At 35.1% G+C, this 288,358-nt stretch overlaps 3 pseudogenes; 1 reads left to right on the top strand and 2 right to left on the bottom strand.

Annotated features, from left to right (window-relative positions):
• Positions 1-10,848: 10,848 nt before the first annotated feature.
• Positions 10,849-12,170, top strand: LOC131504290 (tubulin alpha-1C chain-like; annotated as a pseudogene).
• A 94,341-nt stretch (positions 12,171-106,511) lies between these two features.
• Positions 106,512-109,263, bottom strand: LOC131504289 (tubulin alpha-1A chain-like; annotated as a pseudogene).
• A 2,083-nt stretch (positions 109,264-111,346) lies between these two features.
• LOC131491009 (tigger transposable element-derived protein 1-like) lies at positions 111,347-275,442 on the bottom strand (annotated as a pseudogene).
• Between the last annotated feature and the right edge of the window lie 12,916 nt (positions 275,443-288,358).

Below are 288,358 nucleotides of genomic sequence, written 5' to 3'. Positions count from 1 at the left end.
TACTCTGTCTTTCTATTGATGTCCATTAGCATGATAAATGATTCTCCAGCCCCTTACTTTCAATCTGCAAGTGTCTTTAGGTGTAAAATGAGTCTTTGGCAGGCAGTATATAGGTGAGTCTTGTGGGGTTTTTTTGTTGTTGTTGTTTTTGTGTTTTTTTATCCATTCTGGTACTCTGTGTCTTTTGATTAGAGCATTTAGTCCATTGGCTATGTTAAAGTTAATAAATCAATACACTTAGAGGAAACCTAGAAATTCAATAAAATGATACTCAAAAACGAATTAGCTTTTAAAATTGGAATGGTGAAACCTCAAAACAAAATGCTTACTCCACAGTAGTGTTTCACAGAGTCTCTGAAATTATCTAAAGCATGCTATTTTTTATAAATACATTTCTCTACTCATGACTCACCTTCATCAGCCAATTATATTCATCCTATTCCCTCTATGCTCTTCTCTGGCCTCTTGAATTAATGGCCCCTTATTTCAGGGCTTTTCTCAGGAAATTAAAAATGGCATTGCATAAAATTCCCCCAATATTAGTCAAACTATCTTTAGAACTCATACTGTGATTTTCTTGAACTCTGAAGTTAACACATGCAGTCCAATTTCTATTACTAAATAAAAACAGCATTTTTCAAGTAAATAATTATATAATTATAAAATGTGTTACTTGCTCCTTTTCATATTGGCATCTACTGATGTAACCCCTTCCGTCCAGCAACTTTACTACCCTTAACCATCAAGGATAACCCCTTAATTATGGCTCTGCAGTTTTAAGAAGGGTTCATGACTTGAACAAATTTTTAGATACTGCAGTACCAAATCCTGTTTCACAAGTGTTTATTGGTGGATTTATATTAACAGTGAAAATGGTAATGCCATTAAACTATTCCATATTCTGTAAACTGAAAGTATTTACCAGAATCTAAATCAACTCAAGTGGCTACCTAGAGATAGTGCTGTTTAAAGCTACAAGATCATAGTAGAGATGATTGTACAGAAGTTAGTGTAATGATTTAATACACTATTGTGCTAAACAGGCTTTTTTGATTGAATCTTGTACAAAGGCCTATTACAGAGCAGAAGGAGAAATTCATAGAGATGTTCATAAGAATTTGATCATAAATGAACAAGACTTGGCCCACAATACTGTAAACAAAATGAAAACAATCATGATGTGAGAGCCAAGAGGCTGAGATTTGTTGATGCCAAATGGTGATCTGGTAAATGGATGTTTGCCATCATGCTCCATGAGACCATCTATCAAGGTAGGAAAAAATGTGCCAGAATCTGTAGGAAATGTTGTGCATGACAGCAGAGGACAGGGACTGGTTGTGGCTAACTTGAAGATGTGTGTATATATATATATATATATATACACGTATATATATACACACACATACACACATACATACATGAAGATATATATATACACACATATATATATGTATGTATGTATATATATATTTTTTTTTGCTGTGATCCTGAAATGCAAAATTTTTGTGTAATGAAACATTGTGACTAAAAACAACATTCTTTCTTACTAAATTATGAAACCAATAGAGCAGAAACATACTTGGTATTGAGAGTGATCCACATATAATCTATAATCACATCGAAACAAGGTTATATTCTACCACTGAAACAGAAACTGTAGCTGTCAAAATATAGCAATGTATACACAATTCATAAACCTATTCAAGTAATTATAATATTTTAGGATGAAGTAGCATTGAATATCAAATAGAAAAATAGAGTTTAGAGATATTTAGGATTTAAGGAACTACTTTATGTATCTGGTAAGGTGTTTTGTTATGATATTGAGATTATTTTATACTCACAGAGACAAACGGAGCAATGATAGTTTCTCATATTTCAATGCCATGTTCAAGTTCAGTAAAAATGCTCTTTTTTAATGTTAAATTTGAGGTTGGAAGAATCACACAAGTAATTTCCTTGTCATTTTTATGTACTTCAGCATTTTTATGAATTGCTTTTCTTGTAGATAACATGGTATATATTTCACAACTTATTTAGCTTGTTTCATTATTTCTTAAGCAGAAAAGATTTATATTACTAGGGATTATGTAAGAGGAAAGCAGTTACTTAAGATACTGAAGTAAAGTAGAGTTAAGATGCTGGACAACAATGGCACAGTAAACTCCATAAAACTTACTTGACAGCAAGGTATTTTTATGATCCACACAATATAAATGTTGGTGTAATGGAGTGAAAAGCATATTTAAATTGCCTAGAGAATAACAATGAAAGATGGAAGGAATTTTCTGTGTAAATATTTTATAGTTCTAGAGCACTGCTCATTTAATATGGTTTATTTTTCTGAGTGATAAATAAAATGACCTGGGCTACTTCTATTTACCTATTTCTAAGATATAAATTGATTAGCTATGCCATTATCTCTTATTTTAATAATCCTATTATTTTATTTTTTTTTTTAATTTTTTTCAACGTTTTTTATTTATTTTTGGGACAGAGAGAGACAGAGCATGAACGGGGGAGGGGCAGAGAGAGAGGGAGACACAGAATCGGAAACAGGCTGCAGGCTCCGAGCCATCAGCCCAGAGCCTGACGCGGGGCTCAAACTCACGGACCGCGAGATCGTGACCTGGCTGAAGTCGGACGCTTAACCGACTGCGCCACCCAGGCGCCCCAATAATCCTATTATTTTAAAAAGCATATAAATAGCATTTTTTATCTGCTTTTAAGCAAAGCAGATATTTTACAATATTTATTTTACATTAATATAAAACTTAAAATATGGGTAGTTATTGTTGTCATATGATGAAATAGGGCCATTAAAGTGTTTTGGATAATTCCATCACGTTAAAAATATATATTGTTAGGGTTATATGTGAACATTGTAACAGGATAAGTTCCATGACTCTGCATTACAATAATTTAAAGTAAGTTGAGATCTAAATTTGGCTTCACACACCAGTCTTCCAACCTGTTTTCAGAGTTCCCCCAACTATTTTCCCCTAGAATGTTTATTTATAGTCTAAATTCAATGCCTTTAGTTCCAGTGTTTCCCTCGTATCAGGTTAAAAAATTCTTGAAAGAGGTAAACAGAATTGTGTGCACACATACGTGCCTCTGTGTGCACGCATATGTTTAACAGTGCATATTAATAACTAGTGTTTGCTGAAGTACTCTTCACACTATAAAATTTAAATCTCATGAGGTAACTATAATTAGGTGATACTTGGATGATCACCGTATGTTTGGGGTGTGTAAATACCCTATTAGGGTTGAAGTGTACGCTTAGATTAATAATACTAATTAAAAAAAATTTAATGCACTAAGAGATTAAACACCCCAGAATAACATAGCTTTGGCAAATAATTGTCTTCAGATACACTGATGCAGATACATTAATTAATAAGACCATGTGGAAGGAAAATATTTTTTTTATCTTAAAATTGTAGGAAGGGCTATTATCTAGTCTATTTCTTTGTATAACAATGTAGGTTCAAGCATTTTTTGCTTCATCTTTTAATTTAAAATCTAGTTAGTTAATATATAGTGTAATATCAGTTTCATAGTTTCTAACATTTAAATAAATATTTGGTAGTAAGATATCAAGCCTTTATTCAATTAATAGATATAAATAAAATATTGAGCATCTACCAACTTAATTTTTTTTTAATGTTTGTTTATTTTTGAGAGAGACAGTGCGAACGGGGGAGGGGCAGAGAGAGAGAGAGAGGGAGACACAAAATCCAAAGCAGACTCCAGGGTCTGATTTGTCAGCCCAGAGCCTGATGCGGGACTCAAACTCATGAGCCATCAGATAATGACCTGAGCTGAAGTCGGACACTTAACCAATTGAGCCACCCAGGTGCCCCAAGCATCTACCAATTTCTATATAACTTCCTGCATCCACTTTTATTTTGTGGTTAGAATATTTCTGTTATTGACTTGTTCAATTTGAGTTGTGAGTTTGATATCTAAGTAAATACATTAGTCGGAATACCCAGGGTTGGTTGGAGAGAACAGTAACTTCTATGTGTCTGATTCCACTAAATGATATATTGACTTCACCATTTAAATTATGGCAGATATTTTAATTCCATGCCTTTTGGGGGTTTTGTTGTGTTTTGTTTTGTTTTGTTTTGTTTTGTGTTTGAGAGTGAGAAAGCACTTGCAAGTGGGGAACTTACAGAGGGAGAGAGAGAGAAAATCTTAAGTAGCTTCATACCCAGTGGAGAGCCTGATGTGGGGCTCAGTCCCATGACCATGAGATCATGACCTGAGCTGAAATCAAGAGTCAGATGCTTAACTGACTAAGACACCCAGGCACCCCTTAATTCCATGTTTTTGGACATAAGCAGAAGAATAACAGTGACAGATTTTCATTAAAAAAATATTCTCTCAAACATTACTAATGAACTGTTTTAATATATTTCCACTTTCCACTTTCACTGTATGAAATTGTAATTTATGGTGATAAATTCTTTTAAGTAAAATTTACAGTAAAATTTTAGCTATTGAACATTATTTTTAGCATAGAGTTTGCTATTTATAAATATGTACCTATTATAATTATGCTATAGTAACTATGGTATATTTGCTACAAAATGATGCCATAAACACTTATGCTTAAAAACTAGTGACTACATTTGTGCCCTCTTTGATATTTCTATAAATTATATTTTTAAAGACAACAATATTTCTAAGTCTATTACTGACAGATATTAAGCTCCTTTTTTCAGAAAAATAAACATAATGCCACAAAAAATTAGGGAATACTTCTTCAAAGACATACCACATAAAGGATACACATGTATTTAAATACGTTATTACTGTTATTTTTAAAATTTATTTCCTTCTTCATTCAGATTTTTATTAAAAACTGAAGGAATTTGTACCATTTTGTTTTGTTTGTTTTTTGGTCAGGTGACATTGTCATAGCATTCCTACTGTTTTTGCAATTTCTAATTTACCTAATAATGCTTTTGGCATTCTTATTCTCCCCTTACTGCTCACTGCTTTTTGTCTATACTTCTTCTAAATAGTTAAATTGACTTTATTCTTGAGATATTGCGTCTTTTTTTTCTTCTCTCTCTTTTTTTTGGATATAGCATTTATGTTTATGGATCACCATATAGTACAAAATAACAGCGTACAAGTTGTTATACACAGCTTTCTCCATTCCATTATTTAGTAAGTTATTTTTTCTTACAGATTTTATTTTTTCATTGGTTAAATAGACCTTTTGATATTTTTTTGACTTCCAAGTGATTTTAATGTTATTAGTGAAAGAGTGGTAGGGTTTGTTCAATTGTTTTCATTAAAATCTAGTACTATTGCATTGTGATATGAGAATTTCTGATTTCTGAAATATGCTAAGCTTTTTGGACTAGTTATAAAATATTTTTCTTAAGCACTCATTGAACACATTTTAAATTTTCTCTGTATTTAATAAAGCTCAATGAGTTTGTCTTATTCATTTGTAATGCTTCATTGCTTAAAGGACTGCCTGGGACATAGGAGGCAACTGATAAATAATTGTTGCTTGAATGATGAGTGTATTGAATAATGCTGGGTTTTGGGGGGGGTTGTTTTTTGTTTTTTGTTTTTTTGAGATTGAGAGAGCACTAGTGGTAGAGGGAGAGGGAGAGAATCTTAAGCAGTTTCCATGCTCAGCTTGGAACCCAACACAGGACTTGATCCATGATCATTAGACACTTAACCAACTGAGTCACCCAGGGGCCCCAATAATACTGTTATTGAAATTTAGAACATACATGACTGTATTTCATGGGAGACCTGAGTGGTTCAGTCAGTTAAGCATCTGATGCTTGATTTCAGCTCAGGTCATGATCTCATAGTTTGTGAGTTCTAGCCCTTGTTGGACTCTGTGCTGACAGTGTGGAGCTTGCTTGGGATTCTCTTTCTCTCCCTCTCTTTCTGCCCCTTACCTGCTCATTCTCATTCTCTCTCACCCTCTATCTCTCAAAATAAATAAATAAACATTGAAAAACACAGAAATTTGTCTATATTTTAAAATAAATATATACATGACTGAATTTCAAAAATGTATAACCTGGAATAACAGATAAAAAGAAAAAGGGAAAATGGAATCCTGCAGGCAGGATATGAAAACGAAAGGTTTACTCTTTTTAATAAGAACAAACACAAATAATGAATAATGCTTTTATTTTCTCTACTCTCTCTGTTGATATGAAGTTCACTTACAGGGAATATTAAAACTGTGGTAGACTCAAATATAAATTGACACCTTGATTGTCTATTTGAGGGAGTTTTTTCACTTAGAAGGCTTATATGGAGTCAATGCAGTGTGGTTAATGCATTTCCATGACATCTCACTTGTTTTCAAGTACTTGACAGTTATCTATTAGTAAATCCAAAATAGTAACATAAATCTCTTTACCGGTTTTGTTGACAGCATTGTTCACTATGATTACCAATTTTCAAAACTATTTGTATTTAAATACAACTACCCTTCTATAAGTACTCTTCATCTCTTTGATTTTTTATGAGGCCTATTCAACTTTAATAACTTTTTTGAGATGACAGAAAATATCAGTGGTGACAGAATTAATAACTGAGGTCTTTGTGTATAGACAAAAGGTTTTACTAGTGGTAATATGATTTTCTAATTTTGTGTTGAGATTTGTGACATTAAATTATTTGCCATAGCAACTGTCTGTGTTGTCATAAAACATAGGAAAATGACTTCAATTCAGGTTCAGTAACACAAAACCAAAAGAAAACAAAATGAGAAACACATTGCTAAGTTAAAGATTCTTTTCATAATTTCATTTTTTATATCACTAAGTTAATATCAAGTATTTCTTTGAATATAAAGTATGAATATATACACTATATATGCATATATGTATAATATAGATAATTATAAAATATTTATTATATACCTAAAAACATGCTTTTCAGTGACAACATTATATATTAAAATAATCAGTAAATGTGTAATTTGTGAATCACAGTAGTCAAAGTTTGTTTACTTTATGAAAGAAACATGTATTTTCCAACAAAATACTTTAAAATGAAAAAGTAGATTGGGCGCCTGGGTGGCTCAGTCAGTTAAGCATCCGACTTTGGCTCAGGTCATGACCTCATGGTTCCCAAGTTTAAGCCCTGCATCAGGCTCTGTGCTAACAGCTCAGAGCCTGGAGCCTGTATCTGATTCTGTGTCTCCCTCTCACTGCCCCTCCCATGCTCACACTCTGTCTCTATCAAAAATAGATAAACATTTAAAAAATCTTTTAAAATGAAAAATGTAGGCAAGCACATGATTCTATTTGCTTCCTATGAAATTGTGATTCCCCAGTGGATGTAATCCACCACCAATAATGGTTAGAGAAAACAAGAGGGAGAAGACTGTAGCAGCCTAGTGGTCCCAGGAAAGGGTCTGTCATTTTATAAAGAGGTGATTGTACTCAGAGTGGAACTTACTTGGAAACACAACCAACACTGAGGCCTGTAGTACAACTTGTGTAGGTGCCTTCCTAGAACAAGCACAAGGGCATTCAAGGAAAATGAATTCAATTGCTTTATAAAAAAAAATCCAGAGGAAATGAACATCAGCTCCGACATGTAAAATGCTAGAAGTCATCATTACCATACTTAGAGTAGGAAAAAAGTTATACAAACTGAAAATCAATGACTTTTTTTGAGCCCATCAGAGAATAGAGGTCAAAAAACAACCATCCACCTTAAAATCTAGAGAAATAAGCAAATACACAGAACCAGAATTGAGATCCCTTTCCCTGGAAAGAAGCTGCTGAAGCCATAAACTGGTAAGAATACTTACTGGTAATATTGACACATTGATACAGACTGTGTGCAGACTACAGTGAAATGAGAATCTCCTTGAGGTCATACTTCTTTGGACGGTCTCCTTCTGTGGGGTTTATCTCCAAGACCCTCACAAGGAACTTAATGTAAAGAGCCAAAACAAAAATCACCTCATGTCTCTGGGAAGGGAGGGGAAAATGAAACATTTTGCAATATGTCCAGAGCATTCTTCATAATAAAGGCCAGGTTTCCAAGAAAAAAGATTTTTTTCTAGAGACTTATCACATCTGTGGGAAAGGGCATTTCTTTGACTCCAGCCCTCTCTAACCTTCCTGTCTGTCCTGAGGTAGGAAATAAAATCAACAAAACTCTTTTGAAGGTAATAACCCAGGGACACAGACCATCTGCATTTTATGACTAAAATGTAATCATAACATAATAGAATGCTTCTCTATTCCACGTTTTACTATGACATTAACAACAGCATGGTATAATAACAGTGGATGATAACTAAAATTGCTGCAGGGCTCAGCCTCTATTTAAGAAGGAGTTTTTAGGAAAGCCAGAAGACAACAGGAGAGACAAAAACAAGGACACAAGAAGAAACTAAAGCCCCTGGCACATACAGCTGCAGTAAACTTTAAGTAGAGCCCAACTGCCAACTGAATTACCTAATATTTTAGATTCACCTTTCAATAAAACAAGTGTCATGCTAAAAAGCAAGAAGAAAATGAAGATGATGATCCAAAGTGAGCATCAAAACTGGACTTACATGCAGTATAGATTTTGGAATTATTACAGAGGACATTAAAATAACTATGATTATGTGTGCAATTGAAGAAATAAAACAGATTAACATATGGGGGGGTGAAGATGGAGAGAAACCATAAGAGACTCTTAAAGATAGAAAACAAACTGAGACCTGATGGAGGGGAGATGGGTGAGGGATGGGCTAGATGGGTGATGGGTATTAGTAGGGCACTTGTAATGAGCACTGGGTGTTATATGTAAATGATGAATCACTGAATTCTCCTGAAACCAATATTGCACAGTATGTTAACTAACTAGAGTTTAAATAAAAATTTGAAAAGAGCACCTGGGTGGCAGAATCAGTTAATCCTCTGACATTAGCTCTGGTCATAATCTCATGGTCCATGGGTTTGAGCCCCTTGTTGGGCTCTGCACTGATGGCACAGAGCCTGCTTTGAATTCTCTGTCTCCCTCTCTCTCTGCCCCTCCCCTGATCCCACTCTCTCTCTCACTCTCAAAAATAAATAAATGAACATTTAAAAATTTTGAAAAGAAAAAAAATAACTATGATTAATATATTAAGGACTCCAATGGAAAAAAGCAGGCAACATAGAAGAAAATATTAGTAATGTAAGCAGAAGGATGGACACTCTAAGAAAAATAAAAAGAAAATACTAGGAATTTGGGGCACCTGAGTGGCTCAGCCAGTTGAGCATCGACTTCAGCTTAGGTCATGATCTCACAGTTCATGAATTCGAGCCCCATGTTGGGCTCTCTGCTGACAGCTGAGAGCCTGCAGCCTGCTTTGGATTCTATGTCTCCCTCCCTCTCCCTATGTCCCTTCCCAACTCAGGCTGTCTCTCTGTCTCTCAAAAAAAATGAATAAACATTAAAAATATTTTTTAAAAAAAGAAAATACTAGGAATCAAACACTGTAACAGAAATGATAAATACCTTTGATGGATTCATCAGTAGACTGGATAACGTTAAGGAAAGAGTAAGTGAGCTTGAAGATATGTCAACAATAACTCCCCCAAAAAAGTGCAAAGGAAAGAAGGATGAATAATAACAGTAAAAAAAAGCAGAGCAGAATGTCTAAAAATAGTGGGACATTTCAAAAGAGTAATTTATATATAATTGGGAATACCAAAATGAGAAGAAAGATAACAAAGCAGAAGAAAAAATTGGAGTGATAATGACTGAAAATTTATAAAAATTTTGAAAACTGACAAAATTAATGACAGACACCAAACTAGCAATCCACAAAGCTCAGAGAACCAACCAGGATAAATAGTAAAATGTCTACAATCAGGTGTATCACAGTTAAGGTACAAAAACCAAAGACAGAAAAAAATTTTGAAAGAAGCCAGAATAGGAGTAAAAACACCCTACCTAGAAAGGAAAAATCATAAGAATTAAAGCAGACTTGTCAGAAATCATACAAGCCAGAAGACAGTGAAATGAAATTTTAATGTGTTGAAAGAAAACAAACATTCAATTCCGCATGATTGAAATGCATTCAAATCCAAATAAAGAGAAATGCATTCTGAAGCCAAAAGAAAAAAAAATAGAGAAAATTCTTGGACAACTTATCTAATCAACAAGAAATGGTAAAAGAAGCTCTTCAAAGAGAAAGAAAATAATGCAGACCTTTACTGAAAGAATTGGCAAAATAATTTCTTCATGGAGAAAACTCCAAAGGTATAAAACTTTATCTTTCATTAAAAAAGGAAAGCCTGGGGAAAAAAAATAAATGAATGTGAAATAAAATCTTTTAGTTTTCTTACTCTTACTTGACTTGTTTGTTTGTTCAAGTAATCTAACAAACTCTACCGAAATTATAGCATATGGATAAATGCTGGAATATGGAATGACAGCAATTCTATAAGGGACAGAAAGGAGGAATTGGGAATATTTTGTTATAAGGCTCCTGCAGTATTGATGAGATTACATAATGTATTTGAATTTGACCCAGCCTCATTGTAAATGTGCATTTCAAACTCTAAGGAAACCAAAAATATTTCATGAAACAAGCATGTTAATATGCAAATTCAGGAAAGAAAGTGGAATTATATAAAATATTGAACTAAAACCAGAGAAGACAGAAAAAGAGGTGGAGAAGGGACAAAAGAAAAGAAGAATAGGACAAAGAAAAGAAAATTACAAACATGGAAGATGCTATCCAACTATATCAATAATTACTTCTACTACTTTTCCTCCAGACTCAGTGGGAGATCCTTGTTGCCATCCCCTCACCTCCTCCAGTCCCGAGGAGTCCTACAAGTCTCAATCATGCATGAGTGTATCTCTATCCATGTTGACCAGGCTGTCCAGATCAGCAATGCCTGCTGAGAGCTCTGTTGCCTGGAACATGACATCCAGCCTGATGGCCAGATGCCAAGTGACAAGACCATTGGGGAAGGAGATGACTCTTTCAACACCTTCAGTGAGATGAGTGTTGGCAAGCATATTCCCAGGGCAGTGTTTGTAAACATGTAACCCACAGTCATTGATGAAGTTCGCACTGGCTCCTACCACCAGCTCTTCCACCCTGAGAAGCTCATCAAAGATAGGAAGATGCTGCCAGTAACTATGCCCAAAGATACTATACCATTGGCAAGGAGATCATTGACCCTGTCTCGGACTAACTTTTTGTAAGCCGGCTGACCAGAAGCCCAGTTTTAAGGGCTTCTTGGTTTTCCACAAGACACAGCTTTGGAGGGTAACTGGTTCTGTGTTCACCTCCCTACTGATAGAACATCTCTCTTGTCAATTCTGGCAAGAAGTCCAAGCTGGAGTTCTCCATTTACTGAGCCCCCCAGGTTTCCATAGCTGTAATTGAGCCCTATCACTCTATCCTCACTACCCATACCGGCTGGAGCACTCTGATTGTGGTAGACCAGGAGGCCATCTATGACATTTGTGGTAGAAACCTCTATATAGAACACCAACCTACACTAAACTTAACCACCATATTAGCCAGAGTGTGTCCTCCATCATTGCTTCTCTCAGATTTGATAGAGCCCTAAATGCTGATCTGACAGAATTCCAGACCAATCTGGTGCCCTCTTGCCACATATGCTCCTGTTATCTTTGCTGAGAAAACCTACCATAAACAGTTTACTGTAGCAGAGATCACCAATGGATTCTTTGAGCCAGCTGTCCAGATGGTGAAATGTGACCCTCAACATGATAAATACATGGCTTATTGCCTGTTATACAATGGTGGTGTGGTTCTCAAAGATGTCAGTGCTGCCATTGTCACCATCAAGACCAAGCATACCATCCAGTTGGTGGACTGGTGCCTCACTGGCTTCAAAGTTGGCATTAACTGCCAGTCTCCCACTAGGGTACCTGGTGGAGACCTGGCCAAAGTACAGCGAGATGTGTGTATGCTGAGCAACACCACAACCATTGCTGAGGCCTGGGCTCACCTGGACCACAGGTTTGACCTGATGTGTGCCAAGCATCCCTTTGTTCATTGGTATGTGGGTGAGGGCATGAGGGAAGGAGAATTTTCTGAAGCCTGTGAGGACATGACTGCCCTTGATAAGGATTATGAGGAGGTCAGAATGGATAGCGCTGAGGAAGAGGAATAGGGCAAAGAGTATTAATTAGCCTGTCTGCTATAATTTTACACTCCGTTGTCTTGGGACTGTCTTTTTTCTGTTTGAGAAGCTATCAATTGTGGCCCTCATTTGTTAATAAAAATGATGTTTCTGAAATAACAATAATAATAACAATCACTTCAAATGTTAATGGTCTAAATTCAACAATTAAAAGACTGTCAGAGAAAACTAAACACAAACACACATGACACAGTATATGTTGTATACAAGAAACCTACTTTAATACAAAGCCAAAGATAGGTTAAAAGTAAATGAGTGGAGAAAAATATACCATGCTAACACTAATTTAAAGAAAGATGGAGTTGCTACAGTAATTTCAGACACCTGAATATTTATAGCAGCCTATTCATTACAAACCAAAACTTGGAAGCAGCCAAGTCCTTCAATAGTGAGAAGTGAACAAACTGTAGGATGTCCACACAATGGAATGTTATTTAGTGCTACAACAAAATGAGCTGTCAAGCCATGAAAAGGCATAAAGGAACCTTAAATGCATATTACTAAGTGAAAGTAGCCAATCGGAAAAGACTAAATACTGTACCATTCTGACTATACGGTGTTCTGAAAAAGGCAAAACTATGGAGATAGTGAAAAGCTCAGTGGTTTCCAGTGGCTAATGGAGAAGATGGGATGAATAGGCAGAGCACAGATTTTTAGGGCAGTTAAACTATTCTGCGTACTACTGTAATGGTGATCCCATGTCATTATACATTTGTCAAAACCCATAAAATGTACACCACCAAGAGTGCACCATAATATAATCAATGCACTTTGTGTGATGTTGTGTCATTGTGGTAGGTTCATGGATTGTAATAAATGTGTCACTCAGGTGAGGGATGTTACCATTTGGAGGGGCTGTGCATATGTAGGGAAGAGTGTATATGGTAACTTTCTGTATTTACCAGTCAATTTTGCTGTGAACCTAATACTCCTCTAAAAATAAAGTCGATTTGATAACATTTAAAAAAATGAGGGTCCCAGAGAGTCCCAGTTACAACTGATATAAAAGTTAAGTGAGGATTTTTTACTAAAGAACACATTGTAAACAGATATTAAAAATATAAATTTTAGATGCTACGTGGAGTTATGAAAATTGCAGCCTACAGTTTGAAACTATAATGAAAATAATCAGAGCAATGAAAACAATGTGTATTTCTTTAGTGATATGACTGTTTTGAGCAGATTGGAGAACAGAAGCAGATACAGTGTAAGAGAGCTGTATCTTCCTGTACTGATAAGACAGTCCATAAAAAATGTTTACCATTTGACCTTGAAGTATAAGTATATGATACAGAGACATATAAAATGTTAAAAATAGTTACTTCTGGGTTGTGGGTTGATGAATGAAAAGTGCTATGCTAAAAGATATTTTTGTTGTAAGCATTTATATTTATAGGTACATATAGCATGTTTGTATAAATAATTTATATGTCATATGCGTATATACCATGATAACTATTTAAAGCATGTTTGGCAATATCATGAGTTTATTTATTTTTTAAATTAAATTTTTTTTTACATTTATTATTTTTGAAAGAGAGAGACAGAGCACTAGTCAGGGAGGGATAGAGAGAGGGAGACACAGAATCCAAAGCAGGCTTCAGGCTCTGAGCCGTCAGCATAGAGCCCGATGTGGGCTCAAACTCATGAACCATGAGATCATGACCTGAGCCGAAGTCAGACGCTTAACTACTTGAGCTACCCAGGTGCCCCAATATCATGAGTTTAGATATGACATTGTAAGGCCAACTTCATAGATTATAAAGTCTGAGTTTAAATGAGCTGTTTTTGTTTTTGTGTTTTTTTTAAATTCCTTTCCAATTCATGTGCTTTCTATCCTCATAACAAATAATATTTTATGGTAAATATTTTTGGTAATTTTGTAGAGAGAAAGGAAAAGCTTTTTGAAGTTTCTTGTCGGGCAAGTCCCATCTGGTGCTCTTATTATCTGTTGTAGACTCTGAACATTTTATGAGTTATAGCACCTGTCGATTAGCACTGTAAAATCCACAGATGGATTCTGGTATTTCATGCATGTTGGTGCCAAGGATATGCTTTAAATTTATATATGCCCTCTTTACCAGCCAACATACTCCCATCAAAATAAGAAGAGAACTATGCTTGAATCATAGATACAACTGAATCTGAAAGTCAAAGCTCTCAATGCTAACTTTCCAAAACAAGGGGATGTATAGTGCCCTAGGGAAAAGGTGAAGGCCAGTGGATGGCCAAAAAAAAATGTTAGAGAAGGTATCACACGTTATAGATAAATGATCATATAACTTGTCATCCAAATTGAGTATTTTTGAGGATGCCATTCATTATTATGCCAAGATAACAAGAATAATTGGAACTATCCTGACACCTCAGTTTTAAAATCTGTTAGAGGATCCATTATACAGTATTAGGAGACTAATGAGACAAGTTGAGTACATATCAAATACTTGAGGTCTCTGTAGTTAACCATGTCTCAAAGATATTTGGGATTATTAAAACTCATATTTGTAGTGGTCATTTATTGTTTGCTTCTTTGGTATCCATATGGCTTACTTCCATTACAGCCCTATGTTTCATTTGTTTAGTGGCTTTGTACACATGATCTGGTAGAGCCTCACTCCAAATTTTTATAAGCCAGAGTCATTTGAAATAACAGAAAAATTATGCACTAAAATAATTTATTTATCAATGTTTTGTTTATTGTTTCTTGTTGATATCTTACTGAAGAAATGGCAAGTAAAACATTTTGTTAATATGGGAGCAAATAAGAAAAAGAAAGTGTCAGAAGGGAGCTGTGCAGACATCAAGGCCAATCTTTTACTTTTTCTACAAAGCCTCTTTCATTTCTGCCAACTGGCCATCTATTCATTTGCAGTTCACTATTCTGATGATATGGGACATCACGAGGACAATAATCCCAAATTTTTTTTGTTTTCTTCAAATGAAGTGTTGAAAACTTTTTCTGTTAGTAAAACTATAAAACTATTTCTGTTATTTATTCTTATAACTCCCACTTGGAGTAGACACAGAAATTAGCATCAAGCTCACATCTAGGTTTAGTTTGGTTTACTTCTTTTATAATATTGTTCAATAAAATATCCTGCTCAAATTGACTTATTACAAATAATGCCAGAAATCATAGATCAGTTTAAAATGCATAACCTTTTATGGATAAAAATAAATTGATTACCTATTTACTACTAGGGAGGAAGTTCAAGATCCTATCAGTCAAATGATGACATAAAATACAGCCTAAAATTGTTTTATCATTTCACCTCCACTACTTAACACAGCATGTGATTATACTTTACAGAAGTTTTGACTGTGTCCTTTTTTGTTTGTTTTTTAATATTTTTTCAGCTTATGTCCTTCACAATGCTTATCTATATCAAAATTATGTATATTTGATATATATGTGGATTTTATATACATATGAAATTTCATATTTGTATGAATTTACTGTGAAATTTCATTATATATATATGTGTATGTTAAAATCTGTACTTATAATTTTATGATGGAATTAACTCTTAAAGATAGCTGTCATAAAAAATTATGGACTAAATCAGGCATGCTAAGAATATATTTTTATTTTGAAGTGTTATATACACATGTCAAAACAACTGGCTGAAAATGTGAAGTACTCAGTCAATCAACCAGTTATGTTGTCTATGATGCCAAGCAGCCAGTTTGATTGATATTTGTTCTTAACCAAATGAATTGACTCTATGGAGCCATTGGCATTATCTTTATAAAGAACAAAGTTGATCATGCCATATCTCTGCTTAAAAACCTGTCCATAACTTAGAAGACAAAATCCAAAATCTTTAGCTTGACCAAAAAGGCATTTCAAGATCTCTCCACAAATTTGCTTCTCTGACTCATCTTCTATCCTTTCCCCATTGTCCAACTATTGTGCCATTGGTGATTATACTCTCCCTCTGACACTCCAGACATGTTCGTGATTCTTTTCTGTGGCCTTTTCTTATGCCCGTATGTTCCCGCCATTACCTGCTGCCCCACTGGCTTGACTGTTCATCTGACAGTTTCTTTATGACTCTTTAATCTTAACCTAAAGGTCACATTGTCGGTTATGCCATACCTTCCACCTCTGCCTTTCTGCTCAGTCCCATTTGTTCCCATAACATTTTTATTTGGGGAATAGTGAATAAATGACTAATGTTAGTTGGATGGATACGTGAATGAATAAATTAATAACTTGCTTTTTGGTATCTGAATCAACATTCCTAAAGTTAATTATGTGCCCATTGGGCCCCTTCCATTTCAATTCACTTGGAAATATATGTACCTTCTACCTCAGCAGCATTGAACATTAAACTATATCTGGGATTCTGTATGCCACCTATGAACCAGAATCACTGTGAAAGAAAGTTTAGGATGATGAAACAAGAATCGGGGCGCCTGGGTGGCTCAGTCGGTTGAGTGTCCGACTTCAGCTCAGGTCACGATCTCACGGTCCCGTCCTTGAGTTCAAGCCCCGCGTCAGGCTCTGTGCTGACCGCTCAGAGCCTGGAGCCTGTTTCCGATTCTGTGTCTCCCTCTTTCTCTGACCCTCCCCCGTTCATGCTCTGTCTCTCTCTGTCTCAAAAATAAATAAATGTTAAAAAAATTAAAAAAAAAAAAAAAGAAACAAGAATCAAGAAGAAAACTATTGAAGATGTTTCAAAGCTTATGAAGATTGAAGAAAAATGCCCGTTAACAAAATAATAAGTATATCAATATATTTCCTAGATTTTCCTAGATTACTTTTTATAGCACTGCTGACCTTATATAAGAGGCTGTCACTTCAGTTAAAAATTATTTTCACAGTTTTTGCTCAAATGTTCCATTTTTCATAAGATCTTCCCTGGTCATGCTGTTTACAGATACACCCACTTTAGCCTGATCTATATATTTTTCTTTCCATGTCTTATTTTGCTTGCCAGCTCTCATCACCTCCTAATAATCCATGTAATCAATGTATTCAGTTTATTATCTATCACCCTCCAGGGGAAAAAAAGTTTCACAAGTGAAGTAATTTTGTGCTTTACTAGAAATTCAGTCATATTTGTGGAATTAATATCAGTGTTTTTCCTGCAAAAGTTGAACTAGAAAGTGTGGCTAGTAACTCTGACTAATGACACTTCAACTTCAAACTCCCATGTTTGAACTTAAAACTGCAAGTCTTCCCTGAGGGGTAATACTATTTAAATTTACCACATGTGAAGTACACCAAAACTCACCCCTTTAAAAGTTAGATTTACAAATCTATGAGAAATGAAGGCACATTCTCAGTTCCTTTTTCTAAACATGTCAAACATATCACTTCTCCTCCCCAATAGAGAACCTAGTAGCACTTCTGCCATATTTTTTTAAATATATCTCTGTATAGAAATTCAAGAAGTGATAAATCAGTGTTCCTCACTAATGGACATGATCATAAAAAACCTGGAGTTGGGGGAGCATAAAGGCAATTTGCCAATTCCCAATTATTTCATACACGAAAATACAACAGTACTTTGTGTTCCATGTAGTCATGGAAACCTGGTGACACCCTAGTATATTAACTACTCATTACTTGTATCAGTGATTCCCACATGGGGAATTGTTGGTTTCTTAGAGGGACAATTCTTTGTGCAGCAAATACTTGTTGCAAGGTGTTTTCTACCTCTGGCCCTAGCCACCATCTTCTAGAAACCTTTTCTATTCCTCAGTACTGTTAGTCACAAACGTTTTCACACATTTTCAAAAGCCTCCTAAGTGGGCAGTCGAATACTCATTTTCTAAATAAATCTTTTAGGAATATACCTCAGAATAACATGTCTATTTAAATAAATCAAAGATGCCAGTATGCTTCCTTAGCAGATATTACCAGAAAATAATCTATTATTTTACTGTTTTGAGGTTGATCTGAATCATCACCCTAACATTTCCTGGTTTAAGGAAATGTTTATGACCATACATATTCATCTCAATGTTCCATAGGCTTTAACTTGCATCACAGGCTATTTATTCAGAACTGCAATAATTAGAATCCAAAGAACCTAATAATGATACTTTTCAAAAGCTGTTTAGTAGAAAAAATTCTTGGGAATCTCTTAATGTTCGATAGTCAAAATCAGCATTCAATATAATAACGATTAAGCTATTCCAATGGCAGTATATACCTGGAGCATATGCTTAATCATTGAAAAATAATGGACTTTACCCAAGATTTTACAGCAGGGATAGAAATTAGGGAGGCAAATAAAGAAAGGTAATTAAAAATAACAGCAATTAATCACTTAGAACAAATTACTCATAGAGCATTCTTGAGAAGTATTAGAAATTTTGCATTCATAAACAACTAGACCAAAAAAGGAAGGAGAAAAGCAATTAATGATTATATTGTTTTTCAGATATAAGGGCTTCTTAAAGCAGTGCACACCTTATTAGGCTTACTTTCAATTATTCAGGAAGAAAAAAATTCCAAGGAAAAAGTTGAAAAATTCAGTAATACATAAATATGCTACTATTAATGTGTTAATATGTTAAATGAAGAAACAATTTGAACATACCATTTTGCATTAATTTAAACTTTTTAAAAAGAATCAAATAGTTAAGGGAGCCCTCATATGTAAAAAAGCAGGGATCACATATCAACTAAACAGAACTCAAAAGTGTAAGCACTGCGTGAAATAGCACAGCATGCTATCTTGCGTATTAGGAATTTGTCCAGACAGTAACACGTCTGAGACAGAGTAAAGCAGCAAAATTTAAAAAGTCATTCCATAAGGTGGGCTCCTGAGTAGGTATTAGTTATCTTTAGACGTGAAAATATACACTAATTTTACTCTTTTTCCATTTAATACTTGCAGGGAATGGCAGAAATCTGTATTAGAATTAAGCTAGTGGCACATGGCGGCTCAGTCTTTTTAGCGTCTGACTCGTGATTTTGGCTCAGGTGCTTATCTCACAATTTCATAACTTCAATTCCCCCATGTGGAGCTCTGCACTGACAGGAATCCTGCTTGAGATTCTTTCTCCCTTTTCTCTGCCCCTCCCCCGCTTGTGCTGTCTCTGCCTCTCTCAAAATAAATAAATAAACTTAAAAAAAAAAAAAGACACATTGTTTAAAAAAAAAGAAAAAAGGCACTGGGACGCCTGGGTGGCTCAGGCAGTTAAGTGTCTGACTCTTGATCTCAGCTCAGGTCTTGATCTCAGGGTCCTGAGTTCAGGCCCTGCATTGTGGAGCCCACTTAAAAAAAAAAAAAAAGGAATTCTGATAAACACAGGAGGTGTTGATAAAGAATGAAAGATTCTATAGGAATTTAACTATTTTAAAAGCAGTTGAATAATGAAATAACATTTTAATTCAAATAAAAGCTTATGTTAAATTAAAAAAAGAAAAAGTACAATGTGGTAGAATTATTTGGGATAGTAAGGAAATGCTAATTAATATAGCATTAATGGTTAGAATGCTGTCTTCTATTTTTGTTGTTTACTGAATATGTCATTATAGGGCCTTTTGTTTGCTAAATTTGGGAATTTAAATGATCTCAGTTTTATCATACCTAATTGAGTTATGGTATGTAGAGTGGATAGAGATTATAGAAAGATAATTTTGTTGGGGTGCCTGGGTGGCTCAGTCGGTTAAGCATCTGACTCTTGATTTCAGCTCAGGTCATGATCTCAGTTTGTGGGATTAAGTCCCACATCTGGCCCTGTGCTGACAGCGTGGGCCTGCCTAGGATTCTCTCTCCCTGTCTCTCTGCCATTCCCCCATTTGTGTTTTCTCCCCCCACCCCTTTCTCTCTCTGTCTCTCAAAATAAATAAATAAACATAAAAAATAAAGATAATTTTATTTCCCTCAGTTGAAAAATCACATTTTTGATATTGTCTTAAAAGCCAGTGGAAGCAAAGGAAAAGCCAAACTCATAGGAATATGGAGGAAAGCCCAAAATCATAGGAATATGAAGAAATCAGGTATATGTTATCATAGTTGGTTTTCAGAAAAAAAAAAAAAAAACTTAATGAACTGCAAAAGAGACTAAGAGGAAGACCTTTAAGCAATCCTGAATTTATCTGTTGAGTTCATATTTTTTTCCCAAAGATCAATAACAATTTATAACAGGGCTTGCAAACTGCAGTGTATAGAACAAACCTGGCCAGCTGCATATTTTTGTAAATAAAACTTTATGGGACACGATTGTTCATGTATGTTCTATGGCTCCTGTCATGCCACAGTGGCAGAGTTTAACAATGAACACAGAGACGAAGTGGCTTTGAAAGCCTAAAATATTTACTATGTAACTTTTATATGAAGAGTTTACTGACTCCTAGCTTAGAACCTTTAAACTATTTTTATGATTTCCCTTTCTTTCAAAAAATAACACAAGCTCATTGTAAAATGACAAGAATTACAGAAAATATAAGTTAGAGAAAATACCTTACTCTTGAAGTTATTTGGATACCCTGGCTATTATTCAGAACTCTGCATAGGAAAATTGTGTTACTCCAAACCAGTGGATCTCAACCTCAGCTGTGCATTAGAATTCCTGGAGAACTTTAACAAGTTCCCATTTTCTAGTTATGCCTCAAACTAATTAAAAGAGAATGAGTGGAGAGGAGGAGACATCATGGAGACACCATAATCAGTATTATTTTTAATGCTCCCTGGATGATTTCATTGTGTAGCCAATATTAGGAAATAGGTCTCTAAGTAGACGATGATCTCTTTGCTCCTCCTGTAATATTTTGGTCAAGTAAAACCATAGCTAAAAATGAGGTAACAAAGAGACTTAATATGCTTCCAACAAGTCTTATATTTAGGCAATACTATATTTTAAATCACAATAAATATAAAGCAAAAGTAAAACTACTCAAAAAATGTGATGAAAAGGAATTCTTCAAATTACAGTGCTTGAGTCTAGAAAGGAAACTTTGGTAAAGGGTGCATAAAACAGGTGCAGGCAAAGACACAGGGAGCCTGCTTAAATTTTATGTTAATCATGTTTAGGTAAAAATTCTCACTGAGGGTTACTATCCTCTCAGGTCAATTTGTTTCCTTTAATTCTTAACATGGGAAACAATCTTTAAACACCTATCTGCAATATAAATTGATACAGAAAATAACAGTATTTTTCTACTTACAAAAACATATTCCTTCAACTAAAGATAATATTCAAACAAAGACGTAAAAGCAGCAAACTCTGAATTGTTCACAATAAAGAGAAACTTTCTTGCACCTCTATTAAAGATGAAAGTGCAGATAAAAATTTGAGGACACGAAATCTGAGAAAGCAGTGTTATATAAAATTATATTCTGACAACATGATGAAAATAAAGCAGTAAATCTTTAATATAAAGTTGCTTAGGGATTCTTGATAGACAAATGGAGTTAGAATTTGAAATAAAAAAACACATTATGTATCTCTAATGAAGAAAGCATATGCTTTATTGCCTCAATGTTGTTTTTAGAAAATAACAAATTGCAAAGGGCAGGAAGAAACATCAGGTTGCAGCTAGAATACTACTCATGTATAAACTGAGGGTCTTATGAAAGGCATAATCACTATTAAAAAGTGAAAAAGTTGCAATTAATGCCAGAATTTAATTTTCTGAACCAGAAGAAAAAATGAGATATTGCCAAACTGAATTGTTTCCAGGGAATATTATAAAGAAAAGAGAACAGGAATGAGGATTAAAAAACTTAAAATGAATAATATTAATATTATTGATGTGGATGCTATCACATTATTAATAAAAAGAAACCATAATAGAAAGGTGATTTCATGAGAATAATTTCACAAAACAAGTGTTCTTGAAATTGAATTAAATATATAATTCATATATAATAAATTAAATTAAAAAGAAAAACTAATATCACCAAAGTTTATGCTGTCAGTGATTAATCAAGTTTTAGAATACCCCATTTAAATTGGAATTACAAATTATATGTGCATAAATATTCTTTATTTTTCTGTATCTGAAATCATTTTACTTAAGACACGCATGGGTGGGTGGGAGACATGTAACTTTGTACCCCAAAAGGCATCATAACTTTTCCAGGTTATTCAATTCCTTTGGGTAAATGGTCTTTCATGGTTTATTACTACTCTTTCATTCTTTATTTCTGAGTTCATATAAATGTTATATAAAACTTATGGCCTTAACTGAGAGAGGCATTTGGTTTTGTGCTCTTTATAGTCTTTACTGGATTAGCTGAATAATTTATCCATTTATTCCTTGAACATCTGGGTATACCTCAGTTCATATGCACATGGGGTGTTCATACACAGGAAACCCAGGTCTCTTTTCTCACATGATTATTTTCCACCCATACACCCCTTTCTGATTCAGCTCTACCCTAGTTCTCAAAGGCAATGCTGATGATCTGAAAGAGTCATCTCCTCCATATGAACAAAATGATCAAGACTGAAGTAATAGACTAATAAAGAACAGTATTAGACTATAAATAAACAGAAAATATTAAAATGATCTGAGATTACAAATATTTATATGTGATATTTGTAAAGATTATAAAAGAGGTCTTTGAAAACATGAGCAGGGAGCAGGATACTGTGAAAAAGACCAGATGTTGAAAATAACTTAATCCCCACTTTCATGTTCTGTTTAGGATGTCAAGTGTGGGAAGTAGGATGAATTCATCATTCTACCTTGTCCCCACTTCTGCAAAAGCATAACTTTTCTTGACTCTATCAGAAAAGTGGGGTCACAGGGTAACTAACCCTCCTGAGATCTGAGGAAAGATAGAGGCTTCCAAAAGAGACAAGATGCCAGGACTTTCTTTCCTACAGCAGATACTGTTGGGCAGATCAAAAAATCCAGCTAATTTCTAAATTTAACAAATTTCTAAAGGTTGAATACAGGCTATTGAGAGAATATAGACAAGCACCTGGAGTGACAGACAAAACCTCCTCACAGACATTTCCAAGTGATCACAAAAAGTTCAGGGAAAGCGAGAGTCCTGAGAAAGCACAATTCATAGTGCAGGCCTCAGGGAGGGGAACTCCGGCCACTGTGGGAAAGACTTGAAGGCTTTCCACATCCTTCTCCCCTACCTTTCTCAGGGATCAAAAGCCATACATTGCTAAGTGAAGGACAACAAACACTGTCAGCCCTTGGACACAGGCTAAATCCTATTGCAGCTGGTGGAAGGAAACAGAAAACTTTCTATTCCTGAGGGAGGGACAGGAATACATCCTGGATGCAGACTTAGAGAGGGTTGTGGGAGAGCATGGGGATCCTACCCCGAGATGGACTGAAGCTTAGTAAGTACAACAGAAGTTTGTACTTATTTTGCACTGCACCCCTTGCCCCCTCCCTTTAAAAGGCTTATAAACACTAAGTGCCAAAGAGCTATAGGTCTACTTTACATATGGAAATGAAATGCAAAATGTATGCAAATATAAAAATTGCATATGGAAATGTAAAATATGACAACAGTAGTATAAAAATGGGAGGGAGGAATGTGAATATATTGTCATAAAGCTTTGTGTTATCTGTAGAGAGATATAATTTCATTTTATTATAGGCTCTGATTAATTATAGATGTAAACCGTAGCCAGTCAATTTTTTTTTAAAAGACAGATGAAAATAATATTGATCTGATCTGATCAGAAGGAATGATGAGATAATGGCCTCTGAAAATCTGATCCTTCATAAAAGACGTAAGAACCCTGCAAAAAAAAGTTGTAAAAATCACTTGGTAAGAGTAGAAAATACCATAAAAGTGTTTTAACTTGCCTAAGTTCAGTCCCTCTCTGACTGGATCTACAGCAGCCTTGAAAACAATAATCTCACAATCACATTAGCCATGAAAAACAGCATTTTAGCAGCCACTGGATGGGGCAAAAAGGGTGTGGAGCTCCTGCAAACCACATCCACAAGAATGATTATGATCTGATCTGTTTGGCAGTTCACCAGAAACTCCCGTTCTCAGAGGTTGTTTTTATTTGACCTAATGCAGAGCGTACTTAACTACAAAAAGCTTTTCTCTGAGATGGTCGCTAAAAATTATCAGTGGTGATTGTTCATTTTTGCAACTGCCTGGTGTGGTGAAAACAGTTGAGGCAAACAAGAAGTTGATAAAACACTTAAACTAAAAAGCTGAGGGGGCACCTGGGTGGCTCTGACCATTAAGCATCTGACTCTTGATTTTGACTCAGACCGTGACTTCACAGTGTGTTGAGTTTGAGCCCTGCATAGAGCTCCGCACTGACAGTGCAGAGCCTACTTGGGATTCTCTCTTTCTGCCTCTCCTGCGTACTCTCTCTAAATAAATAAACTTAAAAAAAAAATAACAGATAAATAAATAAGTGAGGAATGAGCCTTCCATAAGGGGATTTTAAAAGCTTCAATATATTCCTGGGAATCTAGGTCTCCTGAAAGTGCACAGTTACTATGCATGACCAAATGGGAAGTGATTGCTGATGGATATGGGGTTCTTTTTAGGTGGGGGATATTCTTCTGGGATTCAATAGCAGGGCTGGTTTCACTACTTTTTGGTAAAGTAGAAACCATCAATTTGTACATTTTACAAACACAGTTTATGTTAGGTGAATTATATATCGATAAAATAATAGACAAATAGGGAAAATAAAGTGGGTTAATAAAAATTCTCAACCCAAAAGATGGCAGAAAAAAAGAAAAAGCATAGAACATATGGATTAAATAGAATATAACCATGAAGGTAGCAGATTTTAATCTCACCTATAAAATTTACCTTAAATATAAATTGTCTAAATACGCAATAAAAGACAGAGGCTATCAGATTGGATAAGTAAATTAAGAGCCAAAACTATGCTGTATTCAAGAAACCAATTGTAAGTATAAAGACAAAGTAAATTTACAAGTAAAAAGATGATATAAATATATGTATAAGGCCAACACTAGTCAAAACAAAGCTAGAGTAGCTATAGAAAGTCAAAGTAGGCTTCAGAAGAAGGAATTCTTATCAGTGATAAAGAGGGTCATTCCATAATGATAAAGTGATTCGTTCTGCAAGAAAACCTAAGAATTATTAAGTGTTTATCCACCTGGACATAACATTTTAAAAACACACGAAGGAACAAAAAAACTCATAGAACTGAAAATAAAAGTTGAAAACTGGGGCGCCTGGGTGGCTCAGTCAGTTAAGCATCCAACTTCGGCTCAGGTCATGATCTTATGGTTCATGTGTTCAAGCCCCGCTTCAGGCTCTGTGCTGACAGCTTAGAGCCTGGAGCCTGCTTCGGATTCTGTGTCTCCCTCTCTCTCTGTCCCTCCCCAACTCATTCTCTCTCTCTCTCTCTCCCTCTCTCTCTCAACATTAAGAAAATTTAAAAGTTAAAAAGTATTCTATGCAATAAAATGAACTTCAACAAATGTTAAAGAATTGAAATTGCATCATGCATATTTAAGGGACATTACAAATTGAACCTGAAATCAATAACAGAAAGATGTCTGTAAACCCCTCAAATATTTCAGCATGAAACATAGCACATTGGTCACAAAGGAAACCTAAAATGAAAATGTAACATATCCAGTTGTGTAGGATGCAGCTAAAGCAGTGTATATAATAATATTTACTTCATTAAATGCCTACGTTAGAGAAGGAGAGAGGTCTCAATTCATCGGTGTAAGCTTCCACCTTAAGAAATTAGAAAGAAGTAGCAAATTGAATCAAAATTTTACAGAAGTAAGTGTATAACAGATATAAATGCAGATTCCCACATTCATAGTAGCAATCTAAATGTCCTATGACAGGGGCGCCTGGGTGGCGCAGTCGGTTAAGCGTCCGACTTCAGCCAGGTCACGATCTCGCGGTCCGTGAGTTCGAGCCCCGCGTCGGGCTCTGGGCTGATGGCTCGGAGCCTGGAGCCTGTTTCCGATTCTGTGTCTCCCTCTCTCTCTGCCCCTCCCCCGTTCATGCTCTGTCTCTCTCTGTCCCAAAAATAAAAAAAAATAAAAAAATAAAAAAAAAATAAATGTCCTATGACAGTTGAATACAGTAAAAAAAAAAAAACATATACACATACATTGGGATATTTCTTAGCCCTGAAAAAGAAAGAAAATTCTCTTATTTGTGATATTGATGGAGCTAAAGGACACTATGATAAGGAAAATAAGACACAGGAAGGGAAATACTGAATGATCTCATTTATATGTAGGATCTAAAATAGTCAAACCCATAGACTTGGAAGGATGGTCATTACCAGGGAATGAGGGGAGGGAGAAATGGAGTAATGTTGGTCAAAGGGAAAAGTTTTCAGTTATGCAGGATGAATAAGTTTTGGAGATCTAATGTACAATGTGGTGACTATAGTTAATAACACTGTACTATTCTTAAAATCTGCTAAGACGATAGATGGTAAATTAAATCTTCTCAACATGTACACACACACAAATGGTTAAATATTGAGTCAATTCATACTTTGATGAATTCTGGTCATTATTTCACAATATATACATGCTTCACATTAAGTTTTACACCTTAAATGTACAATTTTTGTATCTCAAAAATGTCAATAAAATTGAAAAAATAAAAATAATAGATAATATCAATATAAACTAAAGCTGTTTCTTTGAAATTGACAAAATGATAAAACATTCTTCAGAGTGACCAAAAATCAAAAGAAAATAAGCAAACTAAAAATATAGATAGAAGTGGGAATCTCATGAAAGGTCCTTCGGACACTGACCATACATACAGTAAGGCAATACAGAGAATGCACATTTCTAAGCCCTTATATCTGACAACTTAGATAAAACAGAAAAATTGCTTCAAAGTCACAACTGCCAGAGTTTACTCAAGATTAGTTATCTTTGCTGCTTACCAATATTAGGAATTAGCAAGGAAAGGAACATAAACAACAAGAATTTATGATCTCATAGTTTTTGTGGGTCAGAAGTCCAAGCACCAATTTCATTGTCTTCTCAAAATGGAACAATCAAGATGTCAGTCAGGGCTGTGCTTTGATCTGTGCCTTTCCTGGGGACACATCTGCTTTCAAGTTCATTCAGGTTCTTGGCAGAAATCATTTTAATAATGGTAATAATAAATTTCTTAAACTAAGAGTAGAGAGCTACATACTTAAGCTAAAAATGAGGTTCCAAAAATTTATTAAACATCTGCCATTTGATTGAGAATTGTTAGAAGCATTCTCTTTATATTAGAAATAAATAAAAACAGGGATGACTATGAACGCTTTTTTTCTGATTAAACTAGTACTGAATGTCTAAATCAGCAAGATAAAAATAGTAGACAGTAGTATGAGATTTAAAATTGGAAATGCAGAAATAAAACTGCTATTATTCTCAGACAATATGATGACATACAGAGAAACCAGAAACTAAGAACAAGCTGTTAGAATTATTTAAAAATTTTAAAAATCTGCTGGCTATGAAAACTTTAGTATATAACAATAAATCACATCTTAACACTAACAATAGACAATTAGAATATAAAATTTCAAAAAGGTATCATGTACCAGAAAAACAAATAAGTGGAAAAAATTAAAAATTATGTTAACACATTCTCAAAAGACCTCACTGGGATCCGTGAATTTCTATAAGTAGAAATTTTCTTTTTTTTTCTTATTTGTGTGACTGGAGATCAGAAACAAAAGCAAGATTCTCACTCCCAAGGCTCATACTGTTGTGATTCATTTTATTATCCAGTTCCCCAAATTATTCAAGTACCATAACGTATTTTTGACCATCAATACATGAGTACCACACTTTTTCAACTATTTGAGGAACATTTTAAATTCTCTTTGTAAGTTAGTGTCATCTTTCTTCTTTATATATAATCACTACAAAATGATACACACTTTTCTAAGCTTTGCAAATATGCTTTCTATAACAGGCTTGGAAATGATGCATACATTTAGTAATCATAGCTTAATTTTTATGATTATAAGTGACAGATGTCTGCAGCTTGCAATCATTTTAACTTGACATTTTCGATTATTATAGCAATATTGATGAAAGAAGATTAAGAAGCTCTCAGATGCCAAATCCCATTATTTCAATTTTATATATAGCTGTCAGGGCCTAATAATTCCAAAGGGATACAATTGTTCTTTGCTAAAAATGCACAGGGAAGGTCCTCTTGGTAGCTTGAAATGTAATATAAACTCTTGAAAGAGAGATGATTAAAAGTGGGCATATACCTATTTTTAACTTTCAATTCTCCTTGAAAATGAAAATTGAGCTTAAAATGAAACAAAATCAACAAGATCATACTGCTTAGTATATTTTGACAATTTACTTGTCCTAACTTCTTAATAAATGTGTAACTCAGAGTATATAAGCAAAGTTAGAAGTTTTCTGAGATTACGCATACTACTCTCCAGTATAGTATCTTTGTCCTTTTGTTTAATGTTTCTTTCAGCAAGAAATGTTTTAGCCTAGTCTTTTTCAGTTCATTTTCTATAAGTAACTTATTTTATTTTATTTTGATTTTGATTTTTAGAGAGAGAGTGCAAGCAGGGGAAAGGGGCGGGGGTGCGGGGGGCAGAGAGAATCTTCAGCAGGCTCCATGCCCAGTGCAGAGCCCAATGTGGGGCTTGGTCCTGTGATCATGACCTGAGCTGAAATCAAGAGTTGGACACGACTGACTGAGTCACCCTCAATTCAGTTTTGAGGAGAGATGATAAAGAGTGTAGTTATATTTAAATCCTTGATGCTTGCACAGAAACCTCTTTGTACCACAGCACATTCTAACCTATTGTAAATTATTATGAATTGCCTCTTAAAAATTAAAAAAAAAACCAACTTCGAAATTTATCCAGTTCCTTTTTTTCTTTAGTTTTGAAAAATGTTGTATTTTGTATAGAAGATAAACCTAAAATGAAAATGTTTTCTTTCTTTTTTTTTTTTTTTTTAACATTTATTTATTTTTGAGAGAGAGCACGGTGGGAGAGAGGCAGACACCAAATCTGAAGCAGGCTCCAGGCTCTGAGCTTTCAGCACAAGAGCCTGACACGGGGCTCAAACTCAAGAACCATGAGATCATGGCCTGAGCCAAAGTCAGACACTTAACCAACTGAGCCACATAGGTGCCCCTAAAGGTCTCCTTTTTATATGAGTGCCAGCCATACTGAAGTAAGGGCCCACCCTACTCCAGTTCATGGATTGCATCTGCAGTGTCCCTATTTCTCATAAGGTAACATTCTGAGGTACTGTGGGTTGACTAAAGATATGAGTTTTATGGGGACACATTTCAACCCAAGTAATAATGCAACTGTAAAATAGTATGTTTATACTATGTTTATATGTAAAATAGTATGTTTAGAGAAGAAATAATGCTAAAACTAAACAGATTATTTCAGAAGAGAGGAGGCAACCGTTCTCTATTCATCTTATAAGGAATTGTAAGCCTAATAACAAAATCAGACGAAAACGTTACTAAGAAGGGAAATTATGGGCCATAACTTCCCATGAACACAGACAAAAACAAATCCTTAAATAGTCTTACCAAATAAAATCCAGCAAAATCTAAAAAGAGTAATACAGTGGACTGCTGAGTAATGTGGGTCTAAACTGTATGGATCCACTTACACAAATATTTTTTACAGTGCAATACTGTAAATGTATTTTCCTTATGATATTATTAGCATTTTCTCTTTGCTTACTTTAAGAATACAATATATAATACATATCACATACAAAATATATATTATTAGACTGTTTATGTCATTGGTAAGGCTTTTGGTCAACAGTAGGCTATTAGTAATTAAGCTAAAAAGGATTTACAAGCTATACATGGATTTTTGACCATGCAGGGGGTTGGTGCCCCAATTCTCACATTTTCAAAGGTCAGCTGTTCATAAACTAGTTTGTTCCAGGGATGCAAGTGTGATTTGACATTAACAAATAAATCATGGTAATTGATCAAAGTAATAAAGAAAAGGCAAAAACCAGGAACATTTTAATAAATCAGGTAAAACTGATAAAATTCAGCAAGCATTCATAAAAATCCTTACTTTCATTAAAGATTGACTAGAATTTCTTCATTCTAATGTAAGGCACTTCTGAAAACCTGAAGATACTTAATAGTGATAAGTTGAAACATACTAAATAGTGAGGTAGTGCCACTAACAAGATCAGAAATAAGGTTAGGATGCACACTCTTGCATTTCTATTCATCTGTGCACTGGAGGTCTAGGTCAATGCAATACAGCAAGAAAAATAAATAAAATGCATAATGATTTGAAAGGAAGAAGCAAAGCTTACATCTACGTAAAGATATATGAGGCAGTTTAAATCAACTTTGTTCATAATATTCCCAATCTGTGAATCATTTAAATGTCCATCAACAGGAAATTATTACTAAAATCATGGCATATGGATATAATGGAATACTATGAGGCAGTAAAATCAATCAAACTACTAATATGAATAGCATGGATGATTCAGGCACATACTATTCTGAGAGAAAGAAGCTGCATGTAAAGTAGAATATAAGTCATGATTCCATTAATGTTAAGCTCCTGAATAGGAAAAAAATAATCCATGGTCATAGAAGCCAGAAAATGGTTGCCTATCTGGTAGAGAAGTGACTAGAAAAGGGGCATAAATTAACTTTTTGGAATGATTGAGATTTTCTCTCTTAAATTGTGTGTTTGTTTCATAGGTGTCTACCATTGTCAAAAGTCACATAACTGAGCAACTGGGGATGGCACATTCTATTTCCTGTAAATTATATATTAGCAAATGAATTAGTGAATATGAATAAATACATAGATAACAAATGGCCATCCTATATCTCCCCATTCTGATTGCCCTATCTCTCCTTCAAAGACTGGTTGCAAAGTCCAGCCTCAGTCAATTGTGTTAATGGCAGAATTTTCCCCGATGTTTCAAGTGTGCTTGAGTGGGATGAAATTAGTGATCATTGTCCCAGCATTATATTTTGGAAGAAGAAATTTAGGATCTAGGAAGTTCAGTAACATGCCGAAAGTCATTCAGCTATACTGCTGTATAGCTGGTTATTTTAGCCTGTTTTACTAATATCTTAGTGATTATTTTTTATAGTATTACATTATTTTAAAGTCATTGCAATTATTTTATCTTAAGAGAAGATGGCTTATACCCTGGAGTAAAGATTATTCTAAAAATGTATGGGAATAGTAAGTGGCAGAATTATGACTAGAACCCTCACCTACTAATCATAAGCCCATTATTCTTTACTTTAAATGATATTACCTTTCAGAAACATTGATAAAAGACATCAAAATATACTTAAGATGTAATTTTTTGTTGAAAATTATTTCATATGGGCTTAGGTCAAATTTAATCAAAGAAATCATTAAACTGTGTATTAGTTTAAAATACTTTTATTTTTTTATTTTTTTTATCACTTATGTATAACACCCAGCACTCATCCCAACAAGTGCCCTTCTTTTTTTTTTCAGTATATGAAATTTATTGTCAAATTGTTTTCCATACAACACCCAGTGCTCATCCCAAAAGGTGCCCTCCTCAATACCCATCACCCACCCTCCCCTCCCTCCCACCCCCCATCAACCCTCAGTTTGTTCTCAGTTTTTAACAGTCTCTTATGCTTTGGCTCTCTCCCACTCTAACCTCTTTTTTTTTTTTCCTTCCCCTCCTCCATGGGTTTCTGTTAAGTTTCTCAGGATCCACATAAAAGTGAAAACATATGGTATCTGTCTTTCTCTGTATGGCTTATTTCACTTAGCATCACACTCTCCAGTTCCATCCACGTTGCTACAAAGGGCCATATTTCGTTCTTTCTCATTGCCATGTAGTACTCCATTGTGTATATAAACCACAATTTCTTTATCCATTCATCAGTTGATGGACATTTAGGCTCTTTCCATAATTTGGCTATTGTTGAGAGTGCTGCTATAAACATTGGGGTACAAGTGCCCCTATGCATCAGTACTCCTGTATCCCTTGGGTAAATTCCTAGCAGTGCTATTGCTGGGTCATAGGGTAGGTCTATTTTTAATTTTCTGAGGAACCTCCACACTGCTTTCCAGAGCGGCTGCACCAATTTGCATTCCCACCAACAGTGCAAGAGGGTTCCCGTTTCTCCACATCCTCTCCAGCATCTATAGTCCCCTGATTTGTTCATTTTGGCCACTCTGACTGGCATGAGGTGATATCTGAGTGTGGTTTTGATTTGTATTTCCCTGATGAGGAGCGACGTTGAGCATCTTTTCATGTGCCTGTTGGCCATCCGGATGTCTTCTTTAGAGAAGTGTCTATTCATGTTTTCTGCCCATTTCTTCACTGGGTTATTTGTTTTTTGGGTGTGGAGTTTGGTGAGCTCTTTATAGATTTTGGATACTAGCCCTTTGTCCGATATGTCATTTGCAAATATCTTTTCCCATTCCATTGGTTGCCTTTTAGTTTTGTTGGTTGTTTCCTTTGCTGTGCAGAAGCTTTTTATCTTCATAAGGTCCCAGTAATTCACTTTTGCTTTTAATTCCCTTGCCTTTGGGGATGTGTCGAGTAAGAGATTGCTATGGCTGAGGTCAGAGAGGTCTTTTCCTGCTTTCTCCTCTAGGGTTTTGATGGTTTCCTTCTCACATTCAGGTCCTTTATCCATTTTGAGTTTATTTTTGTGAATGGTGTGAGAAAGTGGTCTAGTTTCAACCTTCTGCATGTTGCTGTCCAGTTCTCCCAGCACCATTTGTTAAAGAGACTGTCTTTTTTCCATTGGATGTTCTTTCCTGCTTTGTCAAAGATGAGTTGGCCATACGTTTGTGGGTCTAGTTCTGGGGTTTCTATTCGATTCCATTGGTCTATGTGTCTGTTTTTGTGCCAATACCATGCTGTCTTGATGATGACAGCTTTGTAGTAGAGGCTAAAGTCTGGGATTGTGATGCCTCCTGCTTTGGTCTTCTTCTTCAAAATTACTTTGGCTATTCGGGGGCTTTTGTGGTTCCATATGAATTTTAGGATTGCTTGTTCTAGTTTCGAGAAGAATGCTGGTGCAATTTTGATTGGGATTGCATTGAATGTGTAGATAGCTTTGGGTAGTATTGACATTTTGACAATATTTATTCTTCCAATCCATGAGCAGGGAATGTCTTTCCATTTCTTTATATCTTCTTCAATTACCTTCATAAGCTTTCTATAGTTTTCAGCATACAGATCTTTTAGATCTTTGGTAAGATTTATTCCTAGGTATTTTATGCTTCTTGGTGCAATTGTGAATGGGATCAGTTTCTTTATTTGTCTTTCTGTTGCTTCATTGTTAGTGTATAAGAATGCAACTGATTTCTGTACATTGATTTTGTATCCTGCAACTTTGCTGAATTCATGTATCAGTTCCAGCAGACTTTTGGTGGAGTCTGTCGGATTTTCCATGTATAATATCATGTCATCTGCAAAAAGCGAAAGCTTGACTTCATCTTTGCCAATTTTGATGCCTTTGATTTCCTTTTTTTGTCTGATTGCTGATGCTAGAACTTCCAGCACTATGTTAAACAACAGCGGTGAGAGTGGGCATCCCTGTCGTGTTCCTGATCTCAGGGAAAAAGCTCTCAGTTTTTCCTCATTGAGGATGATGTTAGCTGTGGGCTTTTCATAAATGGCTTTGATGATCTTTAAGTATGTTCCTTCTATCCCGACTTTCTCAAGGGTTTTTATTAAGAAAGGGTGCTGGATTTTGTCAAAGGCCTTTTCTTCATCGATTGACAGGATCATATGGTTCTTCTCTTTTCTTTTATTAATGTGATGTATCACGTTGATTGATTTGCGAATGTTGAACCAGCCCTGCATCCCAGGAATGAATCCCACTTGATCATGGTGAATAATTCTTTTTATATGCTGTTGAATTCGATTTGCTAGTATCTTATTGAGAATTTTTGCATCCATATTCATCAGGGATATTGGCCTGTAGTTCTCTTTTTTTACTGGGTCTCTGTCTGGTTTAGGAATCAAAGTCATACTGGCTTCATAGAATGAGTCTGGAAGTTTTCCTTCCCTTTCTATTTCTTGGAATAGCTGGAGAAGGATAGGTATTATCTCTGCTTTAAACGTCTGGTAGAACTCCCTTGGGAAGCCATCTGGTCCTGGACTCTTATTTGTTGGGAGATTTTTGATAACCGATTCAATTTCTTTGCTGGAAAATACTTTTAAAAACTATTTGGTGGCATGTTTTCCACATTTTTGCCTAACAGGTCTGAATCTTGATCATGAATATGGTTACGTCATTTTTTTTTGAGTGACCTCTGAGAACTCTTATAGATGGTACACAGGTTAACCTGTAAAGCGTTTGGTGATAGACAAAGTATTCTGTTCTTTTGAGTGATGTGTAAGATAATGTACTTAAAGAAATGGTGACTCTTGAAAAAAATCCCAATTTTTCTCCTTCAGAGAAACACACACACAACACACACACTCACACACAGAGGAAAAATAATTTAAAATATTAAGAATAGAATAATTAAATAATTATTAGGAATATAGGATAAAAATGTGGTTATCTCTTCACATGATCTCATTCTGACATTGAGTCTTCCATTTTCAGAAGAAAAATAAAACAAAGGAAATGATGATAAATGCCACTTCAGTCCATGTTTACTTCAAAGTGATCAAGAGTCTCACTGTTTTCATCTTTTTTTCCTCTGTGTCTGTCTTCATCACATGCATGCGCGCATGCACACACACACACACATCGTTGAAGATATCTTCTAATTTTCCTTTGTCCCACATTTTTCTTATGTCACCCTAACAATTCTTTTCATTTTCACTTTGACAGGGAGAAAAATTAGTAGCTTACTATCTTTCCTCTTGACAGTTACCTGACTTCTAGAAGTCCAACATCTGTTAAACCCTGGTTTTGCTCTGATTATTTCATGCCTTGTGATCACTCTTTATTGCACCTAAATTTGTAGACAGCAAGTTTTCTGGAGTCTCAGTAATTTGTTGGTATAAATTGTTGGAAGATATTCCCTGCTTTGTGTGTTCTAATGAGCCCTGTGTTTCATTCTGAGTGTCTGTGTCTGAAGATAATAAGCCAGGCAACTCTGTTAGTCACAGACAGGTCTGCAGTGAAGGGTGCAAAGAGCTCCAAGTTTAAAAATAGATCTTGCTAGTTGAAAAAATAGTTTGAAACACCCATCCTGGATTTTTTTTTTTTAATTTTTTTTTTCAACGTTTTTTATTTATTTTTGGGACAGAGAGAGACAAAGCATGAACGGGGCAGGGGCAGAGAGAGAGGGAGACACAGAATCGGAAACAGGCTCCAGGCTCCGAGCCATCAGCCCAGAGCCTGACGCGGGGCTCGAACTCACGGACCGCGAGATCGTGACCTGGCTGAAGTCGGACGCTTAACCGACTGCGCCACCCAGGCGCCCCCATCCTGGATTTTTTTTACATCGTTTGACATTTTATAACTGTATAGAGAATTTAGAAATCTGATATTTGAAAAATTTTTTCTCTTTCCTCCAGAAAAACAAAATAAAACAAACAGTATGTATCACTCTGTGAAATGAAAAATGATAGCTCCAGGACATTTCAAAAACATCAGTGTTTGTTTTAAAGGCAGTTTGTGGAGGGGTGCCTGGGTGGCTCAGTTGGTTAAGCCTCGACTTTGGAGACTGCTTCGGATTCTGTGTCTTCCTCTCTCTCTGCCCCTCCCTTGATCATGCTCTCTCTCTCTCAAAAATAAATAAACATTAAAAAAATAATAAAGGTAGTCTGTAGAGAGTTTGATTACTTGGGGTCAAATCTTAGAAATCCAAATAGTTAAGCAGTAAAGAATACTAAATTTTCCAAGGTTTTATTTAAATATGTTCAAAACATATGGTGGTTTATAAAACTTATTTGTGAACCAAAAATAAGATTTTAAATATTATTGTTTTAAAGAGTTCAGAACAATTTTTGTGTGTTTTTTAATGTCCTGAAAAATCTTTAGCTTCGTGAGAATAAAATTCATCTCTTACTGGATTCTAATTATGTTTTACAAAAATAATATACATTTTTCTTAATTTGTAATATTTGGGGGCTGTTAATCTGGGTGACTATTATCTAAAATACATTATTTTCAATCTAGATAAAAACTACCTGTGTAACATTATAGATTTTTAAAATAATAATCTGAGTGTTAAATTTATTTCTTGGCTGATGAACAAAGTAAAATTACTTTGTTCTTGAAGTGGGTATTTTATTTTAACCATACTTTTAGGTGTTTCTTTTCTTCCCAATGACTTTTCTTTTGCATAGGATGGCAAAAAATGTTTAGAAAATGAGTGAAAAGTCTTTCCATCAGCTATTTTTTTAATACCATCTATCCAAGTTTATTTTTTCAGTCACTTAACATGTTTGCATTGTGAAAATACACTTCATTTTCTTTCTTTCTTTTTTAAAGTTTATTTATTTATTTGGAGAACAAGTGAGCATGGGATAGGGGCAGACAGGGAGAATCTAAAGCAGATGTGGGTCTTCGGCTTGAACTCATGAAACTGTGAGATCATGACTTGAGCTGAAATCGAGAGTTTGATGCTTATGACTGAGCAACCCAGGTGCTCCAGTGTGGTTTATTTTCTTACGCAGGACTGTTTACTCAGATAAAATATTTTTCTGTCAGGCAGCCACTATAATTGACAGTGTACACCTGTGACCTATGAAGCAGAATTAATTTCAGAGTTTCTCCCCCTCTGCATGTTTTGTTTGGTTTAATTTTGACATTTTGTTCTTTAACTTTCTTCTTTATTTTGATTTGCTTTATATTGGTCAACATGACTTATTTGGGGATTAAACTAGAATGACTCTAAGTTAGGCAACATGTAGATAAAAAAGGAGCGTCTAGTGTTTCTAATTTTATGAAAGTGGACCATCTCTAGTAGTAAACTTAGTTTAGGGGGGACTCAAGGGGAGACTTAGTTTTAGTGAGATACTAAATTAGTTCTTAGGTTTTTCAGAGGGGCCTAATTTATAACCAGGGGATAGTTTAGAAACAGGAAGCATTGAGTGAAGAGGACATTTATACTTCATTCAGTTACCCTGAAGGAATTTTTATCTGGCACAATATTTCATGTGATTTTTCTGCCCAGTAATTTCCCAATGGTGAGAAAATTGCCCCTGGAATTGAAGTATAATTTGTATTGCTGGTTTTCTACCAATTATAATAGTAAAATTCATGAAGTACAAAGTTTTTTTTTCTTTTTTAATTTACCTGTGCATTAGGTAAATGTGGAATAAGCCTGTCTCTCTCTTTCTCCCTTTAATGTGAATTTAATCAGTGAAACTCCAGGTAAAATTTGAGAGGTTTCCTCATTCCCAGGAGTTAGTTACGAAACTAGACACAGTTTAATATGCCTCATAGCATCTTGGCATTCTATGAAAGTAATAAGGCAAACCCAAGCATACCATGAATACAGTTATTTAAAGTAATTATCAAACTTTGTTAAAAAAGATAAATTATTATATAGTATTATTTTAAAATTATATTGAGAAGAGAAATATTTTCTAGCTGAACTTACCTAATACAATCGTAATTGTCATGGAGCATTATTTTGAATAATAGTAAAGAGATAAAAAATATATATATATACCATCTATCAAATAGACCATAAGATGCTTCACATATATTTTCCCTAATTATCTTAACAATTTAATACTAATAAAAAGATACATTTATGCTCAAGTTTATGCAAATGGTAGATACAATAGAGGAATGTACACAAAATATTGAAATCCTTTCCTCTGTATCAGGATGATAAATGCAAACTAATGTTTCACTAACATATAGATTTTTGCTTATAATTAATAACTTAATACATTTTCAAGTGTTAAATATTAATTTTATATTTTTAACATTACTTACATTTGAAATATTATTTTCAGCAATTTGAGCAGATAGATAAGCTAATTAGATCATCAATTCAATTTAGTCCTTTATAAATTACCATATATTATCAATTCAGCTTACTCCTTTACATGAGCATCTGGTCAAATACCTTTGCTTGTGCCCTTTAAAATAAAGTTTAAATCTATATATCATCTCACATATTTTAAGTTGTCAGTTGTTTTCATTATACTTAAAAAATAATACAAAGTAATATACGTTTTGTGTGTTATAAGAGATTAAAATAAAACTGTTGGTCATACCTTTGAAAGATGTAATGGAATATAAATATCATAATAAATTGATTCCCACCATCCCTCATTTAAAAAGCACATGAACTAATTAAAAGAAATTTTATATTGTTCCTTTTATACTTTGAGCTCATATTCACTTTCTGTTCGCCCCCACAAATTTTACTATACCGTATTTTAGTTCTAGAAATGTATTACTGATCATTTTAATCATGCTTCTCTATGACAAAAACAAGAAAATAAAGTGAATTTTAAATATATTTTCTGTAACTAAAAGACTTAGTGCTGATCATTTCTCTTCTGGATACAGATGTTACTACAATTATTATTGTAAGATATTGTAAGGCAGAAGTTTTCTGCTTTAGAAAAGTAAGCGACCCTGGGAAAAATATTCCAAAAGTTTACCAATGTGAATGATTAGTAATTATACTTAGTTCTTTTCTTATTTAGAGACACCTTTTAAACTTGATTTTAAAAGATTTACAGAAATGGAAATAATATGCATTTTATTATGCCTTTGTCTACATAACATTTTTTTACACAGTACTTTTAATTAACATTTGATTTATTTTTGCCAAAAATATGGAACTACGTATATATCTCTTCAGTTTAATGAAAAAACTTCAGGGGTGCCTGGGCAGTTTAGTTGGTTAAGCATCCAACTTTTGATTTTTGCTCAGGTCATGATCTCATGGTTCATGGGATTGAGCCCCACCTCTGTGCTGACAGCACAGAGCCTGCTTGGAATTCTTTCTCTCCCTCTCTCTCTCTGTGCCTCCCCTGTTTGTGCTTTCTCTCTCTCTCTCTCTTTATCAAAATAAATAAATAACTTAAAAAAAAAAAAGAAAAATGTTCACATAAACTATTTGGTTAAGGGGCACCTGGGTGGCTCAGTTGGTTAAATGTTTGACTGGCTCAGGTTGTGATCTCGCGGATTCCTTAGTTCGAGCACCGCATCTGGCCCTGTGCTGACAGCTCGGAGCCTGGAGCCTGCTTCAGACTCTGTGTCTCCCTGTCTCTCTGCCCCTTCCCTGCTCATGCTGTTTCTCTTTGTCTCTCAAAAATCAATAAATATTAAAAAAAAAAAAACAAAAAACCTATTTGGTTAAGAGAGTCTGTAGTGTCATGCTAATTAGTCAAAAAAGCACTAAGTTGATAACTAACATAGTTTTTCAGCTCAAGAATACACAATAATACATACCCTGTAGGAAGCATAGCATATTTGAAATTTAATTCTAAGGAAGAATCAAAAAGATCTGTAACCTTGCTGCCGGTTTGTTGTCTGGACACAATAAGGCTGAATAGACTATTTCTTCTTATGAATCCTTTTGCTTTGCTTTCCTGGTGCTCTCCCTTCAAGTGATATATTCTTTGTGGTGGAGGCAGAAATTTTCCAGAAGTATCTGTTTGCTTGGCACCCAGAAGATTTTTATACTCAAGAGCAAGACATCAAAGTAAGATTCTGAAGGGCTGAGAGTGTATGCCTTTCTTTTGTAAAGTGGGAGAAAAGCCATTGCGAAGCTAGGTGAAAGTGGAGATCCTCTGGGAAGCTAAGGACATGACAATTAGTTCTCTGCACACCTCTAAGAGAGTTTTCATGTACTCCAGTGATACTGTATCTCAATTTGAATATCACTGATATATAAGAAAAACTTAAGTGCTTTACAAATTTATTCAATAACTTCCATAACCCAGTCCCAAATTATTCTTTAAATGTTTCTTCTTATTATAAAATATACATAGCATAAAATGTACTATTTTAAGCATTTTTAAGTATGCAGGTCACTGACATTAAATCCATTCACATGGTTGTGCCAGCATCCCACTGTTTATCTTCAGTACTTTTTCATCATACAAAACCGAGACTGTACTGATTCAACAGTACTCATAGTTACTTCCTCCCCTGACCCACTGCTAACCACTATACTACTTCTGTCTTTATGACTTTGACTTATCTAGCTAACTCCTATAAGTGGGATTATATAACATTTGCTCTTTTTCGTCTAATTTATTTCACTTAACATACTGGTTCCAAGGTTTATCCATGTTGTAGCATTTATTAGAATTTCATTCTTACAGCTGAATAATATTCCATTATGTGTAAACACCACATTTTTTATCCATTCATCTATTGATAGTCACTTGCATTATTTCCACCTTTTGGTTACTGTAAATAATGCTGCTTCAAACATTGAAGCTGCATTCAAACATATTTATAAATCCAAATTACCTTTTGAATTATTTCTTCTAATATACCCACACAAAACTTTTCTGTCTATATTTATCCTTTCATGGTATTACTAAATCTGCAATTTTCTTTCTTCATTCATGTTTTCCAATGAAATCTCTCTCTCTTTTTTCTCAATTTATATTGTTTTTGTTGTTATTATTCTCCAAAACCTACTTTAATTGAACGACTGTCCACATGTATGGGTGTATGTCAGGTTTAAGGAGAGAGGTTATGTATTTTCACATGTCTTATATCTTTTGTTCCTTTATCCCCTTCAACATCTAGGAGAGTTTAACAAAATGTAGATTATTTAGAGGTGATTTTTGTGACGTTTGATAAGTCTAATTAGTTCATCACCTTGACTTAAGCATTATGAAAATTTCCTTCTCTGATATCTTTTAAGTTCTTACAACTACACTGCCACATTTCCAATCAGTCCAAATTGATGTGTGTCTAGACATCAATTGGAAATTTAATCTGTGTTTATGTATTTACTAATTATTTATTGAATATTCAGGCCATATGGAAATTAGGCTCACAATGCAAATTTTGAAGCACAAATTACCAATATGCACAATGAGTTGTATAAGTTGAGAACTGAATAAATGAATTTATCGGGTAATTGATTAAATTAAGTTTAAGAGACAAAAAACAAATTGCAATATTTCAAGGACTTAGGAAAAAAATAAAATTTCCAAACAAAATAAATATCTATGTTTGTGTATTTATATGTGTATATGCCTCAAAGAGGCACTGTCATATTGTTTTCAAAATTAAAAGAAAAAGAATGGATTCATTATATTTAAAAGAAAAAAGAGGCCCCCCAGGGCGGCTCAGTTGGTTAAGTGTCCGACTTCAGCTTAGATCATGGTCTTGCAATTCATGAGTTTGAGCCCCGTGTCGGGCTATGTGCTGACAGCTCAGAGCCTGGAGCCTACTTTGGATGCCGTGTCTCTCTCTCTTTCTTTCTCTCTCTCTCTCTGCCCCTCCCCTGCTCATGCTGTCTCTCTCTCTCTCTCTCTCAAAAAGAAACATTAAAAAAGAAGAAAGAAAACAGAAAAACTGAAGACTTCTGCTTCCATCTTGTAGAAATTGCCTTCCATCTGTAAATAATTAGAAAACTAGGGAAAAAAATATGAGGAACAGTTGTTTTTAGGGCACAGGTAACAGCATAGGGGAGTGATCCCTAAAATAAGGGAAACAAATGAGGTCATTCTTCTAGTTGCCCCAGCTTGTAGCCTAAAGATAGTTACCAGGTGTCACTAGAAAGAACAGAATCAGACACAGAACTCTATGCTCTCAGATGGAGAAAAAAGAGATCATTTTAAAAAGGGTACAGATGGCTATATTTTGTGGCAGAATAACAGAGAGAAGAGAGCTGTACCAGAGAGAATATTTTAGAAATCTACAAAAGGAACCCTTTAAGTCTTTTGGCTAAATATTGATATGCACATAGATTAGAAGAAATTGCCCAGGGCTAAGGAAAGATCCACTGATAGCAATTGCTTGCAATACTAATGAGCACTCCCTCATACTATGTTTCCAGCAGTGAGAATGGAAACATCTAGTTAGGTTACATTGGTTATTGAGAAGAATCCTCATAAGGACCATACTTAGTAATGGGCACGTTTAGTCCTAGAGTAGAAGTTGCTCTGGAGTCATCACTGTAAAATTTAAAAGCAAATAAATAAACAAAGATGATCCACAAGCAACTATTCACAAACCAAAAACTCAGTATTTCCAAAAGTCATTCAATTATATGCACCATTCAAAGTCATTCATCTACTAAAAAAAGACTGATCAGAAGAAAAAGCAGGGAAATATGAGCCATAATGAAGAGGGAGAAAAAAATCAGTTAACAGGTACTAACACACAAATGACAAAAATACCAAAATTAGCAGACAAGGACCTTAAATGTCAATTAAACATACCTATGTTCAAGCATGTGAAGGAAACTAAGAAATATAAAAAGGATTTCTAAAAGACCCAAACTGAACTTCCATTGATGAATAATACACAATTTAAAAATAAAAATTACATGGAATGGAGTTAAATAAGATTTAGAAATAGACGTAAAGATCAACAAGCTTGAATCCATTGCAAGGAAACTATCCAAGATTAAGTGCAGAGAGAAAAAAGACTGAAAGAAACTGAACAGAGCCTCCATGAGTAGTGAGAAATCACAAATGTTCATCGTACGTATAATTGAAGCTCCAGAAAGAGAGAAGGAATGAAGAGAAAAAAAAAGAAAAGTATATAAAGAAATAATGGCTGAAATGGTTATAAAATATGTAAGCCCACAAATCCAAAAGTCTCAATGAAGGCCAAACAAAAGAAACAAATCGATACCCACCATGACACATTGTAATCCAATTGTTGAAGAAGAAGAAAGTCCTAAAAGTAAGCAGAGAAAAAGGATACATTGTCCAGAGGAACAAAGATAAGAAAGAGAGCAGACTTCTTGTCAAAAGCTCTGTAGGGCAGAGATAATGACATCTCTAAGTGCTGAAACAAACAAAAACAACAGGTTAGAATTCTATGCCCATAAATAATGCATTTCAAGAGAAAAATAAAGGGGTTTAAGACCATCTCTTCCTGCAACCCAGAATTTGAAAAGATTCTTTGCCAACTGACCCAGACACAAACAAACAAAGAAACAAAAAATAAGTTTTTCAGGATATGATAGAAGTCATAAGACACATGTTTGAAGATAGAAATTTGAATTTATATAAAAGAGAAGAACAATGGAAATGGTGATTATATGGATAAATGTAACAGGCATTTTCCTCAATTTTTTTAAATATGAAATTTATTGTCAAATTGGTTTCCATACAACAGCCAGTGCTCATCCCAACAGGTGCTCTCTTCAATGCCCATCACCCACTTTCCCCTCCCTCCCAGGCATTTTCCTCAATTTTGAAATCATTTTAAAAGATAATTGAATTTTTAAGACAAAAATAATAATTTATTACCTATAACATATGCACCAGTCAAATGTATGGCAATAATAGCACAAATAATTATAATGCTATAAAACTATAAATCAATTACAGAAAAATATCTAGAAAATTCCTAAATATTTGGAAATTAAATAGCATACTTCTAATAACCCATGCTTCAAAGAAGTAGCCACAAGAGAAATTAGAAAATAAAAGCATAAAACATGAACATGAAAATATAGAATATCAAAGATACCAAAATGTGTGCAAAAATAGCTATCATGGTATTTAAAACATAATCTAGGAACACCTGGGTGGCTCAGTCTGGTAGGCCTTTTACTTTGGCTCAGGTTGTCATCTCACTGTTCATGAGTTCAGGCCCCACATTGGACTCTCTGTTGTTAGTGCAGAGTCCTCGTGGGATCGTCTGTCTCCTTCTCTTTCTGCCCCTCCCCTGCTCACTCACTCACTCTCACTCTCTCTCTCTCAAAAATAGCATAAAAAAAGAAGCCTAATCAATCCCTTAAAAAAAAAAAATCTATAGCTTTGAACACATATAAGGAAAGAAGAAAGAACTTACAATATTAAAGATTTACCTTAAGAAATTAGAGAATGTAAAGAAACTTAAAGCCAAAGGAGGCAGAAATAAAGATATAATAAAATTAAGAGCAGGAACCAATAAAATATAATACAGAAAAATAGAGAAAAATCAATAAAACCAAAACTGTGATAATCAAAAAATCAAAAGAATAAAAATGAAAGAGAGCAATTATAAATATTAGTAAAGAGACACATCAGCACTAAATGCACACCTTATGCCTGACCCTGATAATGGATCTGGACCTGGTAAGCATTCTTCCTTTTCTTGCCTCCAACCAACAATGTTAAACCTTGTCATCAGAGGGCACTGGAGGGCGAGGGATTTTCTCCTCAGGGTTTTGGTGAGGTTGCCACCACAGACCCTTACTCAGTACTTTTTCCTCACTGCTATTTCACACAGTTTCTCTAATAATATGTTCCAGAAGAACACAGCTTTCTCCAGAATTTGCTACCCTCCACCCCACCCATCCCAGTGCTTTCTCTAGCTCTCTATTCCAACATTGTCCACAGTGTAGCTGGGAGCTGAGGGCAGTCTGGGTATGTGCTCAGCCCCAGCCCCTCTCCTTAGTCCAATGTCTATGCACCCACACAGAAGGCCGTATGAGGCTGGAGGTGTAACAAGTCCTAGTCGGACCTTCTCCTGGGCCACACTGGCTGGAGTTCTGCACATAAGTACATTGTGTTTTTGCACACAGCAGCCTCTCCAGCAGCCAGTGCCACCCAGTGCCAAACAACTTCCCAGCTTCCCAGTACCAAGTAAGTTTTAAGACACTGGGCCTTTTAGTGGGTGGTCTCCCTTGACTTCCTAGAGGGCAGATTTCCAGCAAGTCTCACCACTGAGGCAGTGAGCAGGCTCCCTACCCAGTGAGCCAAGATGGTGCCATTTCCAACGAGGTGTGGATCTTGGGATCTATGCGCTTTCTAGTAAGCGGTTGCCCTTGATTTCAGCTATGCCTGCATTCTTTAGAATTTTCATTAAATCTCATTAGCCAATTCCCTGTCATTTCACTCCTCTGTTAATTCTTTTTATTAAACTTGAACCTAATACAATCCCATTATATTTAAAACTTGCTAAATTGTATAACCTTAAACAGGCTTATCAGAAGTAAATAATTACCCAGTAAAAATACCTATTGATTGCATGAAAGATCAGAGGTAAATGTTTCACTTCTGGATAACAAAAGTTAGAGGACTATGAGTCCACTCTCTGCCATAGTTTTAGATCAACAGTAAGATTTGTGGACAGTATATTTAATTTCCGTGGGTCTTACTTTCCTGTACATAAAGAAAGAAAATAAGACTAATTGATATCTAAGTTCTACTTCACTTCTAATATGATTCTAAATCACAATAATTCCAAAATTTATCATGTAACCATCTTTTTCACTGGCATTATGAATAGATTTTTAAAAAATACAATATTCTTGATTCTGGATGTAGAATATGAACATCAGGCACATTTTAAACAACCATGAATTCGGTAGTGTATTTAGCTTAATATTTAGTTTGAAACCCATAAATATAAATCAATTATTTTAAGCAGATAGCCTATATAAAAATTGTGTTGAAAATGAAGGGATGGTGATATATTATGTCTAACTTTTTAAAATTTGTTAGAGGCCTTAAATGGGTTTTCAGAATACTAATTTGTAACTAGCACTGTGAGGCAGCTATGTGTGGAGGGAGGATATTCTATTTTTATCATAAAGGAAGTGCTCATTCCCTAAATATTCCTGTCTTATAAGACAATATCTGTATATCTCTATCTCCATTTTTATCTCCAATCTACCCATCTGTTCCATCCATCCTGCCTTAGGGAGAAGGCATATATGTATAACTTTAGGTATTAATATACACTTTAAGATTTTATTTTTAAGTAATCTTTACACCCAATGGTGGGGCTCAAACTCAGAACCCTGAGACCAAGAGCCGCATGCTTTTCTGAGCCAGCCAGGCACCCCCTCATATACACTTTTTTTTAAAAACCTCTTATTTTCCACAAGATACTCAGTTTGTGGGAGGAGAAAAAGAAGACCGATAAACCACCAGAATTAACTATAAATTATTCACACAAATCTAGTGTCTATCAATATATTTAATATGCATAGGTTACAATGTTAGAATACTTTCATGACTTTTATGGCTTACCCCATCTTGCTGCCATAAGTTTCCTTATTTACAAGATAGGTTAAGATAGATTTCTCTTATTTTACAGATAAGGGCACTAATATACATATAAACATGGCATATCCTTGGGAGTATTCTCTAAAGTTTTCTGAAAGTCAGGTCTCTTTTGTGCTAATTCCTTTTCCATCAAATAGTCCCCATAGCATCCTGGTGCTCTGAGGTTTGAGAAAAATGTGAGTTTAACAGCTTGAAAGCACAGGGATGGGCCTGGGTCAGTCTACCACCTCAGTTTAGATCATGTGTTTTGCATCCACTTAATAACTACAAAATTGGAAGAGCCTCCCAGATTGAATGAAAAATGTCCTAGAGAATTTTTTATTCATTTATTTGAATAATAAATTATTCATGTATTGACAATATTTTAGAAGATCCAATGCCACTATCATGGGACTCAAAATTGAGTAAATATGGGGACTCCTGGGTGGTTCAGTCAGTTAAGCGTCCAACTCTTGGTTTCGGCTTAGGTTATGAACTCACAGTTTGTGAGTTTGAGCCCCACATCAGACTCAGCACTGACAGTATGGAGCCTGCTTGGAATTTTCTGTCTCCCTCTCTCTCTGCCCCTCCCCTACTTGCTCTCTCTCTCAAAATTAAAAAAAAATTTTTTTTGAATAAATATGTAGTGTCTATCTTGGAAAAGTGTAAATTCCAGGAGAAGGAGCAAGTATGGAATTGATAAATGCTATAGGATCTTGTATCCTCACCATAAAGTTACCATGACATTTGACAGTTTGGCCAGCTCTGTTAAAGTATACAGGCAAGAGGGAAGCAGGGTCCAGCCAAGGCAGGACCTTGTGTATTTATATTGAGCTTTATTCTTTATGAAGCTGTCATTGGAGGATTTTATTCAGGGAAGGAAAAGGATCTGAAGGCCATTAAAAGAACAAGAAGGAGAAAAAAGAGAGAGAGAGAGAAAAAAAAAAAAACCTGCCTGGCAGCAATGTAGAGAATACATTGGAGGTGGTAATCTTTGATGAAGGAAGAGGTTTCAGGAGATTATAGCAATGGTGCAGAAAAGAGATAACGAGGAACTATATTTAGCAATGGCAGTGGGAATTTTAAAACAATAGGCTAGTTAGGAAACATATTAATGTAGTGAAATGTATGTGGTTCCATGAAATGTTCGGTTAGAAATGGTTTTTTAAACAGTGGTTTGAAGGATGACTTTAAGGCTTCTGGCTCTCCTGGTATCACCATGGAGAAGGATAGAATTAATTAGATTTGTCAAGGAAGAAGATTGCCTTTTACATTTTGACTGTCTGAAATGTTGAATTTTTAGTATTCATTGGCCTGTGAAAAATCCAAATTCATGTTATTCCTGAATCAGACCAAAGTGCTGAAATCAATAAAAACCCTTCAGGGTTGTATGTAAATGTTTTAAAAACTCTAAGTGGACATCCCCACAGGCTTTTTATATTTATATCTAAATTCAGAAGAGTAACTGCTTTAACATTTATGTGTGACACATAGAAAAAAGAAATTTATCTTTGCATATAGTGGTATTTTATCACTGAGTAATTTCACTTACTCTAGCAGAAACTAAGTATGTATTATTCTGAGCATTTATGTCTATATTTTGCCTCAGCAGCACAATCATATTTGGGAAATGATACAATATGATGAAGAAAACATAACATCTTCTAATAAAACTAAAGAAATTCCAGAGGTCTCATATGCCATAAAACTTCATGTGTCTTTCTCTGTTGTGAATGGCACATAAAAATAATTTGTTCTGTTCCAGACTTTATTGCAGATATTATGCCACATATCTTTCAAAATGAAAGGGAAGAATTATAAGTTATGAATTAGATCAACTACAGCACTGGTTGTATAAAATAGTTTTGTTTTTGAAAAATAATAAAATGCAAAGTCTGAGGAGGCAAAGATACATTGTATCTTTGTATAAGCAGGATAATGTGATTCATATTTTAATGCCACTTAAGTACAAATAAAGTTAACTTAGCCCTATATTCCTAATATAAATTAAAAAGTGAAAACAAAAAGTTTATAGGCCAACACTGAAAAACATAGCCATTCTCTATATTTTACACTTATAAAATGCAAATATTGGGAAAGCAACAAACAGTCGTAATATTTACATTTTTAAAGCATTTTTTTTTTAATTTACAGCTGTCCTTCTGAAATACCATTTCTTTGAAATCTAGTATCAGATGACAAATACTGCTCAAAGTTATGCCTTGGAGCACATCTACTGAGGGGCAAAGCTGCACCAAACACAAAGTTCTGGTACCTGTTCCTGTTCGGCTTCCACTGCAGAGAGCTGCCCAATTCCGATACTTATTAGTTGTCTTTACTCCATGCCAGTGGAATGTTGGCTCTGATTCTAGGATTCTTGCACTCCTGGAAGTTATGAATTTGCCCTTTTTTCAGCTACTCTGGTTGACTCTTTAATCCCCTTTTGCTGTAGCTTCTCAACCATTCTGAAATAGCCACATCTCCATTTACTGTCCCATCTTTAGCACACTGCAGAAAGGGCTTTTCCAGTATCTGGCCCTGTCCATTTAGACTGTTCTCTCTTCATCAGAGCAAAATTTTCTATTTCACAGAGGAAAAAAACTGGAGGTAGATAATCAAGAACTATCACACATTAGAATTGTAGCACACTAGTGGAGCTTATTAATATATAAAATACAACTTCCCATAATCACACATATCCCTCCTACAGCCTCTCAAATGACAAATTGAACACATTCATTATCACAATCCAAAGCAACAGCCTCTGTACAGCATATTAAAAAAGAAGCAAAACTGTATGAACTTAAATTTATGTGTCCTAATCACTGTTTTGGTATCCTATCATACTTAAAAATTGTCTGCATATCCAGTAATTATCAATTAATTAATTCAATTTATCATTCCTATTCGATTACATTTCAGGATATGACTTTAAGTTACTTAGAGATAAGAAAATGATCTTCAGCCAAAACGATTACTATTGAAATAAAAAGTTTTAAGAATAATGACGGTTTAGGGGTGCCTGGGTAGCTCAGTCAGTTGAGCATCCGGCTTCAGCTCAGGTCATGATCTCAGGGTTTGTGAGTTCGAACCCCGCGTCGGGCTCTGTGCTGACAGCTCAGAGCCTGGAGCCTGCTTCTGCTTCTGTGTCTCCCTCTCTCTCTGTCCCTCCCCCCACTCACATGCTCTCTCTCAAAAATAAATAAACACTAAAAAAATTGTTTTAAAGAATAATGACAGTTTATATATTAGGAAATTTATAATTTTTATAATATTAAACATAATGGAGTAGCATTAACTTGTTTTGATTATTAAACTTAGTTTACGAAAAACAGTCAAGTATAAAATCTATGACTTTTATATTTACAACTGGTAACTAACAGAGCTGTTGTCTTTTAAACCTAAATTATTTAATATTCTCATCTGTCAATAATTCAATTAATTATGTGGACCTGGATTCTTAAAATGGTCCTGGTTAGCTTCTATAAGAATTTTATTTTAGTCTGGGCCACCTAGGTGACTCCATTAAGTGTCCAGACCTTGATTTCGGTTCAGGTCATTCTCTCGCAGTTTGTGGGGTCATGCCCCACATTTGTCTCTGCGCTGACAGTGCGGAGCCTGCTTGGGATTCTCTGTCTCCCTCTCTCTGTCTCTGTCTCAAATAAATAAATATTTTAAAAAATTCATTTTAGTCTAGTAAACTTAAAATATGAGAAATTTAAGATTCTTTATTTTGGGGGAATTTTAACAATATTCAATTTATATAAGACTTATTCTTATAAACCAATCAAAACAGCTGTCCTTTATTTTGACACTTTATCAACCAAAATTATTAATACTGTCTAAGAGATGGGAAAGTATCTCATACTCACATACAAGAGTTAACACCCTAGTGATTTATAGACACATAGTCCTGTAGATGCAGAGAGAGCTCGTAGGTCCAATTCTGAACACAAGAACACAGACATCATCAGTCCAGTTATCAAAGTGCTGTTTTCCTTTTTGATAGGCCTGAAATTCTTAACTGGTTTGGCCCCAGATTTATCAGATATATAAAAAATGAACAAAATGATTAACACACTATTCTCTTTTGGCTCTCTCCCAATAGTTAATAAATATTAATGGTAATAGATTAACTGTAAATCCATTACATCGGTTGATTATCAGATAGAACATAAAACCAAACTCCCAGTTATTGTTGCCATAATTGGGTATAACATCAGATGTCTGAGCAAGCCATATCCTAAAGGAAACACAGCATTAGCAGAGAGGGGAGAAAATGAAAGGAAAGGAAAGGAAAGGAAAGGAAAGGATAGGAAAGGAAAGGAAAGGAAAGGAAAGGAAAGGAAAGGAAAGGAAAGGAAAGGAAAGAAATAAAAACTGGAAAAATATTAAAGTACTTTTATCCCTTAGTTTTCACCCCTGTGAACCAAGAAAATAGATGCCTAGTCTAAGCTTCTCCTAAGAAACATTTCTCTGACAACACATTTGCCTGTTCCTGTCAAGTGAATTTATCAGGCATCTTGGTGGATGATTTCCAAAAACAACATGCAATAATTTTTTAAACAAATGCCTGTTAAATATTTAACTTAAGTTATGAATTAATAAGAGAACTAGTAAGACATTACAACTGGTTCAAAGGAAAATTAAAAGAAATACATGTATAGGCAAGTAAGGTAAACTGAAATTTATAAATAAATGAAAAATAGGTTTATCTCTAGGGAGACAAGCAATTAAATTTTGCTGATAAAATTAATTTCTATGGAGAAGAGTCATTTGCCTTGCTATCAGTGTCTACACTTACAGAGTTTGTAAAATGTCTCATTAACAGTGAGAGAATGAGATAACCTGTTAGGGTGACCTACATAGGACATCCATGATCTTTTTGTTTCATTTAAATTTTTCCACTTTTTGTTTTTTCCTACACCTCTGGTAACATAGAGTACAGTACCTACTTCTAAGTAGTTAAGAGTCATTTTGAGGTTTCCTATTATAAACTAAAAAGAAAATGAATAAATGAGATAAATAATTATAAAACTTGAAGTCATATCCTAAATTTTCCTGTTTGAAAGTTCTCTGGAACCTCTAAACATATGGCTCTTTCCCCATCGCCTAACACATTTTAGATTCTTTTCTGGCTCTTCACTCCAACGTTTTGTTTCCCACTCTGAAGATATTATGAGAAACTGAAAAAGAGAAAAAAGAAAACACAAACACATACATAGTAAACATCTGGGATCTTTGGAGAAAAGACATTTACTTGGCTTGTTGACTAGTGTAGTCAGTTAAAGAAGAACCAAAGGTTATCATGAGCTATTGCTTGGAGAATTACTTTGATTAGACCATATAAAGTCTGTATAACCTATATGAATTTTTACTCATACTTAAATCAGATGTACTATTAAGATTTAAGTCTAAATAGTATTAACTGATACATACTAATTTTTGTTTTAGTTAGGAACAGAAGTATATAAACTGTTAGCAAATACTATCAGGTAGATGTAAACGAGAGAGATTGAGTATCAAGGGTACATAAAAACAGCAAATGTAAACTTCAGTGCATGTCTTCCTGACTGCATTTTCCTTCATGACTTTTAAAAGGAAGTTTAGATGTTCTCATGGAAATCTTGTGATGAAATATTAATAATAAGAAAATTGTAGTAATTTTCATATAGTCATTATGATACATTTTTCCTCAAATACAAATATGCCACAATCCCAATGAAATTTTGGACACAGTCACATCATAATGTCACTGCTGAATTTAGGGAACCTGCAAGGGTAACATGTCAAGAGAACTAAAAGGCAACGTGTGGATATTATGATTTAATACCCTTTGCCTCTGGGAATTCCTGGAACTCAAAGTAATACGGTCTTCCACATGCTGCATTAATCTTCATAGAAAGTGCAGTTCTTTTGAGAGGAGAAGGAGATAATATCACTGTATATTAATATAAGAAAATTATTAGGTAACATTAGATCATATTATATACATGTTTAATATTGTATATTTGCCATTTTTCGCTATTTTACACTGTTGTAAACTAAAAAATGTTGATTGACTTTCAGTTTAACGTTAAATTTTTAAATGACATTTTCCTTTTTTATAATCCAGAATTTAAATATATATGTTTATAAAATCTTTTTCAGTATATGGTTATATTTTATTGTCACATATTTTTGAGGTAATTTGTTGGTTTAATTTGTTTTGGTTTAATTTGTTTTGATATCAAATTAGAATATATAGATAAATATTAACACTTTACATTTTAAAATTGCTTTTATGTGCTCTAAATTATAATTTAAGTTTTAATTTCAGCGCTTTATGGTTATTTGTAATGGTGTCTTTCTGCTTGCAAATATCTCTTTCTTAGGGGAGGATATCAAGTTAAAGATTATCATTTCAAAACTCACAGCAAAAAAGAAATAGAAGCATAAATATATACTCCATGGGATTTTTCTATTGAGCCCTTAAACTGTCCTGTGTCTCTAGGTTTAAATCTTAGAGGTAAAGAAGACATTTGGTCTGTTGTAAGTGTAGTTGTAAGAGGTATCTGTACTTAACCTCCTTATCTTTAGAGACACTAGAAGTTGGAATTTTCTTGATAAGAGGATTTACAAATAATTCATTTCCACTTGACAATTAAGTTACAGAATAATCTTAAATTTATCATACCTACAGCAGTTGCTTGAAATGGAATTCTGTTCTACCTCAAAACTAATTATAGGGATTTTTAACTTCAAAACTAATGATAGGGATTTTTAACTGCAAGCAAAATACTGAAACTACATAATTAGTTACCATCCAAGAAAATCTTATAGAATCTGGTTTTTGCTCTTCTAAAATGATTATTTTTATGTGGGACAAATTAGGATCAGTAAAAACATTTTTTAAATCGTGAGACATTGCTCTATTATCAGATATTCTTGAATTTTACTTTAATATATTTTTTCTTTTTTCTCAACATTTAATATTTCCAAAACCTTTCTTGTTTTAGGCACTTAACTGATTCTGGATAATATTAATCATCATGCTTAAATAATTTTAATTATTTTTTTTATAATTTTGCTGCTATTTATGAAGAGAAAAATGCCTAATGATACCACTGAAGTTAAATTAGTCTTATGAAAACAGTTTATAATTCTAGCAACCTTGTGTGGGATTTTTAGTGATGTGCTCAGAATAATATGATGGTTTGTAATACAGATTTTGCAATTTGCTGTGTGTGTGTGTGTGTGTGTGTGTGTGTGTGTGTTGATGTTGTAAAATTATAATGAGTTGTCAACTAGCTCTATGGAGGGGCCCCTGTGGAAAGGAATTAAGGCCTCCTTTCAGCAGCTGGTGAGGAACTGGAACCTCCTTCCAAAAGCTGTGTGAGAGCTCTGGGTTCAATTTTGTTTCCTCTTCCAAAATTCGTTGTTGGTGTCTTAACCCCCAGTACCTGAGAATGTGATCTTATTTGGAAATCACTGTAGATGTAATTAGTTAACATGAGGTCATCAGAATGAGCTACAATCCAATATGACTGATGTCCATGTAAAAGGAGAAATTTGAACACAGAGACAGATGCACAAGGAGGGAAGACAATGTGGAGAGACACAGGGAGAAGAAGCTACCTACAAACCCTGGAGAGAGGCACTGAACCAGTGCCAATACTGCCAACAACCCACTTGTGAATTTCTAGCCTCCGGAACTGTAACAATAAATTTGTTGCGCTAGTCAATTTGTTCCAGGAGCCCTAGGAAACTGAAACACATTAAGTGAGGCAACAGTTTCAAGGTGAAATGATAAATTTACTTCAATGCACAAATCTATACATTCAGCATTTTCCATATGGATACATTGGTCATTTTGAAAATAACTTTAACATCCAAATGAAAGTCTCAGAATAAAAATATATTTACCCTGCTCTAGCTTACATTTTGTGATACAGTTGGTGCAAAAAAAATTCCTTATGCCTTAACCTCTGCTTATTTGTGATTCTTATTTTGCACAGAAGGGAATAATTGTAAACAAATGACATTCAGAATATACAAAAAGTTGAGGAAAGTACTTTCCAAGTCCTTGTGCATGAAATACTTGCGTTCAGTAAGTAGAATTAAATCTTCCTTAAAGGAAAAATATTAGGCAACGGTAGCATTCGACAGTAGTAATTTATACTCAGCAATTTATGAGTTCCTTACTGACTTCATTATTTGGTGAACAAAATCCATACTTAGTATAGGAGCCTTTATATTCCCTTTATTTAATACATTTAGAAGAGAGAGCACATCAATGCAATGTGATATCAACCAGGAAGGATCTTTTAAATAGATTTTATTCTAAAATATATATCACACATATTTTAATTCAATTCAGTAAGCATTTCTTGAGGATAAAACTTGGCCAGATTTTTCCCCCACTTTCAATTTCAGGTATAACTAGATAATATGTTAGTAATATTAATTTTTTGAGTGTTTCTTATTTAAGTTGGCCTTCTTCCTATTCGTGAAGCAACTAAGCTATTTAACATCTCTTGTCTTAAAAGGGGGATTTATTAGCAGAAAACGGGAGGTGGGGAAGCCTCTTCCTCCATTAAGCTTTGACTTGCAGAAGACTAGGTTCTTGAATAAGAAAAAAGGTACCCTGACTTAGACAATGTGTTTGAAAGGATAATGAGCACATTTAAACCATACCCTCCTCTCTTTCCCCCCACCTAAATTTAGATAAGAAAAGAATTCTCCCATATTTGACATGAGACAGGTGCTTTTGAAGAACTATCAGGGCAAGCTTAAATGCTGGTATGCCACTAAAGAAAAATGTTCCTGCTTCTTGTTCGTTACCATCAACCAAATCCAAGGGTAAGGAATTTAACATGGAGTTTGAGGAATTAACTGTGGTTGTTGATTTTATATTCAAATTGTAGATCTGTTACTATTAAGAGCTATTCCACTAAACAATCCATGTCCCCCAAGATTGATTGACCTAACTTAATTTCTTAAATCTAACCCTACTTTCTCATATTGCAAAGTTTTTATTCAGTGGTACATGATAAATGATTGATAGCCCTGACTCACCATGGGGAAGTATCTCATGTTAATAAATCAGGGTTCAGTGATCCTAATACTTGATCATGTTTGTTTGGGGGAAAATGGACATGATGATGAAGATGTAGGAATTTAACAATTAATAAATACCCAGATAGGACAGGATCATTAACCTAAATGAGAGTCCTTGATTTTTAATTAGAAGTTCTTGCAAATATTTCCTGTGGTTAGTTTTTGAAAAGAAAACAACTAAGCATGTCTTAAACTTCAAGTAATTTTAAAAAATCGTTTGGCAGATAGGACGCTTCAGGAAAAATCAATATTAATTTTCAAAATATTCACCACCTGAATACATCTTTCAAATGTATTTATATATATATATATATATATATATATATATATATATATATATAAAGATTTATATATATCTTTATATATCTTTCAAGCTTTAGAATTCAAATGTGCTGATATGCATTATCCCACTTAGCTCTTGAGATGACTCCACAAAATATGACTATTGATATTTTCATTCTGCATGATAGGAAAGCTGAGACTTACTGAAGTTGTTAATAGACTTGAAAATTGTACAGGAAATAGTTCTTTTTATTCTATGAGCCATTTCCAGAGTACCTTTTTGTGCTGGGCACTAGGATGCAGAAGTTAATAAGTGGTGGTTTCTTGTCATCTTGTACCTCAGACCATACTCTCAAGTACTTGAAAGATTGCATCTTTTCTAGAATCTAAGAGAGCAAGACAGGTGACGGTGAACAGTATAAAGTGGGGCAGCATTAATGCACTAATTCAGAAAGGTCAAAAGCAAGGGCACTCAACTACTCTGCTCTTTGCTCTTTGCTTACTACTGGGGCCTGGAGGCCCTAGCCTGTTATAAACGTCATAACGGCAGGGTACAAGCATTTTCCTGTCCATCTTCTCTAATAATATCTAATTCTATCAAGCTCCCTAGATCCCCATATAGAGCTAGTATACTTGGGAACAGTGGTTCTAAAAGTGTCCTTCTCCTCACAGGCTGTTCCAGGTCTTCCCACCCACGCACCAATCCCTCTCAGAAGCTGCATCCAAAATTAAACCACAGATTTTAACTTCTTCATCTTTTTTTCCCCCGAATCATAAACATTTGCTTCCTGGTGCATTTGGAAGAAAGGAATCTGAGTCTGTGGATATACAAGTCAGTTTCCACTGGAGGAACGGAACACTAAGCACAAATAGGGAGAAAGTTCCTCTGATGCTTTCTGAAATAGCTAAGCACTTTAGACATTGCTGTGCTTGCCTAGAGACCTCCAGAGACCATCTGATTGAGTCAGTATTGATGGAAACTTGTCAGAATCACTTTCCAGTTCACTGTGTACAACCATCCTCCTATGCTGTGTGTGTGTGTGTGTGTGTGTGTGTATGTAAAAACAGCAGAAAACAAAAATATGTGGACATTTTAAATTCTTTCAAGTAGTCAGCCAACAGTTTCCTTTCATCTTGCACTGATGCATATTGCTTCATTCTTGTGAAAAACAAAACAAAGAAACAACAAACAAACAAAAAAACATGGTCTTGGCAAAGAGGGCTCTAGAACTGCTCACATCCCTAATGAAAATGTAGGATAAGACAGTAAGCTTTTTCTTCAGAAAACTATGTTTGAGGGTGCCTTGGTGGCTCAGTTGGTTAAGCGTCCAACTTTGGCTCAGGTCATGATCTCACAGTTTGTGAGTTTGAGTCCTGCGTTGGGCTCTGTGCTGACAGTTCAGAGCCTGGAGCCTATTTCGGATTCTGTGTCTCCCTCTCTCTCTGCCCCTCCCCTGCTTGTGCTTTCTCTCTCAAAAATCAATAAACATTAAAAAGAAGAAGAAAACTATGTTTGAGCCCCAATGGAGATCACATAGGAAGACACAGATGGTTTATATATTTCGAATCTTTGTAGTTATAACCTGTAATGAAAGATAAGAGACAGAGAGAGAAGAGGAGAAAGAAATTTAAGTGACCACACTCTGCAAAACTGCTTGAAGCCAAATGGTTTTCGTGATGGCGAAAGGCAAAATAGCTAATCTAATTTAGGTCCTTCAGCAGCCTTTGATCTAATATTGAACAAGGTGATGACAGACCATGATAGGAGTATCGGCACAGCATTTGGCTGACTTTGTAGCATAAAAGACAGCCAGGACCATTTTAGATCTAAGTATTTCGGAAGCAATAGTGTGATCTTCATCCTTATACATGGTAGAAGACTGGGAAAATAGCCAGGAGACGATGTATCTTCCTGCACACAAAACATCTCCGAGCCATGCATCACCCCTTCAGTGGGAGGATGTGACAAAAAGTGAAATCTTCTTTGAACTGTGGAAGAAGAGTAGGCATTGAGAAATCAATTAATTGCTTAAAAGTAATAATGAAACTCATCCTGCAGTAGTCAACTACAGATTTAATCAGTCTTGAAAGAATGGCAGCCACGGAAAATGTTATACTTTTCTGCAAAGTTTGGTTTTAGCACGTAAAGTGAATTACCAAGGTGAAAATGTTTAAGAATAGGTAATAACATAACTACTGGGCTTCATTGCTTATTGTGAAGGTGAAGGAGTCACTTTAGAGTATTGGTTTTCTTATGAGTCAGCATAGGATGAGAAGGGGAATGGATTGCTTCTTTTCATTTTCTTCTTTGAACTTACTTTCCCCCATCCCTGGTAAAATCTTGGCTAGAATCTATCCAATTTAGATTTATGTCAAGGATATCTCTCTGAAATTAACCAAACTTTAACCAAACCCACATAGACAATTTATATTTGAGAGAATAGCAAGCCAACTATTAGGTTAAAGATCATTTATGATTCAGTTTAGATACCATCACATATTTTATATTTTATTATAAAATCACTGTATATTATTATTTTATAATTTCTATATTTACCATAAAGTTATAAATATTACTAAGAGAATCTAAATTGGTAATCAGCCTTCTGCATTTTTGTTATTGTTGTTCCTTTTGAATTTAGCACATATCTTTATGCCTTCGAAATAAAAATACAAATATATAAAAGTGAAATAAGCAGGGTCATTATGATACTTTCAAATACTTACAGAATATTATCTTAGCCTCTTAAGCATATTAGTCAGTATCAATCTTTTCTAAAGTGGAAAAAAATGTTGACTCTGCTTTCATGCTGTGTTAAAAATTACTTTGCACCTAGCAGACTTGCAGATATATATATTACAATTATTTTTAAAAGTTTCAGTAAATGAAAACTACTTACTCAAATAATGTTTTCTTAGTTCTTCCCCTTGTTAAGCCACCTCTTGGATATCAATGGCTAGCTTCCAATGCTCTTTTCTTTTGTAATATTCATTTAATTTTTTTTTCTTCCTTTTCTCATGAGAGTTAGGTAAGTCTTCAAAAGCCTTCATGAGGACTTGCACCCTGAACAAGTCCCTGACATGAGTTCTATGCTCTTTATGAGACTTCCTACAATTTTCCTTAAGCCTGACTCCTATCACCTCTATAGGGCCCAACCCTAGCTAATGCCTGCTGTGTCCATCTGGCCATTGAGACCTCAGCTGCCCTTGCAATGCTAAAAACTAGAAGTATAGGCTTTCTCCATTAACCTTCTTCTCCAAGCTGCTATCAGTAGCGGCTCTGTACTGTATCCCAATTTCAGAATCCTCCAGGCAAGAAAAACATACCAGTCGCTATGTTTATATATATCTGTAAGTTCCAGAATCCAAATATTAAGCTTTTATAAACACTCTTATAAATGCCCTACTCTTATGATGACACCAGGCCTATGAGATTTTGGATGAAATACTTATCTCCCCATTTTATGTATTCCTTTAGTCTCTCAACAACTGGGCTTCAAAAGGGTCATTCCTTCCTTGTTTCATGAGGAAAGGTAAAGAAATTCTATAGCATTGTTTATAAGACCAAAAATTCAGTAATCCTTAACATTTTTTCACATAACCATTTGCTTACATAAACTGGACTTGATTATCAAGTAAATATCACGTGACAACAAGTTTGCCAGTTCTAGGAGGAATATCTGACTTAATTTGGAAGAATAAAATTTTTTTTAAGATTTTTATTCATTTTTAATTTTTGTTTTATTTTAAGGAGGGGGAGAGATAGAGGGGAGAGAGAGAGTCTTAAGCAGGCTCCACACTCATCATAGAGCCCAACGTGGGGCTCCATCCTATGACCCTGGGATCATTACCTGAGCCAGAATTGAAAGTCAGACACTCAACTGATTGAGCCATCCAGGTACCCCCAGAGAAGATATTTAGTTCCCAAGTTTCCCATTTGTTTCTCTAGCTAAACATTAGAATCAACATGAAGAATCTCAACCAAAATTATTTTATATGTCAATGGAATAAAATTCATTTTAAATTATCATTCAGGTAATTACTATAATTTAGCTCCAACATCTTAATGATAACTTATTCAAATGATTAGGCTTTTACAATGTTTTAGTGTGATAGTATGTTCAGTGCAAAAGTATAACATGGTGACTCTCCAGAGGGAGAGTCAATATTTACACATATAACATTGCAATTACAGAAAAAACAAAGACAAGCGTTACCACTGTAGACATACTAACTATAAGATTGAGTGTTTGAAGAAGGATGAGATAGGTGTAGACTGGTGAAATCACAGAAACACTGAAGTTAGCCTATGCTTTGAAGGATGCAGAGGACATGGGCCAGTATAAGGGAAGTGTTCGTTCTTGAGCTGTCACAATATATGGATAATGGAATCAGCAGGCATGGCATATGGAGGACAGAGGGGAAAGTAGTTTGCCTAGATTGCAAGAAGAATGTTGAAAAACAGTGGGAGATAGCTTTGAAGATAAAAGAGTAAGACATATTGGGAAAGATATTAATCAGCACAAAAATATCTTAATAGAGCCATTATATTACTTGTGGGAAATATAGCAAATGATAGTTGAAGGAATGCTCTGCTAATTTCTAGGTATATTCTCGCTAAATTAGTAAAAGAAACTAAGCAATTAAAATCAAAATTACCACATCCTATTGAGCACAATGAGTAAAAACCTAGTGACAGATAATGTGAGACATAATGAAAAATATAAGGTAATGGCTGTGCTTTCAGTATGCTTATATATTTAAGTGAATGGTTGATAAATAAGTATATCTCTGCTAATGTGAAAAAACCTAGAGATTCCTAGAAAAAATACTTTTGTACTGTTTAATTGTTAGGGGAAGAAAAATAACTGAATATCATACAGAGTACAAGGTGTTTTTATAAATAGTTCAATATGAATTTATTTATCACACAATTGTTGTGTACCCACATTATGACAGGGAGTGTTCTAGGAAGACGGAAGGGAGGCAGGAATAAAAGCAACTTCTGTACCCAATAGTGCCTACACTCTATTGTGAGTGGCTGGCACAGAAGACACACAACGAGTATATCATGATATACTTGATATCAGGATAAAGAGGAGCAGGAATACCAAAGAGGGGAAAGGGAAGGTCGCTGTTGTTGTTTTTATTTAGAATACTCAGGAAGATGCTAAGATCAAATTTAAGCAGAGGCCTTAAAGAGGTATGGTAATGAATACTATAGATATATAGAATAATTATATTCTAAATAGAAAGGATACCAACAGATGAACATAGGAGAAGGGGAAACAGAGAGATAGAGAGAGAGAGAGAGAGAGAGAGAGAGAGAGAGAGGGAGAGAGAGACAACCATAAGAGACTCTTAACTATAAAGACAGAAGGTTGATGGAGGGAGGGAGGTGGGGGATGTGCTAAATAGGGGATGGGTATTAAGGAGGGCACTTGTCATGTTGAGCACTGGGCGTCATATGTAAGTGGTGAATCACTAAATTCTACACCTGAAACCAAAACAGGCAAACAGACAAAAAAAAAAAGAAAGAAAGAAAGAAAGAAAGAAAGAAAGAAAGAAAGAAAGAAAGAAAGAAAGAAAAGGAAGAAAGGAAAGAAGGAAACCAAATGCAGAAGCCCTAATACAGGAGCTTGCTCAATATGTGTGAAGAATAAAAAAATCATGAAAATCATTGTGGCTGGATTAGAATGAGTGAGAGAGAAGTAGAGAATGAAAGCAGAGAGAAAAGTGGCAGGATACTGGCTGCTGTGTATGTGTGAGGAGTCTGGGGCAAAATTTATTATCTAGAGTCTTGTAAGTCATGGTGAAGTCTTTTGCTTTTATTCTGAATGAGATGGCAAGATATTGCTAGATTTTGCTCAAAAGCGTGACCACAGGGAGATCATTCAGGATACTTATTAACAGAGAGATTTTGCAAAGTGAAGTCATCAATAATCTTGACAAGTACTACTGAGAGTGGGAGGGAAAAAACACTCCACCTTACTGGGATATATTTGGGTAAGAGAAAGACAAGAGGAACAGGAAACAACAAGAATAGCTGACTCAAAGAGTTTAACTTATTGAAGATCAAAAAAACAGGTGAATAGCTCAAGAGAATGTGTCTTCAAGACAGGCTTTTTTTTTTTTTGGTATATTACTCTAATTTAAAGGATAGGCATTTATTATAGCAAGTTTAAATGCTGACATAAATATAGAAAAGAGTGGGAGATAACTAGGTTGGTGTTGAGTCGGCAAGCAGAGGGATTTATGGGACAAATTGTGATGATGGCTTTAGAAAGGAATGTTGAAGTCTCTTTTATAGGGTTCAGAGGATATTCAGAATATATTCTCACTGATGTGGACTGGTTAGTAAATGTGGGAACATGTGGCAGTTTTCTGATGATCATTTCCATTTCTCAAATGAAGCAGGAAAAAACTGAGGATGGAAAAGTGGTTGAAGGAGAGAAAAGCAAGTGTGAAATGCTTGCGTTGGATTGAAGGAGAGGAATGGATTTAGACACATTTAGTAGAATTGCTGGGCAATACTGTCTCTGTTAGAGGTGGTCATCAACTTAAAGTGAGGTCAGTCAGTATGGTTGTGTGTTTGCTTCTTGCCACATTCAACTGCCATGGATGTAGGTGAAGGAGAGAACAGAGGGTCTGACTACTGTGGTGCTGATATCTGTCTCTAGAGAAAAGGGAGGATAAAGGAGTTCAGAATATGTGCATCAGAGGGGCGCTTGGGTGGTTAAGCATCTGACTTCAGCTCAGTTTATGATCTCGTGGTTCGTGAGTTTGAGCCCCAGGTACTGTGCTGATTGCTCAGAGCCTGGGGCTTGCTTCAGATTCTGTGTCTCCTCTCTCTGACCCTCCCCTGCTTTCTTGCTCTCTCTCTCAAAAAAAAAAAAAAATTAAAGGAAAGAATATATGCATTGGAATAGTTTTAATGAAAAGCCATGGAATCAAAGCTTGATAACCAGGATGGTGAGAGTACGGTGGGGAAGGAGGTAGGTCCCGATGGAGATAAAGATGCCTTGCATTTGGAGTACTCCAAAGGAAGGAGTTGGAAAATTAAAGGTGATTGCTGGGCAAAGAATGCTCAATGTTGAAATTATGTGGGATTTACAGTTAGGTAAGTATGAAAATGAAGCTATCAGTCCAGGAATGGAGAGCTGAAGTAGTTGGGGATACTGAGAAAAATCACAGGTATTGGAAAAAATATCTGTACTGTTAATACTAATAAAAATTAAAAATAAGGTGCTTAATTCTCCCTGTTGAAAATAAGGGAAGAGACTCCCTCTCCCTTTTCTTAGAGCATTTACTTTAGAAAACTTGTAAATGTAAATGATTTCTCAGTCTCTTTCGCACGTAGATAAATCTTTTTGGAAATCACACGAGGCTCTTGCCAGTTTTAGGACACAAGACTGTCTTTCTCAAGGACCGAGGAGCCATCTCTTTGAAATGTGAACATCTGTGGGAGGTTAGGAACCTAACTTCAAGGGATGTCTTTCCTGCTCCAAGTTGTAAAAGGATCTCCTGTCATAAAGATATGAGAGGTTGGGTTTTCCTCTGGATAAAGTCAATTAGCTAACACAGATGGTCACCCCAGTTACCAGGTGAATTTAGAGTAAACTATGTGTGACAAATAGTGTTGTCAAGTCTTCTTACCCGAGGACTAGTTACTGTTTATCTTGAGAACACATCTGTATGGGGTTATATAAAAGGGAGAGATTTGTGTTCTTGGAATCTCTTAGCTGATTGCCTGTGATGCACATCACATTCTGGTTTAACACTTATTCAGTAATAAAACTGTTTTCTTATTCTATTACCTTTGTAAAGAAGTTTCCTGGATTGGGAAAAGATACTGTTTTTAATTTTATGTTTCCAACCGCATGAATATTAAGGCCCTGGGGAGTCATGGCAATTAACCATAATCCAAAATCTTCTAGGAATGAGGAGTAACAAAATAGTCTCTAGGTGAGGGCAACAGAAAGATTAGGGGCAAGTACAAATGGGAGACCTGATCTTCAAAGCCCTCCTTATGCTAGGGCTAAAGTGTGATAGCAAAATGGGTATTTCTGTGGTTATTATATATATATATATATATATATATATATATATATATAAAGATAGTTAGGATTCACTGCCTGTAGCTTTGATAGCATGACTTGGTGTGGTTCAAAATGCAGAGATACACATTAGGAAATAATGAGACAGGAAATTTCCTTACATGAAGGAATAAATATCAATAAAACAGTTCAAGAAATGTCAAAAGCCAGTTCTTGAGTGATTGCCACATGCGTTGTACAGACAATTTGTGCTGTAAGTTGAGAAAAGCAAGAGGTCAGAAATTAAATGAGTTGGAAAGATTTTTTAAAATTAATATGCATGGAGGATTCTCTGTATCAAATCAAAGGATCACGTCTAAACTAGCTTTCAAGTAGCACCTAGGATGGGACATATACCCATGGGGGCTCAGTAAATGCTAATTATCATAATATCAAAGGGCGAGAGGCACCTCATCTAATCTCGCCCTCAGGCATCAGGTTTAAGCCATCCTGGATAGATGAGAGGCTGTCTAAATTTGAAACGCTTCCTTAAGAAACATATTTATAATCATTGCTGTTTGAAACCTTTTCTTGTTTTAAACCTAATCCCATTCTCTGTGCAGTTGCTCTCATTATATATTTTTAGACATTCAAATCATAAAGATTAGATAATACTATTTCCTAGCTACTTATGATTCTCTAACCAATTATGTTTTTTCTCATGTAATAGATATCAGAATTAGATTAGATATAGTACTCAGATAAAGCCCTGATAACCATTCATTCATCCCTTCATCCTTCCATTCATCTGTTCAGTATGTATTTTTGAGTCAAGTATTATATTATTTGTTGCTATATACAAATTATCTCAAACTTAGAAGCTGAAAGTAGCACCTTTATTATCTCATAGTTTCAGTGGGTCAGGAATCTGGGAGCAGTTTTTTTGGAGGGCTCTGGCTCAGGATCTCTCAAGAGGGCTCAGAGAAGATACTGGCTAGTACTGTAGTCCCTTCAAAGCTTAAGTAGGAAAGGTTCTGATTCCAGCCTCACCCGCTGCTCCATGAGCAGATCTCAAAATATCCTTCTTCTAAATTTACTCATGAGGGTATCTCCATTGGGCTGCCTTATGACATGTAGCTGTTTTCTTCCAAAAGCATGCAATTCAAAAGAAAGGGGGAACAAACATCTAAGACAAAAGCCAAAGTCTTTTTTTTATAACCTAATATTGGAAATGACAGCCTATCACTTCTTCCATGCTCTATTTTTAGAAAAGTATCCATAAAGCCCAGGCTGCACTCAAGAAGGTAGACATCATTAAGAGGCCACAAAACCACAAGAATTGTTCTGTGGCTTATCTAATCAAGAGTGCAACACAGGTGGGGTGCCTGGGTGTCTCAGCTGGTTAAGCATTCTCTTGATATTAACTCAGGGCATGGTCTCAGGGTTCTTGGGTTCAAGAACAGAGCTATCAGCACAGAGTCTATCAACTCTATCAGCACAGAGTCTGTTTGGGATTCCCTCCCTCCCCCTCTGCTCCTCCACCACTCATGCTCTCTCTCTAAAACATAAATAAAGGGATGCCTGGGTGGCTCAGTGGATTAGGCTTCTGACTTTGGCTTAGGTCATGATCTCATGGTTCATGGGTTCAAGCTCCTCAGCGGGCTCTGTGCTGTTAGCTCAGAGCCTGGAACCTGCTTTGGATTCTGTGTCTCCCTCTCTGTCTGACCCTCCCTGGCTTGTGCACGGGCTCTCTCTCCCTCTCTCTCTCTCAAAAATAAATAAGCATTAAAACTTTTTAAAAAATAAATAAGAATCTTAAAAAAAAAAAAAAAAAAAGTACAGCCCAGGCAATGTGGTGTAGTGAAACAACAGTAGGCTTTGGTTCAGAGAGACCCAAGTTGGAATTCTGTGCTGTCCTTGTTTCCTTATATGGGGGCACTTAATCTCTTAGATAGCTTTTTCATCTATAAAATAACAAGAATTATAGCTACCTTAAGTGTCCTTGTATGGTTGAAACCACATATCTTAGAAGCTCCATAAATGTGTGTTTGTTTTTGAAGTAAACTGCTTACTGTAGTAAGTTTTCAATAAATGCTAAAGGGCAAAAAGATAAATGTAGAGTTTTCCAAATGAATAAAAATCATATAGGCAATTACAGACTATAGGAGAAATGACCGATTTTTAGAGGACAGTTTGGGAAGAGGTGGTAGTGAAAAATCACTCTGAAAGACACAGCAGAAGATAAGATTTGGAAAAGTGAAAAGCATATCTTCATCAGTTGAACATTTCCCCAGGGGAGACCGAAGAAAGTATTGATGGCTACTTAGAGATTTAGTTACTTTCATGGCTTTAAGGGATAGTCATAAAGAATATATAAAGGTTTCCTTTTCCTTGTCAAATATAGTCACAAATCAGACATGGATTCACACCAAAAGTTGAGATTTTGCATTCAGCCATGGCTCCTCAGTGCTGCAGATCTCACTTTAGGAATGTGAAATTGGTTCTAGGTGAAATTGGATTCCAGTGGTGGGAAACCCAGTGGCATAGAAAGAAAGCTGTAAATATTTTCTAGTGTATGATTAACATATAACGGGTTAGTTAATGTGCAATTGAATCTGAAGTAGAGTTACATAGGTTTAAAAATATATTTAGTCATTTACAAATTGCATCCAGTTTTGGGAAAAATATGTGAGGGAAGGTTAATTTGTTTTATTTCAGGTATTTTCTTTTATATCTTGGTGAGTAGGATTTTGTTTTGTTTTGTTTTGGTTTTGCTTGTATAAGTCAACTAAAAAAAAAACAAAAGAATTATAGAATTAAAAAACATTTTTGCTTAAAAACTCATAGCAAATTAAATAGAATAAAGTATATTTAAACTTTGTTGAGAAAAAATAAATTAATCATGCCACTAATTATTATGATTATTCTTATTGACTATTTCTCTCATGAAAAATTAATTTAGAAAACTTTTCTTAAAAAATCAAAACAATAACCTAGCCTTAACAATATGCTAGGAAGAGAATTGAACATTTTTTACTTCATATGCTTGTTTTTAATCATCTACTCAACTGCATTTCAAACCATTGTATCTATTGTTTTCAAAGAGAAATTAATCCAAACCCAGTCATAACTTTGTAATCAAATTATTCCTTTCGGAAACCCATTTGTTTTAAATGACTATACCAGAGAAATCAGATAAATTTGTAGGACAAAAGTCTCTGAAACTCTGAGTTGTTATAAAACAGGAGAGTTTTTCAGGGCATGTAGGATGCAAACAAAAATGAAAAAGCAACAGAGAAGCTGAAAGAGTTTATCTTGTCATAGACTGTGTATACACAAACCAGGTCAAAACTCTATCTGACATTCAGTAGTATGATTAAAATACTTGGGGTGCCTGCATGGCTCAGTCAATTGAGCACCCAACTCTTGAGTTTGGCTCAGGTCATGATCACAGGGGTGGTTAGATTGAGTGAGTACCACATTGGGCTCCACTCTGAGCATGGAGCCTGCTTAAGATTCTCTCTCTCTCCCTCTGCCCCTCTCCCCTACTGGCACTCTCTCTATATATATAAAATTAAAAAAAATACCTTTTAAGCCTTCTATGCTCTAGTTATTGAAATCGGGAGTAACTAATAGTACATAATCCACAGGATTGCTATGAGTATCGAGTGTGATACTATATGGGTTATCCTAAATTACTGACCTGCCATGTGGTTGATGGTCAAAAATGTAAGCTATTATATTTATCGTTATTATTGTTATGACAACTTGAATTTGAAGCAAAAATATGGTTTTGCAAATAATGATAAAACAGGGACACCTGGGTGGCTCAGTTGGTTGAATGTCCAACTCTTGATTTCGACTCAAGTCATGATCTAGCAGTTTGTGGGATCGAGCCCCACATCAGACTCTGCACTGACAGTGTGGAACCTGCTTGGGATGATCTCTCCCTCTCTCTCTGCCCCTCCCCCACTCATGCTCTCTGTCTCTCAAAAATAATAAGTAAATAAACATTAAAAAAACCTTTACAAATTAAAAAAATAATGAAAAAATAAATGCATTTTTCAGCAAACTTTAGGGAGAAGGAACTGTATAAAATGATTAAAACCTTAAGAGTTGATTAATTCATTAAATAAAAATGTATAATGAGAAGCATAAAGTGAATATCATCGATAAATTGTACCTCATCAAAATTAAAAACTTTTCCTCTGTGAAAGGTCCTATTGAAAGGATAAAGATATACCAGAGATTGAGAGAAGTATTTTCCAACCCTATAAATGACAAAAGATTCAAATCTAGAATATATAAAGAACATTCCAATCTCAAGAGCTAAAAAAAAATAAACAATCCAATTAGAAAATGTTCAAAGGACATGAAGAGGCATTTTACCAAAGAGGTATGGATGGGACATAAGTAGATATTAAAAAGATGTTAAACACCATTAGCCATTAGAGAAATGTAAATGAAAATAATTACTATATACCCATCAGAATGGCTGCAAATAGAAATAAAATATCAACAATATCAAATGCTGACAAGGATTCAGGAAAACTAGATCTCTTGTTCATTGCTTATAAGAATGTAATATGATATGGCTGCTCTGAGAAATAGTTCATCAATTTCTTTTAAAAAACAACAACAAAAAAAATGAAACCTACCCTTGCCTGACAATCCATGAATTGTACGCCTGGGTATTTATCCAGAATACTGAAAACTTATGTCCACACAAAAACCGGTACACAATTGTTTACAGCAACTTTATTTGTAATAGCTAGAAACTAGAAACAACGGGAGTGTCCCTCCATGGGTGAGTGGTTAAACAAATGGTGGTGCATTTATACCATGGAATACTACACATCAATAAAAAGGATGAATTACTGGTACACACCAGTTGGTTGGATCTCAAAGCTATCATGCTAAGAGAAAAAAAGCTGATCTCAAAAAGGTTACAAACTGTATGATTCCATTGATATGACATTCTCAAAATGGCAACATTGTAGAGATGGAAAACATATTAGTGGTTACCAGGGGTTAAGAACAGTGAGGAGAGGGACGTGACTGATGAGTTAACATAGTGAGGTCTTTGTGCTGATGCAGTGGTTGTGTATCTTGATTGCAGTGGTGGTTATGTGAATCTTCACATAGGAATGACACAGAACTCTATACACCCATTGTTCCCTTGTCAATCTCCTGGGTTTTGACATTGTACTGTAAATATGTCAGATGCAACCATTTGGAGGGACCTGAGTGAAGAATAAAGTACACAGAACCTCTTTATGCTGTCTTTGCAACTTCCTGTGAATCTATAATTATTTCAAAATTATTTTTTAAGTGGGTGAAAAACTTAAGCATCTCTAATTAATCAACTCCTTAAAAATGTCATCAGAGGGGCGCCTGGGTGGCTCAGTCGGTTAAGCGGCCGACTTCGGCTCGGGTTGTGATCTCGTGGTCCGTGGGTTCGAGCCCTGCGTCGGGCTCTGTGCTGACAGCTCGGGGCCTGGAGCCTGTTTCGGATTCTGTGTCTCCCGCTCTCTGCCCCTCCCCCGTTCATGCTCTGTCTCTCTCTGTCTCAAAAATAAATAAACGTTAAAAAAAAAAATGTCATCAGAGAAACTTCTCAAAATCTTCCTGAAGAAGTCTTTCTAAGAAAGAAGATACTATTGAAAGTGGTTTTTCAACTTTCACTGTATCGCACACAAAAAATTAGGAGTTATAACAAATGGTATGAATGTTGTATAGTGCATTGTGACATTGTAACATGTTAAACTCTATATATTATTGGTTATTTTGAAATCCAATTTTAGAAAATATTTAAGATTCACTGTGTCCTAGAATATTTCAGGCAAACTGCTAGGTACATTTATCTGAATAATTTACCCTCATTTTGCATGTAACTGGAAAATCCAAGATACTATATAAATATTCCTATATCAGTGAACAGATATGTCATGCTTATGAAGTTCAGTCTAGGTTTGTCTTACTCCAAAGCCTATGTTATTTCCAATACAGATTGTCCTTAATTTGCAATGCAGTTATATCCAGATAAACCCATCATAAGATGAGAATATTGTAAGTCAAAAATGCATTTAATACACCTAATCTACAAAACATCATTGCTTAGCCTAGCCTACCTTAAACGTGCTCAGAACACTTACATTAGCCTACAGTTGGTCAAAATCATGTCACACAAAGCCTAGTTTATACTACAGTGATGAGTATCTCAAGTAATTTATTGAATACCATACCGAAAGTGAGAAACAATAGTTGTATGGGTACAGAATGGTACAGAATGGTTGTGTTTACACTGTTGACCATGTAATGGTTGTTTACCCTCTTAATTATATGGCCAATTGGGAGCTGCTGCAGATGCTGGTGCCCAGCATCGTAAGAGAGCATCATACCAATATCCCTGGCCTGGAAATGATCCAAATTCAAACTGCAGATACAGTTGCTACTGAATGCGTACTGCTTTCAACCATCATAAAGTTAAAAAATCTTAAGTCAAAGAATCATTAAGTTGGGAATCTTTTGCCTAATAAACCATAGACTCTTTTCTGTTTTATACTTTATGGCTATGTGGTTTACAGTTGCCTAAATATGGTACTTTCAGCCATTTCTAGAAAAAAAAAATGAACATCAAACTCTAAGTCAGATTTTCCAACAAATTTTCCCTTAACCAACTCCTATCTCATTGCTTTTGTTTGAAAAGCAGTTTGTCTGATTCTCAGTAACTTCTCTAGGAATTGAAGACAATGTAAGAAAGTGCTGCAGGCTGGATTTTTTTTTCTTTTTTTTTTCTTTTTCTTTTTTTTTTTTTTTTTTTGAGGCTGTTGGTTCTTACAGCAGAATGCTTAGACCTCATTAACAGTGGAATCAAACCTCCCTCTCAACTCCCCACAGAGAGACTGATATTCCACTGCAGCGCCCTGGAGCAGCTGTTATTTCTCACTCAGGTGAACTTCAAGCAAGTAGCTAACCTTGCCCAAGAGGGGCCAGGATCTCTGGAAGATCATAACAATTTCTTAACAACATTTCTTTTTCTGTCCTCAGTAAAGTTTTCAAAGTGTATACTGTGTCAGTTATCTAAAAAACCCGGGTTGACGTTTTCACCAGTACTTGACAAAAAATTATTATCATCTGTTGAGAAATTTAGACAAATAAATTCCACCATGTATTATACGTTTGTGTCTAGTTTCTTGGTGACAGCCAAAAGTAAAATGGGGTTACATCCAGTCTGGGGTTACCGATCTCTGACTTAGTCTAAATTCCGTATGTTTTGGTATTTTCTTTCTCTTCCTAGGTCCAGGCAAACTCCTTCCATCCCTTTCCCCACTATTCTCTACAGAACCTCCATTCCGTGGGCTACCCTCCACCCCCCTCCCATACATCCTCAATAACATTCTCCAACAATCTTTTGTCTTTAACTGGAATCTAAATTTTCTCTAATATTAGTCCATCCCTGCATTCTTCTTGAGTGCTCAATCTACTATTCTCTATTCAGTTCAAGAATAATTAGTCAGAGTTGAATTTTCCATAAGTTTCCACTCTTGCTTTCATCCTATATAAATGCCTTCCATCTCTGAAAGCTCATGGTATCTAGCCAGTGTAGCCTGTGTCACTCTTCGCCCTGTTCATCTACCTGTCTTCCAATGTATCTCCTATAAACTTTAATGATTAGAATCTCTTCTGGCCTCCTCTTAGGTACTTCTTCATATAAATGAGTGGCCCAGGTATAAACCATAAATTATTTGTCAGTTTTCATATCATAGCTTTGTATCTCTAACCTTCTTGTACCACTAATTTCTATCACTATACCCTGGTTACAATCACCATTTTATCCGTGACCATATAGTCTTTCTTTCAAAGTTATTCTCTTTTCCAACCAAACTATCATCTCCTGTCTTTATCAGTATTTTCAGTCTCTTGCGCACTGCTCCCCCTTCTTTCATCAACTGTATTAGGTGCTGGTTGGATTCGGTAACATTCCTCACCAGCTTAATCCTCATGATCTATCATCCTTTCCACCATTTATCACCTAATACCACCACCAAGCTTTCCCTTGTTTTTTTCTTAATCAATTCAATAAATACAGTGTGGGTGATCAATCCATATATTTACATGTTCAGTTCTTACACATGGGTCATTCATCCAATGTTTAGGTATAAATCATCCAAATTAGCAATTTGCTCCATTCACACATATGGTCTCCGGGCTCAGTAAGATTTTATTATTAACTGGAGATCTTGGTATGTGTATGTGTCACTGGTCACCTTCTTCTCTCATTCCTAAATCAGCTCCATAATAGCTTTGATGACATTTTTTAGCTGCCTGAGCTACCATTTTCCTCATTAATCTAGTCTATGACCAGATTTTTCTTACCCTACTCTCACCAATTTCAGTGGGAGATTTGATTCCTCCCTACCACATTAAAGATAAGTACTTCAACACATACTTGGTTTGCATTTGCTCTCATCTCCTCTGAGACTTCAATCCATTATTCTGTTTTCTCCTCTTTCTTTATTTTCAACTTCTCTTTCTTTTCTTTCAGAATATTTTTGCAAAATCATTCACCTTGCCTATCATGCAGTAGGTTCTATACTAGATGTTTATTTTACATATTCTTTTAACTAATTTTCTATTGTGCTTGTTTCCAATCCCATTGCATTCCAAAAAGGAGTCTCTGCTCTAGTTTTCTCCAAATTCTCCCTCTTTATTTTCAATTTAAGCCATTACATTTTGTTGTTGTGTATCTTCCCCTCTTTGTCAAAACCACTACTGCAAAAGTCATTAGTGGCTTTCCATTAATGGAAACTATTTTATCTTACTCAGTTCTAGCATTAGTGTAGTTAACTTCTTGACTTACTCTTCTTTTGGTTTCTTTGATACCTTCTATTGGGCCAGTCTTTCTCCAGCCTCTTTCCAAGTTCCCCATCTTCTGCTCATCTCTTAAACACTGTATTCTACAAGGATCTCCTCTTCTGCCTTTTTTACCTTCTCTTATAGTAAGAGACCCTCTTAAATGACCTCATTCCTTTAATATGGTTTGAATTACCCTGTGTACACTGATGACACAAATATCAATATTTTCCACTCAAGAATTCCTCTGAAATACATTTAATGTATTTATCAAAAATTGTATCTCCAAGGAGTATACTATGGTGGATAAGAGCCAAACTGCCTGAGTGTAATTCCAGACTACCATTTTCTGCTGTGTGTGGTTAGACAAGTTACTTAACTTACCTGCATTTAAATTTTCTCACCATTAAAATTTGCGTTAAAACAAGACCTCATTAGTACTGTTGTTTGGAGGGTTACATATATTAGCATATGTAGAACACTTAGAACAAATAATACCTTGCATAGTAAGCCTTCAATAATGGATTTAGGGTTTTAGGGGAAAAAGAACATTTGGATTTACATGTCTGTTTACTGTAGGAGTTTTATGCAAGGAGTGATTTATTACAAGAGAGTCAGTGCTTATAAACCTTTGGAAGTGCCGATGAGTATTCTGTATGAGGCCTCTAAATAGCCCCTAGAGCAAAACTGTGAGGCTAACACTGAAATCATGCCAGAATCAAGGATCTAAAGAAGCCACCACTGCAGCTACCGCTTGATACCCAAGGATATGGAGACTGGACATTCATAGATACAATCCCAGGATTATAAAGTTAGATAAGATCCTGCCACAACCACGACTGCTTCTAGGCACACAGTAAATGTGGCAAATGGACTCTGGAAAATGACTGCAGGGAAACCTCACATTTTCATGACTGATCATCTGCAAAAATAGACAATTAGGTCAGGAAAGCGACTTTGACTTCATTTTTGCCTTTCAAATTTCGCATGAGTACATCTAATTGGTAAAATTGAATTTCTGCCTCAACCTTAACCTCAAGCAATTTTTAGGAGTGCACTGTTTAGCTTTCCAGCCTTTCCAATAGAAGGATTGTGAGATAAAATCGAATGAGTAAATGTTCAATAACCCCATAGGGGCATCTGTATTTGGATATGCCACATGTACTTCAAAGTCAGTTCATAACCAAACTCTTCCTCTTCTTACATACCACAAGTTTGCTCTTTTTTGTTGTTTATTAAATTGTCTCTCTTTTTTTAAGTTCATTCATTTATTTTGAGAGGGAGAGAGGGAGGGAGGGAGGGGGAGAGCACACACAGTGGGGAAGGGGCAGAGAGAGAGAGAGAGAGAATCCCAATCAGGCTCCACACAGTCAGCATGGAGCCCAATGAGGGGCTCAAACTCACAAACTGAGATCATGACCTGAGCCAAAGTCAGACACTTAACCAACTGAGCCAGACTGGTGCCCCTTGAATTGTATATCTTAATGAAGAATGTCATTGCTAATCTTTTCTAACCTATAATTAGATTTCAGTTGAAATGACTTCTTTGACCTCACTAGTCTTGTCTGGGTTCTAAGTCTAGTGCCCTGGCTTAGATTGGGCCGTCTAGTATTTTACTGGGACTATTAAAATAAGCTGTAAATTTCTCTTTATCATTTATCTTGGCTCCCTCCTAATCTGTTTTCCATACATTGTGCTGATTGCTGTTTCTAAACACAACACAATTAGTGTTGTCATTCTTCTTTAAAGATCTTTCCAAGGATCCTCACTACCTTCAGAAAAATAGACCAAATTCTTATCACAGAATAGTTCCTCTAGCCTCTCTTCTCAGTACTCCTCACTCATGCTCCATGGAATAGTCATACTGAAGCTTTTAAAGTGTCTAATTGGTGCCTTCATAAACATATCTCTGCAGGACTGAAATATTCTGACCTCCCTATTCAGGTCTCTGCCCTTCAGATTTTCCCACCTCTAGCAAGTCTTCTGATAGATTACCTATTCCTAGTCAAGATGAGGTACGATTTCTGTCGTTCTTCTGTACACCTCTATCTTACCAGTTATGTTGTGTGTAATCGTCCCCATTAAGTTTCAGGCTTTTGGTATCTGTGTTTTACCACTGTATCTCTGGTACCTAACACAGAGCTTAGATCGTAGGGAATAGTTTTTATAAATGCCTGTGCAAGGAATGTGATTAAATATACTTTATATATTATCATAGAACTTCATTCTTTACCTTTAATATTCCTGACCATCACATCTAACTGCACTAGAAAATTAATCTGTGCAAAAGACCATTCTTCTACACACTGTGTGAGTATCTGATAGCTGTTTTTCTCTTGGATGAAAGCAAAGATTCTAAAGGAGTGTTTCTGTCTTTTCCTGAACTGACCTCAGCATTTTATAGTTTCAGAAACTTCAATTTCCCGGTGAAGCTTAACAACAGTATTTATATTTACACAATTCCAGAATAGAAGACAGATTTGGACTATAGGAAAGATATTCTAACAAACTCCAGATTATAGTGGTGACTGCTTCTTTATACACTAATCCATTTCCCCTATTTAGGACATCTCTATCCTGAGCAGTGACTGAGCAGATCTGCTTTAATAGCACTATTAAATATAATCTATGCACTGATCAGATAAGGCCGAACTACATACATGTAAATATAGCTACATTTATCAAATCAGTCAGTAGTTTTAGAGGTTTTATTATTTTTTCCCCATGAGGGATGGTCTGACAATGGCAACTGATAATGGCTCAGAATTGCAAGTTTATTGACTTCCCTTCACAGTGTTATTCTTCTCAGAGGAAAACTTTCTGATACCTTTCTTTCCTTGTTCTTATCTCCAAAACTCCATTACAGTACCTATCAAGAATTATTCAGTGCAAAGTCTGATCTTCACTGTTGTGTAAGATGTAAGGTTCAGGGTGATACATCCTTAATTCTGGGCTCCCTATCCCATTGTCCCAAATTATGAATCTTCCAGAGTTTCTTCATGAAATATTCCCAATTACATGGAACACATGAATCTCGGAATAGAATGTTAAGGGAAAGATGGCAGACATAAAATGGTATATCCTGCATGATTCCATAGATGTTATTATGAGGCACAGAGTAGACAAGGCTAGTCTATACTCTTAGACATCAGGATGGTGGTTACTTCGGAACATAGTGACAGGAAAGGAACACAGGAGGATGTCTGTAGCCAAGAACTGTTCTGTCTCATGAGCAAAGTGCTGGTTACATGGGTTCAGTTTGTAAAAATTTGCTGTATCTAAAAAAACTAAAACAGTTTTATGAGAAAATAGTTGTTATTATTTCCATTCACAGATAGGGAGTCCAAGCTTCTGAGAGGCTGATGCCAGGGTCAAGATTGCACATTCCTTACATAGCAAAGCCAGACTGGATCCAGACTGCCTACCTCCAGGGCCCAGGTACATAACTATTCTGAGGAACCATATCTGCCTGGAAATTATGGCTCCCTCCGGCCTCAGTAAAAGAGCTTGATACTAGGTCTTTCAAATAGCCTATGATATTATAGCAGGTTTTCTTGTATCTTTTACATTTAGTCTTTAATGGAAGTATTTTACTTAGATCCTAATCATGGAGTTTAATGTGTAAAAGTGAGAAACCAACCACACAGAAAGACTGCATTCAAAGTGGCCAATGTATCATACAACATTAAAGAAAGAATCTATATACATAAAAGAGGTTAATAAGACACAAATCTAAAATACATAGAAATATAATGTGACACAAACTGTTTTAAAAAACACCTTTATTTAAGTGTTCTGTACCATCAACATATCTCAAATACATTAATTTTGATGAAATTATGTCACTATTGTGAATATCATGTACATTTGTTCAGCAAATATTAAAAATACCTTTTAGGGGAATATAACCAAAGAGGGAACATTTATCATTACTTTTGAGACCACAGTTTGCCATAAATACTCCATTGGATTATGTTTAATAACCTGAGCTAGAAACAAGTCATTTAATTATTTTAATTTTTTATAAATGTATATATGACATACATGTACATATATGTCTTATAAATAGATTGAGAAAAGTACCAATTTACTAGCTGGTATAAACAATTGTCATAGATTAATATACAATCTCTTTTAACTGGCTGTCTTGTCAACTCTTTCTCATTGAGATGGGAAATGAAATGTATTATCAGGGTGCACACGGAATAAGTCCTTTTGACTTCCTGGAAAGAAACCTTTGATAAAGTTCTACATGACAGGATGATGAATAAGCTGAAAGCTTCAAAAACTCTAGGCATCTTATCCAAAACACTTAAACTAGCTCAAATGGATAATGGAGATTACTTTCAAAGTGGTTTATGACCACATTCTTTGCTAAGTGTTAAGTGGAGTTTTATAAGGTCATTCTTTTGAACTCCATTACTTTAAAGGCATAGAAACACTTACATTCTTAAATGTAAAAGGAGAAGAAACTTATTCATCATTGTGATATATTTAATAAAGCAACCTTTTAAAATTTATATCAAGAAATAATATTATAAAAATATCCAAATTATAAATTTGCTTTCACTGAATTTAGAATCAGCACATGGACTTTATGTGCTATTGCTTTTTATATACTTAATGACATTAAATTATCATTTATTGAATACTCATGAAAGACTAACTTTATACAAATGTTATTGATTGGAATGTAAGGGCACTACAATCCAATTGGAAAATGTGGGACCTATCAAAATGATACTGAATGTAATTAATTTAAATCCTACTCCTCTCCCTCCAATCTCATAAGAAGTATTAAAGAAGTAAAAAACTCCATCTTCAGGGAAGCTGGGTCATGGGGACAATTCCAAAGCACAAGGTGTGAGAACTCTGTCCACCAAGATAAGGGGAGATGTGGAAAAAACTGGAGAAACCTATGGAGGTATAATAACCACCTCTCAGGACAGGTGCCCCTCGCCTGAAACTACTCTTTCTCTAGAGCGTTGCCATTAAAGGTATGACGCAGCCATAGGGAAGCCAATAATCTAGAAAGATAATTTCACAGAATGACGAAGGAAGAGAGGCTGAGAGAAGGCACCTGTTAATGTGCCATTTTGATTGTTAGATACCCAGACTACTTGAGGATCGCCTGTTGGAGGAAGTGGTATTCATTCTGACAAGGAAAGAAAAAAACAGAAATTAGTTGGTAAAAAATGAAGTATTAGGGAATAAAAGGTCACTAGTGGAGAGGGTGTTTGAACTGTGAATTCATTAAGAACAGTCTTGCAAAGGTTTTCTAAATAAATTGAATGTGTCCCCTGTTCAACTGGGTGTGTTAAAATCCTCTGTTAGTTTCCTATTGGGTGAAAGCTCTCTTAAGCTTCCCAAAGTGAGGTTGCAAGCTTGTGGTTGTTGCCTTGCGATTCAAGGGAAATTGGCAGTTCTCTGTTGAAAAGACATCATTAGGCAGTAATTCGAGATGGTAAATAATGAAAGTGACTCAGTTTTAAGTAATGATCTAACTAAATTTGGAACATATTCATCTGTAAATATGGTTGGTTATTGACTACTGTAATCTAGATAATCACAGCAGCTCCTATATACTAGAGGGTTAAGAGTATGCCAGACACAGAGAATAACTGCAAGGCCCAAGGAATAGTTAGGGGGGGGAATGCAAAATAAAAAGATATCGGAAAAGTGAAGAAATATTGGATATTTGCCAAACATATTTGGCAAAATTCAACACTCTTTCATGATTAAAAAAAAAACACTCAACAAATTAAGAATAAAAAATAATTTTCTTAACCTGATTAATGGATACGTATGAAAATCCCACAGCTAATATCATATTTAATGATGAAAGGCTAAAAGCTTTCTTCCTAAGATCAGAAACAAGACAAAGATGTCTGTTGTCACCATTTCTCTTCAGCATTGTACTTGATCTAATAACCAGTGAAATTATGCAGATGACATACTCTCACCCATAGAAAATCAAAAGAAATGCACTAATGATCTATTAGAATAAATTATAACAAATGAGTTTAGCAAACTGATAGGACACAGATTCAGTATCAAAAAATTAATTGTATTTTTACATGCTAATATTGAACAATCTGAAACAAAATTAAGAGAATTATCCCACTTATAAAAGCTGAAAAGAATAAAAGACATAGGAATCTGGGTTTTTTTTAATTGCAAAATATTTACAGTGAAAACTAAAAACATGCCAAGGAGTTTACAAGATTTAGATAAATGGAAAGATATCTCCTTGCCATGGATAAGAAGACTTAACATTGTTAACATTGTGCTACTCGCCGATTAATCTATATATTATTCAATATAGTTTCCATCCAATTCACAGCTGATTTTTGTTTGCTTGTTTGCTTGCTTAAAAAAATAACAAGATGATTCCTATAATATTTACGGAAATGTAAGAAATCCAAATAGCCAAAACAGTCTTATAAAAAAAAGAAGTTGGAGGTGTTAGAGTTCATGATTTTATTATTTTTTTTTTAAAGTTCATTTATTTTTTTGAGTGGGGAGAGGCAGAGAAGGAGGAGGGGGAGAGAGAATCCCAAGCAGGATTCCAATGTGGAGCCCAATGTGAGGCTTGAACTCACAAATAGTGACATCATGACCTGAGCTGAAATAGAGTTGGAGAATTAATCAACTGAGCCACTCAGGGCCCCCACACTTCATGATTTTAAAAAAAAATTACTGTAGGGGTGCCTGGGTGACTCAGTTGTTTAAGCCTCTGACTCCTGGTTTGGCTCAGGTCATGATCTCATGGTTCCTGAGTTTGAGTTTGTGTCAGGCTTTGTGCTGGTAGTGTGGAGCCTGCTTGAGATTCTCTCTCTCCCCTCTCTCTCTGCCCCTCCCCTGCTTGTGCACATGTGCACTCTCGCTCTTGCTTTCTCTCTCTCTCAAAAATAAGCATTTAAAAAAAATAAAAGCCTACTGTAAGCTCTAATAATCAAGAATGTGAGACTAAAAGGATAGGCTTAGATGTAGTAGAATTAAGAATCCAGAAATAAACTGATTTATTGAGTCAGTTTGATTGAGTCAGTTAATTTCAACAATGTTACTTAGACAATTCAATGAGAGAAAAAGTAATCTTTTCAATAAATGATACTAGAACAACTGCATATCTACATTCAAAGATTGAATTTGGACCCCTATTTGACATCATCTACAAAAATCAGCTGAAGTGGGTCATAGGTCTAAATGCAAGAACCACAACTATAAAATTCCTAAAAGAAAACATTGGACTAGGTCTTTGTAACCCTGGATTAGGCAATGGTTTCTTAGATGTGGCACCAAAAGCACAAATCACGGGAAAAACTATGTAAAGTAGACGTTATCAAAATAAAAACTTTGCACTTCAAAGGACACCGTGAAAGTGAAAAGCCAACCCACAGAATGGGCCAAAATATTTGCAAGTCACATATTTGAGAAAAGACTTACATCCAGAATATAAAGAACTCTTACAACTCAATGATAAAAGACAACCTAACTAAAAAAGAAAACAAACAAAATGAAACGTGGGACAAATAATATGAATAGTATTTCTGTAAAGATATACAAATGGACAACAAGCAAATGAAAAGATGCCTATATCTTTAGTTTCTAGGGAAATGCAAATCAAAACCACATGTGATGCCACTCACAACCATCAGGATGGCCAAAATTAAGACATTAACAAGGGAAGGTAATGATGTGGAGAAAGGGGAAGCTGGATCACTCAGTAGATTAAATGTCTCACTGATTTCAGCTCAGACAGGCCATGATCTTGCAGTTTCATGAGTTCAATCCCCACCTTGGGCCCTGTGCTGGCAGCATGGATCCTGTTTGGAATTCTGTCTCCCTCTCTCTCTGTGCCCCTCCCCAACTCATGCTGTCTCTCTCTCTCTCAAAATAAACCTAGGAACAATTTTTTTCTTTAAAGTTAAAAAAAAGATGTGGAAAAATTAGAACCTTCATATGTTGCTGACAGGAATGTAAAATGCAGCTACATGGAAACAGTTTGGTAGTTCCTCAAAATGCTAAACTTTGAGTTATCGTATAGTACAGCAATTGCAGTCTTCAGCATACATTCAAAAGAAATGAAAATATAAGTCCCAACAGAAATTTGTACACTAATGTTCACAGCAACATTATTTCTAAGAGCAAAAATGTGGAAATAATCTGTCCATCAACTAATGAATGGATAAATTAAATCTGCATATCTACACAATGAGTTATTATTTGGCAGTATAAAAGAATGAAGTACTGATACATAAGGGTCAGTCTTCAGAACATGATTTTAGGGCACCTGGGTGGCTCAGTCAGTTAAGCATCTAACTTCAGCTCAGGTCACGATCTCACGGTTTGTGAGTCCGTGAGTTCAAGCACCACATCACACTGTCTGCTTTCAGCCCAGAGCCTACTTCGGATCCTCTGTCTCCCTCTCTCTCTGCCTTTACTCGACTTGTGCTCTCTCTCTCTCTCTCTCTCTCTCTCTCTCTCAAAAATAAATAAACATTGAAAAACAAAAAACCAAAACAAAACATGTTTTTATCCGTGAAAGGAACCTATTACAAACAGCATATATTGTATAATGACATTTATATGAAATGTCCAGTGTAGAAAAATCCATAGATATAGAAAGTGGATTAATGGTTGCTTGTGACTAGGGTGAAAGAGAAGGAGTAGATACGGGAAACGACTATAATGTGTATGGGGTTTCCTTTTGAGGTGTTGAAATTATTCTAAAATTGTGTGATGGTTGTACAATTCTTTGAATATACAAAAAAACCCTGAACTATAAATGTTAAATTGGCTAATTTTGTGGTATGTGAAAGATATCTCAGTTTAAAAATAAAAACCAAAGTGGATTCATTTCCTGATTCATGTGGAATTTTATGGTCCAGGAAAAAACTGATTTAAAAAAAAAGTAAAAATAAATTTTTGAAGATTTTCAAAGATAAAGCATCAGTCTGAGTTTAGCATCAGTCTGAGTTTGACAGAATAAGATCCTACTTTATGTACACCCTCTGCCTGGGGAAAAAGCTTTTCAACTTAGATGTAGTATAAAAAGCAACTACTTAAATATAAAGAAGACTGAACTTAAAGAGACAGACTTAGACTCTGACGAGAAGTTTATACTCACTCAAGAAGGCTCAAGTAAACCATTTCATCTCTCTGGCTCAGAGAACCAAAAAAGTGAAGTCAGAAGTCATGAATGTCCAAGAAAGTGGGGAGATCCTCAGAGAGAAAAAGCCAAGAGAGTTATTTAGTCCTGTATGCTTACAGCTTTGATTTACCCTGCAAGCATGCGTGCACCCAATAGTCTCTAAGTAGCTCAAAGACAAATAATCTGAAAAGAACTGTGATCCATTCATGTAAACACTGGGAAGTTCAGAAGCAGAAAGATTGCATGTGTATGTGATGGAGGGGTGCCCTCTTATCTGGTGAAGAAGAGACAGGAGCTCTACAGATAAGTTCCCATCCATCTGGCTTGTTTTTAGTCTGTAGGTAAACAGCAGGGGTAAGGTTTTGAGAGCACATACAGAAACACATTTGCTGGTCTGGGGAATGAGAAAAGAGAAGCTGGGAAACTATGAACCCTGAAGACAGTGAAGGAATCCTAGAAGCCAGGGAAATCCTCAAAATCTGTGTCCCACCTCACTATTCTTGGGGGGAAAGTAGTTTGATTTACTGGTATTTTATTTATGAATTTATTTTTTAAAGGAAGAGAGAGAGAATGAGTTGGGGAGGGGCAGAGAGAGAGGGAGACAGAATCTGAAGCAGGCTCCAGGCTCTGAGCTGTCAACACAGAGCCCAATGCGGGGTGGAACCTACAAACCGTAAAATCATGACCTGAGCTGAAGTCAGACACAATCGACTAAGCCACCCAGATGCCCTTATTTGTGAGTTTTTGACGTATATTCAAGAATGACATGTGCCTTTTAAATTTTCTTTTTAATACTGGTTTATCTGCTTTCACTATCAAGATGTTATTAGCCTCATGAAATTATTTAGGGAGGTTTCCTTCTTTTGTGGTTTTCTGAACAGTTGATACAGCACAAAAACTGTCTGTTCCTGGAAGGTTTGATAGGTCTCTTTAGGAAAATTATGTTGGCTGGTTCTTTTTTATAACAAGAAAATTTTGGATGTAGATTAAATTTAATATATTTATTTTAATAAATAAATCTCATGTATCTAGTTTTTCTTTAGTCAGTTATAGTAATTTATGTGTGTAGACTATTCATTTTTATTTCTTTCTGGTTTATTGGCTATGCTATTTAAAATACCACTTTATATTTGAAAATATGTTCTATGTCTGTTATCTATTTTTTCAACTTCTAAATTATGTTTATTTGTGTCTTCTCTTTATACTTAGTCATGCTAAAGAATGAGTTTATAACCTTTTTGACAGAATAGCTTTTGATTTTATTCTTTTTCTTTTTTTATTAATGTTTTCTTTATCATATCCTTCTTTCTACCTATTGTAGGTTTATAATTTTGTTCCATTCCTAGCTTTTTTGTTTTTTGCCTTTTTTGTTTTCCCATTCTTTCAAAACATTCTTCCAGCTTTATTGATGTATAATTGATATATTATACATTGTGTAAGTTTAAAGTGTATAACATGATTTAATATATGTCACTACTGTAAATACTGTGAAATGATTACCACAGTAAGGTTGGTCAACACCTGCATTATCTCACATAATTACCTTGTGTGTGTGTGTGTGTGTGTGTGTGTGTGTGTGTGTCTATCTCTCTGTTTGTCTCTCTGTCTGTGTGGTAAGAACACACAGCAGCTTTCAAGTATATAACATAGTATTGTTAACTACAGTCACTGTGCTGTACGTTAGATCCACAGAACTTATTTATGTTATAACTGGAAGTATGTACCCTTTGATCAACTGACTCCTGAACCACATGTGTACAGAAGTGACTTAGAGCAGCCCAGCTGAAGGTAAAACATCTGACCAAAGGCCAGAGTAGCAAATAGTTTGCCATTGAAGCTCATCCGAGAAAAATATTTGTTAAAACAAACAAAACAAAACAACATTTGTCACAGAAAATACACAGAATCCAGAATGTCCACAACCTAACTTTCACAGAGTTCAGTATGCAATCCAAAATTTAGCCAACCAACCAAGAGCCAAGAAATTGAATTACACTTTCAAGAGAAAAGAAAGTCAATTGAGTTTGAGCCATAGATGAACCAGATGTTGAAACTAATTTTAAAAACATTAAAGTAGATATTATTATATCTATCCTCAGTGATATAAAACAAAATGTGTTTTCTATGCATAAAGCTTTCACAGAGAAATTGGAAGTGTCAGCAGAAATAAAAACAATAAAAAAAGAACCAAATAGAAATTCTAAAACTGAAAATACAATGTTAAAATCAAAACAAACCTGAATGGACTTAACAGCTTGATGGAATTGACTGAGGCAAAAGTAAGTGAAGCTGAATTCAGAAGAAGAGAAATTATTTTGTGTTAGCAGTGGACAGAGCCCCAGGCCCTGTTAAATAATATTGAATGAAAGAGGGAGAGATTTCAAGAACACTGGGGAATCCTGTATGTGAGATGATATCTGAACATCAAGCAAAATAAACACAAAGACACTCCTGCCAAGGCACATCAAAATCAAACCAAAGATAAAGAAAAAATATTGGAAGCAGAGAGAGAAATATGACATATTACATATAGAGAAACAAGGTTAGGATCAAAGACTGCCCTTTCATCAGATAGCAAGGAAGTCAGAGGAGAGTGAAACATTTTTAAAATGATAGAAACAAACAAACAAACAACAAGGGGAAAAAGGTTAACTCAGATTCTATCTCCAGAAAAAACATATTTCAAGATGAAAAATGAAATACAGCATTTTTAGGAAAAAGGAAAATAGAATTTGCAGCCAAAATACCTGTGCTATACAAAATGCTAAATGAATTTATTCAGGCTACAGGGGAATTATATCAAGTGGAAATGCAGACATCCTCAGAAGAGAATACAAAAGCATTGCAACTAGTATCTGGGGAAAAACAAAAGATTACATGTTTTGGCCTTTTCTTTCTTAATTCATTTGTAAAACTGTTTAAAATGAAAATCATAACATTGTCTTATGGGGTTTGTGACATATTTAAATATAATACATATAACTATAACATAAAGGATGAATGAGTATATGGGACTATAAATTTACTAGATGTCTACTTTTTGCCCGAAGTTTGACTTTATTTCTTGTAAGTAGACTATGGAAATCTAAATATTTCACTTTTAATCCCTAGGGCAAAAATTACAGCACCAACAGAAAAATTAAAGTGAAGTTCTAAAAATCTAAAAAAAACTAAAATAGAAATAGGAGGATCCAAAAAACGAGAGGTATAGAAAAGTAGAGCTTCAAAATCCATAAAGCAATAATTGACAGAATTAAAAAGAAATAAAAATGGACAATACCATAACCACTGTTGAGATTTGAATACCTTCTTCAGTACTTGATAAAACAACTGGACACAAAAATCTGCAAAGACATAGATCTTACAAATAGTATGGACTACCTTGACGTAACTGATACTTACAGAACACTACCCCCCAAATGATAGAATACCCATGCTTTTCAGATGCACATGGTATGTTTACAAAGGTAGACTACAATTTGCACTTTAAAAATTCCATATCGATTTTTATATACTAAAATCATACTGAATATGTTTTCTGAGCACAACAGAACGTCATTAGAAATCTGCAAATAAGATAACCAGGACATGCTCAAGTATTTGGAAATTTAACAGCACACATACATTTTAATTGGGTAAAAGAAATTACAAAATATCTTGAACCAAATGACATCTAAATTAACATACTTTTCTTATAGTAAACTTACATTATTTAATGATTTAGTCGTTACAATTAATTACTTCCACTACCACACAGAGAATCTGATCTCTTTTCATCAGTTGTCTTTCACCCCCTCCTTGCTCTCTCACACTCAGGCATATCGACAGTGAAATCTTTGTATAGGTATACACTTCATTCACTTGGTCAGACTGTGTGACCTGTGATGAGGATCATGTGAAGTGCTTTTTAAAAGGCCTCTTGTGTTAAAAACTCATATCCTCGGAGAGTCTAATCAAGGAAATTTACAACTTTATTTTTCCACTAAATTTATTTTCAGTGGTCAGCCTAAGAAGAACTTTAATATACTGCACACCTAACTTACACTGTACATACTGACCCTTTCAAATCAGTAACAAGCATAGAATAAACTGGGGACAATTAGTGAAGGGCCTAGTATTTTCTTATAAGTTGAGAAGAAACTAATTATAATGATATTCATGAAATAGCCAGAAAAACTAACTCACAGCTTCTGAATAAGCTGCTTTAGTGTGAGTGATGGACATGAAGAATAGCCTCCACATTTTCCTTCCAAATATTAAGAAGTAGGGGGTTGAAGATTATGAAAAAATAGACTCCTGTGGCCAGGGAAGCGTTGATTTCCAAGTACACTCTAACGTACAGTTTTGTAGCAGATGTTTGTACAGTTTTAGAGCAGATAGAACTATGTTTGACAAGTGCTGCAACCCAAAACATTCGCTGCTGGTCCATTAGAGTTCTTTTCTATAATATTTTATATTTACCTTCTAAGATCTAAAACACACACAACTGTCAGAAGCACTGGGCCCACTTTGTTCCCTTGGGCATTCCAACACACTCCAAGATGCTGCCAACACCTCAGTACCTGTGGAGGAGACTTCCACTCTGAGTATTCTAGATATGCACACACTTGTCAAAGGAGCCACTGGCTACATATTTCTCATAAGGGCTAAAAGCTACACAATGGGCAAGTTGCTGATGTTTGGTTAGCATGTGGATTCAAATGTCTCGCTCCACAACCCACAGTTGAACCATGGAATTAAACGAAGCACTTGCTAGCATGATGTTGGAATTTGGGTGGCTGGTGGCTGGCCCAGTGGGACTTCACCTTATGGTGTATATTTCCATGCTGTGAGCCTGAAGGTCAAACATACACAGCCATATCAAAGGGGGAAAGGGTGATTTCCACCCAGAACATTCAGCCTGGGAAGCACAAAGCCACCAGCTAGATGGTACCTGGTTTGGTTTCCATACTGAACAGGCTCTGATAGCTGAGAAGAGAAAAGAAGGAAAACAACACAAAACAAAACTTTAAAAAAAAAGCTGTGTCAAAAAGGAAACTGCCATGATAACCCAAAAGGGGATAAGGGGACTCTTCTCCATGTGGTAGGTTTGTTTTTTTTTTCCTTAACAATGTGGACACTATAGTTGCTCTCACAAAGGATCTTCAAAGAGCAGTTTATATGGATGAGATGGACAATTTTGTAATCCCAACACTTGCTATCTTCTAGAATCTTCTTTGTCAGTAGTTTTTCTATTGGCTGGAATCCTGTTGTTTGTGGGCCTTCCCATTGTCTGCCCTCTTCACCTTTCTCCTTCTTTCAGTTGGTCTTGATTTGTAGTATACCCTCAGTAGATGCAGCCTCATAGACACCATGACAAAATCTTTGATGGACAGCTTTCTTGCCCTTCTCTCCTCCCCACTGCCTTCCTCTGCCCCATCACCTCTTGCTCACTGTCTGTCTCTTTCTCATAGTTGCTTTGGGTCTTAGGTCTTTAGGGCACTTTCAGCACATAATAAGTACTTTATGTAATAATGCAAGGCAGGGAGACTTTTTACAGGACAAAAAAAATACAAGAGAAAAAGCCTGGAGTATTTTTGGAAAAAAAAATATTTTTTTTAAGTTTTAAAAGCAGGGGGCGGGAGGGGCAGAGAGAGAGAGAGAGAGACAGAGAGAGAGAGAGAGAGAGAGAGAGAGAGAGAGAGAGAGAGAGAGAAGCCCAAGCAGGCTTCACACTCATCACAGGGTCTGACTCATCACAGATCTTACAGACAGTGAGGTCATGACCTGAGCCACCCAGGTGCCCCCCCTCCACTTTTTTGGAAAAGCATATTTTTATGTTAAAACAATTTTAAAATACTAAAATGGCCATCGGACATAGAGAGCTTTGTATGATTCATATTTTAAACATACTTTAGGAAGATATGGGCAGGGTCTGATGTAGCTTTTCCTTTCCTATCAGCTTCATGAAAGGTGGTTGGAACTCTGCATGGAAAAGGTCAGTCCTATGGATGGACAACGGGTTTCTGCAGCCAGAGAGAAAAATCCCAGTGCTTTTTGGTTCCAAGCAGAGCATTGCATCTTTTAGGGTGTGTTTACCTATTAGCCGGCAGGAGAGAAATGAAGAACAGTGTCCTCTGACCCCGAGAAGCATTCCTCAAACCAAATGGTATTGAAGAAGCCATTAAAACTGACAGCTGGGCTCGATGTCACCTATTAATGACATCTTATTCACGGGGCTATAACTATCAATGATCACTTCACGGAGAGCAGGTTGATGAGTCCTTGCAAAGCTGTAATAAAAGGCTCCATGATCTCACTTGGTCTAAAATGGATAAGGATAGGAAGACTTTCAGTCCTGAAGGTGAATTACATATGCAGAATGTCATCAGTAATTTCTGCCATCTTCATAATTTCTCTCACAGGAGACTAGGAGAAAGATTTTTTTTAATGATAAATCTTTTTACTATTTTTAAAAATTAAACATGGCTTTGCCATGTTTAATTTTTTCTTCTTCTTCTTTGAAGAAGAAGAAGAAGAAGAAGAAGAAGAAGAAGAAGAAGAAGAAGAAGAAGAAGAAGAGGAGCAGGGGGAGGGGGAGAGGGAGAAGGAGAAGACATTTCTGAGATGGTACAGGTATTGATGTTGTAAAAGAATAAATCCCATAAGTATCTGGGGTGCACAAATTCTCCAAGCAAAAAGAACAGTAATTGCAAAGCCTTATGGTAGGAGTAAGTAGGGTATTTTACAGAAATGGTAAAGAGGTCAGTTTGATTAGAGCACAGGAAATAAGGGATAATACTAGAAAAGGGTACAGATCATATATTTGCTTGTAGGATATAGTGATTACTTTGGATTTATTCTAAATGTGAATATGAAGCCATTGGAAGATTTGGAACAGAAAAGTGACATAATATAACACACTTTTTAAAGAGATTTAAAAAAAAATAAGTTTATTTATTTTGAGAGAGAGAGAGCAAGTAGAGGAGGGGCAGAGAGAGAGAGGGAGAGAGAGAATCCCAAGCAGGCTCCACACTTCCAGCATGGAACCTGATGTGGGCTCAAACCCATGAACTGTGAGATGGCAACCTGAGCTGAAATCAAGACTCGGACACCTAACCGACTGAGCCACACAGGTACCCCTATGACACACTTTTTAATGGTTATTCTGGCTACTCTTTGTAGAATACACTCTCCAAGTTGTTCAAGACAGATCAATTGACATTATCCAAGTAAATAACGATGACTTTAACTAGAGTGAGTTCTGGGCAAGCAGTGACTTCCAGTAGAATTTGAAATATATTTTGATTGTACAGTCAATAGGATTTACAAATTAATTGGCATTTTGGTTCTCTTGCGAGCAAATGAGTGAATGCTGATGACATTTATTGATAGGGGTAATGCTGAAGATGAGAGCCCATTTTAGATGATGAAAACATGGAATTAAATTTTTGTTATATTGAATTTAAAACACTATTTTCCAATGAATTTGTCACATCAGTTATTGGCTATATCAATCTGCAGCTCAGGAGTGAGGTCAGGGATGGTTATATGCATTTGAGATTGATTAGTACTAAGATAATACTTCAAGCCATCATACCACATGAAGCCACCTGTAGAATAAGCATAAATGGAAGGCAGAAAGGATCACAGACCTACCATTAAGGCTTTCCAAACAGTCATCATTTAGAAAAATGTGCAAAAGCTGTAGTTGTGACTTTGTCTTCTGAAAACAAAAGCAAAAATAAAACTTTCATTGGGCATGAGAAGCATCCAGTATGATAGGAAGAAAACTAGGAGAGTGTTTTGTCTTGAAAATTTAGTAAACAAGCATGCCTACGTGGCTCAGTTAGTTGAGCATCTGACTCTTGATTTCAGCTCAGGTCAGGATCCCAGGGTCTGTGATCAAGTCCCGTGTCAGCTCTGAACTGAGTGTGGAGCCTGCTTAAGATTCTCTCTCTCTCTCTCTCTCTCTCTCTCTCTCTCTCTCTCTCTCTCTCTCGTGCCCTTTCTCTCTCTCTCTCTCTTTGCCCTTCTTTCCTGGTTACTCTCTTTCTCTCTCTCTCTCTCAAATTAAAAAAAAAAAGAAACAGGGTACCTGGGTGGCTCAGTCAGTTAAGCATCTGACTTCAGCTCAGGTCATGACCTCACGGTTTGTGAGTTTGAGCCCCACGTCAGGCTCTGTGCTGACAGCTCAGAGCCTGGAGCCTGCTTGCGATTCTGTGTCTCCTTCTCTCTCTGCCCCTACCCAACTCTCACTCTGTTTCTGTCTGTCTCAAAAATAAATAAATGTAAAAAAAAAATTAAAAAGAAAAAAAAAGTTTAGTGAACAAGTATTTGTAGAAGGAGGCAGTAATAAACTGAGGAATTATGCTGAATATTCAAGTGAGATGAAGACTATAAATGACTACAAATTAGATAGAAGTACTTGGTAACTTTGATTAGAGTGCTTTCAAAAGAGTAATGGGAATAAAACACATGAATCAATGAATTTTGTGTGGGATTTACCCCAGTGTTAGTTCCAGAGCAACACCTACTTGCCTTTATCAATAGTACAATCTATTTTCCTAGCCATCATAAATGGCTCCAGGAAGGAAGCAAGACATTCAGGGTAAAAAACAAGCAAAGTGACATTTATTCCAATTTCTCTGAAAGAGCATCTGAGTGTCTTACTCTCAGTATCATGTTATGATCATTGAAGGGCTGCAATAATTTGTTTTAATTATGGATTTTTAATTTTTTATTTTAATTCCAGTATAGTTAACATAAAGTATTATGTTAGTTTCAGGTATACAATATGGTGATTCAGCAATTCTATACATTACTCAGTGCTCATCGTAAGTGTACTCTTTCATCCCTATCACCTATTTTACCCATTCGTCCTACCCACCTCCTCGTGGGAACTATGTTTGGCTGCAATCATTGTTATGCAATGAGGGAACATCCTGAAGTCACCATGTAGATTGGGGATGGTGTGTGATGGTGGGAGGTAGGGAAGTACCATATCTAATATAAAAAGTAGGCCTATCCTAGGAAGGCAGAGGTGAAAGATTAAGAGATCCTTGGCCCTTATTGATATCATTTGAACCAGATAAAGCTGTGTCTAATGATGATCCTGTTTCTGAACTTTCATTTCTCAATGTCAACAAATTCTTTCTTGGTTTAAGCCCATTCAAATTTACCTTTTGTGTCTTTGGAGACATAAAAAAAGTCTTAAGTGTCACAAGCATCTCGTACTTTATTATTCATCTTTATTTGAGTGTATTTGGCGCAGTATTATATTAGCTTCAGGTATACAACATAATGATTAACTTCTCTGTATGTTATTTTTGTTCACCACAAGTGTAGCTACCTTCTGTCACCACACAACCCTATTACAATATCATTGAATATATCCCGTATGTTGTACCTTTTATTTCTATGACTTATTCATTCCATAACTGGAAGTCTGTGTCTCCCTCTCCCCTTTACCCATTTTGTCCATTTTCCTACCCTCTTCCCCTCTGGCAACCATCAGTTCTCTGAATTTATAGGTCTAATTTATTTTGTTCTGTGTTTTATTGAATCAAACGTATATTGATGTATTCTTTAAAATATGTTATAATGTTATAATGTTTAATATATGTAATATATGTTTACTAGAGGGTAATAATGTATTTTTCCATAAAAATAAATGACAAATGTGAGTTGGCTAGCAGAAACCTTAAACATTGTACCATGTAAAATTAATTTTAATTTATGCAGTCATACATATGTAAAATATATGTCCTAAAGTCAATTAAATATGATATACAGTCAACACTTGTCATATACTGTATACTTAAATCATAACATCATTTAAATACATCTATTTTTATCTTCATTTAATAGATAAGAATATTTCCCTAAACTTCCATAGCTCATACATAGTGAAGATAATCAATGATTCCATGAGCTGTAGAGACCATTTTGTGTATCTTCTTAGCAAAGTAGGTAAGGAATTAGAGAGGGGACGTTGAAAAGGCAGCAAGGAGAACCAAGAGATGGCTTAAATTAATTTAGGCAAGTGGGCTCCTTTTGAAATATACAACTACCAAATGAGCTAGGTAAGCTTCAATTATACCTTGATATAAAATGCACTGATATAAACTGGGGCAGGTATTATCAGAGAATAAAAATTTGAAAGAGCATAGACCAGATGTGGAAGTTTTATTAGCAGAAAATGCATAGAAAATTCAGGGGCAAAAGGAGGACATAGCAAATTTAAAGACAGTTAAAGTGTCAAAAAAAATGAATGCTTATGATAATTGACCAGTTAGGAATCTTTGGTATGCAAAGATGTTTTCTATGACTAATGTTTAACCCGACCAGTTGTTAAAAAACTAGCGGATAACTGCTTCTATTGGGATGAGAAAGATGTAAAGGACCTTCACACTTGTAGTAATAACTAGAAAAAGTCGATGAAGCAAAATCTGTATGGGAAAGGAGAATACTCAAGCATTTTAAGGATTTTGAACACAAGATCTGAGTTGACATTGATACATCGATACCTGAAACATCATACCCCTTCAGTTTATAGTGGGGGTGGATGGATATAAGGGTAAAAGTGAATTTCTGTAAAATTCTTTTTACAGTGAGGCCCAAAGACTCCACAGAAGTACCAGCGAATCATATCCCTGTTGTGTAAGGATACAACTGGGAGTGACATAATTGGCTGTTGGAGGAAGCCCTATGTAGGGACCGTGGCCAATAGTATCATCCATTTCTTCATGTTTTATCATCCCCAAAAGTTCCCTGTGTCCTTTGGAGTCAATGTTCTTACCTCGGCACAAGGCAACTAGTAATAAGTTATGCTTTTAAAAAATGTTCCAAATGTTGATATAGTTTTAGAATTATACAATGTTGCAATCATAATACTGAGTTTTTGCATATCCCCCATCCAACTTCTTAACATGTTAACTTCTTTAACATCTTAAATAGTCATAGAACAACGATCATAACCAGGAGATTAACATTGGTATAGTAGTGCTAATTAAACAACAAAATTTATTGGAACTTCACCATTTTTTCCGCCAGTGACCCTTCTTTATTCCAGGGTCAAAATTCCAGTATCACTTTGCATCTAGTCACCATGTCTCATGGGAGGAATCTTTGAGGTATAGATGTTTGAGACAAGCATTCTGCTTTTGCTCAAACTTCTGCACACTAATTTTAGCAACCAGCGGTAACCCTAGTTCAAGGCAATAATTACGATGTGTTCTGATGATGATTTTCTGTTTTCCTTATTCTTTCCCTGCACTCAGAGATTTAGTGAGAAATATATATTTCAATTTCATTAGCTTTACCCAAGTAAGAAATACCTCATTTTCTATACTTATGTAATTACTCATTTAACTTTATAATGCATGCAGGTGATCAGAGTATAAAACGCCAATGAATTCAAAGCTCTAAATTGAGAACGGCTCAACCTTTCGCAAATAGGTGAGCAGAATAATCTGCCATGTTGTTGTCAATACTGTCAATCTTCCATGCTTCCGAAGGAGGTAGGCACTGATGTCTTGCAAGCCCTAATTTTTACTAATCACTTATAAAAATAAAAGCATTTCCCACTCATTGAATGTATATTAAATGCCAAGCATTGAATGTACCTTAAGTATATTTTTCTGTGTCACTCTCACAAATAATAGCTGTGAGTAAAAAATATAAGGCTTATACATAATGAAAGGATTGTAACATGTCTTCCCATAAAATTTAATAATTATAATAACACCTCACAGATTGTAATACTACAATGGCATTCTGATACTAATCACCTACATTTACTGCAGAATACACAAATTGAGTCCCCCGCAGATTATCCTTGCTTCAGATGCCAGCCACAAGTTTGAGAGTCCCTAGGACACCCACACAAACTGGCTATGATAGTTGGTTCCCACAACCTATCCAGGTTTAAGAATTTGCTACCATACCTCATAAAACTCAGAAACATTCCTATATTCACAACTGTAGTTGTATTCTTAAGGCTACAAATCAAAACTAGACAAATGAAGAGACACCGGGAAGGTCCAGAATTCAGAATTTCTGCTCTCTTGCCCCATCAAATCAGTATGAGTCACCCTCCCAGCGACTGTGTTTATTAACCAAGAAGTTCACCTAAACTTCAGAGTCCAGGGCTTTTATTGGGGTTTCATTATGTTTATATGATTGTTTGAATCACTAGTCAGGTGACTGAACTCAATCTCCAGCCCTCCTTCTCTCCCTGGGCTTATTTAGGTTGATATCAAATGGCTTACCTGTGGTTGGTCTTTCTGGCCTGCCACCATCCTGAGTGAACTCATTAGCATTAACTCAGATGTGGTGGATCAGTGATGGCCTAAGAGTTCTATCACTCAGAAATGTCCAAGGCTGTAGAGGTTATCTCCCAAGGTACTTGGGAAAAAGACCAAATTATTTAACATGCAGCAAGGTTAACAGACATTAGCAGCTGAGAGAGTGATGTGAGAAGAAGGCTTAATAATAGCATTGAAATGAATTACTATGAAGATCAGGAGCTACTAACAAACAGGTAATTTGCCGTTGCACATTGTGGGTAGACAGGGAAGAAAGTAGGGGAACCATAAAAATTACACAGCATCTTTAGATGAAGGAATTACAAACAAGATTGAACTAGTGTTCTAGAGAATAAATGCCATGGTTTTCTCCTTATCTGAAAATTACATAGACCCAAACTGAAATCTAGGCTCTCTGATGACATAAAAGAAATGTGTCTCCAACTCACCAACATCCAGAGATTTTGAAAAAGTTTTAAGTATCTTTAGAAGAAATGAAAAAAAAAATGATAAAGTAATTCAGTTTTTTAAAATATTAGAAGAAGGTTACAAAGAATGTGGGTGTCCCTCTCAATCAGATGGGGGCCCCCAAATGCAGACAATGATAGGGCGGAAGCCAGTGGTCCAGAAGGTGAAAGGATTCACCCAAGGCAGGAAAAGGTGATGGAAGTTTATGAATGCACCACAAGGGAACAGCAGGTAGGACAGCAAAGCAGGTAACTGTCCGCCAGGGGGCAGTGGATATTGCATACACTGCAAGGGAAGGGCAGGCAGGCAGGATAGCAAAGGAAAGGCTGTCTGCAAGACAGTGAGTGGGGGCTGTTTTTAGAGGGGGAAAGTGAGGAGGTATGGCGACATACAGAATTTTACCTTTTTTGGTAAGTGTGTGTGGTTGTAAGCAGCCCATCTGTCGGTGAGGGCCTATGGATATGTTGAGGTGGGTCACCTGATGGACCTGTCTATATTTGGCCAGGGGGTCACTGTGGGCCCTTTCTACATTGCATTCTGCAAGCCTGTTTGCCTAAAAGAGGCCTCTACAAAGAGGACTCTAAGTAGAGGTTGATATTGAAAGTGTATGCAGCTAAAAAATAAAAAGTGACTTTATAGTATGATACCAGAATGAGAACCTTACCTTGGATATAAACAGTCTACATTTTTTCAAAAGGTAGGAGCTTCAATTTGTAAGAAATTCTAAACGAATTTGAGCTGGGGTAGTAAATTAGTAAAAGTAACAAAGTTTGTTTATATAGGCTTCTTTGGCCCTAGGTTCCCATCTCTGGTGATAAGGATGGCTCCTCTCAGTCTCCAGATGCCCCGGAGGGAGAAGCACCCTTCACAGGGGAGATTGATTTCCTGCGTTCAGGGGAGGAAGGGTCAAGATGCCCTTCTTGCACTGGCTGCTTTTTGTGTGACTTTAAATCAAAATAATATACCACTGTGGCATATCTTGGGGCAGGCTGCCCTGAGCCCCTACAGATATCTTAAATGATGTGTTTTGTTTCTGTAATACTGTTTTGAAAACTGTATGTTCATCCTGCCCTGTGGGCATGGTTACATAGTAATATAAGTTTTAATAGCAAAAGGGTTTTAAGCATATTGTGTCAAATGACAAAAATAACACAACTTAGTAATAAGTCTCATGTCCTTTCTGAGAGGAAAACAACCCATGGATCATGGAGTACAGTGCCTCACAAGCACTAGAACACTCTTTGGAGAGATTTGGGGCAAGATGGGGGTGTATAGAGCATTAGAAGCACAGGACGTGATTAGCTAAGGTGTCAGCATTTCCTGGTAAGACTAGCAGGCAAGACAAGACTTCTGTTTTACAGAAGAAGGTAAGCTAGCTGAGAATTGTGATTGTTTCTGTTAGGCTTCCTGGACAGTGAGGTGTTTCCCATTAAGTGCCAGCGGATTAGGTTTAGATTTGTGATATAGGCCCTACCACTGGGGCACTCTCCATTTTGTGGGTCCCAATATGCAAGTTCCCCGTATCAATTGAAAAGATGCTTCAATATACTTTGAGAGTTTCTTTTTTTTTTTTTTAATTTTTTTTTAACGTTTATTTATTTTTGAGACAAAGAGAGACAGAGCATGAATGGGGGAGGGTCAGAGAGAGGGAGACACAGAATCAGAAACAGGCTCCAGGCTCCGAGCTGTCAGCACAGAGCCCGACACGGGGCTTGAACTCACGGACCGTGAGATCATGACCTGAGCCGAAGTCGGCTGCTCAACTGACTGAGCCACCCAGGCGCCCCAAGAGAGTTTCTAATGTCTTTGAATATTGGGAAATTTTTAGGCTCCTCACATTCTCATCATTAAATTACTAATTATCAAAGCAGAAGCTGTGATCTGAAAATATCATACCTAAATGATAGGAATCTGGCATTCATGGTAGCCATCAAATTCTTGCCTGTGTTAATTGCTTTTTAAAATGCATCAGACAGGGGCACCTGGGTGTCTAAGTCAGCTAAGCACTGGACTCTTGATTTTGGCTCAGATCATGATTTTAGGGTCATGAGATCAAGCCATGCACAGAACCTGCTTGGGATTCTCTCTCTCCCTCTCTCTCTGCCCCTCCCCCACTGACACTTGTATGCACATGTGGTCTCTCTCAAAATAAACTTTATTTATTTCTAAATAAACTTTAGTATGCATCATACATTCATATCATTTTTAGAGAAACTTTCAGTTATAAAATTTCCTGTTTTGTTACAAAACTTTGAAACCTTGAATTCCTGTTAGAGAAATTGACTGGATAAACTTGTAGAATAGTAAGATGAAAGCTTTTCTTTGGAATAAAAGAGGCTTGTCACACATGGGCAACAGTTTGACCCCTGAAACCAAATGTCTTGATTCGTTAGCATTCTCAAAGGAAGTATAAAGATTAAGTAATCAATCCATTAAACCAACTGACACAATGCAATTATTTTTCTAAAATGCGATTGAATTTTGCGTGGTATCTTCTTTAAAAAGTAGCTGAGTAATTTCCCTGTTTCATTGACAATAAACTCCTTTATATTTTAAAAACAAAACAAAGCAAAATGAAAGGCATTATTATTTCTAAGGATAAACAAATTCCAAAGTAATAAAAGATCCTATATCTGTGCTAGCAGTTTATATAATCTACATGTTAAAAATCCTTCCCCAGCAAATTTAATGTAAAACAGGAGTGTAAATGCAGCTGCGCTTTATTCTTGTAATTAACATAAGAAGAGCAGTAAAGATCAGTATTCATAGAGAACACCTGCTTTTTTCACTGTCCATACAAACTAGCATTTTGTATCCTTGCTAGTTAAAGTAGTGGTATAAGACACTACTATACAATGGAAAAGAAATCTTTGGAAATGCATGCCTCATTTATCTAGTGCACATCCTTTAAAATTCACTTTTCTAACTGAGTTTTAGAACATTTGGTTCCTTTTGCACAACATTTCATCATGTGGTGTTCTCATTGTACCATTTCCAGTGAATGAATATTGAATAGCAGTTGCAAAGCTATTTTGAGGAAGTTCTAGTTTTGAACAGACAATGGAATCCCTAGAAAAATGTGCTATTACAATCTCAGAGTGAATTGAAATGGCAATATCTTCCACATTTATGTGTATTTAGACAATCTTTATAATGGTATGTTACTTGTGTAGAGCTTAGGTGGTATGAGAAATGATTATAAAGCAAAACAGTTAGAAGACACGGTAAAAAAAAATCTTTAGCATATTAAAGGGAAATCCATTGCCTTTGAAATAAATGTAGAAATCACTTTAAAATTCCCTGTAGTAATTTTAAACTCTTTTATATTTGTATTCTATGAAGGTGAACAATTTTGAATTATTATCTCCAATGAGATTTATGAAATGATGTACCAATTCAATGCCTGTATATAAAGATATGGGCAGAAAAACAAGTTTGCTTTCTTTTTTTTTGGAAAAAAAATCTATAGAAATATGATCATCTAGATATCTGAAAACGCATTTTGGATGTGTACTTTAATCTATGCTGTTGGGGAGCAAAAATGCCTTGTCTCCTTGGGGAGCAAGAGCTCCTGTCTTCTTCTAGGTCCTTCTGTCTAGACTGAAGATCAAAATGACACGAGACAGATTAACAGAAGAAAATCAAATTTAATAGGCATACATGTGGGAATCCACATAGACAAGGAAATTCCAGACAGTCAGGCAAAATGAAGTATATATATGATTCTGAACCAAGGACAAGGGACCTCAGGGGAAAGGAATGCCCTCCACAGGGCAGTAAGAAGAGTAGATGTTTGGTTATTAGATGTTTACCCTGCCTTAGAGATGGGTCCCTCAGATAAAATTTATCTTTGCTAATAACCCATAGTCTGGGAGTGACCCCCAGTTTAGATTCTTCTGTGTAGTTAGTTTCTCTGGGCGCACACAGTCTCAAATGCCTTCAGCTCAAAATAATGTACATGCCAAAGTGGCACACTCTGGGGTCCTGTCCTGAACCCCTCCAATGGTATCATTTATTACTATTACTATAAGCAAATTTTTAAAGCAATAAGTAACCATATATTGTCAATTTTTAATTGCACTGTAAAATTGTGGTTTTAGTTACAACTTTTACCAAATTTGGTTATCAGTTTGTTGCATGAATTTCTGGAGGCTTATCTGGGGGAAAAATCAGCATCAAAATATCCAAACTAGGATGACAGCAAGTAATGTTTATAAAATTTCTGATATGCTCAATCGAATTAGGTAAAATAATAGGGCAAGAGCCTTAGACTACACACAATAATAAATGACACAAATACTAATAGTATAACCGAAGTTCAGAGTAAGCTAAGATTAACTGTGGGTTTGAAACCTTAAATGCATTAAATTGAAGTTCCTTGAGAGAAATTTGATAATTCATAGATAACATGTATTTGTGCAGGGGAGTATTATAGGCACAGGAACCTCCATAGGCCTCAGTGGAGAACTAGAAATCTATGTCTAACTGAAGGAAGAAATAGAACCTTTTTGACGATTGTATAAAATTCATGTAAAGTCAAGTTGTGAGCATTGTATGCCACTACAGTTTCATTATTTTAGCCTTTTGGGCAAACACAGACTTCAAAATTAGTATTACTTTGGCAGTAGAAGGTACATTAGATAAAAAGTTGTAGAACATGGGTGTACAAACATGTTATTGGTACATATTACCAACCAAATTCTAGTTTTATTCTGAAACTCCATCTTAATTCTTGTTAATTCCTGCTTAATATTTTATTTATCTGTTACTTGTCTGAATTCCCTTAACACTGAGTCACCAATCTTATCATTTGTGCTGTTATTTCATGCATATTCTTATTTTCAAAATTAAATGGAAACTCACTGGTGTCATAGTCCTTGATTAAAGGGGGGCGGGGGAAGGTGACAGAAAAGCATGGTGGAAAGAACGGCATAAAAAAAACCCCAAATACCTAGATTTAGGTCCCAGGTTTGCCTTCTCCTATCAGTGGTGTGAGAAAGTGTTACTTCACATCTTTGAGCCTCCTTTCTCTTCTTTGTAAAATGGCTTCATATCACTGATTTTCAAGCAGTTTTCAAGAATGCCTACATTTCAAAAGAAATACTTTCAAGGCAAATCTTTAGACAGGCGTGGCTGTAAAGAGATTGTGGGCTCTGTTTCCTCCTGCACGTTTTAAATTTTTCCAACTTAAAGAAGCAGCGTTTTAAAGCATCAAGGTCCTGCAAATATTGATCAAGAACAAGACAACTTAAGATGATTGGAGGGGCGCCTGGGTGACTCAATCAGTTAAACATCTGACTCTTGGTCACTGCGCCTGAGCTTGCTCGAGACCCACATCAGGTTCTGTGCTGACAGCACAGAACCTGCTTGGAATTCTTTCTCTCTCCCTCTCTCTCTGCCCGTCCCCTGCCCACACTCTCTCTCTCAAAAGAAATAAATAAACTTAAAAAAAAGTCATTGGAGGGGTGCCTAGGTGGCTCAGTCAGTTAAGCATCCAACTTCAGCCCAGGTCATGATCCCGCGCTTTGTGGGTTCCAGCTCTGTGCTGACAGCTCAGAGCCTGCTTGAGATTCTGTGTGTGTGTGTGTGTGTGTGTGTGTGTGTGTGTGTGTGTCTGTCCCCTCGCCTGTTTGCACTCTCTCTGTCTCCAAAAAATAAATATTTAAAAATTAAAAAAAAATAATAAAAGAGTTATTGGAAAGCATTACAGAATTTTTACCTGTCATCGCTCCCCCACCCTCCCTGGTTTGCTGTAGTCTTGAATCCCAGCCTACATTTCCAGACTGGGACACAGTTCCCTGTATCTGCAGGGAGTGGAGCAGGTCTTATTACCAAAGAATTGTTTTTATAGGCACATGAATGATTCAGGGAAGGGACTTGTCTTTGTTTTGCCTAACTCAGAACATACTCAGGGTAGAAAAATGTCATGGTCACTTTCTACTGCCTTTAAAGAATATTTATTTTTAATTTATTCAGCTTTTCTAGTTATTCTTGATGGAATGGTTGGTCTGAAATGAGCAACTCCATCATAGTGAGAAGCAGAAGGTTGCCATCTCCCAAATGTGGGATTTTAAAATGAGAATCTAGTATCAGGATTTTTAAGATGTTATACCACAATGTCTAATTTGTAATTGAGTGTTAGTAAAATATTCTTTTTCTCTTATTTTTCACTAAACACATATTTTTTAATGTACAAAAAGTGGACAGATCATAGAATGTTTTTTGAAGCATGGGAAGTGATTGTCGAATGGGTATAACATACTGATCCTATGATAGATACCTTTTGATATTTCCACCAAAGACTGCTCATATTATTGTGTATGTCTAATAAAGTCATACATATGTAATTTTTACAAGGTCTCTGTAACCAGATCACTGTTTTAATTAACATTATTAACAAAGTTTTTCTGACCTGATAAAGTTAAAATTGTGATCATACATTTGGCAGAGAAATTATTTTAATTGGAGCACATGATTCATATTAATGGGATCATGGCAGTTGCTTAAATTGGTTAAATATATAAGACTGAAATAAAGAGAGAAAAATACAATAAAACAAGATGAGGGACCATAGAACGCAAAATTGTTTGCAGAAGAAATACCGTGTATTACAAGATAGCCATCAGCATTAACATCACTTAACATGTATTGGCTTTTCCAGAAATTTAGTGCTTCACATTCTTCATGTAATTTATATAACAAACCTAGATGTTAATTATTAGTAGCATCGATTTATTTATAAATGAGAAAGCAATCTCAGACTGCACGGCAAAGCTGGTACCTAAACACAATTGACTATGTTGGCTTTAAGATGTAGCCAGGGTGCAGGGCCTAAGAGCACCTGAGGTTCCAAATAGACCAGATTAAGGTAATTGCCAATGACAAAACCCAAAGGCAGAAAGACAAGCGGTGGTGAAACAAGAAAGGGATTTATTTCAGCGAGGCCAACGTCAGGAAGACATAGGACTAGTGTCCCAAAGTCTGTCTCCAAAGTGCTGAAAATACTTCCAGGTTTGTAAGGAAAATGTGGGACAAAGGTCAGTGTGCAGCTGGGCATTAAAGTCAGGTTGATCATTGTCTTGGGGTCAGTCAAGTGAGGTCTTGGCTGTTATCAGGAGGATCACTATTGCTTGAGGGGCAGTTTCTGTTCCCATCTCAGGATGCTTTGCCTGCTGGGCCTTTTGCCTGAGTTAAGAGATAAGCTGGAAAGAAGAACTTAATCACTTAAAAGTACAGATAGAGGTCAAAATGGAAGCAGTTAAGGGGAAAAATGGAGTCCTCTTTCAAGGGCATGTATTCTTTTGTTTTTTTGTTTTCTTTTTAGTAGTAAAATGAATACTTACCTGCAACAACTCCCTATAAAAGTAACCTAAGAGAGTGGGTTTAAATGAATCCTAAGGAGTTTGAGTAATGTGAAAATCACAACCAAAGATACTGGGTGAGATGTTGTCTCCGAAAGGTAGGGCTGGACCATAACTGCAACTGAGAAATTTTAACCACCGTCCATTTACTTATTCAGTAGTGTTAATGAGTGTTCCTTGCTATGTAAGGCATGCACTCTTTTTTTTTAAGTTTATTTATTCATTGAGAGAGAGAGAGAGAGAGTAAGTGCGAGTGGCGAAGGAACAAAGAGGGAGAGAGAGAATCCCAAGCAGGCTCTGCTCTGTGAGTGCAAAGCAGGGTGAAGAATTCTATCTCACAAACTGAGAGATCATGACCTGAGCCAAAATCAAAGGTTGGATGCTTACACGACTGAGCCACCCAGGTGCCTGGTAAGGCCTGTTCTCTTAACCATTAAACTAAACAGTCATTATTTAGGTACTTAAAGGGAATGTTTTCCAAACTTGCAGTAAAGTCAGTAGAATTTGGGGAGATGTGAGATCTTAGTGATTCTTGACTGTTCTTAATGAAATATGATAGAATGGTATTATTAATGAAAATGATAGAATAGATCAAATAGCATAGGATAAATTATATACAAGCTTATTTCACCTAGTAAGTTAATTGTGTGTGTGTGTGTGTGTGTGTGTGTGTGTGTGTGTGTGTAAACTTTTGTTTATGCATACACATACACACTCATACGTATATGCTGTATCACAATGTAAAATGTTTTTTTTTTCTTGTGTTTCTCAGTCAAGAGGTTTGAAAGACCATTTTCTAAGGAACAGCAGAGATTATTTACTCAGGGATAAGATTCTTTAAAATGTAACACTCAAGTACTTTATGTTACATTATAGAATATTTGGAAAATTAGTACCATAGAGAGTAACCAGTGATCTGACATGATGAAATTTTCCCTGTTATAGTCTAAAAAAGGAATTTGATCATATTATTTCACTTGTTTTAATAATCTGGCCTCAAAAATAGATACTTTACAACCCGCTTCCCAGTTTTGCCTCTGTTTTTGTATTTGCTAAAACAAATATTTGTTATTTTTTGTTGGAATCCATCCTAATCAGCCAGTCATTCCTGTGTTCAGCCTCCTTCCAAGAAGCCAAGGACAAACTATTATAGATGGAAAGGCTTAAAGTAAATGTGCTTGATCTCTTTAAAAAAAATAAACCTTACTTTGTGTTTGTTTGTTTGTTTTAAGGAATCAATAAAAGAAAAAGCCCCCTCTATTCCAAAGCTTCTAATTCACATTATTTTTTTTTCATACCAGTGATTTGGAATATTTAGGATTTCAGCCATTTCTGATTAAAATTCTTCTAGTAATCAAGGTTGGCTTCCAAGCTTGATGGCTTGCATATTCTTTTACAAGCTGGTAACATTTCTCTAATGAGCTGTGAGTCTTGGGACATTAATGTATTTATTGGGACCAGAGTCACATAGTCACATCATGAAAGTATTCATGTAGTATTCATGAAAGTAGCATGTAGTATTCATTACATGCTATTTATGGTGCTGTGAACTTTTATTATTATTATTTTTTAGCTTTTAAAGTAGGAAATAGTGGTCTATAGCAGGATATTGAAGTAATATGGCTTTCATGTAAGACACACTGGCTGTGTTACGTACATTATTTCATCTACATATGAAATATTCAACATTTTAAAAAAACCTGTCCTGAGTCACAGACAGAATTCATGATAGTCAAAGGAAACCTTAGCAAAATAAATTACAATACAATATAGTTAATGTTACTAGACTCTTTAAAAAAGAAAGATGAAAGTGAAACAGGGTGGGCTATTGGACTAAACAGAAATTGTTGAAAATAGTAAAAACATAAAAAGACTTAGTAAAACATTTAATAATACAGATCTCTCATCAGAACACAGGAGTTAAATAGACTGAAGTTTTCGGTTGGTATGTTTAAAAATAAACAATTTCATGTATATTTATTTAAAAATATTATATATACATATTTTTTTTAGTTGTCAAATTAGTAGTGGCTTAAAAAGTATCATCTTTGGGGTGCCTGAGTGGCTCAGTCGGTTAAGCCTCCTCCGACTTCGGGTGGAGTCATGATCTCGTGCTTCGTGTGTTCCAGCCCCATATCATGCTCTGCACTGCCCGCTCAGAGCCTGGAGCCTGTTTCAGATTCTTTGTCTCTCTCTCTCTCTCTCTCTCTCTCTCTCTCTCTCTCTCTGCCCCTCCCCTGCTCACACTCTGTCTCTCTTTCTCAAAAATTAATAAACTTTAAAAAAACTTTTAAAATATCATCTTAAAATAGTTATTGAGCCTGGATTCTCTTGTCCTTGGGGTGACTGAGAAATAGGAAAGCTGAAAGGACTCCGTTTTAGAAAGGCTCCATTTCTGCTCTTTTCCTGCTAGGCCCTATTTACTTGTGTTCTAGTTTTTACCTTACATCTGAGTCAAAACTAAAGAAGCTATGTTCCAAGTCCAAGGGGGAAGTAATAAAGTTAATCATTCTCTGAGTTTTGTCTTAAGTCCCCAAATACCTGATAATATCTAAGAGCTGGATCCCAAACACATTCCAGGACATTAGCTTTGAACAAACCTGGCATCAATACCCCCTACCTTCAGTGATTTATTGAATAACACCTATTGTTCACCTGACACTTGCCTTTGATTAGACCCTACTCTGGATTTCTGGAGAAACATGTAACTAGAAGAACTCTTTCCAATATAATCACTAACCCCAAGCGATGGGGCGACTCCTTCTTCCCAAACACTCTATCAGCTGTTCTCGGTCATCCACACTATTCAGTAAACTCTGCTTTCACTTTCTCTGGCTTGTATTTGATTTCTGTCCTGTGAGAAGCCAAGGACCCTCTTGGCCGGTCCTGCGGGACCCCCCCTCTGCATTCTTGGACCAGTCTGCTTGCATCAAATTCATGTAGTTTTGCAGACTGCATATTTTACAAGGCACCTAGGTTGGGGGGATGGGTGGTGATGCAGAGGAATGAAGCCATGCTTCTCTTTGATAAAAAGAATTACCTGTAGGTTGACATAGGCCTTGAACAACTTCTTTTTACTGGTCTATATGTTCTTCTATTCCTCTTCTTAAATAATCTATTGCCAGAAACAATTGGGTTGAATGGAAAGGCATTACTCTTAGCATGAACGCTTTTGCAGGAAGGCTCCATCAAAAGTCTTAGGGTAGATTTATTATAATTCAAGTGAAAAAGGTCATGTTCTTAAAAATAATGCATATTATCATATATAAAATGTTAACAAGTTTTCTTGTGTTTTTAGCAAATAATTTTATTTAAAAAAAAACATTTGTTAAAATATCCATTTTGATATCCCACAATGTATAGTAAAACCAATTATTTCAATTTCAATTTCAATTATTTGAAATTGCTTCAAAAATATATTTCAATTATTACTCAGCACATCTTATCACTGTCAAACTATATGATTAGGGGGCGCCTGGGTGGCTCAGTCAGTTAAGTGACCGACTTCGGCTCAGGTCATGATCTCATGGTCCATGAATTCAAGCCCCGTGTCGGGCTCTGTGCTGACAGCTCAGAGCCTGGAGTCCGTTTCAGATTCTGTGTCTCCCTCTCTCTCTGCCCCTCCCCTGTTCATGCTCTGTCTCTCTCTGTCTCAAAAATAAATAAACATTGGGGCGCCTGGGTGGCTCAGTCGGTTGAGCGTCTGACTTCAGCGCAGGTCATGATCTCACGGTCCCTGAGTTCAAGCCCCACGTCAGGCTCTGGGCTGATGGCTCAGAGACTGGAGCCTGCTTCGGATTCTGTGTCTTCCTCTCTCTCTCTGCTCCTCCCCTGTTCATGCTCTGTCTCTCTCTGTCCCAAAAATAAATAAACGTTAAAAAAAATTAAAAAAAAAATAAATACACATTAAAAAAATTAAAAAAAAACTATATGATTAAGACAACTATAGTCTAGATAATCACAGACAATTGTAATTGTTTCATTGGGTTATAAATACTTATGAAATTTACATCTTATATTCACTCTTAAAATATAGATCTTCCCTACCAGTAACCTAGCTAACAAATTTCACATACAATAGATTTTTCTTGTAACTTTTTTTATATTGATGAAACAACCCGATCTTTACCTATATAATATATTTATACAGACATATTCCCAAATCTTTCTTCTTTTACCAATCAGAACTGCCATTCATACCATTTCCTGTTATGCATTCCACCCAAGATAGGCCATTCCATCTGTTGATTCACAGAACTTGCTTGCTTTGTCTCATGTGACCCTACAACCTAAGAAACTTGTACAAACAACCTTTAAGACATCCTTCTACTATGCAGTAGGGACAACTACAGAAGGTATTTAGAGTCAGTGTGCACTCTTGGTTTGCATGGTCTGTTTTGGTTTGTTTGTTTATTGTTGATGTTTCTTGGAGAGAGAAAAAAACACAGCATAAAAGTAGAAAATAAAACCAAGGCTCATTTTTCTCCATCTGAAGCTACAAATGCTAATTTTTGCCATTTACACTTTTAATCTAATTTTTGAAAAACAAAAACAGCACAAATATATTAAATTCCATTTAATCAGTTCTCAAAGGCAATTGACATTTTGAGTTTGTATTTTCTGTTTTTAACCCATTTTTTTTCATTTGAGACATTTATTCAAACCCATCAGAGAAATGGACAGCTTATGTCTGTAACAAAGCATCATGTCTTAAAGCTTAGGTCCGTAATTGTATAAGAGAGTATATACTGCTACCTACAAACTAACTGATCACAGCACGTTTCAACGTTTAAAACAGAATAGGCTTCCCTGTAAAAGCAGCACCTTTGTGACATTTTTAACTTTAGTATTCCTATTCTTCTTCTTGATCCTCTCCTTCAACAGAATCCACACCAACCTCTTCATAATCCTTCTCAAGGGCAGCCATGTCTTCACAGGCCTCAGAAAACTGTCCTTTCCCCATGCCCTCACCCACATACCAGTGAACAAAGGCTCACTGGGCACGCATCAGGTCAAACCTGTGGTCCAGGCGAGCCCAGGTCTCAGCAATGGCTGTGGTGGTGCTCAGCATACACATAGCTCGCTGTACTTTGACCAGGTCTCTACCAGGTACCACAGTGGGATGTTGGTAGTTAGCCAGTGGGATGCTGGCTCCAACTGTGAAGCCGATGGGGCACTAGCCCACAAACTGGATGGTACGCCTGGTCCTGATGGTAGCACTGGCAGCGTTGACATTTTTGGGAACCACATCACCACAGTACAACAGGCAGAAAGCCATGTATTTAGCATGGTAAGGGTCATATTTCACCATTTGGTTGTCTCAAAGCATGCCTTGGTGATCTCTACTACATAAAGCTGTTTGTGGTAGGCTTTCTCAGCAGAGATGACAGGAGCATATGTGACCAGAGGGAAGCGGATGTGGGGATAGGGTACCAAGTTGGTCTGGAATTCTATCCGAAAACATTTTGGGCTCCATCAAATCTGAGGGAAGCAGTGACGGAGGACACAGTTTGACATGTTATCTTATTCAGGTTAGTGTAGATTGGGCATTCAGTGAGGTTTCTACCACAGATATCATACATGGCCTCATTGTCTCCAATGAAGGCAATCAGAGTGCTCCAGTCTGGTGTGAGTAGTGAGAATGGAGTGGTAAGACTCACCTACAGCTGTGGAAACCTGGGGGGCTGACTAAATGGAAAACTCCAGCTAGGACTTGTCACAATCGACAAGAAAGATGTTCCATTACCAGGGAGGTGAACCCAGGACCAATTCCCCCTCCAAGGCCATGGAAAACCAAGAAGTCCTGGAGACCTTGTGCACTGGTCAGACATTTCCAAATTCATTCCAAGACATTGTCAATGATCTTGTTGCCAATGGTGTAGTGCCCTTGGGCATAGTTGTTGGCTGTATCTTACTTGCCTGTCATGAGCTGCTCAGGGTGGAAAAGCTGATGATAGGTGCCAGTGCGAACTTCATCAATGACTGTGGGTTCCAGGTCTACAAACACTGCATTGAACACATGCTTGCCAACACCTGTTTTACTGAAGAAGGTATTAAAAGAGTCATCTTCTCTGCCAATGGTATTGTCACTTGGCATCTGACCATCAGACTCATGCTGTGTTCCAGGCAATAAAGCTCCCAATAGGCATTGCCAATCTGGACACCAGCCTGGCCAACATGGATGGAGATGAATTCACACATGGTTGCTGCTTTGTGGCTGCCAAGCAGATGGCAGAGAAGAAGAGACATTGTTATAGTGGTCGATATAATATAAACTGTTTTCTTTAACTTAGGATATGTAATACATATATAGAAGAGTATAAAATAAAACATGTGCACTTAAATGCATTATTACAAAGTGAACACTGTGTAAACATCTCCCAGGTCAAAATATTAACATTGTTAGAATCTCAGAAATTATTCCCAACTGTCCCTTTCCCATAGTATCTTTCTTACTCCCTGTAAAATACCACTGCTCTGACTCCTGTGACAGTCATTCATATCCTTGCTTTGTTAAGTTTAGTCTCCACCTATACATTCCAAATAATCTAGTTTTGTCCATTTTTGAAATGTATATCAATGAAATCATACACTTTATATTTTACGTGTCTGGCTTTCACTTGATGTGATACCATTAGATTCAAACACATAGTTTGCACACTTCCTTGCTGTATTGTGTGCCATTTCCTGACTATACAATTTAATTCTTTATTATTGACAGAGATATGAATTGTTTCATTTTTCTCAGTATGACCAACATATGTATCCTAGGGTAACTGAGCATGTATTGTCTAGAGTATATTCTTGGAGTAGAATCATATTTGATAGGACATGTGAATTTCTAACTTGACCAGACAGTTCCAAACTCCTTCAGAAAGTCAGTGTACTAGTTTATACTCCTACTAGTAGTCTATAAAAATTTATTTGCTCTATGGTTTTGGAGAAATAGAATTATTTATGATATTAATGTAATAAAGTATATGTAATACTCATTACAGTGAGTGTAAATGGTACCTATTAGAGTGTTATTTTGAATTTACTTGATTTTAATGAGGTGAACTGAATTTTCATGTTTCCCCTATACTTAGGAATTTTTTCTGAGAATTATGTAAGATTTTTATTCATTTTCTATTGGATTATTTCTCTTTTATCATTGATTTATAGGATTTCTTTATATAACCTAGATATTAATTCTGTATTTTTGTTATGTACTACAGATATCTTCTGCTAGTTTGCACCTTTGCTTTTAATAATGTCTATAGTTTTTTTCTTTTTAATTTCTTTTAAATGTTTTTATTTATTTTTGAGAGAGAGAGAGAGGGAGACAGAGCACAAGTGGGGGAGGGGCAGAGAGGGAGACACAGAATCCGAAGCAGGATGCAGGCTCTGAGCTGTCAGCACAGAGCTCCATGTGGGGCTAGAACTCATGAACCACAACATCATGATCTGAGCCAACGTTGGGCACCCAACCGACTGAGCCACCCAGGTGACCCTATAGTTTGTTTTCTTTACACATTTACTTACCTTAGGTTTTCCATCAATGGCAGATGTCCCTGATTCCCAAACTTTCCTGAGGTACTCCAAGATCCCTCACTGAATTCACAGGGGTTCTCCAGGACACTTTAAATTTTCAAAGGAAATTCAGCAACACTGAATACTATGTAAAATACTTTCTTGAAGAAGTTTACAGTTTCATTATTAGATTGTTCTTCATTCTTTTGAATGATAACATGTTTGCTAAGCTAGGTTTCTGGTATTTTTTGTGGTCAATATAGACACAGATGACACACTCTTCACGAAATTAACTCAAAATATGTTATAGGCATAAATATAAAATTCAAAACTATAAAACTCCTAGAAGATATCATAGGAGGAAACCTAGATGGCCTTGGTATGGTGATGACTTTTCAAACACAACACTGAAGGCATGACCCATGAAAGAAAGAATCGATATGTTGGACTTCATTAAAATTAAAAACTTCTGCTCTGCAAAAAATAATATCAAGAGAATTAGAAAAGACTGGGAGAAAGTTTTGCAAAGACACATCTGATAAAGGACTGTTATTCAAAATATACAAATAACTCTTAAAACTCAGCATTAAGAAAATAAGCCATATAAGTTAAAAAATGGTCCAAGATCCTTAACAGACATCTCAGCCAAGAAGATATACAGATGGTAAATAAGCATATGAAAAGATGTTTCACATCATATACCATTAGAGAAATGCAACTTAAGACAAGGACATACCTCTATACACCCATTGTAATGGCCCAAATCCAGTACACTGACAAAACCAAATGCTGGTGAGAATATGAAGCAACAGGAAGTCCTATTTATTCCTGGTGGGAATGCATACAATCATGTAGCCACCTGGAAAACAATTTAGTGCCTTCTTATAAAACTACTTGACATATGATATAGCAATCACACCTTGGTGTGCTAGCAACCAAGGTGTCTTTCAGCAGGTGAATGAATAAATACTGTATATCTACACAACAGAATCTTAGAACTAAAAAGAAATGAGCTATCAAGTCATGAAAAGACGTGTAAGAAATGTAAATGCATATTACTAAGTGGAGAAAACAACTTAAAAAGGCTGCTGACTGTGTTATTTCAACTGTATGAAATTTTTGAACAGGCAAAATTATAAAGACAAGAAGATTAGTGGTTGCCAGGAATTAGAGGAGGGAAGAGGGATGAATGGATGGAGCATAGATGACTTTAGGGGCAGTGGAAATACTCTGTCTGATACCATAATGATGGATACATGTTATTATACATCAGTCCAAACCCATAAAATGTAAAACATCTAGAGTAAACCTAAATGTAAATATGGACTTTGGGTGATTGCAATCTGTTGACATAGCTTCATCAATTGTAATAAATGTACTACTCTGGCGAGAGATGTTGATAATAGGGCAGTCTATGCAGGTGTGGGGTATGGGGGCTTTGGGAAATCTCTGGCTCTGAAATTTGCTGTGAATCTGAAACAGCTCTAAAAAAAGTCTTAGAATAATTTTTAAAAATTTAAAAAGCAATTGCCACTCAGAAATGAATTTGAAAAAGAAAATGAGGGTGGCAACCATCTAATCTAATTCAAAGGTTAAGAAGTTGTGCAGCACTCAGCAGGCACTGCATCCCATTAGTAAGTTAGTGAGGTTATTTAAGAATGAAATAAAAAAATTTTTTTCAATTTATGCACATTTATTTTTCAAATAGCTACTACACTTTTAGGGTATAAATATTATGTTTTTAGAAACTGTTAAACAGAATACTTGAGTGTTTCTTTTGGCCTATGAATATAATTAAAAAAAATTGAGACCCCCAAGGATGTCAGGAACAGACAAAATTTAAGAACTTCTGGAATAGTGTTGCATAAAGGAAGGTTCTAATTGATTGATTTGGGAAAATGTATAGGCATACCTCAGAGATATTGTGGGTTCAGTTTCAGACCACGTCAGTAAAGCAAATATTGCAATAAAGTAAGTCAAATCATTCTTTTGGTTTCCCAATGCATATGAAAGTTATGTTTCCATTATATAATAGTCTTTTAAGTGTGCAATAGCGTTATGTCTAAAAAATAGATGCCTTAACTAAACATACTTTATTGCTAAAAAATGCTAACCATCATCTGAACTTTCAGTACACTGTAATATTTTTGCTGGTGGGGGATCTTGTCTCACTTATGGCTTCTGACTGATCAAGGTGGTGGTTATTGAAGACTGTGGTGGCTGTGGCAATTCCTTGGAATAAGGCAACAGTGAAGTTGGACTCTTCCTTTTGTGCACAATTTCTCTGTAGCTTGCAATGACCTTTGATAGTATTTTACCCACAGTAGAACTTCTTTCAAAAGGGGAGTCAGTCCTCTCAAACACTGCTGCTTTATCACTAGGTTGGTATGATATTCTAAATTCCTTATTGACATTGCAACAGTCTTCACAGCATCTTCACCAGGAGTACAGGAGTAGATGCCATCTCAAGAAATCACTTCCTTTGCTCACCCATGAAAAGCAACTCCTCAGCCCTTAAAGTTTCATCATGAAATTGCGGCCATTCAGTCACATCTTTAGGCTCCACCTCTAATTCTAGTTCTCTTGCTATTTCCACCACACCTGCAGTTACTTCCTCCATTGAAATCCTGTGTTCCTCAAAGTCATCCATGGGGGTTGGAATCAACCTTTGTTTTTCTTTGTTTTTTAGTTTTTACTTGACTTCCAGTTAGTTAAGATACAGTGTAATAGTAGTTTCAGATACACAATATAGTGAGTCAACATATTTATGACACTTGGGGCTCATCACAAGAGCACTCCTTAATCCCCATCACCTACTTAACCCATCATCCCACCCACCTCCCCCCTGGTAACCATCAGTTTGTTCTCTATAGTTAAGAGTCTGTTTCTTGGTTTGTGTCTCTCTCTCTCTTTTTCCCTTTGCTCATTTGTTTTGTTTCTTAAATTCTACATATAAGTGAAATCATATAGTATTAGTCTTTCTCTGACTGACTTATTTTGCCAAATATAATACTCTCTAGCTTCATTCATGTCATGACAAATGGCATGATTTCATTCTTTTTTTGTGGCTGAGTAATCTTCCATTATACATGTATACATGTATACATATATATTCCATTGTGTGTGTGTATATGTGTATATATATTAATATATATGTATAATGGAATTATATATTATATATTAATATATTATATATAATTCCATTATACATTATATATATATACATTATATATATTATATATATATACTTTTATATATAAAAAAAATATATATATATATATATATATATATATATATATATATATATATCCTTTCATCAATCAATGGACACTTGCACTGCTTCCATAATTTGTCTATTGTAGATAATGTTGCTATAAACATTGGGTTGCATGTATCCCTTCAAATTAGTATTTTTTATCTTTTGGTAAATACCTAGTAGTACTGAGGGTAGTTCTGTTTTTAACTTCTTTAGGAACCTTCATACTGTTTTCCAGAGTGGCTGCACCAGTTTGCATTACCACTAACAGTGCAAGAGGATTCCTCTTCTTAAACATCCTTGCCAACACCTGTTGTTTCTTGTGTTTTTTATTTTAGCCATTCTGACAGGTGTGAGGTCATATCTCATTGCCATTTTGATTTGTATTTCCCTGATAATGAGTGATGTTGAGCATCTTTTCATGTGTCTGTTGGCCATCTGGTTGTCTTCTTTGGAAAAATACCTGTTCTAGTCTTCTGCCCATTTTTTAATTGAATTATTTGTTTGGGGGTGTTGAATTTTTTAAGTTCTTTATATATTTTGGATACCATCCCTTTATCATATATGTCATTTGCAAATATCTTCTCTCATTCTGTAGGTTGCCTTTTAGTTTTGTTGATTGTTTCCTTTGCTTAGCAGAAGGTTTTTATTTTGATGAAGTCCCAATAGTTGATTTTTGCTTTTGTTTCCCTTGCCTCGGGAGACATATCTAGAAAGAAGGTGCAACTCCAGTGTAAAAAAAAGTTACTGCCTATGTTCTTCTCTAGGATTTTTATTGTTTAAAATCTCAAATTTAGGTGTTTAATCCATTTTGAATTTATTTTTGCTTATGGTGTAAGAAAGTGGTCCAGTTTCATTCTTTTGCATGTTGTTGTCCAGTTTTCCCAGCACCATTTGTTGAAGAGATTGTATTTTCCCCATTAGATATTCTTTTCTGCTTTGTCAGAGATGAATTGATCATATAGTTGTGGGTTCATTTCTGGGTTTTCTATTCTGTTGTACTGATCTATATGTCTACTTTTGTGTCATTACCATACTGTTTTGATGATTACAGCTTTGTAACATAACTTGAAGTCTGAATGGCGATGCCTCCAGCTTTGCTTGTGTTTTTCAATGTGCTTTGACTACTTGGGGTCTTTTGTGGTTCCATACAAATTTTAGAATTGTTCACTCTAGCTCTGTGAAAAATGCTGTTGGTATTTTGATACAGATTTCATGAAATGTGTAGGTTGTTTTAGGTAGTATAGGCTTTTAACAATATTTGATCTTCCAATCCATGAGCCTGGAATGTTTTTCCATTTCTTTTTGTCCTCTTCAATTTCTTTTATCAGTGTTTTATAATTTTCAGAGTATAGGTCTTTTCACTTCTTTGGTTAAGTTTATTACTAGGTATCTTACTGTTTTGGGTGCAAATGTAAATGGGATTGGTTCCTTAATTTCTGTTTCTGCTGCTTCATTATTGGTGTATAGAAATGCAACAAAATCTCTATGGTGATTCTGTATCCTGTGACTTTACTGAATTAGTGTATCAGTTCTAGCTGTTTTTTGGTCAAGTCTTTTGGGTTTTCTATATACGGTATCATGTCATATGCAAATATAGAATCAACTTCTTACAAGTTCCTGTAAATATTGATATTTTGACCACTTCCCATGAATCACAAATGTTCTTAATGGCATCTAAAATAGTGAATCCTTTCCAGAAAGTTCTCAATTTACTTTGTCCAGATCTATCAGAGAAATCACTATTTATGGCAGCAATAGCCTTCTGAAATATGTTTCTTAAATAATAAGACTTTAAATTCACGACTCCTTGATCCATGGGCTGCAGAATGGTTGTTGTGTTACCAGGCATGAAAACAACATGAATCTTTTTTTTATCATTTAAAAAAAATGTTTATTTTTTTTTGAGAGAAAGAGAGAGAGTGTGTGTAGGGGGAGGGGCAGAGAGAGAGGGAGAGAAAGAATCCCAAGCAGGCTCCATGTTCAGCACCAATCCTGATGTGAGGCTCGATCCCACAACCCTGGGATCATGACTTGAGCTGAAATCAAGAGTTGGACACTCAACCAATTGAACCACCCTCGCCCCCCGACATGAATCTTGTACATCTCCATTAGAACTCTTAGGTTTTTTCAACGAGCAGTAGTATTTTGAAGGGAATCTTTTTTTTCTGACCAGTAGGTCTCAATAGTGGGCTTAAAATATTCAGCAAACCATGTTGTGAAAAGACGTGCTGTCATCCGGGCTTTGTTATTCCATTTAGAGAGCACATGCACAGGTAGAATTAGCACCATTCTTAAGGGCCTTTGAATTTTTAGAATAATAAATGAGCAGTGGCTTCAACTTAAAGTTGTCAGCTGCATTAGCCCCTAACAAGACTCAGTCTGTCCTTTGAAGCTTTGAACCAGGAATTAACTTCTCTACAACTATGAAAGTCCCAGATGACATTTTATTTTAGTATAAGGCTATCTCATCTACATTGAAAATGTATTATTATAGCCACCTTCATTAATGATCTTAGCTAGATCTTCTGGATAACTTGCTGCTTCACCTTAAACTTTTATGTTATGGAAATGGTTTGTTTTTTTTAAATCTCATGAACCTCTTCTGGTTTCAACCTTTTCTTCTGCAGCTGCCTCACATATCTTACCTTCATAGAATTGAATAAAGTTAGAGGCTTGCTCTGGATTAGGCTTTGGCTTATGGGGGTGTTGTGGCTGATTTGATTTTCTATCCAGACCACTCAAAGTTTCTCCATTTCAGTAATAAGGCTGTTTCACTTTCTTATCATTTGTGTGTTCACTGGAGTAGCACTTTTGATTTACTTCAAGAATGTTTATTTTTCATTCTCACCTTGGCTGTTTGGTGAGAGGCCTCCCTTTCAGTTTATCTTGGCTTTCGACCTGCCTTCCTCACTAAACTTAATAATTTCTAGCTTTTGACTTAAAGTGAGAGATGTGCAGCTCTTCCTTTCACTTCGAGGACCTTGTACAGTTTTTATTGGCATAATTTCAATAGTGTTGTGTCTCAAGAATAGGAAGGCCTGAGGAGATGGAGAGAAACAAGGAACCGCCAGTTGGTGGACATATTCAGAACACACACACTTATCAATCAAACCTACTGTCTTCTACAGGCATGGTTTATGGCATTCCAAAAGTTATGATAGTAACATCAAAGATCACTGATCAGATCATCATACAAATATAATAATGCAAAAATTTAAAACATTTTGAGAATTACCAAAATGTGACACAGAGACACAAAGTGAGCAAATGCTGTTGGAAAAATGGCACCCGTGGACTTCCTTGATGCAGGGTTGCTACAAACCTTCAACTTATAAAAAAATACAGTATCTACAAAGCATATCAAGAGTTGGATGAAATCAAGAGTTGGACGCCTAACTGACTAAGCCACACTGGTGCCCCAATAACCTGGGTATTGCCTCCAAAATCTTATAATAGGAGAAAGAAATAACATTTATTTTGTCTCTGATTTTCTTTGTGATGACTACTCACTGTTTTTTTTATTGAAGTATAGTTGACATACAATGTTATATTAGTTTATTAGTAATATTAGTTATATTAGTAAAACAAAGTGCAATAAAATGAGGTCCAACTGTACAAATTCTATAGTTGAACATATAACTAATAAGCTGGGAGACTGAGTTGGAACCGAAATATCCCTTCATATTGTGCCTGGATAAGCTTTAGTCTCATTAACTGAATAGCAATTTCAACATGGCTGTTTCTCTGCTTAAATTGACTCAAATTTGTCATCATGAAATTTTGTTCCTCATGATTAAGTAATCTTTAATAGGTCATTTAAAATGTGTCTTTAAATAAAATAATAGGCCCAATATACCTGACTGTTACCTTTTAATTTCCTGCTTTAATTATTGTAATTAGTAGTTCTTTATTCCATTTAATGCTACACAGCTATAACAAGTAACCTTTAGCTATTTTGATGATCTCTATAAAATTTTAATGTTTAAAACTTGTTATGATACTTTATTACTTTTCTGAGCATTCTGATTTTGTAGAATAATAATACCACTAACTTTAAAAAAAACCATCTGAAGTTATAGCTATCGATGTTGGAGAGAAAGAAAAATCAAAAAATCTTGTTATGTGTACAACTTCACTGCTTTTCTCTGATATTTCTTTTTCTTTTCTTTATGTAGGAAATGAATGAGCAGAGGTTTGGGGTGGGACAAATACCAATAATTTCATTAGGTTAAGCTATTTTTCCATTCATTTTTGTGCATGATGGACAGAAATGTTCTTAGGCCCAATTCTACTCGTTTTGAATTTTATTTACTATATACCTTTACATCAGTTCTTTTTTTTTTTTTACAAGTTGTCTATTAATTTGCAAATGATACATTTTCCCAAATAAGCAAACTAAATAAAATAATAAAAATGTCTTTGGAACAACCTTTGAATAAAACTTCTTTCATAAAAGCTGTTATTCTATACAAAATATATTTAAATTATTATTTCATTTGAAGTTAACAACTACTCTGTATTTATCAAGACAAAAGAAAAAAAACAAACTTAAATAGATAAGATGATGTTCCAATTCTCACCTATATATTAGTGGATATAATTCATTTTTTAAAAGTATATATTTTAACTCAATATCAAATGTCCATTCCAATGTACTATGCTAAATCACTTTTTTTATAGAAATTAAAAAGTAACAAAAATATTGTTGACAGTTTCTCTTGTGTTTTGTTTTTCTCAGGGAAAAAAAAGAAAGTTTGAAAGAAAATCCTAAGTATTCTGAATAATATTATTTGCCTCTCCTTTTCATTGTAATTATGATTTCCCCACCTCCTCCTTGAATTTATGTTAACTGATTGGAGTGTCTTTCTCAACATATGTGGAGTTATTCTATACTGTGAAATATTCCAGCCATACTCTATGAGCCTAACCTGGTTTGTTATCTGTTTTGATAACCAACAAATTTTTTAAACACCACTATACCCATTTATTTATGTACTATTAATGTCTGCCTTAATGGTACAAGGGTAAAATTGAATGATGTGACAGAGACTGTATTGGCCTGCAATGCATAAAACACTATCTGGCCCTTTAAAAGAATTTGTCAATCACTGTTCTCTAGTAACAATATGAACAAGAAAAGTCTACTGCACTTTTAAGCATTAAAACCAGATTGAATGAACAAGCTAAGAGAAAACATTTAATATGACGCTATGACTTGCAGGTGTCATAATATATTTTGTATGTTAAGAAGAGTAAATTCACAGGCCTAATATTATACTCTTAACTTTTTATTCCTTTTATTTTCTTGTTTCCTTTCTCATAAATTTTATAATTTCATTAGTAGATATAATAGTATTTACCATTAAACCCAGGTCTTTCAGGATAAATTAGGTCAAAAAGGAAGGAAAAAGAAAAATATGTATGCCAGGCAGAGGAAATAGCCTATGCAAACACCTGTAGAAATGAGGGAATATATAGTTGAGATTGTTGGAGTAAAAGGTGTGTAGAGAAATATTTAAGGTTATAGCACATACATTAGTGTGTAATCCCTCTGTATGCTGTAAATTAAAGATGATGACAATTTTTTGACAACTCTCCACATGAGAGGTATGAGCTATATCTTTCCCTTTGTAATATGGACAGGCTATTGACTTCCGTGGCTGATAGAATATAGAAGAAATGACACTGTTTAAGGTTCTGGACCTATCTTTAAGAGACTGTCACATTCCATTTCTTGTCTCTTGGAATTGTTATTCTGAGAATCAGCTGCCATGCTGTGAGAAGCCCAAGCCACATGGAAAAACACATGGATTACTCTAGTCAGCAGCCTTAATTGAGCTCCTGGCCAGTGACCTCAGTATCAACTTCTAGTTATGAGAATAAGACATATAAGACATGCAGCTTAGTTGAACCCAGTCTTTAAAAATGACTTCTATCTCAGCTGCTACTTGACTACAATCACATGAGACCCCTGAGTGAGAACTATTCCACTGAACCCAGACAGCCCATAGAATTGTAAACAACAATAATAAACTGTGATTTTAAGATTTGATGTAATTTGCTGTGTAGCAACACATCATCAGATCATTGTTTCTCAAAATATTCGTAAGCAGCATGTCTATGGATCTAAATATTTTTTTAGTTTATTGAAGATATGACCAAAAGAGATACTGTTAAATTTGGCATAACGGCTATTACTTAAACTGTGCTGATTCACAAGCTCTGAAGTCTTGGGTTGTTTTTGTTTTTGTTTTTGTTTTGTTTGAAGTTCATTGATTTATTTTGAAAGAAACAGTATGAGTGGGGGAGGGGCAGAGAGAGAGGGATACAAAGAATCCCAAGCAGGCTCCACACTGTCAGCCCACACCCCGACCCGGCACTTGAACCCGTGAAACTATGAAATCGTGACCTGAGCCGAAATCAAGAGTTGGACGCTTAACTGACTAAGCCACCTGGTGCCCCAATAAGCTCCAAAATCTTATAATAGGAGAAAGAAATAACTTATATTTAGTCTCTGATTTTCTTTGTGATGACTACTCACTGTTTTTTTTATTGAAGTATAGTTGACATACAATGTTGTATTAGTTTTAGGTATGTACAACATAGTGATCTGACAATTCCACACATTACATATTGCTCAGTACAGTAAGTGTAGTTACCGTCTGTCATCAATGTTATTGCAATGTTATTATTATTATTTTGTTATTACAGTATTATTGAGCATATACTCTATGTTGTGACTTTTCATCCCTGTGACTTATTTATTTTATAAATGGAAGTTTGTACTCACTTCTACATGATTTTAAAATACTCACATTATAAATTGAATTATACTTTTTTTTTCTACCATGAGATTAGTGTTGTTATGGATTTAAAAAGTGAGACAAAAAGCTTTTTGACAAGGCTTAAGCAGAAGCCTTTTTTCTCATTTTGCTGCAAAATTAGTTACCTTCTTGTTTTTAAGTGGATTATTTTTTAAAAATGCTTCAGTAGAGGTCCTATTTTCTTCTCTCAAGCAGGTAACATACACAGCAGAGGTACTGACGGAAAACGGTGCAGCATTTGCATTTATAAGACCACAGTTAGAACAGCTAAACACAAAACAATTTGATGACATCAGCAGCTCCTCCCCAAACTATACATTTCAAATTGACAGGAAAAAACGTTTTTGTTCTCCATGATATATATGTTAAATTTCTGAGGCTTTGTAGGTCCTCAATAAATGTTTGTTGAATGGATGAAAGGAAAAACAAAAACAAAAACAAAAACAAAAACAAAACACAGTCTCTCCCAGACAGAGGCTTTTAGCCTTTATTCCTAACTGAACTCCCTGATGCTTCATTCAGATCCCACTGTAAGCCCGACCTGCTTGCTGTAGAGAACTGCATCATACACCTTCTCATTTCCAGATCCCACCTACAGTGAGAGCTGCGTGCAGTTTATTGGAATTCCATGCTTTTTATCCAGGAGAGCAGTAACTGTTGGCCCTAAAGGTAACTGAATAGAAGAATGTCATTCTCTATGATTGCATCATTATCTGAATTATAGGCTATTTGTTCTATCTCTGCTAAGTCCATTCCCTTCCTATCCTAGGAAGTGAGACAAATTGGTTGGTTAATTAACAGGATTTTCTCTAATGAAACAGAGGGCATGGATTCCTGGGGAAATCTGTTCACTTCTTTGAACCTCATTTTTATTATCAACAATATGGAATCCTATCCTGCAACGTTATTATGAGGATTACTGTCCATACTGTCATATTGTCCATTACAATGTTAAAGTATAATAAAATTACAATGTTTTAGATATGTATGATAAATATCTGTTTAGATATTTGGATAAATGTGTGTTATTATTAATTTGTCTACTAACATTTACGGGCCTTTCCTACATTACTTTATCCATATGGCAAGATAATTCTTCTAAAGATTGGTACAGCTTTCTGAAATTATGCCCAAATGATAGGTTAGTCCTAATACTATAAATATAAATGTTTGGGTGTCTCTAATACAATGGACTTTTAAAAAATTTAACAATATCAAGGCTCCTGGGTGGCTCAGTCAGTTAAGCGTCCTTCAGCTCAGGTCATGATCTCACAGTCCATGAATTCGAGCCCTGCGTTGGGCTCTGTGCTGACAGCTCGGAACCAGGAGCCTGGTTCAGATTCTGTGTCTCCCTCTCTCTCTGCCCCTTCCCCACTCATGCTCTTTTTTTTCACTCTCAAAAATGAATAAATGTTAAAAAAATCTAAAAATTTAACAATATCTAAATATATTTATTTTATATGCCAGATATTTAAGGTAACTAAGTTCTGAAACGTGTGTAGATTAAGAAGATTTATTTCATGTGATCCATTTCCCTAGGAACAAATTGACAATATCACTTATCAATATATCCTTATGATGGTAAATATCATCCCCTTGCATAGGCAGAGGACACATTTCATCCACCATCTCTAACAGCACTATTAACTTTTAATAAGCAGTTTCTCTTCAATTGGCTATGCTAAACAAGACTGAAAATGATGTTTTACATCCTCAGTGAAATTTTTGTTCTTCAAATAACTGTCTTTCCAGCTGGTTATAGAATCATACGAGCTAAATAACTATCCCACATGTAGCAGCAGCTATGTGTTAGATCCTGTTCTGAATCCTTCACATTAGTAAGTCATTTATTTCCTGCAACATGTAAGATCTGTACCATCATTATTCCATCCTCTGGAGAAGAAACTTAGGTAAGGAGATAGATAGCAAGTAGTCTGCTCAAAGTCACAGAACTAAGAAGTAGTAAAGCTGCAATTTGAATCCAGGCAGGCTATCTCTAAAGTTTGTGGTTATATAACTGTATTATGCTGCCTTTTGAGGTCCCAAATATCTGAAGGCAGAACTAATAAGAATGAATAAATTAGATATGGGAATAGATTTTCCAGGCATCTCTATAAGAGTAGGAAATCCATGGCCTACTAATTGCATTGCATCTGGTAGAAGGCCCCACTTAAAGGACGGGTATTCGTTTTTTAAGGCTGCTGCAATGAATTACCACAAGGTTTGTAGCTTAAAATAACAGAAATGTATTATTTTATAATTCCAGGGAGCAGAAGGCTGTAGAGGAGATTTCTTCCTTGTCTCCTGTAGCTGCTGGTGTTGCCAGGCATTCTGTGGCTTATGGCAGTATGACTACAATCTCTGCCTATACGTTCACATGGCTTTCTTGCCTGCATCTCTTCTGTGACTGATCATAGGGCCTTTGCTTCTTGTATAAAAACACAGGGTGATCTCGTGTCTAGAGTCTTAATCACAAATACAAAGTCCCTTTTTCCAAATCATGTCACCTTTATAGGTTCCAGGGGTTCGGACTTAAGGCCTATTTTTCTGAGGCCACCATTTAACCCACCACAGTATATATCTCTAGATCATAGATAAATAATCACCTGCCTTCTTTTTGACCAATCTCTGGGCAATTGAAGGACTGCATTTATCTGATATAAAACAAAAACAAATCTTGGAAAACCACTTAAAATATTTTTTCAAAAAAAATTCAGCAGAAACCGAAAGCTATTTAAGTCTAAATATTTCTACAAAATAGTGAAAGTTACCTGTTGAGCTTTTAAACTAAGCCTGTATAAAGGTTAAAGTAGGTGTAAGCTTAACAGGAAGCCTCCTGAGATAAAATAATCCTAAGTGTTGCTTCAAGGAAAACTAGAAAGGAGAATGTTGAGGTATTTCATTTTATTAACCATTTTTAATTTAAAGAAGATAAGCTCTTCCTTCCCAGCACTTGAGAAAGAAGATGGGTTGGCAAAACCCAGAAACATTTCCCTAATGCTCATGGGAATGTCCCTGAAAAATCAATTTTTTTATTTTTATTTTTTTTAAGTTTATTTATTTGTTTTGAGAGAGAGAGAGTGAGTGAGCAGGAGAGAGAGAGGGCAGAGAGATAGGGAGAGAGAAAGTCCCAAGTAGGCTCCCTCCTGTCAGTGAGCCCGATGTGGGGCTTGATCCCAGAGATCCTGACCCGACCCCAAACCAAGAGTCCAATGTTTAACCGACTGAGCCACTGAGGCGTCCTGAAGAATCTCTTATTATCTATATACCAAACTATCTCAGCAGAGGCAGAAGGAACTATAGCTGTTAAAAACTTTTATCTTTCTTGTCTGAGTAAAGGCAGAGAGAGAAAAATGCACTTTTCATAACCACAGAGAGCTAATTCTTTCCACAAGAAATAATAATTGAAAAGGACTGTGGACAAGAGAAAGTAAATGTACTGGGATCCCCGGAGAGAATAGGAGTATGAAACAAGGAGACATATTGAGAACTCCAGGTGAAATTCTCCATTCCTGCAATGTACTAATAAAAACTGTGTAAAAACCAGTGGGTGCCCTAAGCTTTTCATTCTTTGAACTTGTAATGATGGGTGAGAGAAATGAGGTGGTGCTGAATAGTGATGACAAACTCTAAGGTAGGCATTGGCTACAAAGCTTCATGCCACATTAAGAAATTACCTCAGGCTGAAGAGTATCAATCCATTGTGTTAGAATATCTCCAAATAAATGAAATGACACCTAGTGTATAACACAGAGAAAACATCTCAAAAGAGAGATCAAAGTCAGGTCCTCAAGAAGTCCTTTATGCTCCTGGACTCTAAAAGTGTAGATTTAATACAATTTCCAGCCCTCATACTGTATTGAGAACACAGAAATAGAATAATCTAACTAGGAAGATTAGATAGGGCATGCCACTTTAAACAAAAACAAAATTAAGAAGAATAGCTTTAAAACTATTCAAATACACAAAAGTAACAAAGTGGCAAAAACTAACATGTTTGCACAGATAGATAGATGGAAAATTCCAGTTACAGGGAAATATAATCCAAAGAATGAGAAGCAGAGATAATAAAAACCCTAGTTTTTACAATAAGTGTTATATGTTATAGAAATAAATTACTAAAATCATGGACTCAACAAAATAAAAGCTCAAAGATGTAATATTTAAGCAAAGTAGAATTAGAGTTGAAAAGAGAAATTGACAAGCTAAGTAAACAATTTGAGGATTATAAACTAGTAGAATTATTATTTAAAGTGTGGTAAATAAGGCAGAAAGATATGAGGCACCTGATGGCTCAGTCAGTTGAGTGTTGGACTTCAGCTCAGGTCATAATCTCATGGTACTTGAGTTCAAGCCCCACATTGGGCTGACTGCTGTCAGCGCAGAGTCTGCTTCAGATCCTCTGTCCCCCTCTCTTTCTGTCCTTCTTCTGCTCATGCTCATGCTCTCTCTCTCTCCCAAAAATAACCATTTAAAAAAAATAAGGCAGAAAAATAGGCTTCAATTTAAATACTAACAATTAATGCAAAGGGAAAAAGCAAAGAAGTTATACAAGTAGATAATCAAAATGGAGGATAAAGGAAATGCAACTTAAAAGTGATTGTTCTCTAAATAGAAAACTCAAAAAATGGAACAGAATTTTCTTCAGCCTGGCAGCTTCTGCCTGATTTGGTTTATGCCAAGCATCTCTGCCATTTCATGATCCCTGATGTTGACTTTGTTATCTTCTTGGCCTGAGAGAGCCAAGTAGAGGCAATGAGGAATCAATAGATGATAGAGATGTCATTGAAGGAAAATCCCCATTCCCTCCCACACCATTTGCTGCAGAAGGCTCACCACACCTGCTCCTTTTATGCTTGTATCTTCAGGAACATCTGCACCCACTAGTTCAAGCCAAAACCCTCAGACTGAATATCAGTGCTTTTTTTATTCTTATTATTATTCCCCCTCCCCAGCATTATTGAGGGACAATTGACATATAGTGTTATGTAAGTTTAAGGTGTACAGTGTGTTGATTTGATATATGCATCTGTTGTGAAATTATTACCACAACAGTATTCATTAGGATCAGTTAACATTTCCATAACCTTATATAATTACCTTTTGTGTGTGTGTATGTGTGTGTGTGGTAAGAATATGTAAGATTTACTCTTTTAGCAACTTTCAAGTATACAATACAGTATAGACACCTTGATGAGTATTCAATTTCCAGAACTTACTCATTTGATAACTAGAAGTTTGTACATTTTGACTAACATCTCGCATTTCCCCCACCCCTTGGCCTGATAAACACCATTCTAACTCTCCTCTGTTTCTATGAGTTAGAGTTATTTTTTTTTTTGAAATTTCATATATAAGTAAACTCATGCAATGGTTTTTTTCACTTGAAAAGATTATTTTTATTTTTATTATTAAAGTAGAGTTGACATATACTTATAGACTAGTTTCATGTATACAACACAGTGATTCAACAGTTCTATGCATTACTCAATGCTCACCATGATAAGTAGATCATACAATATTTTTCTTTCTCTATTCAACTATTTCACTTAGCATAATACCCTCAAGGTCTAGCCATATTGTCTCAAAAGGCAGGATATCTTTTTTTTTAATATAGCTAAGTTATATTCCTTTGTATGTACAAATTATGATATATTACATGTTTGTTATCCATTCATCTGTTCATGGACACTTAGGATGTTTCCAAAGGTCGTGTCTTCGTGAATAATGCTGCAATGAACATGGTGGTACAGATATCTCTTTGAGATAGTGATTTAATTTCCTTTAGGTATATACTCCAAACTGGGGTTGTTGTATCAAATATTACCTATACTGTTAGTTTTTTGAGGAAACTTCATTCTCCAGTTTTTCACAGGGGTTGTACCAATTTCCACCTCCACCCACAGTGAACAAGTGTTTCCTTATCTCTACATCTTCACCAGCGTGTTATCTCTTGTCTTTTTGTTAATAGCCATTCTAACAGACCTGAGGTGGTATCTTATTGTGGTTTTGACTTGCATTTCCCTGATAGTGATGTTGCATGTCTTTTCATGTACCTTTTGGCCATTTCTGTCTTCTTTGGAAAAATGTCTATTCAGGTCATTTGCCCATTTTTAACTGGATTATTTGGATTTTTTTTTTTTCTTTTTGGTATTGAGTTGTAGGAGTTCCTTATGTATTTTGGATGTTAACTCCTTATCTGATACATAGTTTGCAAATATTTTCTCCTAGTTTGCCTCTTAATGCTATTGATTGTTTCTTTTGTTGTACAGAAGCTTTTTAGGATTCTCTGGGGCACAGACATGAGTGTCTCCCATCTAGTCCTGGTGCCAGCAAGCCTGTTTGTGACCTGTGGCTGGAAGAGGGCTGTGCAAATTATAGGGCCCTTTCAGGATCTCTGGGGGCTCAGGCAGGAGTATCCCCCGCTGGGTCCCTGTGCCAACAGGCCTCTTCATGAGCTCTGGCTGAGAAGAGCCTGGAGTTGAGTGTAGAAACCTTTCAGGGTCTCTGGAAACGCAGAAAGGAGTGCCTTTCACTGGAACCCTGGACCCTTAGGGTTGCTGGCAGACTAGCCAACTGTGGCTGTGAGGAACCTGGAGCCCTATACAGACCCCTTTCAGGATCTTCAGGGTCATAGTACTGTCTCCTTCAGGAACCCTGTGCCAGAAAAACTGTTTATGGACTGTAATTGGGACAGGAGCCCAGTTGCTGGGGCCTATCAGGGGCCTGTCAGGGGCCTATCACCTTCATAACTTAAGTTGGTGAGCTTACCTCCAGGGGCTCTGGAACTGTGGCCAAGAGAGGCTGGAGCCGGTTTATAGACCACTTCAGGGTCCACGGCCTGAATTCTGTATGCCCATCACTGATGCATAAATGAGCACAACTGCTCTCAGGTCCTTTGGCATATGGTGCTGGTGACAGGACCAAGCCAGACCTGTCGCTGAGTCCTCAGGGGTATCAAGCTTTTTCTTGGTCTGTAGCATAGACTGCAGTTGGTGTGTCAGCTGCCTGGATACGAGCCAGTGTTCTCTGAATGGCTTTCCTAGGTCTTGGACTGCCCTGGGGTTTCACAATCTCCTCTATGTATCTCACAAATGCCACAAAAACACTTTGTCCTTGGATAGATGCCAAGTTGTTGTTGAAGGGGGGATAAGCGAGGGAAGGGACATCTTAGCCATATTACTGACATCACTTCTCCATTGATCCTTTCTGTATTCCATCCAGCTGGTTGTGTATCTTGTTGATTCTGAACAGAAAAAAATCTTATCCCAATTAACATTTCTATCATTACTTCCCTGTACCAAACTTATTTGGCCATCTTTTAGGCAATAAATCATTCACCAGTATCTCCCATGAATGATATATGCATGTTCAATAAAAGACTATGAAGTAAATTATTTAAGGCCTATCAATATCCTGGCCCTGGAAATATTAGGGACACAATTGAGTCCATGCCATGATTATTTTAAGGAACTTGAAAGTTAGTTGTTAATATTTTTCTAGCAAAGAAAAAATTCCATTTGGTAAGACACTGAAATCTGGAATTTCAGTTAAACATGTGTATAGGTATATAAGAAAAATCAGATCTGTTTATCTCAGGGGGAGGGTGTTTTGATTGGCCATTGTTTTTAAATGAGCATATCCCTATGTGAATCAATGTCACACAGATCTTTTTATTATGATATAAACTCCACACTGTTATTTTTACTTTTTAAATCCAATTTAACAGTATTACTTTCCTGCTTAGAAAACATAAGTGATCACTCTTAGAACACTTCCTTAACACATTTTCTTGCATATATCAAACATTTAAATACTCAGTAAAATATAACCTTATTTATCTTAATATGGGACATACAGGGAAGACTGGGTGACTCCATTAGTTGAGCATCCGACTTCATCTAGGGTCATGATCTCACGATGCATGGGTTTGATCACCACATCAGGCTCTGTGCTAACAACTCAGAGCCTGGAGCCTGCTTTGGATTCTGTGTCTCCTTCTATCTCTGCCCCTCCCCAGCTCATACTCTGTTTCCCTCTCTCTCTCTCTCTCTCTCTCTCTCTCTCTCTCTCTCTCTAAAATAAATATAAAAAAATTAAAATATGGGTCATAAAACATATAAAACTCTTACCAATCAAAAACATAGACCTCCAGCATTTCAAATGTTTTTCAGAGACCTCAACCATTAATTTAATCAACTTAGCATTTGCCAAATACTTAAATATTTGAGTTAATTTAATATTTGAGATAGAGATTATGGTAAACATGTGTCTTTGTTTGGGCTGCTATAACCAACTTAGTAGCTTATAAACAACAGAAAGTTTTTTTTCTCACAGTTCTGGAGTCTGGGAAGTCTGAGATCAAGGTACCAGCATGGTTGGATTCTGGTGAGGGCTCTCTTGCTGGTTCATAACCATCACCTTCCTCTGTCCTCACATGTAGAATGGGTCTCTGTGATATCTTTTTATAATGGCACTAATTCTATTCATGATGGTTCCACCCTCTTAACCTAGCCACCTCCCAAAGGCCCCACCCCCTAATACCATCACCTTGGGCATTTGGTTTTCAACTTTTCCTTTTGGGAAGACATAAACATTCAGAACATTGCAGCATGTTAACTAGTTATTACACTAGATTATCCAAAATCTCTGTATTAAGTTTTAAAAAGTACTTAGTTATAGTGCATTTACTTCTCATCAGAAATATTTTATTAAAATTAAAATGAATATTGTCTTCAACTTTTATTTCACTAAAAGAAATGTCATTTGAAGAATGTTACAATGTGACAATGTTGAATTTTAACCAAACCCTATGATCCTAGAGGACAGCAAAGGTTAAGAAAGCCTCCTACCATTTCTATTCTGTGAAATGGCTTATTGCCGTGAGCTACCCTTCCCCGTATGGCTTAGATAAGAATCACATATGGCCCTTCTTCATTGCTTATGACAAGCCAAAGACTCCAAATTCCCAGTCCTTGTTTCATGAATGATTAGCTGAATTGCTTGTCTCCACTTGATCAATGGGAAGAAAACTCTTGTTAATTGAGTTGTGTTTATGCTTCTCTTCCCACAAATTCCTGGATTTAAGCCAGCATTTAGCCCTTCTTAAGAATAGGCTGGTCTCTGGGTAAAAATTCTCTAACTGGCTATCCATTCACTCCATTGTTTTATTCTTCACAGCTGTTTCTTTCTAGCTTTGTTTAATCCTCTCTGGTAAATTAAAACAAACAAACAAACGAAAAAACCTCTAACTTCAGAGGCTTGCAGCATTTATGGCCACAGGATTCCTCCTATTACAAAAGTCCCTCTTCTTCCTTGCAGTTATCCTTTTGAATAAAGTCTCCACTAAGTCTAGATTTGTTTTTATTTGACAGATGTTTCTGGATAAACATTACTTATACAAGTGAAAATAGTTAAGGTCAACTTCTTTTACCATAAAAATATCTTTACTAAAGAATTTCTGTACAATGGCAACACTGTGTAAACTAAATAAACCTATGAATTCCCATTATCTATCAGGAAATCACACCAAAACGTAGTGCCTTGCATGAACATATACCTTTTAATAGCTTCTATATTTTATTTCTCAATTTTTAAAATTTTATAAACAATAAAGCTTTTTTTTTTGAAAAATTTTGGAGAATGAGAAGATCTACAAACTATAAGAAAGAAACCTTTAATATTAAGGATTTTATAGTGAAGTTAATTATTTTGTGTAAGCCTGTATGTGCATGTTATGTGTATTGCCAAAATGTTGAAAATAATTGCAGATCCATTTAAACCGTAAACACTTTATGAGTGATTAGTAATTGATTTCATCATTTTAGTGGCAGCTTGGCATTGTTAGATGAGTTGGTGCTCAATTAAAATGACTGGAAGAAGTGCATTGATTTGGAAAGCAGTTGACATTGTTGCTCCTTCTGAAACCAGACTCATTTCTTTTTTTTTTTTTTTTTTTTAACATTTTAAAGAAATATGCAACTACTGGGAAACTAGCAAGAATAGAATTTACATTGCATTAGGCTCTCAACTTTAGGCAACTTCAAGTACATTCATATAAAATGATATCATTTTGGGAATTCACTTTACCTGTGACTGATAAAATAACATATGGTTTGTCGATGTTATTTTCACAAATAAATATTCAATCAGTGAGGATGGTTCTGATAGACTAAGAGATTCAGTAAGGGAGAGAGGAGCATCTGATTAGTCAGTGCTTAATTATGACCAAATATATTACCTCCTGTTGGAGCAACACTGAAGAGCTATTCTGTGTTCTGAACTCTACAGGCCTATCCATTCCTATGCCCAAGTCTTGTTCCTAAAGTTCCAGCCAGACACCAAGGATTATTGATTATTTGGAATCATAACTAACACATAAAGCTAGAAGTTCTTTTAATTCAATTCATTAAAAAAAATTAGTTACATACACTAGGCCATTGGCTATCATATTTTGAGGATCCCAATGTTTTTTTAATTTTTTTTAATGTTTATTTATTATTGAGAGACAGAGACAGAGCATGAGCATGGGAGGGGCTGAAAGATGGGGAGACACAGAATCTGAAGCAGGCTCCAGGCTCTGAACTGTCAGCACAGAGCCCGACGTGGGGCTTGAACTCACAAACTTCGAGATCATGACCTGAGCTGCAGTCGGATGCTTAACTGACTGAGCCACCCAAGTCCCCCTGCCCCCGCAATGATTTTTTTAAAGTTTTTATTTAAATTCCAGTTAGTTAACATACAGTGTAACATTAGTTTCAGGTGTAGAGTATAGTGATTCAACACTTCCATACATCACCCAGTGCTGATCACAAGTGCCCTCCTTAATCCCCATCACCTATTAATCCATCTCCGTACCCACCTCCCTTCTGGTAACCATCAGTTTATTCTTTGTAGTTAAGAGTCTTGTTCTTGGTTTGCCTCGCTCTCTTTTTTTCCCCCTTTGCTCATTTGTTTTGTTTCTTAAATTCCACATGTAAGTGAAATCATATGGTACTTGTCTTTCTCTGACTGCTTTATTTCACTTAACATAATATAATCTAGTTCCATCTATGGTGTTGCACATGGCAATATTTCATTCTTTTTATGGTTGAATAATATTCCAGTGTGTGTATGTGTGTGTGTGTGTGTGTGTGTGTGTGTGTGTGTGTGTACACCACTTCTTTATCCATTCATCCATCAATGGACACTTGGGCTGTTTCCATAATTTGGCTATTGTAGATAATACTTATGCACAGTAAGGGAAACAGTCTATAAAACTAAAAGGCAGTCTCTGGAGTGGTAGAAGATATTTGCAAATGATGTAACTGATAAAGTGTTAGTATCCAAAATATATAAAGAACTTACAAAACCCAACATCCAAAAACAAATAATCTAATTAAGAAATGGGCAGAAGACTAGAACAGACATTTTTCCAAAGAAGTACAGATGGCCAACAGGCACATGAAAAGACATGCAACATTACTCATCATCAGGGAAATACAAATCAACAATGAGCTATCACCTCATACCTGTCAGAATGGCTAAAATCAACTGCACAAAAAACAACAGGAGTTGGCAAGGATGTGTCGAAGAGGGAACTCTCTTGCACTGTTGGTGGGAATGGAAACTGGTGTAGCCACTCTGAAAAAAGGAAGGAGCTTCCTCAAAAAGTTAAAAATAGAACTATCCTACAACCCAGAAATTGCACTACTAGGTATTTACCCAAAGAATACAAAATACCAACCTAGTGATTTTTGTTCATAGTAAATGTTCGTTGATTTCTAACAAGTGAGACCTTTTGTTAACACTAGGATCTATCATGTTTAGAAAATTATAGCTCTTTTCTGTGTTATGGTATGTCCAAATATTTTGCTCAATACTAGGCTACTGCTTTCTAAGCCACATATTAAATCATTAAAATGATATTTCAGGAATGTCAGTACTACTTTTTTTTAAAGTGTTATTTATTTATTTTGAGAGAAAGAGAGAGAGAGAATATCCCAAGCAGGCTCTGTGCTGTCAGTTCAGAGCCCAATATTGGGCTTAATCTCATGAACCATGAAATCATGACCTGAGCTGAAATCAAGAGTCATATGCTTAACCAACTGAGCCACCCAGGTGCCCAACAATGTCAGTACTATTGCATTATGTGGTATTGATGACTATTAACTTATAACGCAGTCCACATTATCTCAGAAAGACACATATAATCAAAAGGATTTATTTTTATTTTCTTTATTAAAGTAGCTATAAACTTTCTTGCCATGTATGTACCTAGAAGAGATTTTATAATTTGCCACTTTTTTAACCCAAGTATATAGCAAAAACTTCATGGAAAGTTAGCACCTGACTTAGCACCTCAATGATTTAAATGGTATTTTTACAATTATTCACCTTGACAAACAATCTAAATGAAGTGTGTAGCAGTTAAAAGTTGTTTACTTTAATATAAGTACAGGTGCATTATTCACAGTGTTTACTTGTTGTCTTTATTCTCTGAATCTTCAACACTACCATTTATTTTTTTCCATCCTACCATAGCAACATATAGGTCCATTTACATCCATGAAGCTATAGCTTTTAGTAAGTACATTTTAGTTTTTTCCTACCTCTAGAAAGAGCTCCACATAACACTTCATTATAAGATGTCTTTGTAGTTGGTAAGGGCTTTGGGAAAAGAAAACTGTCAGCTTTTCATTTCTTTTGTTGTGGTTTACAGTCCTTTGAGATAGGAGCATTTTCTCTTTTAAGGATGCAAACAGTCCCTAAGTATGAGAAACCCACTGTCCATTATAAAGCCCACAATGATCAACAGGGATTATATTCATAAGGGCCAAACTTGATAGGAATATAAGAATATTATACTAATAGATCTAAGACTTGATTACTAATAATGTCAATGAAATTCCTATAAAGCAGTTTTGTTATTTTCCTATCTAGCAAAGACAGAACTTTCTTTAAAATGCTTTAATTGTGTTTAATGCATGGACCAGTTTTTACCCACTTCCTGAAATACATATAATATCTTAACTTTTCTTTTCTTTTTTAAATTTTAACACTTAAAAACTTTTCCCTCAAAAATGAGCCCTCCTTCTTTTGCTTTTTGTAGTTTTATCTTTTTTCCTTCATATTACTTTCCTCAAGTCTCTCCTTTCCTTGGACAAGTCAGTAAACTTAGTAAAATAGAATCCAGGAGCCAAACAGAAGGAAGTAGAAAAAACTATTTTAGGACAATACCTCTACGGCATTTGGAATGATGTACTTTTTATTCTTTTGCAATTTTATATTCTTAGGCTACTGGGAAGTAAGCAATTATAGAGGGACCAAGGTAAATTAGAAATTATTTCAATAACAGTTGACTTTCTACCAGATATCTGAATTTGATTAAAAATTACTTAATTGACAAAAGAGAAGAGATCGAAAAAAGGATTATGTTTTTAAGCTCTATCATTCAGAGCTCTCTGACCTTCAATGCATTATTTAACCATTAATTATTTTTTTAATTTGTACATCCAAGGATAGTATCATAATTTTATAAGTATCAAATAGGAAATTCCTTGCATATTAGTTGGCACATATTGAATATTGACTGCAGCTAACACTTTTTTCAATCTGTGATTTTCCCACCCACCCCCATTTTCTTCAAGTATTTGGTCTATCAGTTACATCTCTCTCTTTTTTTATTTTTAGCACTTTGTCCTTACTGACATTGCTTTTAAGTCAGTCTATAAATGTATCCATGACATCTCCATCTGGAAAAAAAAAGTTATTGGAATACTACATTCCCTTCCAGCTTCCCTATTTCTTCTTTCAGTCCACTTCTTGGAAACAAAGTAGTGCACACACATACCCAATAAATATAAAAGAAGGAAAATGTGGGGCTCCTGGGTGGCTCAGTTGATTAAGCATCTGACTCTTGGTTTAGGCTCAGGTCATGATTTCACGCTTCCTGAAATCAAGCCCCGCATTCAGCTCTGCACTGGCAGCGTGAAGCCTGCTTGGCATTCTCCCTCTATCCTTCTCTCTCTGCCCTTCCCCACTTGTGATTTCCCTCTCTCTCTCTTTCAAAAATAAATAAACCTAAAAATTAAAAAAAATAAAATAAAAAACCAAGTTTAAAAATAAGGAAAATGTAGAATTTGAGATTATTTAATATGTGTCATAAATCATATACATGTATATACATCATTTCAAATTTTTCATTTTCATTATTTTTACATTTTTCCATCTCCATGTCTTCATTTCTAAACCATTCCTTAATCCATCTCTACCACACAATCCAAAATTTCTCCCTCTTCCTGCACTGAAACATTTCTAACAAGAACCAACACCATGTCTTAATTACCAAACCCTGTCATTTTTTAAAAAATGTTTATTATTTTTAAGGTGGGGGAGGAGGGGAGAGTGCGAGCAGGGGAGGGGCAGAGAGAGGGAGACAGGGGATCTGAAGTGAGCTTCATGCTGACAGCAGAGAGCTAGATGCAGGGCTAGAACTCACGAACTGCAAGATCATGACCAAAGTCCAACACTTAATTGACTGAGCCATCCAGGTGCACTGTCAAACCCTGTCTCAATGAGAGTTTCTCTCTGACATGATGCATCTTATTCATTTTTTCTCACTATTTGAATCATTCAGTTTTACTATCAGTAGTAAGTTATTTTTTCCTCAAGTAATGACATTAAAAATTAGGATGTTTCGTTATCCTGACTTTCTGGCCATTCTGTCTACACATCCACCTAAGTAAGATGGCTCCTAAATATTTTTCTCTAGCTATGGCTTCTCTATTAATTTTCAGGCTCATATAATCAAACATCTTTTAGAAAAATTGATTCTATATACCAGAATAAACCCAAAGTAGAACCTATGTTCACAGATTCATACCTTTCAAGTCTGTTTATTCTTCTATAGTTTTCTATGTTTGTTAATCCAAAAAATCTTCACATGAACAACAAATACTATCAGCACTATTCTCAAAATATATCCTGATCCTAATTCATTCTAACTTCATCTTTCCCCATATACCTTTCTTTAATTTGAAGTGCTATTTGAAGAGCCTCTAGACACAATGAATTATGAGTAGGATCTGAAATTAAAGTGACACTGACCTAATATTTGTGATCTTGTTTCAAAAGCAATATTCTATTTATATCATGCTAGCCAAAATCTTTTGCATGGAATTCACAGTTTCAAGGGGTGAGGGTAAATAGATACCACCTCTTGATGTGAGGAACTAAACTATAAAATCACATTTCAGTAGACATGGATATAGGTAGAAAATTGGGGCAAGATTTGTAACCAATTCATCATAAATCCTAGTGTCTCCAAGAAATGTACTGTTACGCCTCTGGAAGGAAAAGCCCAATATATGTACTAAGCAAACATAATGACTTTTGAAGTAATATAAGATAGTGAATGCTGGTGTCAAACTGCCTGGATTCTAGTCCTGGTCCTACCACCTACTACCTGAGCATATTTAAGAGTTATTTATCTTTAGTGTGGGTTATTCCATCCTTTAAATGGGGCTAATTTTAGAACATACCACAGAACTTTGCTTAGTTCAGACAAATAAACCATTTGGAATGGCACTGGGAACATAATACTCTTTCCATATATTTTAATAGTATTGTGCAGGAAACAGGATCACAATATATTAGATCGATAGCAATTTGATTAATTTCAGATAATACCCAGAACTCATTGCCTGTACAACTCTTAATATAATATTTCAAATTAAAGAATTCTATCTAGACCCTTTTTTTTTCCTGTTATACAGTGTCCCTTGAGAATCTCAACCAGTGCCATGAATTCATACTGATTTGTGCCATGACTCCAGTCCTGTGATCCAATCACCCCCTGACAACGGCACTGTATATCTAACCATCATATTAAAGTTAATGGCTGCAAAATTAAGTCTTTCATCACTTTCCAACACTTTATGCTTCCTTTTCAGTCTCTTTCACAATTAGAATTAGATGTTCAAGTTAAAGCCCTAGTGATTATCTTTGTTTTTCTCTTTTTACTCTCACTTTCTAAATCCAGTTCCTCAGCAAGTCATTTGATTCAACACCAAAGTGTATTCCATTGCTTCCTCTCTTCCTTTCTCTATCCCCACTGAAATAATGTGAAAATAAACCAGTATTATCTGTCATCTGTACTTCTGCAGGAGCATCTCCTGTCTCTCTATATTAACTCTTCTCTATACCTCCTTCTCCTGCAGCTGATCTTTAGTAATATAAATCAGATCATCTTACTACCCAACATGTAACTTTCAATGACTTGTCATAACACTTAGAATTAAATTCAAATTGTTTATCATGACATAAACATATGTATCTCCTACCTAGCTTTCTAGTCTGGCTCTCCACTCTCACCTCATGTCTCCCTCCCCTTGCACACCATGTTTCACAGTGTCCTCCTCTATGAACCCCAAATCTGCTGAGGTACTCCTAATTAAGAATGTTTTCAAATATTATTCCTTTTGTCTGGAAGTTTTTTTCCCAGATTCTTTAATGGATAGTTTCTTTCTATTATTCTATTCTCTTATCAATGTTATCTTTTCAGAAGATCCTTTTATAACTGCCCATCTAAAGTAACCTCACCCCATCCCACATTACTTTCCACCATATTGTCATGTTTTGTTTGTGATATGTATTTCCATCTGACTTTACTTCATGTATTTGCTTTCTTATTATCTGTCTACTCTCAATATGTTGAAGACACTTGGTTTCCACAACTGTATTCTCAGAAGTTTGACAGTGCCTGGAGTATAGGAGCTTTACAAATGATCCTTGAGCTGGGTCTATCAAAAAGCCATGTCAAATCATATGGATATTGAATCTAAAATGTCTTCAAAATATAGGACCTATGGTTCAAATCAATATCCATGATACACATTTTTTAAAAATAAATATTCCAATGAATTGATCTATATATCAATTTTGTTATATAGGTAGCTATTTAAACATGCCATCATAACTGTAACATAATACAAGCAAGTAGTTCAAAGTAAGAGTCACACAGAATGCCATTGGAGTGTTAATTGGTTAGTACTAAAACCATCTTATTCCTTAAAGAAATGAAACTATGAAAATGATAAATAACATTAAACCAAATATTAGTAATATAATTTCCAGATAGCAAAATCTTAAGTCTTAAAATACATAAAGGAGTCAGTTAAATGGCAATGAACGGTATTACACATGCTTAAGGACGGTGCCAACATTGCTTATGAAGATAGTATTACGTCTACATTTTCAGCACTTTACACTGTTGCTCTATACCTAGTTTATGTAATAAATATTGGTGGAATTAATTGATCAATTAAATTCTATACATCATAATACTTAGGCCATTCATCCTTCTTAGAAAAACTACTACTCCTTCTGTTTATTCCTTTGAAAGCCATCTGTTTATTTTCCGATTTTTCCTAAATGTAAGTGGAAAGGGCATGGCCATTCATCTTTGTATTAGTATAAGATGATGGTATATCTTTCAACATCAAATCTAAGCAAAACAGACAGACAAAACCACCTCTATTCAGGAAGATTTATTAATGTCTAGTTATATTCAAGGCATACAATTTGAACCTACACATTTGATTCCATTTGCTACTTCAAGCCGAATCTTAGCGTGGAAACTGAAGAATTACTGAGTTGCCAGAAACTTTGAGACATTCGTATTCAGTTCAAATGGAACTTTGCGTGAAGTACTAGTACAATCACTTGCTAAAGGTATACTTGCCTGGGAATTGAGAAGATGAGATTTCTCCCAAAAAGAACGACCCCCTCCACCAGTATCCCCACCAAAACCATAGGCTCTGGGACACAGAGGATTAGGCCAATGCTGAAACGAGGACATTTGATGGCAGGTAAAGCAAATGTCATCAGTATCTGCACCATTGCTTGCGCACTCTGCAGCTGCCTGCTGACGCCATCCCATTCTCTATACTCCACTTCCATAGCATGAAGTGATAGTCAAAGTGTATTACTAAAGATTTCAAACTTGGGGAATGGCTCTTTGTGAAGAAAGATCACATACTCCTTAAGAGAATCTATTACAATAAGTAATGTTGAATAAATCAGGTGGATGCCATACAAAAGAAAGCAACAATATATTAAATGTGCTTAATAAATGTTTAGTGTTTAGTTCTCCAAAGCATGGAGAGTTGAAAAAGATGTGCAAAAATATAAAATATATGAAGAGAGTGGAGAAATCTCAGTTACTTATACAAATACTTAAATGACAAGAAAATATAAAAGCATAAAAAGCATATTAAGAAGCTATAGAAGAAAATTTCTCCAATATAAAAAAACTCAAAATGTACCACAAATTATCAACCAACATGTTTTAAAAACAAATATATTACATTTTTTTTTCAGAATGAAAGAGAAACTACTTACTTTAAGGATCCCAGTGGAAACTCCCAGGAAATTTTACTAATCTCAAATTCCCTATGATATCTAATGAATTCCCCTTTATGTAGAAATTTAACATTAGAAACCACCACTGTTTCATACCACTATTATTGTTTTTAGGGAAAGTAATATACCTTTCACGTGTGCAGGGAATCAAGACGGTGAGTGAAAGAGTTAATACAAGGAGCAAAAAAGCAGTACATTTCTGATAAATAAATTTGTCAAATAAGTATTCTAGCATTTTGAGAAAGGAATCACACAAAGAACTCAGGAGTGATAAATGTGAAGTTTGAAGGGTGGGGAACATTAAAAAAAACAGTAACACTTAAGAGTTAATATTTAAGTTACTATCTGTAATGTGATCATAAATACAGCATGTGTTAAGAAACATAACTATTTAAAGTAAACTATAAATTTTTTAAAAAACAAATTGATTATGATATTCTGCATCTAATGTTGTAGGGTTCTCCAACAAAAGCAAAAAGTAACAAACTAATATCAGTATTTTAATTTAGGCACCAGAGAAAAACATATACTTTCAAATATATAATTACTAGTAGAATAAAAAAGTATAAGAAACACCCAAATCACAAGAAAATATTGAGAAAAATTAAAACAAACAATATAGCAAAATACCTCTTAAGTGATTTAGTGAGAAAGTACCAAAAATCTATAAGGTGCCAGGTAGTGTAAAACTTTTTTATGAATATAAATGCAACTAAAAGAAGTCGAAAACATGCTTAAGTGTTTTGAAAAATGATTTATAAGCATGTTATAAATTTGTTGAATTTGCAAGTAAATAATAAATAGCAGCACAAAAACATTTAAAAAATAATCTCATTATTTCCTATCTTCAAGAAAAATCTGTCTCTGTCTCTCTCTTGTCTATGGATATTAGGAAATGAAAATAAATTTGAAAGTGCTTTTACTTTTAGGCAGGTTGGAGTGGCTTGCATCAGACCAATGCATCCACTTAAAATAACTGGAAAAAATGGGAAAATACTATTTATCTGTTTAAAGGCGTAAGAGAGATTCTAAAACATAAAGAAAGAATGGACCAAGAGTCTGCAGAGGAAAGAATATGAAGAGTTAAGCTGCCACAGTGTAGACACTTTTCCTTAGAAGTTTCCATTTCTGGGCATAGGACACAATGCTGAGAACCTGGGATTCTCAGATCCAGAATTTATTGAAACAAAGGCCATTCCTGGAATGACAAGGAAACCAGCAGAGCTTTAATATTCCCTAAGAAGAGTTGGAAACTTGAAAGGCCTCAAATCTGTGCCTGTTTTTTCATCTGTATGTATTTTAATTTTGAAGCTAAATGAACCAAGTGTCTAAAATACAGCAGAAAGCATTCCAAAGCAAAATAGTATTCTCAGAAGGCAGAGAAGATAATGATGCTAAAGTCTTCATAGGGAAAGGATTCCTGGTGACCACAAGGGCTGTGGTTCTTTACACAGCCCTAGAGGGCTGCATCCTAGGAGCAGAATCTAACAGAAAGTAGAGCGAACTTACTAATATTCTGAGGCTTGACTCAGATCAGTCCATGTTGGGATTAAAGTAACCAGGTTCCCATCTCTCTGCCTGCTAGAAAAAGTGCTGAACTCTTTCTAGTAGAGGATAACATCATCTGGATCCTCTACAATATTCGTTTTATAAACATATTCTACATTTTTAAAAGTTTAGCACACATTCAAAGATGTAGGATCATCTGGCACAAAATCCAAGAAAGCATTCAATACAAGGACTATAAGCAACCCAGACATGAGATTTAGCCTAAAATAACTTTTAAATATTGTGATTAACATGTTGACAAAATAGGAAATCAAAAAATAATCAAATAGTGGAGAATTGTGGCAATTCAATTGGCATCTGGGTTTGCAGTGTCATCAGAGGCTCAACTGAGCAAAGATGTTTTCCAGCTCCCTAGTTGTTGACCGGATGCCTTTCCTTATGGTTGCAGGACTAAGGGTCTCAGTTTTGTTCTGGAAGTCACCCTTAAGACCTAGAGATTCCTTAAATTTTGTTGTCACATGGGCATCTAAGCGTGGGTGCTACCTCCTTCATGAGATCTTGCTTTTTTAAAACCAGCAGAGCAAAAAAAGAGAGAACATGAGTTGGCTAGGAAGACGGATTACATATATAGTAATACAATGAAAGGGGTGACATTCCATCATCTTTGCTTCTATTTTATAATTGGGAACAAATCGAAGTTCCCACACACATAGGGAGATGATTACACAGAATCAGGAGGTGGAAATTACTGTGGATCACCTTAGGATATGTCTTCTACACTTATGAATAATAAAATTATATATAATGTAATTTTAATTATGTCTGTGTTTAAAAATAATACTCAAGTATACGCACACACACAGAGAGCTTATGGGTGATCCAACTTTTTCATTTTTCAATTGGAAACAATAGCTTACTGAACAGTGCATCACATGATAGATATAGTCATAATGGACTACTAAAAGTCAGGGCATTCAGGACTGCATTGACTATTGCAGCAAAAGTCTTAATATTTTGCACTACTCAAATGGGCTTTGCAGCACATTTCTGTTTAATCACAATAACCGCCTATGCTGACACCTCATTCATTGTTTGATGTGAATTGCTATGACTCTTGAAATAAAAGAAAAACTTCACAACTGAAAACTAATATGTAGAAAGATAAGAACATTCTTGCTTTTTCCTCTTGCTGTTCATTCTAATTCAGAAAGTTAACTGTTAAAACAAAACAAAACAAAAAAACCTACTCACTGAGCCAAATGTCCACTTTCACATCAAGAACAGGGAGGGTGGCTTATGAATTAGCATACTTACTCATACATCACTTCCTGTGATGCCAGCTTTGAATAGATGTCTTGTCACATAACATACTACATTTGAATAAGAGGTACTTTGGAGTATACTTGGAAACATTCCAAAGAAGGGAGCTCATCATTGAGTTACTTAGTTTATCTAAGCTCAACTACAGTGTTCTGATTTCTCTTGATTTGTATCTGCATCTGGCCTTCAACAACTAAATATTAACTTTGTGATATCCCAGTGGTCATTATTTCTACTTTGTGGCATTTTTAAAAATTTATTTATTTATTTTTGAGGAAGAGAGAATGAGAGAGAGACAGGAAGGGGTAGAGAGACAGGGAAAGAGAGAATCCCAAGCAGGCTCCGCACAGCCAGTGCGGAGTCCAACACTGGGCTCAGACTCAAAGCATGAGATCGTGACCTTAGCTGAAATCAAGAGTCGGATGCTTAACCAACTGAGCCATCCAGGTGCCCCGCAATTTTGAAATATTGATTTTAATACACAATTTTCCATTGGTTTAAGATCATGTGTAATCAGCTTCGTTGCTATTTTGTTTTACTAATTTATTTACAACTGCAAAGCAGAAATATACCTGAACATTCTATTACTTCTACTTACCCAAACTACAGTGCTAACAACAGTTCTATTTTTTGTTAAATGTGAATAAATAAAACATGCTTGAGAGGATTAACTGTGTGGTCACTTTTCCTACCAAATAGCAAAGAACTGATCATGACCAGCAGTTAATGGTGCTTTAGCCTGGGATTTCTTAGAGTTTGAACTACTCTTCCCAAGAGAAGGAGCCCAGAGTTCAGGGGGAAGAAATGCCAATATATGAAGATATTCTGGGAGTATAAGTTAGCCTTATTTTGACAAAGAGAAGAACTCACTTTTCTGTAACACTGACCAAAGTGGTGTAAAAGCATAAACAAAACAGAAACAAGAACAAATTTTGTTTTACTTTCCCACTTCCATTGATCAGATGATTCTGGCAAACTCCCTTCATGCACCAAATGAACATTCATACTTTAAAATTTATCTGTCCTAGCTCTGAGTTGTGTTGTCCTCCCAAGCATTGAGAAAATTGTACTAAAGCCAAGAAATTCATCTAAGTAGAATGCTTCCTTCATGGAGTATGTTGGGGAGTTCCCAAGTTCTATCACAAAGATCATTTTAAGTAAATCACCTTTCTGATGCACATTGCTACCTCACACTTTTCTGTTTGCACAAATGTCTGTTTTCATTATTTCTTTTTAACTTTCTCTTGTGTATATGACTCCTGAAATATATTGTTCTGTTCTGCTTCATTACTGCAGGGAGTAATGGGAATAATCATTCCTCAAATATCATTCTGTAAGAAATGTACTTTTGTGGTCTGCTTAACCTGAACTCACTTTAAAAATTGATTCTGAATTCCAGTCAAAAAGGTGGCATAGACCTATTTTTCCCTGACCTTCTTCACTAATTACAAGTATAAGCCAAAGTAATAACTCAAAGAAAATTGATAAAGAATTATGAGATGCTGTAAAAAGAGAGGAACTGATAGAGAAAGATCTGGAAGACTGGGGAAAACAAGATGGCTAGTTAAAACTGAAAGAAAATGTAAATTGACTATTATAATTGAAGATTTCAGCAACCCCTGTCAATAACTGATAATGCAAGTAGACAGAAAATTAGTAAGCATAAGTTCTGTTAAACTCTAATTCACATGTATAAAACATTACTATCAACACCACTAGAATACATACACTTATCAAATGTACATGGATTATTTACCAAGAAAATCATATTCTGAGCCATAAACAAGTCTCAATATATGTAAAAGAATTTAAATCATACAACTATGTTCTCTCATTACAATGTAATTATACTGCTGTAGGTAAAAGGAGAAAATACGAATCACCAATATCAGAAATGAGAGACAAGATATCACTAGAGATTCACCAATATTAAGAAAATAGTAAGGCAATGCTTTTAAAACCTTTATGTCAACAAATTTGACAATTTATTAGATGCATTCTATAAAAGATGCAAACTGCCCAGTTTACTCAGGAAACAGTAATAAATTATGAAAACATTGTCACAAATGTGAATAAATAAGTAGTATAATAAAATTTAGCTAGAAACCTTTCCACAAAGAGAAATTCACGCCCAGGTGTTTTCCCATGTGAATCCTAGTAAACTTTCATGGAAGAAATTATGCTAATGCTACACAAACTCAGGAAATTGAAGAGGAGAGTATATTTTCAAATTCATCTTATGAGGTCTGCATTGCTCTACTACTGAAACCAGAAAAAAATTGTTAAAAGAAAACTGCAGCGCAATATGTCTTTTAAACATTGTTGCCAAACTAATTTTTTTAAATTTAGTAAATTGAATCCAACATATATAAAAGAATCATTAATCATGACCACATTGGGTTTATGCCAGGAATCAAGGTTGCTTTAATATTTAAAAATAAAAAAATGTAACTTTCCATACACAGAAAGAAATATAAATGCATAACAACTTCAGCAGATGTAGAAAAGACATATGACCAAAAAAAGCCATTCATGATAAAGACTTTTTACAAGGTGGGAATAGAAGGATGTTTCCTGCTATTAATTAAAGGAATTTATGGAAACTTACGGCTAATGATACAATTAAAGATAAAAGCTGAATGCTTTCCAATTAATAAAAAGTCAAAGATATCAACTTTTACTACTTCTGTTTCCCACTTTACTGGAGGTTTGAATGGATATAAGTAGGAAAGAAAAATAAATAAAAAGTATCTACTTTGGAAATAAAGAATAAAAACTGTTGTTATTTCCAGATTGTATAATCAAATCACTTACATAAAAAGTATCTAATTTCAAAAAATCTACTAAAACTAATTAGTGAGTTTAGCAAGCTTGCATGATACAGAAATTCAATTTTATTTTTACATCTAGGAAGACAGTAAGAAATTGAAAAATAAATATATTAAGTAGTGCAAAAATATGAAATAGTAAGTCTAATGAGTGAGTTGTAAGACTGAGACATTGAAAATTATAAAACATTCATTCCTAAGAGAAATTAAAGAATTGCTTATTAAATGGAGATATATATACCATACTTATGGATCAAAAGTATCAATATTGTTAATATCTTAATTCTGTACAAACTGATCAATAATTATAGTAAAAATCAGTCCTTTTTAAATTTTTTTGTAGAAATTGCCAAGCTGATCCTCAGTTTCATATGAAAATGCAAAAGTCACACTAGGCAGAACAATAGAAGACAAAGTTGGAGGAGTTTTATTATCTGACTTCAAGATTTATTACAAAGATACAGTAATCAGAAGAATGTGTTATTAGCATCAAGATATACAAATACACCAACAGAAACAGAACAGAATAGAAAGTCCAGACAGACAGACACACATGCACATGCATGCGCGCGTGCGCACACACACACACACACACACACACACACACACACACACAGTCAGTTGATCTTCAACAACGGTGCATATGCAATTAAATGAGTAAAGGATAATTTTTTCGAACAAAATATATACTAGGCCAACCATATTATAAGCAAAGGTGGTGTAGACCTATTTCAGTGCATACATCATATGCCAAAATTAAGTCAAATGAATGGAACTTCATATGGAACTTCAATGCATACATCATATGCCAAAATTAGTCAAATGAATCATGGGCCTAAATGTAAAAACCTAAAATAAAACTTGTAGAGAATACCTAGGAAAGGATCTTTGTGACTCTGTGTTAGGCAAAGATTTCTTATACAAAACACCAAAACCATGACCTATATAAAGAAAAAATAATAAACTCTAACAAAATTAAGAACTTCTGTTTGAAAGACATGGTTATGAACATAAAAAACAAACCATGGGTTGAAAAAAATTGGTAAATATCATATATGTTAAAGGGCTTGTACCCATAATATGTAAAGAACTCTCACACCTAATAATGACACTTTCTAAAAATTCAATAAAGAATTGACAAAGATTGAAACAAAAAAATTTACTATGGATGGTACAACAATAGCAAAGAAGCAAGTGGAGAGAAGATGGATATCATTGGATGTTTGGAGAATGCAAATAAAGCCACATTGTCATACATCTATACAACCATTAGACAATTTAAAATTAGAAGATCCACTATACCACCTTCTGGCACAGGTGTGGGACAACTAGAACTCTCATACTCTGGTGGTAGAAGAGTAAAATTTACAAACACTTTGAAAAAAATTGGCAGTTCCTACCATTTTAATACCTATCTCACTATGAGGTATTTACTCAAGAGAAATGAAAGCTTTATCCATAAATGAATGTTCATAAATAAATGTAGATTAACTTGTACTAGCCAGAAAAACAGGGAATAACCCAAATGATCATTAAAAGAGGAATAGTAAAACTTTGTGGTATATCTATGAAATGAAATACTACTCAGAAATAGGAAGGAACAAGCAACTGAAACATGTAACATCTTGGATGAATCTTAAAATAATCATGGTAGGTGAAAGAAACTAAACCATAAAGCTTATATACTATGATTCCATTTAGATAGAATTTTAGAAAACTAAGCTATTCTCAAGTGACAAGAAGCCATTTGATATATTCCTGGAGTGAGGAGACTCAGGGAGGTGCATGAGGGAGAGATTATCAAGGGGACTAAATAAACTCTTGGGGTAATGTTTATTACCTTGTGTTTATTATCTTGATAGGTTTATATTTGTGTACATATGTCACAGCTTATCAAACTGTACGAGTCATGTCCTATTTATTGTATATCCTCTATTTGTCAATACATTTGTTAAAAATGAAAAAAGAAACTTTATTTTAGGCAAAGAAAGGAGGGAATAGCTCTTAGTGTCATTGAATTTTAGATTATTTATAACATTGTTTAAGTGAATCATTTGTATATTCATGTCTGTGATTATTGTTACAGCAAAAGTCTGTGCATTGTCATTCTTAAACTTGTCCTATTGGTCTAGAAGCAGAGTATATTACATAAATATATTTAATTTATTTTTCAAAAGCAATTTAAAAAATACTATCAAAAAATACCACAGGAGCAGAGATGAGAGCTGTTACATTTTTCTGGATAAAATAACCTAAACAAGTAAGAGTTCTATCAATCAATGCCATCTCATCTAAGGTCTTAAAACTCTAGATAGTTTTTTTTTTTTTTATCAAATTCAGTCATTTTCTCTTTAGTTCTGGACATATTTTTTTCATAATTTTCAAATGAGTCAATACATTTCAAAATTAAGTAGGACTTTCTAGAAAGCTAAATTATATACCTAATGTTTGAAAATTCATATTCATCATAATTTGTTAAAAGTCTTGTGATAAATGAATGAAACAAATTATGAAATATAGAGAAATCCTCCATTCTGCAGTATTTTTGGGATTATTAATAGAGGGATATAAATACCAGTGACAATAAAATATTTAGGAAATGCTCACAAAGCCTACAACATTTATACACGTATGCAAGTGAATTTCTAAAGAAAAAAATCATAAAAATTCCAAATTCTGGAATGAAGTAGACATATATTTAACTAAAGTCAGTATATTTCAATGAAAACTTTTTTTTTAAAGTTTATTTATTTATTTCGAGAGAGACAGAGACAGTGTGAGCAGGGTAGGGGCAAACTGAGGGAGAAAGAGAGAATCCCAAGTAGGCTCCATGCTGCCAGCACAGAGCTGGATGTGGGGCTTGAACTCACGAAACCATGAGATCATGACCTGACCTGAAACTAAAAGTCGGACACTTAACCGACTGAGTCCCTCAGGCGCCCCTCAATGAAAATTTTTAAGTAAATTTTGCCTCAATAAAAATAAATGACCAAAAAATTTTAAAGCAAGGTACTATGTAAAACTATACTCAAGACTTTTGAAAAGTTCAATTAAATAACCAAATATTAAGAATACTATGGAAATATATGCCACTACTGAACTGTGTACTGGTTAATGATTAATGATGGTAGATTTTATATTGTGTGTTTTTACTACAATTAAATATATTTTTAAAAGAAATACTATAAAAATTAAAATAAAACAAAATATAAAATGATACATCATTATGAATGAAAAAGGCCACAGCCTTCAGAAATGTATAAATTAAAAGACACTGCTATGTAAAATTCTATATTAATACATTTTAATGTCTCTATTAGTTGTATCGTATTCTGGGAAAATAGAACATGTTTCAGGAAGATGTGGAAAACTTTGATGAAATACTAGCAAGTTGACTCCATCATCACATTAGAAGATAGCACTCTAGAACTGAGATTTAATTTAGTGCTGATATAACCACCACATTGCTGTAAGATAATTTAAATAACTTGAAACCCCTAGTAAGTAGATGGCAAATTTCTGTTTTTGTTTCCTAGGACAGCCATAACAACATGCTGCAAACTGGGCGGTTTATCACTATAGAAATTTATTGTCTCACAGTTCTGGAGGCTAGAAGTTCAAACTCAGGCAGTTGGCTGAGCCAAGCTCTCTCTGAAGCTTCTAGAGGAGAATCCTTCCTTCTTCCAGCTTCCAGCAGTCCCAGACATCCCTTACCTTATGACAGCATACTTGAATCTTCACGTGACCTTCTTCCTACCCTCTGTGCCTCTTCTCCTTGTTTCCAAAAAAGATCATATTCTGAGATACTCAAGGTTAGGACTTCAAAGTGCCTTTTAGGAGACAAAATCCAACCATAAACACGTCCCCATGGCTAAAATGCATGGATCCAGTGACCAGGAAAGGAAAAGGCTATTACTATTACTTAAAATAACCCACTGAAATCATTTGTGCTTCCTATTTGGTAAATTTGAATGTAGTGGATTGTATTCCTTATTCCCCAGAAAGAAAACTACATAACCCCCTCAATAGCTCCATCAGGTAGGCAATGATATTATTCCTAACTTAATGAGGGGGGAAACAAAGGCACAGAGAAGTTAAGTGAATTGTTCAACCCATACAATTAGGAAGTGGTAGAGCCAGGATTCTAACCAAATGGAATTGATCATGGATCAATTTCTTGGTCCCAGAAAGTAATAATTCTCAGCACTCTCTGTTAATAATTGTGCTAGTTAACAAGAACATCAAAACTGGTTTCACCTGACACCCTTCTATAGTTCACTACAGACTCAGATTGTAAAGTGCCCTATACCTGGGCTGAGATAATAGACATTCCATGTCCCAAGGATGGTTTTCCCCTTTGCATGCACATCTTAGGCTGCTTTTGTCTGTTCAACTGTTGTTACTTATCCATGAGACCATGTTCCTTGTATGCATATGTATAAACCATAGAAATTAGCCCAGGGCTCTCATGTGCATAGAGATGTGCTAAGCAAGAGAAGAATAGAATACAGAATAAGGAATGAGCTTTGTCAGTAAAAGTTTAAGTTACTTAAACATCCATCTCTGCTCCAAGCTGTTTTTCAATAGTCTGAGATTTTTTTTTTTTTTTTTTTGTCAATGTGAATTTTAAGGCCCTGTTCGGGACATATTTGTATACATACATATAACCCCCACACTTTATAGCTCTGATCTGGTAACCAAGCTGAGGCTCCTTTGAAAACCACATTCCTTCCTGAATCACACTGTGACAGGTTAATGCCTCTGTTCCACTCCTGTTGCTGTGCCAGGATGATGGATGATATAATGTGCAGGCGTCCAACTGAAAAAAGCCACTGAGCTTTGGTGTGAATTTAGGTGTTGATGAAAGATGAGCTCTTGCTTAAAAGAACTTATGTTGTTCATGAAACCGGAGAAACTATTAAAAATGCACTACTCATTTTTAAGAGAGATTTAATTACTGGTTAGATACCATATAGCAGTATTCCTCTGCTCTGTAGAGGAGTATAGAATCTCCTCTTTGCAGTCATTGCTGTGAATGATTGGATTGTGAAATATTCTGTATGTGATTTCAGAAAGCCGGAAGTTAGCAAGGATAACAGCATCACTAATATGTCATCAGAAACTCTATCTGGAGGCCTGAAATAGTATGAAGGCTACTCTGTTGGGCATTTAAGAAAGTCACAAATATCATTTTGGGTACCTAACATTAATTTTTGAATTAAAAGACAATGTAAATACATGGATAAGATTTTGCTTATCAAAGCTATACAGTTAGCTATTGTGGCCAATAGAATGTCAGTCACCTGGAATAAAATGTAGCCAATATAGACAAGCTAAAACTGGCCAAGAAATGATACTTCTTTGGGTCTGCTTCTTAGTAGTATTAGACTCCACTGAAATATAGTAAAAGTCCATATAGTCCAATTAATAGAAACTATGCTACAGGAATTATTTAATTTTAGAGAACCCAAGAACTGATTGAAAAATTGCTAACAAAAAGGGAGAGCTCCTATATTTCTTTGCCTCCAAACCATCATCAATTTTAAGACACACCATTACTTTATAAATTTCAAGGGAAATTAATTCAACATATTTGTATATATTAAAATTTGTAACTAATAATAACATACATTTATCCTTAAAATATCATGTTTCTGTCTCTTTAGTGTCGTATTCAATGTTTGAATTTAATCATTCTTTCCATTCGGGTATTAAAGATTTCTTTGTATTACCACTGGCCACTTGAACTTGTATGTGGCATCACACTGGTGTGTTTTTTTGTATCATCCATGCTTATAATCTCTAACATCTAACATCTAACATGACCTCTAACATCTTTAAAATTGACAGAATAATTTCAAGGATATTAAATAGTCTTAAAATTTTGTTTGCATTTTATATTTGAAACTGTCTACTTGACTCACATTATTTTTTGTCTCTTATGTAAATCTGGCAGGATTGTATTATTGGTTATTAGAAAGACTATTCTATATTCCAAATGCTAAATGATGTTGATGCTAAAATTGGATTCTTTGTGAGAGAACTAAATATGAAGAAAACCTATTAATAGATTCCTAGGGTACTCAGTTATTATTTTGGTAGTCTTTTTCCACATTGGTTTTTAAATCAGCTACATATTTAGGATTTTTAAATACTTTTAAACTGACTGACATGTTTCCATCACAATGTTGAAGTACCTAGAGGGATAGCACCATTTTAGTTATTTGTTTTAATTGAAGCTTGACTGTTAAACTGTATCGAATTATGTCAGGTCTGACTGAGGGAAGTGCAATTTCCCAGCCCAAGATATCTTTTCTATTCAAAGCTTAAGGAGTGACTCCCCTCCAAATTCACTGTTTATCTTATGATTTTAAAACGTTTAAATGCAAATATTTCTTGCAAAATTAGGATTATAAGCTTATATCAATTATTTGTATTGTTTGATACTGCTTTTTAGTTCTTGAATTGAGAATATGGTTGGACAAAAAAAGGACAAAAATTAAACCACAATGCAAGTTGCTTAGGTATAAAGCAGGGATCACTAATGCACAAGAAAGGGAAGTAAGTTAAAGGCTAGAGACATTATAAGAAAACAGAAAACTCCTTTTATTTAATGATTTAGCTCAGGGCTTACACAGTTTAAGATTCTATAAAAATGACTCATAGGAACATCTGAAACAGCCTCCCATATCCTTAAGCAGAGAAAGTACAGGTAAAGAGTATGTGTGTGTGTGGGGGGGCACTGTGGATATTTACGAGCATATCCTCAGATGCTTTTATTTTTTTAATTTTTTTAAAGAGTACCTTTTTTTAATTTGAGAGACAGCAGGTGAGGTGGAGAGGGGCAGAGGGAGAGAGAGAGAGAATCTTAAGCAGGCTCCACTCTAAGCACAGAACCCTATGCATGGCTCGATCCCACAACCCTGAGTTTGTGACCTGAGCCAGAATCAAGAGCTGGTCACTCAACCAACTGAGCCACTCTGGCATCCCTCCTTAGCTGCTTTTCTATAACAGATAGAGACTAGGTTTTGGAATTAGTTCTGAATTCCATTCTTGACATTCACTTTCTTTGTAACCTTGGATGAGTAACTTAAGCCTTGGTTTCCATCTTTATAAAATGGGAGAATAATACTTATAAAATAGGACTGTCTTGTGAGTTTAATGATGCAATGGAAGCAGATGGCAAGACAAAGTGTAGATTCTTTGCTCCAGCTTTGAGGTCGGATATACTAGGATGAAGTGCAGCTTAGTGGAACACCTGAGTGAGTGCATGTTTCCTGCTCTTACGTACACAGCAGAGTCCCACAGGGGTCACTGGCCTGACAGAATGGATTCCTCTGCCAATACTCCTAGTACAAAAATCCCTGCCTCTTCTCCTGACTTCATTCTCAGATATGGGCCTTAGGACACATGTCTAGACTTTCTTTTGTATCAAAAATTTAACTTTTTCTATATAAAAATTTCTTCATCATATTTGTCTTCTGAAGGGGTGTTAGAAGCCCAATAAACTGCTGTCCAAATATCACTTAATGTATTATGGCATTTTCTACAGACTCAATGTAAAACAAACTTAAAAACATTACATAAAGTATAATTCATATCATTTTCAAAATCTAAGTTGGTTTCACTTTTGACTTTTTATTTAAGATATAAATATTACTTGGGGCACCTGGGTGGCTCAGTAGGTTAAGTGACCAAGTTAGTCACTCTTGGTTTTAGCTCAGGTCATGATCTCACAGGTTGTGGGATCGACCCCCACATGGGGCTCTGTGCTGACAGCATGGAGCCTTCTTGGTATTCTCTCTCCCTCTCTCCCTCTGCCTCTCCCTGGCTCTCTCTCTCTCAAAATAAATAAACATAAAAAAACTTTAAAAAAAGGTATAAATATTACACATAAATATTACACATATAAATATTACACATAAATATAAATATTACACATTATATAGATATAAATATTACATATTTAAAGTTTTAGCATAAAAATTACATACTGTAATAATTTTTAAAGTATAATTCTGGAGCTCAGTTGACAAAATAACTTTTAATCTTATAAAATGACCACTTTTTCCCCATCTTCTTTCGTATTGTTAATTCATATAACAAGCTTCTCTTGTTTTATTCTGTCATTAATCTCTTAGGATAATATTTAAGGCCTCTGTTCATCATTATTCCAAATATAATTCTTTTAAAATATTATTATCCAGGGGTGCCTGGGTAGCTCAGTCAGTTAAGCGTCTGACCTCGGCTCAGATCATGATCTCATGGTTTGCGAGTTTGAGCCCCACATCAGGCTCTGTGCTAACAGCTGGAGCCTGGAGCCTGCTTTGGATTCTGTGTCTCTCTCTGCCCCTCCCATGCTCATGCTCTGTCTCTCTCTCTCAATAATAAATAAACGTTAAAAAAAAATTTTTTAAATATTACTGTCCAATGCCGTATCTAATAGAATACACAACACTATACTGAGAGTTTAGCTGAAATATTGCATATATTACTTCCTTGATGTTCGTTTTGTGTGACCAAGAGGCCTGCAAAGGCCTTGATTGGCCCCCACCTGGAGCTTATGTTCTAGATAACAGCCCACAGAGTCACAAGTAAATGTAAGTTCCTGATTCAACTCCTGACCACTCCTGTCATAACATTCTCCCCTTGCTCCCAGGGCCTTCCCCTTGTGCCTTAGATAAGAACCTCTCAGAGCTCACCAAAGCTCTGCTGTTTTTGGTTTGAATTAACCAACCTGGCCTTAGCCTGAGAACCCCAAAGCACTTTACCCCTGGATCTTAATAAAGGCATGTGGTCCAGGTCCTGCTCTGTCTCCACCTGCATCCTGCCTTGACCTCCCCAGGCCCTTTGAGACCTGCCACATACCTCCTCCAGGACTTTCTCTATTTCAATTTCCTGCTTTCTTTTGTTGAACCAAGGTTCACCATCCTGCACCCCAGGGCTCTACTTATCAAATGTTAATTTAAAAAATCATAGCAACACAGAATTACTAAATAATAAAATAATTGTTAGTTGCAATCCAAGGATATGTTACCAAAATTAAGTAAACATATTTAAATAAGGTTTTAAAAGTGTTTTTAATTAATAGTATTGATGATACTTATATTTCCTCTTTTCTAATATCTTTTTATGTTTATTTTTTAATATGCTTTCCAAATTAAAAACTAGAATGCATGGTCTCAGCTCTCATGGTTTTAGAGAAGTGGGGCAACCTACTCCATGGCCCTAAATTCCCTGATTTATTCATGACCATTGCTAAGCTACTAATGAACCTGAAAATCCACTTCTAAGTGTGTGGGAATTAACTGGCATCTTGGTCTCTTTGAGAGCCAATTTTATTCCAAATTTGTTCTCCACAAACTTGACATTACTGCCAATTTGTTTTGCTTTAGAAAATCTGTTTTTCTCTTCCAAGAGGGACATGAAGGTACGGCCCATACCATCACACAAATAGATTTTGTATTTACGCGAGCTTCAGTTTTCCTTCCCTGTAAAATGTAAATTTAATGGCAATTTCTCAAAATTATTGTAACCTGTTTCAAAAACTATTTATGAGGAAGTGTACTGTAAATAGTTGTCTTAGTCTGCTGGGTTTGCCATAATGATACACTATAGACTGTGTGGCTTAAACAATAGAAATTCTTTCTCTTACATTCAGTCTATAAATTTCAGGTCAAAACAAAATTCAGTCCTTAACAGTAGTTTATAAATATTATTAATAAGAGTAACCATGATATTTTAAAGGTAGTTTTCCATAAACAATTTAGTTGGTATATAGGGAGCTTTTTCATAGAAATTGATTTATTGGCAAACTGAAGATTAATTTTAAATAAATAAAATTTTTCATGGCATTTTCATAAAATGTGAATAGATAATGAAGTCCAGGGTTTGCTCAAGTTCACTCATCTCAAAACAACCTTTATGAATTTGTCACATTTATATATTTCCCCTACCATTATATTGCTAATATTTTCTTTCTTTTAGTTTTTTTAATGTTTATTTATTTTTGAGGGGGGGGAGGGGCAGGGAGAGAGGGAGACACAGAATCCAAAGCAGACTCCAGGCTCTGAGCCCTCAGCACAGAGCCCAACGTGGGGCTCGAACTCACGAACTGTGAGATCATGACCTCAGCTGGAATTGGACTTTTAACAGACTGAGCCACCCAGGCGTCCCATACTTTCTTTATATAAACTTTTATTAAAGTAAGTTTGACCTAGACTCATTCTAAAAAATAATGTCCATGATATTAAGCATTTGTTTTGAAGTGTATATATTTTGTACTTTATAGTTAAACTTCATAGTTAATAAAATTAAAAAAAAAAAACAACTGCTACTTTACAGGTCAGGGTCCAGTCAGGAAAGAGAAATCAGAGTAGTAATTCGAATTGAAAATATTTAATCTGAAGAATTATAAACTAGTGCTTTTGGTTAACTACTAAAAGGGGTAAAAGTTCACTAGGGTATAAAGAAATAGCAAAGGCAAAAATCAAGCCAAAGAGATGGAAATAAAGACAGAAGAATGGAGTTAGAAGAGGAATTTTCCACTGTGACTGAGCTTTATACTCCATTGAAGAGAGTGTGACTGCACAGAAACGGGCACCAGCTGTTAGCAAAGAAACTTGACCAAGGCCCTGGATGTAACCACTAGGCAGCAATGTCTCACGAGGCAATAGAAAAATGCACAGGAAATGCCAACAGACTGATCCATTGATGTCTGTGCCAAAGAAATGAAAGCACAAATGCTTGCTGAATCAGGACATGAAGTCTTTTCCTCTTGGTCTGGCCTTATAGCATCCCTCCATCACCCTCTGTAACAAAACCCAACATTGAACCGGCTGGCAGAGGAAAAATACAAATACAATATAAATATAAATGCAAATAAGCATTAAATCTGTGCACACATTAGCCTAACTCTTTAATACAGCTCTTACATACAGTTTGAGATTACCATAAGGTGACTTTATTTTTCTTTTCTTTCTTCGTTTCCAACTTTGTGTTCCTAGAGTGAGGTTTGTTGCTGATCCCTGTGGATGCCAAGGACCCCTGTAAAACTGTTGTATTGTTGCTACAAATGATGGTGTAGGCTCTGGCACCAGATCCTTCCACATTTATATCAATGTTTCACTGAACTGAGCTACTAATAACAATGGTAGTGCTAATAATGAGTCGTTATATACTCTTCTTAGACCAAGCAGAGGCAATCCGTGTACTCTATCTTATATATCTTATATTCTATGTTTTGCATATAGGTAGACTATTTAAATGTACTTATAGCTCATATTCCTTGCCATCATGCAAAATCCTGGGGCTTGGCCAGACAACTGAATTGTTTGGTGCAAATTCAACACATAATATACTGACTAGAGCTCAGTTTAAAGGTAAATCTCATTTTCTCCAACCCTTTCATGCATCACTTTAAGTACTAAGCCAAGAATCATTTTCGCTTACATTAGAACAGACTCCTGAATGGCCTGTCCCAATCAGTTGTTGAGACATGTCTAGAAATATCTTAATCCTATAGAGAATATAGCTTTGGCTCAAGCTGAAAACAGTTACATTAATAATTTGTGCACACCTATTATATACCAAGCACCAAAGTTGTAGATCAGACAACACCTTCATTCTAAAGTCCTATGGTCTAATTATGAAGTCATATGAATAAACATATGCAATAAAATAACATGTGATATGACTGAGATATAGAGTATAGCAGAAACATAAAAGAATCACTGGTCATTTCTTTTTGGTTAGAAAGGAATCACAGAAAACTTAAAAAATATAGTGATTTGATAGGGTAGGAGAGGGAAGAAGGATATTTTACGTATGAGGAGCAGATGGGCAATTTATGAAGTAGGAGAAATAAATGCAAAGATAGAGGTAGGGGTTGGATAGGAAAGATCATTTGAGCAGAATTACTTGAAAACTAGCATGTGTTTATATATGTTGTTTTCAATTCTCCTTTGCCTGCCCAAATGTTGTAACTGAATAAGGCATGAAGAAAACTACTCATAGATGAAAGAAGTCCTATATATTTATATATGTATATTCTAAAGAAAAATTTAAAATTGGCTTTGCCCCAAGATTTTATTGCTAGTCTAATATAAATTAGTGTCAAACTTGATTTTCATCCTTAGGATATAAATAGATGGTGATGGATTTGTCTCAATGATCACACTGCAGGCTCATTTGGGTTTCCTGACTTGCTCCATATATGAACATTTCTTGAAGAGGGACACTAATTTTTATTTGTTTTTTCCAGGTCCATTAATTTGCCAGGGTTCAGGCCTATTAAAATATTCTTTTCTCCCCGGTCTCTCTATGTTAAAAGAACATTTGCCTATGGCTGATAATTCCCCAAGTAGGAAACATTCAAAGCACGAAATTATCTTTCAAATATTTTCTGTTAATATAGGATTAGAGAGCTGTGAAAATATTAGAAAAGTTGACAGATCTAAGCAATATCCTTACAAGATTATGTTGATCAATACAAAACTCTTTTGATCCATGACCTTGAGCAAAAATATTATCATTGTATAAACCCTATACATTAATATGGGACATTTCTGAAAACATGCCAAGAATAGATTTGGCCTATCACTGAGGGATGCTCTAGCAAGTTTAGGCATTCTGGTCTTTAATGTGAGAATAGTTTATTTTGATGCATGTATATGATACGAGAAGATTATCCAGAGCATATAAATAACTAACATTTCAGTAAGAAAAAGACAACCCAACAGAAATACAAAGTTTTAATGGGCACTTCACCAGAAAGGAAACTAAAATGGCTATTATCTATCTGAGAAAGGGTTCTTCCTTATTAATTGTCAAAAAAAATACAGATTAAAACTGTACGAGATAACTATCACAATGGCTAAAAGGGAAAGAGTAGACCATGCCAAGTGTTAATGATGATGTAGAGCAACTGGGATTTTCAGCGCCGCTAGTGGGAGTGTAAACTGTTATAACCACTTTCAAAAAAGGCTGAGCATATTTCACTATTGTATATCCACAGAATTTCATACATTTGTTTGTCAAAGTAAATGTACCAGAGTGTTCACAACAGCTTTATTTATATAGGGAGAATATCGAAACATTCACAGCATTCATCAGCAATAAAATTATTTTTAAAATTGTTGTATATTCATATAATAGAATATTTTATGTCCATGTGAAAGAAAGAAATATAACACCAAAACAGTGTTTAGCAAAAGAAACCAGACAGAAGCATATATGCTGTATGATTCTATCCTACAGAGAATACAAAGATATGCAAAACTAATTGATACTATTTAAATTCAGGATGATTGTTACCTTTAATTGTGATAATTTGGGATGTCCTGGGGTATTGAGAGTATATATTTTTTTAATATCTTGGTGTTAATACAGTGAGTGTGTTTACATTGTAGAAATTCATCAATCAACAGGTTTGTGTGCACCTTTCTTTATTATTTTATACTTCAGTAAGAGTTTTACTTACAAAAACTGCAGAATTTTTCCTAGGAACTGGTAAGCAGATACTAAAACTTACATAGATGAGTACAAAGCCTATAATGACATTCCTCAAGAAGTATTGACACGGAATAGTTGTTGCTGTCTTAGTTTGTATTGTCCGTATTACTTCAGATGGTATGGAACTGGTGCATAAATAGACCAGTAACAGGTAAAACATCACACACTTATGAGGATTGCAGAGGACTCTGCCCATCACTGTTATCTACTTGTTATTACTTAACCAGCTATTAATAAATAGAGCTGCAAAAGTGAAAACAAAAAATAATATTAAATTCTGGATTCACCTCCTATCCCAAATCAAGTCCAGGCCAACTAAGGCTTAATCCATAAAGCAAAAATTAAAAAGTTCTAAGAAAATATTTGAGAATATCTTTGGTAAAGTAAAATAAGGAAGAATTTCCTAAATAAGATGCAAAAAACTAAATTAAAAATAGAAATCACTGATATTTTTTCACAACATTAAAACTAATAATTTGTTCCTGCTTATTAAAAGATACATTAAAAACAGTCATAAAATATCCAATTTGACAAGATATCACAATAAAATAAGAAACAAAATTTAGCGTTCTCAATACATAAAGAACTCCTCTAATTCTGTAGGTGAAAAGTCATAAAGCAAGATAAACGAGAGAAAACACATGCAGAGTACCTTTACAAAAAATGAAACATAATTGTCTACTTTTCCGTTAAAAAATTTCATTTGTAATTTGACATTATTTTTGTCTAACTAGGGAAATAAAAACATTGCTAGTAAAATCAAATTACACATATATTCAACATAATTTGTTATTATCTAATAGGCCCATGACATAAAATTATATCCCCTCTAAAGTCAAAGAATGTTTTGCTGCACCTGCATAGTTGCATGAGCTTCTCCTCCTACTCTTTCACATGTTTTTATCTGACAAATAGATATGAGGTACCTGATGTCATTACTATGTCATTCTTCTTGTGAACTACTAGCATGATGAACTCTGAGGTGGTGGAAAAAATCAACATCCCTGTGGACTAAATTTTGACACAGGACCAACAAGCTGACTCAATTATGTTGTAAGAAGGCAAAAAAGTAGAGTATTTTTGCTTGCTGGACAAAGTACTCAAATGCCTTCCGTGTTTATTGACTTACAGAATAATAGCAGTTCAGTAGTTACATTTCTAGTACCAGTTGGTTGTGCTGATTTGCTTACCTAAAAATGACCAAACCTAGAAGAGCAGCTGTAATTGGAGTCATCACCTGATTAAGATTTCAATAATTCATTTTCCTTGTGCTACATCAATCTATTTTTAATAATTGCAAAACTGGCAAGTTAAGGGGGATTTGATAAGAATCACCAACCCTGATTCTTCCAAGCCTTTGATGTTGGTAGTTAACTTTATAATTCTTTCAGAGATGTGGTATTGTTTTTGTTTCCTTCTTTGACAGGGAAAGATAATTCTATGACCTTCTGCTTAGACCTTCTTGCAAAAATACAGTCTTTAGGGGGCAATTACCGATATAATTATTCTGCCATTACATAATGGAACTGAAGAAAGTTTTCTTCCCACTGATCTACCGTGAAGCAAATTTTGGTAAAATAAACATCTCCATTTATTTCTTGGCTACTCTATTACTTATTTTGATCAGCAGAGGTGATGTCATGTTTCTCAGGAAAAAAATGTAAACATAGAGCCAGTGCATATTAACCTCTACATTGTCTGAGGCTTTTCCTTTTCTACTGCACAGTTATCTTGGTGAATGATACCAAGTAACATTTAGGAAAGGCTAGAAGGGAAATTTACACTGTTCACTTATAACGCTTGTAGGACTTCTCTTCAAGAGAAAAATCTGTATTTCTTTAAATGGTTTTTATGTATGAACTGACCCTGGTCAGGTTGAATGACAGCATTGGTTCTGTATCCTGGGACTCACATCAGACTTCTCTCCACCTTGAATTTTTTCCTTAACTTTAGTGTGCTGCTTGTCTGGAACTTTATGAGTATTTAGCTGCAACCAATCTTCCTGCTAATGAACCTATTTTGATTTTTGTATCTCCTACCCAATGTAGTGATATCAAGCTGGACTTGAGTTCTGCTCCTTTGCCTCTATCACAACATTCAGATATGTATTCTGGAACCTTGTAGTCCATTTCAACTGCAGCACCCTACTAGCATTCTCCGACTACCAAGAACAGCCAGTGCAAGGCTTTTCAAAACACAGGTGCTTACTTCTGTGATGAATTTCAGTTACTTGTTAAAAGAAATATCTCATGTGTCCTTCCAGAGAAAATAAGAGCAAGAATTATTTGAATTACGTTTGATAATATCAGTCCATATTCCTGTCTCCCTAGTTTACATTTCTACCTATTTATGATATCTTACCTTCATTTATTATGGGTCACAGTTAAGTACAGATATCAAGAAAGCAACTAAGCAAGCAGTCACATCTTCTCCCAGCTACTCAACCTGGTAAATTTAGTTGAAAGTCTCTGATATCTTGCACTTATATTTACAACTTGAATCCAGTTAAACTTTGGTTCTTCCTGCATTTATCTATCAAGGGTATATTTTCTCCATATATATTTACCAGAATATTTTTAGATATAAATCACTACTTCTATAGTTTGTATTTTGTTGTTTGTTTTTTTCTCCTGGGGTTTGTTAATATAATTTTATAATTAGACATATCCGTACTCTAGATAAATGGGGCAAAGGAGGAGTGTCAGGGTGGACAGTAGGATGACATGGTTTTCCTTGCAAAGTGACTCTCCAAGACAAGTATTTATGGGGTCATTAAACAATGGAGGATAGGCTTATACATGGAAAGAAAGACTGTTTCAACCTCAAAGAGTCATTCGGTGGTTTGGAATTCAGTAGATGCTGATTCATCTTCCACATTTTCTCTTAAATACCACCCAAGTTGTCAATATTCCACTCTCCCAGTTGCTACCTTAACATTCACATTAAAGGTATGGCAGGGAAATCAATTCAATAGACTTTGTAATTCATCCACCTAGGAGAATAAAAATTACGCTTGATTTTTAAAACAAAGATTTTTTTTTTTAATTTGGCAGAAGACCCTGAATTTCAGTGTATGATTTGAATTGTCAAGCTATTTATGTTCTCCATTTCATCTTTTCTACAATCTTTGAGTTATTTATGCAAATGTTTGTTGAGTCTTTGATGTTTTCAGTATAAACTTAGGCTTCATAAATGACCACAGGAGCAGTGGAATATATGATTCTTGCAAATATACTTAAAGTAAGGAGGCTTACTTCTTTTTTCTCAGACTCACTTTTTGGTCAATAATTATGTAAATAAATTTAATGTTGTATTTTTAAAAACTATGAGAATATTTTTTCTTTCCTTTTTTTTTATTCATAAATCTCAGCAAGAAGGACATAGAGAAGACAGTATGGTTTTTGATTTACATAAATGGTGTAGAGTATGTTTATCAATGACGTTCATGCCTGGGCATGTTTGGAAAACCAATAGCGTGGATCATACAAAAACCTATTTCTATTTACGGAGAAAGGGGCAGCGGAGGGTTGTGTGAAGTTCCCTCTATATGATAATATTAAGATAAAAGTAAGCTATATTGAGTTTGAAAAAACATAGAAGATCATCAAAATGTAGGGGTAATTCTAAATAAAATATAAGACCCATCCCCTTGACTAGTGTTTTTACCTAGCTTTAACTTCAGAGTTCAACTGAGAAGTACATGATTAAAATTTAAAGGGCAGAAATTTAAAGAGTTACCTCAATGATGAACTACTTCAAGAATTTAGAGCAAAAGGACTACTGCTTTGGAAACCCTGTAAAAGCTTTGTGTGTGTGTGTGTGTGTGTGTGTGTGTGTGTGATATGATGGATTCAATGAAAGTGATTCTTCTTGGATCTTTTGTTTTCACTACTTGGTCATTCTCAAAGCACAGCAACAAACTCTAGGGCCCAATCACCTTCTAGTGGCTTTACTATGTTTCCCTCAGCCAAAGTTCTTGATCCTTCCTAACTAACCCCACCTAAATTTGCCATAACAGAAATGTGTGATTGTGAATTGATGTGTGTGCCTATGGAGGTGGTTATTTATAAAACTTCTTTATTTCTTATTATATAAACATAATATCCCAGGAGACTGCAAAAAAGACTTGAGCACTTGAAAAGGGGTTGATTCATGTGTCAGTAAGTGAGGGGTACAGCTAGTGGAAATTGTCTTACACCAGTTGAGGTCCTAGGACACTTAGATTACATCTTTGTATATTATTTCCATCCCTGCCATGGGCTCACATAACTTTGTTAAAATTAGAAAAAGATGTCCTATATATGAGTGAAATCATATGCTATTTCTCTTTCTCAGTCTGACTTACTTCATTGAGCATAATAATCTCTAGCTCCATTCATATTATCACAAATGGCATTATCTCATCTTTTTTATGGTTGTATAATATAATATATATAATATACATATGAATATATTAAATATACCAATTATATAATTTATACCAATTATATGCACCATTATTTTATATATGTATATCACATCTTCCTTATCTATTTGTTGATGGACACAGGGTTGCTTCCATATCTTGGCTATTGTATGTAATGCTGCCATAAACATAGGGGTACATACATCTTTTAGAATGTGTTTTGGTTTTCTTTGGGTAAATATCTAGTAGTGGGATTATTGTACATATGGTATTTCTATTTTTTTAGGTTTATTTCTTTTAAGAGAGAGAGATTGTGTGCACAAATGGAGAGGGGCAGAGAGAAGGAAAGACAGAATCCCAAGCAGGCTCCACACCATCAGTGTAGAGCCTGATGTGGGGTTTGAACTAACTGTGAGATCATGCCCTGAGCCAAGATCAAGTGTCTGATGCTTAAACAACTGCACCACCCAGGTGCCCCTGTGGCATTTCTATTTTTAGTTTTTTGAGGAAACTCCATACTGTTTTCCACAGTGATTATACTAATTCATGTTCCCACTAACAGTACATGAGGGTTCTTTTTTTCCCCCCATATCTTTGTCTGTATGTGGAATCTAAAAAGAAAACATCCCATTTACAATTGCACCAAACCTAGTAAGATACCTAAGAATAAACCTAACCAAAGACCTGTACCATGAACACTATAAAACACTGATGAAAGAAATGGAAGAGGACACAAAGAAATATAGAGAGACATTCCATGATCATGAATTGGAAGAACAAAAATTGTTAAAAAGTCTATACTACCCAAAGCAATGTACACATTTCATAAAATCCCTGTCAAAATACCTACAGCATTTTTCACAGAGCTAGAGCAAACAGTTCTAAAATGTGTTTGGAATGGAACCACAGAAGAACTTGAATACCTGAAGCAATCTTTAAAAAGAAAAGCAAAGCTGGAGGCATCACAGTTCCAGTCTTCAAGTTATTACAAAGTTGTAGTAATCAAAACAGTATGATACTGGCACAAAAATAGACACATAAATCAATAAAACAGAATAGAAAACTCAGAAATAAACTCACAACTATATGGTCAGTTAATCTTCAACAGAGCAGGAAGGTACATCCAGGAGGAAAAAGACAGTCTCTTCAACAAACGGCATGGGAAAACTGGACAGCAACAGAAACTAGACCACTTTATGACACCAAACACAAAAATAAAATCAAAGTAGATCAAAGACTTAAATGTGAGACCTTAAACCATAAAAATTCCTAGAATGGAACACAGCCAGTAACTCTTTGACATCAGCTGTAGCAACTTTTTTCCAGATAGGTCTCTGAGGCATGGGAAACAAAAGCAAGAATAAACTATTGGGACTACATCAAAATAAAAGTTTTCTGCACAGAAAAGGAAACAATCAACAAAACTAAAAGGCAACCTACTGACTGACAGAAAATATTTGCAAATGACATATCTGATAAAGGATTAGTGTTTATATAAAGGGGTGCCTGGGTGGCTCCGTCAGTTAAGTGTTTGACTTTGGCCTAGGTCATGATCTCAAGGTTCGTGAGTTTGATCCCCATGTCGGGCTCTGTGCTGACAGCTCAGAGCCTGGAGCCTGCTTTGGATTCTCTGTCTTCCTCTCTCTTTGCCTCTCTCCCGCTCATGCTCTGTCCCTGAAAAATAAATAAATGCTAAAATATACATAAAGAACTTATAAAACTCAACACCCAAAAACAACCCAATTAAAAAATGGACAAAAGACATGAATAGACATTTCTCCAAAGAAGACATTCAGATGGCCAACAGACACTTGAAAAGTTGTTCATCATCAGTTGCCATCAGGGAAATGAAAGTCAAAACTACCATGAGATATGATTCCCACCTGTCAGAATGGCTAAAATCAACAATATGAGAAACAACAAGTGTTGGTGACAATATGAAGAAAGTGGAACCCTCTTGCCCTGTTGGTGGGAATGCAAAGTGCTGCAGCCACTCTGGAAAACAGTATGGAGGTTCCTCAAAAAGTTAAAAATAGAGCTACCATATGGTCAAGCAATCACACTAGTGGGTATTTACACAAAGAATGGAAGAACACTAATTCGAGGGGATACATGCACCCCTATGTTTATAGCAGCACTATTTACAATAGCCAAGATATGGAAGCAGACTGTGTCCAGAGATTAATGAATGGATAAACAAGATGTAAGATTTGATACACACACACACACACACACACACACACACACACACACACATTATTCACCATAAAAAAGAATGAAATTTTGTCATTTGCAATGACATGGATGGAACTAGACAGGATAATGCTAAGCAAAATAAGTCAGTCAGAAAGACAAATACCATATGATTTCATTTATATGTGGAATTTAAGAAACAAATGAGCCAAATTAAAAAGAGAGAAATCAAGAAACAGACTCTTAATTATAGAGACCAAATTGATAGTTGCAAGAGGGAAGAGAAATGGGGGAATGGGCAAAATGGGTAAAGGGGAGTGGGGGATATAGGCATTCCAGTTATGAAATTAATAAGTCATGGGATTAAAAGGTACATCATAGGGAATACAGTCAGTGGTATCCAATAGTGTTTCATGGTGACAGATGGTAGCTATACTTGTGGTAGGCATAGCATAACATATAGAGAAGCTAGATCACTATGTTGTACACCAGAAAATAATGTAATATTGTTGTCAACTATACTCAAAAATGTTATAAGGAAAAATAATTAAAAAATGAAACAATAAAATTTTGATAAAAAAAAGTGTCCTTCCTCAAGAAATAATTTTTATGTTGGAAATTTCTCAATTCTCTATGATGATAATTAAAATAAGCACAAATTTATTATGTATAGATTATAAAATCTTTAAACATAAGATAATAGAAAATTTACATTTTAATTGGGATATTTAAAAATTCATTTTTAATAATCATTTGTTATAAAAAGTTTTACCTCCTACTTGCTTTTATAAAATAAAATTTTATGACTGCTTCAATGTTATTTAGTGAATATTTCATTTTCTATAGAAGAGTTGCTGTATTTAATACAATATCTCATATAACTAACTCACCAAAAATTAGAGTAATGGATATTGTACATTCAACATTAGTATAAATAACATTTTCCTCAATTTCATATGCTCTCTGTTGTGCAGCACCATTAGTCATACATAATTTATATATTTATTTTTTAAATGTATTCTTTTTTCTTTAGTTTACTTATTTATTTTGAGAGAGAGTGAGAGCATGGTAGGGACAGAGAGAAAGGGAGAGAGAAAATCCCAAGAAGGCTCTGCACTGCCAGCACACAGCCTGGTGTTGGGCTCGAACCTATAAACCGGCAGATCATGACATGAGCCGAAATCAAGAGTCAGATAGACTGAGCCATCCAGGTATCCCTCTTCATATACAATTTAAATTTTTATTTCAATTTTAGATTAAAATGTTATTGTTGATATGCTAAACATTTACATTCTTTGTGCTTTCTATCGAGATGTGATAAATGCTGCCAAACCCTGTAACCTCTAATATTTCCTCATTTATACCTTCCATCCCCAGTAAATTTATGATAAGGAAATAATACCAAATTATTAAAATTGGAATAAATATTGACATCAACCTTTTTTCACCATTTCAAGTAAATGGTGAACTGAGTAAGTTTTAGGCAACTTCCTACTTGTACTATTCTTTGGAAAGTTAAAATGTCTTAAGGGATGGAAAATTTTCAACAAGAGTGCAGTGTTCAATATTCAAATTATAAGGCAAAGTATCTAAATTGTCATAAAATTCACTTGATTAAACTAATTCCTTCAGGTTTTTTATTTCCTATGTGTGTTTTTAAACAAATTCAGGCTGACCTGAAAAAAGAAGTGAAATTCATATTCTGCTCCATAAATGCTTCATTCTGCTGAAATGAATAGAACTGAAGCATTCTTAATTATAGTTTTTTGGTGCCTTTTTCATTTTCGAAAGAATAGGCAATGACTAAATATTTTTCTCCTATCTTTTACTATTTTCTCATTTTCTAATACTGATAATATTTTTTAAACAAAGGTTTTGTAACACTTGGGAGAAATATATAAAACACTATGTTAGAATTTAGCACTGGGTGTTGTATGGAAACCAATTTGAGAGTAAATTTCATATATTAAAAAATAAAAAAAAAAAGAATTTGTAGCATTTTAACTTACTATGTAACAAACTTTTAAAATGTAAAAAATGAATACATTTAATCACAAAATCCATTAAAATTAAATAATCTTGGTATAATTAGCAGATAATAACATGGAAATCTCAATTTTTTTTTAATTGTTCATGGTAAATGTCCGTTAGCTACTGTGTCTAGTGTCATAATGAAACTTTTGGTATGTTGAAATAGGAAGTAAACTATATTATTTTGATAAGTAAACATCAAAAGAAAATAAATTATAAGTGTGATATAACAAAATAATTCAGTAACTAATATATTTAGTGATCCACATGGTTAGTAAAGTAGATCCTTGCCTATTTCATTTCAGATGGTGCTTAATCAGTATTGGAATTTTTTAAAATTTTTAATTCATACTTTTAAATTTACATCCAAGTTAGCATATAGTGCAATAATGATTTCAGGAGTAGAATCCAGTGATTCATCCCCTAATATTGGGATTTTTTTTTAGTTTATTTATTTATTTTTAGGCAGAGAGAGCATGCATGTGCATGGGGGAAGGACAGAGGGTAGAGCCTGACTCAGCACTCAATCCCAGGACCCTGAGATCATGACCTGAGCTGCAACCAAGAGTCAGATGCTTAAGTGACTGGGCCACCCAGGTGCCCCAATATTGGAATTTTGATTGTTAAACTCATCCTTTCAGTGTTCCTGAACCAAAAATAACAACACTTTCCTATTTTATAAAATTATTTCAACATACTGATTTTATTAACACAAGATAGTTCAGGCCCATCTACCGAAAAGTTTTTGTAATAAATGTATAAAATGCTCTTGCCTGGGCATACTTTTACACTGAAATGAAAGAACATTTAAAAAATTCAGATCTGTATTGTGAGAATTGTGCCCCTTAGATGCAACACTCTTCCCAAGACACAGTATGAATGAATATCTGCCACATCTTTAATATGTATGTTAATCATCACAAAAATTCCTTTAAATACTTATGACATAGAGACACAGAGAGGGTAGATATTTCTCCCACCTTAGAATTAATAAGAAACAAATTTGAAGGACTTTTTAAAAATTTTAATTCTGGTATTAAAGGACTTTTAATCTAAAGAAAAATTGTAACATTAGCCATCAAACTAAGAGAAAAACAATAATATTTCGTGGACTTAAGTTTCATAAAATTAATTAAATGATAAGTATATTCTGTCTAATTATCCTAATATATTTTGGTAATTTTTTAAAATTATTTTTTAATGTTTATTTATTTTTGAGGGAGAGACAGAGTGTGAGCAGGGAGGGGCAGAGAGAGAGGGAGACACAGAATCTGAAGCGGCTCCAGGATCCAAGCTGTCAGCACAGAGCCTGATGTGGGGCTGGAACTCTCGAACTGCGAGATCATAACCTGAGCCGAAGCTTGACATTTAACTGACTGAGCCATCCAGGCGCCCCTATTTTGATAATTTTTTTAAACACACATATGTACACATACCTACACAGTGTAGGAGGAACAGTAACTCCTGGCATTCACTCCTCTGTGTACTCCCCTTCCATACTGATCCTCGGCTTGGCCAAGAGACTTGTTTGGCTAATGAGAGATTAGCAAGTGTGTTGAAAGCAATATTTAATATAAATACACATCGAGGCTTACCCTCTCGGAAAGCTCTCCTTGGAAGCCAGCCACTATGCTATAAAGAAGTTCAGATGCGATTACTAAATGTGGGATACTATGTGGAGAGAGATCTTTGAAGAAGGGAGGTCATCTTGGATGCCCCAGTCTCATGTGAATGCCGTTGCATAAGTGACCTCAGATAGGACATGGGAGGAGAACACTCCCTCTGACTGATCAACCAGAGCATTGTGAGAAATAACAAATCATCCCTGTGTTAAGCCACTAGATTTTTGAGTGCACTGTTACACAGCAATAGATCAATAGATAAGTGAAATAGACATTTTGAAAAAGATTTTCCCAGTCAAATTCTGCATGTGCTTATTTTAGAGGATTGTCTTGCCTGAGCTTATTCCATGGAAGATGTAAAAACGTGTTGTTCTTCAACAGGTTTCATCTAGGATGCCTCATAGTGGATTTTGTATCTAATACATAACATTTTATTGCTCCTTGGAGACTTGTTTAGAAATGATAAGTCCTGCAGGGTTTCCATAGTTAATTTTTTTTAAAGCATGTGGCTATAAATAGCAGGGAAGAGTAAACCAGCAGTGTGATGAGACTCTTAAGGCAATTTTAAACAATCCTTAAGTAATTTCCCACAGAGACACAATAGAAATCCAGGTTTTCAAAGATGTTAAACTGATTAAAACTTCATCAAATTCTTAAAGGAATAAACAGACTATAGGTCTAAAGAAATTGAGACTTTATGCATGGATTAAAGGTACTTATTGACTTAAATGGGTTTAATGTTATTTTCTCTTTCAGAAAGAGAACCACATTTTTGGACTTTGAAGACATAGACTTATATTTTACGAAAGTCAAAACAAATATAGGGATTGTGTTTTTATGCATTCATGTAATTTATACATATTTTTGTACCTTAGAAATTTGCTTTGCTTCACATATATTTAAATAGAAATAGAAAATTGAAGTAGAAAATGAATGAGAGTGAATTAAGCATACAGAAAACACCATAGCTTTTTTATAGGAATCTTGCATTGGTACCTTCCTTAATATTTGTGGTATACATGTTTTCTATATGAGGCCACAATGTGGTGTTTTCATCTCACAAGGTAAAATCCCCCATGACCAATTCCTAAATCTTGCTGTTATCTTCCCCTTGGGAAGGGGGGGGGAATCTTTTTCCTAATTTGAAACACTTTATTCTGCAATCAATGAAATTTAGGTAAAGCTTCAGAGACTAGAAATTGCTTTAAGGCTAAGAAATTGTTTAAAAAGTCTTTGGCCTTTTCCTGAAGTATCTGATCTGCTTCTTCCAAAGAATTCCTCTGCTAATCTGAGGAACCTTGAACAAATCCACATAAATACAAGACCTACTATTCCAATCAATGTTATTATGATTTAGGTGTGGTATATATTGAATGCACTGTATTGCTCAAAGAGAGAATATGTGGTTTAAGGAAATAGCAAATGGCTAAAATTGAATATAAATAGAAAAGTATATTTAGCATATCTAGGAGAAACTGTGAAGGAGTAAGAAAAAGGCACTTTGGATGGAAAGAAACAAAAGACTAAAACTAAGCATAACTGAATTTGTTTGAATTATGTAAACCTTAAGAGTGATAGTGTCAATGGCACAAGATGTCAAAATCATATGCTTAATAATTCCACTCCAGTTAACCCAGAAATAATGCTTTCTTATAGAGATAATGACATAGAAATGAAAAATTCTACATGTAAACATAATGTAACAATTAATATGCTCTAATTAGGCCTACTTATAGAAGTACCTATGGAAATGCTTAAGAGAGGTTTACGCTACGGAGAACGAGGTTACCAGAAGGAATATCACATGTATAAAGGAATTAATTTGAAGTTTGGGGTATTTCTGGTATGTTTATTTTCCCCAAAATTTGGTTAAATTCAGTAATAACCACTAAAGTAGGTATTCGTATAGCTACACTAAATTGCCTGATCTTACATTATCATTGATGTTTGGAAGGAAACACCATATCCTGGAATATCCAATTTAGGAAGGAAAAAAAGAAGTTTATTCTCCAAATATCCTCTGTAAGGATGTGGGATTCACAGTAATCTAGGCACTCTGCTCTTTACCATTACTTCCAAAATTGGAGTTTTCCTGAGACAATTTGGAGGAATAGGAGAGTCAGTATTATATTGTAAAGAACAATAGTTTTTAAAAAAAATTTTTTTAATGTTTATTTATTTTTGAGACAGAGAGAGACACAGCATGAGCAGGGAAGGGGCAGGGAGAGAGAGGGAGACACAGAATGTTAAGCAGGCTCCAGGCTCTGAGCTGTCAGCACAGAGCCCGACGCGGGGCTCGAACTCACGAACTGTGAGATCGTGACCTGAGCTGAAGTCGGACGCCCAACCGACTGAGCCACCCAGGCGCCCCATAAAGAACAATAGTTTTATAATGACACATATCCATAGTTATATAATATTGGGTTCATGAAATTTGCCATTCCAAAGAAAGAGGATAGAAATTCCTATGTTCAACAGATGTTTAAAAAATAAATGGAAGTTTTCTGGAAGGATGGCTGTGGGGAGAGCGTGTTTACCAGCCTTTCCAGAACCCCACATAAAAAGGGACAGAACAACTAGAAAACAAAACCACGAAGCCCATGGAATATATTTACAACAAAGCTAAGTAACAAGGTATCCCCATAAACCTCCAAATATAAGAAGGTATGCACAGACTTCCAACAGCTACAAGACTACATGATAATCATTTCCTATGTGGGAGGATGAAAGAAGAAGTATGGTAGCATGTGTTGTTATCAACAGACTTTTTGACAGCAATGATTCATGATAGAAAAAAAATGGAATAATATATTCAAAATATCAAAAAAGGTGTGATCCAAATATTTTTTATCCAGATAAACATGCTTTCAGTAAATAGCAATCAACAAGGCAGAACTCTGGACATATTGTTTTCATGAACATATTTTTGAGGAAACAGAGTACAATATTAAGATTCCTACTGGACCAAAAGGGAATACATTGAACTATAATAATACTCATAATAAAACCTATCAAATATGTATATATCTATGGTTCACAATTATATTAACATAAGATTCATATTCTAATTATATTATAACTAATTTTATAATATTAGATTAATAATATTCAGAGATTTATATGAAAATAAGTTATTACTTTTAAATTTAGTAAATGAAGAATTCAGGTATTGATCTCATTTTACCCATGTTAACTGTAACACTGAATTACCAAGTATTCTCTTTTTACCTGGGAAAGCATTTTTATAAATTACCACCACTAAAAGTTGAATAGAAAGTGATAGAGTTTGAAAAAAGTGATGAGTTAGAATATTAACACCTTTAAACCATTAATGAGTTGATATAGACATTAAACATCAATGTTTCTAACATCACAAAAATATAGGCATCCAATCACCCACTTAGTCCTTGGAAAGAGAGTAAACCTTAAGTCTCATACATTCATTGAATCCAGCTTCTTATTTACAGGGACCACAAAACATCTTTGAACATGTTTGGTTTCACCATAAGTATGCAGTCAGTGAAACTCAGACCAGGTTCTTTACAGGTCAAATGTAAGGAAAAGGAAAGAGGAAATAAAAACTAGATTACAAAAGGCTTAAGAGACATATGCATATATTTATATATATTATTAATGTGAATAATATACTGTGGTGTCTAGGGATACACATTGGGATATTAAAACCATAAAAATTTCATTTAAATTCATATTTGAAAAGATAAGATGCTAGTTATTTATAGGATCTGAAAGTGATTTTTGATAGAGGAGGACTTAAAACAACATGAGACAAATTTATGATAAATAGTAAGGGAATGACAAATATTAATTTTTATAGCCAAGGGATATTAGCTAGGAAAAGGACATGCATGAGACAAAGCATAATGAATGAGAACAATTTTGTGAGGCACTTATTTTCAGTTTTATATCATTATTTATTAACTTGAGTCAATAAATGAATAAGAAAAAGATATGAGACAATTCAAACAAACTAGCATTATCCTAACCACAGTTGCATTAGGTGTTAAATATTATTTAAGCCATAAAATACTTGGAGGTTATCATGGTGTTATTTTAATAGATTTCTAGACAAGCCATGAAGAAGAAATATTTCAGACATTGCCACAAAGCTAGAAAGCATAATATAAAGATATTCAATGATTAAGGAGACTTAAGAAAGCCAATTAAAAAAAAAAAACAACAACAAAAACTTCCTTCTCAAGATTCTTCTCAAGATTCTATTGGGTAATTTTAGGTATGTTGTTGTGTCAACCTGAAATTAAGTAAAAAGAGTATTTATATTTGAAAATTTATCTGACGTGTTCACGATCACCATGGAATGGTTTTGTTGTGGTTATTGAATTGATTTTGAGAAGGAAACACTCTGAGAATGGGAAACACCCCAAAGTGACTTTTCTAGGTAAAAATTAAAACTGAAATATTCATGGAACTAGCTACTATAGATTATATACTTCATTTACCATACTGTTTTAAATGATACAAATCAGATACTTTTAAGGCTCCCATAATTGGTGATTTGGGCATATTTAATAATGGCAATAATAATTATAATTCTTTGTGAAGGTATAGGTAGTTCCTTCTCTTGGATCAGCTGGGGTTTTTAGAAGAACCATGCATCCCAGTCACCTGGGTGGCTCAGTCAGTTGAGTGTCTGACTTCAGCTTATGATCTCTGGGTTCATGAGTTCAAGCCCCACATCAGGCTGACAGCTGGCAGCGCAGAGCCTGCTTCAGATCCTCTGTGCCTCTCTCTCTGCTCCCCCTCCACTTGCAGTCTATCAAAAATAATTAAAACATTAAAAAAATAGAACAGTCATGCATGCCTTCTACTCTACTAGACTATAGCTGGGGGAATGTCCACAAAATAGAAAAAAAAATGACTATGAAAATTAGACAATAAAAATTGTAAGATGTGTTTATTAACTAATCAGTCATGAAAGTATTGATTCCATTAAGAGTTTTCTAGGCATAAATGGTCATAAGGCTGTTGAAATATATATATATATGTATATATGCATATTTTTTACTTTATACCTACATTTTTGATAGTAGTTTGCAAAGGCTAAAGTCTTCAGATTGAACAATATATAATAATCAATAATGTCAATAGCAATTGTGAAAACTGATGAGTAATGCAGAGTATAAATTGTACAAGCATTGGCTTTCTTGTTTGTTTTGTTTTGTTGTGGATTAGGACTTTAGATTCTCAGAGAAATTGCTTGATTATCATTCAAATATATGATACAGAGGAATCAGTGGTCTCTACTATTAATTTAGTTAACTTCATGAGAATAGACCAAACTATGTTATTTTACTTGGGTTGACTGAATTATTTGGATAGACTATAAGAAGAGACTTGTAGAACACAATGACATAAAGAAGTAGCTTGCAAAGCTATCTTTTAAATTTAATTACAGATGAAAAACAAATAAGAAAATCATTAAAAGGTGTTCTCAAATTAACAGATACAAATTAATTCCAAATAAGACACCAAAATTATCTATATGTGTAAATTGTGCTATATTAAATCAAAAGACAATTTACATGTGTACCAAGAGAATTAAGAAACTCCCACTCTGTAACCTCCCAAAATAGAGCAACAATCCAGTGACTAATATGCTATTTTACTATGTATATTTGGCCCAGCTAGTTCAACAAAGCATCAGAATATATTAACCAACATGCTAAAGAAAAACTGACTCACTCTTCTGAGCCACTCAGAAGTAACAGAACTGAACACCTTCTAATTTTTGGATAATTCTGATGGAAGACTTATAACAGCAAACAAAATTAAAGAAGGTTGAAACATCATACAAAATGCTCTTATTTCTTGTTTCTTCTCTCATATTAATGTTTGGATTGGTGCTAATGCTGGAAAAGACATGATCTGGAGATAATTGAAATTGTGTTATACCTTCCATACTTTCATTTACAAATGTGGTAAAAAAATGATTTGGGCTAAGCAGGGCCATTATGATATCACCTCCTAGAATGCCCTCTTTCTAGTCATATATATTAAAGAATCTATAAAAGGTAATGAGGTTTGCTGAATAAATGAAAATATGAGGTGGATGTTTTATTGATAAAAAATTGGAATATATTCAGCAAAAGAGTAGCATAAACAATGGTAAATCAGAAATCTACATTAAATGTAAGCCAAATAGATAAGGAAGGCAAAATGTTGATATTAAAATATGAAAATATAAAGCCGATAGTATAAAGGGTAGAAAAACAAGATAATCAAGTGGCTTAAAAAGCTTTAGCTTAATTAATATTTATTTATGTCAAGCACTATTCTAAACACTGAAGATACAGTGGTAAACAAAGAAACCTCTTCTCATTTAGGGCTTGTATTCAACTGGATGAGCTAGACAATATAAACATATACAGGTAGGCTGGGGAAAATATCTCTTGTGACATTTCACCAGAATTCTGAGTAAAATAAAGGGGAAAGTCACATGAATACTTGGAGAAAGAACACTTTAGGTAGGGAGATGTAAGAGCACATTATTTAAGTCCAGTTCATGACTAACACTTTCCAGTATTTGCAAGTAGGCCAGTATGGCCGGAGTATGGTGGACAAAAGAAAACTGAATGGTAGCAGAAGCCAGATCACATAGGGCCTCGCAAGCTTTGCTTAAAAATTTTGCCTTATATTCTTAAAGGCCATTTCATCACGGAACACTTAACATGTAAGCAAGGAGTAACACAACCTGGTATATATGTATATATAATATAATATAATATAATATAATATAATATAATATAATATAGTATAATATAATATAATAAATATAATATAATATAATATAATATAATATAATATAATATAATATAATATAATATAATATAATATATATAACTGAAGTTATATATAATATATATTATATATAACATATATATTAAGTTATATATAATATATATTATATAACACATTATATAATATATATTATATATATATATTTTTAAGTTTATTATTTTTTGAGAGAGAAAGGGAGCATAAGAGTGAGCGGGGGAGGGGCAGAGAGAGAGGGAGAGAGAGAATCCCAAGCCAGTTCTGCTTCTGTCGGCATGGAGCCCAATGTGGGGCTCAAACTCATCAACTGTGAGAGCCAAAACCAATGGTTGGATGCTTAACCAATTAAGCCACTCAGGTGCCCCACAACTTGGTTTGTTTTTAAAATGTCTCTTTGCTATGTGAAAAATTGATGGTGGGAGGAAGAGCAAGTTTAGAAACAAAGAAACCCATTAGTGGACTACTGCAATAGTCCAGATGAGAGGACCTCATGGCTTAAACTAGGCTGATAAAATAGAGGTCACGAAAAGTCATCAGATTCTGGATTTATCTTGAAAGGATTTGCTATTAAACTGTGCAGTCTGAGAGAAAGTAGGGACATACATAATTCTGAAGACTTTTTCCCTGAGTAATTCTGTAAATGGCAGTGTGACGTACTGAATTGAGAAACACTAGCATAAGAGCACAGTTTGGGGGGGAAAATGAAAAGGTCAGTTTAGATTTTCTTTGAGGTGTCTCTTTGATATTCACATGGAGTATGTGAAGACTGTATCAGGATCTAGGCTGAAATTCAGAAATAAATGATTGTTGCAGATATGCATTGAGGAATCATCAGTATATATTAACATTCAAAAGCATGGGAGGAGACCAAATGATCCAAATATTTAGAAAAGTAAGCTGAGGAGTCAACTGGGGACACATGGGCACATGGAGATCCAGAAGAAGTGGAGCCAGCAGGAAAGACTGAGAAAACTTAGAGTTCAGAATAGTAGGAATAAATGCTATCCATCAAGCGAAGTGAAGAAAGTGTTTCAAAAAAGAAATGACCATTGTTTCAAATGTAGCTGAGAACCAGCAAGATAAGGATTGAGAAATAAGCATTGGATTTTGAAGCCTGGAAGTTTGTGGTGACCCTTGTAAGAACTTCTGTTAGAGTGGTAGGAACAAAAGCCTGCCTGGCATAAGTTTGAAAGACCATGGGGAATGAGGTCATGGAACAGTATAAAAGTTCCCTTTTAGAAGGTAATTGCAAGGTGCTATGTCATGACAAAGAATACGTTTTTGAAAAAGAATTATGTGGAGTGTTTTATTCTGCTGTGGATGAAAACAGAGGAGAAAAATTGTGTGTCTAGAGCCACAGCAATTGTAAAAACAAAGCCCAATGCCCTTCACTAGGTGATAGTGGGGGTTCCTATAGCTGTTCCTTTTTGACTTTTTTTCTCATTCCCCTGACTTCTAAATATTACAGGGCTTCAGAATTATATCTCTGGACTTCTCTAACTCACATTGTTAACCAATTTATTTAATCTCATGATCTTAAGTATCACCTAAAACATGAACTCTAGGTTTCTATATTTAAGTGGCCAATGCAACATTGACACTTGGATGTTTGATATGCATCTTTAATGAAAGTATCTTAACACTAACTCATGATTTTCTTAGATGCCTGCTTGGTCCCCAGGCTTTCTCACCTCAATCTAGGGCAGTTCTACCCTGCCAATTTCTCAGATCTAAAACGTTTATTTTCTCTTCCTCAAACATTTTAATTCCAGCTTTTCAACATATGTTGATTCAACCATTAAAATATATTCATATTCTGACTAATCACCAGCTGTACAACATTTGATTCTCATTATTTGTAGTAGTGTTCTTTAAAGTCACTATGAGCACTGAGTTAGAGAACACTGAGTAATTACTCCTAAAGAAAATACAGCGTTAGATTTCTTGGAACCTCTGTGACAACATATCCATCAATTGATCAATACATAATTTTGTTTTATGTTTCTGTTTAAAGACAACTCATTTATGCTATATTATTGATTAATTAACACTCAACTAGCGGTGGCTAGCACTATAAGTCATGTTTGAACATGCTTATCTAACACTCTTTTCTCCATAAGGTACATCACAGCCTTCCTGTGCTTAGAAACACTAGACAGAAATTCAACAATACACTTGGGGACCATTTTAAACAGTGAAATCACAAAAACACAAAATGTGAAAAATATGGCACTAAATAAATAATGAAAGGACTCTTGTTTACTGTATGAAAGTTGAAACAAGACAGTATAATGGGGCGCCTGAGTGGCTCACTTTGGTTCAGGTCATGATCTCATGGTTTGAGAGTTTGAGCCTCATGCTAGGTTCTGTGCTGACAGCCCAGAGCCTGGAGTTTGCTTCAGATTCCCTGTCTCCCTCTCTGTCTCTGCTCCTCCCTCGCTTGTGTGCTCTCTCTCTCTCTCTCAAAAATAAATAAATATTTAAAAAAAAATAAGAAGGTATAACACTACCCTATTGACTTCAACTGGGAATGTGTACATTGGGGGAGGCTCATGGTTTTTACCACATGATTGAGAATGACCTTGAAAACATTGTGAGTATTGATTTTGGCTTTAGAAATAATTTTAGCAAGTAGGCAAATTTGCAAATATAGAATCTGCAAATAAAGAGGATCGATTTATTATCATTTCCTATCCTTTCCTCTACTTGAATTTTCTCCATAGCAGTTATCACAACCAAATATACTGTATATTTTCCTTATTTTTTTTTTTATTTATTGTTGTCTTAGCATGAAGAAATAGAATTTTAAAAATTTTGTTTATGCTGAATCCTGATCCTTTATATTAGGACTGGGCACATATTAGGTACTTAATAAATATTTATCAGATAAAAAGAATTCAATAGTTATAGACAGATGGTTATAAAAGCGAGGCAGTGATAGACATATTTATCTAAATTGAGTTTATTTTTTATGAGTTAATATATTCATATGGTTTAAAAATTTTTAAGTATGAAGGGGTGTGCCATGGAAAACCTCCCTGTATTATAAATGAAATTCCAAATTTACCATATTTTACATTTCCACACAAAATGAAATCTACAAAAAAGCAGATTAAGAACATATGACAAAAAAATTAATCTGAGGAAACCATATGAACTTGAAAATCAAAGTTCCTTGTGAAAAGTGTCTCCAACAAAAATGAAAATATTAAGGAGATTCAAAGTGAGAATATCTTTACAGTAGTCAGAAAAGGAGTGCAGGAGAAAAATTAAATAATTATACAAACTGAAAGCAGTGCAGTTATGGAGGTGGCTAGTAAGAGCTGATGTTCAGATTTGTAGGAATTATGTGAACTAGTTTTTAAACACAGGCATTGTTAAAAATTAAACCACATACTTATAATTAGGTGAGTATATTAAAAATACATGAAAAAAAGATAAATACTTAAAATACATCACTTCCTAACTGTTTTATGAAGCTTTACTATTTCTGTTATCTTGAGGTTATTTAAATCTTTTGTATTTGCTTGGAAATACAACTTGCCATGGTGCAAGTATTTATATCATGTAATTGGCCAATACTATAAATTAGAGCTTAATTATTTTGTTCATTATTTGGTCTAAACTTAAGAAAGTAATAGAAAGATATTGATGATGCAATTAAGTTTAAAAAGTGTGTCAAGTCTATAACATGTCATATGTTATGAATAGCAACAAAAAAATTCTGTTTGAAAATTATTATGTGATTCAGCAAAGAACTGCTAATGCCACTGACAAATAAATCAAGTTCTGAGGTACTTTTTTGTTCTTCACTTTTATCTTTCTTATTAATAAAACTAAAATATCATCCAACGTTCATGTCAGAACTTGACATAGTCAGCTGTTAAATTTAACCAGCATGTCACCAAATAAAACCCACATTATTTAAAATTAAAGTTGAATGAACATGTCTGCAATAAGCAAGGAATGTAAGTGTGAGATTGAGAAAAATCATGCTACATTAAATGGAATAATTCCACAATGTAAAAGTGATTAGAGGGAAGGGATATTTATGGAAAGCAGGAAATAAAGATCTAATACCGGAGGGACATTAATGGTGTTCTTCAAAAAGAGAACAAACAAAACAAGTAAAAATATTATCATTCTTGGGAATGACATTTGAGATATTTGACATCCTGTAAGCTGCTGGCAGTCACTACCTCTGCTAATACTGGCTCTCAGGATCCCATACCAGACCAGGTGTTGACCATGGAAGTTCTAGGATCTGTAAGCTACAAGACAGGGGCTCTGGAGGAAAGGGACACCATGAGGCTGCAATTCAACAATGCTGTTCAGACATCGCAAATGTGTGCGCAGTGGCCTTGTCTTTATTTCGTATGTCTTAGAAAGTCTCAGATCTTAGTTTTGCTGTCATTTCCTTGATCACTGAAACAAGTTCAAATATTCTTATCATGCACTGTAATAAATCCATGTATCTTGTTTAACGGGCCCTTATCTCAGGTCTAATTTTACATGTATTTGCCTGATTAGAAAATAAGTTTTATCTCCTGCTGAATTAGAGCGAAGGGAAGTAAACTGTATCCTCAGAGGCATCAATTGACAATTGTCTCAAATATCCTTCTGTGTTTTCTAACACGACGCACCTTTTATCTCACGTTTTATTGATTCTTTCTGCGGAGAAGATGATCAATGTACTGCACAAAGCACCTCGTTAAAGCAGAAGTATTCAATCTGATAATCTGGTGCTTGCCTCTTCTTCCTCCTTCTTTTATCTGCCTCATGTCAGAGCTTTCTACCAGGGGAAAATAGGAAATTTTTAAATAATGGGAGCATTTGGTATTGTTGGGTTTTTTTTTTTATTTTTTTTTAACCTTTACTTATTTTTGAGACATAGAGAGACAGAGCATGAACGGGGGAGGGTCAGAGAGAGGGCGGCACAGAATCTGAAACAAGCTCCAGGCTCTGAGCTGTCAGCACAGAGCCCGATGCGGGGCTTGAACTAACGGACTGCAAGATCATGACCTGAGCCGAAGTCGGCCCGCTTAACTGACTGAGCCACCCAGGCGCCCCTTTTTGGTATTGTTTATTAAGGTTCTGGGAAGGAAGGATAGGGTCTCCAGGCCTGGGTTACTTAAACCCTGTACATAGCAGAGAAATGTCTGTCTGCAGGATTAGCCATTGAGTGACCCCCTCAGATTAAATCTCCAAACTCTTGGAATATTCCACCTGAGAAGAGTGTTTTTGTATGCCCAATGTCATGGAACAGTAGATATTTTATCAGTGTGGACTGCTGAGTTATCTTTCTTTAGATGAAGAAACATTCTACAGTCCCCAATATGGGCCTTTAGTGAAGTAAGTCAGTCAGTCTCAACAAATATTGATGGATAATGCTAGAGTGGAGCTTTGGGACAGAGCTTTTACCCTGGCAACAGGAGCTCTTGACAATTTTAGTACAGACAGAGGCCAAAAAGCCATGGGGCAATGGCTCTCCATCCTAACTGCTGAGAATCAAGGGGCACACTTAATGGGAATCTTACGGTCTTCTATCTTGAGGTTCTCTGGGAACACCTGTAACTTATATTAATGCACCATGACTGTCATTTCCTGGAGAAAAGATCAGAATAAGACATATTCTATGGTATAGTTGGCAAAGATAGAGACTACTTTGAGCCACACCCATGTCTTCCCATAGCAGGGAGGTGGACCCTGCTATGTAGCAGTACACAATGAAAACTAGTCTTACTCTAAGCTTGTAAACTAAGGCAAGGTGTCTGATTTTGTCCTTAATTTATTTGGAATCAAAAATAACCAAATTTGGTCAACTGTAATGATTCCTATTCTTAATATCATATGGTGTATCAGCAAAGGCCAATTCTGTGGGAAGACATAGCAAGTATCTCTGTGATTCTTACTGATTTGCTCTGTATTGAAACTGAACTGTGCCAGGACAATACTGTGGTGTGGTATCACATTGTCAAGTTGGTAAGATTCAACTACCTTAGGTAACGAAGTCATATGATAATACTGATAGTGTTATCAAATATATTAGAAGATCAAGTTAAAGGCTCTTCATGAAATATTACCAATAGGAATGTCTGGCCCGAGGAAAAATTGGGTTTATCTAGCTATCAGTCAAATTCTGTGCTAAAAAATTTGGTCAAGTTTATCACAAGGTAGATATAACACCAGTCCAAGTGAATAAATGAATGATCAAATTTGTACAAAAATGTAAAAATGTATATAACGGCTTTTTAAATCTATCTGTACCCTGAACTGACTTCTCTTGATTTTAGGCTATTTATGCATATAATATTGCTTTATTTATTATACAAATGCTAAACTAAATGTATATGCTGAGAAAAATACGATAATTTTTTTCTGTTAGGGCCTGGACCAAGTGCGGGAGGGGAGGTAGAGCAGGAAAGGGTTAATTCAGCAGGCCAGGGTTGCTCAAATCTTACGCATCCCAGAAAAACTGTCTGACTTTAAGACTGGCTCTTGGCTGACTCCTGGTATGTAGCTTCTTAACCCTTGGAATATTCTGCCTAACAGAGCATTTTTGTGTGTCTGAGGTCTTAGTCCGTGCTCAAGTTTGGCCAGTTTGATCAGACAAATTTATCCTAACAATGTAATTTATGAGGCCAACTTTCCTGGCTGGCAACATTTTAGAAATATCATCACACATTATTGCTGGGAGAATTCAGCATGTCCCCAGGCAACTCCACTGGGAGGGGACAGCTGGAAGCTTGAGTCTGGTTTCTCCTGGACCTCACACAATGTACTCTTTTCCTTTACTGATTTTGATATGTAGTCATTCATTATATAAATGGTAACTGTGATATGGCAGCTTTTTTGAGTCCTGTTAAGTCCTTCTAGCAAATCATGAAGCCTCAGGGAGATTAGCATAGCTCCCTTTCCTGCTTTCTTACCCTCTGCAAGTAGACTTTTAAAATGATGTTTTGGGGTGCCTGGGTGGTTCAGTGTGTTAAACATCTGACTTTTGCTTTCTGCTCAGGTTCCTAAGTTTTAGCCCCATGTTGTGCACTGCGCTGGCAATGGGGAGCCTGCTTGGGATTTTCTCTGTCTCCATCTCTCTCTGCCCCTCCTCTCTCTCTCTTTCTCTGTCTCTTTCTCCCTCTTTCTCCCTCTCTTTCTCTCTCTCTCAAAATAAATAAATAAACTAAAAAAAATGATGTTTTAACATCTTCCCAGACCTGGTCCCACTCTCTAGACATCTCTAACTAAAGAGTAGTTCCTTTATGACTACTGAAACTACTTGTATAGAAGTCCGTATCCTATAAGGTGGCATCTAAATCCATATTCATATGTATACCTAATCATATTTATCTCTGTATCTATCCTCACAAAAAGGGAAAATGGGAATGTAGATAGGTAGATGATAGAGAGAGAGTGATAGATGATAGATAATGAGCTATGCGTATAAATATGGAAATCAGTATACAGATACAGATACATATCCATTGTGGGTTTTTCCCTCCATTTGGCCCAGATTTTGCTTTATTTTTTAGATAGTTTTGGTTAGTTTGTGTTTTCAGCTTTTAGTCCTTTTCTTCTTTCATTGAAGACTATATTTTTTTATTTTCATTTCATCATTATTTTTGTTATTTTAAGTGGATTTCAAAAGAAATACAAAATGACTTTTTTCCTGGATTTTTGACTGGATATTGATGACTATTTTATAGTACGGAAGAGTGTAAAATGCTTTGGATTGAATCATTGGTAAAGAACAGTACCAGGCATCAATCAGGTACTAAGTAAACTGGAGCTATTACAACCATTTCCCCTTATTTTATTCAGATATATATTTTCTTTTTTTCTTGTATAAAAGAATTATGAATTCTTTCAAGAAGATACTGAATAATTCATATAAAAATGGCACACAAATCATTATATGCCTGATTTTTTAGGATTCTAAGATCTTTTAGTAAAAAGCATATCATGAGACAGTGTTCTATAAATTATTAATTTGATTAGTGAAGATCCAGTAATCATGTATCTTTGTAGTATTATAAGCTTCAAAACACTTGTAACAAATACTATCTGATTTTAGGATCACAGGAAATTAGATACACTATCAGACATGTAGTACTTACTCAAAATCTACCACTGAATAAATAGATATTATTTTGAGTGAGAACCCAGAAAACTCTTGGAGAATGAACAAAGGTACTGAATTATGAGGTTTATTGTCAGTTTAAAACAAACTAGTTCTATTTCAAACAGAAGTCATAAAGTCATATAATTAAAAAACAAACAAACAAACATACAGATTATTTTAAACATGTTGTGGAAATCATAACTATTAACTGTGAGTTCCTTTGTACAACTTATTATAACTGGGAACTTATTTTCTCTATACTAAAAATGTTAACACCCAGTCCTCAGATACGTTCTTGAAAATGTATTTGATGCAATTTTAGTGCCTAAAGTGGGGGGGGGGGGATTATTTTCTTTCTAGAGACTTTGATTTTAAATTAGAGCAAGTTTCAATCAATGGGACAACTTTTAACTTGACTCTGAATTGCTAATGTCTCTATTACAGTTCTCTGCAAATTAAGAATAAGAAAAAGGTAAGACCAACATAACTCATATTCCTTGAGATTCAAATTAAACAAGAAAATCTGTTTCTCTATTAAAATATATTGAAATATATTACAAAATATAAATTTTGAGAAAAATTATTATACATATTACTTGACTTGAAGAGAACAGCATTTTTTCCCATTACCCTAGGTTGCATTCCCAGCTAGCAGACTCTGTGACAGGATTAGTGTGCAGGTAATTTATTAGGGAAAGCTCAGTGGATCAGCACCTATGGGAAAGGAAGGGAGGGATCAACATCTGTCATTGGAATGGGAGAAAACAAGATAGAACACCAGCTGAAGTTGAAGCACCATGTAGCTTAGGTGGTGACCTTAGCAACCCTGTGGGAGTTCTGAAGTTAGGATGACTCTTCAGAGTTGCCTTAAATTGACGCGAGGGGGCCAGACCTTCATATACATATTCTGTGGATTTGGGTTGTGCCAAGTCCTGTAGAGGACTGTCTGTTCAGTGATTCCCAAGACAATGTTAAATTTTACCTGAGCCCTGTGCTCCCATAAAACAGCTACCATGAAGAAATCTCCCCACACTTTGTGTTCCTACAAGTGACTTACCGCAAAGAGCCAGTTTTCCACATGTGACTTCTATAAGAATTGTAGATGATGCCCTTGTTGACCTAGGAAAAGACTAGGCATGATCCTTCCAAATTTCTATTCTTTGTCCTATAAATGGTTTATCTCTTTATGTCTACTGCCAATCTGAGCAAATATCTGCTAACTTGACATGTCCAAACGTTACTCAGGCTTTTCTCCTTTCCCCAGACCCCTGAAATTTTAGTCACTTAAACTGAAAGAAATACTGGAATGCAGAACAAATCTTCCTTAATGGGCCCCTCCAAGAACTCCCCTCCAAGAACACCCAGTTCTTTCTAGATTTGTTTACTCCCCCAGGAAAGTCCTTTTCTTTCTTTTTTTTTTATTTTAAAAACTATGTTTTATTTACTGTATTCATAAAATGTGATGAAGGAAAGTCCTTTTCACCTGGCTTTTGGAACATGTTTAGATCAAATGGTTGGATTATTCTCTCTACTGTAATAGTCTCTGTTGCCCTTCCCCCTTTCCAATTGCTCTCCTCCTCTCCTTATCACAATAGTCTTTCTAAATTAATATTCTACCTTAACCTAAATCTGGATTTATTTATTATTTGACACTTGTTAGCACCCTGAACTGATAGCAGCTGGAGAAACCTTTTGTTTCTGAAAAGGGTCTGGAGGTGTCAAAAAATTTGAAAAGGGTCTAAATAGCACATCATAGCATCTACCACATACCCTCAATTATATTATTTCAAAGAAAATAAAATTATTCTTTAAAAATGTTTTGATGTTTATTTATTTTGGAGAGACAGAGCACGAGCAGGGGAGGGGCAGAGGGAGAGGGAGACACAGAATTGGAAGCAGGCTCCAGGCTCTCAGCTGTCAGAACAGAGCCTGACACAGTGCTCAAACTCATGAACTCTGAGATCATGACCTGAGCCAAAGTCAGATTCTTAACTGACTGAGCCACTCAGGTGCCCCAAAAATAAAATTATTCTTAAAGCAGGTATTTTGAAAGGTCAAATAGAGTGTTAGGTTGACCAAATACATTATACGCCTCCTTTAAAATAGCAGAGAATATACATTAAAAAAAAGGAATACAAAAAAGAATGATAGAAAATGAGAGTAGTAGCCAATGGTGGAAAGTTTGAGAAATTTGAGAAAGAAAATTTGAGAATTCCAGAGGATAGAAAAAGTGATATTTTCAGTTAAGCATCAGAGTTTGGCCACAGATGTTTATCCCCATCCTTTTATGAAATTTTATTTAAAAATTCGAGAAAGGAATAAAAAATATATACCTACCTTTAAAGGCAAAGAAAATGGGAGAGGGCAGAATAGCAGCTGACGTCAAGAGACGTCAACAGCCTTTTCAAAGATGGAAAGTGAAAAAGGAAAGATTATCAGAATTAGCAGAGAAGAAGAAAATGAAATCTAAATGTTTCCTGAGGGAGATAATAAGAAGTAAGCAATTTTCCTCAAAAAGTCTTATAAAGTCTTGACTGCTAGGAGTAGAGAAACAACTTCAGAGTTCAGAACTGAAAGAAGGAAGTATTTTTAATTTACAAATTTGTTTCCAGGCAGAGGAATGGGAGATATTTGAACATTAACTCAAGACACATTTTGACTTGAGTTTACCCACATTGAATAAAGTTTAAAGAAATGATGCAAGAGGAACATAGAATTACATTTTGAAGATAAATTTGATGCTTTTTACATATTGGATTTATTTGCTATTGAAAGAAAGCAAAAATCACAAACAATCCAAATGAATGATGAATAAATAAATTGTAGCACATTTATACAATTGTAATGTTATACAACAATGAAAATGAATGAACCACAAATACAGATACAAACAACATTGGGGAGAAAAAGCTAATAGCAGGGAAATGTATTCCTATGTTACAATTTATAAAATATTCAAGACTGGGAAATTAAACATATTGATTTAGACTGTCATAATATGTACGAGGTAAAGCTATAAATGAAATAACTGAAATATCGTGACAGTAGTTATATATGGTTGAAATAAAGAAGATACAAAAGAGAAAAACAGAGCTTACAAGAGTGTTGGTAATATTTAATCTGTTAAAATGGATGATGTGTTATACAGTAACGTGTATGTTGCACATTAGTGTGTATTAGTTTTTAACCTTATACACATGATACAAACCTTATAATAGATCAATATTTCATAAAATAAGAAAAAAATAGCAAGAAATAGAACAGAGAATGTGGCTACGATATCGGTGATGTAGTTTTGGTCAGGTCCAACAAATTTGCTTATAAAAATAGAACAGGTAAAAAAGACTCCATTAGTTCTTGACTCTAATTCATTTGATTAGATATTACATTTATTACCTAACTGCACATTTAATGCTTTTCAGAATTGAAAATGCATGTACTTTACAAAGGAAAAGATTACTTATAGTTATTTGAATGAGTAGTTAAGTTAAAGAGACTCTCATTTTTGAAAAGATGACATTTCACAATTGAGAAAACATGTTACAACAACCTCCAGTTAAGCTAGGTTGTAGATTACTTAGTCATTGTGCCTCTCATTATATACTATAGTATTGCTATTTTCCTATTTCATTGCTCTGTATAACTCTTTCCAGGAGGATGTGGAAAAGAAGGTAAAGGAGGTGGAACCTGAATTTATCAGATTTAAAAATTAATAATGAATCTATCATTAGCACTTAATTCCAAACCAGAAAATGATTTAGACTCTTCTTATCTGGAAAGAGAAAAAAAAAAAAAAAAGAACCTTTATTTCTGGACTACAGCCAGGCATCTATTTGTAACTGCATAACCACTTGCAATGATTTCTATGCCATTGCAGTTTTGAAAATCATTCCCACAGATGTTGATTCCTGCTTTCACAGACATTTAAACCAAACTATGTCTTCCTAATTTGCATATGTTGTCAACAAGAGGTGCTTTTGTGTAATCCCTGCCAGAGCTTTCCCTCCAGTAAATGGAACAGTGGGAATGGGGTTTTATTTCAAGTGATTGTGTGACTCAAGAGCTTAACTAATTACGCCATAATTTAAAATAAATCTTTGATGTGCTATCTTAAAGAATTAATATAGTATGAAGGAAAATCACTTTGAGCAAGATGGCTTCATTTCATTCAGCAAGGCTCTGAAATCTGATGTGCAATAAACTGGCGGACAAACCATTAGAGAGCTAGCAGGGATGACATTCAAAGCAAGCATTCCACGGCCTCATCTAAAATGTGCTGAAATGACAACAGTGAATATGTATTAGAAGTTTAATTTAGTCTCCTAAGTGACCTTGATCATTTGATTGGGTGGTATCTGAGATAGTGTTTTCAAGTATATTTATGAATGCCTAAAGCAGGAGATGGAAAAAAAAAAAATCCTTCAAACAGCTACCCTGAAGATTTCTTGGATTAGGAAAGAAAATGAAAAAGACCAGTTTGGCTCATTAATAATTCAACATCTTTCTGATTTTAAAATCCCCTCCAGTCAAAATCTTGACTTTCTTTTTTTCAGAAAATTCTTATTAGTGAAAGCTCTAAGGCATTAATGGAATGTTTATAAAGACTGTTTCCTTTCTTTGCGTTAAAGTTGTGCCCTTCCATTGTGCCCTCCTAAACTGTCTGGAAAATCTGAACAGCCTGAAACTTGTGTGTACTAGATCTTTCCATCGTTGGTTTTTCTCTCACTTCCTGCTGCATTGTTGGTTTTCTGATGCATATTAAGTGGCTCAGCTAAAAAACATATGCATATAACCTATAGAGAAATCTTTCAATTTTTAAAATCTTTTTCTATTAATAAAACCGTCACCAGAAATATCTTAAATAAAATTTTATTTTCCTAAACTTGTAAGAAGAGTAAACTCCTATATTAAAACCAACTTACAATACCACAAAAATTCTTATATTGAAAATCCTGAGTACAACCCTTCATTTACACGGAATCTCTGAGCACAGGTGTTAACCTTATTTTCAGATACATAAGGTGTGTAGTACTCACAAATATTTGAATAGTCAAGGGTTTGTATGTCTTATATACATGTCCTTGTAAATAATTGGAAAGTTCCTCTTATTTAAAAATTATTTATTGAGCACTTATTATGTGTCAGGAACTGTGCTATGAACTAAATATTCTTTAATGAACAGAAAATAGTTTCTGCCAAGAAAAAGCTTATTATCCAGTGGTATTTGACAGACAAATAAATAAGCAACCATGGTAGAACATAAGTGTTATTATATGGACAAATACAGGGTGTTATGTGAGCATAGGTGGAATTTAATCCAGTCTTGAGGAATGAGAACAGACCTCCCAGAAGATGCAATGTCTACACCGAATTCTGAAAAATAATTAGAATTAGATCCAACAGTATTATGGGATCAGAGTGACTTGGGAATAGAGTGACTTTATCCTGGGAATAGACTTCTGAAAAGAAAGAATATATATATTTTAAAAGTCATAAGAGATTGTTTTGCATGTGAGGACCTTCCTAGCATTAGTACTATATAATTTTATTTATGTATAAATATACAAGCCTAAAAAGATTAATAGTGCATTACCAAAATTTGATAAACATGAATGTAGTTCAACATACAGTGACGGAGGAGAGGCTCTTAACCTGAAGCACATATAAATGCTATGTAAGACTTTAAGTCTCACTCAAGGAACTTCATCCAAAACTTGCTGGTAGTTCTCGCTTTCATTTTGTACATCCATACTTTGTGTGATTGTGCCTTCCCTCCCAGATTGCAAGCCTTCTGAGGGTACAGTTTGTATCTACTTCTTTTTTTCTGGTCTTCTTCCCAGCCCAGAGTCCTATAAGCAGCATAGGGAGACATTTATATAAGCAGGTGATTTTTGGCAAGTATTTACATGTATACAACTTAGGTATTTCATATTTTTTAAGTTTGTTTGTTTATTTATTTATAGCACACGCGGGGGAGGGATAAAGAGGGAGGGAGAGAGGGAGGGAGAGAGAGAGAAAGAGAGAGAGAGAATCCCAAGCAGCCTCTGCACTGTCAGCCTGTAACCTGATAAGGGGCTCGAACTCACAAACCTCAAGATTATGACCTGAGCCAAAGTTGGATGCTTAACCAACTGAGCCACCCAGATGCCCCAGGTATTTAATATTTTTAAAGAAAAGGAAGGTTATTAGGAAATACATTTTCAGATGAAACTGCCATTTTTGCCTTAATTTCCAAAAGTTGCAGTAATACATATTTGAAAAATACTCTTTCAATTTATTTTTTTCTCCTTTTCTATTACTCAATATTAAGTTCTACCTAGTTCCAAAGGAAGAAGCATACATCAATAGCATATCAACAATAACCCTTTCTAATTCACAGTTTCCCTCCACATTGGATATTATCCTCTCTTTTACAGGTACTCAGTTCAGAACCATTCTCAGACAAGTCCAGGCTTACAGCAATGGCAGATTCCGATTTGTTTTCCTGAGCCAACTGGCCGTCCATCTATGTTTATATTAGGGCACAGATAGACCTTATATCTGAGAGGAAGTAATCTAAATCTTCTGAAATGCTCTCTTTATCTGTCAGCACTCAGGTATACACACAAATGAAAAACCACAAATAATCACATATATCACAAAGTAATACATAAACTGACAGTTCTGTAAAAATTGGTATTTAAACAACCTTCAAATGGGTATCTTGATGATTCCATAATATTTCTAGATCAGTATACACTGTTGAACTACCTGAAGAGGTGATTTTTTTTCTTGTAAATACTTGACTATGCAAAAGAAAAATCACAATTCCTTTAAATGTAAACTACATATAAGCCTTTTAAAGAAATTTTAATATGTTTTGAAATATTTTAATGCATAATTGGAAATGTCAAATCTAAAAGCTTTTGGGAAAAAAGCCCCAAAGCTTGTAAAATTAAAAACAATTCTAAATGTATTATAGATATTGGTATTTTTAAAATGAAACTATTTTAAAATGCTTTTATTTTATATTACTTGATAACACAACTAATTACACTTTTAAGTTGCTTGGAGTTTTCTACATTCACTCTCAGATTTTAAATCTCAAATAAAAAGATAAAAAACTGACAGCATAATTTTATAGAAAACAAATTTTCAGGGAATGCCCAGGAGATGGTAAAGATTCAGCCTAATTTCTTACACCTCCATCTACAACCTAGTGTAATAAATATTGATGCTGTGGATGATAGCATGAAATTACCAAAACTCGGTCAATAAATACGTATTGCTCATGAGTGTGCCGTACATACTAAGGAGAACATTTCAGTTTCTAGTTTCCAGTAGGAAGCAACTCCTGAACCTAACTGGCTTAGTTAGGGATGTCTACAAACTCACAGAGCAGAAATTTGCAAACTCTTCTATCATAATGCCTAGTACATTACATTCAATTATGCATTCGTGTACTCATTTTTCTCTTGCTTGAAATTTCCTTTTATTTTAAGGCTTTTCATTTACAGTGCCTAGCATAGTGGTGGATATAAGAGTTCAGGAAATGCTTGTGGTGTGCATGCCTGAATGAATGAAAAAATAAAAATGTTTAGAAAGATTGAAACTAAAAAAACCCAGCAGTTGACTAGAATATTTTCATACTCCAAAGAAAGAGGTATTTTATTAAGCTTTTTACCTGGGAATGTGATATCATCATCTTATTCCATCTTATTATTGGAGCTTTTATTTTTTCAGCCACAAAATATGATACAAGACAAAAAATGAACTGTGTTTTTTTTTAAATTTATATTTTCATGTTTCATTATTATTTATTTATTTATTTATTTATTTATTTTAATTTTAGAGAGAGGGCAGAAGCAGAGGAGAGAGGCACAGGGAGAGAGAGAGAATCTTAAGCAGGCTCCACGCTAAGCATGGAACCCGATGTAGGAGTTGATGTCACAGCTCTGGGACCATGACCTGAGCCAAAATCAAGAGTCAGAGAGGCTCAATCGACTGAGCCACCTGAACACCCCAAACCATGGTGCTTTTTAAAATTTATTTTAAGGTACTGGTCGTCTAAGACATACTATATCATAAGTAAATTTTAATTCTGGGTTAATGTTTTTCATTATTATAGTCACTTCGACATGACATTGATGGTGTTTATATATGCTAGTCTTCTAAATCTAAAGAATGTCCTGGGGCAGTTGGGTGGCTCAGTGGGTTGGGCGTTGGACTTCGGCTCAGGTCATGATCTCATTGTTTGTGAGTTCGAGCCCCACATCGGGCTCTGTGCTGACAGCTGAGAGCCTGGAGCCTGCTTCGGTTTCTGTGTCTCCCTCTTTCTCTGCCCCTCCTCCACTCACACTCTGTCTCTCTCTCTCTCTCTCTCTCAAAAAGTGAATAAACATTAAAAAAAAATAATTTAAAGAATATCCTAATACACACTTAGCCTCCGCAGGGCTAAAAATATAACACAGGGCAATGAATAGGAGTACTAATAATAATTCCTTTCTAGGCATTATTATTTTATGAAACTCATTTGATATTGATAGATACCTATACATCATCCAGTAAATAAATAAAATATCTTCATATATTACCCACCCCCTCTTTCTTCTCCTTTTTGGGATTTCCATTATGTATATGTTAGTATGTTAAAGGTGTCCATAGGCCTCTTAAGCTCTGTTCATTTTTCTTCATTCTTTTCCTCCCCCTTTCTGCTCCTCAGACTGGATAATTTCGATTGATCTACTGTTTTAATTTTTTTTTTTAACGTTTATTCATTTTTGAGACAGAGAGAGACAGAGCATGAACAGGGGAGGGGCAGAGAGAGAGGGAGACACAGAATCTGAAACAGGCTCCAGGCTCTGAGCTGTCAGCACAGAGCCGGACACGGGGCTCGAACTCACGGACAGTGACATCATGACCTGAGCCGAAGTCGGACGCTTAACTAACTGAGCCACCCAGGCGCCCCTGATCTACTGTTTTAAAAGTTGACAGATTCTTCTGCCTGCTCAAATATACTTAATTTTTTTTTTTAAGTTACTGTACTTCTTAGCTTGGTTCTGTTTGGTTCCTTTTATAACTTCACCCTCTTTATTGGTACTCTCTATTTATTCATACATCATTCTCTGGTTTCTTTCAGCTCCTTGTCAGTAGTTTCCTTTACTTCTTTGAGTATATTCAACTCAGTTAAATTGAAATCTTTGTCTATTAAGTCCAGTAATTGTGCTTCCTCAGGGACAGCCTTTTTTTTTTTTTATTATTTCTTCTGTAAATGGACCATACTCTTGTTCCTTTGTATACTTCGTAATTTTGTTGTTGCTGTTATTGTTGTTGTTGAAAACTAGCTATTTTGAATATCATAATGTGGTAACTTTAGAAATAAGTGTCTTGCCTCCAACCCTCCTAGATTTGTTTTTGTTGCTTAATGTAGGCTGTAGATGTTTGTTTACTGAATTTTCTAAGCTATTTTTGTAAAGTCTGTATTCTTTGTCATGTGTGTTTTCTAAACATACATGACAAACTTGTGTTCCAAGTTGTAGTCCAACTTGTATTCAGTTCACTAATTGAATCTTGACAGTGATTAGCTTCAATGCCAGGAGCCAAAAGATAATAGATAGATACATAGATACATAGATAGATGATAGGAGCCTGATTATCTACAACTCTGCCTTAGCCTTCTCTTTCTACTCACGCTGAACCTAGAGATTAGCCAAAGGTGAAAGCTTAGGGTGTTCTTAGCTCTTTTCTGTTCATGTGTGTGTGGCTTTCTAAATTCCTCGGTATATAATATACGCAGTTACTTTGGAATGCCCTAATTTTTCTAAGAAACTCTTTTTTTCATCTTTCATCCCATACTTTCAATAGTCTGTTGTATGCCTCAACCATAACCTTTGTCCCTATTTCCTGGATATTTTCTTTCCACCTTACAACATTTTCAAGAAATGTCCTTTGCTTTTCTGCCATGAGTGAGTTCTGATTTATGTAAAATAAAGACAAGCACCTGTGCCAATACTTTATGTAGACCCGTGCTAGAGCAGACATGCACACTTATTTGCAAGTAAGTTTTGCTCTTCTCCCTTCAGAACAGGGACGAAGGTCCCACATTGGGAACATAGGTTGCTGTCTTCAAGACCACCATTGATCTTGGGGCTGGGGTGGAGTTGGAAGGCATGCAAAAATGCCACATACATTTTCTACCATTTTAAGTTGCCTTTTTCTGGATTTATCATATGCTTGATTTTTTTTTTTTTTTACCACTTCTCTGGAGGGATGTGCCCATGGAGCTTCCAGCTCTGCCATTTTCCCAGCTATTTATCTTCTTCTGTTTTTTTCAGTTAGATAAGAGTAATTTTATCAATTGAAAAAATAAGTGAAATGAAGTTTTGGAGGCTTGGGGTCATGGTATCAAGTGTGAAGTGGAATCTTGAAGACTAAGAGGGTCAATATAATGGAAAGAAATACAATTGCCTGAAACCATTAGAACCCTGTCAGGTTCATTGTCACATGTTTAGAGTGAACCCTGTTAGTGTAATAGTGTTATGTTCTTAAGTCACAGATACCATGCATGGTGTAGGCAGATAGAAAAATTTGAGTCAGGATTGGGTTTTCATAAAAAGAGTGTAATAAAGCAAGTAGAGATAAAGAATTTGATGTTACATCCAAGGACATAACTGTAATGAATGATTAATCCTGGAATTTAAGTTGGGCAAAGAAAAAACTGAGTACATGAGAGGTCAGAAAGAAAGAGTAAAAATGTGAAGGATCAATGAATTTAATATTCCAATAGGGCCATAGGATTGGTGACTTCAGGTTTTAAGAAAGATAAACATGGGAGATTGGAGGGTAGTTGGAAAGAGTGATATTTGCAGTAAGATTATGGAGGGACTACAGTTATTAGAAACACCATCACTTGTTTTTTGGACAATAGGCCATAGCTTCCAAACAGCCTGTACATACTATTTCAACCTCATCATGTATCATTCACCCTCCAATCTACTTACTATGCTTCAGCTACACTGGCTAATTATTTTCTTCCTTGAATTACACAATATTCTTATCTCTGATAGGTGTGACCTTACTTTCTATTCATCATGGAGTACTCTGTGTCCAAATCTTTAAATAACTAGCTCAAAGAAAATCACAGACAAATTTTCTCTGACCATCCAACCTAAAGTTGTCTCCACCCAATTCTCCTTCTTACATTTTTGTGTATGCATACACACATGTGCATGCACGTGTATACACACACACACACACACACACACACTTTTTTTTATGTCATTCTCTTTTACTTTATTTGAAACACTTATAATAATCAAAGTTTATTTGGGATATTTATTTACTTCTGATTTTCTGTCTTTCTTTCTATAAACTTCTGTAAACAAAATATTAGCCTTTGGTTAGTAAAAGTTCTGTCTATTTGAGTTTTCTTCTATGCAAGGCAGAAGAAATAGGGCACATGGAAATGCATAAAAACATGAAAGAATGCAAATTTTGAAAAAAAATGTATACTTCTGCTCAGAGCAAAGAAGTATGCCCTTTCATCACATCCTTGATGTAGTTTTCCATTTTCATTAAAAAATTGTGGCTAACTTAGTAATATTTAAATACTGTCATATTATTTTTATATTTAATATATTTTTTAGGTTGGCAAAAATGTGAGCTGTCACCAGAAATCGAGTTGCAGTCTGAGATATCTGAAATGTTCTTTCATATATGCATACATGCTTATTGTATTTCATCAGTGAGAAGTCAAGCTTACTGCATGATTCTTCTATAGCTATTTTGTATTACTTGTGGAATTGCTGTCTTTAAAATGTGTTGTAAGTTACATAATTGAGGTAATACCTAGGATACATTTGTAGTTTACTTTTTTTCTTAAAGCAGAAGTATTATATAATATGAATCTGGTTAAATTCATAGACTTCTTTCTCCTAAGAAGAAAACATTTATTTTTGTAAATATCATTTTGCTTATTGCCTTGTGATGCATTGTTTTAGGGGGAAAAAAGGGCTCCTTTGTAGTCATTATTCACAAGGATAGATGAGTTTGAAAGTACGATTTTATTGCCCACTTGAACTTAATGGATTCTAGCACATAGAATGAAATAGAGTTTACACTGTGTCATTTACATTGGCATTAAATTGGTAAGACTCACAGAACTCTCATCTGATGGCTTTGCTTGCCAATATAAAATATGATCTTTGGATTATGTCTGGCCTATTACGGATCGTGCCTAGATGGAAAATCAGTCTTTCAAACTAATAAAATCTCATGGTCTGGACATTAATGTCTCATGTCAAACTGATAATGAGAGCTCTGAAGTACCTTCTAAAAAATCCTTGGTTTTCATTCAGACCTGGTAAATGTTGGGTCAGATTGCCTACTACTCCAAGTTATTTTAGTTGTTTTCTGATTCAGACTCTTACTCTGCTAGAATTTTAGGCAGATGACTGCATGATCATCAACTATATTTATATGAGGAAATTAAAATGTCTCTATTTTATCAATATAGAAATTATTTTAATATGCCACCATAATTATAAACACCAGTATGTAACCACATAATTTCAGATTGATTATAAAAAGAACTTGTTCAATAAAAATTACAGGATCATAATCTTAGAACTACAAGAATATTTGGGGTAAGAACTCTAAAGTCATACCAAGTGCATGAAATGATAGATCATTGTGAAGCTAGCAATTTATCATCACAAACTTATTTCAGAAATTTGTTGAATATATTTAAAAGGTGATCCTAACACTGTTGATTTATATTATACCCTTCCTTATTTTATGATTTGGGCTACATACTATTACAGAAATAGACTATTTCAATAAATTGTATATATAGCCCAAGAGAGCATTTTTTTTTTTAATAAACTGTTCATGAGGTTCTGTGAAGAATGATAACAATAGGTTTTTAATGAATCAAAGATAAGAAGCTATACAAGATGTAAGACTGAGTTGAAGGAGCCATAGGTTTCAAATGAATGGATTGAAAAAAGGGTTAGTACACAGCACATTACATAAAATAATCAAAATTCTATAAAGTCATAGGCATTGAGCCATCATTGTTAATACAAAGATAAATTAGATTTGCTTTTTTTTTTTTCAGAACTCAATCTAGTACAAGACAAAGGAACGTGACTAGATAATTATAATGCAATGTTAGACTTCGGTACAGGATGGCAGACTGGCCACTTGAAAGTATTTACTCTATTTCCTGAGTTCACATTTAAATGATAGCAATAGTATCATGTTTTAATGTATAAATATTTTATTCTGGGGACAATGAAAGGGAAGCACCATGGGATGATATGTATCTACACAATTCGGGGGAAAAAGGAGAAGCAATATGGTTCTATAAAAAATTTAACAGAATTCACATGTTACGATTATGGAAATATTCCTCATCCAATTTACATGCCTTTATACATTTATTGCTAATATTTTTAATTGCTCCAATAAATCTGTCAATAAGTAACAATTATTATTCCAAAATCCAAACACAATTTAGTAATTCTCCTTTATGTTTTCCTGGAGATCTCCCTCCTATTGCCTTCTTTCTTCTTCCAACACCCTTATCACTATAAATAAATTGGTAGACACCCCCCAAAACTGGTAGAACAGACACTCCACAGCTAACTGTAGAGAAGAGGCCACATGGAAAAGGGTAGGGAGGGCAGAGTTGCAATCGGGAGAAGCCAAACTAACTGTCCACAGGAGAGAGGGATGCTGCAAGGCAAGGTGAGGGGAGAGGAGTAAACCCCACCCTAGGCACCCCAAGCATGGGGGACCCACACCAGGAAGATGTCTCCAGAATACTTGCTTTGAAAGCCGGAAGGGCTTAACTTTAGGAATCCTTACAATCAGCGGGGCTTAACACCTGGAACTTTAAACATCATCAGGCTTGGCTTTGGAGAGCTGAACAGTGATAGGAAACTGAGTCTCCACCCTTAAAGAGACAGTATACCAAAGAGCCCTTCTGAGATACAGCACTGAAGCAGCAGTTTGAAAAATGCTCGAGGTACATGGGAAGATTTATTTACTAATCTCAACACATGTGCTGAAGAGGCAGGGATCCTTGGCAGATTACTCCAAGAACAAAGAGCTAGCAGTTGCCATTTCCTTTCCCTGCTCCTCAGCTTAGAATCACAGACACCTGCAGGAACCAGTGCAGCATGAACACTCTCCACCTAGCTTGCTAACAGTGTGCCCCAACTCCACATTCTCCTTTGTACGTGCCCACTCCAACCTGGCCTCGGGAGAAGTCCATCTAAAGAGGTACCAGAAGCATGGGTGTGTGTAAGCAGACCCAACAAGGGTCAGCACCACCCAAAAGTGACTCCTGTCCAGAGGAGAGGGAAAGAAAACAATACACACAACTTTCACTTTGGCCACAGCACTGGGCTGGGGCAGACATCTGGTCTGACTACAAGACCCACCCACCCACAAATGCTAGTCAGGGAACAACACAGGGAGAGCTCCCTGCAGTTCAGTGCCTACTGAAACTCTGGAAAATGCCATGTCTGACCCAACTAAAGCCCAAGGTGTCCCCAGACTAGCCTGCTAACAACACAGGGACAAACCTCTGCCCACAATAGGCAAAGAGAGCCATTGCAAATGACTGTACTAGAAAGAAAAAAGAATAGTGAAAAATAAAAATAGATTAAGGGAAATCAGTGACACTATCAAGCATAATAACATTCAAATTACAGGGATCCCAGAAGGAGAAGACAGAGAAAAGGGGGCAAAAAATGTATTTGAAGAAATAATAGCTGAAAACTTCCCAAATCTGGGGAAGGAAACAGAAACCCATAGCTGAGAGGTAGAGAGCCCCCAACATGATTAACCCAAGGAGGACCACACTAAGACACATAGTAATTAAAATGACAAAAAGTAGTGATAAAGAGATAATTTTAAAAGTAGCAAGAGAAAGGAAAACATTTACGTATAAGGGAAACTCCATAATGCTATCAGCTGATTTTCAGCAGAACTTTGCAGGGAAGAAGGGAATGGCATGATACATTCAAAGTGCTGAAAAAAACCAAACTGTAACCAAGAATACTCTATCCAGCAAGTCTATCATTCAGAGTATGAGGAGAGATGAAGATTTTCCCAGACAAATAAATGTTAAAGGAATTCATTACCACTAAACCAGCCCTACAACAAATGTTAAAAGGGATTCTTTGAGTGGAAAGGAAAGACCATAAGCAGGAGTAAGAAAAGTAGGAAGCACAAAAGCAATAAAATTAAGTATATCTATAAAAATCAGTCAAGGGATTCACAAATTAAAGATATGTAAAATATGACACTATATACCTAAAACGAAGAAGAAATGAGTAACAATTTAGTACTTTTAGAATGAGTTCAAATTTAAACAACCATCAATTTAATATAGACTGCTATATGCATAAGATGTTATATATAGGGGCGCCTGGGTGGCTCAGTCGGTTGAGGGTCCAACTTCGGCTCAGGTCATGATCTCGCAGTCTGTGGATTTGAGCCCCATGTCGGGCTCTGCGCTGACCACTCAGAGCCTGGAGCCTGCTTCAGATTCTGTGTCTCCCTCTCTCTCTGCCCCTCCCCCCACTCATGCTCTGTCTCTCTCTCTCTCTGTCAAATATAAACATTAAAAAAATTTAATAAAAAAAGAAAGATGTTATATATAAACCTAATGGTAACCGCAAATCGAAAACCAGTAATAGATATGCAAAAACTAAAGAGAAGAGAATCCAAGTTTATCAATAAAGAAAGCCAGCAAACAATGAGGGAAGAGAGCAAGAGATGGGGGAAAAAAAAGAGAACTACAAAAATAACTATAAAACAAGTAATAAAATGACAATAAGTACATACCTATGAATGATTACTTTAAATATAAATGGATTCATGCTCCAATCAAAAGACCTAGGGTGATGGAATGGATAAAAAAGCAAGACTCATCTACGTACTGCCTACAAGAGACTCATTTCAGACCTACAGACACATACAGATTGAAAGCAAAAGGATGAACAGCATTTATCAAGCAAATGGAAGTGAAAAAAATATATAAGGTAAAAATGCTTATATCACACAAAATAGAGTTTAAAACAAAGACTGTAACAAGAGACAAAGGACACTTCATAAACAGAAAAGAGAAAACCTAACAAGATACAACAATTGTAAATATTTGTGCACCCAACAGAGAAGCACCTGAATACATGAAGCAGCTAATAACAAACATGAAGAAAGTAATCAATAGTAATTTAATAATAGTAGAGGACTTTAACACCCCATTTACATCAATGAATAGATCATGCAAACAGAAAATCAATAAGAGTGGCTTTGAAAAACACATTGGACTAAATGGATCTAACAGATATATTCAGAACATTTCATCCTAAATACCAGAATACACATTCTTTTCAAGTGCACATGGAACATTCCCCAGAATAGATCACATATTAGGCCACAAGACAAGTCTCAACAAATTAAAAAAGATTTAAGTCACACCATGCATCTTTGTCAACCACAACACTATGAAACAAATCTACCACAAGTAAAAATCTGGAAAGACTGCAGATACATGAAGGTCAAATAACATGCTAGTAAACAATGAGTGGGTCAACCAGAAATCAAAGAGGAAATTTTAAAAAAATACATGGAGACAAATGAAAATGAAAACATAATGGTCCAAAATCTTTAGGATGCAGCAAAAGCTGTTCTAAGAGGGAAGTTTTATAGCAATAGAAGCCTACCTTAAGAAACAACATAAATCTCAAATAAACAATCTTTCTAGCCCTAAAAGAGCTAGAAAAAGAAATAAGAAAACAAAACTCAAAACCAATAAAGGGAAGGAAATATTAAAGATTAGAGCAGAAAGAAATTAAATATAAACTAAAAACGCAACTGGAATAAATAAATAAAACCAGGAGCTAGTTCTTTGAAAATATCAATGAAACTGATAAACCTTTAGCCAAACTCATCAAAGAGAGAGAGACAGAGACAAAGACAGAGAGAGATACAGAGAGGACACAAATACAAAATATTGGGAATAAAAAGGAGGATTAACAACTGACACTACAGAAATACAAAGCATTGTAAGAGAATATTATGAAAACTTACATGCCAACAAGTTGGACAACCTAGAAGAAATGAATACATTTCTAGAAACATATAACCTACCAAAACTGAAGCAGGAAGAAATAGAAAATTTGAACAGACTGAGTACCAGTGATGAAATTGAATCAGTAATCAAAAAACTCCCAACAAACATAAGTCCAGGGCCAGATGGCTTCACAAGGTGAATTTTGCCAAACATTTAAAGAAGAGTTAATACCTATTCTTCTCAACCTAACAAAAAATAGAAGAGGAAGAAAAGCTCCCAAATTCATTCTATGAGGCCAGCATTACCCCAATAACCAAAACCAGATAAATACACTACAGAGAGAGGGGGGGGGGAACTATAGGTCAACATCTCTAGCAAACATAGATACTATAATCCCCAACAAGATATTAGCAAACCAAATCCAAAGTACATTAAAAGACATTCACCATGATCAAGTGGGATTTATTCCTGGGTAGCAAAAGTGGTTCAGTGTTCACAAATGAATCATCGTGGTATATCACATCAAGAAAAAAAGTTAAAAAATTATTTCAATATATGAAGAAAAAGCATTTGACAAAGTACAACATTCATTTATGATAACAACTTTCAATAAAATGGGATTAGAGGGAATATACCTCAACATAATAAAAGCCTTATAAGGAAAGCCCACAGTTAACATCATACTCAATGGTATAAAACAGAGTTTTTCCTATAAGATCAGGAACAAGACAAGGATGTCCACTCTCAGCACTTTTATTCAACATAGTACTAGAAACCCTAGCCATGGCAATCAGAAAGCAAAAAGAAATAAAAGCATCCAAATTGGTAAGCAGGAGGTAAAACTTTCACTATTTGAAGATGACATGGTATTATATATAGGAAACCCTAAAAACTCTACCAAAAAACTGCTAGAACTGAAAAATGAATTTAGTAAGTTTTCTTCATTTCTATATGCTAAAAGTTAAGTAGCAGAAAACAATCCCGTTTAAAACTGAACAAAAATAATAAAATACCTGGGAATAAACTTAATCAAGGAGATGAAAACTATAGTTTCAAGTATTCTGAAACTATAAGACATTGATGAAAGACATTGAAGATGACACAAACAAATGGAAAGATGTTAAATGCTCATGGATTAGAAGAACAAATATTATTAAAATGTCCATACTACCAAAGCAATCTACAGATTTAATGTAATGTGTATCAAAATACCAAAATCATTTTTCACAGCACTAGGACAAACAATCCTAAAGTTTCTATGGAACTACAAAAGACCTCGAATAGCCAAAGGAATCTTGGAAAAAAACAAAACAAAACAAAACAAAACTTGAGGTATCACAGTCCCAGATTTTAAGATATACTACAAACCTGTAGTAATCAAAACAATATCATAGTGGCAAAAAATACACATGTAGATCAACAGAATAGAATAGAGAGCCCAGAGGCTAATCAATGATTATATGGTTAAGTAATCTTTGATATTGGAGGCAAGAATATATAATGGGAAAAGACAGTCTCTTCAACAAATGGTGATGGGAAAACTAGACAGCTGCATGTAAAAGAATGAAACTAGACCACTACCACTTTTCTTTCACTGTACAGAAAATTGAACTCAAACTGGATTAAAGAGTTAAATGTGAGACCTGAAGCCATTAAAATCCTAGAAGAGAACACAGGCACTAATTTCTATAGGCCATAGCAACATTTTTTCTAGATATATTTCCTAAGGCAATGAAATAAAAGTAAAAATAAACTATTGGGACTATATCAAAATAAAAAGCTTCTACACAGCCAAGGAAACAATCAACAAAACAAGAAGACAACCTGCTCAATGGGAGAGGATATTTGCAAATGACATATTCAGTAGGGTGTTAGGATTCAAAATATGTGAAGAACTTACATAATTCTACACCCAACAACCAAGTAATCCAATTTAAAAATAGGCAGAAGACTACAACAAACATTTCTCCAAAGAAGACATCCAGGTGGCCAACAGACATATGAAAAAATGCTCGACATCACTCATCATCAGGCAAATGCAAACCAAAACCACAATGAAATATTACCTCACACTGGTCAGAATGGCTAAAATCAAAACCTCAAGAAAAATAAGTGTGGCCAGGATGTGGAGACAAAGGAACTCTCATGCACTATTGGTGGGAATATAAACTGGTGCATCCACTGTGAAAGAGTATGGAGGTTCCTCGAAAAATTAAAAATAAAATTACCATATGATCCAGTAATTCCACTACTGGTACTTACCAAAAATATACAAAAACACCTATTTAAAAAGATATATGCACCCCTATGTTTATTGCAGCTTTATATACAATTGCCAAATTATGGAAGCAAACCAATTGTCCACTGATAGATGAAAGATAAAGAAGTGGTGTATGTATACAATGGAACATTACTCCACCACAGAAAAGAATGAAATCTTACCATTTGCAGCAGCATGGTTGGTCTAGAGGATCCAGATCCAGGATCTCTAAATAATTCAGAGAAAGATGAATACCGTATATCACCCATATGTGAAATTTAAGAAACAAAACGAACAAAGGAAAAAAACGACAAAAAAAAACAACAACAACCCAGACTCTTAAATATAGACAACAAACCAATGGTTACTAGAAGGGAAGTGAGTGGGAAGATGGGTGAAATAGGTGAAGGGGATTAAGAGTATACCGATGGTGATTAGCACTGAGTAATCAATAAAATTGTTGAATCTCTATATTGTACAGCTGAAACTAATATAACATTTCATGTTAATTACACTGGCATTAAAATTTAAAAAGCAAGTGCTTCTCATAAAAAACTAAATATGATGATTAACTTCCTTGAAAAATAAGTGGGATGATTAATTCCTTTGAAAACATGAGGATGTGGTGAAATGAATATAGGAAATTCATTCAGCCATGACTATGATAACGTTCTCTTTGAGTTGTACATGGCCCTGATATTTTCTCTATTGTGAAGGAAATATAAACATAATATACTGTTTTAGTGTTCACTAAAAAATATGTAGATTGAATCAATGTATATGAGTTATAAGGATTAATGCTGATTAAGTAATGGAATGTAAATCTGGTCAGCAGAGAAAAAATGCAAGTTGTAGGTATAAATTAGAGAGGGTGAGAGATACAATTGATTAAGGAGGATGAGGAGGACATGTGGGAGCACTAGTGTCCTCATCTCATAAAAGTAGAAGATAAAAGATATGGTCTATGGTTGGTGCAATAAAAAACAATTCTAGTGTGCTATTTGTATTTCCTGGGGAAATCAATGTAGTTGCTAAGAGTACTGTTATAAATAGTTTGTCTAAAACAGTAATATCCGGTTAGCACTCTTTCTTACAATAGTGTACAGATTCAAACAATACATAATTTGATACTTTGGTTATAAATAAACTGAAATAAATAGATAAGTAAATGGCAAAATGTTTTATATAAACAGTATAGTCATAGCAAATTTAAGTAGCACCAGATAACTGACAATCAAAAGCATGGAGAGCATAAAAAATGTAATTGTTGGTAGGGATGTTTTTTATTTCATTATAAAATATAATTTTTGCCATTTCTGTTGCTATTTTTGCTATGTTTTTTATTTGCTATTTTACTTTTTATCCACTGTAATTTTTCATATGGTAAAAAATGTATTATGGTAATTGTCAAGGATATGAACCAAACGGAACTCTCAGATACTGTTGATGGAAGTATAAAATGGTATAATCATTTTGAAAAGTGTTTGTTTAGTTTCTGCTAAAGAGGAATATAAATAGTTGCTATTCCTCAGAAATTCCATTCCTACATATAGAAGACAGCTGAAATAGTATGGTACATGGACAAAAATATTTATGGGAACAAATGTTTAATAGCACAGAACTTGGAAGAAGCAACAGTCTACCAACTTCAGAATAGAAAATAAATTTGTATTTATCCATTTTAGCATAATAAAGCAAGAGAAAGATCAAGCTAGAACTATAGTTTACAGTATGGATGGGGGCACCTGGGTGGTTCAGTTGGTTAAGCATCCAACTTAAATTCAGGTTATGATCTCATAGTTCGTGGGTTTGACCCCTGTGTTGGGCTCTATGCTGACAGCTCAGAGCCTGGAGCCTGCTTCACATTCTGTCTCCCTCTCCCTCTCTCTGCCCCTTCCCAACTCACGCTTGCTAGCGCTCTCTCTCTCTCTCTGGCTCTATCTCAAAAATAAATGAAAAAAGCATTAAAATTCTTTTTTAAAGTATGGATGAATATGGAAGACAATGTTGAATGAAAAAAACTAGACACAAAAGATTACCTAATTTGTTATTCCATTTCATTGTTCAAATAGGGAAAACTAATGGTGTTAGACATCAGGAACATGGTTACTTTTGGGGAGAAGGTAATAATGACTGGAAAGGGACCAAAAAATGAGTGCTTTTGCAGTGCCGATAGTATTTTATTTCTTTATTTGTATACATTTACATGGATATTTTATGATGTAATCACCATACACTGATGATTTGCATACTTTATATATGTTAAACTTCAATAAAATATTTATCAAAAATATAGTAATTTATGCATGGAAGGATGAACAAACTTTTGAAATAGAATAATAAATAGCTGTCTACAAGAATGAGTGAATAAAAAGTAGAAGTGTTCAAGCAGAAAAAGAGAATAAAGAATGAGAAATTAAATAGAGGGAATCTTGTTCAAAGAGGGGTCATTGAGAAGAAATGACTTTTAAATTCATTTTAGGGTATCAGTAGCTAAACTGTGGTCAGAAAGCAGATGGTCTGCAAAAAAAAAAAACTTTAAAGAAGTATGTTAACTGGAACTTTTTCAGAAAATATTTGGTTCAATAATTTGATACGTCTTATTTATTTTTTTATTTTATTTTGCCTTTGAAAAACCAGAGATGGGCCTTCAAACTCTTCTGCAGTGTATCAGTACTGAGACTGAAATGTATTACTGTCAAATCAGAGTTAGTGTTCTTCATGATTAGCCTTTCAATGGGTCAGAAGTCTGTGGGGAATGAAGTTGAGAGAGTTCAGGAGCTCCATTTTTCACTTGCCTAATGAGGTGAATGATAGACTCTGACAGAGACCAGTCAACTGATTTCTTGGCAAGCAGCCATTATGAACTCCTCATTAGAGTATCTCCCTCAGTCTTTCCTAAAATGAGATGATCCAAATTTTCAGTCTGACCACTTACAAGTAATCTAGTCATGGCTTGCTCACAACTAATGTGTCTCTCCTTCTTCTCTTCCTGGTAGATTACTATAATTATGAGGTACAGATGTTTATATTTTCTAAAAATAACAGTTTCCTCCCAGATAAGTTTAATATGCAATATTTGTACCAGCAAAATAATGACCCCACAGCATTCTCTTTGCAGATCATTTCTGAAATTTTGAATATTAGAAATGAAATCCTGTGGTGAGGCATGTGAACTGAGATATTGGAAAGGCGTAATTCTTACCTTCTCTTAATTGGTAGTAGTGTTCAGCTTGTTTATTCCCTAAATGGTGCTGTAATCCTCTTCAGTCTGATAAATGAGATTTAAAGGTATATAAGGGATTATTTTGGTGAGAATTTCTTATAGAACTGATGGGTTAACTTAAGACTTTAATCATTTAAAGCCATCTAGCCAATAGCTTCTTTTTTTAATAACTTATTTTTAATTTACATCCAAATTAGTTAGCATATAGTGCAACAGTGATTTCAGGAGTAGATTGCTTAGTGCTCCTTACCCATTTAGCCCATTCCCCCTCCCACAACCCCTCCAGTAACCCTCAGTTGCATATTTATGAGTCTCTTCTGTTTTGTCCCCCTCCCTGTTTTTATATTATTTTTGTTTCCCTTCCCTTATGTTCATCTGTTTTGTCTCTTAAAGTCCTCACATGAGTGAAGTCATAGGATTTTTGTCTTTCTCTGAATGACTAATTTCACTTAGCATAATACCCTCCAGTTCCATCCACGTAGTTGCAAATGGCAAGATTTCATTCTTTTTGATTCCCAAGTAATTCTCCATTGTATATATATACCACACCTTCTTTATCCATTCATCCATCGATGGACATTTGGGCTCTTTCCATACTTTGGCTATTGTTGATAGTGCTGCTATAAACATGGCGGTGCATGTGTCCCTTAGAAACAGCACACCTGTATCCCGTGGATAAATGCCTAGTACTGCAATTGCTGGATTATAGGGTAGTTGTATTTTTAGTTTTTTGAGGAACTTCCATACTGTTTTCCAGAGTGGCTACATCAGCTTGCATTCCCACCAACAATGCAAAAGAGATCCTCTTTCTCTGCATCCTCGCCAACATCTATTGTTGCCTGAGTTGTTCATGTTAGCCATTCTGACAGGTGTAAGGTGGTATCTCATTGTGGTTGTGACTTGTATTTGCCTGATGATGAGCGATGTTGAGCATTATTTCATGTGTCGGTTGGCCATCTGGATGTCTTCTTTGGAGAAGTGTCTATTCATGTCTTTTGCCCATTTATTTACTGGATTCTTTTTTTTGGGGTGTTGAGTTTGATATGTTCTTTATAGATTTTGGATACTAACCCTTTATCTGATATGTCATTTGCAAATATCTTCTCCCATTCTGTCTGTTGCCTTTTAGTTTTGCTGATTGTTTCCTTCGCTGTGCAGAAGCTTTTTATTTTGATGAGGTCCCAGTAGTTCCTTTTTGCTTTTGTTTCCCTTGCCTACGGAGACGTGTTGAGTAAGAAGTTGCTGCGGCCAAGGTCAAAGAGGTTTTTGCTTGCTTTCTCCTCAAAGATTTTCATGGCTTCCTGTCTTACATTTAGGTCTTTCATCCATTTTGAGTTTATTTTTGTGTATGGTGTAAGAAAGTGGTCCAGCTTCATTCTTCTGCATGTTTCTCAGCATCACTTGCTGAAGAGACTGTCTGTATTCCATTGGATATTCTTTCCTGCTTTGTCCAAGATTAGTTGGCCATACGTTTGTGGGTCCATTTCTTGGTTCTCTATTCTGTTCCATTGATCTGAGTGTCTGTTCTTGTACCAGTACCATACCATCTTGATGATTACAGCTGTGTAGTATAGCTTGAAGTCTGGGATTGTGATGCCTCCTGCTTTGGTTTTCTTTTTCAAGATTGCTTTGGCTATTCGGGGTCTTTTCTGGTTCCATACAAATTTTAGGATTATTTGTTCTAGTTCAGTGAAGAATGCTCGTGTTACTTTGATAGGGATTGCATTGAATATGTAGATTGCTTTGAGTAGTATCGACATTTTAACAATATTTGTTCTTTCTATCCAAGAGCATGGAATCTTTTTCCAGTTTTTGGTGTCTTCAATTTCTTTCATAAGCTTTCTATAGTTTTCAGCATATAGATTTTTCACCTCTTTGGTTAGATTTATTCCTAGGTATTTTATGGTTGTTTTTTTGTGCAACTGTAAATGGGATCTATTCCTTGATTTCTCTTTCTGTCGCTTTATTGTTGGTGTATAGGAATGCAATCAAGTTTTCTGCATTGATTTTATATCCTGAAACCTTGCTGAATTCATGAATCAATTCTAGCAGGTTTTTTTGGTGGAATCTTTTGGGTTTTCCATATAGAGTACCATGCCATCTGTGAAGAGTGAAGGTTTGACCTCCTCCTGACCGATTTGGATGCTATTTATTTCTTTGTGTTGTCAGATTCCAGAGGCTAAGACTTCCAATACTATGTTGAATAACAGCCAATGCCTTCTTACTTCTGATTAAATCTGGTGACCATGAACTCACTCAAATTCATGTCCTAACAAAAGCAAAATTGTTTTAATGTAGTTTCTGATTTTTATAACAGAATAGTCTCTTTTAACAACTCTCATCCCACCCCAGATGGCTAAGGCAGTAGGAAGAAGAGAGGTCAAGATGTATGGATGTTTTCCTTTTACTGGCCTGGTTTCTCTATAGCTACTTCCTTGTTACTGAGAGAATCGATGATTTTTTTTTCTTTTAAGTACTATCTTCTCTGTCAAATAATGCAGGTTCACTTTGGTTGGAACCAATTCTTCCCTAAGATTCACTAGCCCTGTGGTAACTTCTCCTAGAAGTTTTAATGAAGTTTGACCTTCTCTTTTATTTTCTGTACTAAAGTATTTTGTAGTGCTGCCAGAGGCCGTTTAATAACAGGTGAGTTTCACCCCTAGGCTGATTGTATTTCAGTAGAGGTTGAAGTGATCTCTGTATGTCAGGTTGTTAAATCTGTAAAAATCTATGTGATCTTTCAAAATGAAAGTCAGTACATCAAGGCAATATAGTTCTCCTTTTTCTTTTTACGGACCTTTTTTAAATCTTCTGGACATCTCTGAAATATCGAAAATGACTGCTTTTTTCCTCCTTACTCATGTATGGTCATTAAATATGCAAATACAAAACTTATCAAAATAAAATATTCTTGTCCTCAGCTTTGCAACCTTTCCAAGCAACTCCATAATTTAGTGCCTCCATATGGACCTACGGGGGGTTATTAAACTGTGATTTCAGTACTTTAATATATATTCAGTTAGCAATGTTCTTTAGGTCTTATTCTAATTTGTTTCTTCAACATTCACCACAATTCAAGGTACTTTTATATGTTATCAGGTATATATATATATCATATATATATATCATATATATATCATATATATATCATATATATCATATATATATATATATATACATATATATATCATATATATATCATATATATCATATATATATACATATATATATGATATATATATGTATATACATATATATATCATATATATATGTATATATATTAGCAGATTATATGTTAGCAGATAATATATGCAGATTATGTATGTTAGATATAGCAGATTATACATATGTGTGTGTGTCTATGCATACATATATAATATCCAAATTCTTTTCCTGAATCTGAATCATTTCAGACTTCCTTCCTCAGAAACCTACTTAATATAACTGAGCATTTCAAGAAAATTTGTACTTAATTTGGTTATATTTTATATTTAAATTCATAATACACTTTGCTCAATTATTTGAGGTTTATTAAATACAAACTATATTCCTACTATGTAATCAGTTGAAAATTGAAAAAATTGATTACAAAATTACCTTGGAATGTACAGTTTCTGTTTTGTTGAATTGTGTTCCTATTTTCTAATTGCACCATTCCTGGAATGTATGAGATCACTACACCATATTATATATTTGATAGGGTCTCCAATTCCTAAAATCTATGAATATCAATTGATTATCTGGCTTTGTAAGTTATGATTCTGTATTTCAGAGTAGCTTAAAAATTTTCCGTATTATTGATTCCATATATTAATTCCATATCATAGGTTAGTTCTGAATCATTTTATAACCGAATTATTGCAGTACTCCCTTAAAATATTTTTCTAATTCCATTATTTGCATACTGGTGCAATGGACAACATTAGATTGGAGGATCAGATGTGTTATTCTGACAGCTTCCTCCCTCACCCACAGGGCTGGACCCTAAGGAGCCATGCTTCTGCTTAATAGCCCAGTCCACGGTTGGTCCAGCAGTGAATACATGACATAAGATTGCCCTATCAGATTCTCTTTCCCCAGCATTTTGAAATGTGGAGACTTGGTACCTTAATAATTTTGACAGTATATTAGAAAGTCATATTCATTAACACTCACAGTTGAGTTCTTCACAAATGTCCTAATTTCTACACTTTCCAAGGCTTAGTTATTTCACATCATTCTTTGATTATATAAGATACCCCAATAGTTGGACAGTGTATCCTTTTGCTTGACCCAACAGGCATTAACTTCTGTTAGACACAAAAAAATAAAACAAAAATAAAAACACTTGACTCAAATGTAGTCGCCTGATGTTGCCATCGGCATGATATAGTGAAGGTAGTATTTCTCAACCAAGACTGCACTTAAAATATGATTGGATAACTGTTTTCAAAGTAGTATACTTTGATTCTATCTTTAGAGTTTATGATTAAGTAGGTGAAGAGGAAGATACCAATTATTTTAATATGCACCTTGGGCTACCAACTACAACCTAAAATATAATTCTGATCATGTCACTCACTGCTTGTGGCTGATTTCAATAATGGACACATATTTTTGCAACCCCTCCCTTTGAGAATGGATCCACTTTCCCACCCCCTGAACCATATCTTGTCTGTAATTGAGATTTATTTTGACCAAGATACGTCAGTGTGCCATTATACATACATCATATACAGTGCTAAAAGTATAAATTTTTAAAACTTTTTTTAAGCTTATTCATTTTGAGACAGAGAGAGAGAGTACAAGTGGAGGAGAGGCAGGGAGAGAGGGGGAAAGAGAATTCCAAGCAGGCTCTACACAGTCAGCATGGAGCCCCATGCAGAGCTCAAACTCACAAACTGTGAGATCATGACCTGAGCTGAAACCAAGAGTCCTTAACCGATGGAGCCACCCAAGCACTCCAAAAATCTAAGTTCTTTAACATAACATAAAATGAAGATTACTCATTATTTGCCTTCTGATTTTTTTCTTTAACTTTATATTGCTCATTATTGCTTGATTTACTTTATTTCCCAGTAATACCAGAACGCTTGCAATACAGCATGGTGTTTATAATTTATGTTGTTTCCTTTAAATTAATTTTCCTTCCAACATGTTACACATTCTTTAGACTCCTTGTTATTTCATTCAAAATACCTTCTTTGAAACAGATTACTGGTGTTCCTTATCAGTTCTCACATACTCGGCCATTTCCTTGTTAATACAGTGCATTATATTATAATTATTTGTTTAGGTGTTGGAATCTCCAATTAGAATGTAGCTTCTTAGACAGGGGCCATATTTATTCATCTTTGTGCTTGGCACAAAGTGAAATATAATAAATGTTTGTGAAATGAAACTATTATAGAATTTGGTAGTCTGTAACAGAGTAAGACTGAAGGAAATGGAGGAATATCCTTACACTTACTGAGCCATTGGTATAATCCAGGAAGTATTTTTTTAATTCTTTCACATTATACCACATGTAGAATGAATATCCAAGCATCATCTATATACTATATGGCATAACTACCTAGCTTTTATTTCCCCTACATGTCTCATATACATAAACTATTATTTCCCACAGCCCTGCTGACTGGTAGCCTACTGTTTCATTGCATCTTATGGGTCAAGGCATGTTAAGGTATAATTGGTTAATATACCAAGAGGCTGGCAGAAATGTGGCATTGAATATTTCTCCACTGTACCAGAATCCTGGAAAAGTTAGCTCTCTCTAGATACTTGAGTTATAAGGAACTTCATCAAGGGCCTACATACTATTCTCAAAAGGATGATGAAAGTACCTTGAATTTGGGAAGGGTGGAGAAAAGACAAACCATTTATTGATGATCATTTTTCAGCTACATATTAAAGTAGGAACTATAGTTTCTGCGTATTTGTCATACACACCAAGAAATGAAACCTTATTAACTTCTGAAAGCACCAATTAGAAGTCTACTAAACTGTTTTTGGCTTATTTTATGACCGCTACTATTACTGCCACTACTAACAATAATAAATAGTAAGGCTGGGATAAAAGCTAACTGAGAAGACAGGCTGAGAAAAAAGCCTTATGCTAGGACTACTCCAGGTATGGTGCGTGTGGGTTAAAATATTTTTAAGAATCAATTTGTAGCAACAATACTGGTAAAATAGAGGAAATGGCTTAAAATACAATAGTCATTGACTTATGATTCAAAATCTTTCTCGTATGCCCTGTCATAAATTTTGAAAGTACAAAATTCCCTAGAAAGGTAGTTCAAATAAATATATTGGCACCAATTATTTTAAAAATAAATATTCATTCACTTTCTAGTGAATGTACAAGACAGCAGACTGGTTGAAAGGCAATAAAATTCTAATCTTATAAATGTATGGTACCACAAATTACAATTCTATAAACATTTAATAAAAGTTCACCATTAAAATATTATTTTAGCCATAATTTATTTTATTTTTTGCTCAGCTGCTATGGTAAATTACAAATTCTTATATTATGTAAGGGATGAAAACTTGAGACTATTTTTCCTAAGAAACCGAATGCTAACCTTAAGCAATATGTATTTCCTCAGTGGTTATTTTGCTTATACTCCTTGAAGATGTTACAATTTTCTTTCTAAAGTAAATGCTATTATTGGATGCTTTGAATCTAAATGCTCCTGTTTGCTTTAGTTTATAAAAGCACCTTGTCTATGCAACCAGTGTCTTTACATGGGCATCAGCATTTTGTTCTTAGCCAGTCAATGAGTGTTTTAATAATGAAGTTTTAACATACTGGATATTGTTTTCTCCAACTCTGGAACTAAAGCACAAAAATGAATGGAAGTGCCTTTAAATCTTGCTTTTATGAAGATTAGGTAAAATATTTCTGTAATTTAATACTTGAATTGCCCAATTCATGAGAATCTAAACATATGTTCTGCCAAATTATAACTGGAAATATGAACTCTGTTTACATACATCAATTAAACATTAAACTGATATATGTATAATTTTTGTCTTATGAAATGAAGTATCACCAGTTTTAACAATGGTTTAAAGTGATTTTAGGGGTGCCTGGATGGCTCAGTCGGTTAAACATCTGACGTTGGCTCAGGTCATGATCTCATGGTTTGTGGGTTCAAGCCCTGTGTTGGGCTATGTACTGATAGCTCAGAGCCTGGAGCCTGCTTCAAATTATGTGTCTTCCTCTCTCTCTGCCCATCCTCCATGCATGCTCTATCTCTCTCTGTCTCTCAAAAATAAATAAACATTTAAAAAATTTAAGTAACTTTAAATTTGTCCTTCCAGAGTAATCTTTTAGTTTTTATGAAAATTTCAAGTGTGTGATGGATGCAGTTTGTTACCATTAGTATATTAATCTGTAAATACAGAGATTATGTCTTTAGAAAAGGAAATCTTTTCAATGTTTTTATAGGTCATAGAAGCCTAATTAAATATGCAACCATCCTTTGGAGAGAGTCTAATTGAGAATTCATGAATAATCTTTGTTAGTCGAGGTCCCTATATCTCTTCCCTCTCTTATTGCAGACAAAAGGTCATGGGTTCTATTTTTCAAACTGAAAAGCAATAATGATAAAAATGAGTGTGTAATAACCAGTAAGTTTGGAAATATGTAGCTATTTCCTTTCGAAAGGAAATATTTCCAACTTGCCTACAAATATTAATACTCTCTAAATTGCTTTTAAAGTCTGCATATGTGATTTAAGTCCTCAGGCTTCATGTTCTACAGCATAAACTTACGTATAAATTTATTTATGAGGCACTACAAGAGGATCCTACAAAAGTTTAACTGACTTTCAAGAAGCTTGGAAGGAAGTCTTATTGGTCAAGGAACTAAATCCTAGGCAGATCTTATGGGGAAAGAGAGAAGGGGCCTGGAGAATATATTTTGCAAGAGGGTAAGCAAGAATGATGAATCTGTCCCTTATCTAATGAAAATGGACCAATTTATGAATATGCAAGCAAATAATAAATGGGATCTGGATTCAAGCACTGGCTCCACATCTAAATTGGCTGTGTAATCTGAAGTACATATTTCGAGGTTCTGGAACTCAGTTTCCTAATACCTTCTATGTAAAATGAAGACATGGCATTTGATATCTAAACTCCCTTTTTAACATTAATATTGTCAGATCTGTGAAACAAATATCCGTTCTTGCTACATAATTTTTGAAATTTTGTACATTTTGAGTTGAGATTTATTGACTATCCTTTGTGCTAACTTATCTGAACAGTCATAATGATAGTGAATATCTAAGGGTTAGATTAGATACATATTTCAACCAAACACCATGAGAACATTTTAACTCACCACTCCTAGTTTTATCAAAAAGAAAAATACCATCAAATCTTCATATTATGAAGTCTCTTGTTAAGTCAAAAGTTTTTGATATCTCTGTAAAAATCCTCCTTATGTTTCAAGTTCTCCAGTATGCTTCCTCCCCCTTTAGATTCCAGACCCCAGGCAGCTGGTCTCAGGAATAGCCAAAAGAAGCTTCCAACAAAGTGCACTGCTCCAGTATTCCTTCTGGGACCCCAGTATTTTATTTTATTTAACTTATGGATTCTGAGTTAAGGAAAGCAAGGCCTTGAAAAACCTTGTAGAGAGAATAAATGTGATGATAAACTTGACATAGCTAACTTCTTTGTGGGGAAGACATGCATAGAAAGGAATACTTGTAATACAAAGTTCTAAATGCTCTACGGGGTGTGGATCAGACAAAAAGTTCTGGAAGGGAGAAGCCTTCACAACAGAGTTGATAGTTGGCTGAATCTCAAAGCATGGTATTATCAAATGTTCTGTAGGAGGATATGTTGAAAGAAGGACAATCCAAAAAAAAAAAAAAAAGGAAATAGAAATATCTAAAGGCACAATGGCATCAAAGAGAATGATACTTTGGGACACTGTTATTTTGGTTATGTTTAAAATAATGGACATACATAGCCAGAGGTAAACGTAGCTGGGATGAGAATATGAAGGCGCTAAGCAATCACACCGAGAAATTTGGACTTGATCCAGACATCTGAACGCCTTTGGATGTTTTTGAGCTCAGTTGCTATGTAATTGAATCTTCACTTTAGAAATAAAAACACTGGCAGTATGGAAAATGGACTGACTGACGAAGAGAATAGAGAGGAGTCTGGCCAACTAAAAGTGGTGACAGAAGTCCCAAGTGAGAGATGATGATAGTCTCAGGGTATGATGAAGAGAGTAGTGATTGGAGAGGCATTTTACAAACTAGAATTTAGGAACTAGTTCAGTTCAGTGTTGGGAGGTTGTGGATTTCATAATTCAATATTTCCTAAAATTTTGAGGTTTGTTAGATACATGGATGCCTTTGCCTAGAATCAGTAAAAAGGAAGGAAGGGAAAGTCAAAATTCTAAGCAAGCTTTTTATATACTGATCTCCAAAATGAAGATTAAAATGTGCTATTTAAGTCAGCATGAAAGTCTGTTTTTGTCATTGAACTATAGTTGTAGCTTTAATTCACTAATGTATAATGATTTCTCTCTATTTTCCTATATAACTTGTCAAGACTAGCATTTCGGGGGGTAGGGACGGAGTCAATGGATTGCCATGTGTTAGTATGGCAGGTCTGGAATACATACTTGTATTCTTTATTCTTAAGGACAGAGTGTAGGAGTTACTCAAGAAGCATATCTCAAGTCCTGTTAGGCATTATTAGAGAGTAAAGAATAACAGTCCTGTCTTTTAAAAAAGAGTGTTTTCTTTGATTTTTAAGGACAGTTGAATGGACTTCCAGTGTCACAGTTCATTAACAGAAGCTCTAAATCTCTGGGATGGGGGAAACTGTTTACATTTTCCTGCTGGACACCCAAATTCTTTTCAGTAATGTTCCCCAAAGAAAAGAAAAACAGGTGGTGTGGAGAGGGAGAAAATTGGAAAGTAAAGAGTGAGGAAGAGCAGGAGAAGGAAAAGAAGGTACTGGTTGGGGTAGAGGAGATAAATGGAAGCTGTAATTTGGACATGTTAGCTACTCGTAATGAAAAAGGATTGTTCCTCAATCATTTTCACCAGCAATAGTTATCATGTTAGAATTAAAAAGAAATTTAAAAACCCTAGTTATTAACTTTAAAATAATGCAAACACATTTTAACATACATCACATGTTTTTTATGAAAAATAACCAAATTTTCCAGAATAAAAAAAATGTAGTAAAAACAAAGACTAGTTGTTAAAACAGGGTACTTTCTATCTGCTTGATTTTCTCATACATAATTATAAGCTGTACTGTTGTATCTGGCTCCATTTTAGCATCTACTTTAGCCCAGTAATTTTTGAAGAGTAAGTTTAATTCAACAGATTTTGAAAGCATTCACTTACTAATGTCTGCAAATCGTATTAGAATTTTACTATGTTGCAGCATTTCAATTTGAAATCCTTTTATAGAAATAAATGCAAAAAGTAATAATCTATTTTAATTATTTCCTTAGGATATATTTGTTAAATTGTAAAATACAGCAAATTTTCTTATGGGAGTTGGTTAAGCAGAATTGAAACAAAGCTAAATAGTTTCATTATGATATTTCCATTCGGGCTAATTCTCTAAGAAGATTCATAGCTTTCATTGACTTCAGGCTGGAAATTTCTCTTAAATTTTTTCTCTACTGGAGCTGAAAGCCTCTGAAGGCAAAATGGCAGGATGAGTTGAGATATCTACATTTACCATTAGGTGACCTTCAGAATACCTTCACTGAGATTATCCTAGTCATCCACATCCACATCACAATACACTGACAAGATTCACTTAGATCTATCTTAAGAAAGGTGTTCAAATAGAATAGCAGTTTGTGATTGAGGAGCATTAGAGGGAAAATGTGTGATTGCTATGTGAGGTTTGCTCTACTTCACCTCAGAAGTCCAAAATTGCATTTATCTAGATGGGTTGAGAGAAAAGGCAGCTTTAATTTGCCAGAAGAAACCAACACATATTTTGAGTATACATCAAACCCTGAGAAATTGAAGTTCTTGTTTCAGCTCTTTATTTAATGGGCTATGGTTCAGAAAACTGTGTTTTTGTGGGCTTTTTTTTGTTTTTTGGCACCGCTTTTAAAGTTTTCTAAGATGATAGCTTTAACAAAAGGTATCTACTTAAGGGTGCGAGGTAGGTGCTTTGCCTCATATGGACAGTCTTGTTTGGAAACAATTTCCTTTGATGTAATTCCAAAGGAAGATTTTTCTTTAATGGGAATGCTAGATCTATTTTTTGACACAGAAGCTGTTTTTCTCTTATAAGGATAACAACAATATGCAGTGTAAAGAGCTGAAATTTGGAGCTTACTACTTTACTGAGAGAAGGAGACTTTGGTTTATAGGTAAAAATTTTTAGGGAGTTCTTAAAACTAATTTCATGAGTTATTTTAGGCAATATAGGTGTTCATTGTAGTGGGACAGTTTATATGTGCCTTGACTATTCTCACATAAATATTGGAAGTGTTTTCAATATAGAAAATCATTTTATATTTGAATATTTAGATAGATAGATATATATAATTATGTATAATACACCAGTGCATGATATATTATATTTCCATATATATATATATATATATATATATATATATATATGCATGTATATATAAATGCATGTATGTATGTATGGTACAGTATACTGTATATAGCTAAACCCATATTCTCTAATACTTTCCTGATCTTCTTTCTCTAAGCTACAGATATCTTCTATACACTCTCCTTGTAGTTTTTAATAGTAGCTCCTATGACTTTGTAGGATCTTTATTTATTTTGATGTAGAGTGACTTTAAGAGCCAATGTCTGCTCTCCTTTACCTTTGTGGACCCAGATCCCCTCCAGTGCTTTGTCATTTACTAGGTCTTCAATAATAGTTACTTGAATATATGAATACGCAAAGAATGAATGAATGTATAAACTTCCAGTTATAAAATAAATAAGTCATGGGGAAGCAATATATAGCATAGGGAATGTAGTTAATAATATTGTAATAACATTGTATAGTGAAAGTAACTAAATTTGTCATGGAGATCGTTTCATAATGTATAAAAATATTGAATCACTATGATGTACACCTGAAACCAATTGGATATTATATATCAATTATACTTCAATTAAAAAAGTGAATCAATATAAGGAGTTTGAATAGTTTTATATCAAAGTATGTGTGCATCTAGGGAGATAAATTCTTGTACACTTATACTTAAATACATATAAATGTGTGAAAATGAAGAGAAATGAACTTATGTTCGGGGTGCCTGGGTGGCTTGGTCGGTTAAGCGTCCGACTTCGGCTCAGGTCATGATCTCACGGTCCGTGGGTTCGAGCCCCGCATCGGGCTCTGTGCTGACAGCTCAGAGCCTGGAGCCTGTTTCAGATTCTGTGTCTTCCTCTCTCTGTGACCTCCCCCGTTCATGCTCTGTCTCTGTCTCAAAAATAAGTAAACGTTAAAAAAAAAAATCAAAATAATTTATATTCATTTATAAAATAGCTGTAATCAGAGACTAAAATGCATTATTTAATTATGTTTTTAGTCATTGATGCTTCTGTATCCAAGACACTATTAACATAGTGTATTGCCAAGTTTTAAAAAAATCCATTAAGGGTTATCAAGAAAGAAAAGCTCTTATATTGTAGCTGACCCATTATAGATCATCTTATTCTACAAGAAAGTTTAAGCTATATAAAAAGACTAGTGTAGTCAAATGAGTTTCAACAAGTATGCTAAGACCATTCAATAGGTAAAGGACAGTCTTTTCAATAAATGATGCAGGAAAAAATGGATATCCATATACAAAAATGAACTTGGAATTTGGCCCCTTACCTAACACTTTATATGAAAAGTAGTTCAAAATGGATCAAAGACATAAACATAAGAGCTAAAATCTATAAAACTCTTGAAAGAAAACATAGGCAATCAGCTTCACAACACTGGAATGGGCAATGATTTCTTGGATGTGACAACAAAAACACAAACAACAACAACAAATGGACTCATGAAAATTAAAAACTTTTGTGCATCAAACACACTATCAACATAATAAATTATAATACAGAATGGGAGAAAATATTTGCAAATTATATATCTGATAAGTGATTAATATCCAGAATATAGAGAGAACTCCTAAAACTCACAACAACAACAAATCCCAATTCAAAAATGGGCAATGGACTTGAAGAGACATTTCTCCAAAGAAGATATACAAATGGCCACAAGCATATGAAAACATGTTCAATATGTCTAATCATTAGGAAAATGCAAATCAAAATCACAATGAGATCTCACCTAACACCCACTAGGATGGCTACTATTAAAAATATAATAAAATAACATGTTGACAAGATGTGGGGAAATTGGAATGCTTATGCACCGCTGGAGGGAATGTAAAATGATGCAAACACTGTTGAAAGTAGTATTGCACTTCCTCAAAAAATTAAAAGTAGAATAACCACATGATCCAACAATTCCATGTTTGGATACATACCCAAAATAATTGAAAACAGTGTCAAAGAGATATTTGTAAACACATGTTGATAGCAGCATTATTCATAATAGCTAAAAGGCAGAAGCAATGCAAATGTCCATTGACAGCTGAATAGGTAAGCAAAATATGGTATATATATCCAACAGAAGATTTATTACTCAACCTTAAAAAGGAGGGTAATTCTGACACATGTTGCAACATGAATGAACCTTGAGTACATTATACTAATTAAAATAAGCCAAACCCAGAAAGACACATACTCTATGATTCCACTTGTATGAAAAATGAGAATAGTCTATTTTGTAGAGACAGAAAATAAAATAGTGTTTTCCAGGGGCTTGGGAAGAATGGAATGAAGAGATAGTGTTTACTGAGTATAGAGTTTCAGTTCTGCAAGATGAGAAGATTTCTAGAGATGAAAATTGTGAAGATTGCACAGCATCGTGGATATACTTATTATCATTGAACAGTAGAGTAAATGATTTAGATGGTAAATTTTATGTTATATGTATTTTGCCATAATTTAAAAAAATTGGGAGAGGCGCTATACTATACTTTTGTAAAATATTTCTTTGAGTTTGAAAGCTGGTTTGAAAGCTGAGTCTCCTTTAAAATGTGTTATGCCCAATCATTTCTTTCTTGATATAATGAAGAATATAGTGTTTTGCCAAGAATTGCAGATCATGATGGAAAAAGTACTGGATTAGAAGTCAGAAAATGTGCACTTTCTGTATGACTCTACCTGGTCATTTAGTACCTCTGACTCCATTGAGTAATTAATGGTAAGTTTCGATTTGAATGAACTTTACTACCTCCTTTCAGAAACATATTACTAAGTCATATATAATTTTTTTGTTAGAATAGGTTAAACCTGAGATAACGAAGAGATTTATTAAGAAGAAAATAAGTCATAGCAACACAAAACAGGAAGCAATGAGCAGAATGATCATTTTATGCACATTTCCCATTCAATCCACTTGCAGCTTACACAGAAACCAATATACAAGAGGTATTCTCACATGTGAAAGTCTAGGTGCAAAAAAAGGAAAAGGGATACCTGAATTTGTTCTGTACTTTCTAGCCCAGTCATTACCACCCTTAATTATCATTCCTGCCTATCATAAATTTTTTTCTGCCCCAGGGTTTATATCAGTGAGTTAAAATCAACTAGACAGAGAAAGATAGAATTTTATCTTCAGACCTAACTAGAATAGACTTTACTTGGCAGATCTTACCACCTTCTGCTTGATTTAAAATTTAAAAATAAAAAGGCTCCTTAGGTTCACAGTATAATATGTTCCTCTGCGATTCACTGTACACCCAATCATTGTGCAATTTCTTTCATTTGTTTAACCATTACATTATCTTTTCAGTAAATTAGCCTTTACATTCTCAAATTTACACATGAATACTCTTTGAAGGTTTATTAAGTTGACTCATTGTCTCTGTGATCTTGATAATCACTGCAAATTAAGGCTTTGGAAACTCTCTCTCTGACATTACCTTTCTCTCTGAAGCTACATGAGAGATCAGCCATAATATGATCCACATGCAACTCTGGGCTTTTGCAGCATTTTTTTTTTTTTCAATCCTGGAATGGTAACCACTTCCCCAATTCTTCTCTAGCTTAAACTTTTGTTTGAAAATTGGGCATTTATTTAGAAATTGTATATATGTAATTTGTATATACACATACCTGTATGTATGTCTAAATGTACTTATACACATATATGAAGACATATGTTACACACATACATATGATAAGTGATGTTGGCTTGTGATTAGATGGTGACGATAACTCATTTTTAGTTCATTTTTATATTTTTGTCTATTGTCTGATCACGCAAGACAGTCTTCAGAACTCTTGTCTCTATCCCTTCTGCCCCGTCCGTCCCAGTTTGCCTCCTCTCTATGTACATTTATAGGATCATATCTGGAACACTGTTCTATGTGTGTTTTATGAATATTCAGTAGCATTTAGTCAAAACATGGCACAGTACCAAAAACATTTGTATTTATCATATTAAATCCATCCTTTCTCTTCTCTTTGAACGTCTTTAATTCAAAATAGTCCTACTATATAACCACTTTCAGAGCTAAGAACTAAGACAATTCTATTGGAAAAGAAAGCCAACAATGTACAGACCTATTCAGAATGTGATATGTGCTATAAAAATTATGATAGAAGGTATTTACAGAAATTATAAAATAACAAATTCTAGGCAAATATAAAAAAAGATGAAAAAGAAATTCTAAGAAAAAAATTGTTTTACTTTGAAAATTTGTTAAAAAATATAAGACATTAAATTGACTCCTAAAACAAAATAAGGAATTCCTTGACGTACTTCTCAAGGAAGTACTTTAAAAGAGACAGAGAGAGAGAGAGGACAAGTTATAATAGTTTCTAATATACCAATGATAGTGCACAATGTTTTACACAAAATTAATTAGGATATAAAATTAATATTTGCATTTATACAATATCTGCTATAAAATACAAGATACAAGAAAATACAAGAAAATAGGGGTGCCTGGGTGGCTCAGTTGGTTAAATATCTGACTGGCTCAGGTCATGATCTCACTCACGGTTCATGGGTTCGAGCCCCACATTGCTCTCTGTGCAGACAGCTCAGAGCTGGGAGCCTGCTTCGGATTCTGTGTCTGCCTCTCTCTCTGCCCCTCCACCCCCCCCCCAATAATAAATAAACATTACATTTTTTTAAATACAAGAAAATAAAAAATCATATATTATGCCTACTGTGATGCTGTCTAATGTAAATTTATCTCCAAAATATTTCATGAGGGGGCGCCTGGGTGGCTCAGTCAGTTTAGCTACCGACTGTTGATTTTGGCTCAGGTCCTGATCTCACAATGGTGGGGGGAGCCCTGAGTCAGGCTCTGCACAGACAGTGTAGAGTCTGCTTGGGATTCTCTGTCTCTGTCTCTGTCTCTCTCTGTTCTCCCTGCTTGCGCACATGTGCTATCTCTCTAAAAATTAAATACACATTAAAAAAGTAAAATATTTCATAAGGAGAAACCAAATATTTCAGTTCATATAGTTATTAAAATTTTCAGCTGCTTATACTACACATTCTTAGTAATAGAAAATAAAATTTATCATTAAATTTTAGAGCTGAATTGTTCATATCAAGATGATCATTTTAATTGCTGTTTTTCAGACTGAGTATTTAAGAATAAAGTTCATAGTCTAAAATCTGTTGTATATAATATTCTGTTGGGAGGATGCTTTTGGAGGACATTTTTTATACTTCTGAAATACAGTAATAATTTCTCCTAATAATAACTTCAGATTTTGCAATATCTAATTTTTTTTTCAAAATTTTAATCACAAATTGAATTATGTTTCGTAAGGCTTTAGTGTTATGCACATTTTATTACTTTGTAATTCTTGAAAACTTGTGATCACATATATGGAAAATGTTTATTAGTGTTTTACTGCTGGGGCTGCCATAACAAAACACCATAGACTAGGTGGCTTAAACAAGAGAAATCTCTTTCTCACAGTCTAAGATTTCATTCTGAGGACCCTCCCCTTGCCTTGTGGATGGCTGCCTCTCTCTCTATCCTCACAGGTTTATTCTGTGCTTGCAGCCCCTCAGGTGTTTTCATGTGTCCTAATCTCCTTTTCATATAAGGACACCAGTCAGATTGGATTAGGCCTCTTGGTAAAAGCCTCATTTTTTATTTAATTATCTCTTTAAAGACCCTGTGTTCAAATACAGTCACATTCTGGGACACCTGGGTGGCTCAGTCAGTTAAGCATCTGACTTCAGCTCAGGTCATGATCTTAAAATTCATGGGTTCGAACCCCTCATTATGCTCTGTGCTGAGAGTTTGGAGCTGGCTTCTGATTCTGTATCTCCCCCTCTCTCTAACCCTCCCCCATTCACGCTCGCTCTCTTTCTCTCTCAAAAATAAATAATAAACATTAAAAAAAATACAGCCACATTCTGAGGTACTGGGGATTAGGACTTCAACTCATAAATTTGGGGCCAACACAATTCAACTCATAACAATTAGGCACAATATTTTATTTATAGATCATTTTATTCTATTATTAAAATAGATGAAACTATTTTTCTTATTGTGTCAAAGCCATAACTTTAGGTACTTAAGAAATGTTTCTGTCATTAGATCCTAAGCTTATAGGGTTGTTGTTTTTTTTTTTTTTAATTTGAATAGAACTATTTGTTTTCTAATATGCATACTTAATTTACTTTTGTGTCTGCAAATTATATGAACCCATATAAAATATAAACAACAAAAAAAATCTGATCATATCATTCTACTGCTTTTCCCCATGTTAATTTTTTAATGTGCCATGTCAGGAGCTTAAGTTGTGGTAGCATTTTCAAGCACATAAAAGAAACTTTTATTGGCTGCATTGGAACATTGCTATATTACTATACATAGGGTCCATTCAGTGTTCAGTATAAACATGTCTTTAGGTCTTGCTGGTAACTTCTAATCATGTAGTAACTTGAATGAATTCTAAACAAATTCTAAATTTGTTGCTGGAATGGGCTAAGGCATAAAAGACTGTTAAGATGGGGTGAATGTATGTTTCACATATAATAAATGAATTATTGGAGGTCAGACAGTGGACTGTTATGAGTTGAATATTGTATTCCTAAAATTCATGCCCACCTGGAACCTTGGAATATGCCTATTATGGATTGAATTGCAACCCCCCCAAAAAAAATATATGTTAAAATTACCCCCACACCTGTGAATGTGGATTTATTTGGAGATAAGGTCTTTGCAGATGAAAATAGTGCAGAAAAGGTCATACTGGATTACAGTAGGCTCTAGTTCATGACTGGTATCCTTATGAGAAAATAAAACAAAAATAACAGTGAGATACGCAGAGGATAGCTATGTGAAAATAGAGGTAGAAATTGGGGTATTTTTACCTCAAACCAAAGGATGCCAAAGGTTGCTGGCAAACATCCAAATATAGCAAGCGACAAGGAAAGGTGTAGGGGACAATTGGAAAGAGTGTGGCCCTCCTAATACCTTGATTTCAGATTTCCAGAGCTGTGAGACAATAGCTTTTGTTGTTTTAAGCCACCAAGTTTGTGGTACTTTTTACAGCAGCCCTAGGAAACTAAGCACATTTATGTCTTTATCTTATGCTATCCTCTACATCATTCACTTTATTACAACTACACAGGCCCCCTTGCTGTTCTGAGGACATATTTCTGCCACAGAGTTTTTGCATATATGCTATGCCTCTGTGCACCATTCTTTCCACAGATCTAGAAACGGCTCACTCATATTTCAAGCCTTTACTAAATATCCCAATATATCTAAGGCTTTACCTGACCATTTAAATAAAACCTTCATCTCTAATACCCATATCTCCCTTCTAATCTTTTCTGAGACATTTTAAAATATCACACACCATATTTATATATTTTTTCATATATTTACCTTGTAACTTGTCAGCTTCCACACCTAAAATGTAATCTTCTTGAAGACATGGGAATTCTTGCTTCCATTTTGTTCAGATGTCTGCCATATGATTGTTTCCCAATGACTATTTACCTAATAAATGAATTATTCTGCAAAACTGTATTTGCCACTTAAAATAGAGTTTGCTGATATGAAGGCATTTGTCTTGAAGATGTAGGTGAAAAATTTTAATTATTTCATTGGGTTATTGAATGGGTTAAATGACAGAGTATGTGTAAAGTCTATAACGGTCACTCAAAATATGGTAGCTATTTTCAATAAAGTGTACATTTGAATATAGTAGCATTTTTAAAAATTTTGGTTCACTCAGAAATGCTTAGAACTTGATTTTCTTCATATAAGATTCTCCAAAAACATTTGTTGAACCAACATCCACTATGAAATAAATGAAAACAAACCTTGGCTTGCCAAAGTGAACATTTTAAAGAAATATTCCAATTGATTAAAAAGCTTTAAGGAGCAAAGTGACATAATACACTTTAAGTTTTATTTTTTTTAATTTTTAAGATTTATTCATTCATTGAGAGAGTGTGAGTGGGGGAGGAAGAGAGAGAGGGAGACACAGAATCTGAAAGAATGCTCCAGGCTCTGAGCTGTCAGCCCGACACAGGCTTGAACTATGGACCGTGAGATCGTGACCAGAGCTGAAGTCGGACGCTTAACTGACTGAGTCACCCAGGCTCCCCACAATTCACTTTAAGTTTTAGAAAAGAGCTTTTTATGGCTACTATTGCAGGAGATCATGAATGAAACAGGAAGATAAATTAGGAAATTGTTAGAGTAGCCCAAGTGAAAATTAAAGGTTTCGACTGAGGAAGTGTATTTTGAGAGAAGTAGGAAAAAAAATAGTATTTGGCGGCATAATAAAAATGATTGTATGTGGAGTGAAGAAGACAGAGATTTCTCTTCAAGAAGGTATCCCATTTTTCTGGCTTGAGGAACTGGATGGATGATGAAGATTCACTGATGTGGAAGACTGAGATATGTATACTTTTGATATGAAAAATTGATTTTAATTTTGTACATCTTAAGATGCCTAAGAAGCATCTGAGTGAAGATATAAAGAAAACAGCTGGGAAGTCAAGTTTAGAGGTCAGAAGTGGTTTTTCACTGAAGATAAAAATTTGTGAGTCTGTGATATATAGGTAAATACTAAAGCCAAGATAGAAAAGAGAAATGAGATAAAAGCTTAGGAATTCAATATGTTAGAAAAATATGGAACTACTACCAAAAGTAAAATGGAGAAGAAGCAGCTGCTGGAGATGTGGAGACAAAACCAGAAGATATACTGTTATGGAAGTCAGGAGTCTTAAAATAGTATCAAGAGTCAACTAATTTTTCAACTCTTTTTTTGTCCTGGCGCTCAGAGATGACAAAACCATAGGGCCCTACTGAATTGCTTATGGCTTATTTATTACCTGTTTTGTCACTCTTTGCCTGGAAATACTATGTCCATTTCCATGGCCAACCTGATCTGGTCCACATTCTCAATCTAGGCATAATAGTAATTTAAGGGCCCTGTCTAATTTTACCAAAGCACCCATTTTTATTTGACTTTTTGTCTCCTATACCCATCCACAAAAGCTTTTTAGTTGTTCCCATCAAAGCTGACTATTTATATTCTAATTGTCTTATTATTTCTTTGTACTGCATGCACTTAAATTTAAACAAAAAAATACGAGGCAGTGAATACAAAGAAAACAAGAGACAGAGATTCAGATTACAAAATAAGGCAGTTTGACTTACCTTATGATTTTCATTGCATTGTTGCTTATTGTACATGACAACTCAGATGCTAATAGCACAGCCTAAACTAATGTATTAGACTTGTTTTATGACATTTTATAGAAAATAAAGGATAATAATTGATTGAAATGAAAACTTGGGCATTTAAATGTCTTGAAATTGTTAATATATAGACCATTGCTTTTATGCAAGGACTCCAAAAAAATTAATACATAGCACAATGGTTCTTATTCATGAGACTCAGACTGATTTAATTGATTGACTGATTAAAACTCTGAGGAATAACTGTCTGCCTTAGAGACAGCCCTGCAGATTCTTTGTAATACATTTCAGAGAAACATTGTATTTGAACCAGTTGTTGAACTCTGCTTTTTCTCATGAAAACAATGAATATTCTGAAAGGTGAATTTCCTCTGAGATTATTTGCATTGAAAGGTTTTGTGACTCTGGGAAGGCCCAATTATTTTTTTTTCATTTATTTTTATTTTTAATTTTTTAAATATAATTTATTGTCAAGTTAGCTAACATACAGTGCATACAGTTTGCTCTTGGCTTCGGGAGTAGATTCCCATGATTCATCGCTTACATACAACACCCATTACTTATCCCAACAAGTGCCCTCCTCAATGCCCATCATCCATTTTTCCCTCTTCCTTGCCACTCTCCATCAACTCTCAGTTCATTCCCTGTATTAAGTCTCTTATGGTTTGCTTTCCTCTCTGTTTGAAATTATTTTTTCCTCTTCCTTTCCCCCATGGTCTTGTGTTAAGTTTCTCAAATTCCACATATGAATGAAAACATATGATATCTGGCTTTCTCTGACTGACTCTATTTCACTTAGGATAATACCCTCCAGTTCCATCCAAATTGTTACAAAAGGCAGGATTTCATTCTTTCTCTTCTTTCTCATTGCCAAGTAGTATTCCAGTGTGTGTGTGTGTGTGTGTGTGTGTGTGTGTGTGTGTGTGTGCCACTTCTTTATCCATTCATCAGTTGATGGAGTTTTGGGCTCTTTCCATACTTTGGCTATTGTTAATAGTGCTGCTATAAACATTGGGGTACATGTGCCCCTACGAATCAGAACTCCTGTATCCTTTAGATAAATTCCTAGTAGTGCTATTGCTGGGTCATAGGGTCAGTCATTTTTAATTTTTTTGAGGAACCTCCACAATGTTTTCCAGAGCTACCTCATCAGTTTGCATTCCCACCAACAGTGTACGAGGGTTCCTGTTTCTCCACAACCTCACCAACATCTGTTGTTTCCTGAGTTGTTAACTCTAAACACTGACCAGTGTGAGGTGGTATCTCAATTTGGTTTTGATTTGTATTTCTTTGATTATGAGTGATGTTGAGCATCTTTTCATGTGTCTGTTGGCCATCTGGATGTCTTCTTTGGAAAAGTGTCTATTTATGACTTCTGCCCATTTCTTCACTGGATTATTTGTTTTTTGGGTGTTGACTTTGGTAAGTTCTTTATAGATTTTGGATGCTAACCCTTTATCTGATATGTCATTTGCAAATATCTTTTACCATTCCATTGGTTGCTTTTTAGTTTTGTTGATTGTTTCCTTTGCAGTGCAGAAGTTTCATATCTTGGTGAGGTCCCAATGGTTAATTTTTGCTTTTATTTCCCTGATATATTCAGAACTTGTCATCCAAAAGCATAAGAATACACATTCTTCTCGAGTGCGCAAGGAACATTCTCTAAGATAGATTACATACCGGGTCACAAAATAGCCCTCAATAAATATAAAAGAATCGAGCTTATACCATGCATATTTTCAGATCACAAGACTACGAAATGTGAAATCAACCACAAGAAAAAATTTGTAAAGCCCCCAAATGCATGGAGGTTAAAGAACATCATAGTAAAGAATGAATGGGTCAACCAGGCAATTAAAGAAGAAATTTAAAAATATATGGAAGCAAATTAAAATGAAAACACAACAGTCCAAACCCTTTGGGATGCAGCAAAGGCAATCATAAGAAGACAATATATTGCTATCTAGGCTTGTCTCAAGAAACAAGAAAAATCCCAAATATAAAACCTAACCTCACTCCTAAAGGAACTAGAAACATAACAGCAAAGAAACTCCAAAGCCAGCAGAAGAAGAGAAATAATAATGATTAGAGCAGAAATAAACAATATAGAATAAAAAAAAAAACAGTAGAATAGATCAATGAACCTAAGCTGTCTTTTTTGTTTGATTTGTTTTAAATTTTTTTTATTGTTTATTTATTTTTGAGAGAGAGAGAGAGAGAGACAGAGTGCAAACAAGGGAGGAGCAGACAGAGAGGGAGACACAGAATCTGAAGCATGATCCAGGCTCTGAGCCTTCAGCACAGAGCCTGACATGGGGCTCAAACTCATGATCCATGAGATCATGACCTGAGCCAAAGTCAGACACCTAACCGACAGAGCCACCCAGGAGCCCCAGACCTGGTTTTTTAAAAGAATAAACAAAATTGATAAACCCCTAGCCAGACTTCTCAAAAAGAAAACAGAGAGAACCCAAATAGATAAAATCACAAGTGAAAGAGAAGAGATCACAACCAACACCACAGAAATACAAACAATTATTAGAGATCACTTGAAAAATTATATGTCAACAAACTGGACAACCTGGAAGAAATGGACAAATTCCTAAACACCGACACACTACCAAAACTCAAACAGGAAGAAATAGAAAATTTGAACAGACCCATAACCAGCGAAGACTGTTTTGACTCAGTTATCAAAAATCTCCCAACAAATAAGAGTCTTGGGCTAGATGGCTTCCCAGGGGAATTCTACCAAACATTTAAAGCAGAGTTAATACATATCCTTCTCAAGCTGTTCCAAAAATAAAAATGGAAGGAAAGTTTTTGGACTCATTCTATGAAGCCACCATTACCTTGATTCCCAAACCAGACAGAAACCTCACTAAAAAGGAGAATTGCAGGTCAATATCCCTGATGAATATGAAAGAAAAAATTCTCAACAAGATACTAGCAAGTCGAATTCAATAGTTTTATTAAAAGAATTACCATGATCCAGTAGGATTCATTCCTGGGCTGCAGGGCTGGTTCATTATTCACATCAATCAGTGTGATGCATCACATTAATAGAAGAAAGGGTAAGAACCATCCTGTCAAGAGATGCAGGGAAAGCATTTGACAAAATACAGTATCCTTTCTTAACAAAAATGCTCAAGAAAGTTGGTATAGAAGGAACACACCTTAACATTAGAAAATCCATATATGAAAAGCCCACAGATAATATCATCCTCAGTGGGGAAAAACTGAGAGCTTTTCCCCGAGATCAAGAACACAACAGAGATGTCCACTGTCACCACTGTTGTTTAACATAGTGTTGGAAGTCCTAGCCTCAGCAATCAGACAACAAAATGAAACAAAAGACATCCAAATTGGCAAAGAGGAAGTCAAACTTTCAGTATTCATAGATGACATGATAGTCTACATGGGAAACCCAAAAGACTCCACCAAAAAGCTACTAGAACTGATAAATGAATTCAGTAAAGTTGCAGGATACAAAATCAATGCACAGAAATCGGTTGCATTTCTATGCACCAATAATAAAGCAACAGAAAAATAAATCAAGAAATCAGTCCCATTTACAATTGCACCAAGAACCATAAAATGCATAGGAATAAACCTAACCAAGGATACAAAAGATCTGTATGCTGAAAACTATAAAAAGCTTATGAAGGAAATTGAAGGATATAAAGAAATGGAAAAACATTCTGTGCTCATGGATTGGAAGAATAAATATTGTTAAAATGTCGATACTACCCAAAGCTATCTACACATTCAATGCAATCCCAATCAAAATTGTACTGGCATTCTTCTCAGAGTTCAAACAAACAATCCTAAAATGTGTACGGAACCACAAAAGACCCCAAATAGCCAAAGTAATGTTGAAAAAGAAAACCAAAGCAGGAGACCTCATAATCCCAAACTTTAGCCTCTGCTACAAAGCTGTAATCATCAAGATAGTATGGTACTGGCACAAAAACAGACATACAGACCAATGGAATAGAAGAGAGAACCCAAAATTGGACCTACAAATGTATGGCCAACTAATCTTTGACCAAACAGGAAAGAGCATCCGATGGAAAAAAGACAGTCTCTTTAACAAATGGTGCTGGGCAGGAACCATTCTGGACAGCAACATGCAGAAGAATGAAACTAGACCACTTTCTTACACCAAAAATAAACTCAAAATGGTTGAAAGACATAAATGTGAGACAGGAAACCATCAAAACCCTAAAGGAGAAAACAGGCAACAACCTCTTCGACCTCAGCTGCAGCAACTTCTTACTCAACACGTCTCCAAAGGCATGAGAAGGCCCAGTTCTAATAACTGTGTTAGCTCCTGTAGCAGAGTTTCTCAAAACTCTCTCTTCAAGTGCCTGTGAGCAGAGAAAGGAGAGTTCATGTCTGGAGATTCTAGGAACATGGACAATCACAAATATCCTTTGAAGTTTTTGTGTTTCTTTAGAAAACAGAGGTAAATTTTTAACTTTATTATAGGAGTTTATCTTATTATAAAGTGATGTTTTTCCTTTCCTACCCTAATGCAACAAAATCTAGGCTCCTGGAAGATGTTCAGTGTTTATGACAGAGTGAGCTCAGTATACTACTGGAATATTCACTTGTAGGCCCAGAAACATCAGTTTGTGAAAATGAAAGAAACTTGATAAAGGAGAACTGAAGAAAGTAGAGGGGGGAAAATATCATAGAAAAGCAAGAGGGAAGGATATTCCAAAAGAGATCACAGCAAAATTTATTTCTCAGGTATTCTTCCTCAGAAATATACTAGAAAACAAGTCCCAGAAAAAAAAAAAGAGTAAGCCAACAAAAAGGAGGACATAGAATCGGGAAAACATATAATCCTACAGAGGACAGAAATCAAAAGGCATCCCAGGATAATATTGAAAAGGCTTCCATAGTGAGAGATATGGAGAAGCCTGTAGAACAATATGCCCACATTCCAGAACAGAGACACTATGAGGGAAGTCTCCAAGGGGGCTGACAAATTCCTTGATATGTTTGTCCATGTCAAGTTTTATAATAAAGGAAAGGAGTTTTATAAGTTTTGCATTTCATTTATCTTTTAACTATATGTATACATTATTTTGATAAAAGTGAATGTTACCATCAATATGATGTTGCTTTTTAAAAAGCAGAAATACAGGCAGCAAAAATACTATGTATGATACTACAATGGTGGCCAGCTGTCATCATACATTTGTTCAAATTTGGAATGTACAACAACAGTGAACTCTATGTTATAGACTGGATGATAATGATGTGTCAATGTAGATTTTTCAGTTGTAACAAATGCACCACTCTGGTGGGGATATATAGATAATAGGAGAAATTATTCATGAGTAGGGGCAGAGAATATATGGGAATCTCTGGCAAGCCATAAAGCCAACTCAACTACAGAGAACAAACTGAGGGTTGTGGAGGGGTAGTGGGTGGGAGGGATGGGTTAAATGACTGATGGGGATTAAGGAGGGTACTTGTAATGAGGATTAGGTGTTGTATGGAAGTGATTAATTACTAAAACCTACAGTGAAACTAATATTACACTGTGTTAACTAGCTGGATTAAAATAAAAACTTGGGGGCAAAAAAGGAAAGAACATTATCTCTCAAAAAAATAGAATAAAATGTAGAATATACCTAGTATAAGGAAATCTGCACTTTCTACTCAATTTTGCTATGAACCTAAAACTGCTCTAAACAGTAAAACTTATCCAAAACTGCTCTTAAAAAAACTTAGAGAATTTAAATTAAGAACTGAAAAATCAGAAATAACATGAGAAAGCATAAGAAACTCACATTTGTCTTTTTAAAATAACTTTTTATTTAAAACAGTTTAGTTTTATACAAAATTTCAGCAAATAGGGACACCTGGGTGGTTCAGTCAGTTAAGCATCTGACTTCAGTTCAGGTCATGATCTCATGGTTTTGTAAATTTGGGCCCCATGTCGGGCTCTGTGCTGACAGCTCAGAGCCTGGAACCTGCTTCTGATTCTGTGTCTCCCTCTCTGCTCCTCCCCTGCTCACGATCTCTCTCTCTGTCTCTGTCTCTCTCTCAAAAGTGAATAAATATTAAAAGAAGGAAAGAAGGAAGAAAAGAAAAGGAAAAAAAAGAAGAGAAGAGAAAATTCAGCAAATAATAGAGTTCTGGCATACTCCACACCCAGATTCCCCTATTAACATCTTGCAATAGTGTGGCACATTTGTCACAATAAATAATCCAATATTGATACATTATGTTAACTAAAGTTTATACTTTATTCACATCTTCTTAGTGTTTACATAATGTTCTTTCCATTCTTGGATCTCATCCAGGATACCACATTGCATTGGTTCACAATGTTTCCTTAGGCTCCTCTTAGTTGTGAGTTTTCTCAGACTTCCCTTGCATTTGATGACCTTGACAGTTTTAAGAAGTATTTTGTAGACTTTCCCTTAGTCTTTCTTTGTCTCATGGTCTTCTCATGATTACACTGGGATCATGGAGAAGACCACAGAGGTAAAATGCTATTATCATCACATCACATCAAGGCTACATACTGTTAATATTACTTGCCACTGTTGATGCTCACTTTGATCACTTGGTTGAGCTAGTTTTTTTTTTTTTGGTTTCTCTAATGTAACATTATTATTTTTTTTGTCCCTCTTTTCCCACCTTACTCATTGGAAGGGAGTCACTATGCACACCCTACACTTAAGGAGTAGAAAGTTATGCTCTATTCCTTGCTTCCTTTCAATGGAACACTTTTATTTGATACTTAGAGTAAGGAAGTCTTATTCATAGTGGCTATTTTAGAAGACAAAACTCTCTTTATTTGAGTGATGAAAATCATTTTTTTGTTAAACACAAAGATATGTGACAAATAATTATAAAAATGATCAGGGAATAATCTTGCTTTTAATTGAACATTATTTTTTGCTTTTTTCCTAAACATCACATTAATTATTTTCGACTGTGCTGTCAATTTTATTTCACATTTCTTTAAATATTTTGAAGTCTGGGGCACCTGACTGGCTCTGTCGGAAGAGCATGCAATTCTTGATCTTGTGGTCATGAGTTCGAGTCCCACATCCCACAGGGGGTGTAGAGATTACATACATACATACATACATACATGCATAACTTAAATAAATAAATAAACGGATACTTCTTATTCCATTCCTCAACACTTCTCTGCTTTTATCAAACTTACTACTCCATTCATTTCTGTCTTCTTAGAGAGTCAGGAATTATATAGGGCATGAACGCCTTAAATGTCCTTTTTCTCTCAGCCTACAAGGAGGCCACCATATAGAATGTTCATGAAGCTAAACCCTCCAGCATATTATTAATGTCAAAGTCTCAGTCTCTTCTAGGATTATTCCTGATTAATTACTCTTCTTTCTGTTTCATATTTAATACACCTTCTCTACTGGACTTTTCTCCTTGCCTTATGACTATGCTTATGACCATTTATGGATTTAACAGATTAATTAAGGGTCTACTAAAAGAGCACAGAGAATGTCTGTTAGTTTAAAGGACTGGAAGCTAAGATGCTTATAGGAGGATGTCAGAAGCTAATTTTGGAAAGACAGGTGGGATAAGGACACAAAGTGTCATCTATGCATTGTAGGACATCCAGGAATGGATAAAAGGAGGAAGCTGAGCTATACGACCAGATAAACATTTGCCAGCGATCATGTACAAAGTTTTCCTAGTGATCATGGACAGAGTTTTCCTACTTGTTCAACCTTTTTTTGGTTTTCAATCTATTCTAGGAACAGCTAAATTCTTAGCTCATTTTAATCTAGTGCCATTTGGGGCGCCTGGGTGGCGCAGTCGGTTGGGTGTCCGACTTCAGCCAGGTCACGATCTCGCGGTCCGTGAGTTCGAGCCCCGCGTCGGGCTCTGGGCTGATGGCTCAGAGCCTGGAGCCTGTTTCCGATTCTGTGTCTCCCTCTCTCTCTGCCCCTCCCCCATTCATGCTATGTCTCTCTCTGTCCCAAAAATAAATAAAAAACGTTGAAAAAAAAATTAAAAAAAAAAAAAATCTAGTGCCATTTGCTCTATCCATGTGCTTTTTGTTCTCCACAAATTGGAGCGATACTTTTAATTTTAGCTACAATTATCAAATAAAATTTTCTACACTTCTAGTGAGTTTTTTTGGGAAACTGGAGGTTCCTCCTATTCTTAATATTATCAGAGCCCTGTTGTCTTTGTTACACACATGCTTGACTGATTCTTCCTGGTCTGGTGTAATAAGGTGATTTTGTCCACTTGCTTATCTTTTGGAGCTCATTAAATTGATTGTCATTTGTTTTATTCAGTTGTGTTGTAGAGGATTTTTGATTTTTATATTATAGTTATTCTTTTGTTTCTGTGCGCAAATTTGGAAAATCATAAAACCTATCTACTGCTGCTGTCATCTTCCCAAAATGTTTATCATTTTATCATCAAACAAGTAGCTTTACGAACTCATTTTAACTTATGGTCACAAAATATAAAATGTTTTCATTTTGTATTCAAGATACTGGATTTTTTTGCATGTTTGAATACTGGAATGACATGCATTTGTTTTGGGCTGAAAGGTCAACAAATAATAATATTCCAGAATAAGAATAAAAATTTCAAAGCAGCTTACAAATTTCCAAAATAACATTAAAAAATTATTTCCTGTCTAATGCAAAGTAGAATAAATCAGCCTCTTCTCTGAATATTGTACTTATGCAAGACTTAATCTTGACTCCATCATTAATATTCCTAATATGAACAAGATTGAGTGGCACTTCCTCCTTGCTCCCCACCTCCCAAAAAAGTATGTACTCCAAAACCTTATTCATATGACATTATTTGAAAAAATCATTACAGGTATGATTGTGAATAATTCCAAGATGAGATCATCCTGGACTAAGTTGAATCCTAAATCCAAAGACAAGTTTCCTTATAAGAGAAGAAAAGGGAGATCACACAGAGGACAAGGCAATATAAGACAGAAATATAAACTGAAGGGGTGTATCAGTAAGCCAAGAAAGGTCAAGGATTGCTGGCAAAATGCTAGGGGAGAAGTATGGAATGGATTTTCCCTCAGAGGCTGTAGAAGGAGCCAACCCTATCTACACCTTCATTTTGTAATCCTGGCCTGTGCCTACAGAACTGTGAGATAATAAGTTTCTGTTGTCTTAGCACTCCGTTTGTAATAATTTGTTATGGAAGAACACTAATACATATCTCATAAAACATTAGTTTTTTTTTCTGCTTCTAAAGAGTCTTTGCAACTTATTAAAAACATAACTTTAGCAAATCAATTGAGAAGGGATAGGTTTCTGTTTTTGTTTTTGTTTTTCATAAATTGTCCTGGATCACTTGACATCCATATGTTTAAAAAATAGATCCTAAAAACATCTCACATCTGAGACAAAGTTAATTCAGAATGGATCATAGGCTTAAATGTAAAGCAATATCATAATACTTTAAGAAGAAAATATAGAAGAACCTATGCATGATGTTGGGTTTGATGGTCAGTTTTTAGATACAAACCAAAAGCACAATTTTGAAAGAAAAAATTGACAAATTGAACTTTATGAAAATGAAAACATTTTGCTTTTTGTAAAGAAAAGCAACAAAGAGGGGCGCCTGGGTGGCGCAGTCGGTTATGTGTCCGATCTCGCGGTCTGTGAGTTCGAGCCCCGCGTCAGGCTCTGGGCTGATGGCTCGGAGCCTGGAGCCTGTTTCTGATTCTGTGTCTCCCTCTCTCTCTGCCCCTCCCCCTGTCATGCTCTGTCTCTCTCTGTCCCAAAAATAAATAAAAAACGTTGGAAAAAAAATTTAAAAAAGAAAAGCAACAAAGAAAATATTTGCAAATCCCATATTTGATAAAAGACTTATATATACAATATATAATCATGTTGTGAAGCACACAGTTGGAAAAAAATTAAAAACAAGTTAAAGATCTGTACACTTTACCAAAGGAGATATATAAATACCAAATAGACTCATGAAATGAGGCTTAACATCATTTGTCATTAGGGAAAAGCATATTAAAACTGCAATGAGATTCCACCAAATGACAATTCAAATGTCAAAAACTTTAAAAATTGACAATAACAAATGCTGGCAGTGATGTGGAACAACAGGAATTCATTACAGGTGGGAATACCAATGGTGCAGCCACCATGAAAGACAGTTTGGCAGTTTGTTATAAATTAAACATAGACTTAACATATGTCCCAGCAATAGCATTCCTAGGAAACTATTCAAGTGAATTGAACACTTATGTTTATACAAAAACCTGTTTAAGAATGTTTATAGAATGGGGCGCCTGGGTGGCTCAGTCGGTTAAGTGTCCGACTTCAGCTCAGGTCACGATCTCGCGGTCCATGGGTTCGAGCCCCGCGTCAGGCTCTGGGCTGATGGCTCGGAGCCTGGAGCCTGCTTCCGATTCTGTGTCTCCCTCTCTCTCTGCCCCTCCCCTGTTCATGCTCTGTCTCTCTCTGTCTCAAAAATAAATAAAACGTTTAAAAAAAAAAAGAATGTTTATGGCAACCTATTCTTAACTGCAAAAAGCTAGAAGCAACCAAAATACTGTTCTAATCAGAAAAGTGGCTAAACCAACTGGTTCACCCATATAGTGGAATACTATTTGATGATATAAAGGAACAACCTATTGATTCATTAAACATCATGTATTAATCATAAATGGATATTGCTAAGTGATTAAAAAAACTCGAAAGGCTACATATTGTATGATTCGATTCATACAATTTGGAGTCTGGAAAAGGGAAAACTATAGTGGTAAAAAACAGACCAGAGTTTGCAAGGAATTGGTAGAAGACAGAGTAGTTGATTGAAATAGAGATATATCAAGGACATTTAAGGTGGTAGATCTGTTCTGTATGATACTGGGGTGGTCAAAACCCATAGAAAAGTACATTTACAGAGTGAACTTAAATGTATGAAAAGTTTTTAAAAAAACTCCAGTGAATATATTTGGGGAAGCCAAGATATAGTGCAAACCATGTAATGCAGTAATGTGATTGCATTGAAGGGAGTCGATTGACCTACTAACTTTAGAACTGATTTTGAGTCAGACATCAGTATGAACTTATGTTTAGCTTAACGTATACACTAATGAATAGATTCGGAAACAGTAATAGACAAATATGTATTTGTTGTGTATTAGTATTCATAAAAATATTCTACTTTTGTCTGCCTAGAGGATCTAGAAACAATGACACATAAGTAGTAACTATAAGGACAATAAGAGATCTCGAGACAGAACTACCTATTCAGATTTCTGTCAAGTTCCTGAAACAGAAAAATGGTGTTCTTCTAAGCTGCTAAATTTTGAGCTGCTAAATTGTTATGTAGCAATGGATAACTCATGCATACCCAAGTAATGCCTTTCTGTTTCTTCTCACCGCAGGATACAATCTAAGATTATGCATTGGAAGTAGTCATCATGTCTCTTTAGTCTCCTGAACAATGGAAGGTTCCCAAACCCGTTTTTACCTTTGTTTATATTGACATTTTTGAATAACACAGTTCAGTCATTTTATAAAATATTGTTTAGCTTGGGTTTGTCTGATGTTGCCTCATAATTAAATTTAGGTTATGAATTTGGGGCTGGGATGTTTATAATTCATGCGTACTTCAGGATTGTGTATAGCAACAAATAATTTTAACAATCTAAATGAATGAAAATAAGACACTGGTTAAGCAAATTATAGTTATTCTGATCAACGGAATATATTAACAGCATTAAAAATTATAATACTACTGCATTTTTTACACAGTTAAGATAAAGTGTCACCTGGAAAAAAGAAAAACAAATTTCAGGGCTGAAGGGATGATTTACTGTCATTAATTAGATTCCAGTTTCTGAATATTGGTTTTATTTGTGTTGGGACAAAGATATAAATATATAATATATATTCTTTCTTGGGAAGTATAAGTAAATCATAGGTAATTTTCTGAAATCTAAATGAATTTCTACTGTGTATCTGAGTCCAATACGTATGATCTGAGATCAAAAGTCTTGTTTTATAACCCCATCATATGATCAATTTCTACAATAAAACTTTACTATACACTTTTCCCAAATAATTTTATAGACTTTTCCCATATCTGTTAATAGATAAATAATATGATGAGGGAAAATACCGATGGCATCATTCAATTAAACAATTGATATTTATATGTCAATGTTCTATTCTATCCCAAATGCCACCCCATGCCAAATAGAACGAATACTAAGAAAACCCAGAATATACAGGAAAAAAGAATCATAAATTTTGCCTCCACAATGAAATCCTGGTTGAACCATCTAGGTAAAGCCATTGGACTTCTCCTAACATTGAATTATTCCTATATCAATCGGAACAACACTTTCTATTCAAACTTACTGATATTACTTATTTATGTAAAAGTGTTGATTGGCTTTTCCTTGGGATTAGTTTGAGAGAATTTACTTAAAATTGAATGCTTGAAAAAATTACATTTGTTCTTATTAAATATATAGTTTTAATCATCTCTGTACTAAAAGGGAAAATATGTGACAGTACTTCTTTGGATTTTTACCCATAAACTTTTTTTAATTTTATTTTTTATTTTTTAAAATTTACATCGAAACTAGTTAGCATATAATGCAACAATGATTTCAGGGGTAGATTCCTTAGTGTCCCTTACCCATTTAGCCCATCCCCCCTCCCACAACCCCTCCAGTAACCCTCTGTTCTCCATATTTGTGAGTCTCTTCTGTTTTGTCCCGTTACCTGTTTTTATATTATTTTTATTTCCCTTCCCTTATGTTCATCTGTTTTGTCTCTTAAAGTCCTCACATGAGTGAAGTCATAGGATTTTTGTCTTTCTCTGAATGACTAATTTCACTTAGCATAATACCCTCCAGTTCCATCCACATAGTTGCAAATGGCAAGATTTCATTCTTTTTGATTGCCGAGTAATACTCCATTGTATATATATACCACACCTTCTTTATCCATTCGTCCATCGATGGACATTTGGGCTCTTTCCATACTTTGGCTATTGTTGATAGTGCTGCTGTAAACATGGAGGTGCATGTGTCCCTTAGAAACAGCACACCTGTATCCCGTGGATAAATGCCTAGTACTGCAATTGCTGGGTTATAGGGTAGTTGTATTTTTAGTTTTTTGAGGAACTTCCATACTGTTTTCCAGAGTGGCTACATCAGCTTGCATTCCCACCAACAATGCAAAAGAGATCCTCTTTCTCTGCATCCTCGCCAACATCTATTGTTGTCTGAGTTGTTCATGTTAGCCATTCTGACAGGTGTAAGGTGGTATCTCATTGTGGTTGTGACTTGTATTTCCCTGATGATGAGCGATGTTGAGCATTATTTCATGTGTCGGTTGGCCATCTGGATGTCTTCTTTGGAGAAGTGTCTATTCATGTCTTTTGCCCATTTATTCACTGGATTCTTTGTTTTTTGGGTGTTGAGTTTGATATGTTCTTTATAGATTTTGGATACTAACCCTTTATCTGATATGTCATTTGCAAATATCTTCTCCCATTCTGTCTGTTGCCTTTTAGTTTTGCTGATTGTTTCCTTCGCTGTGCAGAAGCTTTTTATTTTGATGAGGTCCCAGTAGTTCATTTTTGCTTTTGTTTCCCTTGCCTACGGAGACATGTTGAGTAAGAAGTTGCTGCAGCCAAGGTCAAAGAGGTTTTTGCCTGCTTTCTCCTCGAAGATTTTCATGGCTTCTTGTCTTACATTTACATCTTTCATCCATTTTGAGTTTATTTTTGTGTATGGTGTAAGAAAGTGGTCCAGGTTCATTCTTCTGCATGTCGCTGTCCAGTTTCCCAGCACCACTTTCTGAAGAGACTGCCTTTATTCCATTGGATGTTCTTTCCTACTTTGTCCAAGATTAATTGCCCATATGCTTGTGGGTCCATTTCTGGGTTCTCTATTCTGTTCCATTGATCTGAGTGTCTATTCTTGTGCCAGTACCATACCATCTTGATGATTACAGCTTTGTAGTATAGCTTGAAGTCTAGGATTGTGATGCCTCCTGCTTTGGTTTTCTTTTTCAAGATCACTTTGGCTATTTGGGATCTTTTCTGGTTCCACACAAATTTTAGGATTGTTTGTTCTAGCTCACTGAAGAATGCTGATGATACTTTGATAGGGATTGAATTGAATATGTAGATTGCTATGGGTAGTATCGACATTTTAACAATATTTGTTCTTACTATCCAGGAACATGGAATCTTTTTCCATTTCTTTGTGTCTTCTTCAATTTCTTTCATAAGCTTTCTATAGTTTTCAGCATATAGATTATTCACCTCTTTGGTTAGATTTATTCCTAGGTATTTTATGATTTTTGGTGCAACTGTAAATGGGATTGATTCCTTGATATCTCTTTCTGTCGCTTCATTGTTGGTGTATAGGAATGCAACCAATTTCTATGTATCGATTTTATATCCTGCAACCTTGCTGAATTCATGGTTCAGTTCTAGCAGTTTTATGGTGGAATCTTTAGGGTTTTCCATATAGTGTATCATGTCATCGGTGAAGAGTGAAAGTTAGATCTCCTCCTGGCCAATTTGGATGCCTTTTATTTCTTTGTGTTGTCAGATTCCAGAGGCTAAGACTTCCAGTACTATGTTGAATAACAGTGGTGAGAGTGGACATCCCTGTCTTATTCCTGACCTTAGGGGGAGAGCTGTCAGTTTTTCCCCATTGAGAATGATATTAGCATTGGGTCATTCTTATATAGCTTTTATGATCTCGAGGTATGCTCCTTCTATCCCTACTTTCTTGAGGGTTTTTATCAAGAAAAGATGCTGTATTTTGTCAAATGCTCTCTCTGCATCTGTTGAGAGGATCATATGGTTCTTGTACTTTCTTTTATTGATATGATGAGTCACATTAATTGTTTTGAGGATATTTAACCAGCCCTGCATCCCAGATATAAATCCCACTTGGTCGTGGTGAATAATTTTTTTAAGGTATTGTTGGATCCGGTTGGCTAAAATCTTGTTGAGGACTTTTGCATCCATGTTCATCAGGGAAATTGGTCTATAGTTCTCCTTTTTCGTGGGGTCTCTGTCTGGTTTTGGAATCAAGGCAATGTTGGCTTCATAGAAAGAGTTTGGAAGTTTTCCTTCCATTTCTATTTTTGAAACACCTTCAAGAGAATAGGTATTAACTCTTCCCTAAATGTTTGGTAGATTTCCCCTGGAAAGCCATCTGGCCCTGGACTCTTGTTTTATGGCAGATTTTTGATTACTAATTCGATTTCCTTACTGGTTATGTGTGTTCAAATTTTCTATTTCTTCCTGTTTTAGTTTTGGTAGTGTATATGATTCTAGGAATTTGTCCATTTCTTCCAGATTGCCCATTTTATTGGCATATAATTGCTCATAATATTCTCTTATTATTGTTTTTATTTCTGCTGTGTTGGTTGTGATCTCTCCTCTTTTATTCTTTATTTTATTTATTTGGGTCCTTTCCTTTTGCTTTTTGATCAAAATGGCTAGTGGTTTATCAATTTTGTTAATTCTTTCCAAGAACCAGCTTCTGGTTTCATTGATCTGTTCTATTTTTTTTTTTTTTTGGTTTCGATAGCATTAATTTCTGCTCTAATCTTTATCACTACCTGTCTTCTGGTTTTGGGGTTTTATTTGCTGTTCTTTTTTCAACTCCTTAAGGCGTAAGGTTAGGTTGTGTATCTGAGATCTTTCTTCCTTCTTTGGGAAGGCCTGGATTGCTATATACTTTCCACTTATGACCATCTTTGCTGCGTCCCAGAGGTTTTGGGTTGTGGTGTTATCATTTTAATTGGCTTTCATATAGTTTTTAATTTCCTCTTTAACTGCTTGGTTAGCCCATTCATTCTTTAGTAGGATGTTCTTCACTCTCCAAGTATTTGTTACCTTTCCAAATTTTTTCTTGTGGTTGATTTCTAGTTTCATAGCGCTGTGGTCTGAAAATAAACACGGTATGATCTAAATCTTTTTGTACTTGCTGAGGGCTGATTTGTGTCCCAGTATGTGCTCTGTTGTGGAGAATGTTCCATGTGCACTGGAGAAGAATGTATATTCTGCTGCTTTAGGATGAATTGTTTTGAATATATCTGTTAAGTCCATCTGGTGCAGTGTGTCATTCAAAGCCATTGTTTCTTTGCTGAATTTTTGATTAGATGATCTGTCCATTGCTGTGAGTGGGGTGTTGAAGTCTCCTACTATTATGGTATTACTATCAATGAGTTTCTTTACATTTGTGATTAATTTATATATTTGGGTGTTGCGACATTTGGTGCATAAATGTTTGCAATTGTTAGGTCTTCTTGGTGGATAGACCCCTTGATTATGATATAATGCCCTCCTGCATCCCTTGATACCATCTTTATTTTAAAGACTAGATTGTTATAAGTATGGCTACTCCGACTTTCTTTTGTTGACCATTAGCATGATGGATGGTTCTCCATCCCCTTATTTTCAATCTGAAGGTGTCTTTAGGTCTAAAGTGGGTCTCTTGTAAACAGCATATACATGGATCTTGTTTTCTTATCCATTCTGTTACCCTAGGTTTTTTGATTGGAGCATTGAGTCCATTGACATTTAGAGTGAATACTGAAAGGTATGAATTTCTTGCCATTATGATGCTTGTAGAGTTGGAGTTTCTGCTGGTGTTCTCTGGTCCTTTCTAATCTTTGTTGCTTTTGATATATATATATATATATATATATATATATATATATATATATATATATATTCAGGAGAATTGCCCTTAAAATTTCTTGCAGGGCTGGATTAGTGGTCACAAACTCCTTTAATTTGTGTTTGTCTGGGAAACTTTTTATCTCTCCTTCTATTTTGAATGACTTGAATGACAGCCTTGCTGGATAAAGAATTCTTGGCTGCATATTTTTCTGATTCAGCACATTGAATACCTCCTGCCACTTCTTTCTGTCCTGCCAAGTTCTGTGGATAGGTCTCCTGCAAACCTAATCTGTCTTCCCTTGTAGGTTAGGGACTTTTTTCCCTTGTTGCTTCATGATTCTCTCCTTGCCTGAGTGTTTTGTGAATTGGACTATGATATACCTTGTTGATGGTAGGTTTTGTTGAATCTAATGGGGGTCTTCTGTGCTTCCTGGATTTTGAATTTTTTTTTCAACGTTTTTTATTTATTTTTGGGACAGAGAGAGACAGAGCATGAACGGGGGAGGGGCAGAGAGAGAGGGAGACACAGAATCGGAAACAGGCTCCAGGCTCCGAGCCATCAGCCCAGAGCCCGACGTGGGGCTCGAACTCACGGACCGCGAGATCGTGACCTGGCTGAAGTCGGACGCTTAACCGACTGCGCCACCCAGGCGCCCCTGTGCTTCCTGGATTTTGATGTCTGTGTCTTTCCCCAGGTTAGGAAAGTTTTCCGCTATAATTTGCTCACATAACCCTTCTACCCCTATTTCTCTCTCTTCCTCTCCTGGGACCCTTATGATTCTGATGTCTTTCCTTTTTAATGAGTCACTGATTTCTCTAATTCTTAAATTGTGCTCTTTTGCCTTAATCTCTCTCTTTTCTGCTTCATTATTCTCTATAAGTTTGTCCTCTATATCGCTGATTCTCTGTTCTGCCTCATCCATCCTTACCGCTGCTGCATCCATCCATGATTGCAGTTCAGTTATAGTATTTTTAATTTTGTTCTAGATATGCTTTACTTCTTTTATCTCTGCAGAAAGGGATTCTAATCTATTTTCGACTCCAGCTAATATTCTTATTATTGTGATTCTAAATTCTGGTCCAGACATCTTGCTTGTATCTGTGTTGGTTAAATCCCTGGCTGTCGTTTCTTTGTACTCTTTCTTTTGGGGTGAATTCCTTCGTTTTGTCATTTTGAAGGGAGGAAAACGAATTAATAAGGTAGTAAAATTAAAATTAAAAAAATAAAATTAAAAAAATATTAAAATTAAAAAATTAAACACACACACACATAACACACACACACACACACACACACACATATCTATTAAACGATGCTAGATCCTAGGCATGTTTTGGTCTGGGTGTTGAAAGTGGTTTGACAGATTAGAAAATAAAAAGTGGGGGGAAGGAAATCGTTTGAGAATTTTAAAAAATGGATATACTGAAATAGACTAAAATGAGATGATGGGAGTAAAATAGAATTTGAAAAGATTTACACAATAGTAAAGAATATAGTAGAGAGAATTTAATAAAAATATTTTTAATAAAAATTAAAATAAAAATGAATTTTTTCTTTCTTTATTCAAGAAAAAGAAAAGTAATGAAAAAGAGAAAAAAGAGAAAGAAAAAATAAATCGTTTAAAAATTTGAAAAAGTGAATACACTGTAGTAGACTAAAATAAAATGATGGAAGTAAAATAGAATGTGAAAAAATGTACATAAAAACAAAATTTATAGTAAAAGAAATAAAGAAAAATATTTTTAATAGAAATTGAAAATAAAAATGAGGTTTTTCTGCATTCAAGAAAAAGAAAAGAAACGAAAAAGAAAAAAGAAAAAAGAAAAAAGAAAAAAAGGAAATCCTTTGAAAATTTGAAAAGGTGAATACACTGAAGTAGAATAAAATAAAATGATAGAAGTAAGATAGAATTTGAAAAAAATTTACACAAGAGTAAAATATATAGTAAAAAATTAAAAATATTTTTAATAAAAATTGAAAATAAAAATGAATTTTTTCTCTTTCTGTATTCAAGAAAAAGAAAAGAAGTGTAAAAGAGAAAAATAAAAAAAAAAAGAAAGAAAATTGAATAGATGAACCTGCTAACAGATTGAAGTAGGACTGAAATTACTTCGTTTACCCCTAGAAGTCAGTCTATGTAGTGCTTTATAGTCCATAAACTATGCGGCAGTGTGACTGTGTTCTTGAAGAGCAAAGTTGGCCCAGTTGGGTGGGGCTCAGTGTAACAGCTGCGTTCTCCACTAGATGGCGCTGCTAGCCTACTGGGGTGGATTGTTGCGGTGCTTGTAGGTGCATATGGGCATGCGCAGGAGGGGTGACAATGGTACCACCCAGCTACCCAGTCTGTTCTCCCCAGTCAGCATCACGCACAGGTTCTCTGTCTTCAGCTTTCGTCCACTCCCCGCTTTTTCACTCTCCGTGACCAGGCCCCAGGCAGTACCTCTCTCCCGAGTTTTGTCTCAGATGCAGCCATTTTCCCCGGCCCCTTAATTCTGAAGGACTGTTGCTTTGACCCGTTCCGCCCCTCTGTGGGAGGGTCTCACCCAGCAATGGCCGAATGTCAGCTGCACCCAGGAACGCTTGCTGGACCCTGCTGCTGCCGGTGCCCCGGGACTGTGACCAGGTGCCAGCCCGCCCCAGAAAAAGTTCACGAGATAGTGTAGCAGCAGCATTTAGGGACTATGGAAAATCACAACACGCATCGGGCACCAGCCTTCACCTTTAAGGACCTTGTTTCAGCACCAGCGAATGTGGCCGTTTTCTGGGTCTGCTGGGACCAGGTAGCTTCAACAGTCTCTACCAAATGTCCTTCCTGCAGTGGAACCACTTTTCCCCATGTGGCCTGAGAACCTCCCAGACCCCACTCTGTTCCTGGGGATTAGCCCTTCCCACCAGAGCACCACCAGGTATGGAGCTGCGGAGTTGCAGCCTTTGTGCTCCCTTTGTTTACAGTTTTAGTGGAATTTAAACCCTCTCCTTTCTCCTTTCTCCCTTTTTTATTTTAGTCCCTGCGGCTGTTTCCAATTTTCCACTTTCTGTCCAGCTGCTTTTGGGCAAAGGTGCTTTTCCTGTATTTTCCTCCCCTCCCTAGTCTCCATCCTCTTTCCATCCACAAAAGCGGTTCCCTACCCTCTGTGGCTTCTTGCTCCCCAAATTCACCTCTACACACCATGTACCTGCTGAATTCTGTGGTTCAGGTTGTGCAAATTGTTGTGTTAGTCCTCCAATCAGTTTTCTAGGTGTGTAGGATGGTTTAGTGTTGGTCTGGCTGTATTTCATGGACGTGAGACACAAAAAAAACTTCCATGCTGTTCCGCCATCTTCCCTCCACCCCCATAAACTATTTTTAACCAACTATAAACATACTAGGAGGAACCAAAATATGCAAGCATAGACTGTAATAGTTTGGAATGTTTGGAGTTGTTTCATGAGAAAAGCTACAGAAAAATTTTATATCAAGGCAAATAATGTAGCTGCTGAAATATATAGATAATTGTGACTCAGAGAACTCTTTTGAGGTTGACATAAGATAAGGTGTATGAAGGTCCAAGAAATATATGTCATCCATGGCAAAATGTCAGGGATATTCATTTTCTACTTTCCTGTTAAAAAAGCAATTAACTGTTACTAGCTGAGACTCATTTTGCTCCTTCTATCTAAATAGGACATTGGGAGCTTGACAGATTTTCATGAGAGAAGAAAAGTGAAATCTCAAAAGAAATTACTATGTAAGAAAGCCTCGGTGTTGCAAAAACAAAAACTTGGAATTTCTGATTTAGATTTTTAGTGTCAAATGATACAATACTTAGGAACAGTGTTCTCAGAACGTCCATTTGTGGCTGGATGTATTTGACTCATTTTTCTTTCCTCTTTTCTTTCTATCCATTTCCTTCCTTCTTTTTTTTTTCTTCTTAAAATGTTTTGGTCACTAACTTTTTTTATATTGAGTGTTATACTTTCCAAGTAGATATATATCTAACACAATACCATTTATTTCTTTACATCCAATATCTGATGCTTTACTGTAATCTTGTCTTTCAGCCTCTTCTTGAAAACTTCCACTTATAAGCATTCCATACTTTTCTGACTATTTGACAGTATCCGTTCATCTCTGTTTGTAAATGCTCAGGTCTTTGTATCTTTGATGCACAAGTTCAATCGACTTTTCTTAAGTCATAGACACAGCTTAGATTTAGCCGAACACTCCATCACAATGTAATCATTCCTTTTGCATTATATTCTTTTTTCTGTCTTTTCTTTGAAATGCCTGTCTTTCATCTCTTTGTTCTTAATTTATTAATAATGAGGTGAGGCTCTACTTTTTCCTTTGAACTAATTTTATAATCAATTCAATTAAATCAGTTTAATTAAAATGACATATATACATAGTGATGAGGTGAGAGAGAAAGATGAGAAAAATAGTGAAAACAAGCCAAGCATAATAGCATTTTTTAAATAATTTTTTGAATGTTTATTTATTTTTGAGAGAGAAGGAGACAGAGCATGAGCAGAGGAGGGGCAGAGAGAGAGAGGGACATGCAGAGTCCAAAGCAGGCTCTAGGTTCTGAGCTGTTAGCACGGAGCCCGATGTAGGACTAGAACTAGCAAACTGTGAGACCATGACCTGAGCTGAAGTCAGATGCTCAACCAATTGAGCTACCCAGGTGCCCCAGTGGCATTTTTATTTACTCAGTGTAAAGATTAATAATTCTTTACCTGGGCACATACAGCATTTGAGGTTCAGGTGGGTATATACTCTTTCTGAGAAAAAAATACACATATGATTGTATATACATAGTCTTGCATAAAATTGTGAGAGACAGATCTCTGAAGAATATCCCTGGCTATTGCCCTTGTGTTGATAAGGTCACGACTCAGTGGCCAAAAAATGAGTGGCTATTTTGTCTCTCAAAAAATATACAAACATATAAAAAAATTTTTTTTAAGTACAAAAGAATATAATAGCTACTTTACATGGAAATGCAAGTAAACTCTTCTCCACATATCTACCAAGGAGTAAATATGTGATTGTGACTGTGATCTGAGAAGTTAACATTTAAGATGGGTCCTAGAAAACAGGCAAGAGAAATTGAGAAGAATCATCCCTGACAGTGAACAAGAAAGACAGAAAAGTACATTCACACTATATGATTGGTAATAACATCAGACTCTAAGTTAGCACCTGCCATGTTCTAAGTGTTGTATACATATTAACTAATATAATCCTTATAAAAATCATCTCCAATTTATGCTAGAATTGTCATTTTTTTGATGAGGAACTGAGGCAGAGACATTGACTAACTGGCTTGAATTCAGCAAAACTAGCAAATGATGGAGCCAGATTTTGGATTCAGACAGTATTAGAGAAAGTCACCACCTAGAGGACATGACCTCTGGTTGAGAGAGCTGGACCCGTCCATCAAAGGCTCCTCAACCCCTCCCTTGAGACTATGTGGACTGTACACGTGACTGACTTTAATTAAAACCTTTATGTAAACTTTTAGGATTCTGGTGGGTGGATACAGAGATGTACTCATCTTGCAGCCACTCAGGACAAACCTTGTATGTAAATTTCTTTTAGCTTAAACCTTCCACCTACCAATCTGGAATGGTCTGCCTCTTTCTTTGATCTCTTCTTGCCCTCTGTGTACAGGGTCCAGTTTCAAATTTCACCTAGGTGAACTTGCAAGGTTGAGAAACAACAGAAAAACTGGCTCCATGGCTATATTCTTTACCATTATGCTTTTCTACCTCCACAAGGCAGAACTGTACCATGATCAGATCCTTGGATGAGAATAGAAAGCATTACTCTGAATGTTCTCCCTCTGCACAGGGCTACTATTGACAGACTTTGGCAATCAGTATTAGCAAACCTTCCCACTCAGCCTCAAGTTGCTTGAGTTAGCATACTGACAACCATTCCCAGTAAATAAGAACTGACTTGGGAGTTGAAAACTATGTGGTGTGCCTGCTAAAGCAGCAAATTCTCTCTTAGTATGAAAATAAAATAGAAGTCTTAAGAGCTGCAGATTGGGAGAATAATAATAATAATAATATATTTTTGTAATAGTCTGGGATAAACACACAAAATAAAACAAATTGGGGCTAAGAGAATTTCAGTAAAATAGAAAAACACATCATACAGGCATTTTATAATTAAACTAGAAGCTCTCAGAAGGCAGGGCCTGAACCTTGCACATATGTCATAATCCTTTCTCAGAGAAAGAACTTTTTACTCTTGTTTAGGAGTAAAAATTCCACAGATTCTAATTTGGTCTGAGCTTCATAATGTATCATAATAGAAGGGGGGGGCTTATTTTTTTACCCAGATGGAGAACATGAAAATATCAAGTGTATTAGGAAGGATTAGAATTAATGAGAAGGAAATGACTGTTCAAAATATTAGTAGTTTTAGAATGGCTTGCCCTACGCATAACCTCCTATGGAATTTTGATAGACGAACCCAAGCTTTGCATAGAATTAGGACAGTAATCCTTTCTGGGTCTTCATATTATATAGGGTCTCTACAGACAAGTTGTGCAGTCTATCAATGTTATAATTTCACGTTCTTTAATCAGTGTATGTAATGTGCTTTTTATCAGTTTAGGTAAATTTTGTAGTTGCTTTGTATATTTGCTTTATTTGATATCATTTTGCCATTTAAGCCTTGAATATTTAGTAAAGATATATTTTACATTTTTTTACTGAATGTGGTATGATTTTCTGTACTCAAGCACACATCTTCAATTATTTCACATATTAATAACAGCCTTTAATGAACACTGTGTACCCACAGTACAGGGTATAAGCCTTATAGTTCAGCGCGTAAATATTTGGATTCTGGAGTAAGGAAGAACAGAGCATGTATCAATCTCTACCTCTTTAAGAATTCAGCATCAATAAGAAACAAAAATCCAATTTAGATGTTTCACAGAAAAGGAAGTTGAGGAAGAGATTACCTGTAGAATACAGGCAGGTTTAAGGACAACAGCAAGGGATGTTGAAGCATCCTAGACCGGCATTAGCAGAAGTCATTAATTTCCTGGGAGCTGGAACGAAGGAAGGAGGAGGAAGAAGAACTGGGGAAGGAAAGGGAAGAGTTGAAGGAAGGGCCAACTGGAAGCATCTATAGTCATAGAGCGATACAACTCCTCCAAAGCCTCTAGAAGAAAGGGATAGTAAACAAACGCCTAAAACATTTTGTCCTCTTTTATTCTAATATATCCATGGCTTTCATTGATGAAACCCAACCAAAAGGCAATGGTAATGCAGGTGCATTCCATAGAGTTCGACTTCTTGAAGCATAAAGCAGGGTAAAAAAGGTGGACAAAAGGTATGGGTGGGAAAAGGCAAACAGATCATTAATTTACAATCAGTTACTCTCTATTAATCTCGCTGAACCTCAGTTACCACATCTGTAAAACAAGTACAAAATAGTACCTGTTTACCAGATATATGATGATTATATACAACTGAAGTAAGGGGCGCAGAGACTATTCATGTTAGCTGTTCAGTGAAAGAGAGCAGAAAATGAAATAGCTGAAAATGACAGCTTGGTGCATATTTATATTTATTCTCATACTTGGGCTCCAACTGAAATTATTGTAATAAATAAAAATTTAATACATTTGTAAGTGCAAAGAGAAAGAGCTAAGGTTCATTATACAAATTTCAAGAATTTTTTTTGCAAAGTAGGTCAAGTGGTAACTGACGTGGCTAAGAAAACCAATGAGTTGATAAAGGCACATGTCAAGTACAGAGCTCAAAACAGAGGAATCATTTGTTTGTTTTTAAGATTATTTATTTTGAGAGAGAGAGTGGGAAAGGGGCAGAGAGAGAGAGAGATTGAGAATCTCAAATCTAAGTGCAGAGCCGGCTGCCAGCTCAGACTCATGAACCATGAGATCATGACCTGAGCTGAAATCAAGAGTTGGATGCTTAACCAACTGAGCCACCCAGGTGCCCCTCGTTTGAAAGACTATAACCATCAAACTAGAACATCTTTGCTCTGAGAAATGACATCAGCAACATATATGCCTCTGAGATAGGGAACAGGAGGTGTGTTCTCAGGAGAATTGAACAGGATACATTCACAAGTAAATACGGCAGATATGATGATTTGGAAGGTTGGAGAAAAGCAGATTCTAAAAATAAATAGAAAAAAATTGTCAGCAGATCACCAAATCCTCTCCTCTGCTTCAGGTGCTGAACACCAGGAATGGAGCATGAGACTATAGTGTTCATCTTTCAATAAAATAGATAGAAGCACAGAAGAGAACTCTATAAATTGATATTTGGAGTGCCTTTAAATAAATGGTTTACTCCTACACCTAAACTTTAATGAAACAATTTTCTCCCAATCATCCTGAAATGCAGTCTATAAACCAACAAGGATACCCATAAGCACTTTCCAATCAGTGTTTTTTTTTTTTAATACTCCTGAATATGAATAGACAAGAAAGATTCTCAGACTTATGGGAAAAATCCTTCACACCAAGCAGGGGAAGGGGAGAGAGGACAAAGAAAAGGGGAAAGACACCAATGTAAAAAGTAGAAAAAATAAATAGTTTCAGGGGCACCCTAGTGGCTCAGTCAGTTGAGTGTCCAAGTCTTGATTTTGGCTTAGATCATGATCCCAGGGTCATGAGATTGAGCTCCATATTGGGCTCTGTGCTAACAGTGTGGAGCCTGCTTGCAATTCTCTCTCTCCTCTCTCTCTGCCCCACCCCTGCTTGCAAGAATGCACACTGTCTCTCAAAATAAATAAATAAACATTTAAAAAAAGTTTCAGAAGGAATAGAAATCATAGCAGGAGCATTAAAAAAACAGAAAAAAAATCTACACTCAGATGTAAGAAGATGTAATAACCATATAACAAGAAAAGGGTGCTACGAATAAATAAAAAGAAACTCAGAAAATAAGAAAAAACTTCTAGGGAAATATATATGCATATATACAAATATATACATATTTTTGGTAAATATGTATTTGGCTATTTGCAGTATATGTGATTATTTGAAATATTTAATTCTTCAAATAATCAAACTCAAGCTCACTAATAAGATAAACTTGCATGTTATGCTTCCTGTTGTAATGCATTAAGAGACATTCAATATCATCTGCCCAAACTGTTTAATTTCAGTTTAATTATGGGAAAATAGTCACATATACAAATTGAGGAACAGTCTATAAAACAACAATATTTAGTCTTTAAAAACAATCTTACAAGGAAGAGAATATGAAAAGTGTTATAGATTAAAAGAAGCTAAAGACTTTGGATCCCTCCCCCTCAAAGAAAGAAAGAAACAAAGAAAGAGAGGAATAAAGGGAAAAACAATCTTGTATTGAGGGATATGTGGAAAAATTTGAATATAGACTGTAGATTGAGAAATAGTATTATATTAGTGCTCTATTGAAGTCAAATTAACTTGCCTCCAGGGGAAAATATTTTTAATCTAGGTTCTACACCCAGCCAAACTATTAATAAATAGAAAATAATGGTAAAATTATTTTTAAACATATTTAGATATGGATTTAAATATCTATATAGACATAGATATTTTCCATGTTTTATTTCTTCGGGATATTCTGGAGGCCATGCTTTCCAAAGCAGGAAGTGTGGGAAAGAATTCCCAAAAATAAAAAGGGGCAGAAAGGAACCTTTACTACATGTAAGCATTCATCCAAATGGCAGCAGGAATCCAGAAAAATCCTATAATGATCTTCAGGGAAAAAAAAAAAAACTGTGACATATTAGAAAAGATACATGAATTGAAGTCATAGAATATGTAGAAATAATTATGGACGTGTATGTACAAAATTATGCAAATGAAAAAGGTGAATTAAATCAAGAGGGTAAAACAACTTTTTCAAGAAAGGATATATAAAATACAGCTTTGGAGTGAACAATATTAAATCATCATAAGGCTGCAAATGGTGATTTCTAACTTAACTAAAAATAGTGAAGTTGCCTAGTGAAGTGACTTTAAGAAGATGGGGAAGAGGAGTTGGAGTTGATTATGCAAGTGAGCTAAGTTTTCATTTCTGTTAAGTGGACCAATCAAAGAAAAAAAATAAGAATATCATTAGGGAAATGAAGATAGTCATCAAAAAAGGAGGTTAAAAAGCTCAAACTTTTGCAACTGAGTAGCAGGACTGAAAACTATGCAGTTAAAAATATATATATACATATTATTTTGATGTTTGCCTTTTCTTGCTTCCACTAATAGCAGACCTGAGACAAAGGCTTGTGTGTGAGTAACTTATCTGGGAATGAAGAACGAGGGTTAATGAAGAAGTAGAGTAGGAATAGAAAAACCAACTCAAGTTGGTAGCTGTGACTGGTGGCTAAGTGCTCAGCAGATAACCCAGATGTAGAACAGTCAATATTTCTGGCAGAACTAAAATGAGAAGCCAAGGTTTTAAACTAATTTTTCTTATTTACGTAATCAGAAAAGCCCATTAGTTAAACAAATAAATGAAGGTCAGGAATACTTGCGTAGAGACCATGAATCTCCCTGGGCATCCATTTTCCTGGGCCACTTCCAGAGTCAACTCTTCTCTCCATCTTAAATTGTACATTCTGCATATGAATTGCATATTTCGCCAATTCCTTTACACTTCCATTGGGGGAACAAAACAGAATGGAATCAAGAGACTAGGCTATTCACTTCATATTTGTTCGACTGTGATTTTTAAAATTAGCAAGGTCTTCCAGAGCTTCAATTTTCTTATCTGAAATATAAGGAGATTAGATCCCTTCTAATCTCCCACATGATATAATTCTATCAACTGAGCAAAGAGATTGCAAAATGACTTCATGAAAGGGTTCACAGCTATTAAGTCACCTGAGCTTCATGCAAAATTACCCAGTTGAGGGCGATCATACAGATAGGATTCGGCAACAGCTGAAGACACCCTGTCTGAAAACTGTGTTGAAGGCAATGCCAACTATCACTGACATCAGTTGTTCCTTTTCCCACTTATTTTCTTTCCAAGTATCACCAAAAATGACAATCCTAATTTGCATTATTTTTCTCCCCACTGGACGCTGCATCGGTGACATGAATTAGCTAAAAAGGAACACAAAGGGGCATTAAAAATTCTGACTTAATTTATGATTTGGATGGCATTCCATCAGTATAAGCCAACCATAGTAGGACACTTAGCATATTAATACCTCATAGTTTTGTTTGCATTTTCATTTTTAATAAATCTATAATGTGCAGCATTCTTGCTGCAGCTGTTTCCTTTGCATGTATAATTTATTGCAGTATACTTAAGTGTTGCTGGTGTGGCTTTTTATGTATTTTAATTAGTTTAATTGTGTTTTAGCCATTAGCATGGGGTAAAAAAAGTTTGGTCTCTTTAAGAAGTAAAGTTTAACAATGATTAAAGTGGATACAATGAGGAAAAATAATAAAATATTACATAAAATTCTGGCTAACAAAAAAAAGGAACCGTGAATAGGCTCAGTCAAAAGTTCTTTATAAATGAAAACAACAATGAGATACAGCTATGCACATAGTAGAAGGACCAAAATTATTATTATTTTTAAATTGGCAATACCAATTACAGTAGGTGAATAATTAGAACTCTCACTCACTGCTAGTGGGAATGCAAAATGTATAAACACTTTGGAACATAATTTGGTAATTTAGAAAGAAAACTAAGCATAACCTTGCCATAGGATCCAAAAGTCCTAGGTATTTACTCAATTTATCTGAAAAGTTATGTTTGCACAAAACTGAATATTTATAGTGAATTTATTTATAATCACTGAAAACTAGAAGCAGCCAAGATGTCCTTCAACAGTTGAATGGAAAGACAAATTATGATGCATCCATACAATGGACTTATTCAGTAATAAATAGAAAATATCAAAGCATGAAAAGATATGGATGAATCTTAAATGTGAACTGCTAAATGAGAAAAAAAAGCCAGTCTGAAGGAGCTACATAATATGTTATTCCAATTGTATGACATTTTTTTTAATATGTGAAATTTATTGTCAAATTGGTTTCCATACAACACCCGGTGCTCATCCCAAAAGATGCCCTCTTCAATACCCATCACTCTATGACATTTTGGAAAAACAAAACTGTAGCTGAAGTGAAAAGACCAGTGTTTGCCAGGAATCCAGGGATGGGGCAGAGAGTTGATTAGGTGAAACACAGATGATTTTTTAGATAGGCAAAGTTATTCTGTGTTATACTTTAATTATTGATACATGGCATTCGGCATTTGCCAAAACTCAGAACTGTAGAGCACTGAGAGGAAACCTTAACATGCAAATTTTAAAAATCAATTAGGAGGTCAGTGGAACTTGGGATGTAGAATGAGACAAAACAATAACTTTTTTATGAATGTAAGAAACAACCACATGGAAGAAGTGGGGAGGAAATGGTGCTGGCCTAATTAACCTTGGGAACTCCTGGGATCTGTAAGAGTAAGGCAAAAAGAGCTATGTATAAGCACTAGTTGATAAAATTATTTTCCACCAGTGGTTCAGGATTAACAATGTTGATATCATTATACTTATAAACAGGAAATTGATCAATGAAGTAAAGGGATGGTAGATGGTGGGAGCCAGGTTTCTCACAGTTGGCATACAAAGTTACCAACAAGCAAGAGAGAAGTGGACAGTGATCTATGTGGTGATGAATTAGAGTTGGAGACATTAGTAGGAACTTGTGGTTGGCTTATTATAGATACAGATGTTTTCTTATAGAAATATTTATAGGTATGTGTCTATATATGGGTTAATATACACACATATATCTGCTCAGCTGAGATGTCAGCTGAGATGGCCTATAAACAATGACACTCCAGTAGCAACAAACACATTTGAGTCCAGATCTTGATTTCTGATACTATTCTCCAAGAAAAGGAACCAGGGTTCTCTAGGGAGATGGGTGATTCCAGAATTGGGGCAGTAAATGTACAACATGAACCTAGAGCTTATTTCAGTAACATAAAGTAAGAAAGTGCTCAAAACCAAACCCAAACAAACAACACATTGGGGTATGTCAAGGGGACACAGGAGCCAACTCAAAGAGCTCCTAAATAGCTAAAATTCCAACAATTTGGGCCATTAAATAAGGCAATATTGGATTATATAATTCAAAATATAAAATAAATATCAATTAGCCCATACTCATATAAATTATTGAATAAACAAATAAATGGGGACAGAATAGACAAATATTCTATGAATAAGAATTCCAAATGATGTATGTAGGTATCCTCTTATCTTCCTCAAGCAGGTGGAGTATAACTCTCCCCTCCTTAAGTGGGAACTGCACATAGTAACTTCTTCCAAAGAGTACAGTATGGAAAGGGGGGAAAGACTAACTTTACAGTGGAGAAACCTCACAAACACTACCTCACTACCTCATAAACACTACCTTTGATCAAAATCAAAACCAACAAAACTAAGTCACACTGATAGTATTTAACCTTGGTATGATGTGATGAAAATGACACTTCACCTCTGGAGTCTTCCTGCCAAAAACACATAACCCCTTATCATTGAGAGAGAATATCAGACAAATTCCAACTGAAGGGCATTCCAAAAAATACCTGAGAAGTCCTTTTGAAAACTGTCAAGGCTATCAAAAGCAAGAGAAGTCTGAGAAACTGCTTCGGCCAAGTGGAGTCTGAGGAGGCATTACAACTAAAATCAATACAATATTCTGAATGAGATCTTGAAATAGAAAAAGGATATTAGAGAAAAAATAAGGAAATCTGAATCAAGTGGTGACTTTTAAAAAATATGTCAGTATTCATTAATTGTGACAAATGGACCATACTAACGTTAAGATGTTAATAGAGGAAACAGTGCCTAGTGTATGCGAATTCTGCATTTTTGTCTTGTAATTCTAAAACTATTCTCAAAATACAATTTATTTTAAAAATTTAATGTTTGCTTGCAAGTTGTCAATCAGTAAGCAAATATTTGTTGAGCCCCTTTGCTTGTAGAACTGTGTAGCCTTTGCCTCAGAGGGAAATTTAGAACCACTGAAGCCAGTCAGGAAAAAACAAACCATGGTTTGTATAAATGGCCAGGTAGAGATGAACACATTTAAAATCTACAGATACCAGCAATATCATTGAAAACTTTTAGATAAAGGAAAATAAAGTAGTAACAGATTAAAATGAGCACCTAACTGAGGGCTTGGTTGTAGGTAAGAATCCACATCCCCTAACACTGGATTTGGAAGTAAGAAGGAATGTTTGTATTTTAAATAGAAAGCAAATTCTTAAGAATTCATGATTCCAAACCTCTGAGAATCAAACCTTCCCAAAACCTCTGCCTGCCTACACCCCTAGTTCTTATAAGGCATTTCCCTAAACTGTGTGCTGTGTGACAAAATCCAGAATTTTTTTAGAGTGCATTTGCAAACCTAAAGATACTGGAATATAGAGAGTGTTAAATTTAACAAAAAGATGACTTTATTCCTTAATTATACTTTTAAATCTTGACCCTGGGGGCACCTGACTGGCTTAGTAGGTTAAAGCATGTGAGTCTTGATCTCAAGAGTTGTGAGTTCAGGCCCTATGTTGGGCATACAGCTTACTTAAAAAAATAAAAAAATAAATAAAATAAGATGGATGGTACTCATGAACATAGAAACATGAGTTTCTTGCATTTTTTAAAAAGTCTTGCCCCTATGTCTCTGGGCTATCTGGCTTAATCCTACCCTAAATAACAATGGTGTATTTAAGGTATAGCTAAATCATTTCCCCCACTTTTATTTCATATAATTATTCATACTTCTAAAAACAATTCACTCCTTGGAGAAAGTTAATAATTAACCAAGCAAAATCTATTTATGAAAGTGGTATATTGATTTTCTCTTTGAAAAGTGTATCTGTTTGTATTAACATCTTCTATTATTGAGCAGACAGCTTGGGTCACAAGGTCTTTAACACACTGAGATCAGTTTGCTTTGAAACTCCATGTCATATTCTGGTCAGTCTAGTGATGTTCCTTTATTTATTCCTGTGACTCTGCTGTTATCCACATGATTACATCTGTTACCAGTGCTTTCCCACTGAATTTTTACTCTCTGCTCTGAGAACTGTATCTTCCATTTGCTACCTTTTTCTATGTCCAGAAATTGATATCAGTTTGCAACTCAGCTCCATTCCTTCCATTGAAAGAAAAACAAAATTCTCACACAATCTGCTATATCTGCTAGATATAGCAGATTCTACAGAAAGATTGGGGTGATAAAGGGGTTTACAAGTTACAAATGTAAAATTCAGTATTAACTATCTTTGGTGTAAAATAATTTATTCAGTCATTCAGCTTTATCCTTCCATCAACCTTCCCCCTTTCTTCCATCACCCTGTTCTCTGTATGTATAAATGAAACACAAAAAGGCAAAAATAGACATAAATATTTTCTAAAAGCAAATTCTTTCTCTTTTCTTATGTAGAACTGCATTTCTTTCAGGTTTCCTCCACACATTTGGCTTTGGTACAGTTTTTGTATAACCCACTATTTGCTGGATTATGTTTGTACTTACAAGCAAGACAGAATTATTTATTTTTACTCCGGGATTTAATTGTCTAAAATTTCCCCATGAGCTGCTGCTCCAGATATTACAATGGAATTGTACCAAAGCCACAAAACATGTAATTAACTTCATTTCAAACACATGGAAGAATGCCTCCTTTAATGTCCTACACATTGTTAAAATTTACAGTCAAAAATATTCTTTTTCTGATTTGAATTTTCAGAAGCATTTGACAGAGTTAATGACTTCCCCCTTGAAAGTTACTCTTCCGTAATCTTTATCAATCTTTTTTTTTTTTTCTGGTTATCTATCAGCTTTCTGGCTTCTGAATATTGGAGTGACCCAGGGCTCTGTCTTTAGTCCTCTTTTCCCTCTATTTTCACTCCCCAGATGGTATCACTTTAACTCATGAGATTTCTCTATTAACTACAAGTAATGAGCCCCAACTTTTATCTCTGTCTCTAATCTCTCATGTGAAGTCTGCACTTGACTGTCTAGCTGCCTACATAATGTCTTCTTTGTGAAGTCTAGATCCCCTCAAACTTAACATATCCTCATACTGAATGATTTTCGCCCAAATCTTCACCTCCTATATTCTTCTCTTTCTATGTAATTTAAAGCACGCCTCTTCCTATTAAACCCCATGTCTTATCTGTCAGTGGTGTAACAGTGTCTTCTTTTAAAATAAAACCAAAGCTTAACTGTCTCTCACCACCTCACTGCTACCATATTATCCATACCATTATCATCTCTTCCATGGAGAAATCCTTCTCTTATACTTGTCCTTTTACAGTGTGTTCTCCACGAAGCTGAGGGATCTTATTAAAATGTAAGAAAGTATTTTTCCTCACTTCAACACCCCTCCAATGGACCCCAATCTCACATAGGGTAAATCCTAAATGTTTAACATAGCCAAAAATGTTTTGTGTAATTAGCACTATATATATATATATACATATATATATATACATATATATGTATATATATATGTATATATATATATATACATACATACATACATATATACATACATATATGTATACATATATATATACATATACATACATACATACATATATATTATATAATTAATACATATATACATACATATACATACATACATATATATACATGCATATATACATATATGTATATATACACACACACATATATATACATACACATATATACATACATGTATGTATGTATACATACATATATACATGTATGTATACATACACATATACATATATATATACATACATATACATACATACATACATATATATATACATATATATATATATATATATATATATTATATAATTAATGTAATCTCTGACCTGATCTCTCATCCTCCTCTTGGTTCCACATAATCATACTGACTCTCATGCTGTTTGTGTAGTAAATCAATCACATTCAATCGGCAGGGCCATTTTACTTGCTGTTCCTCCAATGTTTCTATTCCCTTACTCCAATTAAATTGCTTTGAAAATGGAACCTTGCCAATGAGGCCTTTCCTGTCCACATTATCTAAAATGATACCCCTTCTCACAAGCAACCTATCCCTCATCCTTCCTTGCTTTATTTTTCTCCATAATACTTTAACCTGGCACATTATACATTTCTTTGTTATATTTTTCTTCCAATTTAAAAGTAAGCTCAGTATCTGGCATATAGAAGATAATGATGTTTATTTAATTTATAAGTCATTTCTCTTCAATGTTTAAAATTATTCTGAAAGATTTTATAGATAACTTACCATTCAGTGAATCCGTGTGTAGTCCTAAACTGTCCTATAGATACAGAATCTATGCAGAAAGAGCGTGAGTAGATATTTTATGTCTGTTTACTCGTTTCTGAAGAGACATTAAAATACTGAGATTGTGTCAAAGTTTGAACCATTTGTCTCAGCATGTAATGTTTAATATTGGCAGTAAAGGTATATTTAACTTGGATTGGGAAATACATGTTATCAGTAACCTGAGTCTGAAGTTAGGACTCTTTCAATCAAAGAAGCAAAGTGTTAAGATTTCTAAAATAATTTGAAGGATATAAAGGAAGTTATAGAGCAAGTATTTCTATTAGTAACCTCTATTACTGTCTCTTATTCCTATTCTTGGTATTTATATTGGGACCATTAACTCACTTCCTTTTTCACAGCCCCTGACATTTAACTCTAGGCTTAAGAAAGCTACAATGTCCTCTCATTGATACTACTTTCATGTAGTCACATTATATGTGGCTTATCCCAGCCAATTTTAGCAATCCCAGCAAATTTTAGATAGACTCAATCACAAGATTTCCTCGATGCTACCGCAAGGAGTCAATGGAGTGGCCAAAATCTAGATTCAATTTTATGTAGATAGAATTGCTCTGGAAGAGTCATCAGTGAAAAGAATCCACTGAAGGAAATTATAAACCAAAAGAAACAATTTCTTCCAATGAATATACCTACATCTCTCCAACTAAAGTATTATGGAAAACATAAAAACTAAGATTCCCAGAAAGAAAGAAAGAAAAAAAACCACTATGAATATTCTTTCCTCTTTTCTGTAGAAAGCGATTTCCTTATAAGACGAAGTTACTTATCTTTTGGGAAAGACACAATAAAACTGTTTCTCAGAAGTCTTAAATATTCATGGAATGATACATATGACCAATGTAATAATTTAGAGGGTTTTTTTTTTAGTGATGATCTTTGTCCAAATAGTAATTTATTCAACAAATCCAAGCCCTATTTATAAAACATGAAATAGAATTATCTGCTAAATATTCCCAAAGTAATGGTTTGAGTAGATTCACACAGATAATATAGAGCTATGGGAAAATTGTGTGAGGGAAAGTGAGGTGAGGCTTTTTTCATGAACTTTAGGGCTATATGTATAGGGTTTCAAACCTGGCCAATTCAATTTAGACCATACAAATATTCATTGATACAAAACAATACACATATTTTGGGATGAGCACTGAGTATTGTATGGCAAACAATTTGACAATAAATTTCATATATTAAAAAAGATAATAAAAAGAAAAAATAAATAAAAACCAATACACAAATAAAAGCAAAAATAAATGTGATGTAACTCCAGTCTTCAGATAGCTTATAATTTTAATAGATACTACTAGATATGCAAATTAGAATAATATCAAGGAAAATAAGGTAAGCACCATTAAATATGGAGAATATATCGTGGTAGCTCAAAGTAGTGTAAGATTATATAGATAGACATGTTTTTTTCACATGTCATCTTTCTAACCATCATTTCTTTTTTTTTTTTTAATGTTTATTTATTTTTGAGACAGAGAGAGACAGAGCATGAATGGGGGAGGGTCAGAGAGAGAGGGAGACACAGAATCTGAAGCAGGCTCCAGGCCCTGAGCTGCCAGCACAGAGCCTGAAGCAGGGCTCAAAGTCACGGACCGTGAGATCATGACGTGAGCGGAAGTCGGATGCTCAACCGACTGAGCCACCCAGGTGCCCCCTAACGATCATTTCTATTTCTACTTATTTCCAAACAGGGAGCACCTACTTATATTGAAGAACTGCCAAAAGAGTAACAAGTATTAGTGAAATAGCTAAACTTTAATATGTATGTTCATATCTTCTTAAAAGTAAACAAGACGTTTCTTGATCAAGGAAAATTATTTCCTACAGCAATAATTGCATTGGTTGCCCTTGCCCTTATCTTCCCTTTGATTCTACCCATGACAGCCAGATGGACATCTCCATGCATACAACAGGGTCTGCATCACAGTAGATGAACTTCCAAATATGAATATGGCAGCTTATACATGTTGCACCTCTACTCTTGAGAGAGAGAGAGAGAGAGAGAGAGAGAGAGAGAGAGAGAGAGAGAGATCTCCCTATTATAAACAAATTATCCTTGGGAAGAGAAGGAAAAGAATCCTGGGTCCTTACTCACTGAAAGATAAATAAATGTCTACAAGGGGGAGATAAGACAAGAATCTCTGGGCTCACACACGTTGCAGTATTTTTATGGTTCTTGGTTTTATTCCCTTTTGAATATAAGCATGTTCTACATTGAGACAAAACTCCCAGAGTTCTCAAAACCTATTGAATCATCTTTTAATTTCCGAGCCTTGTTTATTTTTTTTTTTATGTTTTTTTATTTGTTTGGAGAGAAGGGGGGAGGGGCAGAGAGAGAGAGGGAAAGATAGAATCCCAAGAGAGAATCCCAACACAGGGCTCAGACTCCTGAACCTTGAGATCATGACCTGAGCCAAAGTCAGGCGCTTAATCGACTGAGCCACCCAGATGCCCTCCAAGCCTTGTTTATTAACCCAACTTCCAATAAAATTTACTTATAAAGCCCTAACCATACAGAAACATAAAAATTATATCCTCTGTAGAACCACCAATATTTTAAATGAAAAAGAATATCATTTTTCATAGTGATTAAATGATAATTGATTTTTATCAAATATCTTCAAGACATTTGTATTATAAACAAATTTGAGTCACAAAGAGAAAAATAATGGCATGATGTTCTCCTAGTCCTCATCATGGGATCATTCATTTTTCTGTACTCATCTATTAATAGTTGGAGTTTCTTAAAGTGCATTTTATCCTCCTTTTTTCATTCAGATTCTTTCCCTAAGCTGTCTCACACACACCCATGCCTTGTACAATTCATAAAATTATATTTCTAAAATTAGATCTTTAACCCAGAGCTCTCTTCTGACCCCACATTAGTGCTTCCTTGATACCTTCTTTGAATATCTCCAAGAAACCTGAAACATAAAAAGCCCATTATTGAAATCATGATCCTCATGACCACGAGGTGCCATTTTCCATGTTTCTCCCTTCAGTGAATGATGTCACTGTGAATCCAACTACATAAGCAAGATACCAAGTCATCCTGATTCTTCCCATTCTTTCATCTTCATATTTAAGCCATAGCCAAAATCTCTGATATTTTATCTCATAAATTTTCTAATCTTTCTGTTTCTTTCCATCCCCACTGTCACAAGTATAATCTGACATGCTCTCATCTCCTGCTTGAATTATTGCAATAGCTTTTTTACACTGCCCAATATGGTAGCCACTAGTCACACATAGCTATTTAAGTTTAAATTTAAATTAGCTAAAATTTAAAATTCAATCACTTTTCAGGGTGCCTGGATGGCTCAGTCAGGTAAGTGTCCAACTTTTGTTGTTGGCTCAGGTCATGATCTGACTGTTCTGAGTTCGAACCTGATGTCGGACTCTGTGCTGACAGAGCAGAGCCTGCCTGAGATACTCCCTCTCTCTCTCTGCCCCTCCTTCGCTCACATTCTCTCTGTCTTTCTCAAGGTAAATAAAGCTAAAAAAATTTTCAGTCACATTTCAAGTGAACAGCCTGGCTATATAACATTTCTATCACATTTGTAACAAGTTTCTGTTAGATTTCACTATATCTAAAGTGCTCTATATAAATCTACTTTACTCCCATCTAGTTAATTATTCATATTGGACACAAATTTAGATATTTAAAATACAATAAAAAAAACTTAAGCTATTCACAGACAGAATTTAAATATTTCATTGGCTTTCTTTCTGCTTTTAGGCTTTCACCTTCCACTAAATGAAAGTGATTACTTTGACTAAAAACTTCTGCACCAAACCCAATGGCTCCTGATTATTCTGCACACTATTTATCTAGACTCACTCTATAATTATCTATAATCTAACTATGTTGAATTTTCCCCCAATTTTTAAATGACCTTCCCCATCCTTCTTCCCACTTTAAGGAATTTGAAGTAGCAGTACCCAGATCATGAAATACTTTTGCCTAATACTTCCTGCCTTTTTTTGGTTAACCATTCAACCATTAATTTCAAATCACTTGTCAAAACCTCAGGAAATTCTGCTTTAGCATCCTTGATCAGGTCAAATCCTCCTGCTTTAAATAATCATGTATAATGTACCTTTTCTTGAAAAAAATTATTATAGCTGCAATTTTAAATGTATATGTGTAATATTTGATTAAAGAGGGCAGAGATGATACCTGGTTTTGCTCAATTATAGTGATTAGTTCAGAGAAGCTACTTATATATTTTTGTTGGGTGAATTAAAGTCTCCTTGTAACTTCACTCTTGTAGCTATGCTATAATGACAGCAATTTGACTATCATCAAAGGCATGCCAGTTAATGTGCTTCGTTGAAAACAAAGAGACTCTGACTACAGTGAAAGTCCTATGGAAGGATATCTAGGAAGTCCAATAACCATGAAAAAGAGCTGCAACTAGCAAATAACACAGCCTATGTCATGTCCTTGTCATTCACAGAGTGCTGCCAGTAGCCCGGGCACATTGAACTCCCACTACTGCTGGCACCACTGGACTCTTAACTCCACTGGGCACTGAGTGAATAATCCTCAGCTCTTACTGCTCTATTGGTCCCTATTGAAAGCATCTGACTGGGAGAACCTCAGTCACAGTCCATTACGGGCCTAATGCCCAGATGGGATGTATAACCACTAATCACAAGATAAGAGTCATTTCCCTAAGCCTAGTATCAGTCATTCCTTTGGCCGGAATTGAGACATACAGTTCAGTTTGAGACACACAACCACTGGTAGAGACAAGCAACCCATGGCCACGGTAAGAAGGGCTCCAAGCCCATATTCCTGTCATCAAAATTTCTGACTTTGGTCAGTTAAATTTGTAACAGTTCATGAGAGGCAGCACACAGCACACAAGGGAACACAGGTCAAAATGCAGGCTTACTAACAGACAGCTACACAGCTCAATAAGCACTCTGGCCACAGAGTGCAGGCTCTCCAGGAGACAGCGGAGCCAGTTAACAGACCAAAGCCAGAGAAGAAAGACTTCCAGTAATACCTAGAATCCCTCTCACATAATGCTATGTTAGGGTTCAGCCCATATCCATGGGGTGACTACACACTGTGCTTTTTCTCTTGTGGTTTCTACCGTCTCTAATACCCAGCCATCAAAATCCAAGTTTCAATGGCCTTTCATGAAACCTTTGTGAAACCCAATTGGTGAATGATTTTCACTCTAGTGAAGTAGCATAATACTTTGTATATGATATAATATGCCATTAATAATGGGCTGTAATAGATGCAGTGATCACGTCGATGATGCTAGAAGTTCCTTTCCTGCAGAACAAGGGGCAAAATATTTTATAATAATCATTACCACTCTTGATACATATCCCACTCCTCCTGACTAGATCTCAATAACATTTGTTAAACTAATGACTACTTACCAATTGGATTAGCAAATGTTTATTTGTTTGTTTTATTAACAATGTCCAGAGTCATGTGTATACTTTATAGAAAATATTGACATTGATACATTAGCAATAAAAAGAAGAATCAAGTTTGGTGGTTTCCCAAAACTTTATTATAGTTTTTGGATTCCTGTATTCAAAAAAAGAAAAAAAAGCCTACTTGTGAACCATGAGAAAGCTAACCTTTCCAAAGGTGGCACGATTTTGACATAGGCAATTTTTTATTTTTACCTTTCTGCCTCTGGTAATGACAAAAAGCACAGTCTTCTAACAGTGAAGCAAGATTTTGAAACTAGCTCCTTGGAAAAATTCAGTAGGCTCAGTTCTATTCTCAGTTGTGTTAAAAGGTTGACTGACCTGGGGCAGTCCAGCTCATCTGTGCCTTATTCTTAGTCCCTGGGAGAAAAACAGTGGTAGTCGTCTCTTAAATTTCCCTTCAAAGTTGTATTGAAATGACAAACATCTCTGAAAGGCTTTGAGTTGCTTAGAGAATGAGTATTTATGATATGATCCACTGTTAACTACATTTAAGCCAGACTTCAAACAGGTAATGCTTAACTTTTTCAAAACTGTATCCCGTGATAACAATGAATCATTTTGGCACCCTTGAGAGGAAGTTATCAATTACATATAACAAAAAACTTACGTTCTGACTCTAACTTAATAACAAAGAAAAAGTTTTGATATATACTCATCACACATAGTTAATATTATTTTATTATTCAATGTTGCAATTCTATGCAGAAATGATTAAATTAAATGATTAAATTTCAATCCTGCAGCTTTAGGATGGAGTCTCCTCTCTGTAAGAAACACTGTGCTTTAGATATAAATAACTCTGTCATATATTTCCAAAACAAGATAAGTGGATATTCATGAGTCCTGAGTATTCTCCCATTTGAACTTAGACATCAGACTAGAATTGAGAATCTTAGAAGCATCAAAGCTCTGATTATAATAAAAAAGCCTCCACTAAACCTATAATAGCAGACATTGTTGCTCAACCACAAAGGTATAAACCAGTGTCTGAAATGAACAGACTACATATCACCTCATCACCTTCAGATTTCTGATCAAAATTCACTTTTACAGAGAAACTGTGCTTTATTGTATTAAATAGAGCAATAGCTTCGTCTTCTCCATCCCTCTCAATCTTACCTTGCTTCATTTTTTTTCTTCATAAGCCCTCACCACACCTGACATCATGGGGGTTTTGTATTTGTTTTTCCCACCAAAATGGAAGATATGTAAGAGTAGGGACCCATCTGCAAATTTTGTTCTTTTTACTATTTACCCCCAGTGCCCATAACAGCATATCAAAGGTGCTTAACAAGTGTGGCTGAATGGATGACCATGTTATTTCTGGTCCCCCAACCTACCCCAAACACATCTTTGAACTTAGTTGGAACACTAGGCTTATATAAGTGGTAAATTATCAAAGTATTTTTATGTTTTTGACATTTTTATATTCTGTAGTTGATCAGTCAATACTAGAATTTAGTGAGACTAAATATTATAGAAAAGACATTTTATTTTTTTTTTAATTTTTAATGTTTATTTATTTTTGAGACAGAGAGAGAGAGTGAGTGGAGGAAGGGCAGACAGAGAGGGAGACTCTAAGCTGTCAGCACAGAGCCGGATGCAGGGCTCGAAACTGAGCCAAAGTTGGACACTTAAGCGACTGAACCACCCAGGCACCCCTATACAAAAGACATTTGAAAACTCACATACACCAGAGGCCATCTTTCTGAAAGCAATGGAAATTGGTGGGCTCTGCTACCCCAACCCATTTCAATGAGAGCAGTTACTTTGTATTTTTCTTGCTTAAATATAAGTTCCATTTTATCAAATAGTTTTGTGGCTTTAGAAAGTTTGAAACTACTTATATGAAGCTGTGTAAGATATCATTTTTCAAATGACTGTAGTTGAATTTAAACATAAAAATAGTTACTTATTCAGAAGATATTATATTTTCAATATCGTTCTAGGATTTTAAAAAAACAGAGTATTGATTAAATAATGAAAACTATTGGGGCACCTGGGTGGCTCAGTCTGTTAAGCATCCAACTTCAGCTCAGGTCATGATCTCGCGGTCCGTGGGTTCCAGCCCTGTGTTGGGCTCTGTGCTGACAGCTCGGAGCCTGGAGCCTGCTTCGGATTCTGTGTCTCCATCTCTCTCTCTGACCCTCCCCTGCTCACACTCTGTCTCTGTCTCTCTCTCTCTTTACAAAAATAAATAGACATTAAAAATAATGAAAACTATTACCTTTGCTTTTAAATGGTATGTGGTGTAGTTGTATGTTGGAGAGTCAAAATTAATATGCATAAGATACTGTAAGCAATACAAAATGTCATTGAATTAAATACAAAATTTAATGTGTCACATATGCTAAATGACTTTGAGAACAGGGAAGGCGGACACAGGGAGATGAATAAGGAAAATTATACATGATGTTGCAGTTAATCATTTAGTTCTAAATTAAATTATGGCAATGAGAATGAAGGTTATTAAAAAAAAAAGATGTTTCAAAAAAAATGGAAAATCTTAAACTATGTTTAACATACTTTTTAAAATAGGTATTGAAATATCTGAGAAAAAAATTAAATAGTACCTAAAATGGGAATAGTTAGATTATTTTGCACTTGAAAAGAATAAATTATTTTATCTGTAAAGTTATGCAGAATTTATAATTCTACCATGATGCTAAATAAATGAGATTCCTTTCCACTTTCTCATGTATTAGAATGTCAAATTGAACATTACATATTATGCATTAGAGGCATGTTTATTTTTGTGTGTGCAAATTATGAAGAAAAAATTGTTTTTACATTTACTTATTATTTCAGAATAAATATGTAATCATTTCACTATGAAGTATATTTCAAAGGACATTATTCAGTTTGATTATGGAGCTGAGATGTTAAGGATTTGAAATTGAGGATTTCAGGATTCTGTAAAACTGTGGGTTGCCATGATGCAATCCTCAGAGAGGTTTAGATAATCATTTGCCTTTCATTACATAACTGCAGAAATACTGAAAGCCATATAATTATCATTTGTTTTGCATCCTTTTTCATCCCTTGATCTTTTTGCTGTTGCCCACCTCTTCTTTCTTGCCAATGTACCTGCTTCCCACCATGTGCTCGCTATCCCACCAATGCACTCCCTTCAACCTATTTCTAATTAACTCTGAATTTCTGGGTGACAGAACTTGAAAATACACAAACTCATTAGATTTATGACCTATGACTAATTCTCATATAGTAAAATATATTAGCTCTATTTGCACATTGTAATATGAGGCTATTAAGAGATGTTTTTGTTTCTTTCTACATGTTGTTTTTATTTTATCGTTTGGGACAATGGAACTTCCTGGGTATGTGACCTCACATAGAAAATACAAAAAGATATATAGGCTAAAATTCAAGTTCCATAGTAATATTTTTTTAATACAAGAAAACAATAACTATAAAATGCTAATAATCATTTTTAGTGGTAACCCACTTGTGAGATTAATCTTTAGACCTTAAATATGCCTCAGGACAATGAACAAACAGCCAAGACATAATAAAGAATAAACTAAAGCAGTGCTAAGAATATATCTGATTTTAAGTTGGACAAAATTTGTACTAGATCGATCACAAATATTTGTTAATAATCTTTGAAATTAATTATTACATAGACTTCAGACTGCATGTGGGCTGTGTATCTAAAGAAATATAAACATATTTTACAAAAAGAAGTTAATAACATATCTACAACTCTTAATTTCCTGTTCCTGAATTACAATTTCATATATTGGATCAGGTCCGTTAAAAAGCTTCTAAGGACACACTCTCCCTTGTGTGTGTGTGTGTGTGTGTGTGTGTGTGTGTGTGTGTAGATACACAAGCTTTCTGGAGATACACATGCACTTTAGTATTATATGATTAAGTGTTATGAAAGTCTGGGCCATCTAATTGTGTAGTTCTACTTATGCCTTCTGGATCTGATCAAATCCAATCTCATTATTCTATTTCCATTGTACAAAGGCTTGCTTTTTTGTTCTTGTGGCTTTACATTCAGTGAATCTAATAATATCCAACTCAAAATGGAGAATGTAGGTCCAATGGAGAGGAACCCAGAACACTGTGAGTTATTTTACAAAAAGAGAATGTGTTTTTTTTTTTTTTTGTTTTATTTGTTTTTTGTCACAAATGGCATTGCCTTTCCCTGTAACTTTCCTGGAAATCTGCTGTTGGGTTTACCAGACACTCCACACAGCATCCTTATGCAAATGTGGTATCTCTAACAGCACTGGTTCCTGGGATATATGGCAATGATAGAGGCATCTTGCACTGCAACCTGAACCTGTTGCAATGTTTTCTTTTTCTCTGTGTCCAACTTGAGAATTATTAGTCATGAGATTGGTAGGTTGGAACAGTATCCCCTAGTTTGGTATATGTTGCCTCCAAAATCTAAAGAAACAAACTGGAAGTTTTTTAATGATAGGCAGTGCAATTCATGGTCACTTTTTTTCTACCATATACTCCTGGACATAGACCCCTAAAAAATTTAAACAGTCCATTATTTGGCACACTTATAGAGGTCTAAGTTATCTACCAACTTCTGTTCACCAAATTCAACTAACATAATGCCATTCCTAGAGTGTACCAGTGGCATGCAGAACCTGACAGCTGAATATAGTCCCAGGGCAAAAAAGTGAATTATACTCCTGTTCTTCCCATGCAAAATCAAAATACTTTTGATTCTCTGTAGTGATTAGTAAAACTTTAAAATAAATTGAGGGGCACGTGGGGGGCTCAGATGGTTAAGTGGCTGACTCTTGATATCCATTCAGGTCATGATCTCACGGTGTGAAATCAAGCCCTGCATCAGGCTCTGTGCTGAGCTGAGCATGGAGCCTGCTTGGGATTCTCTCTCTCCCTTTCTCTCTGCCCCTCCCCCGCTTACACTCACACACATGCATGCATGTGCATGTGCTCATTCTCTCTCTCTCTCTCTCTCTCAAAATAAGTAAATAAACTTAAACAAATTAAAATATAAAATATATTGAATTTTAGTAGTACAGGCACCAGTATGTAATCTTTTCCCTTCAGGAAGTATTAGCTATTTTGAGGCCTTTTCCACTATATAAAAACATTAAAATCAAGTTGAAAACTTCCTCACAAAATCCTTTTGGATTTTGTTTGGAAATGTCCTCATCCTAAACTACATTGGAAGAGAATTGACATCTTGTCAATATTTACTCTTCATATCCATGAATATTTATGTTTTATAAAAGTATTTCAATATTTTTTAAATTTTTATTTATTTATTTTGAGAGAGAGAGAGCTAAAGAGAGGAGAGGCAGAAAGAGAGGGAGATAGAAAATCTCACGTGGGCTCTGTGCTGGCAGCATAGTGCTCAATGTGGGGCTCGAACCCACGAACCATGAGATCATGACCAGAGCGGAAACCAGAAGCTGGATGACTAACCGGTTGAGCCAACCAGGCACCCCTTTCAGTAATTTTTTAAGTTATGTACATATAGGTCTTGAAAATATGTTACTTTTATTCCTGATCAGTTTTTGTAATTCATTAGAAATGATATTTTAAAAATATATTTAAATTTCTGTTTATGATGGTACATATAAATGAAGTTGAATATGCAGTATTGACTTTAAATCCATATCACCTGCAAATAACTATACAGTTGTTTCTTTCCAATCCTTATGCATTTTAATTTCTTTTTTTATTTTTCTTACTCTGCTGGGTAGTACCTATTGTACAATGTTGAATAGAAGAAGTGGTAGTGTATACTTTTGACTTGTTCTTGATTTTAAAAATCACATATTTTCCTTTGTTTCTAATATACTTGTGAGGCATAGAAATTTAGAGTAGAATTTGTGACTTAAACCACAGATTGAAAGAGAGTTAAAAAAGCAAATAATTATATAGTGTTAATTGTATACCAGGAAATGTTCCAAGTATTTTTTATATATTTTCATTTATCTTTATTAAAAAAAGAAACATACAAGGTAGATACTTTTATTCCTTCCATTTTAAGAAGAAAGAAACATGGCATTGAGAGTATTATGCAAATCACATATTTAACAGGGGGCTAAGCAGGGTTTAGCAATTAGGTAGTTCATCTCCTGAATTCATATTCTTAAAACTATGTTATGTTTTATTAGAATGTTAATCAGGAATTGGGGCACCTGGGTAGCGCATTCGGGTCAGCATCAGACTCTTGATTTCTGCTCAGGTCATGATCTCATGGTTTGTGAGATTGAGCCCCACATTGGGCTCTGCGCTGACAATATGGAGCTTGCTTAAGATTCTCTTTTCTTCTTTCTCACTCTCTCTGCCTCTCTCTCTCTTTCTGTCTGTCTGTCTGTCTCTCTCTCTCTCAAAAATAAACAAGTAAACTTAAAAAACTAATGTAATCAGAAATCTAGTTTTTGCTTATCTACAAAGCTCCAAATTACAGGGATTTTCCTTGATTTTATTTCATCTCTACATGTGCAAGATGAAGCAACACAGGAATTTATGTATTTTTAAGAAAATTAGCACACATATACATATTCTATATGTAAAACTTTCATATATTTCAAGACAATTATTTAATTCATTTTTTAAAACCAGAAGCTTCATAACCATAAACAGTAAGTTTTCAATCTAGATCTACTTTTTAGTGGTTTCATCGTAGTCTTATATATATATATATATATACACACACATACATACATGTATTTTTTGAAAAAAAGAACAATCTAATAGCACTAAATTTTTCAAACTTCAATCTGATAAGCACAAATTCAATCATCCAGTGTTCTCTGGGAGCTCAAAACCAGAAGTCATAGTCACACATGGCTGCACACTGCACTGGGAGCCTCAACTGCTTGCTAGAGCAGGCTCAAATTGATGTTTAATCATTCTTTCACATGCTCTGAGTGGCACATAATTTTTAGAAATACATAAATGAAACCATGAAGTTTAAGGTGAATCCTAAAATGTTCAATATACAAATACTTTGTATAAATGTGATAACATTAAAAACCACAAATCACTGACAACTTCTCCAGGATTTACCTTCAAGGGCAAATCAGTGTTTAACAGTAAGTATCAAAAGAAGTCTATAATATGATATTTGCACCTGGAGAATGCATCAGTATTACCTCAAAATGTAAGTGGAATAAGAGTAAGGAGGTATTGGGGTACCTGGGTGGCTCAGTCAGTTAAGCATCTGACTTTGGCTCAGGTAGTGATCTCATGATTCATGAGTTCGAACCTCACATCTAGCTCACTGCTGTCAGCGCAGAGCCTGCTTTGGATCCTCTGTCTCACTCTCTCTCTGCCCCCCTCCCACTTCCATTCTGTTTTTCTCTCTCTCTCTCAAAAATAAGTAAACATTTAAAAAGGAGGATACGTAGAGGTATTAACTTTTTTTGATAGATGCATAATATTTTCTCTACTACAATTTCATAGTGAAGGGAAAGGATAAAATAGTTAAAAGGCAATGATTATTCTTGGAATTTACATCCTATAATACCAGTTATGTTTTCCTCTGAAGAAGTTCAGAGAGCAATGATGGTTGAATGGCAATCTCAGTGGAGTTGTTTTTTTTTCGTTTTTTTTTTTTTTAATTTTTTTTTCAACGTTTTTTACTTATTTTTGGGACAGAGAGAGACAGAGCATGAACGGGGAAGGGGCAGAGAGAGAGGGAGACACACAGAATTGGAAACAGGCTCCAGGCTCCGAGCCATCAGCCCAGAGCCTGATGCGGGGCTCGAACTCACAGACCGCGAGATTGTGACCTGGCTGAAGTCGGACGCTTAACCGACTGCGCCACCCAGGCGCCCCTAGTTGTTTTTTTTTTTAAGGATAGAAACCTGTGACCTTTTGGCATGTAGTAGAAAGACTGAAGCCAGATTCAAAATACTGAGTTCATGTCTCAGCAATGCCACTTAGTAGCTGCACGCTTTTAGAAAATTTTCCTAAGCATTCTAAGACTCAGGCTTTTTATCTGTAAAGTGAGGAAAATGCTTTTTGACTTCAGATATTTTGAATATGATTTACAATATTGTAAATACCTCAAAGATTTGTAAGAATATGTAGTTATCACTGGGTTTTAATACTCAGGTAATAGCACCTTGAGTAGCAGTAACATGTACTCAAAATGCATTTTGATTTTAAAGTAAATAATGTAATGGTAAGAATTAAAAGAGATCATTTCTGTGAAAGTATTATATAAATCTGTTGATAATGATACAAATTTTTGCAATCATTATGTTTGTCATAGGGACATAATTAAGAAGAGTGATTAAGATCACAAGTTCTCAAAACTCCCAAAACAGTCACTGCTCTATGCTAATAGAGCAAGTTATGCTAATTTTCTGTGCCTCAGTTTCTACATCTATGTAACAAGAGGAAAAAGACATCTACATCACAGGGTTGCTGTGAAGATGAAACACTTAGAATGGACCTGCCACTCAGTATGATATGGGTATTAGTTATTTTGGTTACAGATACAGATTTGCAAAGGATTTATTAATTTCAAGAGAATTTATAAGATACATAATTTAATTCACTGAACCTTTATAGATAAGTGCATTCATCTGGCACAATACTCAAAGCAAATAGAGTAAGCATATTTGTATTTCTATTTGTTATATATAAGTATACTATATACTATACTATAGTATACTATACTATAAAGTACTAACTTTATATACGGCCTATAAGCTGGCATCTCTCTGGATTTTATTATGAAGAATGCGTATTATAACATGATTATGTAGTAAAAATACAAGAAAACAAAGCAAAAAGAAAACCCTATAAAGCCAACATTAAGGAAAATCAGTGTTGGGAAATGATCTTTTGTTCTTTTTCAGTGTGAGTGTATTTATGTTTTTTTTTACAATATTAAGTGACATAATTTGATGTAATTTGAAGTCTGGTATAAATTATATGCAAATTATCAGTGTTACTATTGTAAAGAATTTTTTTTCAGATAACTCTGATTAAGCAACTAGCAACATAATGAACCTTTCTGCAACTTCCTGACAAACTTCCTTCAAAGAGAGCTTAATACATATTTTAATCACTACCATTATTTTGTTACTTCATACATTGACCCAAATTTTATCAATATCTAACTTTTCTGGAGTATTCGTAGCTCTGCTTTCTGTGATTCAAACTGCACTGTTTGTGCATGCCAGCCACTGGCACCCGGCTGTCACCCCATATTCTAAGACTTACGGGCTGACTTGAAGAAGGAGAGGGGTACATGCGTATAGACCAAGGGCGGGTTGCCACTCACCTTGTAACAGGCTACAGTGAGAGGTCCCGCTGGCAATTTGAGGTTCTCTGAGATGAGGCGATCCTGACCCCGATGGCAGATGAAGGAGCCCCGGAGGCCTCCTAAGGTCAAGGAGGAGAGGCTCTGTAAACAGCTAGCATGACTCTGTTCCTATCTCTCTTGAATGTGCTGTTAAGACAGTGTTATTCTGGGCCTTCTCCAGACCCCAACCCTTGGGTTGGACGGGGAAAGCATTATTTAAAGTGACTAAATGCAAAGATGTTTCTATTCCTGCCTCTTCTCAGACTCCTAAGGAGTTGGCTATCCTGCTGGAGTGCTCCAGCTGGGAGACTTGTGTTAGACCCTGCTCAACATGGCAAGGGCACCTCCCAGGGATGAGAATGGAGTCCAAACTCCTGGGGCAGAGGAGACAGAGGGGAGGAACAAGTGGAGGGGAGGACCTTGGAGAAGAGAGTAGTGTCGCCATTTACCTTCTCTGCTGTGACCACACACAGAATAATCAAAACAGAAAAAGCAAAAAAGCCAAGAGGCTAGTTCTCCCTTGAAAGAGAAAACATATATCCTCTCTTTTATCCTGAGGTCCAGGCTATCCTTAAGGATCTAGCCCAAAAACGACATGAAAAAGGAGTTTGTGCACCTTTGACACTTCTTGCTTCACATGGCTAGATAACAATCCCCAAGTTTCATAAGTAGCCAGGGCCACGCACCAAATGGGCCCCCATATCACTCTGCTCACTAAACAGATGGGATGGATCAAAATCCCTTCCTTTTCTTATCTATTCTCCTGGCTGTCCCCACAGAAAGGACAGACTGGCTGTGACTGAATTTTGAAATCCTCGCTTGTGCTTTTCTAGGATTCTGGGTACTGGAAATGCTTTATCACCGGCTTCACATTCAGGCACTACAAAGCAACATACACTTTAGATTATAAGACACCTTGGGACCAGGGATGGGTTATTAGATAAATAAGGCAAAAAGATGGTTTCTGTATATTGGCCCCTAGGTTGTTTATTTCTTCACTGCAGGCTGCAACCCATTAGCTCAAAAGCCATCCAGTGCCAAACTAAAATATTTACATATCAAGTTGCTTCTGAAATAACCCAAACAAGCAGATTTTTAGCTATTTGGAGCTTGCTTTCTTTGCATACTCATGAAACCTCACCAACATCTGGTAGCAGTAGATAGGATAAGCCCTGGGCTATAAAGACCCCAAGCCACTGCTGCCCTTCTGCAGCTCTCTGACATGCCATCATCCAGACACATAAGCCCCTTCTCTCCTGAGAGTTCCCCCGCCTGCCCCTTCTGAGGAGCAACCCCACATAAGCCTCCCTGGACAGACTACTGTTGAGGGCTTCCTACCCCCATACAATACACACCTGTCAGAATGTCACCCAATAAATCTGCCACCTCATGGCCATATCTTTTTCCTTGATCAGCCCCCAAATCCCTCAAATGCCTCAAAATACGTCATGTACATGCTAATTAAAAAAAAAAAAGCTGAAAAACCTCTGTTAATATAAGATGAAGCAGACTTCAGAACAAGGAAGATTATCAAGGATAAAGAGGGACATTGCATTATAAAAAAGTAGTCAATTCTCTAAGATAATTTAAGGATCCTGAATGCATTTGCACACAAAAGCTGAGCATCAAAACATATGAAGAAAATCTGATAGAAGAAAAAAGGAAAAATCAAAGAAATATCCACCATCACAACTGAAGCCTTCAAAATTCCTCTTTACTGATTCTCTGGTCAGATATAGCAGACCTGAAAAACCTATCTACAAACTTGACCAAAATTATACAACACTCCACCTAACGGCAATAAAGCAAGAATTCTTATCAAGTGTACACGAAATATGCACCAAGGTAAACCATATTCTGGGCCACAAAACAAGTTTAAAGAAATAGAAATCACACAAAGGACTTTCTCAGATAACAGTGGATAAGCTAAAATGAATAACAGAAAAATAGATTAAGCTAAAATGAATAACCTGGAACCCCTCCCCCCAAATGTTTAACAATTAATCAACACACTTCTATGTAATGTGTGGGCCAAAAAAGCAGCCCCAGGAGAAATTTTAAAAATATCTACTTAACTAAAAAAAAGACATATCAAGATTTATGGGATGAAGCTAAAGCAGTGTTTATAAGGAAAATTGTTACTATTATTTTTTAATGTTTATTTATCTTGGAGAGAGAGGGAGAGACAGAGTGCCAGCAGGGGAGGGGCGCACACACACACACACACACACACACACACACACACAGGATCTGAAGCAAGCTCCGGGCTCTGAGCTGTCAGCACAGAGCCCAGAAACCAACATGGGGCTTGAATTCACAAACCACAAGATCATGGCCTGAGCCAAAGTTGGACATTTAACTGACTGAGTCACCCAGGCAACCCTATAAGGAAAATATAATGTTAATTGCTTATATTAGAAGATCCTTCTAATTATTCACCTGCCTCCTATATTAAATTATCAATCCAAAAGATTTTCTACATGGAATTAGACTATATCTCTGGCTGTCCATCTCACACAGAATGAAATCCAAAAAGCTTAGCGTGGCCTTCAAAGCTGTGTATGATGTGGCACCATGATACGTCTCTGACCTCATTTCCTCCCACCTGAGGCCAGTGCTTCAGCAACACTAGTCTCTTTACTTTTCCTCAAAACCAAAAAAATACCCCTGCATCTAGTTCTTTGCGATTATTTCTTTTCTTTATAAAGTTTATCCATTTTGGGAGAGAGAAAGAGGGGGAGAGAGAGAGGGAGAGAGGGACAGCACAAGCACATGAGAGGCAGAGAGAAAGGAAAGGAGAGAGAATCCCAAGTAGGCCCCACACTGTTAGCTCAGAACTGTCGCAGGGCTTGAACCGTGAACCGTGAGATCATGACCTGAGCCGAAACCAAGAGTCCGTCGCTTAACCACCTGAGCCACCCAGGTGTCCCACCTTTGCAATTATTTCTTGCTTTGACACTTACACTCTGCTTTTGATGGACACATGACTTGGGCTGTCAGCCCTACTTTATGAGGCTTCTCTAGCCAGCCTGTATGAAATACCACTCTGCTTGCTGTGGGTAACTGCAGTGGTATGGCACCTAGACCCGAATACAATAGAAGTTTATGATTTGCTCACTTGACATGAGCATGCCACTATACCCATGGTATGACTTTCCTCCACAGCTTTGCTCAGATTCACAGGCTGAGTGGAACTAGGCTATCATTTTCAACACCTAGCTTGCAAGCTTGCTGAAGTCATTGCCATCCCTGCCAGTGAGAATGCAAAAGAGCATGAAAACAGTAAGAGCAAAGCAGCTTTTTGTTTTGTTTTGTTTTGTTTTGTTTTGTTTTGTTGTTTTTTATGGGCCAGACCTGAAGGCTATACACATAATTTCTGCTCACATTTCTGTGAATGAAGCTCCATCACATGACTATACTTTACTCAGCTGGAGGCCGGTTGATACCGCTAGCCACTTCCTCAGGTAAAGGAGTGCCTTGTGAATTTTGGTGAAAATTAGGAGTCTTTATTAACCTCTGCCTTATTTTTGTCACAGCATTTACTAATGCCTTGTACGCTATGCATCTGTTTGCGGTCTGTTTTACTGAATAGAATGAAAGCATCATGAGAATAGGTGTTTTGGGTATTTTTCCCTTTGCCTGAGAAGTGATCACAAATGCCTTATTATTTACACATTGAGATCCTCAAATAGGATTAGATACTGAGACTTTCACAATTAAACTATGGAGATATTGAATGGTAGTGAAAATTAGTAACATCAAAGATCTAAAATCTTTTGGGGAAACAGAAGGTGGATGCTGAAAGTATTCTTAATTCTGAGGCACTTTTGGTATATTCTGTCATTTTGGTTTCTTATTAATGAACATGTATAATTCAAGTCATAGTTCTTTATCCAGTATGAGGATTCTACATATACTTCCTGCTATTTACTCTCACAGAGCAGGAAAAAAAATTTCCTTGACCTTCTTAGGGTCTCTGGCTTGGTCTGAAAATTAAACTGACAAAGACAGGAGAAAAGCATACAGATTTATTTACTGTAAATTTTACATGACATGGGAGCCTTCATAAGGAAACGAAGACTAAAGGAATGGTTGGACCTGTGTGTTTTTACTCTCAGTTTGATGAGGGATACATGTGGAGGTTGTGATAGACTAAGGAGTATGGAGCAATTGTAATAAACTGGGGGATGCTTAACAAGGCAAAGCTTGTTAGGATTCTTCTTGGCATCTCTTTATCTTCAAAGAGACAGATGCTCCTTCTCTCTGGGTATGGAAAGAGGGCATCTCTCACATGAGGGTTTTTATAACCTGTTTCAGAAAAGAAAAGTGGGTAGGGGAGAGGTCAGTGACTTTCCTGTGTCTCCTGTTATCTCAAACTCCTTAGCTTAAAATATGCAATACACCAGGGTGTCATACTTTGGGGATACGTTGTCCTGAACCCCATGACACTGAAATATCCAGAACTATAAAAACTAATTCCAGAGTAGTTTTCAAACCACAATTAAAATCATTATACCTGGTTTCAGGCTTTCAGTAAGTGAGGCTAGTCCTCCATTTCTGTCCCTACCATAGTAGAAAACATAAGCATCACTTCATGGATGACATGGCAACTAGATGTTGTAACACAGGGATGCAAGGAATAGAGGAACATAAATCATACGAGGTCAACTGCTTAAGAGATTTTCAGAAGTACATTTTGTATTATTTGTATCATAAGAATATGGTAACTTTACATATGTCCTTTACAAGTCTATCCAGATGAGAAAAGAAAAATACAGATTTTAGAAATGCCAGTCATTAGCAGGTACCCAAGGTAGGTAAAGTGGTGGATGGTAGGAAAGGGATAGCATGGGAAAAGGACAGTAAGGCTTTAAAATGAGACATTTCAGTAATGCCTCACTCCTGGTTTTCCCAGAGGCATTAAAAATTAATGTATACGTTAACAGTAAATACCTTGCTTGTACAGTAACATAAGAGTAAATTTCTTTTTCTGCTGGCATCACTCTTATGTCATCATATTTATCTGATTTGGGGAAAAAAGCTACAAAGAAAATTAATGTGCTTTTAACAGGGAAGAAGAGTGTAGAGTTGAAATAGAATTGCATGAAACAAAGCACTTATCTTTATTTTTCTTCTTAGGCATCAGTTTACAGGTACGTATACAATTATCATAAAATTTAAATTATAAAAGTGTGTATTTTGTCTTATTTCATACTATCCTAAAAAACATTTTTCATCAAAATCATGTTATATGTTTATCCTCAGAATGTAGCTATATTTTTTGTATGTGTTATTTATCAGAGTAGACTGCTGTTGAGTCTTGTGGTCCTCCAATTGATTACACAACAATATCCATTATGTTGTAGACACTTTTTGTTAGCGTATTAAAGGTTTTCATTAGTGTGTGTTGCTTTATTGTATCACTTACCTATGTCTCCTGTAACAAATTACTTAAAACAACACAAATGCATTCCTTTATAGTCTTCAGGTCGGAAGTCTAAGCTCAGTTTCAATGGGCCAAAATCAGGTTGCTAGTAGGGCCACACTCCCTCCAAAGGATCTAGGGGACAATCCATTTTGTTGTTAGGCTTTTGAAGTTATATCACTTGCATTTCTTGATTCCGGTCCCTCTTCCATCACCAAAGCATGCAAAAGTGCCATCTCTCTCTGCCTCTGCTTGCTTGCTTTCTTTCTTTCTTTCTTTCTTTCTTTCTTTCTTTCTTTCTTTCTTTCTTTCTTTCAATTCTCAAGTTAACACACAGTGTAGTCTTGACTTCAGGAGTAGAATCTAGTGATTTGTCATTTACATATAACACATAACACCCAGTGCTCATCCCAGCAAGTGTCCTTCTTAATGCCCATCACCAATTTTCCCCACCCCACCCCCCCCCCGTTGACCCTCAGTTTGTTCTGTAATTTAAGAGTCTCTTATGGTTTGCCTCCCTCTCTGTTTTTATCTTATTTTTCTTCTCCTTCCCCTCTGATCTGCCTCTGCTTCCTTCTGCCTCCCTCTGCTTCCACCTACTTTGGTCACAAGGTCTTCTTTTCTTTCCCGAATCTCTCTTTTCTTCCCTCTAATAAGGACACTGATGATTGCATTTAGTGCCCAGCCACATAGTACAGGATAACCTCTCAATCTGGAGATCATTAACCTAATCACACCTGGCGTCTCTTTTTGTCACATAAGGTAACATTCCAGGCTGCAGGGATTAAAACCTTTGGAGGTATTGTCCAACTTCCCACATGATCCAAGGAAGTTTAGGTTAAGAATTGTAGCCAAGGACCAACCCACTAGTCAATTACATTTGAGTCGGCCCTTCAGTTCTCATAGTGGCAATTTAATTAACCTGAGATTATCAAAATTAACATTTTTCCTGAAGCTCAATGATGATCCTAAATCTGATTTATGTATTTTCCAAAAAAAGTTTCATTTATTTCAACTACCACTTACTTAAGTATCCTGCAGTTGATGTCTTACAGTTCTGGTGACTGGAACTGATCCATCTTTAGGAATGAAAAACAAACAAACAAACAAACTTCTTAATAATTTTTTTCTACATTCTAGAAAGCAACTAGCCATCATAATTACTTTAATTAATGAAATGGTAAAATGTACTAGAGAAAATATTACCAGCTTCCCCTCCTTTGTCATGAAGAGGGTATTATTTAGGGGTCTTCTTATATTGCCTTTCGAAATTGGATACCATTTTCAGTTTGTGCAGGAAGAAGTTGCTGCTAAAAAGGATGAACATTTCCTAAGGTTTTAGAAAATATGTGTTTTTCTGCACGTTGCATCAAGAATTTTAAGACTGACAAGAAAAAATAAGGTGTTAGCTGAATCACCTAGGTGAACACAACTGAATTATTTTCAATTTGTAGAAAGATACTTGAACACTTGTTGCTAATTTCATACCTTTTAGGGTAGCCATTGAGGTTTTAATTAGTAATATGGAAAGAAATTTACAAATGAATGTGAAATTATGTTAAACATAAATCAAACTTCTACTAGCTATTTACCCCCCCCCCCCCCATAATATGTGGATATGTAATGGAGGAATCTACATGCATAAGCTTAACAAAGTTAAACTTCCGGGAATACTGAGACTTGTATACTCTAGGTATTATATCTGTAATAATGGTTTGTACTGCGGTGAACATTGTGTAACAAAGTAAATTGCTGCAGTTTGCTATGGAAGATAGATAATACTCTTTTTGTTTTAAAAACAAACTTCCTTTGCTTCCAAGAGCTTGTTAAAATTCTAATAGAGCAATTACAGCAAATCATCTTACCTAGAAAAGAACATACATACATTTTATTTCACAATATTATCTCTCCTTTTTGAAAATAGCCTGAGAATGAATTAAATCATTTCATCTCATTATCCAATCTCTATTATAGAAAATTTGATATCCAGAGTCACAAGTTCTTCTTGTTCAATCTCACTATTATATTTATAATACATGAATAGGTGGTAATAATATTTTAATAAAAGCACAACAACATACAACAAATACTGCAGGACAGATATTTTCACAATTAAGCATCCAATGAAATTAAATTTGCCCAAGGCTAGATTGGAAAGAAATATATATACGTGGTTTTAGTATTGACTCCTTCATTTAGGAGTTGTTTCAACTTTGGGAAAACACTTGACTTGAAAATCCTCAAAAATATCTAGAAGGGGACAGGCACATTACATTAATGCCAAGACTGTTCGTGCTGTTGCATTTGTTCATTCATTTCTTGAACATATTTTTTCATGTTACTTCTATGAATCAAGCATTGTCCTTGGAACTGACAATACCTCAGTGAAAAAAATTATAGACAATGGTACCTGGAGCTCACATTCTATCTGAGAGGGTAGGGAAGAGAAAACAGTAGATAAACAAAATGAATAAAATCATGGTATATTAGAAAGTCACAACTGTTATGGAAGAAAATCCAGCAGAGCCTGGAGGCAGGGAGAATAGGAAAGCCAAGGGTGAGGAAGGAGTACTGCAATATTTAAAAAGGGGAAAGAGCAGGCCGTAAGGAAGTACCATGTTTGTCAAGTCTTGTAGAAAGAAAGGAGTAACCTTTATAGATACCTGGGGAAAATGCATTCAATTTAAAGGACCTCAGGCAGACCAGCTGGGACCAGAGTAAGGGGACAACTGGATTTAACCAGCTTGATGTTAAAAGAACGTGAGAGAGGTGCAGAAGAATTGAAGACACATGCAAGGGAATGGTTACCATATTTGTGATTTCCTGTGGAACTTACCCTAGTAAGGAGAGTGTTAAATATATGAGGAGGCTGTAGGAGCTTGAAAGGTTGGTATGATTAATGGATTGGAAGTCTGTGGGGTTAAACGATTGGCAGAATCTTGTGCCAGAAACGGTTAGCATGTAAGAAAGGATGTGGTGGTCAGAGAAGGGGATAATTGAAATTGAGTGCATGGAAGGGTTATAGATTGGGTAATGGCAAGATCTAGGACTCCATTCAGTGATGACTGGCTGAAGTAGGTGTGAAGATGAGAAACAGGAAAAGAACATTAGAGGAAAGAAGTTCAAGGAAATATGACACCAGGGTGTTGATGTAATGCTAACTGTGGATATAGTACTCATTAGGCATTAAGAGAGGACTGGTGTTGAAGAATATGATAACAATATAGGAGTTAAAACCTTGAAAAATGAGAGAGATGATGTGAGGTGTATGTAGACGACTAAAAAAAAAAGAAAAGAAAGGCAATGGCTGTATGGTCAAATCAGCAAAGACTCAGTGCTGAGAGTATTTGTAGGAGAGAGGAAGAACAGTTTGGAAATGGAAATGTGAAGCAAGAAAGACTCCTAACTCATCTCAAGGCTCATGGCCATGGAGAAAAAAAAATGACCTCAATCTAAAAGGTTACAGGGAAATTAATGTCATCAAGGAGAAATCAAGTCTCAGGCTTGTTCAAGAAAGCAAAGTTTCAGAGAAAAGGATAAGTATAAAGGGCTTTCTGCTGTTGCCTAACTATTGGCTTAAAAAGGTAATAGGCAGCTTCTAGAAATGTTATGGAAGATGAGGACTGAATAAAGGATGAAAAGAATCAGGAGGAAATTAGAATGCAGTATCCTAGGAATGTGTCTCCTCTTCTGGTGCGTGACAGAATTAGGAATGAAAGAGATAGTAAAATCATTTATGCCAGTTTCACGGTAGAGAGTATTGGCACAGCACTGAATGTTAGAGGTAGAGACGGAAGCTTGACTTCCAACGTAAGAGCTGTGTGAGTAATACTGTAAACAGTGTATGTAAGGTTCTAGCTAGTCTGTTAGGAGTTAGAGTTTTGAGGTCTGGAAAAAGATAGTCTAATGTGCTTACAGGGCCACCTTCTCGTATGTGGTGGAGGCACCTCATAAAATATGAAACAGAAGCAACAGATTAGATATATGCATGGTATTATGAGTAGGTACTAAAACTGGAGTATTTCCTGAAATATAAGAATGGAATAAAATATTAGATAATACTATTTCTGTAAATTAAAAACACATATTTGCAAGACAACAATATAGAGAAGTAAACATAGGAAACAAATTTTGTGACTTTGAGGTAAGTAAAGAAATCTTAGCAATGACATAAGAAACATTAAAAACAATAATAAATTGGGGCGCCTGGGTGGCGCAGTCGGTTAAGCGTCCGACTTCAGCCAGGTCACGATCTCGCGGTCCGTGAGTTCGAGCCCCGCGTCAGGCTCTGGGCTGATGGCTCGGAGCCTGGAGCCTGTTTCCGATTCTGTGTCTCCCTCTCTCTCTGCCCCTCCCCCGTTCATGCTCTGTCTCTCTCTGTCCCAAAAATAAATAAAAAATGTTGAAAAAAAAAAATTAAAAAAAAAACAATAATAAATCAGGCTTCATCAAAAGAGAAATTTCTCCTTTTCAAAAAATCTTATAAGAAAATAAAAAAAGTAAACGAGTTTATTAGAAATAGATACATGTGATATAGGACTTTCATACAAAATAAATAATGAGCTATTACATCTCAATAAAAAAAGACTATTTTTAAAAATGGACAAAAGACTGAACAGAGATGTCACAAAAGAAGATATATGAATAACCAATAAGTACATGAAAGATGCTCAAGATCAAAGTCATCAGGTAAATGCAAATGAAAATAATCAGATATCACTGCATACCCACTAGAATGGCTACATTAAAAAAACTGAAATACCAGTACGGGGCCCTCATACATTGCTGCTAAGAATCTAATATAGTTCAACCACTTGATATTCTCTTAGAAAGTTAAAATATACTTACTATATGACACAGATTTGCACCCCTAGATATTTAGCTAAAAGAAATAAAAAGATATGTACATAATAAGACTTCTACATTAATGTTCTTAGAACTTTTATTCACAATAGTTAGAATTTAGAAAGAAACCAAATGTCTATTAATAAGTGAATGGATAAACAAATTTTGGTCTGTTAATATAAAGGAATACTACTAAGCAATAAGATGTTACAACAAAAACAAAAAAATAAAACAAAAGCCTATTGATACATACAATAAGATGAATAAATCTTAAAACCATTATGTTGATCAAAGGAAGCCAAACATAAAAGAGTACATTCAGTATGATTCCATTTATATAATATTCTAAAACAGGCAAAACTAATCTATAATGACAGAAAGATGGTTATCCAGAGTAAGAGATAGGCCTATCTCTGAAAAGGACAAAAAAGAACTTTCTGGAGTGATTAAAATGTTCTACACCCTGATTATTGTGATGATTATATATTTGATAAAAACTCATTCAACAAAAAATAGATTTATTTTAAGTATATCTTGATATAGTTGATTAAAAAAACCCCAAACCTAACCCTTTATAATAGCAAAATAAACATAAGCAAAATATAGATATACAAATGGGAAAAATGTTTGCAACTCGTATCAAAAGCACTAATCTTCCTAATGTATAAAGTCCCACTAGAAATCAAAAAGAAAAGTCCAATAAGGAAAACAAAAAATAAGCAAAGAAAATAAAGGAATGATTCACCAAATAAAAAAAAGGAAAGAAAGAAAAGAAGAAGATGAAAAGAAGTGTGTGGTTAGGATTAGAATTGGCTTTTAAACATTTACAAATTCATCCTCACTGATAATTAGAAAATGTATTTTTAAAGTATCTGGAGAGAACACTGTTGAATATAGCAAATTGTCACAAATCCAAGTTAGAAAACATTTTGTCTGGGAAGACTTTGGGTAAAGTAAGTAATCTGATGCGTTGCTAGTGGGAGTGTAATTGGTGCATGACTTTTGTAGCACTTTGAAAATATCTATCAGAAATAAAAATGTAGATGCTTTTTGAACCAGAAATTATACTCTGGGGGCTTTTTCTTACAGATATATCACATATGTGTAAAATAATATATGTAAGGTTATTTTTGAACATTAATTATTATTATTACTATCGTTAATAAAATTAAAACACAATATAGGAAATTAGAATTTGTTAATAGAGCACTGGTTATATAAGTTTTGGTGTATCTATAAAATATTCAAAGAAAGGGGAGCCTACGTGGCTCAGTAGGTTAAGTCTCTGACTTCTGCTTAGGTCATGATCTCGCAGTTTGTGAGTTGGAGCCCCGCATCTGGCTCTCTGCTCTCAGCACAGAGCCTGCTTTGGATCCTCTGTCCGCCTCTCTCTCTGCCCTTCCCCAGCTCATGCTCTCTCTCTTTCTCAAAAATAAATAAACATTTTTAAAAATGCAAAGAAAATCAGGAAACCCTTATGCGAACTAGAACGTTCTCTTAAATATACATTGACATGAATAAAAGAAAGGATATTACAGTGTGTTTCCTTGCCTTACTCAGATGAAAATATTTGAAGATGAAAGATGGAGGAGTATCTTTCACATTTTTCACAATATGAAATATTATTTCATAATTTTTATCCTTTTCAGTTTTTGAGTCACATTATATGTTGAAGCATTTTAAAATTAGTATAGTAACTTAAAATTTAAAATTAATTGTCAAGGAGTGCCTGAGTAGCTCAGTTGGTTAAGTGTCTGATTTTGGCTCAGGTCATGATCTCACGGTTCTTTACTTTAAGCCCTGCATTAGGCTCAGTGCTGACAGTGCAAAGCCTGCTTGGGATTCTCTCTCTCTCTGCCTCTCTCTCTCGGTCACCATCTCTCTCTCTCTCAAAATAAATAAACTTTTTTGAAAAAAGAAAGAAAATAAATAAAATGTCAAAATCACTGTTTTTAATTATCCAAATTAATTATTTTTATAGGTGGACAAATTCAATTGTACTTCATTGCATGTCTTATTTCAACAAAATATCTACATAATCTGTGTAACAATTCTTAAAGATTTGCTCACTTCCCCCATTTAACTAAGCTATGGCTGTTATGAATCCAATTTACAATTGTGTCTTGGTTTTCCATAAATTGTAAGAGTATTTTCGCATAGACTTCAGGTAAAGTAAATGGCCAATTTCACACACAAAAAAGATATTGGAAGGATTAGTACAGGAAAACAATTTGTGAAAAAGGTATAATTTTACTTCATTATGGAGTAATTGAAAAAATAACAAAAATGTGCACACAGTATTATCCAAGACCAGAAAATATATTAAGCAAATATGTTATTATGTATGAAGACATTTCTGCCTATATTGTTACTATTCTTTTCCCCTGTTGACAGATGGTCTTATTATTCTGAAATATTGTGGAAACAACAAGCTAAGACATCAGCAATCAGCTAGAATATAAACAAGCTTCTTCTCATTGGTCTCAATCTGCACTTGAAAGCCAGGTGGTTCGTTCCCCTTCAGTTCAGGATTTTAATATTTGGGGTTTTAAATTCATCTCATGTGGTATATGCTGAACAGACCATTTGTAACAGTAAAAGATTAGGGGGGAATTGTCAACAAGCAGAATTATATTTGAGCAATATTTTTGAAAAAATTCAGTATCTCTTTAAAAATACTAACTGATTTAATATTTGTCAGTCATCTTTTCTAAAGACTGATGTTTGTTTTGCACGAGAAGTCATTAAAACTTACAAATTAATTGCCCATAACCTAAATTCATATTATGTCCCAGATGGCATGATAAACAGAATTTTCAAACAATTTTTTTTAACCTCTATGGTAGTAAGACTTACTAACCAAGTGTTATTGATTGAAAACAGGTCAGTGTCACCAACCATAGCATGCTATCTATCATAGTGGGAAAGAATGATCTACAACACAGCAGTCGTGAGCAATCAATGCAGAAGCTTATAAATTTACATCATTGGCTTCTAAAACACAATTAATTCGTGCATGTTTTCCTAGCAGCAATTAGCAGCAGGCAGGAGTTTTAATGAAATAAAGTCGTGATTCCCACAGGGACTATTTATAATGAACATTACAAAACAAGAACTTCAAACTGTTTACATTAAGAATTGATTAATAACAAAGCCATTAAGCTACATATTAGGTTACATATTGTGCCAATTTAAGGGGTACTGCTAATTAAGTAATCATAATCGTTTGCATGTGGCATATCTAATTAACTTTTTATATCTCTTTAAGTTTTTCCTTCAGGACCAACAACATTCAAGTGGCATTAGCAAAAGGAACATTTAGGCCATTTCTTGGAATATTGTTTTCCAATAAAGTAGATTTCTATGAAAACACTTAGTTTAATCAGAGTAAGTGGATTTTCATGACAATTATTTTGAGCTGCACCAAGTTTACTCTTGAGGGAATGAATTAACATTAGGCTAGGGTTAAGTAGGATTTTAAAATGTTGCTATGTAAATTAAGTTTGGAAAGCAGTTTTAAAACTTCTGAAAAACTTTAACCCAAGAGTTGTAATGCCCAGAAAGGATTCTATCGATCTGTTTTTTTATGTGTGTTATTTACAGACTACTATATATGAATCCGGGAAGATTCCTAAAGATTGTTGACCTTGGTAATAAGAGAAGGCTTAATAGACTTCTTCATAGGAAATGATATCTCTGAACTAGTTCCACTTTCACAAGTAGACTTTATGATCTATTCAAACTAATTTTAAATTATTATTTTATCACCAAACAGTAGCCTCTATAATTAGCTTAAATTTTTTCTTTTATTTTAATTAAACATTTATTTCAATTCCAGTTAATATATAGTGTAATATTAGTTTGAGGTGTAAAAT

The sequence above is a fragment of the Neofelis nebulosa genome, chromosome 2 (assembly GCF_028018385.1).
Source record: "Neofelis nebulosa isolate mNeoNeb1 chromosome 2, mNeoNeb1.pri, whole genome shotgun sequence".
Taxonomy (NCBI): Eukaryota; Metazoa; Chordata; class Mammalia; order Carnivora; family Felidae; genus Neofelis; species Neofelis nebulosa.
Note: the sequence above shows the minus strand (reverse complement) of the source record. Positions and strands in the feature narration are given on the sequence as shown.